This window comes from Podarcis muralis, chromosome 13, assembly GCF_964188315.1.
Source record: "Podarcis muralis chromosome 13, rPodMur119.hap1.1, whole genome shotgun sequence".
Taxonomy (NCBI): domain Eukaryota; kingdom Metazoa; phylum Chordata; class Lepidosauria; order Squamata; family Lacertidae; genus Podarcis; species Podarcis muralis.
In genome coordinates this window covers 23,356,610-23,627,998 of record NC_135667.1, presented here as the reverse complement: position 1 = coordinate 23,627,998, position 271,389 = coordinate 23,356,610, and the positions used below count along the sequence as shown (strand labels likewise).

At 45.9% G+C, this 271,389-nt stretch overlaps 11 protein-coding genes across 29 annotated transcripts; 7 read left to right on the top strand and 4 right to left on the bottom strand.

The window, feature by feature from the left end:
- Nucleotides 1-1,401: 1,401 nt before the first annotated feature.
- LIG1 (DNA ligase 1) lies at nt 1,402-24,399 on the top strand. Of its 6 annotated transcripts, none has more exons than XM_028702431.2 (28): nt 1,402-1,553; nt 3,487-3,639; nt 4,333-4,419; nt 7,055-7,211; nt 7,560-7,671; nt 8,721-8,831; nt 8,949-9,104; nt 9,204-9,359; nt 10,999-11,110; nt 12,458-12,556; nt 13,193-13,249; nt 13,343-13,515; nt 13,688-13,854; nt 14,974-15,050; nt 15,344-15,435; nt 15,981-16,080; nt 16,702-16,787; nt 17,822-17,937; nt 18,038-18,133; nt 18,279-18,389; nt 19,087-19,158; nt 19,300-19,444; nt 19,764-19,846; nt 20,204-20,356; nt 20,620-20,673; nt 21,392-21,535; nt 23,205-23,297; nt 24,084-24,399. In XM_028702431.2, the coding sequence occupies exons 2-28, from the start codon at nt 3,608-3,610 to the stop codon at nt 24,159-24,161; spliced, it is 2,919 nt and encodes a 972-aa protein (XP_028558264.2). In that variant the 5' UTR covers nt 1,402-1,553; nt 3,487-3,607; the 3' UTR covers nt 24,162-24,399. The 6 variants fall into 6 exon arrangements, with proteins under 6 accessions (XP_028558264.2, XP_028558268.2, XP_028558269.2 ...); XM_028702435.2 differs by lacking the exon at nt 24,084-24,399 and adding an exon at nt 22,169-22,255 and having other exon boundaries at nt 23,205-23,299; XM_028702436.2 differs by lacking the exon at nt 8,721-8,831.
- Nucleotides 24,400-24,453: 54 nt separating this feature from the next.
- On the bottom strand, nt 24,454-28,283 carry ATF5 (activating transcription factor 5). The gene is made up of 3 exons (XM_028702454.2): nt 28,126-28,283; nt 26,758-27,036; nt 24,454-25,599 (listed from the first exon to the last, which is right to left on the bottom strand). The coding sequence occupies exons 2-3, from the start codon at nt 26,933-26,935 to the stop codon at nt 24,956-24,958; spliced, it is 822 nt and encodes a 273-aa protein (XP_028558287.1). The 5' UTR covers nt 26,936-27,036; nt 28,126-28,283; the 3' UTR covers nt 24,454-24,955.
- A 17,097-nt stretch (nt 28,284-45,380) lies between these two features.
- LOC114581816 (uncharacterized) lies at nt 45,381-51,997 on the top strand. Of its 2 annotated transcripts, none has more exons than XM_028702450.2 (4): nt 45,381-45,590; nt 46,570-46,686; nt 47,953-48,690; nt 49,988-51,997. In XM_028702450.2, the coding sequence occupies exons 3-4, from the start codon at nt 47,986-47,988 to the stop codon at nt 50,801-50,803; spliced, it is 1,521 nt and encodes a 506-aa protein (XP_028558283.2). In that variant the 5' UTR covers nt 45,381-45,590; nt 46,570-46,686; nt 47,953-47,985; the 3' UTR covers nt 50,804-51,997. The 2 variants fall into 2 exon arrangements, with proteins under 2 accessions (XP_028558283.2, XP_028558284.2); XM_028702451.2 differs by lacking the exon at nt 45,381-45,590 and adding an exon at nt 45,879-46,322.
- Nucleotides 51,998-56,519: 4,522 nt separating this feature from the next.
- SULT2A1 (sulfotransferase family 2A member 1) lies at nt 56,520-64,892 on the top strand. Of its 2 annotated transcripts, none has more exons than XM_077917205.1 (7): nt 56,520-57,358; nt 58,577-58,715; nt 59,516-59,724; nt 60,311-60,437; nt 61,244-61,338; nt 62,705-62,995; nt 63,692-63,825. In XM_077917205.1, exons 2-6 carry the CDS (start codon nt 58,580-58,582, stop codon nt 62,963-62,965), a joined length of 828 nt encoding a protein of 275 aa, XP_077773331.1. In that variant the 5' UTR covers nt 56,520-57,358; nt 58,577-58,579; the 3' UTR covers nt 62,966-62,995; nt 63,692-63,825. The 2 variants fall into 2 exon arrangements, with proteins under 2 accessions (XP_077773331.1, XP_028558286.2); XM_028702453.2 differs by having other exon boundaries at nt 56,534-57,358; nt 62,705-62,885; nt 63,692-64,892.
- A 2,012-nt stretch (nt 64,893-66,904) lies between these two features.
- On the top strand, nt 66,905-106,221 carry ARHGEF40 (Rho guanine nucleotide exchange factor 40). 3 transcript variants are annotated; one of them, XM_077917190.1, is made up of 20 exons: nt 66,905-67,008; nt 79,563-79,760; nt 80,472-82,263; nt 87,822-87,942; nt 88,922-89,027; nt 89,678-89,776; nt 90,730-90,846; nt 91,315-91,413; nt 92,781-92,908; nt 93,872-93,989; nt 94,938-95,539; nt 96,538-96,784; nt 97,305-97,391; nt 98,112-98,336; nt 98,647-98,808; nt 99,700-99,862; nt 100,970-101,122; nt 101,215-101,321; nt 101,905-101,958; nt 102,707-106,221. In XM_077917190.1, the coding sequence occupies exons 1-19, from the start codon at nt 67,006-67,008 to the stop codon at nt 101,941-101,943; spliced, it is 4,566 nt and encodes a 1,521-aa protein (XP_077773316.1). In that variant the 5' UTR covers nt 66,905-67,005; the 3' UTR covers nt 101,944-101,958; nt 102,707-106,221. The 3 variants fall into 3 exon arrangements, 2 of the variants coding, with proteins under 2 accessions (XP_077773316.1, XP_028558262.2); XM_028702429.2 differs by lacking the exon at nt 101,905-101,958; XR_013390392.1 differs by lacking the exons at nt 100,970-101,122; nt 101,215-101,321; nt 101,905-101,958; nt 102,707-106,221 and having other exon boundaries at nt 98,112-98,202; nt 99,700-99,836.
- Nucleotides 106,222-107,836: 1,615 nt separating this feature from the next.
- Nucleotides 107,837-127,534, top strand: ZNF219 (zinc finger protein 219). Its single transcript, XM_028702440.2, has 5 exons — nt 107,837-108,356; nt 118,115-118,223; nt 119,636-121,031; nt 123,939-124,058; nt 125,342-127,534. The coding sequence occupies exons 2-5, from the start codon at nt 118,218-118,220 to the stop codon at nt 126,166-126,168; spliced, it is 2,349 nt and encodes a 782-aa protein (XP_028558273.2). The 5' UTR covers nt 107,837-108,356; nt 118,115-118,217; the 3' UTR covers nt 126,169-127,534.
- Nucleotides 127,535-130,595: 3,061 nt separating this feature from the next.
- On the top strand, nt 130,596-148,428 carry LOC114582121 (tubulin polymerization-promoting protein family member 2-like). Of its 2 annotated transcripts, XM_077917189.1 has the most exons (5): nt 130,801-130,889; nt 134,621-134,710; nt 144,776-144,956; nt 147,107-147,257; nt 148,086-148,428. In XM_077917189.1, exons 1-5 carry the CDS (start codon nt 130,856-130,858, stop codon nt 148,269-148,271), a joined length of 642 nt encoding a protein of 213 aa, XP_077773315.1. In that variant the 5' UTR covers nt 130,801-130,855; the 3' UTR covers nt 148,272-148,428. The 2 variants fall into 2 exon arrangements, with proteins under 2 accessions (XP_077773314.1, XP_077773315.1); XM_077917188.1 differs by lacking the exons at nt 144,776-144,956; nt 147,107-147,257; nt 148,086-148,428 and adding an exon at nt 135,697-141,067 and having other exon boundaries at nt 130,596-130,805.
- Nucleotides 148,429-148,790: 362 nt separating this feature from the next.
- On the top strand, nt 148,791-153,515 carry LOC114582122 (tubulin polymerization-promoting protein family member 2-like). 2 transcript variants are annotated; one of them, XM_028702912.2, is made up of 4 exons: nt 148,791-150,230; nt 150,815-150,992; nt 151,809-151,962; nt 153,256-153,515. In XM_028702912.2, the coding sequence occupies exons 2-4, from the start codon at nt 150,820-150,822 to the stop codon at nt 153,436-153,438; spliced, it is 510 nt and encodes a 169-aa protein (XP_028558745.2). In that variant the 5' UTR covers nt 148,791-150,230; nt 150,815-150,819; the 3' UTR covers nt 153,439-153,515. The 2 variants fall into 2 exon arrangements, with proteins under 2 accessions (XP_028558745.2, XP_028558744.2); XM_028702911.2 differs by lacking the exon at nt 148,791-150,230 and having other exon boundaries at nt 150,237-150,992.
- A 5,472-nt stretch (nt 153,516-158,987) lies between these two features.
- NDRG2 (NDRG family member 2) lies at nt 158,988-200,084 on the bottom strand. Of its 7 annotated transcripts, none has more exons than XM_077917185.1 (17): nt 199,934-200,084; nt 190,887-190,969; nt 188,601-188,645; nt 181,728-181,833; nt 178,958-179,078; nt 178,791-178,853; nt 178,213-178,273; nt 177,192-177,278; nt 175,225-175,281; nt 172,874-172,977; nt 168,923-168,967; nt 165,089-165,140; nt 164,869-164,916; nt 163,598-163,633; nt 162,775-162,826; nt 162,176-162,214; nt 158,988-161,012 (listed from the first exon to the last, which is right to left on the bottom strand). In XM_077917185.1, the coding sequence occupies exons 2-17, from the start codon at nt 190,962-190,964 to the stop codon at nt 160,852-160,854; spliced, it is 1,155 nt and encodes a 384-aa protein (XP_077773311.1). In that variant the 5' UTR covers nt 190,965-190,969; nt 199,934-200,084; the 3' UTR covers nt 158,988-160,851. The 7 variants fall into 7 exon arrangements, with proteins under 7 accessions (XP_077773311.1, XP_028557358.2, XP_077773310.1 ...); XM_028701525.2 differs by having other exon boundaries at nt 162,181-162,214; XM_077917184.1 differs by having other exon boundaries at nt 162,181-162,214; nt 199,930-200,070.
- A 24,487-nt stretch (nt 200,085-224,571) lies between these two features.
- LOC114581838 (von Willebrand factor A domain-containing protein 5A-like) lies at nt 224,572-243,772 on the bottom strand. Of its 2 annotated transcripts, none has more exons than XM_028702491.2 (18): nt 243,529-243,772; nt 240,778-240,874; nt 240,352-240,554; nt 239,706-239,928; nt 238,469-238,641; nt 235,325-235,514; nt 233,832-234,013; nt 233,411-233,499; nt 232,692-232,836; nt 232,158-232,237; nt 231,965-232,079; nt 230,495-230,659; nt 230,234-230,337; nt 229,322-229,527; nt 227,685-227,876; nt 226,154-226,305; nt 225,493-225,616; nt 224,572-225,020 (listed from the first exon to the last, which is right to left on the bottom strand). In XM_028702491.2, exons 2-18 carry the CDS (start codon nt 240,815-240,817, stop codon nt 224,941-224,943), a joined length of 2,463 nt encoding a protein of 820 aa, XP_028558324.2. In that variant the 5' UTR covers nt 240,818-240,874; nt 243,529-243,772; the 3' UTR covers nt 224,572-224,940. The 2 variants fall into 2 exon arrangements, with proteins under 2 accessions (XP_028558324.2, XP_028558325.2); XM_028702492.2 differs by having other exon boundaries at nt 235,400-235,514; nt 243,529-243,682.
- A 4,313-nt stretch (nt 243,773-248,085) lies between these two features.
- On the bottom strand, nt 248,086-269,014 carry LOC114581839 (von Willebrand factor A domain-containing protein 5A-like). The gene is made up of 19 exons (XM_077917183.1): nt 268,686-269,014; nt 266,315-266,408; nt 265,878-266,080; nt 265,220-265,442; nt 263,498-263,670; nt 261,235-261,349; nt 260,949-261,121; nt 260,668-260,756; nt 259,825-259,969; nt 259,212-259,291; nt 259,021-259,135; nt 257,623-257,787; nt 257,357-257,460; nt 256,926-257,131; nt 254,860-254,997; nt 254,185-254,289; nt 251,022-251,164; nt 250,526-250,649; nt 248,086-248,400 (listed from the first exon to the last, which is right to left on the bottom strand). The coding sequence occupies exons 2-19, from the start codon at nt 266,352-266,354 to the stop codon at nt 248,321-248,323; spliced, it is 2,421 nt and encodes an 806-aa protein (XP_077773309.1). The 5' UTR covers nt 266,355-266,408; nt 268,686-269,014; the 3' UTR covers nt 248,086-248,320.
- Nucleotides 269,015-271,389: the final 2,375 nt, after the last annotated feature.

Genomic DNA, 271,389 nt, shown 5'->3' with positions numbered 1-271,389 from the left:
ACATACGCTACACTTCTGTTATAAATTCATAGAAAATCAACCATACATCGGATTTGCACTGTTCCACTTTTATTTTACTCCATGAAGGAAGGACTACAAAATGGGGAAGGTTTGATACAGGGCACCCATAATCCCTTCAGCACACCAGCACATCCACAGGAGCCCTGCCCAGTTGCTATGCCAACCCTGATGGTCCTAGACAGAAGACCATCAAGATCACAAAGAACTTGCATATGGGAGTGGATTCAGCACTGGAACAAAGGACAATAATCAGCTCTTCCCTCCGGGGGCAGGAAACTGCAAACTCCCCTCTGTCACCTGGAAAGTACTCATGGGGAGGGGGAAAGGGGGAACCAGCCAGGTGACAGGACACTCAGGTTACCACCACAACTACTCCCTCAACCCCTCCTTTCTGTGATGTATGCATGATGCTTCTGGGGGTGGTCTTGATCTACAGGATGGGAATTTCAAAAGTCTTTATAAGACCTTGCACAGCATTTTTTCTGTGTCCTTCCTCTCTCCTGCAAGTGAGGGGAGCACCCTGTTGCAACAGTTCAATAAAGGCCAAGCTTACAGGCTGCTGTTTTGCTCCAAGTTATCCTGGTTGGTGTCTTTGTTTTTGTCCAAGGGAGCCCTCGGATTTTTCCGTTAACACCAAGCACCATCAACTATTCTTCAGTGGAATGGATATTTTGTGGCTTCCACAACAGTTTTTTTAGATTTTCAAAGATGCCCCCTGGCCCCAAAAGGTAAGGATGGGCTGATCTTAGTTAAATGGCACCTTGCAAGGCAGGACTATTTGCACATTAGTGGCTAGGCTAGAGTTTTGAACCATTTTGTATTTCTGTTTTCATATTGCTGGTAAATCGTCTGAAGAAAAATACACTGGGAATAAAGGTTTCCAGGATCAGATCTTAAGCCTTCTCAGTTTTAAGATTGAGTAGAAAAACAGTGGATTTGGTTTGGATCTAAAGTGTTAACGTGGTTACATGCCACTATTTTACATTAATACCGAATGTTTTAACACACCTTCAAATCAGTAGTGTCTGTTTTCTCCCAATAAGAGCAGCTGCCACAGTCCTATAAAAAGAGTACAGTACTGAAAACTGGAATTAAATCATTTATTGGTGCCTTCACCAACTGCAGCAGCACTTGCCCAAACTCACAAACATGGACTACATTTCCCAGCACGCACTTCGCTAAGCAGTTCGGAGTGCAGGACGTCAAAAAGTGGAATGCGATCTAAAAAAATAAATAAATCCATTTTCTAGGATGCCGCCGCCCGACTATGAGTAGTACAAAGCGCTTCGGCTGCCTCAGATTGGACTTCATTTCCCAGCATGCCCACGGAATGAAGGATGGAAACGGGGGAAGAGTGATTCCCCACCACCAGAAAACTACGTTTCCCAGCGTGCTGAGGGTTGTCGAGTGTGTGACGTCGCTCCGCCTGTCAGAGTTGGATTTTCGCGCGAAAAAAAATAGAAAGGTTTGCAAAGCGGCAGAGAGAGAGAGAGAGAGAGACAGCGATATCGACGTTGCAGAGGCTCGTGCAGGTAACTGTCGCGTGCAGGCCGCTGAAGGAACCTTCACAACGAGGGGGGAGGGGCGGGGTAAAGTTTTGGCGGGAATTCACTGGGCAGCGCGAGGCAGAGTGGGGCCCCCTTTCGCGAGGGGGGGGGAATGGCGGGAATGTGGCAACCCCTCCCCCCACCCCAGTTCTCCAAGGAGGCGCCCCCTCACCTGCCCCCTTTTTTCTTCTTACTCTTCTTCCCAGGGACCCAAGAGGCCGTCGGGTATTATTCTCTTTGGCTCCCATCACACCCACCATCACCTCCGTTGGAGGTGGCTGCTGAGGGGGGCGGCCTTTACCTTTCACCTCCTCAGCTCCTCTCAGCGGATGGGGTTCTTTAAACGAAAATCGGTTTATTCGTTCGTTGTTTGTCTCATTCGCCGTTATGAGGGCGGCGTTTTTCTATCTCTCCCCTCCCCCCCCCCCCCGCACGCCTTTCTTCAACAGAAGGTGTGGCGACGTTTGTTCATACAAAATGAAGGGGCGCAGGCAGTGATACTATTGTGCCAACAAGGGCCAACCAGCCTGTTCCTGGTGAAAGAAACAAATCCTGCCACATCCGGAGTTCTGTTTCTTGGTCATTTAAAATGTGGCAGGACACGAGAAACTAGATAAAACTGTGGGGCACGTGAGCCTGTTTGGGTGCTGAGGTTCCTGCGCTTTCAAAAGTTAGGAAGGAGAGGAAAGCCTCTCCTGCTGAAGCTTCTCCTTTTCCACAACTTTTAAAGGCTCAGGGACCCTGTCCCTGCTTTCTATCAGGCAACATATGTAGCAGCTGCAAGGAATTTTGCCTACTGTGTTTTTTGTAAGTCGATTAATCATAAGAGGTCTAGCACTTCTCTGCTATGCAGCTGAAGCACAAGGATGTTCCTGTGGACCCTGAAAAAGACATGGCACCAGATAATGTAGCTTCTCCACTGTCGCTTTTGCTTCACAGATCTTTCCTTTTTTTAGGTTGCATGCTCTTCGCTGTGTAGTGCCACAGGAAGCGTTTCAGCATAATTTCTTTTTTTAAAAAGAAAGCCTTAATTTCACACACATATATTCAGTAGCTGCCATCCCCTTCTATGCTGTCTTGTGGCACATAGTACTATGAGGGATTTACAGGGGGACTGCGCGCGCACACACACACACACACACACAAAATTGTAGTTGAGGTGTTTTATGCACAGTTGAGTAAAACAGTTCTAATCCATGTTAGTGACGGGGGATATAAAATCATTAGCTAGTACAGTAGTCTTGATTAGTTCACTATATACATGTAAGATTATGTGTAGAAGGGTGCACAAGTTAGCTGCATTTTCCCCCCACCACCCTTTCCTATTTAAATTCATTTTAGTCTCAAGGACAACTGGGGCCAAGTGACACTACAGGAAGTGCTCTCCTTTTTCCTAAGGTGCCTCTGTCAGTCCCTCGCCAACTCCATCCTCTTTTTTTGTACCTAGCAAAAGGGTTGTGGAGGCTCACAGCACTGTCTCTCAGCTGACTAGGAGGGAACTGTAACTGTGGAGACACTGTATTGTGAACCAGACAGCTGTGTCTCATAAGACTAGCTATTCATACTACGCTTTTGGGTTTCCTCCACAGTACAAGTATGTATGTGTGAATGTTTGAGGTGTCGTGTATACTCCGTAGCATGCTCCCACTGTCGTGCCTTTAAATATATATATACTGTATATATATATATTCATTTCTAATTGTCATATCACAATGACTTGGAATGGATATCAACACTTAAAGCAAGATCATGAAAAATATAAAGTACTGCATCATGAGATGGATTAATATTTATACTTTATTTGCATGAGCTTTAAAATCAACCCAGATGAGGTCTTGCCGTACTTCTGGGAGTAGTTCAGGCTCGAACTAATGCATCACTTGTTTGTTCATCTGCTTCCTCTTTTCATTTTTATCAGCTATAGCCCATGAGAGGATAGAATCTAACAACCTGTTCCATGAACCCCATTTGTGCTCTCTTTGCCTTGCGGAAGTGGCCAGTCGAGTTGTTATTCTGACAGCAGGTTCAGTACTACCCTTATGCAAAGCTGCACAATGCAAAGCACTATAAGGTAAGCATCACCTTGGAATGTGGGAATGAGGAGAACTACCCCCCCCCCCAAATGTTCAAACATAGAAATTGGCAACTTGGGGAAATGTTTCCTTATCAAATATTTTTTGCCGGGCTGAACAGTGTGATCGTTCTTGAGAGCAGGTATTGTCAGCCTTTTCAGACCCAGTACCCGCTTTTAACCCAAACATGCATTTGGGGACCCATTTCTTAATCTTTCACCATACATTTGCACGGTGGTAGTTTTCCTGTAGCAACCCACCTTGGATCAGGCCACAACCCACTAGTGGGTTCCAACCCACCAGTACTGTGTGCATGGTTCTCATTCTCCCTATTTTTATCCTCACAACAACCCTGTGCGGTAGGTCAGGCTGAGAAGGACTAGTTGGCCCAAGGTCACTTAGCAAGCTTCATGACTGCATGGGAGGACTTGAACCCTGCTCTCCTAGTTCCTAGTCTGCCACTCTAACCACTCCACCACCACTGACTTGCCATGTATCATCATGTGTACTATTTCTGCCTAAGATACCCGTGTAACTCTCTTGGGTATTGGGGGGGGGGGGGAGCTATTGGCTTTTCGAACAGCCAGAAGTACTGATAACTTCAGTCCTGTTGTTGAAAGAAGTAGGTGAACTCTGCTGCCAGGAGTAGAGGAAGATAACAGACATAACCATATTTATTTGTATCTGGGCAGATCATTCTTCCAGCCCCTGGCACAAACAAAGCCTGGAAAAGAAGCAGCAGAGAAGAATCACCTGGAAGAGGAGCCTGCCCCCAAAAGGTAAGTCACATTGGGGTATGCACTGGTATATGGACAAAACTGTACACTACTCCCCCTTTTTAATGCAGTTTGAAACTCTCAGGATGCAAAATTTTCACAGAATACCAGATTCCACACATGCACAATAAAATCTGCTGAAGACCAGTGCTTTTAAGTAAGAGCCTTTTGGTTTTACTCTTACAATGCAGTGGTACTTTGGTTCTCAAACTTAATCCATTCCAGAAGTCTGTTCCAAAACCAAAGCATTCCAAAACCAAGGTGTGCTTTCCCATAGAAAGTAATACAAAACAGATCAATCCGTTCCAGACTTTTAAAAACAACCTCTAAAACAGCAATTTTAACATGAATTTTACTATCTTAACGAGACCATTGATCCATAAAATGAAAGCAATAATCAATATACTGTACTATAAAATAAATAAGACAGTATTGTAGATGATAAAAATAAAAATTATTTTTTTTCTTACCTGCACTGATGATAGTCATTGTTTGAATGGGGGGCTTTTATCCATTTCCGCAGTCACACAATCCATCAGTAGCTGAACTGGGTTCCACACAGTCACAAAAACAAGTGAACTGAAAAAGCCTCAAAAACAAAAATGCAAAATAAATAGCAAAAACAAAAGCGCTGAACTTAATCTATTCCGGAAGTCCGTTTGATTTCTGAAATGTTCGAAAACTAAGGCACAGCTTCTGATTGGTGCAGGTGCCCTGGAAACAATAGCTGACAGCCGGGTTTTCGGCATTTAAGAACCAAGGCACCACTGTATTTTCTCAAAATATTTAGAATGCATTTAATGATATTAGATAAATACACGTGAAGAAGTACAAATTAGGAACAGTGTTAATGTAAAACAATTTTATACTTCCAAGCAGCGCTTTTCAATTCTACCACATGTTTCTCTCTCAGAAGCAAAGAAGCTTTAATTACTGTTATTACATTTATATCCCACTTTTTTGGATAACAGATTTTTTGTTGAAGCTAAAAATGAAATTTAAAGGAAAACCAAAAATACTGTTCAGCAATCCAATATGGTCATCTGTTTAAATATGAAATATATTTTTATTGGTTTGCTATTTTAATTTTTGTTATAATTATGTCATTGGTTGTGTTGTTATTATTATAGAGTGGGAGCATTTATCATTCCAACACTGAAAAGAGTTGACCCTCTTAGAAGGTTGGTAAGGAACTGTATAATGTGATGGACAAGAGCATTCCAAAGCAGTTAGAATTGGTTAGGAGAAAGCTGCAATCCAATAAACTCTTGCCCATCCATAGGGCTTAATTCTGAGTAGACAAGTGTAGTCCATGAAACAAAACAGGAGAATATGGAAAGAGAGACTTCACAGGCGTTTTAGTGTCAGGATTTAATGTAACTATTAACATGAACAAGTTTGATCTTTTACTTACTGTTTGCTTTTTCACTTTTTATGTACAAGTTCCTTGACATTGATATAAGAATCAGAGACCCAGGGTGTACATTTTGATTTAATTATGTTTCAGATATTAATAACATCTAATGTTTAGAAAGATAGAATGCATCACTGAATAGTTTTTATGTGTAGTTCCTGTGTGCCTATATTTTATAACCCCTGTGCTTTCTAGGCCATAAACAAGAAACCCTATCTAACCTTGAAAGTGGCACAAATGGTTATGTTGTTCTAGTTAACATCAGAGTGTAAATCCAAACATCTCCTTGAAGCTTCCTGAAATGTCCCAGGGACAAGGGAAGTGAGATAGGGACTGGAATGTAAACAACCCTTCTGAAGGCCTGGTTGGCAAGGAAATTGTGATAGAAATACAACATTTGAGACTAAAAAGCCAGGACACTCTTGGGGGATCTCAAGGTGATTGCGGGGGTGAATATATAGACCCATATATGTTTTACTTGTCATGTAACCTTTCTTGATGTATGTAGAAGGATGTTTATGTTTTGAGAATGCTTAGGTGTTTTATGACTCTTTGTGTGCTGTGCCTATAAAACCCTTGTTTTAATTCTTCTCATGGCAGACCTTCTTAAGTGGTGGTTTGACTAGAATAGCCGCATTAAGTTGGTCCTTTTGCAATAGTATCTAATAAACTCCAAGTCCCTAACTGGATCTGCTGAATCTTGCTGTAGTTCTCTTGGTTCCGTGTTTTATTTAAAAGCTGTCCCCCTCACCTGGGTAACAGGTGGTGTAAAAGTAAATTCTTGCCACACCATCAATTCTTTTTACCTCTTCACAATGTGGCTGAAGTGTAATTGCTACCTAAACCTCTCTACTAGAACATTTGCTCCTGCTTTTTGCTGATGGCACATAAACTAGAATGGATTTTGAAATGAATCCAGCTCAAAAAGACCGCATTAGGGATGGATGATGGGCTTATGCATACATGGGAGAGCCTGTATGGTATAGAGGTTAGAGTTTTGGATTAGGATCCAAATTCAGATGCCCATTCAGCCATAAATGTCACTTCATGAATTTGGGCCAGTAATTATCTCTCAGCCTAACCTACCTTATAGGGCTGTTGTGAGTATAAAATGATTGAGGAAGACTATGTTTGCCAACTTGAGATCTTTGGAGGAAAGTTGAGGTTAATAATAATAATAATATGTCCAGTTGTTCTGTTGCTAAGCATTCTGTCTCTTTTCAGGAAACTTGTAGATTCTGAACCACAGGTAAATGGTACAACACACCATGCAAATTCCCCAGTGAATACTGCAGCCCAAAAAACCACCTCCGTTATTAAAAGTGAAGAGGATTCTGGGAAACCAAAACAAAAGGATACAGAGGCAGATAATAACAAGCAGGTAGGCCCCCTTTCTGACATGCCCTGATCTTTGAATAACTATTCATGCAGAAATCAATCCATCTCTGAAAACTGTAGTTCAGGTCTTGCAGCCCTGGTCTTTTGGGTGTGATTTCAGTTTCCAGCAACTTAGTGTATTTAGGGTGCCCTGGTTCATCACTATGTATAAAGACTGCTACATCCCCCTTTTACCCTCAAAACCGCATCGTTTGTAGTGCCTCTTTCATTTCAACATTAAATTGATTCTCAGGTAGTTTTCTTGTCCTGCCCAGCCCCAAGAATGCAACACTTTTATTTGGAGTTATTTCTTCTGCCGACACGTTTTTACTGTGCAGTTCTGCCTTTTTAGGTTTCTGACTGTGTTCCTGAGCAAAAGGTTCCTGCGCAGAGCACCTCACAAAGCACCAGCCCAGCTACCTCTAATTCTCCCTCACCCACCTACATTCCCCGGCGTAGAACAGGTAGGTACCCAGCCATTTGGTCATCAAGAGCATCCATAAAATCTTAGTTTTTTTCTTCTTCTGTACATGATAGCATAATGGAATATTGACCTGGCTCTTATCTTACAACTTTCACCTCTCTGCTATAAGACTTGTTTAGTGGCATTTGTTTTGAAATTATTCTTTAAACACATAAGAAAGTAAGTTTCTTTGAAGTTAGAGAGGTTTAGTTCTAAGTAAGCATGCACTGTTTAGAATATGGGCTTATTGATCAGTGCCACTTCTAGTTCTTTTAGCTGCTTGGAAAGACTGTTACATACATGCACATCACATATTTAAATTCCCTAATTTCCCCTGTGTTACACATTTGAAAAATCAAGATGGCAAGGATGGATGGACCCACAACTTGCAATAAAATATTTTTTCTGATGTAGCAGAACAGGTTGAAATCACAAATGTGTTGAAAAGTTTCTTGCACACTTTAAAGTAATAGAATAGCTTTATCACCAGGCTGTTTCCTCTTAACTGGAGAAATTTGGCTCTGAACAGAAGGACAACTTGCAGTTTGAGATACACATAGGGGATTCATTAGATTCCAGAGCCTGGGGAAGTAGTTTTCAATCATAGCAATCCTAGAAAAATGCAAAGAATTTTCAAATAGTAAATGCAGGCAAAGAAAAACTGGAACTAAGGCTTCCAACATGGTGTTCTCTAAGGCTTCCCTTAAAATATTTCACTTCCCTTTCAGCAGCCTACCATCTGAACCCTTTTGGGAAAATTCCCTCAGGCTAACACATCAGTGTGTGGTATTATGGCTAGACAAGTGCAGAGACAGAACCCATAGGACCTGAACATCATTAATGTCTGTGAATGTGACATTCCATTGTTGCATCCATAACCTAGGTTTAAGGTGACATTTGGCTCCTAGGTTTCATATCTCAGTTTGGCTGGGGGGCTAGTGAGGTGACAACTAACTCTTACTTTAGTTTGTACCAACAATAAATTATCTTAATTGTTAAGAAAATTGTAGTGCCAATTTGTCCATCAGCAAGACTTATCTCTGCCTTCAGCACGCAAGCAGCTCCCTAAACGTAAAGCAGAGGAAGAAGTCATTAACCATGATAGCATCCAGCAGGAACATTGTACCAAAAGATGGAAAGGAGATAATGAGGATGGAGAGGGTGAGTACTTTCTGATGCCAGGTTGCAAGGCTGAAGAAAGGTACAAGATGATATCCAGATATCCAGAATGAACCTTCTTTGAAGTCTGTTAGACCTTGTCTTCTCCTTCTTGTGTAGGCACAAAAGGGGAGCCAGATGAGGAGTCCATCAACACAGAAGAAATGAAAGATGATAATTCAGAAGTGGTGCAGGTAAAAATTGAGCAAGATGCAGAGGAAGAGACAACACCAGCACCCCCTAAGCCATCCAGCATGCCCATCTCTAATTTTTTTGGTGAGCATATGGTAGATGCAAATATTCATGCTCAAATGATAGTACTTCTATTAGATCCCCACTGAGAATGTTGTGTGGGAATGTATCCTTCTTGTGTAGGCACAAAAGGGGAGCCAGATGAGGGGTCCATCAAGACAGAAGAAATGAAAGATGATAATTCAGAAGTGGTGCAGGTAAAAATTGAGCAAGATGCAGAGGAAGAGACAACACCAGCACCCCCTAAGCCATCCAGCAAGCCCATCTCTAATTTTTTTGGTGAGTATATGGTAGATGGAAATATTCATGCTCAAATGATAGTACTTCTATTAGATCCCCACTGTTGTGTGGGAATACCGTATTTTTCGCACCATAGGACGCACTTTTTCCCCTCCAAAAATGAAGGGGAAATGTATGTGCGTCCTATGGTGCGAATGCAGGCTTTCGCACCATGCCTGGAGAGTGAGAGGGGTCGGTGCGCACCGACCCCTCACGCTCTCCAGGCTTTGCACACCTCTCCGCAAGCAGCGGGAGCCCAGCGCTGGGCTCCTGCTGCTTGCGGAGAGTTGCCTGCATGCCGAAGCCTGCGCGCGCTGAGATCAGCGCGCCCAGGCTTCGCGGACCTCTCCGCAAGCAGCGGGAGCGCTCCCGCTGCTTGTGGAGACTTGCCTGCATGCCGAAGCCTGCGCGCGCTGAGATCAGCGCGTCCAGGCTTCGCGGACCTCTCCGCAAGCAGCGGGAGCGCTCCCACGGCTTGCAAAGAGCTGCCTGTTTGGGGGCTGGGGTCGGGGGAAGCTCGAGCTTCCCCCGCCCCAGCCCCGCACCTGGGGGGAAAATAATTTTTTCCCCTTTATTTCCCCCCCAGAAAACTGGGTGCGCCCTATGGTCCGGTGCGCCCTATGGTGCGAAAAATACGGTATATCCATGGCCCCATTTAGAAACCACTATATGATGAGAGTTTTGGATTCTTGAAAATAAAGGATTTTTTAAAAATAAAATTAGTCAGAATGGTTGTGAAAGGAAATTTGAAAGGGATTGGCAAAGAGCTTTGTGTGGAAGAAAGAATACCTTCTACACCAGTACTGTACTGCATAACACGGAGATAACAGATGCCAGGAGGTTTGTGGGTCTCCCTCTGAAGACTGTTTGGAAACTTCAGCTGGTACAGAATTCAGTGGCCAGGTTGCTCACTGGGGCAAGATGGTTTGAGCATGTAACACCAATCCTGGTCCGACTGCACTAGCTGCTATTAGCTTCTGAGCCTAATTCAAAATACTATTCAGGACCACAATACCTCAAGGTCCATCTCTCCCCATATGAACCAACCCAGACCCTGCACACTTCATCTGAGGCCCTTCTTCATGTGCCGCCTCTGCAAGAAGTCCAGAGGTCAGCAACACAAAAACGGGCATTTTCTGCAGTGGCTCCTCATTTGTGGAATGCTCTATCCAGTGAGGCTCACCTGGCCCTATCATTATATATCTTTAGGTGCCAGGCAAAAACTTCCCTTTATAACCAGGCCTTTTTTACTTTTAACTATTTGTGGTCTTTTTAGAAGTGTGTGGGATGTTTTAATGTATTCCTCTTTCATCTTGGTTTTAATGTATCTATGTGGGGTTTATTGTCTATTTGTTTGATTGGAAGTTGCTTTGGATTGCCCTGGGCAAGATAAAGCAACTGACAAATTTAATAAAATAAAAAAGGAAAATGAAAAATAAGAAGTGATTCTGAAATCTCACTGTTGATAGCCCAAGAAGGGGCTAAGAGTCTGGCCTACTGAAGAATGCTTCCAAAGTCTTAGACTTGGTTCCAGTACCTCCTAAGTTTGTGGTAATTCTCATAGATTCATCAGTACTCCAAAATAGTTGTTCTACCTATGGAGGGAAACTGCCACATTTGTCTCATTTCTGCCTTATAGCCCCTCGGAAAGCCTCTGTGAAGACAGAGAAAAAAGAAGTGCCGGTGACAGGAGGAAACATATCTGCACCAAAGAGCCTTAATGGCCATGAATCCAATAGCAAAGCTGACTGGCAAGTGATCAGTGCCATTTGAGGCACTATATTTCTTTTGTGTTACCACCAGGTTAGGACTCTAGAGTAGCATGCAGGAATTCATACAATTGCCAGCCACTCTGAATGGAAGCAAGCTAATTTTTGCTCACTTGGGAGAGTTGATTGGAGGGAAAACCAAAGGTAATGGTAGCAGCACAGTAAGAGAGACTGTAAAGTGTTTTTTCCACAGAAAAAAACCACCATAGATGGCAATAAATTCAAATATTTCTGTTTTGGACTGTCTGGGAGCCCCACAATTGTACATGTTATGTTTGTTATTTCTAACAACAGTAATGATGGTGATAAGTTAGGGCTGGCAGACAGTGCCTTGACAAACTTTGAACTTTCTGTTTCACTGTTTGTATAGAAGAATTGGTCTATGTTTCTGCTCATTCCCAAGTAAGGAATCCCACCACAATCACCCTTCATTCTTACCCATCTTCTCTCCTGCATAAACTAGGCCTACTTTGAGAATCTCCTTGTCCAAGGAGACACTTGAATTGATGGTTGTGGTCAGTGCTTCCCCCCCCCCCCTAGAAAAATAGGTACTGGTACTCGCCATGAAGCTGTTAAAGTAAGTGTCACTTTTTAACAAAAAAAAGAGAGAGATGTGCCGGTAATGTGTACCCTTGAGTACTCCCTGGAAAAAAAGCACTGGTTGTGGTCATTATTGGCCCCTTCATTCACTTGATGAGTTGCTAATTTAACTTAGTTGTCTTCTCTGTTCCTTCTCACATTTGTGAAGGCTATCCCTAGAGCTTTGATTAGCTTAGTACTGATTATAAGAAAAAGCTAGTAACTCCAATCCCAGACTGGGTAAAGAATGCCTGGGGAAATAATATGTGTTGATCTAGGTCTTGGCTGGCTTTGTGGGAAGAGTTGGGGTTACTAATATTTCTCAAGGTGCCATTGAATTCCACACCCTCAAGTATCTAGTCACATGTGGGGTCTAAAATGGTTTTGACTATATTAGTTTTATCTTTTTCTAACTAATATGTATTTAGTAATGCTAGAAAGTTTCAGCTCTTGTCAGTGCTAGTTTGTCTAAATAAGATTACCAACTTTGAACCATTTTGGATCCTATCCGTCTGTCTTTAGGAGAGATCTATAAACAACCACTTGCTTGTGCTGAGCCAAAAATTAGCATCAGGAGATGGAGAATTATTGTAAACAAAGTAACAGTGGATTATGCATGTGCAGGTGAACTAATTTATTTTAAGAGAAAAAGTTAATGGTTTGAAAACTTTGTGGACTTATTTGCTAAGTTGCCTGAACACATACATGACAGTCACAGTCAAACTGCATGCCTATTTCCTACTATTATAGTTCTGCCAAGCCATCTCTTAGACTTGAGCCTACAAATTACAACCCAATGAAGGGAAACTATCATCCTGTAAACGATGCTTGTTGGGGCCCTGGCCAGAGGTAAGTGCTGCTGGGGTGGGGGCCTTTTTTGTGTTACAGAAGGCTGTTAGTCTCAACCCTTGTTTCCATAGTCTACCTTCATACACCCCTAGAGAGCATAGATAACAAGTGACTAACCTGTGACCCCCAGATGTTGTTGGACTCTCAACTCCAGGCAGCATGGCCTATAGTCAGGGAAGATGGCAGGCCAGCAACATCAGGAAGGCTAAAGATTAGCCATCCTGTTTGGATTGTCTGTTTTCATGTTAGCCACATTCATGCTTGACCATAGAATCATAGCGCTGAAAATTACTGCATTGATCATCTAATCCAATTCCTGCCCTGAGGTCAGATTCTAAACGGTCCAAAAAAGCACTCTTGTCATTGGTTTGTCGCTCCATGTTGGGGTGCTTTGCTTTGGTTGGAGGGGGAAAGTGGCTTTCTTCTATGGTGTATCTTGGTTTACTTGTTTCAGTCAATGCAGAAGGTGGATGGACTTTTTGGTATGACTTAAGACTTTTTAATACTCACATTCTATGACCACAGCCCTTGCCAGGCAATGTAAAAGGTACAAGAAAGCAGCAACTGACTCTGTTGCCTGGTCCTTATTTAGCTACATGGCTCTGAACCAGTGTCATGTCCTCATTCCTCTGACAGGGTACCATACCTGGCAGTAGCTCGTACCTTTGAGAAGATTGAGGAGGAATCTGCCCGGTAAGGTCACTTTCTAGAATTCATGGAATGAATGGGGGTAGCATTTTATCTGACCACAAGCTGTTCTAACACGCTTCTGATCTATGTTGCCAGGTTGAAAATTATAGAGACCCTGAGCAATCTTTTCCGCTCTGTGATTGCTCTGTCTCCAGAGGACTTGCTGCCCTGTGTCTACCTCTGTCTCAACCGGTTAGGCCCAGCATATGAGGGCCTAGAGTTGGGCATTGGTAAAACCATCCTCATGAAAGCTTTGGCTCAGGCCACAGGTGAGTTTGCCCAGTTACAGTTACTGCTAATCTCCAGGCATTCAGCACCAATGTAATAATGGCTGCCTCTGTCCTTATCTAAATGATGAGACTGTCAGGAATTCATAAGAAATTGGCGATTGAGCTAGACCATGGTGTTCATGATCATTGTGGTCCTTCCTTCCTTCTGTAGGTCGTAATTTGGACCAGATCAAGGCAGAAGCAGCAGAAAAGGGAGACCTGGGTTTGGTTGCTGAGAGTAGCCGCACTACACAGGGTACCATGTTTGCCCCACCCAAGCTTGATGCTGCTTCTGTCTTTGGCAAACTTCAGGCCATTGGGCACATGACAGGAAGCTCTGTAAGTAATGGATGATTGGGCACAGATGGTCAGGGACAAGCGTCAAGAGAAAGCATTGGGTTATCTGGGGAAGGGGCAAGATTGAGGTCAGGTTAAGCCTAAAGCAGAGACTTAGAACCTCCAGCACATGGGTCTAATTTGGCCTGCTAGCCCCTTTTTGTCAAGCCACACTCATCTGTGGAGCATGTAAAGACCTGGCTTAGCCAAGGAGGTTTGCTATGGTTTGTGCAATAGGCTTTGCAAGACCTGACCACCAGTGAAACACTTCGAAAGGAGCTTTGCAACCAGTGCACTTGCCTGCACAGTTGGATTTGAAACTGCAGGCAAAAAAGATCAGCTGATGTTATAACACCAGATGATTGACAGGTGGACCATCCTTCCCACCTACCAAATTTGTCTTACACAGTGGAGAGATATAGTAATTCTGGCCCACCATCCAAATCTAGTTCACCACCCCCAAAGCATTTCTCCTCTAATGTGCATTTGGTACAACATATCTGATGTGATGTCTTCCAATAAAGCACAGATAATGCTGTGCTCAAGGAGTATACATGTGTGGTACGAGGGCTCTCAAATAGTACAAGGATTCTAAAGCAGAGGGTTTTTCCTCTGTACTTTTAGATTGGGCTGTTCTTTTACTACAAATCATACAAAGGATAGGCTACAGAGTCCCCAAGGGAACATAGCTATAAGCTAATATCTGGGAGGGGAGTTGTAAAAGCATTAACTTGAACACAATTTTTGTGAGCTTGCTATCTTCATTCATTCATTTAAAAGCATTTCTAAGCTACTTAATATTTAAAAATCTGTAAGCAGTATACAAAAATAGCATAAAAACAATTAAAAGCAGTAAAACAGCATTATAAAAAGAGGAGCAGTTAAACACAGGTATTCAGAAACATCAGGGTCCATTCTTTCAGGTCAGTGAAAGCTGGGCAAAAACACATGTATTCACATGATGTCTGAAGCAACCAAGATATATGCTTCATGTATGGCAGAGGAATGGGGATTCCACTGTATTTCATTATATAACACTAAAAAGAGTTCCTGAAGTATGTGCCAGGTTGCCCTTCCCTCCAGATGCATCTCATCATTAACTCCCATTTGTGCCCCTTTCAGTCAATGAACAAGAAGATTGACATTATCAAGACTTTGTTTGTTGCTTGCCGCTATTCAGAGGCTCGCTACGTTGCTCGGTGAGTGAGATATATCTTCCTCTAGTGTGCCTCCTCTCATATCCTCACTTTAGCACCTCCATACTGCACCCCTGTAACATTCTGTTCCCTAAAACTATACTGTAAGTTATTTCTCCCACTCCTATCTTACCCGTTGGTTTATTGTTGCCACACACCACCCTATTTCTCAGTCCCCACTCCTAATATCCCTGCTTCCAACAAACACAGACCCATTCACACAGAGTCCTCCTAGAGCCCTCAATTCCAGCCTTGTAATGTTACAATTGGGTTTTGGTTTTTTTCTTGTATCACAGGTCACTAGAAGGAAAACTGAGGATTGGGTTAGCAGAGCAGTCTGTCCTGTCTGCTCTGGCCCAGGCAGCATCACTCACTCCTCCAGGACAAAGTGAGTTCAGGATACAATACAGCAGTGAGGGTTGGAGCTGTGTTTTGTTGCAGCTGGGAATAGTTAGTGTCCAATGTCAAGCATTTGGATGTTGCATGTAGGGAATTTGGTGCCATCCACAGGACAAGAGTATTGTGTATTTTGCAATTGGTCAGAATTAAATGCGAATAAATGGGTATCTTATTTCCAAAGATGAGATTTTGTAAGAATGTGGAATTTGAAGCTTTGAGACATGGAGGAGAAGGAATAGGAGAAAGACAAAAAGTTGGGCTGTGGTAGCCGTGAATGATATGGAACTTGGCAATATATTTAAGCACGCTCAGCTTCCCTTTGTTTCCTGATCTGTTTCCAGATACTGTCTATGTATAAAAGCTTCCTTGTTATCTTGCAAGCTTAAGGGTTAGGAATTAAAATTGAAAACTGTGTTTAACAGATTCTGTATTTTTCATAGTGAAATCATAAACAAAAAGGCACATCCCAGCTACAGGGACCTTAGCAGTTTATATGTCAGCCACTGGGAATAGATATATTTCTTCCCTCTATAGAATTTCCCCCAGGAGTTTTGGATGCTTCAAAGGGCAAGTCTGCAGAAGTGCGCAAAAACTGGTTGGATGAGAGAGCATTGATTGTTAAACAGGCGTTCTGGTGAGTAACTTTCTGCTTAATGTTCAGACCCAATTGTTTTTCATCTGTCCCTAGTTCTCTGTCTTCAGAGGCTGAAATAGCTAAAGTTTCAAAGAGCAATGGGACCTCAGGGAATATCAGATCTTTTTGCTCTCAGCCACGTGTATGTGGGCCTCTCCAGACTAAAATAAATAAGTGTATCCATTCTGGAATGATAAGAATAACCATGTGTGGTAAAATAGTAATTGTGGGCACTGTTAATCTGCTAGTTTGCATTTTATGTGTAAACTCAGCCTATCCCAATGCCTAAATGCACATCTTGTTCTGGGGAGGGAAGGGGAGAGGGTTGCTCTTATTGTCTTGTAATCAGATTGGAGTGCAAATTATCAAATTAGTAATAAAATGTGGGGTTTTCTCACGTTAGCCTTTCTTTCCTACAACCTGGAGCCTGATAGAACTTTCTGCAAGAGCAAATAAATGCCAGAGAAGAGATACATAGCCATAGGGAGTGCTGCATGAGTAGTGCTGGCTTCTGAATCAGCAGCCTAGGGCTGCAAGCAGTACTACTCTTTTGCAAGACCTTGGCTTGGAACCAAGGCCTTAGCAGAAATCTTAAGTCATTCTGGTTTACTTTGTTTTCAGTGAGCTGCCAAATTATGATACTATTGTGCCTGTCCTTCTGGAACATGGTGTGGAGAGTCTGCCTCATCACTGCAAGATCACACCAGGTACCTAGAACATTTGTCTTGCGTGTGGAAGGAAATTTAATGTATTGCCTTCAGCAGAGTGTTTACCTCTTTTCCAGAATTATTTATTCTCCTACAAGGAAGAGGGAATCTTCTGATGGGTTGGTCCTCCCTCTCACACCAATATGCAGGGCTATTCAAATTAGCTGCAATACAAGGGAGAAAGTCCCTCTCAGTTCTAGTCCTGCCTCTGATCAGGGTTCTGGCTAGCTCCACCTTTTTTGCTGATTCTACCTAGAATTTTTTTGTCCTTCTCTCAGTTTTCTTCTGAAAACTGTTAACCAGTGCAAAACAAAAATTTCTAAAAAACATATGCTTTCATTTACAGAAACAAAATAAACCAGTTTCTAATCCTCTTGGCTGTGGGTGTGTATATTTTAAAACACAGATGTTGTCTATAACAACAGTAAGAAGTGATTCTGTCATGCATGACTTCATGTTTTGGAATCTCTTAAGTTGGGAACTCCATACTTAAATTGGGAAGAAATAATAATAATAATTTATTACTTATACCACGCCCATCCAGCTGGGTGTCCCCAGCCACTCTGGGTGGCTCCCAACAGATTAAAAACAGAATAAAACATCAAACATTAAAAGCTTCCCTAAATAGGGCTGCCAGCAGATGTCTTCTAAAAGTCAGATAATTGTTTATTTCCTTGACATCTGATGGGAGGGCGTTCCACAGGGTGGGTGCCATCACCGAGAAGGCCCTCTGCCTGGTTCCCTGTAACCTCACATCTTTCAGTGAGGGAACCACCAGAAGGCCCTCGGAGCTGGACCTCAGTGTCTGGGCAGAACAGTGAGGGTGGAGACGCTTCTTCGGGTATACTGGGCTGGGGCTATATTAATAGGGGGGGGGGGAATGCTGAGCTTCCCTCGCCCCTTTCTTCTCCATTACCATCATATGTTTCCTGAATCCTGTTCTTTTCCATACAGGGATCGCTGTCACTTTCCCTTCCAATGACTTGCTGATTAAACTGTTGTTGTAAATCTCAGCTTGTGTACTTTCCCCACAGGGATTCCACTGAAGCCCATGCTGGCTCACCCAACAAGGGGAATTGGGGAGATATTAAAGCGATTTGAAGAGGCAGCATTCACCTGTGAATACAAATACGATGGGGAGCGAGCACAGGTAAGGGTGCTACGGATGCATGGTGTAAGGCCAAAAAGGGGAATTCACCCCCATCCCTTTTCCATTTGTAGCTCAAGCTCAACTGTTTCCTTTCTCACAGATACACATCCTGGAGAATGGAGAAGTGCACATCTATAGCCGGAACCAAGAGAACAACACAACAAAGTACCCCGACATTGTCAGCCGTATCCCCAAGGTGCAGCAACATTTAGAAGTATGGGGTGAAGGGAGTGCATAACTAGGAGGGAACAGAATGTGGTGGAGGCTTGCTAACACAGGGTCATCTCTATAGCTACTGGGTCTCAAAAGGGAAGCTAAGCTAAATCCACTCCCTTGTTCAGGTAAAAAAGAGCACTGTGCAATCATGCATTTTGGATGCAGAAGCTGTGGCCTGGGATCCTGATTCCAAACAGATCCAGCCATTCCAGGTACTCACCACCCGCAAGCGCAAGGTAAGTGGCCTCTGCTGGATTGTTTTACAAAAATATTAATCAGGTATGGTGCACACCAGGGACGCGGGTGGCGCTGTGGGTAAAAGCCTCAGCGCCTAGGGCTTGCCGATCGAAAGGTCGGCGGTTCGAATCCCCGCGGCGGGGTGCGCTCCCGTTGCTCGGTCCCAGCGCCTGCCAACCTAGCAGTTCGAAAGCACCCCCGGGTGCAAGTAGATAAATAGGGACCGCTTACTAGCGGGAAGGTAAACAGCGTTTCCGTGTGCGGCTCTGGCTCGCCAGAGCAGCGATGTCACGCTGGCCACGTGACCCGGAAGTGTCTCCGGACAGCGCTGGCCCCCGGCCTCTTGAGTGAGATGGGCGCACAACCCTAGAGTCTGTCAAGACTGGCCCGTATGGGCAGGGGTACCTTTACCTTTACCTTTACCTTTATGGTGCACACCACAGTTATAATGAGGTGGATTATGTTTGGATTGGGGAAGGAGAGTATTGCATGTGGGAGTTGTGGCTTTGGGAATAAGTACCTTCGGTGAATAAATTGTGTGGCATACGGAAAGGAGATTTCTCTTCTAGCATCTGTTAGTTGCGGTTTGCAAGAGACGTGAGGAAAAACAAAACCAATAAGCAGAAACGTTTCAAAGAAAATTTCCTGTGAAAATATGTACTTTCCCTTTTCTCTGACTGCACCTTTATTCTCCAGGATGTAGAGGCCACAGAGATCCGAGTGCAGGTTTGTGTGTATGCATTCGACATGCTCTTCCTTAATGGACAGGTAAGTGTATCCAGTATTACCTGGATCTTTGGTGCTTTCAGTCAGTTGTTTTCCTGATGCCCTGCTTTAGACCTTCCTCACCCCACTGGAGTCCCTGTTCTGTATCTGCCTTTTAAAACATGTAATTCTGCATCTTTCCAGTCTCTAGTCCGGAAACCCCTATCTGAGCGCCGGGCTTTGCTTCATGATTCCTTCAATGAAGTTGAAGGCCAGTTCCTGTTTGCAACCTCCATGGACACTAGTAACACTGATGAGATAGCAGACTTCCTGGAATGCTCCATCAAAGGTATTGTGGGGATAGTGGTGGCTCACTGTTCTCCTTGCCGCTGTATTATTTCACCTAAGAAGCTCTAGACTCCTGGTGAGCCCCCACAATGAGAGCCAGTGTGCAGTCATGGGTAGGAGACCCAGGTTTAATTCTGTGCTTAACACGAAGCTCACTGAGTGACCTTGAGCATGTCCCTCTTTCAGCCTAACCTATTTTATAGTATTGTGAGGATAATAGGGGGAACCATGTGGACAGCTTAAAGCTCCTTAACAAAAGGAGCAGGATAAATAAATGTGCCATAGAGGTTGGGATAATAAGGATGGTTTGTCTCCCTCAGATTCATGCGAGGGGCTAATGGTGAAAACGCTGGATGTGGATGCCACATACGAAATTGCAAAGAGATCTCACAACTGGCTGAAGGTGAGAACAGAATCCCAGTCCAGCTTGTAGTGCCACCTGGCAAAAGAAAGTCTGCTTTAACTCGACTGAGGCAGGAGTGAAGATCCTGCCCCCTTCCTTCCCCAAATTGGCTGTGCTCTTGTTGGAGGGAGGAGGCCATCTTATTTATTTTCCTCCTTGCTTCTTCATTTGAATAAAATGTCCTTATGGAATGCTGACAATGATATTATAAGCAAAAATTCATAAAAGCAACATTATATACCTCAAATTCAGAATCAAAATTTGCATCATTTGAAAGTTCCAGACAAAGATACAAGTTCAGCCCATATACCTGAACAGACAAGTTGTTCCACTTAGTAACTCTGTTTTCCATACCAGCTTAAGAAAGATTATCTGGAGGGTGTTGGCGACACCTTGGACCTTGTGGTGATCGGTGCCTATCTGGGCAAGGGCAAACGTGCAGGCGTATATGGTTGTTTCCTCTTGGCTTGCTATGATGAGGATAGCGAGGAGTTCCAGAGCATCTGCAAGGTAAGGCATCCCCAGGATCACCCAACTGTTAAGGACACTTGGCTTAGTGGTGCCCTGTAGCATCAAGTGCACCTGGCCCGAAACTTTAAAAAGTACTTTTGTTTGTTGCCGTTTTATAAGTTAAAAGGCAGGAGGGTAGATGAAAGTAGTCTGAGAAGTAAACTGAGTGGGTCTTGCACTTCCCACATCATGTCCAGCGCATGGGTTTGCCAGCTCTGCAAGGCAACACTTCCCTAACAGCCATGTTTCCCCTCTACTCTCAGATTGGCTGTGGATTCACAGATTACGACCTAGAAGAATTCCACACCTCTCTCAAGGTAGGAGCTTTTTTCTGCTCTGACAAACTATCCTCCTGTATGTCCCTTCATGCTTGATACAGAAGAAATTCTCATTCCCCCCACCCCCACCTTATCGCTTTACAAGGAATTTCTATTTATGTGGAGTTGGGAGTGGCACGCGGGTGGCGCTGTGGGTAAAACCTCAGTGCCTAGGACTTGCCGATCGTAAGGTCGGCAGTTCGAATCCCCGCGGCAGGGTGAGCTCCTGTCTTTCGGTCCCAGCTCCTGCCCACCTAGCAGTTCGAAAGCACCCCTAAGTGCAAGTAGATAAATAGGTACCACTTTATAGCGGGAAGGTAAACGGCGTTTCCGTGTGCTGCGCTGGTGCTGGCTCACTAGAGCAGCTTCGTCGCGCTGGCCACGTGACCCGGAAGTGTCTCCGGACAGCGCTGGCCCCCGGCCTCTTAAGTGAGGTGGGCGCACAACCCTAGAGTCGGACACGACTGGCCCGTATGGGCAGGGGTACCTTTACCTAGGAGTGGCAAAGAAGGGGCCCATCCTCCTTGGATCTGGCCTTCTGCTCTAGTCAACTATTTCTTGATTTATAGGGGAGAAACGCCAGCGTTCTGGGTCCTATGCCTAGAGAGTCTTAGTGGGCACCCAACCCTCAGCTATAAGTAGAGCCCAGAGGAAGATTGTGCAAACTCCTCTGGACTAGTCCATACAAATACTACTTATTCTAGTCTCTATATTGCAGGACTATGTGATTCCACAGCCACGATCCTACTACCGCTGGGGTGGAACAGCTGAGCCTGACCACTGGCTAGAGGCTCAGCATGTCTGGGAGGTGAGGTGTGCTGACTTATCCATTTCTCCAGTCCACAAAGCAGCAGCTGGTTTGGTGAGTGATTGATGGGCCATTGGTGAGAGATTGTATATATGATAATTCTACACTAAACCTCTCAAAACTAGGACAGGCTTAGATGCATATACTTCACTTACCTGCTTTTTGTTCCTGAACTGTCCCACCCTGGAATAAATTTGTATGAAGGGCAGTACACACATACCTTGAGTTAGGAAACTATTTTTTGTTCACATTAATCATTCTGATTAGATACACAGTGGGTAATGAGTAGGATGTAACTATTCAGGAAATCTTTTTAATGCAAAGTTCTCTGAGAACATTAATTCAGCATGCTATATAAAGGCACTGTTTAGGTTTTGTCACTGGAGAATCAAAAGACAACTGGGTGTAAAGCACTGTGCCAAACTGAAAACGTGCTAGTGAAAAACCACAAAACTTTATTGTCTAAACACAATCAAATGCTAACTAATTTTGACCACATACTCTTTTTTTCAGAGATTATGTGTTAAATAGGAATTCCTCATGGGATTTTGAAGCAATTGTTAATATGTAACACATTTTATTTGAAAAACATTCTAAATATATATATATATATGGTGCAGAATTGACTGTTAATTGCTACGTGTGTTTATAATCAAACGAACAACTAATGTGTTTCTACGGGTGCAGGTTAGAAAAAATAAATTTTGCAGAGAAGCTGGATTACACTTTGATCTGGCTGAAATCCATCACTTGGCTTTAATAATTTAAAGACAGGTAACGTTTCTTGGAAGATTACTTCATATTTAAGTGTGCCAACCTTGAAAGACCTTCAGCACCCTGTTTCTAGAAGCATCAATGCCAAAGTCACACATAAATTCTTATTTCTGGCACATGCTCAGTGAATGTCCTGACATCCATCATACTTAAACTCCTCTGGGCTCTTCTGCTTAGAAGATACAATTACTATTGAACAATATTTTGCAGCTATTTACAAAGTTGTACTATTTGTCCTATTAGTAACCATACTATGTAATTTGTGGCAAGTTATATTTTATCCATTCAAATCATTATGTGCTGCCAAAATTGTGGTATAGTTTGTATACCACTGCACAGTATTGTGGAGTGTGTAATGTTTTACAAAGTTTTTCATGTTTTTATAATTTTGTAAAACATGCAAGTTTATTATGGCCAGTGGCTTAACACTGGCAAACATTTATTCAATGTTTCGTGAACTGTCTTGTTATTGGTGCTTCAATATATCAGATCAGTCATAATGTTGACTTTTAGAAAGACGTTGCAATTGGTCTGAGCAAATTTTTCAGTTCTGTATTATTGGTGTATTTCATGTGTTCCTCCTCAGACTTTTTTTCTTCTGCAGTGTATACATATGCATGCAGACATGGATAGAAAGAGCCCCGCATATGCAGAAAGGCAGTGTCTGGATTGCTCCCAAGAGACCATGGCTTAGTTCTGGACAAGGAAAAAGTAGTCAGTGCTTCAAGTAATCTAGGCACTAAAATTTGCCTCTTCAGAATTAAAATAAGTATCGCATTGCAAAAAATGTATTGCAGAAGGAGGGCATATCCTATACTGTTTCTCTTCCCTTGCTATCCAAATCACCAAGTTCTGAAATTGGCTAGAACTCCAGATAACATATTTTGGGGGAAACGGCCTTGTACAAATAAGGCACTAAACTTCTGACCAGCAAGTCCTTCCACTGCAGGTTGATGAAGAAAAGGGCATCTCCCTCCGCTTTCCCAGATTCGTACGCATCCGTGATGATAAGAAACCAGAGGAAGCCACTGCCAGTACTCAGGTACAGTGATGGGAGGATACATATGTATGGGATTGTAGTCTATGGGTCTAATAGTCATTGTCTGTTTGCAGACTCTGCAGAGCCATCTTTTCCTTTTACTACTCTAGTATTCAATTTCTATAGACCGGCTAAGAAGCGGGTGAGGAGGGAGAAGGGATCATCTTCAGGTTTTCTTGACAGATCTGTGACATGCAAGAGATTGGCCTCGTTTTTCTTTGGAAACATAAACAGTGGTACCTCGGGTTAAGAACTTAACCTGAAACTGTTCTTAACCTGAGGTACCACTTTAGCTAATGGGGCCTCCCACTCCGCCACACGATTTCTGTTTTCATCCTGAAGCAAAGTTCTTAACCCAAGGTACTATTTCTGGGTTAGCGGAGTCTGTAACCTGAAGCGTCTGTAACCCAAGGTATCACTGTATAATTTAGGACATTAAGGAACCATCTCCCTCCAGAGATCTAAAGGTTTAGGAACACTGGGCAATATTCTAACACATTCCTTCAGCACAAGGAATTCTGCTTGCACAATAGGACTTCCTCCCTCTCCTCCGCACTTATCTGCCCCATGTCCTCCCCAGAGAATTAGGAGAACCCCCTAAAACTGAATTAAGGTTAATGTTCCATTGTTCAAACAGAAATCCTTGCACTGACAGAATGTTCTCCATAGTGCTACGTTGGATTCCACCCACTGAAACTGTAGATAAGGACTAGGTAGCAGTGTGTAGGGTTACTATGGTGAATGGCAATGGAAAATGGACAGCTTTCCATAATATTTCTCTGGCTGCAGGTGGCTGAGTTGTACCGGAGGCAGCAGCAGATTCTGAATCAGCAATCAGTGGAAAAAGGAGATGATGATTTCTACTAATCCTATTCATCTGATTGTGAAAGGGTTTTTGCTGAACCCCTCTTGGAGTCAAGGTAGAACCTTGGTGCCCTCTTCAGACTTTATCTAATGAATGTACCCCACCCACTCTGTGGAGCTGTGGTAAAGATACAATGAGGCATGTTCTGATAAGGCCCTGCTGTTTACCCTGCGCTTGCCCAAATGCAGGCATATGTTGAGTTGATGATGGTCTGTTAATAAACCCTTGTATTTTTGGTAACTGCCTGTATCATTTGCTGTGCTATCTTGGACTTTCACTCACATGACTCATGGCAGGTGTTCAAAACAAGTGTTTATTGGTGCATAGTTGAAAAGGTGCAAGAAAGTAGTGCTATATAGTGTACATACGAAAAAGCCATCTCACAGCCTTGAGACTGTTGTCTGTTTCCTGATTTGGGGGACAAGTAAGGATGGGGAAGGAGAAAGAGAGAGAAAGAGAGGTACTATCCTGTCACAGCCTACCCCAAAAAACCTGAGACGATTTCCAAAACTAGCTCATCTTGGACCTTTACACATCAGCAATCCTAATTTCCTCCAAATGTAATCCATTCTCCCCCTGATTTGTGCAGAGTTCAGTAGCCCCACAACTCTGAATCTGTCTTGCATAGTTCGTCTACATGGCCCTAACCTCATGCAGGCTCCTAATTCCCAACACATCCCAAACTTTATTCCTACATGCTTGATCTGTTCTTGTCTACTTCTGGTATCCCCATGGTTTCTCCTTGAGGCTATTATTTGGGGAAGTGGAGAGAGAATTGATACACAGCCCCCTGCCTTTAGGGGGAGGTGCGCTGGCGCTGACTTCGTGCCTTGTAGACTTCAATGAGAAGGTCTTTTACATACTGGATTTCTCTCTCAATGGATTCTGCTTTCTCGCGCAGCTCACGATTGCGTGCCTCCAGGGCCTGGCACTCATCCCCCAGTGCCTCATGTTCAGCCCGCTTGCGCTGACGGTACCGCAAGGCTGCTGTCTTGTTCTGGTCTCGCTTCTTCTGGCGCCGGTCCCCCTTGGGTGCTAGGGCAGATGACCGTTGTAATGGGGCATGGACATCACTGCCCTGCAGGGGGAGCTCAGCAGGCACTTCTCCGCCATAGATCTCCAGCAATTCTAAGCAGCTTGAATCCAAGGTCTGCAGGGGAGCAGGTGCAGGGTGGTGGTCGAGGGGTTGAAAACCATCACCAAAGGGGAAGTGGAAGTTCCCATCAGAGGGAGGGGTGCTGGGTGCTACCTGGTCTGGTGAGAGTGACTCCTCCAAGAAATAATCCTCCATCTGCTCCAACTCTTTCTTGAGCAGTGAGGCCATGGCCTCCAGGTCCGGAGCAGGAGGGGAGGGCAGTGAGAGTGGCGAGGGCTCCCCTGACACACTCAGGAGCGTGGCCAGGTCTGTGCGCTCCGTCATCCAGTCTGAGAAGCCATCGCCTACAAACAAGCAGGAAGAAAGTCAGCTGTAGACAGGCAAGTATGAATCTACAAGACTCTGCTAGAAAGCTTGACCCCATCAACTTCTACACATGAGAGTGGACAAACTGGGAGCCAAGAGCTCTTGCACATTAGGCAGTTGGTGCATATGGGATATTCTGGAGACAGCCACACGTCAGAATAAGCACAGGAAGGAGTGGGTCAAAATATGGAGCAACCAGAAGCCACATGTGGGAAAGGGTAGGAGGAAAGTAAAAGAAATTAAAAGACTCTAATTGAAGCTCTTCTCCAGTCCTTTTATTGGTTGTAAAACAGCTATTCACCTTTTGGCTTTCAAGCTGTCTAGTATAATTGTGAGTCTTGCGTCTTTTTAAAAAAATAATTGAATACTGTGTAAGGGATATCAAGAGGATAATATTCAAGGGGAATAATAGGTTATGAATCGGGGGGGGGGGGCAATGCTAACCCTTGATGGAGTGGCATAGCCACCACTGCTTTCACAGTCCTCCTGCTTAAGATGGGAAAGGAGTATGGAAGAATACATTTTCACAAGCTGGAGCAGCAAAGAGGCCTGGATCAGGTCTGTTGCTGTCGTACGATAGCAGGCTTTTCTGGCCTATACTCACCCCCTCCATGAAATGCCCCAGTGGTAGCTCCCACACAGCTGCTGTTGAGGCAAGGCCATTGAAGTACTCCTCACAAATGGGGCTGGAGCCATAGCTCAATGCCCCAGGTCCCAATTTCAATTTGTAGGCATCTCCAGGTAGGGTGAGATAATCTCATCTAAAACTCTGGAGAGCTGATGACAACCCCGGGCTACACAGCCAATGATCTGACTCAATATAAGGAAGCTTCCTGTGTTAATGGCAGAGACCATCCAGGCGGACACCTCCACCCATCAAAACCCTCTCCAGCACAGAGGATCATCAGATGGGATTGCTCTGTCCACTCTCAAATATATCTGATTTGCTGATACTTTGGTGTTTCCCAATGCTGTAGCAGTTTTATGAGCAATGCTTGGAAGAACTACAATCTATGTCAATGCTAGTTTCTCAATGACCTTCAGGGAAAAGATTCCCCTTTCCTGCTGCACCTGGAACAGTTCCCCACAGCCCTCAGACTCCAGCTTATGGTTCCTCCCCTGCTCAACCTACTCACCTGTCAGCAATGGGCGCTCCATGCTGAGGGCAAAGCCCTCATCCACAGGTCCGGCAAGCAGCTCACAATGACCGGCGTGGGGCAGCCGGTGCTTGAGCAGCTCCGGCCTGCAGGACATGGTGCTAGCTGGGAGCATGGTCAGGTCCAGGTCCAGGGTCAGTGCCGCCAGCAGGGACATCGTAGAAATGGTAATTCAGGGTCGACACAGGATTGGGATGCAGCACGCAAGGAGTAGCTCGGCTCCTGCAGGCAGGGATATTGGTGGTGGCAAAAAGGGACCTGGAGGAGGAGGAAAATACAGGTCAGAAATGCAAACAGTTTACCATTTTGGTAGAGGACCGAAGAAAAGGCCAGATCCCTTCCTACTCCATACCAGGCTTAGCTTACCCATCTCAAACTGGAATAACTTTTGTTCTGCTAGAGGATTTAAGTGATATCAGAGCAGACAACAGGACTTGCAAAGCAGGCCTTTGTATGTTGTTAGGCAGTTAGCTGTGGCCTGGACCACTCCCCACCTCCAGTCCTACAACCTTCCTAGCTTCTCTCTCCCCTCCTCCCACATCAAGAGTATTATCCAGATGGACACGGCATGTGTATGTTGCACAATTCCTGCCAGCATAGCCTTTGGGAGAAGTGTTTCATGATTCCGACCATGTGGCATCCACAGTACAAGCTCTGGACCATTCGACTGCTGGTTTCGGGTGTCATGAAAGGGCAGCATATGGTAGATCCCATTGATTATCAGTGTATTTTGACTGCCAGGGATAGAACAGGCATTTGTGGGACTTTCCGTCTTGCATGCCAAAATAACCTGGCCGCAAAACAGCATAAAAAAAAAAGCTTGGGCCAGCCCTATAGAAGCGCTACGCCCTTGGAACAGTGGAAAATCTCCCGAGAGGTTTAGCATGGGCAGGGATAGACAAGTCGCGCTCCCCCTCCCCCCCCATCTGCCTTATGCGCTGGGAGGGGAAGAGGGCGGGGACATGTCATCGCGCACCTGCTTCTCCCGGTGAGGTTTGGCATGACGCACCTGCTCCTTTCCCTAGAGAGCCCAGAAGAGCAACCTTCTCGAGCCCCGAGAACAGAGGGAGCAGATTTCTCTATGCGTTTTTTCGGGGGGGGGGTCGTGCTATTCTACAGCAATACAGAGGACTATGCGGGCGTTAGGAAACCCTCGAGGTCTAGCAACACGCCCCCACCCATTGCGTTTCGGTCTGTATCCTCAACGCCCCCCGGGATTGGAAAAAGAGATACAGGGAGGGAGGGAGGGGAAAAGGGACCCGACCGCACCAAGCGGCAGCTCGATCCCCGACCCGCTTTTCCTAAAGATGGGTTCTGCCAGCGGAAGCCCCCAAAAGATCTACTCACTCCATTTTGCTTGTTTCGTTGCAGCGTGCAATACACGCTTGTTCGCTTCAAGATCCGCGCAGCTCTAGAAAGCCATGTCCTCGATCTCGCCCACGCGTCGCCGCTCTCCGTCCGAAACCTCTGTTGTATCTGTGTCGAGAAAGGAATGAGTCATAGCGGGGTGGAGTCTTCCTATATATCGCTCCAGCCGCCCAAGCCGCAGCGCCCGCTCGTCGCGTATCCATCCACCGGCCCTTTCCCTTGACATTGCGCATGCTCCTTTTGGAACGGGATTGTAATCTGTTTATCCTTCCTTAAAACATATTCTTTCTTCCACGTTAGGAAACGCGCGGTTAGTCCGTAGCTGATTCTTTAAAATAAAGGTGTTTCGGTGCTGTACTTTCCGAGGAATGCAGAGCTGAGCTGCGGTTAGTTTAGCGAGATGCATGTACTCTGCACATGCTCAAAAGCGCCTTGTGATCTAAGAACACCTGTTCAGAGGTTGGGCCTTGAAAGCGAGGTTGCTGGCTAATTCCTTCTCTTCTCGAATTAAGTTATGGCATTACAGGTGCAGAGTGCCCTGCCTCCGTTTAGCTGGAGCCATGCCTGGTAGGACATGAGCAAGTAAATCATACTTGACATATACTGTACCCAGCCATACTTTTGCTAATGCACAACAACTCTCTAGTTGAACAGGTGTTTTCCACGGAGGAATAAAAAACAGAAAGGTGACCTACAACCTAGATCAATTTTCTCTTCTGGTTCTTTGAACTTTCTTTACTAGCAAGAAGATTTGAAGAAAAGGTGGGAGAGGAGGGAGGGATCATGGTGAAGACCCTCTGCTTCTAAGTCATTGATGGGACTTCATTGCTGCTTCTACTTCTGCATGCAGTTTTCAATTGATTTCTGATCTTTGCCTGTTCCCAACAACTTTATGCCTTAGGTCCTTCATGTTCCTATTGTGTGATCTAAGAGGCTGAGATCACAAAGCATCATGTGATAGGATAATGAAACATGAAAAGGATCCAATCTAGATCAAATATTTGCTCTAAGCGGGTGGGTGAGTTATTTCCCACTGATATAGACTGTCACATGCTTCCATCACAATCACACAAATAATGTGTGCTCCTTGTTTCAAATGATAATATTTGAATATTGGGTCTTAGATGTGGCATCTTTCTCTGACAACACTAGCTGGTGTAAGCAATGTGACTTGCACAGTTGAAAATAGTGGAGGTTGCCAAGCTCGGCTGTCTTCCACTGCAAACAAAACAGTAGCCCAAGTGGGTCTTTCCCAACTCAACAAATGTCAGTCCCTCTCGTCCCTCTGATTCACAGAGAAAGCACCAAAAAGTCTCCACAGAGCAGTGTGCAAGATTTTAAGATGCACCTTCAAACACCCATCCCAAAGAATCCTGGGTAACATGAAAGCTTGCACATTTGCTTCTTGATTCTCAAAAAGCTGGTGTATAACTCTCATTGGAATATACTTCTTTTTAACTGTCTAACGTATATATTAAACCCCTGGCCCCTCTCTTTTCTATACAGTATTTAGCACTCAAGTGGTTAAAGAAGATTTTAAGCAGTAACAATAGCCCTCTCCTCTGCCCCCAACTTGAAAATGAGATCATCACAAGCCGGTCTTTGGGCTTGAATGTTTATGCCTGCCTACAATGTCCACATGTTAGCAAGAACTAGATGGTACGGTATTTCAGAACTATTTTACCAGTGCAGAGAGCAGAACACACACAGCAAAGGCAGCCGCGATACGGCACATTGCACTAGGGTTGCATCAGCTGTGGGTGTACCAGGATAAAGAAGGGGAATTCTCAGTTGCTTCTCATTGGCTACTGGACAGGCAAGTGCGGCATCAAGATTAGCTTCAGGAACTGTCCATCTAACAGGAGGCCAGGAGCTCAGGCCCGCCTCCTGCAACGGCCTGCTGAGGTTGTCACAAATGCTTCCCACATATGTTGAAGTGGCTCCTTTTATTAGCGTCCCTGAAAGTGAGGAAGCTTTTGCATTACACAGGTCTCCTATCAGGCAACAACTGTGAAGGCTGTTGTTACTATGTTGCTGCTAATCAGGATAAGAGCTACAAAGAATATAGGAATCCCAGAAGTATCACCATGGTTTTAGGGAGAGAATTTAAAGCTTATTCTAGCAGAGGAGGGAGTCACTGCTGGCCATGGCAGTGCCATCTGCTTCTGAAATCAGTCCCACTCAGAAAGGTTAAAAGTCCATCTGTATTGACCTGAGATGAGTAACAGAATGTAGATTTCTGAATGTGGAATCTGCATGTCAAGAGGGAAAATAAAAAAATGAAACCCTTGCTATTTGTACTGTGAGGTTTTAAAAATCAGATTCTTCTGATTTTTTTGTAGTGAATTTGGATAAAGGTTGACCCTTGAAATTGGGTCTTTTTTCACTGCCATCATGCTGAATTTTTAAATGTGCAGGATTCATTATACTCTTACCTCTTTACTCCTGATCGAGCTAATAACATTCACATCTTATCTCCGTTTATTCTTGAATTCAGTTATTTCTTTCCTGTTACCCTTGCCTCCCTTTGTCATCGTGGCAAGAGAGTTTGGATAGAAATGCTGCTTCAGGAACTGAAGGAGAGAGTCGTTGTCAAAGGACTTGTAATTATTGAAGAACATTGAACAGAGATTTTATCTTATTGGCCAGTGCTTCCTATAACATGGTAATAAAAACTGTCAGTTCTGAGACAATAATAATCTGGAAAGTCCCTATTATCCGCCTCCTCCTTTTCTCTCCCTGTTCTGACAAAATTCTCTTCCTGAACTGGCTCCAACTGCCTTGGAATGCTTCTGCCCATCATGAGTGGCATTCCAAATGACTCCATCAGCAAAATTTGGATAGTAAGCTCCTTGGGGCAGGGAGCAGTCTTTTTTTGCTTAGATTATTATGTTAAGCTCTGTGGGATGGATGAAGGAAAAAATGCTGAGCTTGAATCCTGGCAAGAAATCCTGGCACTGTAAGTAGTTCCTGTGTCAGAGAAACTGGCCCATTATCTGCCCTGGACAGATGGAGGAGGAGGAGCACATTTTGTTTGGGTGTGCACCCAGGAATTATTTGTGTGTTTATTTATTCATTTATCATTTCGAGGAAAGGAGAAGAGAAAATGACAAGACAAGCAAATAAGGACAAGGAAGAGGCAAAAAGCTAACAAAACAACCACAATAAGTGTGCTCACAAAGCTGAAACAGGAGATTTTTCCTGAAGAGGGGGAAAAAATAAACTCGTGCCAAACTGACCAGAGGCATGGCTGATTTGGAAGACTGAGGGCACCAGACCCTCAAAGTGTCCCTATTTTCGAGGGATGTCTCTGATTTACAGAAGCCATCCCAATTTCTGAATTGACCCCAGAATGTCCCACTTTTCCTTAGGATTTCCCTATTTTCATTGGAGAAATGTTGGAGGGTATGGTAAGATGTCCCTGTTTTCATTGGAGAAATGTTGGAGAGTATGGTAATATGTCCCTATTTTCAATGGAGAAATGCTGGAGGGTATGGAGTTGTATGACCCCTGAGCTGTCTGAAGGCAATCCTGTACAGGGAAGTTGTTGTTTTTTTAAATGTTTTATATATGTTGGAAGTTGCCTAGAGTGGCTGGGGCAATCCAGTCAGATGTGAGGGGTATAAATAGTAAAATTATCATTATGGAATGGGACGTCCCTATTTTCATTGGAGAAACGTTGGAGGGTATGAGGCAGGATGGCTCCTTCTCCACACTTGCAGGCCACAAAAGTAGCCCCTCACCCCCACAGATCTCTCTCCACAAAAGATGGCAGCCTATGGGGCTGGGAGAGCTTGGCCGCAGTAGTCCAGGCATTGGTGAATCCAAGACTAGATTACTGCAATGTACTCTAGGTGTGGAGTTTCCCTTGCACTTGGTCTGGAAATGGCAGTTAGTGCAGAATGATTGTTAACATGGTCAGCATATAACACCCATGCTCAAAGATCCGCTAGTTTGTTGCTAGATTTTGGGGGTGGGCAGTAAGGTTTTGGAGGGGACACAGTGTGCCCTACAGCCTGTGTTTTGTTGCCTAAGCTAGCCGGCTGACTTCAGTTGTGGCAAAGACAGCAGCCCTGTCACCAGTACCAAAGTAAGATTCAATTTACAGTCTAGTCAGCTTATGTGTGTGGAAGATGAGGTAGAAGGCAAAATGTATTGAGCCAGCCCTGTCTAAAGACTTCTTGTACTGCTTTCAATAGAATTTAGCCACTTCTGGAAAAGCTCCTAGCAGCTGCTGTCAGATTGTCCAATCTCACACTGGAAAATGTCCCTTATGCAAGAGAATTGGGATCTCATGTTCACTGAAGGGCATAGGGAAATGCAGTTCTAGTGTTCTGAGGAGGCCTGGCTGGGCCACGTTTTGAACCTCAGAAAACCCCTGTTAGCTTCATCTTAACAACTCATATGTCGGATTTTTCAAACTGCGTTTTCACTAGTGAGAATTAGAAACTCCTTTGGCCCGTGGAGTTTCTTACTTGTAAACACTCCTAAGGCAAAATAGGAAGCGGAAGATAATTCCCAGACCATCAGTTTATTGTATCGGATGCAGTTTTTAAAAATAACCTTTGAATTTCAGAACTTGTGATTTCACAGAACATTTGAGGATCTCTTGTGAAAAACTGAGTAAATCTCTGTGGTACTTTGAATTGTTTGCTCCACTGGCAACGGCAAGGCCTGGCCAAGAGGCCACCCTCTGCTGCCTTGACCCCTGGCCAGTTCTCTCTTGCTGTAGGGTGACCCTTGCCTTGCCAACTGCATTCCTGGAGGTCAATAGCCCAGAAGGGGCAGAGGTTGCCGTATGTAGCCAGCATGGCGGGGACAAGGCCTCTGTCTCCTGGATTACCCCGTATGTTATTTTCTCTGCCCTTTTGCCGGCCATGAAGGCAGCACGTGGAGATTGCTAACTGTGGCTGGTTAATGAGGCCAGGAAATCTAGGACTTTTGGGTGCCTCTGTCCCTTGCATTAGTTCTATTATTGTTGTTATTTATATAGCTTTAGAGTAACAAAACCAAACAAAAAGCAGGTCCCTGCCCCAAAGCACTTACAGTTAGGGTTGGGCAAATCTAGCACTTTTGGTTTTCCCTCAGTTTTCCAGACTGAAATTCATTTCCACATAAATTTGCATTTTTTAAAAAAAGCTCCTCGTGAAAAATTAATTGCATTTTAGTAAGAACTCCCTCTAATAAGCAGATCTGAATGCAATTTTGATAGACAACATTTTCCAATAATACAATGCATTTGGTATGACATTTTCACTAATACATGCATATTTATGCACACTTGACCCCAGTGTATGCGTTTTTGTACGCAATGTCTCAGGAAGCACAATGCAACATTTAGAGATGTGCATATTTTGAAGGTTGCCTGTGTTTCAGTTCTCATTAGTTTTGGAAAGTTTAAATTAGGTAGATTTGCCTTTAAACACAAACATAATTTAATTTCTCTTGCGCCCCTACTTATGGTCCACAGTTTACTGTGAGGGAGGCAACAGAAGGGGGGGGGATGGAAACAAAGGTCAAGTGGGAAAACCTATCCAGTCAGTGCAGCATCGGAAGCTTAGTTTCAGTACAGAATGAGGACTAAGGGGTTGTGCCAAAGGTGTCACAGAAAAGGCACTTTTGCTGATTGCCACGAAGTTGGATGGGAATGACTGGCCCCCAGGGTTGGCCCAGGACCTGCTGCCTGAAATTAAAGGCAAGATGTCCCTGCACTGGGGCGTAGCTAGCTGCTCTGGCACCTGGAGTGGCAGGGGTGGGCTGTGGCCATCCTCCCAGGGGGGCACCACGGCAATCCACCCAGGGGGACGCCATGGCAAGCTGCCCATGGAGTCCGCCAGGCAGACGCAAGCCCCACACTCCTATTTTGGGCAGTGCAGGGCCCTGAGCCACCGCGTCACTCCCAGGAGAGACGCGTGGCTCGGGTGCGCTGCAGGCCAGGCCCCGCAGTAAGTGCCGCCCCCTGCAGTGTACCATTTTGTCACCCCCTCAGGGATGACACCTGGGGGGACTGCACCCCCTGCACCCCCCTTCCTACGGCCCTGGCCCCACACCCATTCCATGTACAGAAGCTGACAGATTTCCTCCTCTGCAAACTTTGCAAGACATTTGTAGCTATGCAAAACCTGAGGTGCTTGGGGTAGCAGACCACGCTTCACAGGAAGAAAAAAAGACAAAACAGGCAGCTGATGCTTATACATAGATACACATTGTTATAAATGGGTAGCTCGGGCTGTAATGTGCCAAAGGGAGAAGTGGATGGTCTTGCCTTCTGGCAGGGAATGGTTGGACTGTTGAATTTGTGGCAGAAAAGATTCCTAGAATGAAGCCTGTCTGCAATCTATGCACATACACAGAGAGGGAGAGAGAGAGGAGACAAGTAGCCCTTGCAATATTTCCTAGGTGTGGAGATGCTGGCTGCAATTAGGAAGGAAATGCACTCTGCATATGCACATAAGCAACCATTTTCTAATACTAAAACTATTCCAAGGTTGATCCTAAGCCTTGGCTTGAAGCAAACTCTATTGACCTTGAAAGCCTTTTCAAGCTTTTTGAGGCCCACTAAAAGTACTCGGGGATTTTTTTGTTTTGTTTTTGGCATGCTGAACAAAGTTCCCCATGGAGTATTGTGTAACTCCAACCACATTGCAACCTCCAAGTCTCCATGGTGACCATGGCTGGCTCCCCACCTCTCTTTGGTGAGTTGTCATGGAGATTCCTTTAAAAACTCAGGGGAACTGAAGTGTTCCAGCCAGTCCTTCCTCGAAGCTCAGGGCAGGGTGAAACATAAAATCCTGTGGGGAGTTACTGTCAGCTTTTCCGCTGAGACTTTGTAGGAAAACATACTTGGGTTGTGTAAATGCAAGGCAGCCACTCTTCCCATTTACCTGAGGCAGCCCTGTCTTCTGATAGTCAATTACTATCTTTTTTGGAGGGAGATTTATTAACTCAGGTATTCATTCATTCCACATTGCATTAACATCTCTACATCCAAAAAACACCCAAGTCATTTACTGAAAAAGAAAATAAATGGATGTTGGAGATACCATCTTTTAATGTTGTTATGTGCACTAAAGAGGGTGTTCACCTGTCCTACTTTACAGAGGACAGTTTGCAGTTTGGAGACCTGACCAGTTCAATGTTGTGTACACACCATACCTTCAAGGTACTTCCCCCCCCCACACACACAAAAGAATCCTGGGAACTGTGGTTTGTTACGGGTGCTGAGGATTGTAGCTCTGGGGTGCTAAACGATAGTTCCTATGAGACTTTAAACATATGCTATGTATGCAGCCTCAGCTTGGTTTAGAGAGAAAAAGCTATCAGAAAACCTTCAAGTTGCTCATCAACAGTTGGCACCTAGACAGCAGACTGAAGATGAGGCACTTCTAGGGTGACCTAGTCATCCACCTACATCTACCTTTGCTCCAGTACAAAAGCATGAACCTTACACCTCCCTGGTGTAAGGTATTGCATTTTTATGAACATTAAAGTGCATCTATTCATATGAATGAGTGTATGCACACTTTATTGAAATCATCTTTGGCCCTCTTTTTGAGGGGTGGAAGGGTAGGATATATAGCTACAGCCGTTCTTGGATTGAGCTATCTGTGAAATGGTAACCACATGGTTGGATTACTGCAATGCACTCTAGGTGGGGGGGGGGGGCTACTTTGGAATCATAGAATTGTAAAGTTGGGAGGAACTCTGCGGCTCATCTATTTATTTATTTATTTATTTTTCCCAGCATAATTTTTATTATTTCAACATAAACCAACAAAATTAAACAAACAGTTTCATTTAATTCTACAAATTCATTCTTAAGACTTCCTTCGACCTCTCCGCAAATCTTTCGTTGTCTATCTAACACATACTTTCGCATCTCCTACTATCTATTGACATTGTTTCATTCCTTTCCACCCTTTTCCTTTCGACAATAGCCCTGCTATTCTCACAGAGTTCTTTTAAACCCTACTAGCGTTATTTGTCCCTCACTTAATTTATCCAGATACTCCACAAATCTTCCCCAATCCTCTATAAACCTTTGATCTTTTAAATATCTAATTTTTCCCGTCAATCTATCTAGTTCCGCATAATTTAGTAGTTTCTCTCTCCACTCCTCAATTGTCGGTATCTTCTGTTGTTTCCAATTCTGGGCAAGTAACACTCTTGCTGCAGTTGTAGCATATTGGAAGAATTTGCAGTCTTTGTTCTTAATCTCCTTTCCTGATAAACCTAATAAAAAGGCTTCTGGTTTTTCCCCAAAAGAACATTTTAAAATTTTTTTCATTTCCGTATACACCTCTTCCCAGAAACCCTTAACCCTTTTACAATCCCACCACATGTGGTAGAAGGTTCCCTCTTCTTCCCTGCATTTCCAGCATTTATTACATACTTTATACATTTTTGCTAATTTCGCAGGGGTAATATACCACCGATATAGCATCTTCATTAAATTTTCCTTCAAAGTTACACATGCAGTGAATTTAAGATTTTTTCTCCATAATTTCTCCCATTCTTCATAATAGATGTTATAGCCAAAGTCCCTTGCCCAGTGTATCATTACCGACTTTACTTCCTCGTCTATTAAGTTCCACTCTAGCAGCTGATTGTACATTTTTGATAATATTTTATAGTCATTATTTATTATCTCCATCTGGAATTTTGACTCTTTTCCTATGTATCCTCTGTCTTTAATATCTTTCCTAGCCACTTCGTTTATTTGGAGATAGTGTAACCAATCAAACACCTTTTCCTTAACCTGATCATAGGGTTTTAATTTCCACTTCTCCCCTTCTTTAATTAACAATTGTTCATAAGTAATCCATTTATCACGCATGTTAATTTTTTTAATACTTGTGGCTTCTAGTGGGGACATCCAGTGCGGAACCTTGGGTTCCAGTAAGAATCTGTTCCTCTCCCAAACTTCTATTAGAGGGCCTCTGAATATATGGCTTCCGAATCCCTTGTGTACCTTCTTCTTCTCGTAGCATAAATACGCATGCCACCCAAATCTATTGTCGTGGCCCTCCAGATCCAAGAGTTCTTTATTTTCTAGTTTTATCCATGGTTTTATCCAGCATAGACACGCTGCCTCATAGTATAATTTCAAATCTGGGAGTGCAAATCCCCCCCTTTCTTTTGCCTCTGTCAATAATTTAAACTGGATCCTTGGCCTCTTGCCCTGCCATACATACTTCGAGACCTCTCTTTGCCACTCTTTAAATATCCCTGTACCTTTAATTACCGGAATATTCTGAAACAAAAACAACATTCTCGGCAGTACATTCATCTTGATTATGGCTATCCTGCCCCAAAAAGATAGTTTCAACTTTCCCCACGTCACCAAGTCCCTTTTAATCTCTTTCCATACCACTTCATAGTTATTCTTGAATAATTCTATATTTTTTGGGGTTATCCATATTCCTAAATATTTCACCTTTCTAGCCACCTCTATCTCTGTTTGTTGTTTTAGTTCTTCAATTGTGGTTAAATCTATATTCTTTGTCATTAGTTTGGTCTTACTTTTATTTAGCTTGAAGCCCGCCACCTTGCCAAATTGTTCTAGTTCTTCCAATACTTCTTTTATTGAGTTCGTCGGATCCTCTAATGTTATTAACAAATCGTCTGCGAATGCTTTGACTTTATATTCGTTTCTACCGATTGTTATCCCTTTTATCTTTTTATTTTGTCTTAATGAATTTAATAACACTTCCAAAACAGTTATGAACAACAGTGGAGATAGCGGGCAACCCTGCCTTGTTCCCTTCTCTATCTTTATTTCTTCTGATACCACATTATTTATAATCAATTTCGCTTTTTGCTGCGTATAAATTGCTCTTATTCCATTAAGAAACTCTGTGCCTACCTCCATATATTCTAGATGTTTTAGTAAGAAATCCCAGTTTGTGTTGTCGAATGCTTTCTCTGCATCCACAAACACCAATATAGCTTGTTTGTCACTCTTGGCCGACAGATATTCTATAATATTTATTATGTTTCTTATGTTGTCCTTCATCTGCCTCCCCGGCAAAAAACCTGATTGATCTCCATGAATATAGTCTAGCAATATATTTTTCATTCTGTTTGCCAGTATTCCTGTAAAAATTTTATAATCTAAGTTTAGCAAAGAAATCGGCCTGTAGTTTTTAACTTGTAATAAGTCTGCATCTTGCTTTGGAATTAATGTTATGAATGCCTCTTTCCATGTTTCTGGTATTTCTCTTTCTTTTAAGATGTTATTTATCACTTCTTTTAGTGGTGGCAATAGTATAGCTTTCATTTCTTTATAATAACTGGCCGTAAATCCATCCGGACCTGGTGCTTTCCCTCTTTTTAGTTCTTTTATTACTTTTTCTATTTCCTCTGTCTCTATTGGAGTATTCAATTGTACTTTTTTCTCTTCTGGTATCCTTTGAACCTTTTTGTCCTTTAAGAATCTTTCTATTTTCCTCGAGTTGAATCTCTCTCTGTTTTTATATAGACCACTATAGTAGTCCACAAATGCTTTCCTTACTTCCTTAGGATTAGTTTTCTCTTCTCCATCTACTATTATTTTATTTATGGTACTTTGTTCCTTTCTCTTTTTTATCTGCCATGCCAGCAGTTTGCCCGATTTATTTGAGAATTCGAAACTCCTCAGCCTCAATTTTTTGATGTTCCATTCCACTTCTCTATTTATTAGCATCGCAAACTGAGATTGTAATGCTTTAATATTCTCCTTCGCTCTCTGGTTATTTGGTTTTTGAATTAACTTTTGTTCATTATCCATTATCTGTTTTAATATCTCTTTTTTCCATTTTTCTCTTCCTTTGTTTTTTGATCACGCTTTGCTGGATGAAGAAACCCCTCATCACTGCCTTGCTTGCATCCCATACCACCTTTGTTTTAGTACCTTTATTCATATTGTCCTTAAAATATTCTATTAGCTTTTTCTGAGCTTTTTCAATTATTTCTTGATCATCCAATAGACAGTCTTTTAATCTCCACCTAAAGGTTCTTTCTTCCAGGTCTTTCAGCTCTAATTTTATTGGATTGTGGTCAGATAAGGTTTTAGCTTGAATCTCCACCTTTAAAATTCTTGGAGTTAACTCGTTTGAGGTCCAAATCTGGTCAATTCGGGACAGTGACTGATTAGGTTCGGAATAATACGTAAACTGTTTTACCAACGGGTGTCTAAGTCTCCAACTATCAATCAGATTACAATTTTTAACTAATGTAAAAAAGGTTCTAGGTAACTTCCCATCTTTGCCACTTCCCTCTCTAAGTCTATCCATTTCTAAGGAGACCACCCCGTTCATATCTCCCAATATTATCATTTTCTGATCTACGTATTCCATTAATTTTTCTTCCAGATTTTTAAAAAAGTGTGACTTATTACCGTTTGGGGCGTATACCCCGATAATAATTAGATTTTCTCCTTGCCACTTTATTTGGACCGCCATTATCCTTCCCTCTTCATCCTTAAAAATTTGTTGCGCTTCAATTTGCCTTTTGATATATATAACCACTCCTCTCTTTTTATCTTTATCTGAGGAGACAAACTCGTTTCCCAATCTTTTGTTTATCAGTACTCTTTTATGTCTTCTTGCTATATGAGTTTCTTGTAAGCAAATGATATCTGAGCTTTCTTTTTTTAATATTTGTTCAATTTTATTTCGTTTTTTCTTATCATTCATCCCATTAATATTCCAACTGGTGATTTTTAATACCATGATAAATGAATTTAGTCTTGCTTATTTCCTTTTTGTGTTTTAACTATTTCTTATGCTTCCTGTTCCTCTTCTTCTCCTCCTCTGCTTTCTACTTCTTCCTCCGACTCTGTACCACCTGATGCTTCTTCCCCTTTTTCTTCTTCTTTTTCTAATCTCAACTCTTTATATTTTCTCAAGAATTTCCCGGTTTCCTCTGAACTTATCAACCTGTGTCTTTTACTCCTATAGGTAAATGAGATCCCTTCCGGGAATTCCCATTTAAACTCTATGTTGTTTTGCGGCTCATCTATTTAAACCCCCTGCAATGCAGGAATACGCAGCTGTCCCATATGGGGATCAAACCTGCAACCTTGTCACTATCAGCACCATGTTCTAACCTACTGAGCTATCCAGAAGAAGTTGTTCTGGAGGCTACAGCTGGTACAGAAAGCAGCAGCTAGGTTGCTTGTGGGTGGGTGGGTGGGACATTGGATAGAACACGTTTGCTATCCCAATCCCAAAATGGCCGTAGCTATATATCCTGTCTTTCCTCTGGAAGAAGCCCAGGGTGACAAGCACATCAACAATAAAGCATATTTTTTTAAAAAAGCATTCTGAAAACAGTTACATTCTAAAAAGCTTAAAACATTCTCTGAACCAGTGATCTCAGGGTTGTCAGGAACAGTGTTTCATGCCAGGGAATTTTCGATTTCCTCCTGAAAGTCAATAATGTAAATAATGAGGGAGATAGATGCACCTCACCAGAGGAGGACATACTAAAAATAGGGAACAACAGGTCAATGCCAACCATGCAATCACCAGCAGCAGTGGCATCACCATGAAGCTTGATTTGGTTGGCACTTAGGTCCTAAGCCATTTAAGGCTCCATCTGCTACTACTACCTTTAATTGGGCCCAGTAGCTCACTGGCAGCTAGTGCAGTGCTTTCAGGACCGGTGACACCTGATCTCAATGGATCCCACCCTACACTAGTTTCAGCCTCCAGGCTATCTTCAAGGGCAGCCCCACAAACACACGGTCTTAGTTGGTATAAAAAAAAGCTTTCCTATGTTCCTGAATTTGGCCCATGACCAGCATGGTCATGCAAATCAATGCTATACGGCATTTTCTTATAGTGTGGACGGCTAAAAGCTCTGTTATTATCAATTAAAAAACAACAACCAGAGTGACATTCTCAGTTTTAACCAGATCTATTACTGAGAGACTAGCTTCTCTTCCAAGGTTCAAAACATTCTTCTCCCGGGAACATTTACAGCCTTGTTGACATTGCTGAGGCAATGAACACAACTCAGGGACTGTGTTTACTACCTCCGGTTAGTGTACTCGGCATCTGAACAGCTCCAGCTTCTTCCATCTAAGGAAGGTGCTATCTGTGGCCCTATAGATGTTGTCAGACTACAGGGCCAGATTTAGGTTTGATGAGGCCCTAAGCTACTAAAGGTAATGGGGCCCTTTATATGTCCAACTATCCTTTGTCAACAACAAACTGTCATGGTTTTTTTGTGTTGACTATATGCTATATCCCCTTCATGGATCACTGCCTTGCCGTGGCGAAGGGGCTTGAAGAACTCAGAGAAGCTATGAACTACGCCAAGCAGGGCACACAAGATGAACAGGTCATAGTGGAGAGTTTGGACCAAACGTGATCCACCTGGAGGAGGAACCGGCAAACCACTCCAGTATCCTTGCCAAGAAAACTCCATGGACAAATACAACAGGCATATAAAAGTTATGACGCTGGAAGATGAGCCCCTCAGGTCGGAAGGCGTCCAACATGCTACTGGGGAAGAGCGGAGGGCAAGTACAAGTAGATCCAGAGCTGATGAAGCGGCTGGGCCAAAGCCGAAAGGACGCTCAGTTGCGGATATGCCTGGAAGCGAAAGGAAAGTCCAATGCTGTAAAGAAAAATATTGCATAGGAACCTGGAATGTAAGAACCATGAACCTGGGTAAGTTGGAGGTGGTCAAAAATGAGATGGCAAGAATAAATATTGACATCCTGGGCATCAGTGAACTAAAATGGACGGGAATGGGTGAATTCAGTTCGGATGACCATCACATCTACTACTGTGGGCAAGAAACCTGTAAAAGAAATGGAATGGCCCTCATAGTCAACAAAAGAGTGGCGAAAGCTGTACTGGGATGCAATCTCAAAAATGATAGAATGATCTCGATACGAGTCCAAGGCAGACCTTTTAACATCACAGTAATCCAAGTGTATGCACCAACCACTGGTGCTGAAGAAACTGAAATTGACCAATTCTATGAAGACTTACAACACCTTATAGAAGTGACACCAAAGAAGGATGTTCTTCTCATTATAGGGGATTGGAATGCTAAAGTAGGGAGGCAAGAGATAAAAGGAACAACTGGCAAGTTTGGCCTTGGAGATCAAAACGAAGCAGGGCAAAGGCTAATAGAGTTCTGTCAAGAGAACAAGCTGGTCATCACAAACACGCTTTTCCAACAACACAAGAGACGACTCTACACATGGACATCACCAGATGGGCAGCATCGAAATCAGATTGATTATATTCTCTGCAGCCAAAGATGGAGAAGCTCTATACAGTCAGCAAAAACAAGACCTGGAGCTGACTGTGGCTCAGATCATCAGCTTCTTATAGCAAAATTCAAGCTTAAACTGAAGAAAGTAGGAAAAACCACTGGGCCGGTAAGATACAATCTAAGTCAAATCCCTTATGAATACACAGTGGAAGTGAGGAACAGGTTTAAGGATTTAGATTTGGTGGACAGAGTGCCTGAAGAACTATGGATGGAGGCTCGTAACATTGTACAGGAGGCAGCAACGAAAACCATCCCAATGAAAAGGAAATGCAAGAAAGCAAAGTGGCTGTCCAACGAGGCCTTACAAATAGCGGAGGAGAGAAGGCAAGCAAAATGCGAGGGAGATAGTGAAAGATACAGGAAACTGAATGCAGATTTCCAAAGAATAGCAAGGAGAGACAAGAAGGCCTTCTTAAACGAGCAATGCAAACAAATAGAGGAAAACAACAGAATGGGAAGAACCAGAGATCTGTTCAAGAAAATTGGAGATATGAAAGGAACATTTCGTACAAAGATTACCATAATAAAGGACAAAAGTGGTAAGGACCTAACAGAAGCAGAAGACATCAAGAAGAGGTGGCAAGAATACACAGAGGAATTATACCAGGAAGATATGGATGTCTCGTACACCCCAGGTAGTGTGGCTGCTGACCTTGAGCCAGACATCCTGGAAAGTGAAGTCAAATGGGCCTTAGAAAGCACTGCAAATAACAAGGCCAGTGGAAGTGATGGTATTCCAGCTGAACTATTTAAAATTTTAAAAGATGATGCTGTTAAGGTGCTACACTCAATATGCCAGCAAATTTGGAAAACTCAGCAGTGGCCAGAAGATTGGAGAAGATCAGTCTACATCCCAATCCCAAAGAAGGGCAGTGCCAAAGAATGCTCCAACTACCGCACAATTGCACTCATTTCACACGCTAGCAAGGTTATGCTTAAAATTCTACAAGGAAGGCTCAAGCAGTATGTGGATCGAGAACTCCCAGAAGTGCAAGCTGGATTTAGAAGAGGCAGAGGAACCAGAGACCAAATTGCAAACATGCGCTGGATTATGGAGAAAGCTAGAGAGTTCCAGAAAGACATCTACTTCTGCTTCATTGACTATGCAAAAGCCTTTGACTGTGTCGACCACAGCAAACTATGGCAAGTTCTTAAAGAAATGGGAGTGCCTGATCACCTCATCTGTCTCCTGAGAAATCTCTATGTGGGACAAGAAGCTACAGTTAGAACTGGATATGGAACAACTGATTGGTTCAAAATTGGGAAAGGAGTACGACAAGGCTGTATTTTGTCTCCCTGCTTATTTAATTTATATGCAGAATACATAATGCGAAAGGCTGGGCTGGATGCATCCCAAGCTGGAATTAAGATTGCTGGAAGAAATATCAACAACCTCAGATATGCAGATGACACAACCTTGATGGCAGAAAGTGAGGAGGAATTAAAGAACCTTTTAATGAGGGTGAAAGAGGAGAGCGCAAAATATGGTCTGAAGCTCAACATCAAAAAAACGAAGATCATGGCCACTGGTCCCATCACCTCCTGGCAAATAGAAGGGGAAGAAATGGAGGTAGTGAGAGATTTTACTTTCTTGGGCTCCATGATCACTGCAGATGGTGACAGCAGCCACGAAATTAAAAGACGCCTGCTTCTTGGGAGGGCAATGACAGGCCTAGACAGCATCTTGAGAAGTAGAGATGTCACCTTGCCAACAAAGGTCCGTATAGTTAAAGCCATGGTTTTCCCAGTAGTGATGTATGGAAGTGAGAGCTGGACCATAAAGAAGGCTGATCGCCGAAGAATTGATGCTTTTGAATTATGGTGCTGGAGAAGACTCTTGAGAGTCCCATGGACTGCAAGAAGATCAAACGCATCCATTCTTAAGGAAATCAGCCCTGAGTGCTCACTGGAAGGACAGATCGTGAAGCTGAGGCTCCAGTACTTTGGCCACCTCATGAGAAGAGAAGACTCCCTGGAGAAGACACTGATGCTGGGAAAGATGGAGGGCACAAGGAGAAGGGGGCGACAGAGGACAAGATGGTTGGATAGTGTTTTCGAGGTTACCAGCATGGGTTTGACCAAACTGCGGGAGGTAGTGGAGGACAGGGGTGCCTGGCGTGTTCTGGTCCATGGGGTCACGAAGAGTCGGACACGACTAAACGACTAAACAACAAAAATATGCTATATGGTAATTTATGGACCTAATAGGTATCTAAAGCCATTTGCCACTGTTGCTGTATGTAGGTTTTATTTGATTTGTTTTTTCTCTTATATTTTGGAAATGTACATCCAGGTTTTTTTCCCCTTTACATTTTTTTGGGGGCCCCAAAAGAGTGGGGCCCTAAGCTATAGCTTGTTTAGCTTATACGTAAATCCGGCACTGTCGGACTGCAATGCTCATCAGCCCTTGACCATGAGCCACGCTGGTTTCATGTAAAGGAAATTCCGAATAAGCATCAGGAAGAGCCTTCTGACAATAAGAGCTGTTGGACAGTCTCCCTTAGGAAGTGCTGGCCTCTCCTTCCTTGGAGGTTTCCAAGCAGAGGCTGCCATGGATGCTTTAGCTGAGATTCCTGCATTGCTGGGGGCTGGACTAGATGACTCTGGGGGTCCCTTCCAACTGTACAATTCTATGATGGAAGGGGGGAGAGGGAGTAGGTCAGCCCCCCCCCCCCCCGCTTAATTGATCAGAAGACGCAACACATAATTTGCATCACAATGCCCACTAACGGGGGGGGGGGGTGCTCAAATATTTTACTGGGGCGGGCTAAGGGCCCCTCGACGTTGGCTCCTAGGTAGCAAAGAAAGGGGCGACCAGTGGCGCGGGAGGAAGAAGGAAAGAGAAGTTACTCGGTGCTTGATCCATTGCGGAATCCAGTGCGGAGCGGGAGGGGGCAGCGAGACGGTGCATGCGCACTTGCGATGGAAAGCAAGCGGGGTGTGTATGTTGGGGGGGGGGCTGCTAAGACATGCACCAGCGTTGCTACTGCAGCTGCCGCCGCCTGGAAGTGCTGCCGGGTCTGCAGAGAGGAAGAGGAGGGCGGCCCAACTCTTGGTGCGACCGCGTGTCCGCCAGGAAGGGGTCGGGTTGGGGGAGCTCCGAAGCGGCGCCGGCGCGAAAGGGGCGGAGGAAGGAGGAGCGAGACAGAGGAGGCGGGCGGCTCCGCAGGGTGAGTCGCGGCAAGGCTCGCCGCCCCCCTCTCTCCCGACTCCCGCAGGCAGGCAGGCGAGGAAGGGGCCCGCGCCACCCCACCCTAGGGCGCCCACAGAGGGAGGCGGTGCAGCCCCTCTCGGGCGCGGCTCCGTGAACCCAGATCCCCAAAGGCTGCCAGTGCTCCCGTGGCAACCCCTGAGCCATCCTCGAAGGGGAGGGTCAGAAGGGAGAGCCCTCCCCCCAGAGGTGGAAGGAGGGACGTGGGATCCTTGGCTTGCTCCATGGAGGAAGTGGGGAACCTGATTTTATTTTATTTTAGCAACGCCGAGGTGGACCGTCTGCCCCCTCTGCCTTCCGCCCCCATTTTCCTTCTTAGCAGTGGATTCAGACGTGCTACACACAGTTAGTGAAACAGAATACGAGAATTCCAATCGCTTCCCTCAACTCAGCGGGATGTAATGCCATTTGATCTGCCATCCTCACTTCCTTACTAAATAAAAGAAAAAAGCCAGGATAGAATTGGGATGGGAGGGGGTAACATTTTTTAATAAACCAACATACCAACAAACAGAAGTAGCAAAATCAATCACCATATGCTGTAGGTTCTGTCTTGCGGTACTGTGCTCTCCACCTTGAACCTAGTAAACCTCCCAAACGTTATTTGAGGTGTCACCTGCTGGGTTAATTTCAGCAGGTCTTGCTGAAATCCAGTAGTCCCAGGGGTATTTTGAATTTCTGTGCCTTCAAGGTAGGGCTGTTTTGTCTGCCAGTCATTCTCAAAGGTGAAGCCGCTTAGGGCATTTGCCCATAGTAGATTGATGGATATATATACTTTTTCTAAGATGATTGGAGCATGGGTTACATTCCATATATTGTGGTGCATTTCCTGTGGTTGGGTGGTGGGCAATGTCATCAGTGGACAACACCACATTGCATGTGTTTGTGTGGCCTCCAGAGTCATATCTTTTATTGTTTTCTCCTGTTTTTTTGCGTAGGGTCAAGGAGACCAGTTAACTCCCAGCATTGTTCTTTGTTGGATTAGTTATTGAAGAGATGGCCCATACTGCTGCTAGTCTTAATATGATAGTCTTAATATGAAGACCTTCATTTAGGTAAGTATATGAAAATGTGGCAGATCACTTGACTCCTGAGGCTTCCGCCATTTTGGATGAAAGTAGCGACACTCCTTAATCCCAGGGGCATTGTTAGAAAGTGTCTAAGGGGACCCAAGCCCTGGGCCTGTTGTGGTGGGCCACAGATCCCATGTTCCTCTTCTCTCTTGTATAAAACTTTCCTTTAAAAAAAATAAATGCCTGTAGGTCAACTGGGCACCCTGCACATCTCAGTGCTGCTGAGACTCCAGCCATGTACCACCTTAATTTTCCAGACGCATTTATACATATAAGTTACCGATAACATATTAACATTTTGTGCAAGTTTGTGTCATTGGACTGTGCCCCAAGTCCTTTAAATACCTAGTAGTGCCTCCCGTTAGGCCTTTACTGCTCTGCGGCAGCCAGGTTTCATGATACTTGGAGAATTTGGAAATGCACAAGAATATTCGTAGAAACAGAAGGCACCCTTACCCATAACGCAATCGCTAGTAGTTGTGGTTGGAAACTTGATTTTTCCCTTGCAGAAACACACACACAAACACTTGGAATATTTTCGTATGCACCGCATATGTACTTTGTTGGCATTGTAATGTGTCTTGGGAAATCAAGCTGTATTTCACACCCAACAAAACAGTATATCGTTCCAAGTTATGGAGTATATAACATCTCACAGGGACGCATTGTAGATATCAGGATGGCTTAGAACACGACACAAAATTTACACAGAAAAGGTTTCTGTGCAGAGAATATATCGTTGACACAGGATTATTCTACAATGGTATATTTTGCTCTGCTTGGCCTTGCATGCTTGTGTTTTTCTAGTGCATGCAGTTGTGCTTACACTGTTGAATTTATCTTAATGCTGCCAGCATTTTCAGCTGTACACAGTTATTTCACATATATTCAATAAATGTTTTCCAATCTTCTCTAAACATGTTCTTCTTGTTCTCTTATTCCATATGTTAAGTCTGCAAGCTGCACACATTCTGTCAACTTAAGCAGCCACTCTCCTTTGATTGGGACCTCACTTGTTTTCCATTTTTGGGCTAACAAAACACGGGCTGCAGTTGTGGCATGCATAAATGACTATGATTTTGAGTTGTGTGTTCAACTTTTTTACCGGGTGGTTTTGGGCAAGCCACCATCCCTCAGCCGTAGTCTTATCTTCAGTGATAACAACGCTGACCTACCAGACAGTGTGTGAAGTGCTTTGAATAGGAATAAAAACTAGGCAAATTACTTGTTTTTTGTCATTTCTTGTAGAGGAGTGGGCTCGTGAAGTTAGCAGCACCCACCATGGTGGACGTTCCCTCTTCTCCTGCCCATGAAGCGGATTTCTCACCATGTCGCATACCTGAGAACGGCTCTGTGGGATCTGAGCTGCTGGTATCCCTGGAGGACTGGAACAATGGTGAGAAGGAGCTGGATTTCGCCGGAAGCTCTGTAGGCCACTCTAGGAAAAAGCACTTTCTGTGCAAGGATACCACCGCCGCCACCTCCAAGACTGAGGTGAGGGTGGCAGAACTGCAACACTCCTCCCTCTCCAGCCACAAGCCCCAGCAGTGTAGAAAACAAGGGTTTGTGGCCCAGGAGGTGGGCAGGCCTATAGGCAGCATGGAGGAAGCTGGGCCTTCCCATGGGAGGCATCTACGGCCTCAGGGTACCTGCAAGAAGAAGGGAACTGCGGAGAATGGGCAGGAGATGCGGGAGAATCTAGACGCCCAAGCTCCCTGCTCAGATGACGTGGTGCAGCTGATAAATGAAGATGGGGTGTATTCCTCAGCCAAGCTGGTGCCCACTACAAAGGTGGCGCTCTTGTCGTGCCTGCCACAGCGTTTGGAGCACTGCAGAGGGGAGGATTTTGAGATCCGGGAGGTGATCGTGGATGAGAAGCCATTCCAGTGTGCCATCTGCGCCAAGGCTTTCAAGCGGGCATGGGAGCTGTTCAGCCATGAAGTGGTGCACAATGAGGAACGCCCTTTCTGCTGCCAACTGTGCCAGGTGAGGCGGGTGAAAGCAGGCAGGAAGCTAGAAATGGGAATGAAAGGAAAAACACACAGAGAAGTAAACCGTTGGGTTTCCAGGATTAGCCTTTGGAGCAAGGTAAAAATCCAACTCGTATTTTGAGGCAGAGCTGCTGCCCATTGTTAGAAGGAACCAAATGTATTGATTCATGCTTTCTGCTTTTCCGGACCTGTAAACACCATCTAGGGCAAAGAGTCTTTCTCTGCAGCATTTTCCTTGGGAGGAAATAGTAAGGTATGTATATGTGTGTGTTTGTGTTTTGTGCTCTTTATATTGCAATAACTAAGGGCCTCCATATGTTGCTGGACTGCAACTCCCACCATCTCTGACCACTGGCCATGGTGGTTGGGGCTGATGGGAGTTGTAGTCCAGCAACACCATTGTAAAGTTGCAGTTCTCATATATAACAACCAGCTGGGATGGAAGCAGTTCAGGTATTCTGATAGAATGGCAGCAGCTCAGGGAAAGCCAAAGGCATTATTTTCATTTTGGCAAACTGCTGGTAGCCACCAGTCATTCAAAAGCAATCAGAGCGGCTTACATAAGGATGTTTCATGGTTAAAAAGGTAAAGGTAGAGGTACCCCTGCCCGTACGGGCCAGTCGTGACCGACTCTGGGGTTGCGTGCTCATCTCGCTTAAGAGGCCGGGAGCCAGCGCTGTCCGAAGACACTTCCGGGTCACGTGACCAGCGTGACGAAGCTGCTCTGGCGAGCCAGCACCAGCACAGCGCACGGAAACGCCATTACCTTCCCGCTATAAAGTGGTACCTATTTATCTACTTGCACTTAGGGGTGCTTTCGAACTGCTAGGTGGGCAGGAGCTGGGACCGAACGACGGGAGCTCACCCCGCCGCGGGGATTTGAACCGCCGACCATACGATCGGCAAGTCCTAGGCACTGAGGTTTTACCCACAGCGCCACCCGCGTCCCTGTAAAATGGTTTCATGGTTAAGCCATACAAAAATCCAAAGAGATGACCATCTTCTCTCTTCTTTTTGTAAATAATTTTTTGTTAATTTTCCATTAATAACTTTCCAATTAATAACATACCAAATCATAACACAAATAATAAAGTCAATTATACATTCCAAATCAAATAGATGACCATCTTCTTTCTGTGTGGCTTAATCAATATGATAAATGACAAGAAGCGATTTGTGCAGAGGAGCAGGCACCGGAAATTATTCCTCTCTGTCCAGCAGGTGATCCCTGGGGGTTGCTGCGTGTGTGTCAGCCTGTTGCTTTCTGCCCCGCTTTCCCTCTCCCGCTCCAGGCCTCGTTCAAGCGCCATTCGGACTACAAGAGCCACGCCCTCGTGCACACGGAAGAGCGGCCCCATCGCTGCGAGCTCTGCGGGAAGCGTTTCAAGCGCGCCTCCAACCTCGCCGAGCACCGGCGCATCCACTCGGGGGAGCGCCCTCACCGCTGCACCGCCTGCACCAAGCGCTTCAAGACTCCCTACGAGCTGCAGAGGCACATGCTGACGCACTGCACGGAGCGGCCCTTCGCCTGCACCGCCTGCGGGAAAGGCTTTGCCGCGGCGGGGGCCCTCCTCCTGCACCAGCGGCAGCACTGCGACGACAAGCCCCACGTCTGCGGCGTCTGCGGCAAGCGCTTCGCCTACGGACACAGCCTGCGCGTCCACGAGAGGGTGCACACCGGGGACCGCCCGTTTTCCTGCGTCCTCTGCGGCAAGGCCTTCAAGCAGTCCAACGCGCTGGCCTCGCACGAGCGGGTGCACACGGGGGAGCGGCCCTTTGCCTGCGCCACGTGCGGCAAGGCCTTCAAGCAGTCCTCGTACCTGGCCATCCACGCGCGGTCTCACACTGGCGAGCGCCCCTATGCCTGCGGGGTGTGCGGCAAGGCCTTTGCACGGCCCTCACTCCTCCTGCAGCACCAGCGCGTCCACAGCACTGAGCGGCCTCACCGGTGCCGGCACTGCAGCAAACTCTTCAAAGACTTGGCCTACCTGGCCGTGCACGAGAAGGTGCACACTGGCGAGACCCCGTACAAGTGCTCCATGTGCCAGAAGGGCTTTGCGCACCCGTCCAACCTCCTTCAGCACCAGCGAATCCACCGGGATGGATAGCAAGGGCGGACGCAAAGAATAATTTGTCATTCGATGTAACTTTACGTTTCCCGACTAACAGAAACACAGCAGTTTCTGTTCACCTGTGCGCTCCAACCTGCATCAGTGCCATGCGTGCATGCTGCGGTGGACGGAGAGCATCACTCGCATGCCCTTTTGCACATTCCCCAAGCCATGCTCAAGCTTGCCTGGGCATGCATTGTTGTACACAAATGCACTATGATTCCCCGCCCCTGCAGCAGCACGAAAATAAATAGTAGCTGGAGTATGAGGAGCAGGGCTCCGTGTATTTCACACAAAATTGCACCCTCTGAGAATCTGTGCTGTAGCTTGGTTTTTCATCCTGCAGGCATGTTTCTAGTCCATAAGATTATAGAAATAATGTTGAAAACCATGCATGGTGCAGTTTTGCAAATCAGAGCCATAGGGCTGAACAGGAAATCTACAGGAGCTTCAGTGCTCTGGGTAACCCTTTGTCCTTTTCCTTAGCTAGCAAAAACAGAAGGCAATTGTGTAATATACCGTAAGCAAATGTATGCACATTGGCTTAATTTGCATAATGTGCTCCATTGACTATTTTTTAAAAGCACAGCCATGGTTCTGAGTATTGTCGTCTTATACCCTGATGGGCAGTATTGCTGACTTACCGTGCCTTGCATATTTGCAGGCGCTTACAGAACTTCCGAAAAAAGTAATTTGTGGATTCTTTTTATAAAAAGGTGGGTCAATGCCAAGTCTCTCACAGTGTTGTGAGAGTGTGTTTGTGTGTGTATTGTATTATGCAGGGCCAGCCTTACCATTAGGTAGAGCAAAGCAGCTGTCTCAGGTAGCAGATGCTGGAGGTACCATGAGGCTTGCCATGTGACACCTAAGCTAGCCTGCTACCCTCAGGTGCAGTGCAGGATGCGCTGACCTATCATCATTGTTGATGTAAAATTGACTTGCCAGGCCTGTCTGTACACAGAATGGGAGGGAGGAGGTCTTAACCTGTCTTCTCTATTGTAGCTTAGGCAGAATGGGCCTCCTTCCCTCTATCGCTGCCTTTGAGCAAGAGGTGGTGTTTGCAGTATTACAGAAATAAGCTAGGGAAAATGCCATCTATATGTTTAAATTGTGAACTGCCCTAAGAGCTACATTTATAGGGTCGGAATACAAATAATAATAATAATTTCAATTAAAAAGCAATCCTCTTTTTATTTTCTTTATGTCTTGTGATTTCCACATGCATGTAGATTATTTGTGGGATGAAAAAATTCCTGTGCTCTATGGGGTAACCAAATTGAGAAGATCAGTGGATCTCACATCCATGAACTGGAGGTTGTCTGTTCACCATACTCTCGCACATGAGATTCAGATGGTGTTAATTATGTGTGTGGTCTAAAACCACTGAGCCTCTTGGGCTTGCCGATCAGAAGGCCGGCGGTTCGAATCCCCACAACGGGGTGAGTTCCCTTGCTTTGTCCCAGCTCCTGCCAACTAGCAGTTTGAAAGCATGCCAGTGCAAGTAGATAAATAGGTACCACTGTGGCGGGAAGGCAAACAACATTTCTGTGCGCTCTGGCTTACGTCACGGTGTTGCGTTATGCCAGAAGCTGTTTAGTCATGCTGGCCACATGACCTGGAATAATAATAATAATAATAATAATAATAATAATAATAATAATTTATTTGTACCCCGCCCATCTGGCTGGGTTTCCCAGCCACTCTGGGCGGCTTCCATAGAAACCAAAAAACACGAAAATATCATTCATTAAAAACTTCCCTGAAAGCTGAAAAGCTGTCTGTGGACAAATGCCGGCTCCGTCGGCCTGAAAGCCAGATGAGTGCTGCAACCTCATAGTCGCCTTTGACTGTACTTAACCGCCCAGGGGTCCTTTACCTTTACCTTAGTTTAACATATACTTAGAATTTAAATTAGCATCTCTCAGTAGGTTGCATTCAGACACAATGACAATCCATCATGTGAGGGTGTGCTTTCCCTTCCCCTTCTTTTGCACACAAGGGAAAAGAGATTAGGAGGTTTTATTTTGCAACAGAACATAGTTTGGGTTCCGGATTTGAGGGCAATATGGTTTGCACAAATCAGTAGTTTGGTGCGTTTAGAATCTAACCGAATCAGCAGACTAGAAGCAGAAGCTAATCTCAACACCCACAAGGGGATGATGAAGAGAAGGAACAGCACACATCTTTTTATGTCGAACTCTGAATCGAACCATTGCCTCTGTTATCCTTACATGCCAGTATTATCTCCATACTGCAGACACAGGGGCTGAGGCTGAAAGTGTGGTGGATTGCCAGAGACAAGTGGGTTCATAACAGAGGCAGGGTTTGAACCCCTGCCTTGACCATTAGCCTCTACTTCTGTGTATGTGTGTGTGTGTGTGTGTAAGCATGTAAAACTCCCTGTGGCTTCGGGGTGATTTTTAAGGGTAACCCTTTTGGTGTTTTAGAAACCCATCACCACCAGGCATGGATTCTGATATTGTGGCCTGATTAACAGACCTGGACACCAATAAGCTTAATGTGACCTGCCACAAAGTTTTCATTTGGTGGTTGTTGCTGGCTGCCATCTTGAATCTTGACTAGAACCTCACTGCTCCATCTTTTACAGTGATTTGAATTCAAAACCTAAAAATCCATAAAATCCAAACCTCTTGAACAGCCTAACAAGAATACTCTATCTGCCCATAACAATGTTAATTTAATAAGTTGCTGAGATGCCTTTTTTAAAGGTGATGTTATGAAAGCAATTCGGACCTCAGAGCCCAGAATGAGAGATATCAACAAGTTTGGTCTCAGTTTTATGACACTCTTAATGTGCCCTGGAGACACCTCATCAGTTGTGGAGAGAGAGAATTGACCAAGGCTTAAGTACCTTCCTCTCGGATACATTTGAAATTAGCTGTTAAAACCACATTTAAACCAAACAATGAAAATAGGCCAGTCATTCTTGTAGAAACAAATTGATCTCTGACTTTGACTTTCCAAGCTATTCTTTAAGCTCTACAGTTCACCACAGATCCTGCATGTTCAGGGCTCTTCCACTAGAGGGCATGGAGGAGTAAGAGACTAGGCTCCCTTTGCCAAATTCAGATTTCACCCCCAACTAAAAAACTGGGTGGGAGTCCAGAGGTAACAGAGGACACCTGTGCAGAGAAGCAAGGAAGGGAAGGGTCCTGCCTTGGTGCAAACAGGTGTTATGGTTGAAAGTTACCTCAGAAAAGGTGGAGACTCCATAATCTGGGAAACTATTGTGGATCTTTCCCCAATTATATAGTTTTATGATTTTTGTCAGTAAGGCCTGTAAGAAAAGAGTTGCAGGGTTGAGTGTTTCTGTTCAGGATACTCTATTCTCTCTCATTTTCCAGTCCACCCCTTCACAATGGAGAACATTTTTTGGCCACAGTGCACAAAGTCTTCATTGCACACCCCTCTTTTTTTGTTGATGGGGAGAAAGGTTTTGAAACTTTTCTGTACTTCTGCAAACCTTCTGCCATTAACTTGGGGTTGTCATATTTCAGAAAATGAAAATCGGGACACAAAAGTTGCTATTTTTGGCAATGTTGAGCTTTTTTCAGTTTTGCCCAAAGTTGTTGAGGTTTTTTTCCCACACACACAAACGCACCCCCCCCCCCGGCTATTTTTAAGGGAAATTGGCAAAGACAACACTACCGATACGGATTGCCATACTTCCAGATTTTATGCCCAGGTACTGCTTTTGACTGCAGTATTCTGGGTATGTCTGGGAAATTCCAGACTTAGGTCAACCCTAATTAACTTTTCTGAGTGTATAGTGCCCTTTTGACTACATAAGCAACAACACAGCCTGAACGTCAAAAGTATCTTATTCACACATTCACACACATACTGGCGTATGCTGAAAAAATGGCTATTCTCATGAGGCATAAAAATCAGAAACGCCACCCCCAGGCTAGCCCCCATTTATGTGACATGTAAAAAGTGTTGTAAACAAAGCCCATCTCATGGAAGCTAGCTGGTATCACCTATTCTGGACACAGTCCTATAAAACCTGGCAATTCTGATATGTAAAGCATATCTTTACATATCTGCATTAGGTATATATATTACAAATTAACTCAGTTGGTAAAGCATGAGACTCAGTCTCAAGGTCAATGGTTTGAGTCCCCCGTTGAGCAGAAAGTTTCCTGTATTGCAGCAGGTTGGACTCGATCCTTGCAGTCCCTTCCAACTCTACAATTCTATGATGAAGTAACATCAATAATAATAAAATAGCATCAAAACAACATGTGCCAAAACATGACAAAATTGGACAGGGCAGGCGGGGGAGAGATACAATAAAGAGTCAGAGAAACAATATAAAAATACAGTCTATTTATTCCATACATGATATTTTTCAATATAATGGTGTCTATCAAGGGCCTTAAGACTGCAATTTTGTAGTCGCTTGCTGGGCAGGAAATCCCATTGTGCATAACAGGTTTTAGTTTCAAGTACTTGAACTGTAAGGCCACGTTCCTATACCCACCAACATAAAATAAGGCCCTTTGAATTCCATGGGACTTGCATGTATTGGTCTAGGATTTTATTGCAAAGTGTATCAACCATCCAGTTTATAAAATACAACGTCTTTCCCTTGGGAAGTTGGCTCACTGACATTTCAAACCATTTTCTTCCTCATCAAGATCCCACTTTACACACAAACATGTAGCCTGTTAGATGGGGAAAAGAAAAAATTACATCATCAAGGGAAACCCCTTTAGAACATGTAACAACGTCTCTCTCTCTCTCTCTCTCTCTCTCTCTCTCTCTCTCTCTCTCTCTCTCTCTCTCGCCTCTGTAATGCACGCAGTAACTAACTCCCAAGGGCAAAGCATTTCACAGCCAAGCTGAAAATATCTACTTTCTTAAAATACATATTCTGTCGGATGAGAACCTACTATCAAGGCTGCCTCTTGCATAATCACAGTCATTATTCAGTCTGGCAATTCATTACCAAAGTGGATACTTCAGCTTGGCTGAGGAAGAATAAGGATACGTATGTCATAAATACACTGAGAAAATACGATATAAGGTTCTAACCTTCAGAGATGTAATGTATTATTCTGCACTCTGCACTTTCCTGAGGGCTGAGGAGTGCTGGGGTACTGCCACTGGGTCCCCCCTTTTTTGAATGAAACATTCCTTGGGGATTTAAGATGTCTGCAATATTCAACTTATTGATATATGTAGAAGTACATGGAAGCAAAGAGGCATACCTGAAGCACAGAGGGGTCTGAAAAGAGGGTGCTGGCGAGCTCCCAAAGATACAGTTTCAGCTCCAGCTAGAAACTTGAAACTCTTGAACCCGTGGCCCTGAGCTGAAGAGTCCCATGCTCTACCAACTGAGCCATCCATGTATGTACATGCAGTACCCAAGCAGTTGCATCTAGCCACTGTTTCTGGACCCAGAGAGAGTGATGCTACATCAGAGACATTGTGGTGAATTAAAATGTCGGCTGGAATTAACTGCTCAGAGCACCAGGCTGAATCTTCTTTTTTAAAAAAAGCAAGCAGGGTTCAGGGCAGGTGGGACTTGCAAGGATGTTGAGGCCTGGCTGCTGCCCAGGGATGCCGGGTTGAGCTTGCATCTTCCAAACTGCCAACTGTGGTCTCTCCCCCTCGCTCCCCCCTCATGCCAGCTTTGCTTGTGGATAAAACATCCACAACCATAAAGATTAAGGGCTTGGGGGGGGTCATATTTAAGCAGATTCCATGCCAGTGGTGAGTGGTCAATTACAACGAATGGGGCACTGCTTCACCAAGCTCAGTGCGCCCTCAGCCAACCACCAGCTTGCCTGTCATCTTGCAACCAGTCTGGGGGGTAGCGTTGCCTATCAGCTTCCTGCTCCTTAGCCCCCTCCACCACCTGTGGGTCTGCCTGCCTTCTGCTCCAGCGGTCCCAATGGGCCTCGGCCACCAGTACTTTCATGCAAATAAGCATGCTTTGTGTTTCTTTCCAATTTTTCGCTCCATCGACGGAGATGGGCTAAGCTTATCCATTGAATTAGCAACTCGGTTTGTAGCAAAAGCAAGGGGGGAAATACTTTAGGAAGATGCAGAAATCTTCATCTTTTGAATTCAAGTGGACAAGGAAAGGCTGAGGAGGGGGTGTCAGGTGATGGAGTTAACAACAACAAGCATTCCAGCCGCAGCGAGTGGGACAAAGCAACGCTCACAGCAGCAAGGCCTGCTTATGAATGAGACTCACAACATCTGATTCACATTATTTCCACCCATGCACATTTCTTTTTTGTTTAAAGCCAGGGTCAGTGAGGGCTTTATAGACTGTGCGGGACATTCTGTTAATGATTTGCCTTTGGGTCGCTGCTGCTGAGGCACATGAGAAGATTAATAAAGACCTTCTGAAGAAGAAGCAGGCAGGCTGAGCTTGGGGCAAGCAGGTGGGAGATTTAGCTGCCCGCTACTCTTTGGCAGTAGACGTTACCACGTTATCCCACCCATCCCTGCATTTTTGCTGCAGTCTCCTGGAACTTCTCCTGCTCCCCGCACATCCAAGGAAGCCATATTACACAGGTGAGTAAGCAGATTTAGATGAAATTGTGTGTATGTGTGTTCCTGCAAATGCGACATCAAGCTTACTATCTCAAGAAGGTTGCTATGCTCCACCTCCTGCCGGGCATTGGCTGGTTTGCCCGTGGCCCTTACAGTTTCTACATGCCGTGGGGCAAAGAGGGCTTGTGTATCAGTACTTCACAGCACACAGAAACAGCATTAAAGCAGGGCTCACACAAGGAAATACCTACTATTGGGTCCCGTTCAGCAGTCTGGTTCCTGGTTCCATATAGGCCCTAGTTCACATTCCCAGATATGAGGGGCAAAGAGCCATCTGGCTCATTCAGGAATATTCCAGGCCTGCTTCCTGATTGTCACCTCTTATTAAAACAACAACAACCAGACCTTTATTATTTTTATTTTTATTTTTACTTTTGGAGAGAGAAGGAACAGTGTGAGACAATATTGTTGTTGCTAACAGAAAACACCAACACCTGCAAAAATATAGAAAAAGAAGGAGGTGCATAATTTGAGTTGCTCCCCAAATCACGACGATCACCTCACTGAACCATCATTGTGCAGCAGCTAGGAATACTAATGCCTGGCTTTAGCTTGTGCACCAAAGGTAGCCATGCCCTTGTAACCTCCAAGTTTGAGTACTATGATCTGTCCTTCAAGTTAGTTCAGGAATTGCAACTAGTGCCATGGTCAGGATGCTTATGGGAGTGGCAGGCTGGGTATAAATCCCATTTTAAAGCAGCTTCCCTGGTTACCAGTTGTTTTCTAGGCCTAATTCAAGGTGCTTACAGTTACAGTCCTGGACAGTGTGGGGCCCAAAGATATAAGAGAATGTCTTCTTCGAATATGGATCTATGGATGAGGTTTGCTGGTTGCCCCACACAGGAATGAAGTATGTAGTGCTGGGGCCTATGAAGAACTTGTTCAATGGCAGCTCCACATCTATGGAAAGCTCTCCTCACTGAGGTGCACCTAGCTTGGCTCAAGGGTTTTCATGACTGGCCACAGCTTAGTGGAGCAAGGAGACTTTTATGGCTGACCTCCCTGCAGTTCCCTCCATTGGTCAGGGCACAGTGATGGCAAACCTCCATTCAAAACCATTGTGTGCTTGGATCCTGACACCTGAACACACTCTACAGTAGACCCACCTTACTACATCAAGAAACCACAGTTTCACTGGTGCTTTGTCCCCATGTTGAACTTTCTTTTTTTGCTCCATAGGAGATGGCTGTCCAGTATGTCCATTATAAGGGGATAAAATTCCCCCCAGGATATAACTCTGTGGAGAACCTTTGCTTTGCTGAGAATGAGTTTGAAGTGCGAGATGACGACATCTTCAATGTGACTTACCCCAAGTCTGGTAGGAGTGGGATTCCTGCTCAGCAATCGGGTGGGGAATGGGATTTCAAAACAGAAAGACATTCTACATTTGTATAGAATCACAGAATGCAGAGCCCTGCCCATTATGTTTGGACCTACTATGAATTCAGGCCAGCTTTGTCCTAAACAAATTATTACAATGCCATCTTTTCTCGTGCACTTGCAAAAATGTAGCTGTTTTTATGTGCTTCTGTAACTTTCTTCCCACCCCTGGAAACATTTGTAGTTGTTTAGTTTTTAGGCGGGGGAATTAAAGGACAACATAACTGAATCTGGAAACTGGATAATTAAGACGATGGCCTTAACATTCCTTAGAAAGACTTAAGGTTTTAAATTCTGTAATAGCAGCCTTAAACACCAAATTTCAAAAAATAAACATGGGATTGCTCAAAATCCCAAATCAAACTTGCTTGGTTCAGAACTGATTGAGATTCAAATGTTGCTTGAATTTGAATGTTTGGGAAATGTTATTAAGGATGTAATCCTCTATCCACTTTCCTGTGAGTAAACCCCATTGAACTCAAAGGGATGCACTTATGAGTTGGCATGTACAGGAAGGTTTGCACTGCATATTTTGAAATCAAAGCCTGGTTTTCCTCTTCACCACTCCCACTCCCAAATTTTGAACCAGATTTAGATGTAGGAATTGTGATGGTTTTGGGCCAGCCACTGTTAGAAAATGATGGTGTGCTTGGCTTAAAGTAAAATGAATTTGTGGGTACCGACAAAATAACAATCCTCGTTAAACCTGTGGATTTCTTTTTTTTTTCCTTCGTCAAGGAACAGTGTGGATGATTGAGATCCTCAGCTTGATCCTCAATGGAGGTAATCCAAGCTGGAATCAATCTGTGCTTAATTCCTGTCGTGCCCCCTGGTTCACCACCCAGCTAGGCCTGGAGGCAGCGCATCTCCTCCCACCCCCACGGCTGCTCACCTGTCACCTCCCCATTCATATCTTCCCCAAAGCCTTCTTCAGCTCCAAAGCTAAGGTGAGTAAATGGTGAGGAGCTGAATATGGAGTTGGCTGGGGTCCTGTCAAAGAGCCTAGGGGCACTGCCATGGTGATTGCTTGTGCGTGAAGGGAAGGACATCTTTGAAAGTGGAAAATAACATTTGTAGTATTGTGGGTCCAGCCCATTCAGCATGAAAAACTCCATGTTGGGTGTGCAGCTTATTTACAGGGGTGGGGGAAAGTTTTGTCATTAAAGTTGTGGTTATAACTCCAGGCCCGACTTCTTTTTTGCTTCAAGTACCTTAAGCTATTTTCATTGCAAGGACTCGAAAACCAAAATTATAACTACATAGTATAGTTAGTTAAAGTGATCAGTGTTGGTGTTGCCATATTCACCAATGAACCATATTCCAGGTCTCGTCTGTACCTGCCCTTAGCACCTCACTGTTACCACGCTGAATGGCAAAAGCCATTTTTCACCGCAGAGGTTCAGCCTTGGATCATGCAAAGTTCCAAATTTTACAGCATAAAGCCCAGATGGTTTCCTTGTAGTCACCCTAAGACAGTGTTCACCCACTGATAATGCCCCACCTCCACCAATTAACAAAAGTTTTCTCCCTTAGGTGGTGTACACATTGCGGGACCCCAGGGATGTACTTGTTTCTTACTATCATTTCTCCAAGATGTGTGTCCCCTTTGAGAACCCCGAATCCTTCAACCACTTCCTGGAGAGTTTCCTGAGTGGGGATGGTGAGTTGGATTGAGGGTGGGTGGCCGGAGGAGGAGGAAGAAGGGACATTTGGGTGCCCTTGGTGGGTGTCCTTGGGACATTTGGGTGTCCTTGGTGGAAATCCAGTTCATGCACCCAGCAGTTCATTGCCACAAGATGCAATGAGGGTCCACTCGCTCAGGTGGCTTTCAAAATAACAGCTGAGACTAATTTATAGGGCATGGTTTATCTATAGGTTTTGAGCTGTGGCAGCCACAAGGGAAACTCCTTATGCCTATGGCCCTCCAGATATTGTTGGACACCCACACCATATATTTAAAGCACTTTTGCATTAACAGTCATGCCTTCCCCCAATGAATCAAATCAAATCCTGTTGTGTGGTTGCTTACCTGCATAACTCTATCTGTATGTGCAGAGACGTGCCTTTTCGGACCCTTGGATGCATGTGTGGCAGTCAGGGTCAGGACCAGCAAGGTGCAGTGACATTGGGGCCAGGCCAGCAGGCTTGGTCCCATTCCCCCTTCTGTGCATTATCTTTACTCATGGAGAGAACATAGGAAGCTTCCTTATTCTGCGCCAGACCATTGGTCTACCTAGCCCAGTACTGGTCTACAATGACTGGCAGTGGCTCTCCAGGGATTCAGACAAGGGAAATTCCCAGTCCTACCTGAAGATGCCAGAGATTGAACCTGGCACCTTCTGCCTGCAAAGCAGATGCTCTACCAGTGAGCTACATCCCTTCCTTGTAAAAAAAAGGGGGTTTCTGTAAAAAGTAATTCCACCACCCATCGCTGATGTCTCTATCTCCGTGTATTCCTTGGTGCAGTACCTTTTGGATCGTGGTTTGACCACATCACAGGTTGGATGAAGCTGAAAGGCAAAAGCAACCTCCTTTTCATCAGCTACGAGGAGCTGAAGCAGGTGAGAGCATGGGGCAGATCCCACCCTTTCCAAGGTTTCTGTAAAGCATCCTCCCCATTGGTAGAAAAATGAATGCAAACCTATTCCATGCGTTCTTCATTGGTAAGACAAATGAGACAATGTTTTAGCAACATGAAAAACAGGGTTGAATTCAACACTACACACATGTAGTTCTACCCGCACAGCAGCGCTTCCTGTTCTTCTCCTTGTACCTCACCCCTAATCTGTTCCAGAGGGTCCCCCAACTTAATGGAGCAGATTTTGAGGTTGCAATGGGGAGCAGGGGGCTGCAAGAGAGTGGAGGGGGAGATTCTACTGTCCAAATGGAAGTTTATAGACCAAGCAGAATGGTCGTGCTGGTAGGGTTGCCCTTCAGACACAAAAGTAGTTTCTGAGCTATTTTTAAGGAAATTTGCCAAAATCTACACTTCCGACATGGGTTACAATGCGTCTGGATTTTCTTGGACATTTCAGCAATTTGCGCCTGGACACTGTTTCCGACATCCAAATCCTGACTATGTCTGGCAAATTCCGGACGTATGGCAGCCCTAGGTGTTGAATGCATCCCAGAATTCAAAAATGTCTGCTAGGTGATGGAGGGGAAAGACAATTTACACAGGAACCTCCCATACACCAAGCCAGATCATCGCTCCATCTAGCTCAGTCTACTGCACTGCCCCCCAGGTTTCAAACAAGAGCCTTTCCCAGCCCAACCTAGTGATGCCAGGGACCTTTTCTGAGCAAAGCATGTGCTCTTCCAGTTGCCCTATGTCGCCTCCCATTTTTATTTCATTCATCCCACGAGTCACAACCTGTATTCCTTTTCCATTGTTATCAGTTCTTAAACTGCATCCTAAACATCACTTAAGCTGCAGTCATGGACACACTTTCCTTGGAGCAAGTCCCCAGAGTAGACATGTACAGGATCGTGTTGTTCTTTATTTAAAGCGCTACCTCCTACTCATTTCCCCCGAGGTTGTTGCATTGGATATTGCAGTATCATAAACAGGCAGACACCATTATTAATATATGGTGAAACCTCTAGAAGCTGTCTCTAGTCTTTCGTCTTGGCTGTGATTATGTCTCAAGTTTTGTGCAAAAATTAGAACCCAGGGCATGATAACAGAGGGGTTTGGGGTTAACTGGGAAACTGATTCTCTGGCTGTGCTCAGGATAAATAGGGCTTTGTATATTCTGCAGTTTTCTGACATGATGCAGGATGAGTGCACCATGAGCATCTCAGATTTCATTAAAACACACACTTCAGGATACAAAACCTTAAGACTGAAATTAGGTATCAAAGAACATAGGTCTTACGGTACTTTTTCTGCTGCCTAGAACACTAGTCCCCTCTGTATCTGTTCAGGACCTGTTTGGTATTGTGGAACGCCTCTGCCATTTCCTAGGGAAGGAGCTTGATGAGGCAGCGATTACATCAGTGGTGGAGAACACTTCCTTCGAAGCCATGAGGAGGAATGACATGTGCAACTCAACAATGCTTCCCAAGGAATTTATGGACCAAGAGAAAGGGACCTTCCTGAGGAAGGGTGAGGCTTGCTCCAGTAGCTTTTTCTGTAGTTTCATAGGAGATGGGGAAGAAGGGGGATGGCAGACAGATCACGGATAAAGGAACAATCCAGCCACAGTGCCAACAAAGGTGAGAGAATTTGGGTGGCACCACCAGTGACCTTGCACAATCAAATATGGCTGGGGCGAAGATGGAGTGAGGACAGGAGTGGGATGTGTGTGTGGTGACACAGCAGAATCTGGTGACACAGCAGAATCCTCTCCATGTCAGCAAGACCAGAGACGCGCCACCCAAAAACCATTTATATTAATCAGTGCTGAGGCCCATAGCCCTAAATTAAAAACCAGGCGATAATTAGCATGCATTAGTGCAACAGTAGAGCATTAGGTTGTTAATGGGGTGGGAGAGAGCAATGTAGTATCTTCGCCATTGCCTAAGAGGCAGGCAGTGACAAAATAGAAGGGGGAAGTTAAGCAACTTGAGAAGATCTTGGCTGGCTGGCCATAACAGAGAGTCTAAATAAGTCTTCTGGCACACCAGCACCATGGGAGAGAGAGAGAGATCGAGATCTGAAGGCTTCTACTTTGACCTCTGACCTCCTGACTCTGCCTTTGCACCGGTCACTTTTCCCTTTGCTGGAAGTGTCCTGCACAATTTCATTGGCAATTACAGGCACCCTTTGATCTAGTAGCACTGGCTTTTACAATGCTTATTTTCTCTGGCGGGCAGAGGAGCTGACTTGCAAAGTGCTGGGAAGCTCAGCTCCAGAGATGTTTAATCAAAGGTAGTTTGAATTTAATTGTTGCCCGTGTCCTCATTTTCTAGGCATCTGCGGAGACTGGAAAACTCACTTCACGGTGGCACAGTCTGAATACTTTGACAAGGTTTACCAGGAGAAGATGGAGGGCCTGAAAGGAATATTCCCTTGGGAACACACTAGGCAGGAGAACCACTTGGGAAAAGGCCTTAATTTCTGAACTGAAAGATGCCGCAGCCTAAGCTTGTCTGTCTGTTACCAAGAAAGCCCTTCCTTAATCCTAAACCCTAAATTAGAGGCCCTTTTTTTGTAGGGGAAATGTATGTGCTCAGAGCTATTCATAACATTTTTTATAACTTCACATGCTTCAGGGTGCTGGATGTGAACACATGTTATGCTTCAAGGCACAGAGTGGCACATGATGTATCATGTGAAGGCATCTACTGCAGTCATCTGGCTGAAGCTGGGCTGCATTGGAATTAGCAGGGGGAAACTGACGGAGGCTGCCTTAAGTTGCACAGAAGAAAACAAGGATCTAATCATGTTTCTTTTTCAAAAGAAATATTATTAAGGCAAGCAAACAATTTTAAAATAATAATAATAATCAGTGTGTTTTTTTCTAAAAAAATGTTTAGGGGTACAGTGGTACCTCAGGTTACATACGCTTCAGGTTACAGACTCTGCTAACCGAGAAATAGTGCTTCAAGTTAAGAACTTTGCTTCAGGATGAGAACAGAAATTGTGCTCCGGCAGCACGGTGGCAGCAGGAGGCCCCATTAGCTAAAGTGGTGCTTCAGGTTAAGAACAGTTTCAGGTTAAGAACGAACCTCCAGAACAAATTAAATACTTAACCTGAGGTACCACTCAAGAAAATCACCATTTTATAGTCAAATAGGGAAAAAATAAATACAGTAAATGCACAAAAGTACAAAGATTCACAAAATGTTTAGGGGTATGTGTCCCCCAGCGTCCCCCCAGAACAAAGCACTGATAATAATAATTATAACAACAACCAGTTTTACAGACAACCACAACAGAGATCATATTTTAGAATCAACAGTGTGGATTTCAGAAAGTTATTATTCTAGAACGTTTGTGGGAAACGGCTTCCGTACCCCATAAAATAAACTTGAGGGAAGGATGGGTGGCAAAGGCAGAGAGGCCTGCAAAAGCATGTGTTTGGGGGGCAGCATTTTGATTTGAGCTAATCAGATGCCTTTCCTAACTAAACAGTTTTTAAAAATAAATAAATAAATACGGATTAAATTTGTTCTTTTGGCTGCAAATCTGGAACCTGATCAAAGTGAAGTCACTTGACTCCCACTCCTTCTCTACTGTCAGCTTTTCTGGGTATAGGCATCTCCATCCTGCCTTGTCCTCCTTTGCTTTCAGGCTTATTAGCTCTGCTCAGTCGAAAAGCCTGGAAAGTGTGTGTGTTTAAAGTTTTTCCTGGAATTTAAACTTGTTCTGAAAGGGAAACCTAGAAGAAAGTAGCCCCTCCCCCTAGCTGGCATATGAAATACTGCTGATACAATGTCAGTCTGTTATGCGTGCGTTTGTGTGTGGCCCAGCTCCTATAAACTGGGGGGGTGGAGGGGGGGGATACAAAAACCCGCTTGGAACTCACATTCTTGGAATCTCACATCCCAAAAGTATGAGGGTTGGTTGCGGTTACGCACTGGCAAGGAAACCATACGGTATACTCATAAGTGGCATGGCTCAAAAGTATAAAATTGGTGCAGGAGAAGAACCCCACCCCCTCCCTTGCACACAAACACACACACACAATTTCCAATCCATTCTAATAGGTGTATTCACATTGCGGGATTCCTCAGAGTGCCACATGCTGAGAGACTGCCCTCCTGCCATACTCAAGAGCTTTATAGCGGCATCTGGCTTGTTAGTAGGTTTTAGTGGACTGTTGTTTAGATGCAGCACGGTTCTTTAGATGTTATTGGTGTGAGAGAGAATTTTGAATGTGGAACTAGTAGATAGTAGTTTTTTTGGATTAATTAATGTTATGTTGTTGGGTACATAAGGACCCATCCGTATGCCTGTAGGTCTCCATCAAAATGATTCTGTTTTTGTGGTTTGCGGCTCATAGCCCAAAGACAACGTCTCATTTCTGAACCGGAGAGGTGCTGGGGCTAAACTCTGCCTGGGAATTGCACCCCTGGAAGCCCCAAAGTGTGCGTGCTGGCTGTGGCACTCTGCATGCGGTCAATAGCCATTCTCTTCTATAGCAACCTGCTTAGACTCTGACATTTCTATTGTCCCAAGGCAAGGGCAGCGAATCTCTTGGACTATAACCCAGGTCACTGGGCATGCTGGCTTGGGCTGGTGGGAACTGGACTCCAGCAACATCTGGAGGGCCACAGGTTCCCCGCCCTTGTTTATGGCCAAGCATCTGGTTTAAGTTAAGCCAAACAAGCAGTTCCTGAATTGGGGGGAGAGAGAGAGAGAGAGAGAGAGAGAGAGAGAGAGAGAGAGAGAGAGAGAGAGAAGGCTCTTAATGAAATCCATAAGGTCCATGTGACTTCTCCCAATTTTCCACAAATCATGATCCCGCCCAGCCTTCTAAAAACAGTAGCTACGTGGGGGACAACAGCACATAAACTAAGGATCCCTCTATCTCCGCTGTGGTCCAAGCACTACCCTGCCAGCTCGCATTTCTCAAACTGTCTCAGCATCATTTGCTTAAATCATTTTTTTCCAGAGGATCCTCTGTGTGTGTGTGCGTGTGTGCAAGCAAGAAAAGCCTTGGCTTAAAAGCCAAATCTGCCCGGGGAGTGCGAACCCTTTTACCGGGCAGCCTCGTGGTCTAATGAGCCTCCTCCTCCCCTGCGTTAAACACAAGCGCGCTCTGCACACGCTCAAAAGCAGCCTCGCCTCTCGATTCGCAGACGTTCCGACATCGTCGGCCGAGCCCGGCCGCTGCAAAGCGGGCTGGAGGGACTGAGCTGCCTGGAGCTGCAAGTCGAGATCATCCGGCTGGGGGAACTTGTGGCTCGGCTCTCAAGGGCACTCGTAGGCGGAGAGCGGAGAGCGGAGGCGTCGGCCGAGCCTGGTCCCCCTCCGTCCCTCCCCTCCCCTCCCCTCGCCTGCATGCCTCCCCTCCCCTTCCCCTCCCCGCTCACTCGGCGCTGCCGCAGTCGCGCCTCCACGTGCCCTTGGCCGGGCTCCGGCGGGGACTGCAGCTGCAGGCAGCCGTGGCGTCGGGGGCCGGGATTTCTGCCAGGGGGTGGCTCCAGGCTGGGCTAGAGCCGGCCAAGGCGGGGGGCGGGGGCGCAGCGCGGAGTTCGGAGGCGGCAGCGACAGAAGCAGCCGCCTCAGCAATAGATCAGGCGAGCCCGTCCCGTCGGTGAGCCCGCCTGTCTGCGCCATGGTGAGCCGCTGTGCGCTCTGCTGGGGGGCGGCGGGTGGGGGTCCGGGCTGGGCAGGTAATGTGGCCTCCGGGGGTAGGTGGGTGGGTTGCTAAGGGCAGTGGGGAGGTGGGCCACGTCGAGAGAGGTATTCTAACCTGACCGCCCCCTCCCTTTAAGGAAGTGCACTAACAGCGGGAATGAGGTGCCGGGCATCAGAGAGGGCATTGCGATACTGGAGGGAGCGACGGTGATGGGGATCAGGGTGGCTCGCCGCTGGAGGGAGCCCACAGCACTGGGAGGGGGGGCAGGCGGGGGGCGGGGCAAGAGTTACTGTCAGGGGTGTAACTGGGGCTTGCAGCCGAATCGCAACCGTGTTTACTCGGGAGTAAGTACTACTGGCCAACCTCGCTGTGCGCACGCAGGACATCTAAGCCTGCTCTTTAATTCCGAGTAGTTAAAAGAGATGGTGTGTCTCTTCCTCAACCGCGCCTCGCCTCCTGAATGCTTCATGCCTGCTGATGTGAGGGATCCCAGCCTAAGATTTGTGATTCTGGGTCGGGGACTCCGGTACTATGGTGGTGGTGGTTACTGATTTCTGGCCGTGCAGTAAGAGAGTGTGGTTTTCAGCACCTGGCAGGAGTCTCTCTTTCCAAGGGATGCTCAGACAGAGAGTTTCCTTTGACGTTTCCTGCATCTGTAATTCGAACTAGAATCTACACTAACCAGAACACTCCTTTTGGTTTAGAATTGTGTGTCTTCATTCTGCTTTCTAGTCTACTCTTCTATCCTGCCTCCCTCCCTCCCTCATTAACAACACTCTCAAATGTTCTTGGACAAAAAAGGCATTGATAGAGTATATTATTGGGTGTGGGGGGGGGAACCTTACATTTTGGAGCGGGGATTAAGAGCAGCATAGCTAGCTGAAAGTTGGCTCTGAAGGAGACACCTGATCTCATTGCTTGTGTGGACCGGGCATTTGTTCTAGCTGGGCTCAGGTTGGTTGCTCCAAGCTGGAGGTGGTGGCAAGATACCTTTTCTTCCGGATTTAAACAAAGTCCTACGATCTGTGTGGGAGGTCAGCAAAGGGGAACATATTTTAGTATCTTATTGCATGGCTGTCATTTATAGATCCAAAGAAACCCCAGAAAAGGTTGACCTGGTTCCTGGCTCCGTTGAAAAAGAGCAATCTTTGGTGTGCACACACATGCAAAGAATTTTGAGAGTCAAACTGCACATGATCTGCGAATGCTTGCCGCAAAACCACAGTAGGTGGTTCTTCAAAGGAAAAATGGCTAGATTGATACTTTTTAAGGCATTTGTTTGCTGCCTTATAACTTTGCTTGCCATTTTCCCATTGCAACTCTATTCCCCCACCCCAAAACACAAACACATTCTAGTTGCTACTCTTCCTCCTCCTCAGCTCCTAGGTATGGTTTTAAATAGGAGGAACACATTTGGAAACCTGTGGAGCAAGGAAGGAATAAGACTGTGGCTTGGGCAGAGGTAACTGCCACTGAAAAGTGCCAAATAACCCCTTCCCTCCTTATTATCTCCCTCCCAGAACTGCTTGTCTTTAGAAGCAGCAGCTTTTATTTCACAAGTTTATATGTAATTTGACTTTGGTGGGCCTTGCCCTCTTTTTTTGCTTTTGCAAGTTGACAGTGTGGCAGAGGGTCTGTCCCATAACCCCCATAATGGCTGTGTGGTCTAGGGGAGTACCAGTCAGGACACCGACTGGTGTGCTTCATGCGCCTCCTCTCAGTGCTCAGGGTTAAAAACAAAAGGCACCAGAGCTTTAATCCTGAAAGCGTAAACTGGAAGCCCCCTCTTTGTCAGGTGGGACCGTACAACACATGCTTCGCAAAGAAGAAACCCCAAGTTCAGTCTGTGGCATCTTCAGATAAAAAGGACCAGGCAGCTGATAGGCCTATGCAAATTGTCTAACATTTTCTTGAGCAGATGGTCATTTTCATTATTGTTCTGTACCACTTACAGTGTTGGTTTTTTTTTTTTAATGTTTTTATAATGTTGTACACCATCCTCCTGACCTCCTATGAGAGGGCAGTGTAGAAATACTTCTGTGAATAGGTGGGTAGCAGGTGATGGGAAGAATGTTTGCCACAAACCAGAGCATTTTTCTACCTGAGGCAGAACAGGAAACAGAGTCCCTCCCACAAGCCACGGTGCATAGGGCCCCTAGGAGTATGTAATAAATAAGCAAAATAAAATAAAGAAGAGTTTTCTGCTCTTTCAGGCAAACGAGACCAGTTGCCTCCACCCTGACTCATGGTGGAGCCGGCCTTCTGCTGAAACCGCTCAGTGCTACTCAAAGGAAACATCTCTGGGCTGGATGGGCAAATGAGCTAGCTTGGCACAAGGCAGACTACTGTAATCCCAGGTGTGTGAGGGCTAGAATTCATTGTGAAGTCTTCTCCGAAAGGGAAAGGCACTGCACTTATTCTGCAGGGTGGCTCGTAGGTAATTTTTTCAGCTTCTTATTTTCTCCATGGAAACCATTCCCCTGGTACACAAATGTCTGCAGAAACACAATCATGGCAGTCAGTGGTGCCCAGCAGCGATTTCTTAGATCAAGGTGGCGTTTTCTAAATGATGTGATTTCCCCCCTCCCTCCACACATTCAAAAAGTGGGTATCAACTGTGTTTTTAAATAGAAAGTTATCAGTTCTTGATGTATTTCGATCTAAGACTCTCTTCTCTGGGGAATACCAGTAAAAAGGTAAAGGTAAAGGGACCCCTGACAATTAAGTCTAGTCACTAACGGCTCTGGTGTTGTGGCATAACCACTAAACACAGGCACAGCTCTGCAATGGTAATATTTACAAAAAAAATTAAAGAGAGAAGAAAGTCAGTATATAAAATCATATCATAAATATTGCTAATATTAACATCTGTCATAAAAGTGATTTTAAAAAATAAGTATACTTGCTTGAAAAGAATAGGTGCACTAATGTGTGCCACATAAGTAGGGACAACGATGATAAGTAATGAGTTTAAACATTTTCCTACATTCTCTATTTTAAAAGCCATACAAAAACTAGTCCTCAGCATTCCGGCTAGGAAGAAGCAGAATTTAACACTGGCATTTAATTTTATTAATGCAGGGGGTGCCAACATGGAGCCTTCCAGAGATGATGCTGAACTGCAGTTCCCATCATCCTTGGCTGTTGGCCATGCTGGCTGAGCCTGATGGGAGCTGGAGCCCAACGAGATCTGAAGAGCATTATATTGGCTCCTGTGGACCTAAAGAGATAAAGAACAGCCTGTAACATCCTAGTCATACATGGAACCACTTCTTTAGACTTTCTATAACTTCCCTGATCATAAAAAATTGCTGCTGAATTATATATGGACTGAGTTCCTGGCTTACACCGTATATTGCTGGGCAGGCCATCCCAAGGCATTCTGCTACCTGAGGGGGAGCAGTCCCCCCAGGTGCTGAGTACCTAAAGCCAGCCAAGTTATTTTAGCACCCAAGGCAGAAAATTCCATGAGCACCTCTCTGCTGCTGTTCCATCACACTGTAATAATAGATTAGATAAGTAGCAATTTGCTGACATTCCATGACACCCAAAATCAACTGCCTGAGGGGGCTGCCTCATTGCCTAATGGTAGGGCTGGCCGTACCTGACGCTAGTAAGAGAGAAGACTTGGTCACTTTTAGAAATGGAGGCAGTTCATACTCTGAGCAGTGAATCCCTTTGAGCAATCCTTGAAAGTTTACTTTGACCCATTGAAAACCACCGCTGTAGAATTAGATGAAAGACGGAGATCTGCCTCTGGTGTTTGATTGAGACGATGGTTTTTCCACCAATGCTAAGACATAATTTGTGCAATTACTGAGTGCTGTGTGCGTGCATGCATGCATGCATGTGTGAACTTGCTCCAAAACAGGGCATAATCTGACCAGGGTACAACCCCTGTGAAATGTTGCATGGTGTCAGTGGCGTAGCATGGGTTGTCAGCACCCGGTGCAAGGCAAGTAATTTGCGCCCCTAACCCGTGGATTTGCGCCCCCTAACCCGTGGATTTGCACCCCCTAACCTGTGGATTTGCCCTAACCCCAGATGTTGCGCCCGGTGCGGCCGGCCCCCCCTGCACCCCCCACGCTACGCCACTGCATGGTGTCCAAGAGACCATGTTGTGCACTAAGCGCTCCTCAGTTCCAGTCTGGAATTCTCTAGGTGATCTTAGGTAAGCTGCTCTCTCTTGGCCTCACCTGTAATATGGGGATAATAACTCACGGAGTTTTCCCTAAGGACTGGTGATGTTGAGTATGTGAAGCTTCTGGAGTCTGCTAAAAACACTATATGAATGCTAAATCTGATGATGACCTAGTGCAGAATGTATTTCCTTGCCGGAAGGGCTGTAGCATAGTGGCCGAACATCTGCTTTGCTTGGGAAAGGTTCCAGGTTCAATTCCTGGTATCTCTAGGTAGGGCTGGGAGAGAATGCTGTCTGAAATCCTGGAGGGCCACTGATGGTCAGTGTAGACAACCCTGAGATGGAGCGACCAATCGTCTGCGTTCAGGGTAAGGCGCCCTTTCCACTGAGTAATCCTAACTAGGTTGCTGTACACTGATTACATTAATCTTACACTTCCTCCCAGAAGCTTATACAGTGGTACCTCAAGTTACAGATGCTTCAGGTTACAGACTCCGCTAATCCAGAAATAGTACCTCGGGTTAAGAACTTTGTTTCAGGATGAGAACAGAAATCACGTGGTGGCGGCGTGGCAGCAGCAGGAGGCCCCATTAGCTAAAGTGGTACCTCAGGTTAAGAACAGTTTCAGGTTGAGAACGGACCTCCAGAATGAATTAAGTTCTTAACCTGAGGTACCACTGTAGTGGGTTTATGTGCCCCCCCCATTTTATTCACAAAGCAAGCCTGTGAGGTATGTTAGGCTGAGATACTGTCACAGTGAGCTTCATGGCTAAGTTCAGATTTGAATATTTTTCTCTGATAGAGCCAGTCCTACCATTACAGAGAGTGAGCCGGGTTGCCTTAGGCGGCGATGTAGAATGACCTGGTTCAGGGTTCCAGCTAGCCAGCCAAATCCGTTCCATTCTCACCTCACGTTTTCCCCCTTCCCCACCCTGTCAGTCAGTATTTTGTGCCCACTGAGTATGCTCAGTGTTCAGTGAGCGATTTTGGGATCTCCCATCTTAGGATTTTTTAAATAGAAGGTTTCCTCCTTTTTGTACTTCTGCAAACCTTGGGGTTCCCCCAAGTCTGCTGATAATTCTCCTTTGTGCATGGCTGGTGCTGTTTTCATTGCAGAAAGATCCACGCTTTGAGAAGGAGTTTGGGTTTGGTATTAGTACATAGGATGGAGATGCGGAGACTCCAATTTCCGTTTATGAGAAAGAGAGAGATAATATATATATACTCCACCAGCAATATTTCTGGAGGAGGACGGCTTTCTGTTTTTTTGCCAGCCACTGTTCTCCCTGGAACCATCTGCCTTGCACACCCTCCAGGACGGCGAGCCAAGAAGGGGCCTCCCCACTCCTTCCTGCCTCCTGCCAGTGTCTGTGTGGGAAGGGGGGGTTGCCTCTTCCTGTCGGGGATGTAGAACTTCTCCCTCAAGCTTGGCTGGCTCCGAGTCTCTACTTTCCTGCCTCTCTTCCAGAAAGTGGCAAAAAGCTCCTGGGGGGCGTAGGAGGAATGTAAAACAGACATACTTTCCACTATTCTACAAAGTACCGTGCGGCTAAAAACTTGAACTGAGGCCTGGTGAGGGCTAGTCCCTGAAAAGTAGCCAGGTTGCCAGTTTGAGCCTTCCTTGTGGGAAGAGGGCTGGGGCCGGCCCTATAATGAGACGCGCTGAGTCACTTGTCTCAGGTGTCAGATTGAAGGGGGGCAGTGGAATGAATGCCACCCCCCACTGCCTTGCTAAGCCACCCCCCACCCCCGGCTGCTAGAATGAGTTTGCCCCCTTGCCAGCCGCTGCTTGAGCTCTCGTTTCCGGCAGCTGCCTTGGCTAGACGTTTTGACACGGTGCTGTGAGACTTGGGACACCTTCGCTGCTGTGCTTGCAGTAAGTAGCAGTTGCCCGTCTTGTTGGGTGCAGCGACTGGGGATGAGGGGTTGCTTCAGGTGGCAAAACAGCTTGGGCTGGTCCTGGTTGTAGGGCACCGGCTCTGCATGTAAAACAAGGATGTAGTGCCTTGGCCTTGGGGATATGAGTGCCACCGCCTGGTTCTCTTTATCAAGCCCTTGGGACTCTTTGTCACTCGCCCTCTTGAGTGCTTTGGCCTGCCTGGAATGCGTCCTTGAGCAGTGATAACTGCTGCTTGCCAGAATGGAGGCTTGTATGTGCATTGGGTGTGTTTAGAAGGAAACCTCTTGACTTCTGTGTGGCTGGAATGCAACCTGCTGTACAAAGGTAAGAGTCACATGTATCTCTCTGCTTAAGTTTGCTTCTACCTCTCACATGTGCCTGGAAGGTTTGTTTGCTTGTTTATTTTATTTATATCCCACCTGCCTTCCAAAGAGCTCAAGGTAGCTTTCCTGGCTCTTCCTCTCTCCTCACAACAACCCTGCAAGATACTGTATTTTTTGCTCTATAAGACTCACTTTTTCCCTCCTAAAAAGTAAAGGGAAATGTGTGTGCGTCTTATGGAGCGAATGCAGACTGCGCAGCTATCCCAGAAGCCAGAACAGCAAGAGGGATTGCTGCTTTCACTGCGAAGGGATCCGTCTTGCTGTTCTGGCTTCTGAGATTCAGAATATTTTTTTCTTGTTTTCCTCCTCCGAAAACTAGATGCGTCTTGTGGTCTGGTGTGTCTTATAGAGCGAAAAATACGGTAGGTTAGGCTGAGAGAGTGACAGGCCCAAGGCCACCAAGTGAGCTTCATGGCTGAGTGGGGATTTGATCTCCCAGGCTATGGTCCAGCACTCTAACCACTACACAATTCTGCCTGTGAGCTTCCTCGCACCAGTGAAAAGATTCCAGGTTCAATCCCTGCTGTCCCCAGTTAAATGATATTGAATAGTAGGCAGGAAAAGTTCTCTGTTGGGAAGCCGCCACCACACAAGGGCAACGAGTTTACTGGGTGATTTGGGATGCTGGTTTCAGAGGCGGATTTAGGGAAGCATGGCTGGTTTGGTCGCACTGGGTGCAGAGCCTCGGGGGTGGCACAGCTGTGATGTAGAAAGGAAGGCAAAAGGCACCCAATTTTGGCATTGCCCAGGGCACCACTGGAGAGCCAGAGGTTCCTCACCATTGTCCCAAAGGGTGAAGGCAGCAATAGTATGCAGGATCTGGAGTGGACAGAAATTGAATGAAAAGGGGTAGAGAGATGTTAATGGATATGCAGTGGGATGTGTTTTACAAAAGAACAGAAGACAAATTCCTCACTACTTATGCCAAAGAGGAAAAACGCATGAGAATACGGTATCCTTTAAGCTCAGTGATTTCATAGATTGGCTAATTATACTCACTAGAGAAGAAGCAAGGGCAGTTAAATGATACAATAACAAGCCCACCTCTTCAAAGAGAAGGATGTGATTCAAAGTTAAGAGATCGATTCAAATTTATTATCACCAGGAAATTATTAGTTTTAAAAGCTTTCTTTGTTTTGACTCTTTGGGCACAGATGACTTGGCAAGTTACGGTACTTATGCAGCAGAGGTGAAACTGGGATCCCAATCAATCCAGGAAAGGAAAAGGCAGGCTACAGTGCGACTGAAGATCCTATGGAAGTGTAAGCTTGAAGGGTATAGTTGGCCAGGTAGACTGTTCCCCCAGCAGCCAGGTAGCTGGCCCCGATGCCCTGATGGTCATTATTGTGTGGTTGCAAAGAGAGAGGACAAAATTCCTCCCTGGAGATGCCTTTTGCCTATCTCCAACAAAATGAACACACTTCACTTGAAGACATTCATGTTTTGCTTAAACTATATTCCACCTGCTGATAACCACAAAGATGGGATTTCATTATTATTATTATTATTATTATTATTATTATTATTATTATTAGTTTATATACTCCTTTCTGAAGTGGTATGTGGCTTTTTTCCAGGGAGCCTCTGTTGGCCACCACATCTTTCTGGTTCTTGGGCATCATCCTGACACAATCCCTTCTCCTGACATGCACACCAGTGCATGTTACCTCCTGGCATTTTCCTTACAGGCCCCAGAGGTGACCAGTGATGTGCCATGGAAGGAGAACTCCTGAAGTATCTCTTGGTGGAAGTGGTGATGAAACGTGTAAGGATAAGGGTAGCCAGATGACACTTCTCTGAAGTTCCTCCAGCAGGCCTTGCCAACTACCTCAGCAGGGATCAGTTTGCTGTATTGATGACAGGTACTGGCACATGGCTGGAAGGATCTAGACTTGGTTCCCCTCTGCGTTTGGCTTAAAAAGCAGGAGTGGGGAAACTTTTAAAGCCCACAGGCCATGTACTTTTCCAGGCAACCTTCTGGGGGAACCCAGTGGTGGTGTAGCCAGAGGCAAAACATGAGGGAAACAACAGATGTTGCTCTTGTCTTAGTGCAGTAGGCCACATTCAAGTCATGCAAAGCTCAGAGGTTTCTAAGGAAAGCAAGAGGCCTTATCACAGTTCAAGGACACAGTCCAGTCGGCCTAAAGCTCTCCAGGAGAGGGTGGAGCAGTGTCCGCAAGAGAGAGTCCCAAGGGGTGGACAGAAATGCTTAATGGCCCCCAGGCCTGAGGTTCCTCACCCCTAAACTAAAGCATAGAGGGTTACACATTGCCCCATCTTGTTTCCAAAGCATCCTGTCCATATATACCACTTCATATGGTGTATATGAGGCGGAAGAATTGCTGATGGTGTTGAGGAAAGCAGAGTATTCCATCAGTGGGACATTAGGTGCGTTTTAAGAGTTTGCCCTCCGGTGCCATTAAAGTTATCCTGCCAAGCAGGTAAGCAGGTGCAAGAATGTGGGGAGAGGCAGGAGAACAAAGAAGCGCCAGAAAAATAATAGGGAGTGCTGGCAGAAGACGTGTGTTTCTGGGAGAGTCCTAGCTCCACAAGGGGGGCTCTTAAAGAAAGCAGGGTGGAGTGAAAAGGCAGGTAAGACTAACACTCTCAGCACACAGCCAGGGAGATGTATTCATACATCTCTTGCCTTGTGCCCAGCTGGACTATATACTTCAGCCTGGTCTCTCCCCCCTGCCCTTAAATAAGATTCATGGTTTCTTCCTTTGCCTGGTGGAAGAGTCAACAAGAGAGGGGAGAACAGTGAGCTGAGAGGAGGTGCAGCAGGCAGCAGCTGTAATGGGGGGACAAGGGAGAAAGGTGTGTGTCGGGGGGGGGGGGAGTAGGAAAGCTGAGGGTGGGGAGATGCAGATGCTGTCGCAGTGCTTCTTCTTCTCTGGGCCCCTCTCTGGCAGGTGACATCACCGTTCTGGCACCGAAAGAAGGAGAAAAAGCACCAAATCCTGTTTTCCCTACCATTGTGTAATCTTAGGCAGCCTCTTCTATATCTGGGATTAGGAGAACTGATTTTTTAAGACATAGTAGCATACCCTCTCCTTTTTAGAAATGTAAAATAAAGCCCTGTTTACGCAAAACACATGAATATGTGCTCTTGCATTTGGTGTCCCCCCCCCCCATAGACAGCTACACCCAACAGATGGTTGCTTGCACAAAGGCAACCTGAAAGTGCAGCCCTGAGTCACTGTCGTTGCAGATGTGCTCTGTATCCACATAACGCTGTAATAGGTTTCAAGGCACTCCAACTTCTTCATCAGTTGTATGTGAGCACTGAGCTTTTCACTGTGAGGTTTTTATAAGCCGCCCTGCAGATCTGGCCCTACCGTTAGGGAGAATAAGGTTGCTGCAGCGGATGCTGAGGGCAATTCTCTGTGTGTGTCTTGCACAGCTCCCCGTATTCCCTAAGGGAGCCTGATGTACTCGGGCACATTGTCCTTTTGCCACTGCAGAAAACAAGATTCATATGCCAGTCCAGTCAGTTTCTGTACAAGGAATTTTAGGAGGCGGGGGTCTGTATCTTGTCCTTCACCTCAGGCAGCAAAATGTTTTGGGCAGAAAACTGTGTGGTCTGTAAGCCATTTGAAGAAACGCGGAAATAAAATGAACAAAAAGTCTCAAAATCTTGTGGCATTTTAAAGACGAAGGGCTGCATCCTAACCTAGTTCTATTTAGAGTAGGCTCATTGAAATGAATGAATGTTACTCAGGTCATTAATTTCAATGGGTCTATTTGTGTATGACTAACACATTGGATACAACCCTAACAAATGTCTCATGACATTTTGGGTGTGCTACAAGACTCTTAAATTGTTTTTGCTGTGACAGAGTAACACTGTTACCCCTTTGGAAATAAATACAAGAGCTAGTGGTACAAATAAGTCAATTCTAAAGGGTTGTAATGGTTACTGTCTGCTACAGGTTTTTGTTTTTTTTTAAGGCTCAATTCAGGGTGGATTTGATTTAAATCAAATCGATTAAAATCACAATTTAAATCACTAGTCAGTAAGACTTGATTTAATTTCCCCCCTTTTTTTACAGAAAGGCATTCCTGCTGGTATAATCTTAATATTTACAATGAGATGAAGGCTTCATTTTTTGGAATAATAAATTTTCAGAGTAGTTTTTACAGCTATATCAAAAGTTAATGATTTGGTTATACTATTAGAAATACATAGACAGATTATTATGAAATTATTGTGAGGTTTAGTTAGTTAATTGTTTATATTTGGACAACTTTTCTACTGTACTTTATTGGAAGGAGAAAAATAATCATTTCCTTAACAATTTAAACAATTTATTTAACTAAAACAATAACATTGTAGCATATGTATCCATGTTTGTTAAATGATGTGGTTAAACATTTATATATATACTTAGACTGAGTTTTAACACACATGAAAAACTTAAAACAAATCCTTATTTCCTGATGGCCTTTGGACTATAACGTAACTTAAATAGAAAACTATCTTTAGAAATACTTTTTCCTCCAAAAGCATTTTATTTTAAAAATCCAATTTAAATCAAAAAAATCCATTTATTTATTATTTATTTTAAAAATCATTGATTTTTATCCACCCTGGTTCAATTGATGGTATAGTTCCATGGACCCCTCCAGAATTTTCACATTTCAGTACCCAGCAGTGTGTTCCTATGTCAGTGGAGCTTGCCTCTAGGTACGAGGATTTGGATTGCAGAATACCTTCTTTTTTGGACATGTGTTTCATTCCACTTCTGAATTGACATGGAAGGGATGAAAAACCAAGAAAGAAACTTTTAGCACCTTAACAACTTACAAGTTTGTCCATGGCATAAGCTTTCATAGACTTCGGTGCACTTCAAGAAAACTTGCGCCATAATAAATTAAGTCGCCTAGGTGCCAAAAGACTCTGTTGTTTTCTAATGCAGAAGACTAACACGACTACCCCTCTGTAAATGTACAGGACTACACAAAGGGGAAGGGTCGCAGTTCAGTGGTAAGAACATCTGCTTTGCACACCAAAGGTCTCATCTTCAGTCCCTGGCCTCTCTAGGTAAAGCTGGGAGTCACCCTCTGTCAAAAACCCCCGGAAGGGGCACTGCCAGTCAGTGCAGGTAATACTCAGCTAGATAGGCCAGTGCCTTGATTGCTCTAGGGTAGCTTCTAGCATGTTCCCTGTAAATCAAGCGTGCCACCACCTGATTCTGCAGTTTTTGGGATTTTTGAAAACAAAGCAAAATAAATAAATAAATTGCAATAGGTTTGCTAAGTCGTTTGATGTGGATTCTGAAACCAATGCAGGAAAGCAATTTAAAAGAATTAAAAGGTTTGCATCTGATTCAATGTATTTGCAAGTGGTACGGAAAGGGTTCTTGCGACTCGTGATTAGGTGCATTTGGAAGGTCTGGCACAATGGCTGCCTCTTGCTGTTGGCCCCTTTCCCTCGCAGCCTCTTTCTCTCTCTCTCTCTCCCCCCACCCCCATTTCCTTTGCTGGGTGGAGCTGCGGAAGGAATGAGCTCACAGCTGCTAATGTATTCCAGATGGAACCTCGGCTGCTCTGTTCTCAGACTTTGGCACCTTCCCAGACTCTTTCTTCCCTGCTGCCCCCTTATGCCCCCTGTTCTTTTTACACGCTGCCAATCTCTGTGCGCTGCGCCGCCGCCGTCAGCTCCCTTGCTGCCCTGTCCCATTTGGCTCGCCGCTAGGGGGCAGTGGTCTGGCGTGAGGCTTCAGCCAATGCTTGCAGGTAGCCACGACCGCTGCATCTCTTCTGTGAGTTTGCTAAGCAAGGCAAATAAAAATGTACTTTTAAAAAATAAATAAATGGACAAGATCAAGTACAAGGGACCCTTGGCAGCAGTGCAGCAAGTCCCGTGTCATGCAAAACAGCAAAGGACATTGTGTTTGTGCTGAGAAGGCACAGGCGCAACTGGTTGGATTTAGCAGTGGTGGAGTTCATCCTGGAGTATTTAATGGTCTGGGAATTGGCATAGATTCCCTGGTGATTGCATGGGCATTAAAGAGCCAGGGAGCTGGCGATGGGGCAGAAAGGGAAGGTGCAGGGGAGGCTACTGTTGGATGCTGTTTCCCTCTCACTATGCTCTCTCTCTTTGCAGGAACCTGAGCCGGTTGAAGAATGCGTCCAGAGTACACTGGCCGCCTTGTACCCCCCCTTCGAAGCCACTGCCCCCACCCTGCTGAGCCAGGTCTTCGAGGTGCTGGAGCGGACGTACCAGCACGACGCCCTGCGCTACACCCTCGACTTCCTTGTTCCTGCCAAGCACATCCTGGCTCGCATCCAGAGTGAAGCCTGTGTGAGCTGCTGCATCGGTTTGGCTCTGTTCCTCCGGAGTATACCTCTGAGTGGGAAATCTAGCTCAGCACAGGGGCAGTATAAAAGCAATCTGTTCTGACGCTGGAATCCGATTACAGACCTGTAGAACCACAGCTGGTGGACTTCCCCTTTTGAGCTAGAGCTCGCTCCAAGAGTCAGGCTGAGTCTTATTAACTCCAGCATCCCCCTTGCTCCAGACAATAAGTTCCAAGCACATCAACCTTGTACCCCCATTTGAGTGTTGGCAGATGTGGGTGGGTGGCAGTTTTCTTCAGCTTTAGGGCTCTTTGAAATGTTAAGCCGTGCACTGGGCTTCTCCCTCCCCTGCCCATCAGTTGTGTGGATTCCATGATGGTGCCATGCAAAAGCAGGAAGTGTGTGCATCAGGAAAATCTCAGCTTTGGTGCAGAAACCAAGTTTTTAGCCCGTAAGGTGCTGGAGGGATTCTTATAAATCCTTCGACTGGTGAAATGCCAGCTGCCAGAGGAGGGTGGGACAGGATTTCTCATGATCAGGGAGTGGCTCTTTGCCCCTCTGCGAGGTCGGCAGAAGCAAAATAGATAGTGCAAAATAAACAAATTTGCAGTGTATTCATTGTCATGGGACTTAGCATTTCTTGATGCACAATTTTCTTTTCTCCCAAGGCAGTGCTGCATATATAATTCTGTGCCTCTCTTTCCCACTGTTGCAGGCTCAGTATAGTGGCTTTGTGTTCTGCCACGAGGGTTGGCCACTGTGCCTCCGCGAGAAGGTCCTAGTGCAGCTGGGCTCGCTGCCCTGGCAGCACCTCTGCCCTGGCGATTTTTACCTGCAAGTGGTGCCTCACCGGGAGTGCTCTCCGCGTCTGGTGCTGAAATGTCTGTCCCCAGAGGGCCGTGGCGTCCAGGAGCTGCCGGTGTCCTCTGACTCCTACCCCTTCCTTTTCACCGTTGAGTGGCTCAATGGCATCAACAAGGAACGCCGAGCGGGGCGCCTGGAGCGTTGCCTCCTGGCTGCTGGAGAGAAGGTGCTGAGCCTGCCCTGGCCGGAACTGGTCTACCCCCAGTTTGTGCACAAGGACGGGTTCATTGTGGGCCAGCGGTGCCCTGCAGATTTGCCTCCTGAGGTCCTGGGGGCCCGGAGCCCTGGGGACGGGCGCCATTCCGGCAGCGAGAACCGGGAGTCCGAGGGGGAATACGTTCACCTCCTGGAGGTCAGCCCCACCCTGCACCAAGCCCCCAGGATCCCACAGCCTTGCGGTACCCAAATCCAGACAATGCCTACTCGCAAGGGGCACAATAAGAGCAGGAGCCGGCGCCATCGGGCCTGGCTCCACCACAAGTCTGGGTGTGGGGAGAACTTTGCCTTGCGCCAGGCCTGTAAAACCCAGGAGGCGGAGAGGTGCAGCCGAGAAAGCAGCGCTCGGGGGGATAGGGTTGAGCAGCAGAGAGGAAATCCTACTCTAGTCCTGGGTCTAGCATCAGAAGCCTCTCAGGAAGTGGTGAGCTTGAGTCCTGGGCAACAAGAGCAAAACCAGAGCCCCTCTGGAACTCAGGCACGGGCGGCCATTTTTGATGTTGTTGTTGCTGCTGCTGCTGCTGCTGCTGCCGCCACTGAGGACACAGGACAAGGGAAAGCTGAGGTGCCAGGAACTGTCCACCATGATGCTGCTCGTTCCAAGGAGGACAGCAATGAGAACCACTCTCCGGCTGCAGCCACACCAAAACGCACCTCCAAGGGAAACCGCAGGAAGAAAAAGGGGGCCGGGAGAGGAGGCGGCGGACGAATTAGACAGGGGGTCGATCCGGCTAGCAAAGAAGAAGCAGCTTCTACCGATATAAAAGAGCCCAGGAAAGAGGAAATTTCTGTTGGTACAAGGGAACAGGATTCGAGGAATGCAGAAGCTGTAATTAGCACCCAAGAGCAAGCAGCTAGCATCGAGGACTGCTGTGTCAGCATCGCAGTTTGCGGCAGCACCCAGGAGAGAAGTAGCGTCCCTGGGGATCGAAGCCTTGTCGCCGGAGAGGAGGTTGTCAGTGCCAGTGAGTTGGCTGCTGGCACTGGAGAATGTACTGTTGACACCAGGGAGCCAGAGGGTGATGCAGAAAAGTGCTCTCTTTCTGTTGGCGATGGTAGCATTGGCACCAGCGGAAGGGGCATCGGCAGAGAAGGCCCAAGCCTTTGTGCCGAAGATCCAGCTGCTTCTGCTGACGGGCCTGCAGTTGGCAGAGAGGAGCAGAGCATCAGCCCCCCAGGGCAAGGGGTGGATGGTACTGAAGGGCCTTGTATGGGAGAAGAGGGCCTCCCCATTAGCACCGAAGACGCAACGTTGATCCCATTGCCAAAGAAGAAGGAGCCGAGTGCTGATGGGAGAGAGGAAGCCCTAAGTACTGCAGCTGATCAGGGCACAGAGGAAACACAGAATTCCCCTCACCGTGCTGCAGTTCATCTTGGGCAGGCTGTAGACTGGGCGCTTCTGCTGTCGGGTGTCTTTGCTCTAACAGGTAAGTGACAAAGCAAGGCTATCTTGGGTTCAGAGAGTCATCTTTTCAGGATTTGAAACTGCCTTGTTCTGTCCTTCTTGTAACCCTTAGGATGTGCAGAAAACTTTGTACCCCTATGCTTCTGGATTCACAACAGTGTGGGAATACAGTGTTGGGATTATATTCATTTTATAAATGGGAAAACTGAGGCTTTGGTTAGCTTATCCACTCACGCTACAATCAAAAGCTGGTTTTAAGCCAGTTGAGGCATCTCCCCAGGCAAAGCTGCTTTTGCATGAGGAAGTCATAGCTGTTGCAAAGGATCCCACAAATTCACTGGGTAAGGGTAGACAAGCCATCAGCTTTCAGCTCTTGCCCACTCCCATCTGTCCTACAGGTAAAATAAAACTGCTTTGTCTTACAGGTCTGTTGCAAATATTATTGCAATTAAAGCACCATCTACGTGTTAAATGTAATTATGGATTGCGAGGATCCACGTGTTGGATGATGCTTGTGACATCTCTGTAGCGAGTCACATAGATCCCTCCTGCTTCTACCTTTTCTGTTTTAAGAAATGGCTTGCCACTATGGATAGGCTTTTCCCTTTTGTTATCATTTTTCTCCTTTGGAGGCTGTGCACTCCCAAGTTGTTGGAGCGCATTTCTGTCCCTGGAATGTTTACTCCCTCTGTTTCTCCTCTGCCCTTCTCCACTACGCAGGGATGGGGAAGTAGTGCCAGAGATGCTGGGTGAGGCTAGTGCTAAGAGAAAACCATAAACAGGTACAAAATTGGTTCAGAGCTGCCCTTAACTCAGAGGTGCATTCAGGTGAGGGAAGGCCACCTGGGGATGTAGATTTTGGTTGCCACTGAAAATGGTAGAGTGGGAGGCAAGCAAGTCTGGCCCACAGGGCACAATCAACCAACTGGTCCTCCTGGCTAAAATTAGTAGGAGCTGTGAGAGAGCCCATTATGCAGCTTCTTTTAATTTCAGTGGGGCATGTGCAGAAGAATTCTCCAGTGGATTGTGCCCTGTATTAATCAGAGTGCAGAACAGTGGAAGTGTCCTTTGGATTTTCCACCTTGGGAACTTGGGATGGGAACACCAAGTCTAGAATTCTGTGCACACTGCATGAGAGCAAATCCCGTTAAATGCAGTACTGCTTAACTTCCAAGTAAATATTCATAGGCTTGGGAAGCATGGATTGGAATGGAGGTACTCTGATGAGTGGGAAACCTAAGGAGCCATTGCACACTGCAGCCTGTGTCTGACTGTGCGTAAGATCTTTGCAAAACTAGTCTCCTTAGGCTTCCCAAACCGACTGTCCTTTTGCCCACATTTTGCCATCTTCCTCAACATCACAAGGTCTGAGCAAAACAAACCTCCTCACATGCCACATCACAGCAGTTTGCAAAAACCACTCCCTAACCCAAAGCCACAAGACACGACCCAAAATAACACCAGAGCCTGATCACGTTACCAGAGGCCTGTGGCTTGCAAAATGGGAGGCAGACCTCCCTGAGGGCAGTCACTAAAGGGAAGCGTAAACAAAGGCAGGACAGAAAGGAAGGGAAAAACTGGAATGTTACAGGGGAGGACAAAGGGAGGAGCTGCTTCAAAAAGGCATAATATTAGTGGCACTCTTTAGGATCCCTCTATATTTAACAAACTGGTCATCAGAAGTAACAGTGCATCTGAACATGTGGTTAAGCGCCATTATTTTCTTTGAATTTGCCTCATCCTTTCCCCTCTTCCAATTTAGCTTTTTGGTATGCCAGTGAGATGATAAGAGGGGGATCAGAGGACCCTCCACGCACAGAAAGAACATGGGGCAGGGGCCATGTGGGTTAGCTTCACACTCTGTTTACCATGCCATCCATATATGTTTAGAGGATGTTGAAAGGAACTCTGTATGTGCACTGCTATACTTGCATAGAACTTCTCCAAGCAAGAGAGAACTCTATTTGAGGTACAGTGGTACCTCAGGTTACATACGCTTCAGGTTACATATGCTTCAGGTTACAGACTCCACTAACCCAGAAATAGTACCTCGGGTTAAGAACTTTGCTTCAGGATGAGGACAGAAATTGTGCTCCGGCGGTGCGGCGGCAGCAGGAGGCCCTATTAGCTAAAGTGGTGCTTCAGGTTAAGAACAATTTCAGGTTAAGAACAGATCTCCAGAACAAATTAAGTACTTAACCCGAGGTACCACTGTATTCCTAGGCCTCCTTCTGACACACTCTGAATGAGTTGGGGGCGGCGGGGCATGACCACTTGGTACATCAGTGGAAGTGGGCAGAGACCCCCCGCCACCATCTTTTTCCAGTGTGTGTGTGGGGGGGGGGTTATTTGAGCTGTCCGAAGAACTGCCCTATCAGAACAGTCCAGAGCAGCAATTAGTCATTCATCCCATGTTCAGCAGCAGCCAATCAGATGCCTTTGGGAGCTCAAAAGCAGGGTGTGCTAGGCAATATCTCTCCCCCCCCCCCCAAATCTGTTCCCAGCATCTGGTATTCAGAGCTAAACTGCTCCACTAGCATGAAGGTTCCATTTCGCTTTCGTGGCTAATAACCTTTGATTGACTTGTTTCCCCCTGCGTTCATCTAATCCATTTTAAGAGGCATCTAAACTGAGGTTAGGGGGAAATGCTGTTTCCTTTCAACTGATGTGGTAGAGACCTTTGGGGCTGGATCCAAAGGTTCTCGCTTCCTCTGTTGGAAAGCTTTTTCCTTCGATAGAAGAACATCCATTGGCAGAAGACTCGGAGGAAGCAAAGGACGAGAACTTTGGGATCTGACTGCTGCCCTTTCCCACAGCACATGAGCTTAGTGATGACAATGTGTTCCTCCGTGTAACACAACAGTGCTTTGAAAAAGACCTGTAGGGCGAACTTACATTTGTATAGGGCAGGGATGGAGAACCCTTGGCCCGCTAGGTGTTGCTGAACTGCAACTCCCATCTGTCCCAGCGAGCATGGCCAAAGATCAGGGATGATGGGAGTTGTAATCCAGCAACATCTGGAGGGTGGCATGTGTTCCCCATCTGTGGTGTAGGGCAATATATCCCAGCACACAATACAGTAGCAGGGGAAATGGAAGAATTTCCATTACAATGACAATGTGTCACCATCTGGGTGTGTGTTTATAAGAACAGGTAGCTTAAAGAAAAAGGTAACTCGCTTGGCAAGATTTTCCTAAAGGAAAACAATGAAAGGTGGGTGGGGAGTGTCTTTTAAACAGCCTTAATTTTGTCAGTTATGAATGATACAACTTCCATATCTGCAAAGCAATTGCAAGTCGCAAAAGTGGAGCACTTACACTATTTCTGAGGAAACATCAGACCTTCCAAGTGTCCCTATTTCCCAGGGACAGCCCCTGATTTACAAAAGCTGTCCCAGTTTCTGATTTGATCCCAGAATGTCCTGCTTTTCCTTAGGATGTTCCTATTTTCATCAGAGAAATTTGGCAGGGTATGGAGTTATCTGACCCCTGAGTGGTCTGAAGGCAGCCCTGTACAGTGGTACCTCGGGTTACATACACTTCAGGTTACATACACTTCAGGTTATAGACTCCACTAATCCAGAAATATTACCTTGGGTTAAGAACTTTGCTTCAGGATGAGAACAGAAATTGTGTGGCAGCAACAGGAGGCCCCATTAGCTAAAGTGGTGCTTCAGGTTAAGAACAGTTTCAGGTTAAGAACAGATCTCCAGAACGAATTAAGTATTTAACCTGAGGTACCACTGTATAGGGAAGTTTTATGTTTTTATATATGTTGGAAGTTGCCCAGAGTGCCTGGAGCAACCCAGTCAGATGGGTGGGGTATAAATAGAAAATTATTATTATGGAATAGGGTGTCCCTATTTTCACTGGAGAAATGTTGCAGGGTATGGAACATTCAGGGTCTAGGTATCTGGAGATATCCCCCTCTACCCAAAAAGAACAATGCATACTATGGCTTTGAGGGATCCTTAGTTAACTTATGGAAGCTCATAGAAATAAAGTTTTCTGTCCCTTCCTCTTACCTGCAGCCACCTGCCAACCTCACAAAGGCTTCATTGAGGTCGTGTGTGTGTGTGTGTGTGTGTGTATGTGCATGCTCCCTCTTGAGAAGTGAGGAAGGAATGGGAAAACTTTCTCTATGTGAACTTCTTTAAGTGAAATTATCTTAGGATTCAAGCTCTATTCTTTCATTGTTTGGGAGGGGGGCTGAGCTTCCATTTAGGCTTTTTGGAGGGTTTTATGTAGCTCTTCTGCGAAGGCAGGAATTAGAAACTTTCCTTCTGTGAACTCTCTTATTCTAACAACTTAGGATCTAGGCCTTTGTGCTGTGTGTTTGCTGTTATGGAGCAAATAAATTATAGGAACTGGTAGGAAATGGATTTTTTTCAATCAGTAGGAAATTACCACTTTTTTCCCAACCCCAAAAGGCAACATAACCCTGGGAAGATGGCGCAGTAACTATTTTATGGAGCATGAGCTCAGGGGTTCTTCCTGTAATAGTCTATTTTTTTTAAAAAAAAAAAAAATTGTGTTGGTTTGGTAAATAGGCATGGCTTGCATATGGCAATGGCTAAAATCTGCCCTCTTTAATCTTGTATTATCTCTGCTTTAGCATGCAAGCATAGCAAACTTCTTCATTGATATAGTTGCATCTGGGCTTTCCCACACTCTTAACATGCAGCAAAAACAAGGTTTGCAACCATCTGTATACTTGGCAAAGTGCTGCAGCCAAGTTTGCTTCTCTGAGGGAAGCATATGTTTTGTCTCATTCACAGGCTGCGTTTTGAGATGTATACTTAAACCTTAAGGTGTACACTTTAGAACTGCAATGTGTGAACAATTTAATTATATGGTGGGGATTTGAGTGGCATCTAAGCTCAGTGTGATTTCAGAGGAGGGAACAAGGATTAACTGTGAGTCAGGACTAAAGTGGATCAGACCCCTTGGCTGTTCCACAGCCTTATGGCAAGTAAGGGAAACCAGTGGCCTGTGAGCCAGATCCGGCCCACAGATCCTTTCTAACCAGCCCTTAGAAAGAACATTTCACAAGCCTCATCCCCCTTCTCAGCTCTTCTTCACTGTGATGCCTGCCATCATTTTGTTCAATTGGCATCAAAAAGGGTTCAGGAACTATCAGAACGTATGCTTCCCCATATCCTCAAATGCTTGCTAAGGTCTTCATTTAAAACTGTGCACTTTAGAGTAGCGGTTTTAAAGGCTTCTGTCCCTTGCTATTCCCAGTGAAAAAAGTGGCTGTTAAGAAGAAAGGCTCTGTCAGACCTCACTCCAAGTTCCTGCTTGCCTTGAAGCAGTGGACCCAAATGCTTTTTTTGCCCCTCATCTTTCTTGACAGGTTCTTGAAGCTGCAACCCTCTTTTTTTTTTTTTACTGTTGTTTGCTGTTTCTCAGTAGCTGAGCAGCTGGGGTTGGGTGGCAACAGAAGAAAAGGAAGTTTGGAGTCAATGAAATTTGGATTTTGAGTGGCTAACCTGCTCGTTTGTTTGAATCAGGACCGGGAGCTTTCTCAGGTTCCAGGACAAATGTCCCTCATGTTTTTCTTCTGATGCTCTCTCCACAGGAGGAATGGACAGGTCAGGACGGCCCTTGCTGATTGTGGTGCCTCAGCCTCTTCGGGATGAGCTGCCACCAGGACAAACGGATCTAGTCAATACCATGAGATACCTGTACTCCCTTCTCAGGTAAACTTCTACCTCAAGACGCAGCTCCTCCCAAGGTGACCCAGCAGGAGATAAAGTGTGTCGGCTTGAGTAAACAGCTGTGCTAATAAATATGTAAATAGTCTTCAAGTGAGGCTGATTGTCAGGATTTCTTTCCAAAGAAAAATAAAATAAATTCATCAAGAAAGGTGGAAAATTCAGTAAATTCTCCTCAGCATCGTCATAAAATAGCAAGCCAACAGAAACCGCTTTGGAAAGCCATTAACAGTCAAATTGGCTTAAATTTGTAACTTAAAGTTGTTTTGACACATGATGCTAAAAAGTGCCTTTGAGGCACTGTTTGCACCAAGTGTGAGTGTTTTCATGAGCTAATGTGGCATCATGGTTAAAGGTATGAGCAGTGAGCTGGAAAAAAAACCCCTCAGTTCATATCTTGCCATGAATTCATTTCATGGCTTTAAGCCAGGGATGGGGAACCTGTGGCCTTCCTGTTGCTCTTTGACTAATGACTCCCGTCAGCCCCAGCTTGCATTCAGAGGACCTCGGATTCCCCATCGCTGCTTTAAATAAGCCACTAGATCCCACCGCCCTTTCCTCATCTGTAGAGATAATAATACAGGCCTACCTTATAAGGACCAGTAAACTGTGCTGATATAATGTATGTGGAGCGCTTTGAACACCATGATGTTAATTAGTACCATTCAGTGCACAGTTGCTGTCAGTTCTCTACTTCTTAATTTGGAATTGTTAACAACAAAGAATTTCCTCCTGTGCCTTGTATGTACTAATGATAGTACACAGAAATATATATATACACAGAAATTTCTTCAGTTTTCTCATCTGTACAACTGTGGTCTATTGTGAGGATAATATAAGCCTTATGCCTCCATGAAGCCCTTCACAAGTGAAATATGCTGACCAGCTTTTGTACACTGACTTTGCTGCCCCTTTGATGACTTTGCAGCTCCATTTCTCCCTTTTCTCTCCACAATTGTCCCAGGCAAGAGCTGAAGGCCCGTGGGTTGACACTATTGTTGGACCTGAGCCAGGTGGATGACTGGGCCCTCCAGGCCCCTGTGCTGCTGCCGGCCATTAGGACATTCCAGGTATCTTCCTGACTCGACTGTAGGAGCTCTGTATCTGTGTCCTCGTGTTTTCTGCTCCTGTTCCTCAGTAGACAGGCTGTGGGTTTTACTGATGCAGCAATAATTTATTATGGCAATATCTTCAGAATGTAAAGGGTGGGGGGGAGGAGAAGGTGCTCACTGTCACAGCCTTCCATATTTAGGATAGGTATGTATAATGGCATAATAACAGTAATGATCATGGCGATGATTATGATTACATAATGAAAAGTGATCACCAACTCTTCTGCCCTGGACATCAAAATGGTACTAGATTAAAATAACAACAAAGCTTTCCACCCTTTGAGAATATATTAATTTATTAATTCAATTTCTATCCCACCCAGAGGAGGGATGGGGTAGCAATATGGTAAAGCTTTGGCTTTTCCATTTCGTTGTCTGAGAGCCACTACTAAGAAGCCCCTTCTGTGACCCCTTGTTGCCTCTTGCATACCACAGAACATTGCAGCTCTTGTGGCTATGCCCTATGCCCAAGGCCCCCTCCTCTTCCCTAATCCACAACTTTTTCTCCCTCTGCCTGTATCTCAGAACCACCTCCCATCTTTTCTTCCTACTCTATGAAAACCTGATGCAAATACGCCTCCATAAAGCAAAATCATTTATCTTTTTAGGAGAGTTCTCCAGCCCCCATCCGTCAGCTGCTGGTGATATTGCCACCTGATGACCGTTTTGTACCCCATGAAGAGGAGCTGGCTTTGGAACCTGCTGCGGTAAATTCTCCTATTTATTATTGTTTATATACCACTTTTTCCTCCAAGGTGCTCAAGGTAGTGTACATAGCCCCCTCTCTTCCCATTTTTCCATCACAACAACCCTGTAAGGTAGCTTATGCTGAGAGACTGTGACTGGCCCAAGGTCACCCAGTGAAGTTCATGGCTAAGGGGGGAAGGTCACTTATTGACTGCATTTCTGAATCACCTTTCGTCCCAAGGGATCCCAGTGCAATGCACAATAAAAAAGTACTTCCAATAAATAAAGCATAACAGATAGCCAAATATGATTTAAAAATATCAGAACCATTAAAACACAAAAAACCTTACCTGTAGTTGTTAGGTATTGAAGCAACTTTACTGGTTTTGTCAAAGCCTAGCAGAAGCATCTTCAGCTAGTGCCTCAATGTTATAAAGGAAGGAAGAAAAATGTACCGCCAAATGGAGAGCATTCTAGTATTGGGGTGTCACCACAGAGAAGGCCCTGTTGCATGCCCCTGTACCAGGAATGCTCATGGGAACAATGAGTAGAGCCTCTCCTGCCCCACCCAAACCCTGTGATCTTGAAGAACAAGTTGGATGTTATTGGAATTGAATCCAGGCCTCCTAAGCCCCAGCCAGCACTCTGTATGCAGAATAAAAGTAGTGGAATATAAACATGACAAAATACTGCAGAGAGAACACTGAAAGAGACAACTTAATTTGTACTTTGTCGTACATAACTGTACTTCCAAGGTGTGTGTGTGTGTGTGTGTGTGTGTGTGTGTGTATGTGCGTGTGTGATAATTAGAACTAGCTAAGGACTGCCCCTCTCTTCTCTAATGTTAATTTGGGCCTATCTTGGACCTAGGGTTCACGACTGGAGCAGAAGATGGGTGGTGAAGGGACTGGGGTTAGGCACTGATGCAAGGAGGCAGGATTGCCTCTGACCTAATAGACTCCTTTGCCCACAGGAGGTCAGAGTTCTCTCTCTTCCTGAACTGCCACATTATGTGGCTTTGGACCAGCTGACTCCGACACTAGGAGGGACCCTGAACTACTCAGCACGCAAATGGGTTGAGGAACACCAGGTAAGAGAGATTATCAAGGAAATGGATCTTGTGTGCTTCTGCACATGGTTCATCCATGGAACCAAGGCAGCCTCCCTGTAGCCCTGCACAGAATCCCCCTGCCTTTCCTTCCTAGTGGTATACGGTTAATGTCATAAGCGCTGGCTCCCTGGGTGCCACAGCACCCACAAAACTTCCCATGAAGGAGCTGGGCACCCACAAATGTTGGCGCCGTGTCCACAGGTGGCCTTTTCCTTACTGGCTTTCAACATATCCTTGAACTTTCTCACCCCACTCCAGCTGCATCCAGACTCTGTGTTAACTTGGGTCTCATGTGGGCCCACAGACCACTAGCCACAAATGACAATGGGCCACTGTGACTCCTCCTTCTCTCACAAGGCATTTTCTCTGGGTGACCTTCATGTATATTCCAGCTCGGCACTTCTGTGGTACTTATCTTCCTCTGCCCCACCTCTTCTCTCTGCACAGGCTCTTGAGCAACTGCAGTCACTCTGCCGTAGTGTCCTACAGGCTGTGTGCGAGGCCAGTGCCCACCTTGAAGCAGTGGGAACAGCGTCAAGTCAAGAGGTAAACTCATGTGGTGGTTCTCCAGAGACTATGAGGGTGCAGGAACATAGCAAGTAATTGGTTTGTTTTTGTGATGTGTGATACTTCTGTTTATGGACTTGTACGTTTCTCTGGTTCACTTGTGGTTCTATAGTTGTTACGACTTACAGTCTTAAATAAGATACGGACATGTCTGCTCGGAAGTAAGCCTGATTGAGTACAGTGGGGCTTACTCCCAGGTAAGTGTGCATAGGAATGCAGCCTTACCTACTGTGAAAGCATCAGAATAACCATTCTGCTGGGGACACTAAGATGGGACTGAACTTTGGTTCACTTGGCCTCAGGCCTGCATGTAATTCATGTATTCTGCATTAGTCCTAGAAAGAATCATATAGTGTGGAGAAATTCCAGCTTGGCATGCTAAAAAAGACTGGAATCTTTTTGCAGATACTCCCTTGTGTACTGCTACAGTAATAAGGGTGAAAAAATTAAGGCAGTGACTAAATAAACCTACATCTCGGTTGTACCACTTCAGAGTGCAGGCTGCTTAGTTTTCTGTGGAGGGTTGGGGTAACTGACCAAGTTTTCTAGTGGTCAGGAAGTGAGGTTTCACCACTTTGTGTATCTCTTCGCTCTTCCCTTTGATGAGCAGTGGCTGTAAAAATTATTCAAAGTAAGGTGAATATCAACAAATTTGCTTGATTATTTGGCCATTGTAGAAACCAGGGTTATTGCTGCAGTATTTGGGTTACTGAGGATCTGAATGCCCCCCCCCCCGCCCCGTTTTTAAAGCACAGAATGTGCATGACTTTAGTGATTTATTCCCTAGTACAGTCAAACCTCAGTTGTCGAACGCAATCCGTTCTGGAAGCCCGTTTGGCTTCCGAAATGTTTGACAACTGAGGCGTGGCTTCCGATTGGTTGCAGGAGCTTCCTGCACTTAGTGGAAGCTGCATCGGACATCCGGCTTCCGAAAAACGTTTGAAAACCAGAACATTTACTTCCAGGTTTTCTGCATTTGGAAGCCGAAACATTCCAAAATGGAGGTGTTTGGGATCCGAGGTTTGACTGTATCTCTAACTGCTCCGTAAACAAATCAGCATGAATGCTCAATAAAGACTGGATGCAATCTAACCTCTGTATTAGCTTGGTGCAAAATATCAGGATGAATTCTGAATAAATAATTTGGGTGGAGGAGTCAGGACTGGTTGTGTTGCTGTGCTGTTTTGTTCTATGCTAGTTATTATGATAGTCATGTCAGCGCTGGTATGCAGCATTACCACGTTGCCATAGTTTCTTTTCTGTCGTTGAAGTCAGAATTCCCATTCCACTATCCCCCAACCCATTCCTTTTGCCTTGTCCTAACTGCTAGGATCTCACCCCTGTAGGAACTGTCGGCCCAGATCACCTTGCACCAAGAGACCATGCAGAAGCTCCTCTCAGAGCCGCGCCTGCTGGAACTCCAGCGCCGTGGGGGGGCCTTGCTGGCACGGCTGCCCCCCCTGGGGCCCTGCAGGTGAGGATCAGGGCTGCAGGGCATCATAGCAGAAAGTTCCCTTTGTCCCCTGTTCCCATTTGTTCTGTAGCAGAGTTATGTAAAATAACAACAGCACTTGTGGATAGCTTTTCAAGATATTGTATAATACACTTCACTGCTGTTCAATTAACCTTCCTGCGTGTTGGAGTAATCCTGCAGTTATGTGCTTACGTATCTGGAGGGGATGCTTAATTGGTGTGTGAGTGGGTGGCAGGGAAAGTAGCTTAGCAGCTTGATTTCCATTGCCTGTGTGTGTATGTGTAAAATCAATATTGTATGATCTGCACCATCAGAACCAGCAAGACATGGCTGATTGCCCATTGTAAGCATGAAGTTGTTCTAGGCTCTCTCTCTAACTTTATGTTATAATGCGCGATGGCATCTGTTTTGCACTATGACACCCCACTTCCATGGCAGCCATTTTGTGACTGGTGCCCCCCAGCACTCCCTTAACATTTGAAATGTGCCCATTGGGTCAAAAACAGCCCCTGATATATGTAGCGTGTAGCTCGTTCCTAAGATCTCTGAAACACAAGGTGGGGGTGGGAAGGCAGCAACATTTTAGCTGATCTAGAGCAGTAAAAAGACTTGCAGCAGTATGCAGCCATTGGCCTGTGAGGGATAATTCCTGTCCCTCTCCACCCAGGGAGAATGTCCCATGTAAAGAATTTTCAACAGATTTTTATCCAAACTTTCCTCAAACCCTTTTTTTTGTACACGTTGGCATCTCCCATTGAAGTAGAGAGACCCTTCTGTTACATAAAGCAAAATAGTCGAGTGGGGGGGGGGGATTGTTCCCCAGAATGGCCATAAGTGGGTCACGTTCAGTTCGGCCTTCACTGGCGTTAACCTGGCCCACGCCAGTTTCTTCCTTCCTTGCTTCATGCAGCAGCTTCATACCGCAAGGCTCAGAGTAACTGTGTGTGTCCTTTCCCCCTGTAGTACAGAGGCTGTGGCTGCCACCAGGCTCTACCAAGAGGTGGATGAGGCCCTTCATGGCCTGGTCCAGCTCAGCAACCGGCGCCTGGAGGTGCTGCAACAGGAACGGGAAAATGCACAGGTAATTCCTAAAGTCCCTCATTATGTCTCTGTGGGGAAAGCTACGGCCTTCGGGGCTTTGGCAGAGCTGGTACCAGCGAAGAGAAGTTTCCCTTCTTTTTCTTAGTGTTTGGCAATTGAGCTGAAGGAGCCTTAAAGGACACCACTAGGACTACAACTCCTGATATCCCTAACCATTGGCGAAGTTGGGCATTACCTCTGAAGCTCATTATTACTCTTCCTAGAATTGAACTATAAAAATCAAGCTGAAGAAATTCTGCAGATGACGTTAGGAAGAGATGCTAGGCCTAAAAACTTTTTTTAAAAGGACAATGCACCTACAAACAGTCAAGTCTGAATCATGAGTCTAGATCCTGCTGGGAATTGTTGAAAGGGATGAGAGGAGCTTCACAGATCATTGCTTTATAGGGCTCAGTTTTCCTCAGGCAGGTGATGGAAGAAGGGGATAAATGTAGGCACCATGTCTGAAGGGGCTCTGAGGAGGCATTATGGCGAAAGAAATGCAGGAGTTGCAGAAACAGGATAGGTATACCAACTGTGGTAGTGGTAGAGGTGTGGAGAGACTATAGAGATGCTGTGATGATAAAATCTCATGTTCAGAATTTCACCTCTCCTTGTGCAGAAGCTAAAGACTTTGGGCTTTTAAAGTGGCAACCAGGGCCAGCTCTATAAAGTGGCTGGATTGACCCACTGATAGTATTTCCACTTTGCACAGAGTATCCAAGAAGATCAGATGCAGCTGGAGAGATTTCTGAGTTTGCTTGCCTTGACATTGCCACATTTTGGGGGTGTGGAATGGGACTGCAATGCTCAGGAGCTCTCAAAGATCTTAAATTACAGTGGAATTTGTACACTGGCGATATAAGAAACAGTGAGGTCAACAGAGAGCAGCCTCCTGGGATTGGCCAAGCTTTTGCTACTTTTTTCTTTCTCTCCCACTTCTACACAGGCTCAGGAGCAAACTCTGGAAAACAAGGCCCATCTTGAATCTACTGGCCACTGCATAGAAGAGAAAAGGGAAGCAAAGAGGCCTGTCGTAGGGTTGGCTGAGGGGGCATCACTGGAGAGGACACTGCTGCACAGCCCCAAGTCCCCAGGAAGGATGCAGCTCGTGCCAGAAGCTGGCTGTGCCCCACGGCCACGGGCCTGCAGCATCAGTGCCTCCTCCTCACCCAAGCACGGCTGGGGCCTGGGGTCCAGATTTGGCTCCTCTTGCAGCCTGACCTCCCTCTTCCAGCCGCACCCCAGCCCCAAGGCCTCCCCTTGCTGTTCTCCCACTCGAAGCGGCGTCCTGGAGAGTGGCAAGAAGAGGCAGGGCCTTCCCAGCAGCCCCAAATCATCTCTGTCCCCCGTCTCCCAGCTGGCTTTGCGGGCCTTGAGTGACCCTGGCCGCCCCAGCGTGCACATCCGCGGCCTGGAGGTTAGCAGCCGCGAGCTGGCAGATAGGAGCTGTTCTCCCCGTGAGCATGTGCTGCTGAGCCGTAGCGGGACCCACGTTGCAGAAGCACCTTGGGGGGCCACGCCTCGCACGGAAAGAAGGCGCTGCCTTGGGTGAGTAGCGGAGGGTACATGCGGGAGGTTTTCCATCCACGGTCTTTGTGTTACCCCAGGGGTATGATTGGGGCTGAGAAGATAGTAGTCTGAACCTGTCAAACTTAGATTTGCAACCAGGCCCAGCTCAAGAAAATCTAAATGGCACCCTGACCCTCTTTTCCCGTGAATTAATGTTTAGTATAGTCAAGCTTTTCTTCGTAAATGTATTAAAATGCACAGAGAAGCTGCTTGTGCACTAGGCCTCATGTGTCTGCCATTTGATCTGCCATCTTCTCCCCAGGAAGGCTAGCCTGGTGCTATCATTATATATCTTTAGGTGCCAGGCAAAAGCTTTTCTCTTGAACCAGGCCTCTTTCTGTGGCCTCTTAGGAGTGGGTGGGGTGTTTTTAATGCATTTTAGTGTAGTATTTTAATGGGGTTTTTAAAAAGGTATCTATGTGGATGTTTGTTTGTTTGTTTTGGTTGTAAGTTGCTTTGAGATCCCTTTGGCAAAGAAAAAGCGACCAATAAATTTAATAAAATAACAACAACAACAACACTAGCCAATCTGCTAGCACTATATTATCAGCAGTATTGCACCACCAACACCCCACAAAACTCTTCACTTCACAGGACCCACCTACCCTATATTGTTCAGGGAGGGCCAAGTGGCTTGGAACTGGTATTGTGTTTTATTTTATGTGCATGTTTGTGTATATGTAGAAATATATGTGTGTATTTTTTATCATTTCTATGCACAGAGTGTTTGGTAAATAACTGGCGCGTGCGCGTGCGCGCACGCGCGCGCGCACACACACACACACACACACACACACACACACATATATATCTCTCTCACACACTGCTTATTTACCAAAGTAGCAGTGGATGTAAAAATGACAAAAAGCATACAATGGATAAGATGCATTTAACTCAATCCTAGTAGACATGGACCTTGTATCAGAGCCGTGGGGAGGGGTGTGTGATTCTTTTCCAACCTCCCCCTTTCTCCTCAGGGTCCAACAGCAACTTCTGGCTGAGCTGCTGGAGTGTGAGCGGGAGTATTTGACCGCCCTTGCCCAGCCCCTCTCTCTGTCCCAAGAACCTGGAGGACAGGCCTGGCCAGCCGAACTGAGGTGCTTGGGCAGTGCTCTCCGGGCCCTGCGGGACCAGTTGCTGGCTTTCCATACCAGCTACTTCCTTGGCGAGTTGGAGGGGTGCATGAACCACCCGTCACGTGCTGGGAGCTGCTTCCTGCGACATGTGAGTGCCTCCCCACAACTAATATCATTTTGTTCTTGCACACTGGTGTTGTTCCCTTACAGAAAAATCCTTCTTCCCTTTGTGCCTGCTGCAGAAGGTCTGCTTCTTTTGATGAATGAAAACAACCTTAAAAACCAAACTAGCTCTGCTCCTGTTTTTTTGTTTTTTTACCATTCTGGCACATAGGAATGTAGCAGCTGAAGCCTTTCCTGGCACAGAGATAAAATGATGGGGAATTTAATTGCCCAATTAATGCCTATTGGACTTCTGTTGAAAGAAGCAACAACAGGGCCAGTGGAAAAGAAGGAGAGATAACAATTCTGTCCTTTGAGCTCGCCTCTCGGGCATATTTTCCCATTAAAGGAAATGGGGGTGGGTTGGGGAAGAGAAGGAATAATCCCCCTCACATGAGCTAGATTTCACATTGTTTCATTGCAGCAGCCTTATGTCTGGCCTCCTGCTCAGTTGGATGAATGAGGGATTTCTCTCTTTCTCTTTCTTTATCTCTCTTCTTCTGTAGGGAGATAAGCTTCAACTTTATGCCACGTATGCCAAAGAGCACCACAAGTTCCAGGCTGCCCTAGCTTTGCTTCGAACCACCAGCAAGGTAAGATCTGTGGCCGCAGGGGACCGAGTTTTAACTTTGACCTTTGTGTGGGTAGGTTGCTGATAGAATAGCTTTCTCTTATAATAGATTCTTTCGACCCACTTATTGGAAATCCTTCCATGGCACTAATCTTTAGCGGGAGTTTGATGTTCAACTAAGCAGCCATCTGATTTGTGAGGAGCTTGGCCTCTGTATGTGGGTGTTTTGAAAACTTTGTGCACCTTTCAGTCTCTCTCTGACTCTGGGTGAGACGATTCTCAAGGCTGGAGTCAGATGCAGGTCAGAGCAAAGAGACAGAGTCAGCTGTCAGTGAAGTTAACTCTTTGTTCAAGGAAATTGCATACAACTCAGCAACACTTCCCCACAGGTCTTGCCCCTATAGAACTGCTCCCTGTCACAGGTTCCTCCTGTTCACTAAACCCTGTTGCCCCTTCAGCATCCAGCCTCTCTTCCCAAGCTTCCCCCTCTGACCTCTCCTCAGTGTCCCACCAACAATCCCCAGGGTTTGAGCCTTCCTCTGGGATCTCCCCTGGGGGCTCCCTGCCTGGTGCCTCCCACCACCCCTCATCGTCCAGCCCAACAACAGGAGTCCAGGGTATTGTGGCAGGTGGGTGAAGGAAGGGCAAGAGATTGAGTGCCTTGAGTTCCATCACTTCTGCAGAAGATCTTGTTGCCCTGCTCCCAGCTCAGCTGCCTTTTCTCTCCCCTTCCTCCGTGCAGAAGAGCCCGGCAGAGCTGCGTGAGGATGGGCAAACGGCGCACACGTTGCGTGTGCCCCTGGAGCAGCTGGAGCGGTACCGGCGCTTCCTGGGTGAGCTGCTGCGCGAATGTGAGCTGGAGCGGGGGCCTGACCGCCAAGCCCTGCAGGAGGCCCAGCAGCTGCTGGAAGCCCAGGAGCAGCGAGGCAGGGACCTGCTGGCCGCAGAGCAGATCCGGGGCTGCGAGGTGAGCGCATGGGCGCTCCCCTGGCATGCAGCGCTGCATCCTCCCTGCTGCTTCCCTGTGCATGTGCTGCTCCCTCCCCTACTGCCTGTCCCTCACTCAAACCAGGTATCCCCGTCTTCTGGTGCTTGCCCATGGCCAGGTTTTGCCCTTGCTGCACTGTGGGATCTCTGTGCAGGACACTGAGTGGGAACACACATGAGGAAACTGGACAAGTGACACTTTTGACCACTTCTGCGATTGGGGTGGTTGGGGGGTGGGGGTGGGAGACCTTAGCCAGATGACTCTGATCAGCCCTCCTGTTTCCTTGCAGATGAAACTATCGGAACAAGGGCCACTGCTGCAGCGTGGCGAGCTCACCCTGGTGTGTGGGCGACGTAAGTGCCAGCGGCATGTCTTCCTCTTTGAGCGGCTGCTGCTCTTCACCAAGTGCAAGGGACCCGAGGGCGGCTACGTCTGCAAACAGGCCTTGCAGGTGCGCAAGTGTGTCTACGATGGAGAGCTCCTTTCCTTGAGTCGTGAGCTGCGTGGTTGGGGAAGGAGGGCACTGACACATAAGACAGGCTCCTGCGGCATAAACGGATGGAATAATGGTTACTTGGAATGGAACTGTTGGACCTGTTTGGTGGAATATACATCCCCACCCCTGATTTGCATAGGGCACAAAGCGGGAAGGAACTGCCAGTGCAACACTGAATGGGATTAAAATTCAAGAAAGCTGAATTTAGCAAAGACAGGTGTTCGGCATTACATAATACACCAAGAACAAGCCTGGATTATTAACCATGGTTTGTCTGAAGCATGACAAGCCAGAAGCTTGGGTTCAGACAACATGCTAAGCCTAACCATTGCTTAGCTTGCAGCAGTGCAGTGGGACTAGAGGAGGAGCACAGCAGTAGCTGTTTCCCTTCTGGAAAACCATACGCTGCTATTATTATTATTATTTATATTATTCTATTATTATTATTATTATTATTATTATTATTATTATTATTATTATTACTACTACTACTACTACTACTACTACTATTACTACTTTATTTATATGCCACCCATCTGACTGGGTTGCCCCAGTCACTGTGGGCAGCTTCCAACAAATTATAAAACCACAGTAAAACATCATTAAAAGCTTCCCTATACTGGGCTGCTTTTGGATGTCTTCTAAAAGTCAGGTAGTTGATTATTTCCTTGACATCTGACAGGAGGGCATTCCACAGGGCGGGCACAACCACTCTCTGTACTCAGAAAGTCACGGTTTGGCTCAATGTTATGTCTGAACCAGGTCACTCTTGAACATAGGCTTCCTACTTCTTGTTGCAGGTGGCCCTCTCCTAACTTTTCATTATCCTCTCTCTTTCTTCCACAGACAGCATCCATGGGGCTGACAGAGAGTGTGGGGCCTAGTGGGCTACGCTTTGAGCTATGGTTTGGACGTGGACCAGGCCGACAGGCCTACACACTGCAGGCAGCCTCTGCTGAAGTGAAGCATCAATGGACAAATGTTATAGCCCAACTGCTATGGAGACAGGGTATGTGGCTACCTAAGAGATTGTCCCAGCAGAATGAGAATTGTATCAGGGCAATGTTTGTGCAGACAGTTACTTCACTTTAACAAGCTCTTAATCTTCTTCCTCATTTTCTTCCTCTCTCAGTGAAAATAGTTAAAAGGCCAAGAGCACAGACTGCTTTCCAAAGAGGAATGGTTATTTATTTTATTATGAAATGTTGTCTGCCTTCCTGTAGTTACAATGATCCCAGTAGCTATCAATAAAAAAGGGATAAAACACACAGAGAATAATACATTATCAACATCTAAATAAGCTAAAGGCAAGAAATGTAGCAATGCAGCACAAAATAAAATAGTCCAGCAAGAATTAAGAGCACTAGACATCTGGGGAAATGAAAAGGTCTCTGCGTGCTGCCAGAATGACACTGGCATGAGCAGCAGAAAAGCTTCTCTGGGGTGGGAATTTCAAAATCAAGGATGCCACCACTGAAAAAGCTCTTTCCCTGACAGCCACTTGCTGTGCCTCAGATGGCAGGGGAGCCCTTAGAAGACTCTCTGGTGGAGATCTTGGTGTACAGATGGACACATGTAGACAGATGGTCTCGTGGCCACTTCAGTTAATATTCCTGAGCAAACTAGGGACAAGTAGAAAAAGGTCCTGCCCCACTCCTCTGAGGTGCTTCTGTCATTTACTGTAATGAAGATCTGTTTTCTGTATGAAAGGATCTTTGATGGCTGGTGGATTGTGCCACTAATTCCCTGGGCTGGTTATCAGGCGGCAGACAGGTGGGTGTGGGCAGGCTGAGATTCATGGGGCAGTGCCCCACTTGCGATAATGAGCCAGCCTGCGCTGGAAGAAAACTCAGGTATCAACACAACCTCACTGAGCACTATCCTCTCTTTGTGGAGAAAAAACGGAAAATGAAATCATGTGCATAATATGTGTGCGAACAGGATGAAAGTAGGGCATAGCCCTTTAAATATTCCATGCTATACCTAATGCTTAGCATAGAGAAAGGCCAGAAAGATGTTTCTGTTTGGTGAGATGGGAGAATGCTGAAGGTACTGCTAGCACTTGGAGCAGTTTTTAAGAAGAATACCTTGGATGTTTTTTTCTCCCTCTCTTCAGCTGCCCATCCGTCTGTCTCAATGAGCATATCCTCCTGCCCTGCCCAGCGCCTGGCCCCTCTCGGCCTTAGTCCTGGGGCCCCTCCCGGGCTGTCGTTACCCGGCCACTTTGAGGAAGAGGAATGGGACCTGGATGTCAAGCCCATCCCAAGGGGTGAGTGCCCACTGCTGTTCTCCCTGCCTTCTCATAGAGCGTTGCTGCTCAAATTTGCACTCACCCCTACCTTTCTCTGCTGCTCTCCTTAGCCGAGACATCTGAGTCCGATGGACCCTCCCCAAGCCACCAAGAGCTACCTAGGCAAGGAAGAGGATCGTTGCCCGGCAGCAGCACTGCTTTGGGGCACCCCCAGTCGGTGAGTGTACACAACACCCAACGACTCTTTGGCGAGGGTGTCTGTTGTCATGGGTCCATTTATACAATTGAGAGAATCATGTGGTAAAGCCCTTCCTGGAGTGCACTGGTTCAGGCTGCCAGCAGGGAAAGAGCCGCATGTTCAAATGGTTCCCCTTATCCAGACAAAATGAGCACACTCGGGAAAAGAGTTCAGCCCCATTTATGCTAACTTCCTATAGAAATAAGGTATCCATGCCCTAGGCTCATTACTACACACACACACACACACACACACACACACACACACACACACACACTTTTATCACTTGATTCTGCTAATTGTATAAATAGGCACTAAGTTTGGGAAGCATCTTTTGTGAGAGAGCACCAGTGGGGCTCTACCAAATCTCTCCTTGCTGTGAAAAGGGTCAGGGGCATGCTGTTCTGGGTTAGGTGCTGTTAACCCAGTGGCTGTGTGCGCCTGGGCAGAAGTCTTGTGTGCTTTTGTGTGTGTGATAGTGCAATCCTCCTGTCCCACCCTTCCCCACCAGGATTCACCACGCCATCCCTGATGGCTTTCATATGTTTTCTTTATTTGCCAGAGCTCTGGCGTTGCCGACGAACCAGTGACCCCACTCTGAGGCCATGGCGGCCAGGTACAGAGCCCCTGCCAAACTTCTCTGCCTTTGTGCAACCCCCTTCCACCTCTTTACCTAACTACTGTCACCTTTTCCCCAAAGTGCAGCACATGGCACTCCCCCATGTCTTTCTCTGAGCCTTTATTTCCAGGCACACTACTTGCTCAAGTTCACTCCATCCCTGTTACATGTATGACTGTACTGTCCAGGTTTATCTGTGTTTCACCATCCTGCAGCTTCTCTTTGTCTTGTGTGCTGTTCTCACTGGCTATCCAGTTGTCTTAACGCTGCTACAATTGTTTTAAATTAATCTAATCCCTACAGAGCTGGCATAATTTAATGGGTAACAGTGTGAACTGGCAAGTCACTGATTTAAACTTCGCCTCAAGCATGGTGTTACTGGGTGACTGTCGTTTATCAGCCTCATCCCCCCACTTGTGCAAATTGGGGAAAATAATATTTACCTACCTTGAAGGGTTGTTGTAACAAACCTGGAGATAATCTAGGTGAAGTGCTCTAAATACTTAAAAAATCAAGCTACAAAATGCTAAGTTTTATTTTTACAGGGAAGTAGGACCTGTATGCTGTCCCTATCAGAGCTTATAATGCATTATATTTAACTAGACCAGGGTGGGTTGCAGAGAATCATTTATAAATTTGGCTCATGAGAACTAGAAACTTGTCGAGTATTGGATAGCCAGAAAAAACTAAGAGGCTTGGTGTCTTTCTTTGTATCTAGACACTCACCCATCTGTTTCTTTTGCAGCACTGGGTGTGGAGTCTACACCGGAAGCTGTTCTCCCCAGGCAGCCGTGGAAGGCAGGACTCAAACCCCAGGAACTCTGGGAACAGAACTGTCTGAGCCCCACCAAACCTTGGAGATGGGGCATGAATGGGCACTAATGTCAAGCAGTCCTATGACCTGCTCCTACCAAGACTCCTGATGGCTGTCCCATTCACCCCCCTCTGCTACCATCCCACAGGAACACCCAGACATGGGCTGCAGTCTACCTAGGGATGGCTCTGTCCTATTCCTGGCAGTACCCATCCAGTGCCTTTTCCACCATTTTTTTGGGCTGCAAAATACTGGAGATTCTTGACCAAGCTGATGTGGTTGGTAGTGAAATGGTTGTGTATTAGGCAAGGATGGCCAAACCAATGAGCTCTGGGCTGACCCAAACTAAAGTGCAGACTAGGAGGAAACTCAGTGGAGTCACTGACCGAGTGGGGTGGTTTCTAGACAGTGTTGAACTACTCATTTGCCTGGTGCCCTGCCTCTGATCAATCTCTTCAATCTCTTGCCCAATTGGTATTCTGATCATTTTGACGGGAGATGGAAGGAAGAATCTGGGCTGCAGTTGCTAAGCAACTACAGTATGCACCCCCCAAACCATGTCCAGGTTAGCCCAAGAGGAAAAGGAGAAGGTGGGTCTGGATTGCATGGTGAATCACTATGACACAAAACCACCTTCATCCAGAGAGGGAGTTCAGAGGCAGCCCCAGCCGAAAGGAAAGGCATGATACAGCAATATTCATAATGTTATGGAGGTTCACATAATACAGCTCTCCTAGGACTTTAGATTGCAGATGGGTAGTGTGTTTGCATACCCCCACATAAAGAAAACTAGTATGCCGAGGAGAAGGGCTCTAACTTAAGTCATCTCCCTGGTGTGCTGTTTCCTTAAAATATGTAAAGAGTTTTGACAAGTAAGAATACTTGGTCAAGTTTACTTCCCCACACTCATGTGTTTGCAGTCTGAGGACACAGAATCCAAGGAGGGCTGTATCATGATTCTGCTGCACCTGGGGAAGTTTTCCCCCTCCCTTGATTGCTTTTGTTTGTTTTTGAGATGATAAGTCTCTGCACACAGTAATGTTACCACATTGTTATGAATACAGTAAGCCTACAACTTATGTGGGGGTTACATTCCAAGGATCGCATTTAAAGCCAAAGTCACGTATAGTCAAAACACATTTGAGTGCAATGGTGGGTGGAATTGCCAAAGTCTTTTTTCCTAGATGCCTACCCTCTTTCCGCCTCCCTTTAATTTTTTTAAAAAAAAATATTACCAAGCGTGTGAAGCTGAATGCGCACAAGTTAAATGTGGTTAAGTTGCAGGCTTACTGTACGAGGAAAAAGTCAAGTGAAAAAAACACAGGGGCTGTGAAAGAGTGTTTTGCCTCTTTTAGATTACTTGTTGGAGGTCTGCAAACACCCTTCTGCAATGTCTGTGACATTTTGGAATCTGAACTGTAGGAACTGATCTCTAACAATTGGTGCTATACTTTGTGTTAGGTGGCTGAATATGTGGTGTTTTTGTTCATTCAGACTCTTCTATTGGATACAAATGGCCTACCTTTGGTCTGATTTTGGTAACTTGAGTTGCTCAGCTAACTTGTTCTCTTTGGCAGGTCTTGTGCTGGATTTAAACCTGGGGCATTTCATATAGAAATCACACACACTCCTCCTGCCCACACGAAAAAGAGTTAGAAAACTCACTTGGGTGTATAGAGACTACGTTAGTGGCACTTAGTTCCCACTGAAATCAGCAGGAGTCGTAACCAACTTTTCACATTGATTTCAACAGTAACTAAGTGCAAAACCACCCTGTGAGCTTCAAATGAAGGGCAGTATAGAAATTTAATAAATAATGATACTAAGGTGGCCTCAATCCAACTAACTGTGTGTGGACTATACTGCTTCAAAAACAAACATTAATAGGGAACCAGAAAAAAAATGCAAAAGATAAGCAGTAATAATGGAAGACATGTTTGTAATGTCAGAATGGTGCACAGGCCAGGCAGTTCTTGAGATTTGTAAGGAAACGTAGGAATTCTTTCACACAGAACACTGAAAGTGGCTGCTAACTACAACCTCTTCTCCCAACCTTTTCAAATACTGGCCTACCAATCCTCATCAGCCCCATGTATGTCAAAAGCACTGATATATATGCCTTTGTCCAACTTGCCACTATAGAGCTGTGGCTCTACAACCCCCTCCCTCCAGTTGGATTGGAATGAATGTCTCTATTTACAACCACTTTTTGATGAGGCTGGTGCTAGCTTGTGCTTTGACCTAACCACTGAAGTAAAATATAATGCAGAAAAGCAGCTTCAAATATGCAAAGCAGGCACAAATGAGACTTAGTTCTTGAAAAAGAGTATGTATGGTAGTAAATCTGTGTCTGGGGTGTACCATTTGACCAACTAGACATGATGAATGGTTCATGTGTTTTAACATGGAACTGCTCTTGTTATGTTTGAAAAGGTGTACATGTTGAGTTTAACCGCAAAAGTGGTCAATGGGTAAGAAGTGCAGAACCCTCCCCTGACTGTGGTTTATCTCCCTGAACGCTTGGCAGTCCTAACCCATTCACTCCTTTTGCTGTTGAAATCATGTGCTTCTCACATTACTGGGCAGCTTCATGTTTGTACACGGCACTGCCATCATCATATGTAGCGTCTGGATTACATGACTGCTATTCCACGATAACATTCCCTGCACACAGAAAACTTGACATGACAGGAAGAAGGGTAGGCATTCTCAGAAACTAGTTCTCAAAGCACAGGGAATTGTATTTGGATGAATATTTAGTTACATGAGCACCTGCCTGCACCAGTCTGAAGCAGTACAATCCATACATAAGTTTAGCACACCTGTATGTGAAGTCTAGCAACTGTAAACTGATGTGGGTTCAAAATTCAAGGTATCATGGTAGGGGACTGTTTTCACAATTAGAAGCATTTTCTGTGTGGGTTCAAAAACCAAAGCTCCAGCCCTGAGTTTTGCAGCACCTGCAAGTCTTTACCTGTGCTGGCCTCAAATTACCAACATTGTTTTTAGTGTTATGAAATGGAAAAGGTGAGGAAGGGGCAACAGTAAGTTGGAGTTGAGGTTGGTCCTGGGGAAGGTAGAAGCCCAAGGAAAGTAGAAAGTACGGGTACTGCAAGTGTTCCCATTGGAAGGGTTATCCAAATGGCTGCTCTGCTGGCTGGGAAGATATGGTGTTCTAGCTATGCTGGTTCAAAGAAGTAAAAATTGTGCAAGCTGCACAGGTGTTCATAGGAAAATTAAAATACGATGGGAACAAACTAATTTTTAACCCATTTGAAGAGTGATTTTTTGCTGCCCATGAACCTAAGCCATGTAAGGTACTAAGCAAACCCCTTGGGTCTCTGTAAATTAATGGTTACCTTTGCCAAACATGTAATCTTGTCAAAATAATCAGTCAGGTTTGTCTAACAAGACCTTATTTTATATAAAAAGCATGCTGAACTGTATTAGTCATTTCTGTTCTTCCGTTGCAGGGGCTACCCTATTAATTGCTTTCCCACTACTTTTAACTTGGGTTTTCTGTCAGCTTAAGGCAGAACATATTTATCTCTAGGCCGATTTCACTTGCCCTTGAGGGGCTTAATATTGGTTCAACATCTTACTCCCACTATTCTCTATTTTTTCCTTGATTTGGAGGAGGTTATTCTGGAGAAAAGGCTTTCTTCAACCAACTCCTTTAAAAGCAATGACTACTTGCTTAAGGTTGCAGATATACGCATGCGGGCATATAGCTCACTGAAGTTAATAGAACTGAGGAAGGAAGGTTAGCTTGTTTGTGTATTTACACCAGTGTGTGCTTAATGAGGTCCTTCATTCATCCCCATGCTCCCTCCCCACAAGGGTCATTTTCACCATACTGCCATTTACCCTTTAGCCTGCCCGAGCTGGAGCCTCCCCCCACCCATACCCTGATAAGGGGAGGGAAACAATGCCAGGCTGAAACAGCCCCCTCCCCCAACTGCTTTCCTGTCCTTATAAGTATTTGGCTTGTGTGCTCCTGTTCCCACTCTCTCTGAGGCCTACACAGGAGGTGGATAAAAACCTGACCTGTAGTTGCTAGGCAACCAGAATGTTCCTCTTCCTACCCGCTTTCCCTGAACTGACCTGAGTGGCTAAACATTGAGAGGCCCATCTAGCAGGCCTCATGCCTGAGACCAATATTCCAGGCGTGCCTATCTGCAAACACAGCCTGACAGAGCCCGGCTCTTCCTCTCCTTGTCAGTGCCCCTAGACCTTGCTTTTCCCTCTATGGTTTGGTGGTGGAGAGAGGTTAGCATTTTGCCCTTCCCTGTCTCTTGGCATCATCACAATCCAACACAGCAGGCGATGCCACTGGGCACATGCCCTCGCCACAAAATGGTTCACAGTGCCAGGATCTCAACTCTTAACAGCTAGCTGTAAATCCGTAAAAGCTTCTAATCTAGACAGTACCCTCCTCTGCCATGGCACTGCTGTATAGATAGGGACAGGCTCTGCCAAGCTGGCCATGCCAACCCAGCATCCCCTTTCTATCATGGCATCACAGAACAAAGCTAGGCTGTGTCTAGCTAGTGCCAGGCCAGTGTGCTACTCCCCACCCACCCCTGCCAATGACACTCCATCAACCAAAAAGAGCAGACTGCGTCAGGCTTCCCGCCCACCCACCAGTGTACAGCAGAGCAGACAATACTTGTCTGTGCCAAGATGGTGCCCTCCTCTCCCCCCTCCCTGGCTCAGCAGAGCAGCATCCTGCCACCACAACACAGTGGCTCTTAATCTACTTCCATTACGGCCCCTGTGTGCTTGGCTCTGCCACAGGCAGCAAATTCTTGACTATCACTGACCGGCCCCCACCCCCAAACATCGCCCACAGAGCAGGCTGTGTCCCTCCGCAGGCCACTAGGATGCACAGGCAACTTGGGTTGTGCCAGGGCAGTGCCACCCATCCTCGTGGCGCAATCTTCCTAGGGGCTTCATGGGGTAGGTTTAATCCCACACTGTTCCCTTCCCGCTGTCCGTCCCCCCCCCCCCCCCCGCGTTGAGACAGTGCCCCTTCTTCCTACTTATTCCCTGCCACCATGGCAAGGAAGATCCAGATTGCCCTTCGCCGTGCCGGGGCAGCGCTTGCTTCCACTCCCGTGGCGATTTTCGTTCCGTTTTGCAATCCACGGCCTAGCAGAGCGCAGAGAGGCAGCAGTGGCAACTCTAGCCCCAGCGTGCCTCTTTCCCCATATTCCTCTCTCTCCCCATAGAGTGCCCCCCTCCCTCGGGGAAGGGCTGCCCCCTCCGCGCCCGGCCGAGCGAGAGCGCACAATGGAGCCGGGCAATCCCTCGCCGCGCAAGGCTCAGAAATGCAAATCGCCGCCGCTGCCTGCGGCTCCGTACAATGGAAGGGAGGGAGGAAGGGAGCGAGAGAGAGGGAGGGAGGAAGGAAGGGAGAGAGAGTGAGAGAGTGAGAGAGAGAGGGAAGGCGAAGAGGAGAGAAGAGGAGAGGGGGGAGCCCCACTGGCGGGGAGGCTGCTCGCCCCGGCCCAGCCCCGACGACGCGGCGGGTCCCCGGAGCGCCCCCCTCCTCCTCCGCGCCGCCTCGCCGTGCGCCTTGGTGAGTAGCTGCGCTGCGCCGCGCCGTCCGCCCGCCCACCGTGCGCCCCCCTCCCCAGAAAACCCGCCCGACCACTCGGCTCTCCTCTCTCTCCCCCACCCCCGGGGCTCCCAGAGCAGGTGCATGGCAGCAGGGGAAGCGAGGCCCGGGCTCCGATCTTCGTCGCGGGGTGGGGTGGGGGGCAAGTCACCCGGCCGCGGGGCTGCAACCGGGCCAAGCTGTGGGGTTGCGCACCGCCTGGGCGGCGCACGGAAACCGCCCGGCCTCGGCCTCAGGCTTCGTTATCCCCGAATGACCCGGTCGATTTCCTCCATGTCTTTCTCTAATAGATCCTTCTCTCCCCACCCCCAGCCCCACTATTCCTCGTCGTCTCTCTCCCCCCCCCCCCGCAACTCCCCAGCCACGTGACTGTGATTGCAACTTAGAAGGGGGGCTCTGCTTCAGAAATCGGAGTAGGGGGAAATGTGGCGCGGGGGGTGGGGGTGGGCCCTTTGGGGCCATTTGGGGTGAAGTCGCTTCTGCGGGAGGAAGGGAGGGGGGTTCCTATAGCAGGTGGCTCGGAGCCATGAGGGGTGGTGCGGTGGGGCGGGAGTGTATCGCGGCTGGTGCTGCAGCGAGGAGGGCCAGAGGGCCATGCTCTCACTCCATCTCTAGGGCATCCCCCTCTCCCTCAACCCCCCCTCCCCGCCCCACATACTTTGTAAGGGTTGTTCCGAGCTGTCCCACAATCCCACATTTCTGTACCCTTTCAGTGGCACTAAATGGAATGCGCACGCGGGGGGGGGGGCTGTCCTCCGATGTAATGACCCAAGATTATTAAGTTATGACTCTCAGAAGCTTGAAACTTAAGTGGGGAGAGGGGTGTCTAAAGGGTGATGACTCGGTAGCCCTTAATCACTGGAACAGCCCCCTTTACTCATCCTAAACCCCACCCCCCCACTGGAATGTGCACTGGAGCATTTGCTCAGGCAGCTGCTCCCTTTGTTCAGGGTGTGTGGGGCGGGAAGGGGGGGGGGTCAGCTCTGTGTCTTGCTGGGACAGTCACTCTCTTGTCTCTTCTCACACGCCAAATCGGGGCTGTGGTGTGAGTGAGGGGACTGGCCTGCTCCCATGGATATATTTCCCCCTCTCCTCCCCCCATACTCCATCGTGGCCTCAAAGTTGGCGGGAGTTGGCTTGAGGCCTGGCAGCCGCCATCCCTATTCCTGGGACCCAGGGGAACCTTGAAAAGCTGCCCCGTTTTTCCTTAGGGTGCCTTCCCCTAAGAAGCAGCCATCTTGTTTGTTTCTGAATAAGACTAAATGGGCACCCAACACACACACACCACCCGTTAGGTACAGTTGCACTCTATTATCATGTACCTCTCCCTCCCCATAGTATGCACAAACAAGCAAGACAGGACTGTCTGCCTCCCTAATACTGAGTAGGCCCAAAAGACTTCATGGTGTGTGTGTGTGTGTGTGTGTGTGTGTGTGTGTGTGTTTTTTAAAAAAAGATTAGTCATTTGGGTACTGCTATAGGCCCAGCATGGCAAGGTGCCAAAATGAATCAGCTATCTTTTATGCAGGCTTATGAATACCACCAGCCTTGCATTGCTGCAAGAGAACAAGGCCTCCTGCTTGATTTTGGCAATACCTAGGGGAAGAACAGGCCCGTAATACTCTCTCTGCAAACTAGACCCACCATTATAAGCAACAGAATGTTCTATAATAAAGGTGTCAGGATAGTACCTGCTGTGCTGTTCCAAAATCACGGCTTAGTGTTAGAACCTGTTTTTATATGCCTCGGGGCACAATCATGTGTAAGAGACACTCTGCACATCGTCCAAGGCACTCTGTTATTAGTTCTTAATAACAAAGAAAAGAGTGCCTCAGAGGATGTGCAGAGTGTCTCTTACACTAGCCACAGCAAGCTACCCTCAGCTCTCCCTCCCTGCCACCACATGAGAATACAGGGCAGACCTGCCTTATCAGAGGCTGACTTACAAACAAGATTAAGGCCTGCCCATTGGGCAAGTGTCCCCTCTCTTGAAGAGCGTTTGCAAGGAAATAATTAGTCAGTATGGTAAACTATAAGACTTTCTAGATGGCAAGCTTTCAGGTTGCACAGAACACTTGCAGACAATAATAAAAAGTTGGGCAAGGCAGAGTCTTTTTTTCCATCTGAGAAATGTTTCTATGCTTCTCATATGATTGCTGCCTTACTCAGCCTATATGAACCATTTTAGGGCTTGTTCATACAAGGTTATGTTATCCCGAGTTTGTTACTCTGAAATAATATTCTTTGTCTACACAAGCAAAGAATTCCAGGGAGTCTCTGCTCACTCTTGCTTACTGTCTCAGTTCATTCAAAGATTGCTAAATTTGCTCTGAGGCACACTGAACTCCACCTAGCAGCTATCACAACCCTATCTTAGTTTACATGACCTGTTAGCCCAGGACAACATGGGAGTCAAAGAGTCTCTGATTTTGTCACAGGTTGTCAAATCTCATTTCAGTTCCTTCAACCCCTGATTCACCCCTTGAACCCGTAACAGGCCAGTGTTTATGGAGAGTTGAAGGGTTGCTGTCCTTGAGTAATGAGGACATTTCTCCAGCACAGCCTTAAACTGTTAAAAATAGTCATGCTGTTCCCCACCTGTCCCAGAAACCCTGGGAACTGTAGTTCTGTTAGGAATGCTAGGGCTCTCTAACAGAAGTTTGTATTCTTGTTAGACTGCAATTCCCATGATTCCTGGAGTTCGAGAGCTTTGACAGCTAAACTGGTATAAAACAAATAGGAATTTGCAGTAGCGTAGAGGTCCCCTAAGAAGCTTTAAGGATACCATGGTTCCTTTGGGATAAGAATTGCCATCTGTGTTACAGAGAGTGTAAAAGCTGTGAAAGATACATACATACACAGTTGCCATCAGAAGTGAAGTGCATTCCCAGAGAAGTCTTAACTAAACCTGAGGGTAGAGCCTATGGCTTATTTTTATGTAAAATGTGTAGCCTTTAAAGGGATTCTAGAAATATTACTACGGTTATTAGTACTACCTCTGCTACTAATGATGGTGATGGTTGCAGGATTAAGGAAGAAGTGCTGTTCACATGCATAATCTTATGATGCTGTATGAATGCTGTGGTTAAATTTTATTTGTTAAAGGTTATAATCTCCTTTTTTTCTACCAGGTGCTATGGCACATGTCTTTAGCTGTGAATTATTTCTATAAACAGCAGGTGTGTTGACAAAACTGCTCCTGGGCTCTATCGCTCCAGATTGTAGGTGGCAAGACTGAATGTCCATCCACAGGAAAAGATTTCTTTCAGCAAGGGAACTAGATATGAAGAGCTCAAGCTGAACCTCCCCGATCTGCTGGCTTTTGTAGGTGCAGGAAGCATTCAACCACGTGCACAGGAAGCCAGTTCTGTGAAAAGTATTGCCTTTCCAGTGTGACTATCAACTCCAGACAGACGTTTCTCATAGTTGCTCTCTTTTCTTCTGTGAGGTCTGTTGCCCTTCCGGAGGGGAGGGGGGTGTCACATGATAACTATGAATTCACAGCTCTGATTCACACATGCCAAACCTACAGCGAATGTCATCTAAGGTTTCTACCCCCCTCCCCTTCACCAAAGCCGACTGTTTTGAATCTGCAGGCCTTGGACCACCTTGCTTCTTGTTATAGTCCCTTTTTTTTTGCTGGCTTTTGCACAAATCAAAGCTGCTTCCTTTTCCAAGAAGGTACTTGCAAGCTGTAAAATTGCATTTGGACATTTTCCTTAGAATGCGGGGGTTTTAAGGCGCACACTCTTAAAGTGATGTACTTGGGACTTGCTACCTCTTTACACAATTTATCCAACCTATTGTTTCTGTAAATCAGTGTGATTAACGGGCTGGTTTTTCATTTTTATGGTTGAAGTGAAGATTCCAGTTCCTGCTTGTAATTGTGAGTACAGAACCAAGAGGTGGTTGTTCATTTCAGATTAATTAATGCAGGATCCTATCTTACGATTCTGCCGGTGTTTTGTTACCTAGATCTGGGAGCCAGCTGGGATGCATCAATTGTGCTTAGTTCATCAGAGATCCTTGCAGCCTTGAGTGTTTGTACAGTGTTCTAGTAGTGATGTAACCTAAAGCAGAGGTGAGGAACCCCTTTTTAAGAGTGTGGGTCACAATATCAGTTTGGTGGGCCTGACCAGAGAACACAACACAAAGGCACTTTGGTTCACAGGCAAAGGATTGTTATTTATTATGCACAGAAAATGGGCCTCTTCAAACACTCCCCCCCCCCAATCAAATGAGGGAAAGAACAAGAGAGTGCTGCACCTTTTGTTGTGTCACCATGCCTACAGCTCTTCAGGTGTTGGGAGCTGAACCCTGCAATGGGGGGAGCCTGTTGAACATGTGTAGGCTCCCTTGTGTGATTGGGAGTCCCTGGAAGATCAGAAATCTGAATTCTGTGGGGAACCAACACAAATAGAACAGGCTCCCTGCTGCGGAAGTTCAGCCCCTCAACATGTGGAGGGCGGCAAGAGCAATGACATCATGGAGGGCGCTTGGCAAGGGAGCACCCTCTTTGTCCCATCCCTGCTCTTCTAAGGACAGTGGAGTCTGGTGAGCTGCTAACCCAATTTGCGCAGGGATTGTTTCACCACACCAGTCCTGCATCCCATTGAAGGCTACTGCTTTGGGGAAAGAGAAAGGTCATATCCCAAGCCAATCACTGTGTAATGAAGATCCCAGATCAAACCTACTATCAGCTCCAAGCCCTTTATAATCAAATTAGCCCTGAAGCCCAGCTCTAATTCCAAATCAGACTGGATGGGTCAGATCCTGAAGACACTGTAGGATTTATGTCACTATAATAGTCAGGACTGCTCCTAAAAAATCTGGGAGTTGCGAGTTGGGTGAGGGTGCAAAAGATGCTTTTTGTTTTCTTTTTAAAGAGATCCCTCACAAAACTACAGGCTTTGGGGAGGAGGGAATGGGATAATTGCTGTGGTGTAGTGTTTAAAGAGTTAGGCTTGTGGAGACCTGGGTTCAGATCTTCATTCAGTTGTGAAACTTACTGCTTGGCTCTGGGCTATGTACCATTTCTCAGCCAATAGGACTTGTGTTCATAAAAAGGCAGGAAGAAATCCAGGTACTCTCTGCCTGCGAGCTTCTTTGAAGTTGAGGAGGAGGGCAACAAAAGTGCAATAAAAATAAAATAAAATGACTTGTTAATCCAACTGTTGCATAAATGCACTTGTAAGTCTCTCTCTCTCTCTCTCTCTCTCTCTCTCTCTCTCTCTCTCTCGGCTCCTCTTGAATTAGGGTTGTGGGATTTGTAGGAGCAGGGCATGCCTGAAAACTGTGTAGCGGGCCCATTGCAGAGCAAGGGAATAAGTAGTAGGAAGAGCCAGCCGCTCATCCTGTTTCCTGGGTTCCTAACATATTTACAGTCATCATGTATTTGACTTGGCTGCCTGAATGCATCCATACATACTGAGCTTGGTAAAATATTTTAAATAGCTGGGCTCTTCAAGGATTTTGTCAGTCTTCTCTTTCCTTATCCAGGGAGGAAACTATTGCAGGGAATGAGAGGAGAACACCCGCAAACACAACCTCCCTCACCAGCTAGCCTTACCCCACTGCCACTGCCATCACTTGCTGCAATCTACAGGCAGGGGTGGGGAGCCATAGGCCTCAGGGCCAAATGTGGCCCTCCAAGTGTCAGCCTGGCCCTTTGGGACTCTTCCCCCTGAACCACATCCCCTCCCCTCAGGCCACACCTGGCACCAGCTCTGCTTCACACCCTTCTTGAGTGGCTTTGTGTGACTGGAATGTGTCCTTGAACTCTGAGGTTGCAAAGAGGAGAATGTGAGCCTGAGGAAGGTCCCTACTCCTGGCTTGAGAGCAGTACATGTGAAAAGGATCTAGGAGTCTTGGTTGACCACAAACTTGACATGAGCCAACAGTGTGACGCGGCAGCTAAAAAAGCCAATGCAATTCTGGGCTGCATCAATAGGAGTATAGCATCTAGATCAAGGGAAGTAATAGTGCCACTGTATTCTGCTCTGGTCAGACCTCACCTGGAGTACTGTGTCCAGTTCTGAGCACCACAGTTCAAGAAGGACACTGACAAACTGGAATGTGTCCAGAGGAGGGCAACCAAAATGGTCAAAGGCCTGGAAACGATGCCTTATGAGGAACGGCTAAGGGAGCTGGGCATGTTTAGCCTGGAGAAGAGGAGGTTAAGGGGTGATATGATAGCCATGTTCAAATATATAAAAGGATGTCATATAGAGGAGGGAGAAAGGTTGTTTTCTGCTGCTCCAGAGACGTGGACACGGAGCAATGGATCTAAACTACAAGAAAGAAGATTCTACCTAAACATTAGGAAGAACTTCCTGACAGTAAGAGCTGTTCGACAGTGGAATTTGCTGCCAAGGAATGTGGTGGAGTCTCCGTCTTTGGAGGTCTTTAAGCAGAGGCTTGACAACCATATGTCAGGAGTGCTCTGATGGTGTTTCCTGCTTGGCAGGGGGTTGGACTCGATGGCCCTTGTGGTCTATTCCAACTCTATGATTCTATGATTCTACTCCTGAGGTGAGGCCACATCCAGACCTGACACATAGGCCTTGCGTCAGGAGGCGGCATTGCTGGGCACTCACAAAGCCCGCACCCCGGCAGGGAGCCCACTGCCAGCCCCTAGAGCCCCCTGGTTTAGCACTGATGCTCCTCCTAACCATTGCTGCCTGTTCAGCTTTTCAGCTACTGTGTGGATTGAAGGAAGAAGGCAAGTGAAGGGGAGGTGAACCCACACAGGAAACAGGCCCAGTAAGGACACCTTGCCCAGTGACCATTCAAAGCCTGATGTAGGCCAGAGTGAGAAAAACTGAAGACTGGATTTCAATGCACCTCCTTCCAGTCAGTGGCGTAGCGTGGGTTGTCAGCACCCGGGGCAAGGCAAGTAATTTGCGCCCCCTAACCCGTGGATTTGCGCCCCCCAACCCGTGGATTTGCGCCCCCTAACCCGTGGAGTTGCCCTAACCCCAGATGTTGCGGCCGGCCCCCCTGCACCCCCCACGCTACGCCACTGCTTCCAGTGGATCCCGATACAGTACTTTTGGGAGGCAACCCTCTGAAAGTAACCTTATTTTCTCTCCCCTTTTCTCCAGTTATTGTCTTCTGGTGGGGAGAGAAAGAGAGAGAAATAGGATAGGAGGGCTGTGCTTGTTTGCATCTGCTTCAGGAGAAAGGAGGTTCCAAAGAATCCATATATTGTGGGGTGTTTTTTTGCCATAAATTATAGCTTGAGTTCCACATGCATAGAATTGTAGAAGATGACAGCCTTGCCTCAGGCAGAGTGGGAGCGAGGTTTGGGTAAACATGTTGATCAGACCACACCTGCTTATGGTATTGGGGCATATCACATGTCTGTATCTTGGTGTGCAGTTAGTTCCCTGTCCTTTGTCTTCTGCATCATCAGGATTTTAGACTTGAGGTAAAATAAAGCTATGGAGCTTCTTGTCATTAAAAAAAAGGTGGCAACCAGCACTGTGTCAGTTCCTCTATCCCCACCCAGTTTTGCTTGATCTTTTCCCTCTACTTCTGGCATTGTCTTCTCACATCTGTCTCTTCTCCTCTCTCCCTTAGAGCTGTGCTTCCTAGCCCCCAGTTTCCTTTCCTTTAGCCACTCTGTCTTGTATTCCCCCACCCTGCAACAGCTTTTCGCCCCTACTGTCCTTTGCTCTGTGCAGAATGTTCCTCACAGCCAAAGTTTAATTGCTCTCACAGAAGCAGACACCCCGGACACTTGAATGTTTGTGAACATTCCCTGACATCACAGTAGGTCAACTAATGGTTGTCGGGAAAGGAGTAGGGTATAGAGCACTGCTGTTTTGTTTCCCCCCTGTCTCTTACAGGCATGATCCCAATTTATTCCTTTTGAGCTGGAATATCTTGAAATGGTGCTCGCAGAAGCCCGAAGAACACCCTATAGAGTTATGCATTTTTGTTTCAATTTCATGAACTGCAGAGCCAAGTGTTTCTGTTTTTATTAGCTTCTGTGGAAGCGTAGGTTTTCTGTTATTCGGAGCCGTGGGTGCATGTTCTGCTGAACTCTGCAAAAACAATGGGATGTTTTACGTGCAAGCACTTGTACCGTGAAACATTGAGAGACATTTCATGGTATGGGAGTTGTTAACACACACTTTGCCTGTTTGTATCCCACTCCTTCCTCCAATGAGCTCTCCACAGTCAGCATAGAAGTTGAGGGTGTGGGGCCCAGAAGGAGAGGCTGCAAGGGAGGTCTCAAAGGGATGCACCCAGCCTGTGAGCTAGAGACTCCACTGAGGTCATCCATTGAGCCAAACCAAGCGCCCCTACCTTTACCTCACAAATTTTCCTTTGGATGATTCATTGGGGTAAGATTTGACGGATTCAACAGGCAGTCAGATCAGGAAATAAATTTCCCCCAGGGATGTTTTGCCCTTCCCTGCATTCTTGTCAGACTTTGTACAAACTCTGCAGTGAAAGAAGATGCAGTTGAGGCTTTTCCCACACTTCTCCTGCCACTCACTCTCTCTTTTGGCTTGCAAGGTGGTGAAATAATTTCCTGCTGCAGAAGGTGGGAAAAGAGAGGTTGGGCAGGGCCAAGGGAGGGGCAGCAGTGAAGAGAAGCCATGGCTACGCCCTGTTTTTTACTTCAGAGGCACTAAGCTGCGTGGCAGACAAAAATCTCCATTGCAACCTGGCAGTGTATTATCTGGCTTGGCTTCCTTCCTTCATCTTACTGCTGGACCAGTCCTGCCTTAGCATCCCCAGGAATGTTGGTCTGAGACACAAAATGGGCAAAATACTTGCAAGGTTCCAAAGGCTCTGTTCCATAGAGATAGAATAAGGACCGCTGTGCTGTCAGTTCAAGGTTTACAACTTTCTCACCTCACTCTCTGGTTCCTAAAACAGGTTAAATCCAACTTAAATCATGCACATTGCATGTGGAAATTAGGGTGGGTAGTGTTCTCAAAGCTACCAGCATGAGTTTGACTAAACTGCGGGAGGCAGTGGAAGACAGAAGTGCCTGGCGTGCTCTGGTCCAGGGGGGTCACGAAGAGTCGGACATGACTAAACGACTAAACAACAACAACAACAACATACTCAAGCTCATGTCAACAAATCTCTCTGCACTTGAACCCCTTCCCCTGATGTTTGGGGTCTCTTATGTCAGGATTGGGGAGCATGATGGTGGTCTTGCCGACGCTGTGGGCTAAAACTCCCAACTGCCCATTGGTCATGCTGGCTGCGGTCAATGGGAGTTGGGAGTTCCAACTTGCAGAGTTCCCTTCCCTGCTCTTACGTATTCAGTGGTGAGCAAAATGCACCCTGGGCAAATCCAGGGGTACTTCAGTCCTACACTACAAGTTCCAGGGTTAAGCCTCGGCAGCAGAAATGTGCCAAGATAGCTCTCTGGATGTGGCACAGATTAAGTCCTTGTGAATGAAGAATTAATGGTATTCGTCAAATAGTAAGCACTGCAAAATGGCAACTGTGCGCAGAAGGCCTGAGCTTTTCTTGTTGAAATTCTTTTTTTAGTAGAAGCATGAAAAGCTGCCTGATATACCAAGTCCTATCTAGCTCAGAATTGGCTGGCAGCTGCTTTCCAGGGTTTCAGACAAGGGAGTGTTTCCTCTCCCTATCTGGATATGTTGAGGATTAAACCTGAGACCTCCTGCATGCAAATCAGATGTTTGACCTCTGAGCTAAAGCCCTTCCGTTTCTCCCCTTTCCTGCAGCCCATGCTCCCGCCTACCTGCCTATCAGGTGTGAGATGTCAGGTCACATCCTCCGTGCTGCCCTTTCACCAATCAACGACTGAAGCATGTGATCAGGAGCATCATGGAGGTAAGCCAGAAGACCAGAGTTAGGTGTGGCTGCCTAGGAGAGGGACTTAAATGCCCTTGCATGTCAGCCACACTGTCTCAGCTAGAGATGGGCAAGCTCTCCCAGGCTTATCATGAATTAGTTTGGAAAGTAGGATCTTCTTTCTCCAATCTCCGCCCCCCTTCAAATGGGAAGATCTTGTATCATTTTTCCCAAGCTGAAAGTCAAAGCCTAGAAAAATTACTTCCATTCGCCCTCTAATGGATGTAATGGAATGACATGACTTAATTACTTTTAATAGGGAGGCTATACACACACACACATTGTTGCATTGTTTTTTTTTTGTTTTCTTTTCCACCTTTGATACAAATCCTTCCCAGGCAGGCTACATTCAAATCAAAATATAGCAATGAAATTACAGCCAAATAGTATCCTAGCATAGCAGTTCATTAGGATCCTTCCCACAGGGCAGCTGGTGTCATTTGGTACGATTTTCTTTGTTTAGGGTGGGGAAGGACGGTCCATCTGGGACAGGAGAAGCCTCCAATGCCTTTTTCATCTGCATTCTTACGGGCTTCCCATGGGCAAATATTGTTCCTTCCCACAGGGCAGTTGGTGTCAATTGGCATGGGGGTGGAACACATTCCAGTTGGAGCAGGAACAGGAGAATGGGCAAAAACTGAAAGGAGGAGGAAGCTCATCTCCTGTCAAAGAGTCTTTTGGAATGTAATGAAGCACCATTTCCCCATCACATTCAAGAGGGAAAAACTGTTCCCTGCTGTGGCAGAGGAAGCCAGCAATTGGGGTAAAATCCAGAGAAAGGTTCTGGGGTTGTAAAGGTCATTTCTCCTTTGGTGCCTATGGGCCAGGCTTTTACTAGCCTAGCTCTGGAGAATGTTTCCTTTATCTCTAGTCTCAGCAATGGGTCTTACTGCTCTTCCCCTTGTTGGGTTCCCAGCGAAGCTCCCTCAGCATGACGTCTCTTTGCAGCAAACCTATAGACTGACTGGCTTTCAGTTTTGCAACCTCCACTGTGGCAAAGGATTAGGTTTGGGCACCTAATCCCTGCTGGAAGAGACACTTGAGTCACCCCTTGCCCGTACAAACGGAGCTTGGCCTTCATATGAGGGAATACCACGTGGCTGTGTTATCAGCTGCTAGGTTGCAAGCTGCTTTTGTAGCAACACCTTGTCTGCTTCCCCTAGGAGCTTGCATGGAGAAGCAGTAGCAGGGAAGGGTGTCTGCAGGCTGCCTGCCTGGCCAGTGCTGCTTTGCGTACAGATTTAGCTTCATTTGCTCCTTTCTCCAGCAGTGAGCTGTTTAGTTACACTGGAACAGCAGTGGTGTGAAAGAGGAATTTTTTTGGCAGTGTGTGTGTGTGTCATTCCATGCTGAGGCTTCCACTGCCTTTCCCCTCCTTCTCGTTCCTGCAGGGTGCAGATTACCAGTTGCCTTCTGCCCACTCAGCCAGTGTGACCCGCTCTTCCCCATCCTCCTCCCCCTCTTCGTGTGATGGAGCGGACACCCTGGCTTTCAACGGGGAGCTGGATCTGCAACGCTACTCCAACGGGCCGGGGGGACCTGGGGGCGAAGCCCGCCCTTACCCGTGCCCCATCTGCGGCAAGCGGTTCCGCTTCAACAGCATCCTGGCCTTGCACACGCGCATCCACACCAGCTCCTCCCCTCTCACTTGCCCCTACTGCGGCCACCGGGCAGGGCAGCGTGCCAGCCTGCGCCTCCACTTGCGCTCCCACTGCCCCGAGGCCCGTGCCCGCCTCAGCCACCAGAGCCGCCTGCTGCTTGAGCTGGAGGAGCGGGCACTTTTGCGGGGGCAAGAGGAGGAGAAGGAGGAGGAGGAAGAGGAGGAGGAGGAAGATGAAGAGGAAGAAGAAGAAGAACAAGCTGCCCCTGCTCCGCCTCCACCCCTGCCCACCTTCCGCTGCCCTTTCTGCAAGGGCAAGTTCCGTACCGCCGGCGAGCGGGACCGCCACCTCCGCATCCTCCACCAGCCCTACAAGTGTGGACAGTGCTCCTTTGCCGCCGCCCAGGAGGTGGAACTCCAGTGGCACAACCAGCAAGCCCATGGGCTCCCGGCCGCCCGGCTGCCCACCCCTCCTGCCCCTGTCCCCGCTGCAGCCGCCCCGTCTGCCCCTCCGGCCTCTGCCCCTGCCGCTCCCTCAGCCGCTGCACCCACTGAGTTCCGCTGCCAGGTTTGCGGCCAGGCCTTCACCCAGTCCTGGTTCCTCAAGGGTCACATGCGGAAGCACAAAGACTCCTTTGACCACAAGTGCCAGGTGTGTGGGCGTGGCTTCAAGGAGCCGTGGTTCCTCAAGAACCACATGAAGGTTCATCTCAGCAAGCTAGGCCTCCAGAGCGAACAAAGAGGGCCCGGCCCAGGCCGGTCCGCCCAAAGCTTACTCGTCGGCTGTGAGGCCCTCTACCCTTCCCTCCTCTCCCCTCGGCCCACGGATAAGGCCAGCACGGGCAATTTCTTGGGCTATGGCGATGCCAGCTGCGCTGAGCGGCTGCAGGCCACGGCTCGGGCGGTGGAGAGTGGCCAGCAGTGGAGGGAGCGCTCTTACGCAGGAGGTTCCAAGCTGGTGAGAGAGGACCCAGGAGGGAGCCACCGCTGCCCAGATTGCTCCCGGACCTTCGGCACATTCCAACAGATGGCCTTGCACCGACAGAGCCACCTGTCCCGAGAGAGGGAGTGGAGCAAGGGGCAGTCGCTGGGCTCTCACCTTCTCGCAGGACACTGGCTCCCCACAAATGTCAGAGCCTCCACAGCAGCCAACACCAGTCCGTCTCTGCTGACCCAGGAGGAAAAGGGCAAGTATGGACAAGCAGAGCATAGCTGCTTTGGGATTTGGGGGTGGTTGTTTTTTTGTGGGGGCTACCAAAGAGGGTCTCACATATCACAAAGCAACCTCAGATTCTAAACCAACCCGTGCTTTTGAGCTGCTTCCTCTAGCAAAATAAAAAAATGAGGATGTGGGTGGGTTACATTCCATAGCTAGGCTGCTTTTAGCTGAAAACTGCATTTCCCCCTTTGTTTTATAAAAGGATATGTGTGAGGGGTGGAGGAAGAGATTAAGGGATATGTCCAGTTGATGGATATGAATAAAGGTCAGGAATAAACTAATAGAATTGTATCGGTAGGCCAAACCCAGCAAAGGAAGCAACATACTGGATGGAAAATGCTTAACAAAACCATATGTTTACAATAATGATGTTTAGCAGCGGCCTGTGTGGTGGGACATGGTTGCCACTATTGGGTAGCATCCAAGGCAGAAGCAGGGCAAGACCCATGTACTTACTGATGTCCACCTTTCCTCCAGCCCTCTAACAGAACTGCGCAGGAGGCTGATGATGCCATTGGATATCAGAGCACATCCCACCAAATAGGATACTACTAAATTCTTTAAAACATTTAAGTAACTAGCCTAAAGGGATAGCCAACATGGAGTTGACCAGTTGCTTTTGGACACCAGTTCCCATCAGCCCCATCCAGCATGGCCGAGTGGTCAGGGGTGATGGGAACTGTAGTCCTTAAATATCTACAGGACACCACTTTGGTCTAAACAACGGAATGCTTATAATATAAAATACAAAATAAACCAACTAACAAAAACCCTGTAAAGCTACCATGCATGGAATTCTGGGAAGGGCAACAAGCCTGGCATGCAGTTATCTACAAATTTTACCTCAGAATGAGCAAGAGTTCTGTGATACCCAAACAATAGCTCTCAGTATTCAAAATATTAGTTGGTGTAACTGAAACATTTCCCCACTGCTCTGCACAGTTTTGCATGATTGTACGGTGTCTCACCTCTGCCTCCCAGTTAAAACAAGTTTGGGCAAGGGGATGTTGGTGTCATGAGACCTTGTAGCTTTCTGCATAAGCACCCACATGCACCCACACCCAGATTCTGCATGAGGAAAATTCAAACTCTGTGTCTTGAAGGAAATAAACTGCTTTGATGCAAATAAATACTTCCCCAAGTGGTTTTACAACATTCCTTCAAAGCACATATCCGCACAACAAATGCATATCTGTTTCAGTGTTCTAGAAGCCATACTGTTTTGCTGTTCTCCCAGTAAACCTGGGGAACTGTGATAATTGTTCTGAGAACTTTTCTGGAACCTGTAACTCCTCCCTCCACAGAACAGCAGTTCCTACCAATTCCTGATTAGAGAAAAGGGCTATTAAGCCATTTTAAGCCTATGATGTAGAAATGTCCTAATTCTCAAGTCCGCCACATTGTTTAGCTATTTTAAAAAAATGTAAGGCATGAATCACATGCTGTGTCACCGCCATGAGGTGATTTTTACCATGTCATTTTTGTATGGTGGATGTGTTGCTTAAATATGCCCTCAGGTGGCGAAAGCTGGGATTTACCACACTGGTTAGAATAATTGGAAACTAGGCTTTGAGGTTGTTATGTTTAGTGTAGTAAATTCCATCTCTTTCCACCTGAGGGTGCATTAAAACATGTTCACCATTCCAAAAATATCATGGCCTCATTTTGTGCTTTGTATGCATTTGTAGTGCATTTCCTCTTCCCCACAAGACCAGCATGAACCAACAGTCAGTCAGCTAGCTAACTTGGGCCTCAGTACTGACAAGTACCCAATACTTCCATCATTCTCACTTTCAGCTACCCACAAGTATTACTTCTTCTGTCCTTTGGCAGAACCTTTTACAGGAAAGAGAAGGGAAGGAAGCATGGTGAGGTTGCCTAGCAACTTGGAATGGAATAACTAGCAGTTGTGCTTTCCACCCCTCGCTTCTTCATGCAAAAGTTTGAGCTAAACCATAGTTTGGAGTGATGTGAATGAGCTGAAGTGAGCCTCAGGATCTTGTGGCCGTGCTCTCCCTCTCCTGCTCTTCCATTAGGATGAGTTTGAAAGCTTTTGCCTAACCACAGCTTGTCATCTAAACTGACAAGTTGTGGTTAATGTTAATTATGGTTTGTTTGAAGCAAGCCAATGTGAAACCATGTTGCTGACCAAATGGTTTTTATTTTAGACTTGGTGTATGAGGGTGCAGTATCAATTTTTCCAGTCAATTGATATATATATATGCGCGCCATATGACTAAGAAAAAATAAGTGGAAAAGATGACAACACGGTCAGATGTTAATATAACAAACAGAATATCTCTTTTTAAAAAATCAAACCAACCTATCAAAGTCAACTTCTGTTGTCACAAATGATTATTTTTCTATTTCCATCTCTAAAAACATAAAAAATGCCACCATTTTTTTGACACATCACTGCATGGTGTGTGTGATGTTTGTGAACAGTTGCAATGATTTATTATTATTATTATTCTAAAACATTCCATGTAATCTTTACCCAAGGCAGCCAACCTTCTGTCATTGGTGTTTATTTTCAATTCACAACCCACCCACCCCCATTTAGAGCAGTCATCATTTTTTGCAGCTACTATGTTGGGCTACATTTTGAAACAAAGGTGACAAATTAGGTACAGATCCAGACCTTGCAATGTAGCTGTCATGGTTGTCTTCGAAGGCATGGTCTGTGCTGGGGTGAAAAAGTGAGACACCTGTGGCACTTATGGATGTGGGGGGGGGGGTAAAAACTATGTTTCTGTAGCTCTAAAGAAGAGCAAAGGGGGCAGAGAATCCATATGTAAAGCGTATAGAGAAGGGTCAAGAAACCCTGCAGTCCCCTCATACTAAAAATCTTTCCTCCTTGCTGTGTTTTCCCCAGACATGCAAGGGCAGTCGCGCCTGGACGGCTCCCGGCGGGGCACTGGGAAAGACTGTCCCTTCTGTGGGAAGTCCTTCAGATCCTCCCACCATCTAAAGGTGCACCTCCGTGTCCACACAGGTAAGATCAAGATGCGGCAACAGTGGCGTAGGGTTTGCCTAAACCGGTGGAAATGTGCAATAAGGCTGGTACTTGCTAGGTCTCCCCCCCCCCCCCCCCGTTCTGTATCTTGCAGAGGCATTGCATACCACACGGGTGGAACCTGATACCATCAGAGGCAGCTCAGACCTCTGTACAGTTGTACCTTGGTTGACGAACGCCTTGCGAGTCAAACCTTTTGGCTCCCGAACGCCGCAAACCTGGAAGTGGGTGTTCCGGTTTGTGAATGTTCTTTGGAACCCGAACGGCTGACAGGGCTTCCGCAGCTTCCCATTGGCTGCAGGAGCTTCCTGCAGCCAATTGGAAGCCGTGCCTTGACTTCTGAACGTTTTGGAAGTCAAATGGACTTCCTGAACGGATTCCATTCGACTTCCGAGGTACAACTGTACTGCCTGTTCCTTTGCTTTCACCAGACATGCAAAGCAGTGGCACAAGTGGAGACATGGAGCAGCATTCTCTGCTGATCTCAGTTTAGGCTGCCTATCCTTTCCGTATGGCAACTCAAAACTGGTTACAAAAAGCCAGCACAAACAAATATATATTATGTATAAAACTACCAATTAAAATGGTAAACTAGATTAGTAGGCTGATAAAATGTTTTTTGAGCTAACAACTTTGGGGGGCATTTATTTATTTATTATTACACTTTATATCCCACCTTTCCTTCAAGGAGCTCAAGGTAACTCACATAGTTGTCGTCTCCATTTTATTCTCCCAACAACCTTGCGGGGTAGGTTAGGCTAAGAGACAGTGGCTGGTCTGTGAGAGCTTCCTTGCAGGGGATTGAAAACATTCACCACACCAGACCGACTTATTTGCAAGGATGCTTCATATTTTGTCTGTTCATTCCTTGCGAGGCTCTCCACCTTAGAGAGGAAATGCAAAGTTGTGGTGCCACAACCCAAAGGCCCTGCTCTGCCTATTCATTGATTTAACCTCCTCAACAGGTAGAACTTGAAGTGGGGCCTTCCCCATGTGTCTTAAACACTGGGTGAATAGTAAGATTCTGATCTGAAGATCACACAGTAGATGGTTGATGCTTTTTGCACAACTCTGCAAGGTTGCCTTTATTCCTGTTTTATAGTTTGGAGAAACTGAGAGAGAATGATTCATGTAAAGTCCCTCGGTTAGTTTGGCTCAGAGGTGGAGCTTGAACCAAGGGCTGCCAGGTCCAAAGTCAACTGTCTAGGAAACTGCATTTGTTCGCTGCCTTTCCAACTTGCCTCTACCATTTCTCCTTGCAGGCGAGCGCCCGTACAAATGCCCTCACTGTGACTATGCTGGCACACAGTCTGGCTCTCTCAAGTACCACTTGCAGCGCCATCACCGGGAGCAGAAGAGTGCTGCGGCTGCAGCAGCTGCTGCTGCGGCAGGAACGCTGGAACGGTGCCACATTCCCCTCGCTCCCACCGCAGTCCCTGCCTTTCCCGCCACGCAGCTCGCCAAGAGCCACGGGCCCTTCCTGTCTCTCGGGAGCTTGGGTGCAGCTCGGTCCCGCCCATCCCGCCGCAAGCCGCTGCTCAATGGGAAGACTGACTTCCAGCCCCTGGACCTGTCGCTGCGCCCGGCTTTGGCGGGAGGAGCCCTCCACCGCTGCCAGTTCTGCCCCTTCGCCACCTCGGCTCCGGAGCTCATGGAGTTACATCTCCAAGTCCACCACAGCCGGAAAGCCCGAACCCGCCGCTGCTCTCACACTGCCCCTAAACCCCGGGGGGTGGCGGAGGAGGAGCTGCCCGAACCCCAGAGCCCCCAGCTGAAAGCACCCGAGTCTCTAAGTCCAAAAGGGGAGATGACCAAACCTCAGAACCTCTGGCATTCGGAAGACCAGGGAGAGCTTCCCCGGCCTGAGTTGCCCCGCGGGAAGAGGACGCCCGATCGAGCAATAGTTGCCAGCCTCTCTCCTGGAGCCGCACCAGCTAACCAAGATTGGGAGAACCTGTCGCAAGACTCTGAAGAGCCAAGAGCAGAGGAAGAATTGCCTGCCCCCAAGGTCCAAAAGGGCCCACACCAGGAGACATCTAAGACAGGCCAAGGCCTCATGGAGTTGCAGCTGGAGCCAGTGCAGGCCTGAGTATGTCTACTCTGCATATATAAACCAGTTTCGAGCCTGTTTAACTGTCATGGCGGCTCTCAAGCAAGGGACCCTGGGAACTGTAGCTCCTTTCTATGAAGCAGCAATCTCTAATAAAGAATTCTCAAGCACCCTACGAATCTACGCTTCCCAGAGTTCACGGGGAGGGTCTTGGATAGCCCCTAGCTTAGTGGTAGAGCCCATGCTTTGCATGCATTAAGGTCCCAGGTTCAGTCCCTCGTATCTCTAGCCAAAAGAGGCAAGGCTCGGAAAGGCCGCTGCCAGAGACCTTGAATGGACACAGCCAATTAAAGCAGAAAACATGGGGCTCGATGGATCAATAAATAGTCCTGCGCAATAAAAGGCAGCTTCACAAGACAGTTGAACCAATTTCAGACCTGTTTACATTTGTAGTATAGAGGTGCAGAGACCAGAAGAGGCAGCTAGTAAGATGCCACTCCACAAATGACAGGGTCATGCACCCATCTGTTGAGAGGCGTCAAATTAGAAGGTAGTAGGGTTGTCTTTTTGGAAACAGGTTTCTGTGTCTTTAACAGCAGCGAGGCAGGCGGAAATTCAAGAGGTGTAGATCTTCTCTGTCATGGAACTGTTAACGGTACAGAAGACCTGTCAGGAAAAGTGTCAACCTTGGGATGTAGAAGGGAGAAGCTGTGATAACGGCTGGGGTGTGAAATTGGTTAAGGGGCAGCGATGCTGTTAAAAGTCTTTTTTAGTCAAACAGGGTTTTGGGGTGAGGTGGCTGGAGTCCATTGGATTCCAATGCCTTGTTCTCGCCTCAGTTCTGGGCTTGATGCTGCTTCCTATCAGTGCCACTGTCTGAGAAATTTGGCCCTTTCAGGACCTCATTGTTGGCACAAACATAGGGTTGATAGGCCCCGTAGGGAACAAGACACCTGTGGTGTATACCGTTTTTGTAAAAAGAGGGGCATTTCTGCGGGCACAGCTTTCCCTCTCCGTGGTGCTGCTGCTATGGCGGGAGAAGCTGGCCCTTTCAAAATCCCCCCTTTAATAACACAGGAGCCCTGTCTCCATTAGCCTGTTTACCCTGTCGAGTGCCACAGAGGCAGGGCAGGCCGCACCAGCCACTCTTGGCCTAAGGGGACTTCAAGCACCTGTGTTGGGGCCTGGTCTCCATAGCAACCAGGTGCTACAGTCTCTTGTGTGCGTAGCAAGCAAGCAAACCCAGTGCCAGTATGTTATCTCTGTAGTGACCCAGGAACAGAGCCCTGTTTCTGTAGTGAACTGGCATGTCAGGGAGCTTGACAACTTCTAGAGTTTTCTATTTTTTTATTGTTTTTCTTGTAGAAAATTTGAAACTGGAAATAAAAATTAAAATGAGAAACAACTAACGCTTCATTCAGTGCTTGTGTGAGTTGTGATCAGTGTTCTCAATGCAATCCTTGTCAACAATTTTAAAAGCTACTGCTTCACATACCTTTTTTAAAAAAAACACAGAAAAAAACCCTAGAACAACTGTAGTACTGCCGTAAGCTGACTGTCCTTTAAATGGTGCAAAAATATGTTTTACCAGATTTTCTGTTTCTGAACATCTGAGAACTGGAAACTAATTCCTAAAATTGTGTGTTCCTGGGTTTGAGCTCAACTAAATAATATTAAAGAATCTCATGGCGCCTTGAAGACTTAACATTATTTTAATATAGCATAAACTTTCTTGGGTGGCTTGATGCCTCTAAGTTTAGAGGAGGAACAGAGCCACCAAATAATACGGTAGTAGTTTCTACATCTTCAATATATTTCCAAGGTATGCAGAAGTATATTTGTATGCATTTTAAAAAAAAATAGCCTGACAAAAGATCTGTGGTCACTGATTTCCAGGACCTACAGAATGAAGGTGTCAGCTTAAAAACAACAACCACCAAATGCTGGAGGTGTCAGGATTTTTTTATATAAAAAAAGAAAGAAGGTGGGAAGAGAATTAATCTGCTTGAATAAATAAAAATGTACAGTATTCTGGAGCAAGGGATGAGGGTGGGGGATGCATGCAATGATTTTTTTAAAAAAGAAACTACACTGGGCTCCTTACGACCTGTTTATTGAGCATTAATTTGCTTGAGAAGGTTATGGCGATGTCCGATCTTTATTTATTGAGCATCTGTTCTGATTTGTTTGCAGGGAAGTGCAAGAATAAGCATCCTCATTTGTGCTCATTTACATGCCTTCCTGTCAGTCATTTGTCCCCATACTCACACTTTTTAGTGCACGTCACTGACAGTCTCCTAACCACATTTTGTGCCTCTCTCTCATGTATTATTATTATTATTATTATTATTATTATTATTATTATTATTATTGCATCAGAGCTACAGAGCACTGTAATCAATTGTAACTCTGAAAACCTAAATTTCTAGTGTGCAATTGAATCCCTTCTGCGAAAATACAATCAAGAAGTGACTGATGGCAAAGTTTTTCCTTCCCATCCTCTCCCAATGTGTTCCTTCTCTCCTAGCTAAATAGCACAATCTGGAAAGGTTGAAAAACTCCTCCTAAACCTCCCTTCTATATAGGCTGGAGCTCTATATAGTAAGAGTCATTTTAGGAGTTTTACTCAAACCTTTTCTACGGCATTATATCTTGTATCTATCACAAAAACTTCTCTATGATAATTTTGTCATTTTTTTTTATACATCTTGGTCAATTTATTTGGTGTTAAATACCACCTGTACATCATTATAAGAGTTTTCTCTTAATGTATAACAAGCAGTAAATTCCATATGCTTTTCCCATAACTTCTCCCAAGAAGCCATTATCAATATTATGACCTAAATCTTTAGCCCACTGTATCATTCTTGCCTTAGCTAATTAATCTTTAGTATCCCATTCTCATAACATTTTATAACCTCATTTTGAAATAAGATTTTTGTCATATAAAATCATATAACGGTGATACTGAAACCAACCTGATACCAGGTCTTTCTTGAATTTCTTTTTCTTCAAAAAATATATATATATATATATACCCATTTTCAGTATAACTTAATATATCTCTACAAGTCCACAATTCACCTTCATAATTATTACATTTTTAGCACAAGTGTCTATGGGGGAGGGAATCAATTTGTCCAAAGATTTTATATCCTTATTCCTTTTCTGTTGAATTCCATTGGCACAGCAAATGGAGGCCGCAAGCGGATCTATGAACTTGCCTTTAAGATCTTGCCCTCCATGACTGCAGTGAGCAACTGTTCTGGCTTGTCCTCCAAAGCACATGAAAATGGTCAGCGGCCTTTCCTCCCCTTGAGGCCTGCTAACTATGATGAAGCGTGAGAGAAGATTCCTTTGAGATTTATGGAGTAAATGCCTCATAAAATAGATTATTTAAGCAGCATACAAAGCAAACAAACCATTAAGCACACATAAAAGCCAAATACAAAACTTCCTCAAATGGCCAATGGCGATACAAGATACACAGTATGGGATTGTTGTTGCTTTTTGTTTTTGTTTTAGAATAATGGTTTTTCAGTATTATTTACAGCCTTGAGTAATTCAGAGGACAATGGGGATTTTCTTGGAATAATAATTGAAAGGTGTGCTCCTAAGTCGTAACAGCTTAGCCTTGACCATACACATACCTACCTCAAATCAGCTATGTGGGCCTCACTGAACAAGAAAAATAGAGGACACAAAACCAAACCTTTTACTGTATTGGGAATAACATGTTCAAAATGCAGAAACTGCCTGTGGACTCCATGTTTTGAGAAAAGGGAAAAGGCCATTTCCAAGACTCTCTCCAATAATTTTTATTGGTTTTACAAAACAAATCACACATTTATCACATTTAAATTTTAAAATCAAACAAGATTCTTCCAAATCTTAGGACTTCCCTCCTCCCCTCTGTGGGTCCTTTATATATCTAAAAAACTGCATATTCTAGTTCATCTGCACTACAGTCCTCCAAAATAACCAAAGTCTTTGTAACATTGCAGAAGTTATTGAAAACCTGCCAAAGAGCTCAACAGTACACTGTTCTTTTAAATACAGTCTGGGCAGGGACTAAGAGATGGGAGTTCTCAGTTCAAAATATCGACTCAGCCTTGGACTCACTCAGTAATCTTAGGAAAGTCATCATAATCCCTCTGTGCCTTAATTTCTCACGTGCAAATGGGGATAATAATGTTTGCCTACCTTACAGGGTTGCTGTAAGGAGCAGTGAAACGGCGAGTGCAAAGTACATCCCTTAAAAGTGCAACGGAAATGCTAAGAAATAGTGTTATAATAAAGGAAGAAATAAACCAGGCATGCACTGCTTGAATGCAAAAACGACAATGGAAACCCGGTGTTCAATTAATCCGCTCTCCTTCTCTGGGGGTCTGTGTTGCGGACCAGCATCCGGGACCCCCCGCTTACGTCATGGGGATTCCTGGTGCGTCACGCCGGGGGCGTGGCCGCAGGCCGTTTAAACTGCAGCGCGGCCCGGGAGCGGGCTCTTTTCGGCTAAGGCTAAAGAAGTGATTTAGAAGGGAGCCTGGGGCTTGATTCAAGCAGAGAGAAGGCGTGCGAGAGGAGGAGGTTGGGAAGCAGGATCTTGGTCCGCCGCTTCCTCTCCTTTTCCGGTTGAATTCAGGACCTTCCATGATGCACCCATTTGGACATAACATGTGAGGAGTGTTTATAATATTCTCTTGGGGAAACCCAGCCAGATGGGCGGATGATGATGATGGTGATGATGATTATAGATCAAGGTAGAGACGGGGACATGATCACCCCCTGGGGGGCTCTTTTTGGTTGGGATCTGATGATTTGCGTCAACTGGTAGCGTAGTTTTGTACTGGGGAAGGGGAGGCGAGGCTTAGGGTTTTCTCTCTCTTTGAAGCTCTTCCGTGGTGCACAAATGTATAGGGCTGCTAATATTTTTTCATTGGCACATTTGTTGGCGTGAGGGATAGCTGCGCCTCCCTGGCAGCCAGGAGGTTGGGTTAGGAGACCACTGGATCACACCCGTGATTCTTGGGACTGTCCACTATACACGTGTGTTTCATTATAGAGCCATGCATGCAAGATCAATCCGCCTTAAATACTTTGTGTACTCCCATCGCCATGATTAAAAATATAACAGAGTAGCTGAAGTTGTTTCAGAGGCAACCTTCCTTTCGTGCAGTGCATCTTTCTTAATGCCACGGTCGCTTTACTCTGCTTTTGTTGTTCTGAATTTTGGACTAAGGGTCCATAAAACAGAGGAGATTACCACGCCTTCAATTGCCTTCCTGTTCTTTTGTTTGGGCGGCATCAAGGAGGCTTTCCCTTCACAGTCTAGGGGCAAAGTGGAGATTATAATCTAAGGCAGATGGTGTTTAATTACAAACTCTGGGGTAATAAACATGAAGCAGGGATGTGTGATTGCCTGGAAGGCCCATCCTTCTCACCTTAGTGGCAGTGTCTAAATTTTCCTTTCTTCCTTGGAAAAGGTGTAATTAGGCTCATGGGCTTTTTGTGATGGATGAAATATTCATTGTGGCGATCACACAGAGAATCAATTGTTGAAGGAAAAGGTGTTTTTTTTTGTCCTGCCTGCTCATGTTCTTCCACAGGAAGATTTCAGTTGTAGAGAACAAAGAGTTTTCACTGTGGGGACAGCCAGCAACCAAAGAAAGGCCTTCTCTCAGCCAAGATGTAACTTGCAAAAATGCTGGGCCTTTTAAAGAGGGTTCGTTGTAGTTGTTATATTTTTACACCCTCTGAACAATGGTATCAACAGGCCACTCACCTCTTTCTCAACCTTTTATTGAAACAAGTGGCCAGTTCCAGGCTGACTTGGCCTAGCATCTGTGATAGGAATTTTGAGGTCTTAGATATATGGTAATGTTCATAAGTGTACCAACCAAGCATGTACATAGATCAGCACAGGAAGACCGACCTGAAACCATTTTGATTCCCAAACTGACCAAAAGTTTTCCCTGCAAGGAGGGAGGGGGGTCAGGGAGCCTTCCCATTGTCTCAAGAATTGAGTAATCAGCATTTTAATGGGTGACAGTCTATCAGGAAAGGCAAGCAGAAAATGGGTGACAATCAGGAAAGGAAATCAGATAACCTGGCAAACAGGAAAAACAACATTCAAATTTCTGTTTTAGACCGCCTTTTCTGTGATGTAGGTATGATGTATCTGGGGGGTGGTCTTAGGTTACACCCCTTCTGTGATGTATGTATGATGTTTCTGGGGTGGTCTTGATCTACAGGGTGGCAATCTCAGAAGTCTTTATAAGGCCTTGTGCGCCATTGTTCTGGGTTCCTCCTCTTTTCCTGCGTGTAAGGGGAGCACCCTGTTGCAACAGATCAATAAAGATCAAGCTTACTAGCTGCTTTGCTTCTCAATATTCTCTGGTTGGCCTGTTATTTTCTCCTACCAATAGGGAACCCATGTAAGGACTCTATATGGGCTCTTGGATACCCCATAAGGGAAAAGGGCAATTTTTCTTTACAACACTTCTTTGTGGAGGAACTGTGGGGCTTAATTAAGATGCATCATCAGTAAGGGGTGCCTCCTGCCCCCCAGAACTTTATTGGGCTAGTGAAGCTGGGACTAACAGAGGGGACCCCACCATCAATATGGTACAGGCTTATTACAGGCTGACAAACCTAACTTTTAAGGTCCTTCAGCCACAGAACTTAACCTCCCATGCAGATCCTTGCACAAGGTTTGTGCTATCATTTTACTTCCATTACTGTATAATAATTTTTATTCTACTTTTCCGTTTAAAAAAACCTGAACATGACTTACAGGGCTTGGAGTATTACATTGAAATACTATCATAAAATGCAAAGGTAGAAACCATATTAAAACAGCAGAATAGATAGTGATATTTGCTTCCAGGTTAGCGGAATAACAATGTAAGCAATTAAACATTTAAAATATTTATTACTGCAACCTTTTCAGGAGGACCCGGTTGTGTTTGGGTTGGGTATTTTATTGGAATTTTTTTTTGGGGGGTAAAATGGCTGACATACAGTGGTATCTCGGGTTATGAACTGAATTCGTTCTGGAGGTCCGTTCTTAACCTGAAACTGTTCTTAACCTGAGGCGTGCTTTCACTAATGGGGCCTCATGCTGCCAGCATGCAATTTCTGTTCTCATCCTGGGGCAAAATTCGCAACCCAGAGCAACTACCGTACTTCTGTGTTAGCGGAGTTCGTAACCCGAAGCATTTGTAAAATGAAGCATTTGTAACCCGAGGTTACCACTGTATTGGCCAAGAATTGTTAAAGCAGTGACATTGTTAGAACCCCATTAAAGGTTATTATCAACTACCTTATTAACTTGGTCAACAACAAAATATATTTTATTTATTTTATTTTATTATTTATTTTATTTTATATTTTATAATATTTATTTTATATTTATTTATTTATTTAACAAAATGTAATTTTATTGCGGGGCAAGGAAATTAACTTATATAATACTTTTCTAAAGTTCTTAATTTTTAACAATCTTTGGTAAGGTTTATGTAAGTGCCAATGATTCACTAAACAGCTCTTTTTATTTTTCTCATGGAATGCCATGCTAATCCTGAAGAGCTGTGTTTTCTTTTGAAAATGGAAGAGCTTCAACTAACTGACGAATAAAAAACTAAGCACAGTAGCTACAGAATTTTAAAGAATTCTTTAAAATAAATTTAAAAAGAAAGTGTTTGTTAAAAAAGTAATTTTGTGGTTCCTACAGTGACCTACAGGGGTCACCAGTGATGTTTGCCATTGCTGACTGCTTTCCCTCTTGTTTGGAAATGCCTGTAATTATGGCAGTTTACCAGTAGGATAATAATAATAATTTTTTGCCCCATGCATCTGACTGGGTTACCCCAGCCACTTTAGGCATCATATATATATATATATCAAAACCTCAAACATTAAAAACGTCCCGATACAGGGCTGCCTTGAGATGTCTTTTAAAAGTTGTATAGTTATTTATCTCCTATACATCTGATGGGAGGGCATTCCACAGGGAGGGTGCTAATACTGAGAAGGCCCTTTGCCTGGTTCCCTGTAACCTCACTTCTCACAGTAAGGGAACTGCCAGAAGGTCCTTGGAGCTGGACCCCTAAGTGTCCAGTCTGAATGATAGGTGTGGAGACACTCCTTCAGGTAGGGTGTACTTTTTAAAGCTAACGTGCTAAATTTGCCCCCTGACTACTGAGTGGGACATGTTGTTGTTGTTGTTGTTCCCTGTCCATCTGACTCGATTTCCAGCACATATAAAAACATAATGATATGACAAAGGGAGTAGACTTCCCTTCTGATCTTCCTAACTAATGACACCAAAATAAAAAAAATTAAAGGTAGGCTGACAAGTACAAAGATATTCTTCTCTTCATAATAGTCAAATAGTAGACTTTCAGTTGGCAATACCTGGTGGCTGATCAGTAGACCAGCATGCTAACTTTAAATTACCCCCTTCTAATGTGCCCTGAAATCTCTTCAACAGACCTGAACTCCAAGGCTTTCGAGGATCAGGAGCATAATCTGCCCCCAGTGGCCTGTCTACAGTCAGAAAAAGAGGATGAACCAACAAAAGGTGAGTTTGTCCAGGGTGGTTGTCTACCAGCTCCATTTGGTATGCTGGCTGAGACCCTTCCAGCCTGCACACTGTCTCATTGGAGTAGTACATGCACTGGTTATCTCCTGCTTGGACTACTGCAATGTGCTCTACATAGGGCTACCTTTGAAGGTGACTTTGAAACTATAACTAATCCAAAGAATGGGAAAGATTTATAATGTTTTTAAGAGACCACTGTAAACAAATGAAAACATTAGCAGGACTTTAATAACACTTGTAACATAACAAATACTTTGGACAATAGAGAGAGACTTAAAATATGGATGATGAAATAATATGCAGTTGAAAATGTTGACAATAGGACCCATGGAAGGGATGGAGGGAAGTCATGAGATTCAGAGGAATCTCTAAATTTGAGTATGTATTTGATATTGTTATAATTGTACATTTGTAAAATCAAATAAAAAATATTTATGCAACTACAATTAATTCAGAATGTGGCTGCCAGACTGGTGATTGGCAGCAGCCACTGGGACCATAAAACACCAGTCCTGAAAGACCTATATTGGCTTCCAATATGTTTCCAAGCAGAATTCAAAGTGTTGGCGCTGACCTTTAAAGTGTATACCTGAAGGAGCGTCTCCACACCCATCGTTCAGCCCTGACACTGATGTCTAGTTCCGAGGGCCTTCTGACTGTTCCCTCACTGTGAGAAGTGAGGTTACAGGGAACGAGGCAGAGAGCCTTCTTGGTAGTGGTGCCTGCCCTGTGGAACGCCTCTCATCAGATGTCAAGGAGATAAAGAACTGTACAACTTTTAGAAGACATTTGAAGGCAGCCCTGTATAAGGAAGTTTATACAGGGTTTAATGTTTAATGTTTTATGCTTTTATATTTGTTGGAAGCTGCCCGGAGTGGCTGGGGCAACCCAGTCAGATGGATGGGGTACAAATAATGAAATTATTATTATTATTATTATTATTATTATTATTATTATTATTACAGGGGTAAAGAGACTACGCAAGGCCAAAGCCAATTAGAAGCAAGCGGTCCAAATCTGTTAGTCCTCATTCCTCTGTATGCAGATTCAAATTTTTGTGAAACTCAAAGCCAATCACTAATCAGAAGGACTATTCCAAGGCCTTGTGGGAAGGAGTTCTGATGGCCCTCTGACCTTGCCCGACACCTGCATTTTAGGAATACAGCAGCTAACAGTTCCCAGTTGGTGATGAATCAACACTCCCAGTCCAAGAAGTCCTTCAGCTGTGAGAATTGCGGGAAGAGCTTCCGGTGGCCTTCCGACCTTGCTAGACATGAACTCGCTTGCCGTAGGAGATTAAGGACAGACAAGAGCATCCAATCCCAGAAGTCCTACGTCTGTGAGACATGTGGGGAAAACATCCAGTCATCTACTAACCTTGCTCATCATAAATGCTCTCGCAGTGGAGGGAAGATAAAGGCTGACCAGAACACTCCCTCCAAGGCATCCTACATCTGTGGTCTATGTGGGAAGAACTTCCGGTGGCGTTCAGACCTTGCTAGACATAAACTCCCTTGCCATAGGAGAACATTAAGGACAAGCAAGAAGTCCTATGCCTGTGAGAAGTGTGGGAAAAACTTCCAGTCATCTACTGTCCTTGCCCATCATAAATGCTCTTGCTGTGGGGAAAAGGTAAAGACTGGCCAGAACAGCCCCTCCAAGGCATCCCACATCTGTCGTCTATGTGGGAGGAGCTTCCGGTGGCCTTCAGACCTTGCTAGACATGAGCTCGTTTGCCATAGGATAATGTTACAGGCAAGCAAGAGCACCCAGTCCCAGAAGTCCTACGCCTGTGAGAAGTGTGGGAAAAACTTCCAGTCATCTACTGTCCTTGCTCATCATAAACGCTCTTGCTGTGGAGAAAAGGTAAAGACTGGCCAGAACAGCCCCTCTAAGGCATCCCACATCTGTGGTCTATGTGGGAGGAAATTCCGGTGGCCTTCCGACCTTGCTAGACATGAGCTCGTTTGCCACAGGAGAATGTTACGGGCAAGCATGAGCACCCAGTCCCAGAAGTCCTACGCTTGTGAGAAGTGTGGGAAAAACTTCCACTCAGTTACTAAACTTGCTCATCATAAATACTCTTGCTGTCACGGAAAGGTAAAGACTGGCCAGAACAGCCCCTCCAAGGCATCCCACATCTGTGGTCTATGTGGGAAGAACTTCCGGTGGCCTTCAGACCTTGCTAGACATGAACTTGCTTGCCACAGGAGAACATTAAGGACAGGCAAGAGCACCCAGTCCCAAAAGTCCTACGTTTGTGAGAAGTGTGGGAAGAACGTCCAGTCAATTACTAAACTTGCTCATCATAAACGCTCTTGCTGTGGAGAAAAGGTAAAGACTGGCCAGAACAGCCCCTCCAAGGCATCCTACACCAGTTGTCTATGTGGGAAGAATTTCCGGTGGCCTTCAGACCTTACTCGACATGCGAACACTCACTCTGGAAAGGCATTAACAGAGCAGAGCACAGCCTCCAAGGAGCTTGACATTTGTGATCACACTGGGGAAGGCTTTGACAGTCTTGCCCAACATAAACTCAGTCACCCTAGGGGGGAACAACAGATTGAAGCACCCGGGCACAACAGCCAGACAACAGAACAGAGCATCAGTATCCATAAGCCCTTTCTTTGTGACCAGTGTGGGCAAGGCTTTCCATGGCTTTCTGACCTCATTCAACATTTGATTGTTCATCCTGGAGAGCAACTTTATGGCTGTGACATTTCCCACTTGCAACCGATAAAGAACAATGAATCACATCAGGAACACAATAAGGAGGAAGGCCAGAGTAATTGTGAGGAAGATGTCTCTGTGGAGAACATCTCTGGAGAGTATCTGCAACGCCTTTCCCCCCTGTGTTCTGGGGAACCTTGCAAACCTTTAGCCTGTCAGAAAGCCTGTGAGTGTGGCAAATGCCATTTTAGAGCACACAGTGACCCTGAAGTGCTTCCACCAAACATTGTGTGGGAAATTGGGGTCGAGGGCTTGCCTCATCCCCTGTTCCAAAAGCAGCCTTCTGAGAGTGGGTACTGTGGGACTGATGACAACGATGACAACCCACAGCCCATCGAGCTGTCTCCCTTCCGTGTTGACATCAAACCCAGCACTGAGTTGACCCCCATTTTGAGTTCCCGTGAGGCAGTCTCTGTGGAGTGCACTGTCCCAAGCACCTCAAGGGGTCTACAGAGGAAGGCTTCGACTGAAAGCATCACCAGTTCTACTGGGCAACCACAAGCTGTGGCCAGTCAACACCCTGAGGTGCCCCGATTCCTGAGTACTCCAAGCCTGTTGATGGAGGGAGCTTCCTCACTAGTGGAAGGGGACAAGCCTTATGCTTGTCCCAAGTGCCCAAAGCGGTTCAGCTTGACTTCATACCTGTCAAAACACCTGCTCACCCACCGGGCGGGGAAGCCATATAAATGTTCCACCTGCGGTAAGGTCTTTGCCCAGCGTTCGTATCTGACCAGGCACCAGGAGGTGCACACAGCGAGCTTGGAGCATGAATGCATCGTTTGCGGAAGCTTCTTCACACGGTCTTCGTATCTCAAGAAGCACATGCACAGGCACAGAAGGTCGGGCCAGCCCAAATCTTAGGTGGCAGGTGATCGTTAAAGGGCAGCAAATTGACAGTTAATTAGTACAGCTTTACAGCTGTGGCAGGCCCCCTTTTGGATGCACCAGAACATTTCAGGCCTCCTTTCCTCCTCCTCCTCCTTCTAAGTATGTGCATTGTCTTTTTTGTGTGTGCAGTGTGCTAACGCTCTCCCTTCGCTGTTGGTGCATTGTGATTGGCTGAGTGGGTCGAAAACACACATGTCCTGAGCTTGATTGGGTCAGCTGAGGGTCAATAGATATATCCTTGTTTTCATGGCCCTGAAGCTCCCCTGAGGGACATTAGAGAAACCTCAGACTCATGCCCAGTATGTTGGGGTCCTTTACTCTGCCTCCGTCAAACTAGGGATGAGATGGAACAGAGGCAAGCAAGCAGCCACTTTGAGGACTGCTTAAGTTAATTGACTTCAGATTAATTGCATACCACAAAAAACCAAGGATGCCTTTGTGAGGATTCTGAAGGCAGGAGACAGCATATTTATTTTAGGTGTGAGATAACTTGACAGTGTAAAGCAGGGGTCAGCAACCTTTTCCACCTGTGGGCCGGTCCCTCAGACCATGCGGGGGGGGGCAGACTATATTTTAAAGAAAAAAACAAATTCCTATGCCCCACAAATCACCCAGAGATGCATTTTAAATAAAAGCACACATCCTACTCATGTAAAAACACCAGGCAGGCCCCACAAATAACCCAGATATGTGTTTTAAATAAAAGGACACATTTTACTCATGTAAAAACATGCTGATGTAAAAACACTCAATCCGTAGGCCGGATTGAGAAAGCGATTGGGCCTTAGGTTGCTTACCCCGGTGTAAAGACTTATTACGGACTGTCAGAAGGAAAGACCAAGTTGATTAGCTCCCACTCCATTCCATTTTGGTATGGGGAATGTTCATCAATACAAAAGAAGTGTCATTATTTTTAAAAGTACCATCTCCGGTCTCTAGTTTCAGCAAGTTGTCTCCTTCTTGTCTTCATAACCTGGTCCTCAAAACTACAGGGTCAAGAAGATGATGTCATCACTGGCATCATCAACAAGTCATAATCGTCACCTTAAAATATATGCTTCAACCTTCTGGTTTGCTGAAACAGAGCAGCCCTTCCCCTCCCAGGCAATACATAAACAGAACATACAGGGCCTCGACCATCTGCAAACCCAGGTAAACCCAGCTTCTGGCTAGGGTTGGAGAGAAAAGGCTCAACTTTCTGGTTTCTATGTTCTATGGATGCAGGAATATTTTTTTCTTTTTTAAAATGAAAGCTGAAAATTCAGGGGAAAGACCTGAAAAATCCTCGTGGGGATTGGGCTCCCGTGCAATGGCTCTGAGGCAAGAGATGATCCAAAGTTTAAAGGGACACTTTGGGATCAAGAGCTTTCTGGGTTTACCTTGCAGAAAGTGACGAACATACAAATGGATCTTGGAGACCCTAAGACTTATGCTGCTTAATCATCCTTTGTTATAGGGCAGTCTCCCCTACTTTGACATAGGTATGAAGTACAGTAATACAAAGCGTTCTGGAGGAGAAACCAAATGGTGTTGCAGCTGAACTGAAACTGCAAGCTATTTGTAATGTGTCTGCTAACTATGAAATGACAGGCTGAGAAAATGCTGTTCTTAATAATGCTTTAAAATATGTTTATTATTGAGGTGTTTGCCATCTTGCCTCCTGAAGGGCAGTTTACAAATAATGCATTACAACAGATACACTTTGGCAGCAATCCTGTGCACACTTTCCTTGCTGTAAGCCCTTTGGACAAAGTAGGCATTCTACATAAACACATATAGGATTGCATTGTTCATATCTAGCAAGAGTCTAGAGTGAGATTTCGTTATTTCAAAATGCCTCCCCCACCCCCATGACCTCCAGAGAGGTAGCTGTGTTGGTCTATTGCAACAAAAACAAAGAGCCTTTGATACCTTTTAAATCATTTTTTTATGTTATACACTTCTAGGTATAAACAGGAGTGCCAATCTGAACTTTTGACATGGTTTATTACTGCAGGTCATGGCATTAGTACAGTTGGTATCATTCAATATGAAATATACCCCTAAATGATCTTTCCTGAGCTTGGTCTAGTTCTTAGTGCAAACATGTCCTGGAAGCCACTCACAAGGAGACTTCCTGAGCTCCTAAGACTTTTATGTAAAGGTCAGCACAAGTAATGCACTAGTTACCGGCAAAATTTAAGCAATACTTCCTGTAAAATAATGGATTCCATAGATTATAACCATTTTAATCATGGCTTACTAGAATTATACCTTTCAACTACCAATTTAGCAGAGTCCATGAAATAGGAATCGGGCAGGAATTTAATAGCAAATGGGTGATAGGAACAAAGAAATACAGGTATTCTAAGAAATTACTCATCTCAAAGACCCCTTCCCCTTTCTATTAGGATGCATTGGCTAAAATTAGTACAGAACATTAGATTTTTCAGTGGTTTGTTGATCAAGGAGCTCCACTTTACGCAGTGTCTTCAAGAAACGAGCACATACTTTGCATCAAGATAGGTATGCCCTTTCCCTTCCCTTTCTAACTTTACTTTTAACTCACTTCCTCTAAATTTTTGGGAACAGGGATTATTTTACACTTTAGGTGTAAAATTTGTGTTTGTGTGTTTGTGTTGTGAGATTTGCTGAATTCTTATTTTGTAACTTTGCTGTCCAAAGCAGCACCCATTTATTCTGTTGTTTTCATTTTGTGTAATAAACCAATTCTCCTTCCTCTGGCGTGAGAACTTCTTGTGGGTATAAGGTTGAGGTTAAACACCTTAACAACAAAAACATGTTGTAAATAGCAAAAGATCCCCAAAGTCTCTTGTCTTAATATTAAGTGTGCCCATAAGACAACATGGGTTCTGGACACAGATGCAGGTGTTAAATGCACCTCTTGTAGCACATGGACTTCAGTCCATTGAATACGTGCATTATGCTGAGCTAGAGTTAGATGCAAACAGTATTTTTTGGAGGGCTGGGGGAATTGCAAGCAGTGAGGTCAAAGTGAAATGGAATGAAGAAAAGTACAGACGGTGGCTTATATAATTGTTGTTGTCGTTCAGTCGTTTAGTCATGTCCGACTCTTCATGACCTCATGGACCAGAGCACGCCAGGCACTCCTGTCTTCCACTGCCTCCCGCAGTTTGGTTAAACTCATGTTCGTAGCTTCGAGAACACTGTCCAGCCATCTCGTCCTCTGTCGTCTCCTTCTCCTTGTGCCCTCCATCTTTCCCAACATCAGGGTCTTTTCCAGGGAGCCTTCTCTTTTCATGAGGTGGTCAAAGTATTGGAGCCTCAGCTCCAGGATCTGTCCTTCCAGTGAGCACTCAGGGCTGATTTCCTTAAGAATGGATAGGTTTGATCTTCTTGCAGACCCTGGGACTCTCAATAGTCTTCTCCAGCACCATAATTCAAAAGCATCAATTCTTTGGCGATCAGCCTTCTTTATGGTCCAGCTCTCACTTCCATACATCACTACTGGGGAAACCATGGCTTTAACTATTCCAACCTTTGTTGGCAAGGTGATGTCTCTGCTTTTTAAGATGCTGTCTAGGTTTGTCATTGCTTTTCTCCCAAGAAGCAGGCTTCTTTTAATTTCGTGACTGCTGTCACCATCTGCAGTGATCATGGAGCCCAAGAAAGTAAAATCTCTCACTGCCTCCATTTCTTCCCCTTCTATTTGCCAGGAGGTGAGTTATTCAAGTTATTCAAGCCCCTTCGCCATGGCAATGCAGTGATCCATGAAGGGGACTTATATAATTAACTGTGGTCAATAAAACAAAGCAGTTGTGAATGTTTTGTGAATGACCACAGTTAATTGTGCAGTTATTACTGGACTTTTCCGCATTTCATTTCATTTTATTTGCTTACAGTTCCAACCCACTATCATGTGCATATATTCCTGGTGCATCTGATGAAGTAGACTTCAGTCATGAGACCAGAAGCAGCCCCTTGATGGATCAGGCCAAAGGCCCAGTTAGTCCAGGACTTCATTCTCATAGTGACCAGCCAGATTCCCATGGGAAGCCTGCAAGCAGAACCAAGCCCCCCCCCCCCAATTTGAACTAGTGGTCAAATGCCTAATGCCACATGGAAGCTTATTCCATAATTGTTGGCATCTATCTTGGGAGACGGGACGCGGGTGGCGCTGTGGGTAAAAAGCCTCAGCGCCTAGGGCTTGCCGATCGAAAGGTCGGCGGTTCGAATCCCCGCGGCGGGGTGCGCTCCTGTTGCTCGGTCCCAGCGCCTGCCAACCTAGCAGTTCGAAAGCACCTCCGAGTGCAAGTAGATAAATAGGGACCGCTTACTAGCGGGAAGGTAAACGGCGTTTCCGTGTGCGGCTCTGGCTCGCCAGAGCAGCGATGTCACGCTGGCCACGTGACCCGGAAGTGTCTCCGGACAGCGCTGGCCTCTTGAGTGAGATGGGCGCACAACCCTAGAGTCTGTCAAGTCTGGCCCGTACGGGCAGGGGTACCTTTACCTTTACCTTTATCTTGGGAGACAATGGAGGAGTGCACTTTTGGGGATTATGTCAAACCATTGGAGAGTTATAGCACCTTCTGTGGTTGCAGAGACCAATGCTGGAAAGACATGCTCAGTCCCTCCAAGTGTCCCTATTTTCCAGTGACATCCTTGATTTAGAGAAGCCCTGTCCCTGTTTCTGATTTGATCCTGGAATGTCCCACATTGATGATGATGATGATGATGATTGGTGGCTTTACACAGAACATTAAAAACAGAACAAAACTTCAAACATTAAAAACATCCCTGAGCAGGGCTGCCTTCAGATGTCTTCTAAAAGTTGGATAGTTGTTTATTTCCTTGACATCTGATGGGAGAGCGTTCCAAAGGGCGGGTGCCACCACCGAGAAAGCCCTCTACCTGGTTGTCCCTATTTTCATTGGAGAAATGTTGGAGGGTATGGAGTTATCCAGCCCTCAAGCCTTCTGAAAGCAATCCTGTATAGGGAAGTTTTTGAGTGTTTTATTTTGTTTTTATATATGTTGGAAGCTGCTCAGAGTGGCTGGGCCAACCCAGTAAATTGTGTGGGGTATAAATAGTAAACTCACCATTATAAAATGGGATGTCCCTATTTTCATCAGAGAAATGTTGAAGGGGATGCATGATTTGTTGCAGCTGGGGGGGATTGAGACGTCCAGTTCTGCTGCTGCAGGTGCCCCATGGCGTTTCTTCTCTCTGCGCTCCTCCACGTGGTTATTCCTTCTCTGGTCACTGCTATGAATACATGACCTGTCTACATGCCGTGAAAGCTGATGCTGTAATACATCTTCGTTGTAAATGTATGCAGGTGTGCTTAACTAAAACAGCCTTGCCAATAACTGCTCATACTCAACAGAGAGAGGCCAGATTTAAGCCTTATCTGGTATTCCTGTTCAAGCATCTTTCACAGATGTATCCAACTATCTGGAGGAAAGGGGCTATCTCAGAAGATGGAGCAGACTTGCTCTCTGTTGCTGCAGAAGGCAGAGGGTGGACATCTTTTCAAGGTAGCCGATTCTAGCTGAGGATTAGAAGGAACTTCCTAATACCATGAGCTACTGAATAGTGACGCAGACGATGTAAAAGGTGGCAAGCTGTCCTTCAAGTAGAGACTGCGTGGCCATCTGTCAGGGAAGCTGTAGTTGTAAGATGTCTAATTGAATGTGGGACTGGAGTAGATGACCTCCAAGATACCTTCTGACTTTAAAATTTTGTGAACTCAGGTTTGGGAACACAGCTGGTTCAGGGAACTGGTCATCTCTAGTATCTGGCTGCATCATGAGATGCATTTTACCACATGCTCACAAGAAATGTGAGGGGAGCCGGACTGTGATAACCTGCACTAGGTAGCCTGGTGCAACAGATTACCAGATACCATAAAATATTTCCACACTAAGTAACCTTTTGGGGAACAGGTGTATTTATTTACCTATAAAGCTGTGCAGGTGTAACAAAGTGTGTCCCCTAGTTGTGAGACCATCTGGCAATACAGTATTTTTCGCACTATAAGACGCACCTAGTTTTTGGAGGAGGAAAACAAGGGGGGGGGGGAAATTCTGAATCTCAGAAGCCAGAACAGCAAGAGGGATCGCTGCGTAGAGATCCCTCTTGCTGTTCTGGCTTCTGGGATAGCTGCACAGCCTGCATTGGGTCCATAAGACGCACACACATTTCCCCTTACTTTTTAGGAGGGAAAAAATGAGTCTTATAGAGCAAAAAATACTGTATATTGAATCAGTTTGGGATTCCTAAACAGTCACTTCTGAGAATTCTGGGTCACTTCCATTTATTACCCGTGGCTCCCATTACCGTCATATAATACAAGGACCTCCAGTCCAATATTGAGAAGGTATAGTTCTTCCACCAGCAATATAGAGCCAGAAATAAGTGCAGACCTCTAAACACCCCACTGTCTTCAACCCCCTTCCTCTGCAGTTGTTGGAAACATGTCAGAGCTGGAAAAAACTTTCCGCAAATTTGCAGTGTACGGGGAAACGAGCAACAGCGGCAATGAAATAACGGGCAAGAACTTCTCCAAGATGTTGAAGGAGTGTGATGTGATGGACGGGAAGTTTGTGACCAGCACTGACGTGGACATTGTCTTCAACAAAGTCAAGTGAGCCATGGGGTGGGAGAGGCGGTGTCTGGTGAGGAATGCTGCGACCACATGGCAAGGCCACTATATTAAGTGGTCACTGCAAGGCTCTGGCCCAGAAATTGCACTTTCTCAGGTACCAAGCCTTTTAACTCTGCAAATAAAAAGTCAGTGTATTAAATCTTAGGACAGGAGTCCCCAAACTTTTTAAACAGTGGGTGAGTTCACTGTCCCTCAGACACTGTTGGGGGCCGGACTATAATTTGAAAAAATTCCTGAAAAATATGAACAAATTCCTATGCACACTGCACATATTTTATTTGCAGTGCACAACACCAATGAGACCAATCCTTCCCTTTTATGTTGCCTGAAAAGCAGGAGTGTACCCAGGGGTTGGCCCCAGTAAAAGGCGCAGACCAATGGGAGTGCAAAAATTGCACCCCTCTATTCTGGCTCATCTCTGGCAAGGATGCAAGGGACTGATATAGCTCCTAGCCAAGGGCACAAGGGAGCTTAGGTATGCCTCTCCTGATAAGCCAGCTCTACCGGGTAGCATAGCAGCTGAACTCATTGCTCATCTCTCACACCAGCCTTCTGCCTTGTCCCATACTTAACTGACTTGTACATGGTGACAGCACCACCCAACCCACCTGGGTAAAGTCCAAAAGTTCTCATGCGCTCTGGAGGAAAATCCTTTCCCCTTCAATTCCTCTTGTCAGAATTCCTCTTTGCCAGGAGACTGAGCGCATGGTGAGGCTTCTGTGACTTCTGCACACTGAGGTAAATCTGGCGTGGTGAGGTGTTTCTGTTGAAAATAACATGCGTACGCGAGCGTTCTTTTCAAGGAAACTCCTTGCCATGCCGGGTTTACCTCTGTGCGTGGGGTCTACTCAGCCAGTCCCCGTGTGCTGGGGGCTGGATTTATGAGCCTGGCAGGCTGGATCCAGCCCTTGGGCTGTAGTCTGGGGATCCCTGCCTTAGGAGGTTAAACGCCTCCCCCAAACAACCCCAGCCCACTGAAGATTGAGCACACTCAGAGGCCACAAAATGCTCTTTCTCTTTGAAAAGACATCTGAAGGCAGCCATGTTTAGGGAAGCTTTTAATGTTTGATGCATTACTGTATTTTAATATTTTGTTGGAAGCCGCCCAGAGTGGCTGGGGAAGCCCAGCCAGATGGGCGGGGTATAAATAATAAAATTATTATTATTATTATTAGGCTGGAATTCCCTGTGTAGAGGAAATAATGGAATGGAATATCCTAGAAAAAGGTGGGCTAGCTTGCTGGAACCCTGAACAGGAGCACTCTTAATTGAATCCAAATCTTTATTTCAGACAGACCAGCATATAGGAACACTCTATGCGGCAACATTTTGTTGTAGGGCCCACTTGTTCCTCCATAGTCTGATATAGTGGCAAAGAATGTGCAGTATGGTTTGGGTAGTTCTAGGTTAAAATCTCACCTCAGGTATAATCAAGTCACTCTGCTTTCAGCCTCATCCCTGCAAGTTCCGCGAGTCTCTTCGTCTTGCAGTTTTTTCGTCTTGCGAAGCACGGCTATTAGCGGCTATTAGCGGCTTAGCGGCTATTAGCGGCTTAGCGGCCATTAACGGCTTAGCAGCTTAGCGGCTTTAAGAAAAAGGAAACAAACTCGCAAGAACTCGCAAGACGTTTCGTCTTGCGAAGCAAGCCCATAGGGAAATTCGTCTTGCGGAACGACTCAAAAAACGGAATACCCTTTCGTCTAGCGAGTTTTTCGTCTTGCGAGGCATTCGTCTCACGGGGCACCACTGTATAGGGATGAGAATAATGGGCTGTTGAGAGAATTACTGAGGTAATCCCCTGTGCAAAACACTTTGCACACTTGAAATGTACTATACAAAATTATTAGGCCATTTCACACAGGACCCAGTTATGGCAATATTTTCACCCTCCATTCTGATTTGTGGTACGAAGAAACTGTTTTGAGCAGAGCTGAGGCAGCCTTCTCAGCCACAAAGCATCTAAGGGTCTTTGACTCTTTAACTCGCCTCGCAGGGTTGTTGTGAAGATGAAATGAGATAAGGAACTGCTCCAAGAGCCTTAGGGAAAGGGTGGGGCACAAATGTAGTTGAACAAATCAAAGAGCCGCAGAGGCTAGGAGCTAACAGCGTTCTCCCTCTGCAACCTTAAGGACCAAAGGGGCCCGCAACATGAACTATATCGAGTTCCAGCAAGCCGTTAAGGAACTGAGCAGAAAGCGCTTCCAGGCAAAGTCCCCAGAGGAGGCTTTATTGGCCACATACCAGCTGATGGAGGGCAAAGAGCCAGCCAGCACGGGAACAGTGAGTGTGGCTTTCCTATGAAATGGGAGGCAACCACTTGTTAAAAATATAAAAAAATAATGCATTTAAATTAATTAAGTCATTCAGGGAATACACACACACACACACACACACACACACACACACACTGCATTTCTGTGGGAGGGCAGGGGAAATGTACAGAATGTAGTACTGAGAATCCCAGCTTTATTTTTATTTTTTTAAGAAAAAAAAAAACAGTTTACAATCCTTATGGCTGGGAATATATGGCCCAAAACTGTAGGAACAATAACTCCTACAATCTCAGAAGGAATTAAGATGGGGAACAAGGTTTCAGCGCCCCGCATAAATCAAAGTAATTCATGTAAAATCGCAGGTCCGTAGCAGAAACCATGCAAAATGAGAGAATATTCAAATTCCACTTGATTTGCCAAAATTATAAAGGCTGCAGAATTCACCTCTCGGTGCAGAATTTGGATAGGAAGGAAGCTGCAGCATTGGCCTACAGACCAGCACGGGAACTTCTTTAAAAATGCCGCTGAAGAGGGGTTTATCCTGAAATGATTTGGGCATCGCAAATTTGACGGTCTCCATTTTTTTTTTTGCTGCAGATTTTGAATAGCTTGTACCTGTGTTTATTTTTGCGCATCCATGCCATCCCGCTTTCGGTGCCCGACACAAATGCGAAAGGCTTAGAGTTTAGACATTATCTTTGAGGGATGAGGCAACGAACACATCCACGCAATCCCCCACCTCATTATTTTGCATTTTTAAGCATAAGCTCAGCGCTAACCCCTCCTTCCAAGCACCACCACCGCACCACTGACTTTCCACTTGCTTGTCTTGCAGAAATCAACCGCGGCTAGTGTTGTGGAGAGGCTGACAGACACCAGCAAATACACAGGCTCCCACAAGGAACGGTTCGATGAAACTGGCAGGGGCAAAGGGCTGGCTGGACGTACGGACCCGGTTGAAAGCCACACCGGCTATGTCTCTGCCTACAAGGGGGCTGGAACCTACGACAAGTACCACTAGATGTGGGGCACAGCCTTCTGAAAACCCTGCCTGTTCCCATTGCCTTGGGAGGGGAAGGCAATAAACATCTGCTCTGATATGTTGCTCGCCCCTGGGTGTGTTTTTGGCTGTGTCCAAGCCTAATTTCATGCAGGTGGCAAGAAGTGAAAAAACTGGAATGGAGGAAAGGGTGTCAGAAAGAGGGGGGGAGGGGAAAGGTCTGCAAGGTAACACCCCCCAAATTAGGAGTAGAGAACTTCTAGGGCGCTGGCCAATGTTGGCCACAATCAATGGGCCCAGATTAAAGCTACTTGGAGGCCCGGGGTTTTGAGACCTCAGGAGGCCCAAACTTAGTAGCATCTGCTCATGAGAAACAAAACCTTGTTCTCTTCTTTATCTACTCAGTGAAATTAGAACGCTGCCAAAATGTTAGCATTGATAAAAAGCTTGTTTCCTTAGATGCTTTCTGCTTTTTTCTTGTTGGAATTGCCTGCGTTTGGGCCTTCAAAATTTCATCTTTAAGAAACTCCCATCTATCTTGGACTCCCTTCTCTTTGAGTATTTCTCACCATGGGATCTCACCCAGTAGCTCCTTCACCTTTTTGAAATTGGCCTTCTTAAAGTCCAGAGTGCATGTCCGACTACACTCAGCTTTCCCTTGCCTCTGTATCCTGAAACCCAGGATAACATGATCACTGCCTCCCAAGTTTCTGAATACTTCCACTTCTTTGATCCACTTCTCCCTGTTGGTGAGTACCAGGTCCAATATAGATGATCTGCTTGTTGCTTTTTCCATCTTCTGGGAAATGAAATTGTTAGCAAGGCAATGTAAATCCAGGACTGCCAATGTAAATCCAGCACTCCCTGTCAGGGGGCCAATTTGGCCAATGATGCCATTTCCCCCAAAACATTCCCACTGGTGTGCTGGCAAAGCAAGACCACCCACCTATCAATCTCCTGGTGTCATCACGATCTCAGATGATTAATATGTGGGTGGCTGTACGCAGTTATCAAATTTGGCCCACAGGGTGGGCGGATATTAAGATCTGTCCCACTAGGCCAAAAGGTTTACCTTCCCATCATTTTCTCCTCTATAAACCCAACATGGTATATTGTTTTATTTCTTTTATATTGACCTACACTTCGCATATTGCTTTGAGATTCCTTTCTACTGTATTTGATTTTTATGTCATGCACACGGCAATCTCCATTTACGCAGGGGTTCTGTTTCCGGAAGACACGCACAAGGGATTCCCTTCTTCTGCTCCCGCCCTGTCCCCTTTCAATGCCGAAAAGGCACGCGTGTTGGCAGGAGAGCGTGTGCTGATTGCACGCAATTGGGGAAGATGCCTGTGTTGATTTTGAGATCTTGTTTGAGATTTGGTTCCCATTTTGCACATTGTTTTGACAGGCTTTTGTAAAGTACTGGACCTGCACATTGTTTCATGTTTTGAAACTCTTACATATGATTTATATGTTCTGCACACCAATCTGAAATTATTTAGAATATAAAATGATTAAGGAATTTTCTAAATGGAATAAAATAACAACAACAGACAAACAAATCGATAGCCGTTGCTCTAAAATGTACCCAAATTTCAAGAGTCTGTAAACCAGCTTGTGAATCTCTGTGTAACCAGCAACTCTCTGGGTGCCATCTCAATTTCAAGTATGTACAAGAACAGCTATGTGAAATACCTTCCTTTCTGGTCACACCTCTCTGTATTTCTTGCTCCAAAATACTGTGATGTTGGGCCAGAGTTGATAAGATGATCCAGAAGCTAAAACGCTTTCATTTTACATGGAAAAACAACCAGCACCCTGCCAATCTGCAATGCAGAGCAACCTATGATGTCATAGAGAGCTTGACACAGTCACAATGACCACCACAACTTGCACCATCAAGCCAGTGGTGCTTCTGGCTCAGAGCAGGCTATCCTTCCTAGGAGGAACAGGGCAGGGGCAGAACATCTAACTCAGGTAAGCCCAAGCTCAAATTAGAGCAGGGGTGGTGAAAATGTGGACTTCTAGAAGCTATTGGTATATAACTCCACCACCCTTCATTCATCATTGACTTTTCCGACTGGAACTGATGGGCGTTGGTGGCCAACAATATCCAGAGAGCCACAGGTTCTCCATCCTTGATCGGTGTGCATGATTTTATTTGTTTTGTTTTGCTTTGGGTGCTACTTCAAGTTTCAGTTGTTGGGAGTAAGATTCAGGGCAAGGGCGAAAGGCCAACCCTTGTATACAAGTGGTACATTTCAACAGCATTTGTACCTCCTAATATACCTCAGAAAAATAGGTTCTTTTAAGGAATAACCAGGTGTGTGGTTTGATAGACCTATGTGTGCATGAGAGGGGGAGATTTCGCTCCAAAATGTTTACCCCTGGACCTTCTTACACAGCTGCCAAGGAAGCACAGCATAAAACAATGACACCATCACTACAACACTGCTCACCCTCTGCCTTTTTTAATAGCTCAAAGAGGGCTTTCGAGATAGTCTTGCTGGAGGGAACCAGAAACCCACGTCCCTTTTCTTTCCCATTTCCCACTATTGCAGGAGGCATGGCATCTGAGCTGGAAAAGGCCTTCCACAGATATGCTGTGTATGGAGACACAACTGCCACTGGATCTGACATGACGGGCAAGAACTTCTCCAAGATGTTGAAGGAGTGTGGCGTGATGGATGGGAAGCTCGTAACCAGCACTGATGTGGATATCCTCTTCAACAAAGTCAAGTGAGCTGAGGGTGTGAGGGCTGGGTGGATTTGCGTTTGGACAGGCGCTTTGGGCCAACCCCATAGCTAAGGGCCACTGGAAGGTTGTCCTGGTCCAAGCCCTGTGTCCTCTCTACTGTGGAACGGCTCAACAATCCTGCAAGCAAAATCAGTTCAGCCTTTTCCATATGCTGTTATGGAGATCTTCAGTAAGATCATAAGAACCTGCTGAATCAGGCCAGTGACCCACCTAGTCCACCATCCTGTTCTCACAGTGGCTGATCAGATGCTTATGGGAACCCAAAATCAGGCCCTGAATTTGGCAGGAAACCCATAGGTTAACCCTACTCAGAGCTGACCTATTGAAATTAATGAATCTAAGTTAGCCAGGCCCAATAACTCTAATGAGTCTATTTTTAGTAGGACTAGCATTGGATACATCCCATAAGCAATCCTACACAGGAAGCATAATGAGGTGGCAGAGTCCTGAGCTGGACAGATCTTTGAATGCTTCTGGGTTGTTGTTTTTTGGGTTTTTAAAATTCCTATGCAAGTAGAAAATGAGCACATAAGGAAAACTGCAAGCCTGGAACTTTCCTCATGGATTTACTGGTTTCTACATTCAGGGAGCTGGGTGGTTTTTTTTGTCTCCCCCCCCCCAAAAAAAAACTTGGGATGCCATTAAAAATGGTTTCTCCCACCTGTGATGTAAAGTGGTGCAAATCCACACCAAGATTCATGTCAGCTGTAGGTATGACACTGTGTGTGGATCTGTGAGCAATTGGGAGGGTCTGCTGTAGGTGGGGCTCAAAGATGATGCTGTTCTCTTGTCTCCAGGAGCAAGGGTGCCCGCAACATCACCTTTCCAGAGTTCCAGGAAGCCCTGAAGGAGCTGAGCACAAAACGCTTCAAAGGAAAGTCACCCGAAGATGCTTTGGCAGCTACACACCAGATGCTGGAAGGCAAAGAGCCAGGCAATGTGGGGGTAACGGTGAGTGACAAGGAGCTTCCCTGCGAAGGAAGAGCACATCCAAACAGTCCTGCTTCCATCCCCCACCCCCAAATTATTGGGCTCTTTTGGGCAAAACCACCACACAAACTGCCAAGGGTGGACCCTAAGGACCTGTCTACAAAACCAAGTTGCCATGAGGCAGGACTGGGAACCTCAGCTCCAGGGGTCAAACGTGGCTGGAATGTGCCCTTGAACTTCGATAATGCCTCTTGCTTATAGGAATGGGGGACAGGCAGCAGTGGGTGTAGAAACTAGTCAACTGCACTATCACAGAGCTCTCCCGATGGGGCATTTTTGGTGGTCCCACAGGACCCTGAGGTTCAGCTGACCTTTACCAGCAGCCAAACTCTTATTGTGGCAGGCCCTGCCCTGCAGAACACCTTGCCATCAGAAGTCTGGCAGGAGCCATCCTTGCTCATTTTTGGACTTCTTCTAAAAACTGTGTATCATTCAGACAGACCTTTCAGATTTGCCAGCCAGCTCCTCCTGATGTGCTTGACATTGTTCTTGTTTTTGCTGTAATGCTTTGTTTTTCATCCATATATTTTAGATGAAAGTGCGGTTCATGAATATTTAAAGAAATAATTACATTTGTTGTGGTGCCCACATTTACCTCTGGTTTGGCCAACCATTGGCATGTGGCCCTCAGGAAGTTTCCCAGATGGTAAAACGGCCCTCAGGCTGAATCCACCCTGCTTTACTATCTCCACATTGGCAGGTGTCAGCACACATGTTATCATCAGGCAGCTGCCAGGGCCCCTACTGTTGTGTGTCCTAATTCACCTCCATTTCCCCCCTGGCCATTCTTAAATTTTCCAGAATGCTCAGCAAGCATTATATGTGGCACAAAATGAAATTGAACAGATGGCTGCTTCCAGCCCCTTGGTGCTGCTAGGGTCACTGCCACAACAGCCAGGCCAATTGGGCCTCACCAGACCTCTTCCCCATTATTAGACCTCTTCCCAATATAGAGCAGGAATGGACTCAGTGCAATCCTTAGAGCCCAACCACTTTAGGGATATAGTTCCATCCTACCCATGAGCCTTTGCTGTACAGTCAAGGGTTGTGCAGAGCAGCAGCAGTTTGTGCACGTAGTTACCTGCCCCATCCCTAAACTTTCCATAGGCTGGATTTATCCCATGATTCAGGCCCGCCGGCTTGGTCCAGTGTTGTGGGGGCTGGAGCACCCAGCCCACCCAGCACCTATGCCATGACTAATCAGCACCCACCACAACCATCACCACTTAAGTGCTCTGCTTGCTTGTCTTGCAGAAAACCATCGCGGCTGGTGCAGTGGACCGGCTGACAGACACCAGCAAATACACAGGCTCCCACAAGGAACGTTTTGACGAAAGTGGCAAGGGCAAGGGCATCGCAGGACGTGCTGACCTGGTCAGTAACAGCGGCTATGTGGGTAACTACAAGGGGGCTGGAACCTACGACAAGTCCCACTAGATGTGGGGCACAGCCTTCTGAAAACTCTGCCTGTTCCCACTGCCTTGGAAGGGTAGACAATAAACATCTGGCCTGATCTGTTGCTCTCCTGCGTCTTGTGTGTGCCTCTGGTGCCTGAAAGAGGAGAGTGTTAATACTCCCTTCTCCCAATCTTAAGAGCATAAGAACTTAAGGGAGTGCCTGCTGGATGAGGCCAATGGCCCATCTGAGCCTGCATCCTGTTCTTGCAATGGACAGCCTGATGCTGGAGGGAAACCCAGCAAGCAGGAGTCAACCACAAGAGCGCTCTCGTCTTCCGTGATTTCTGGTTGCTGGTATTCCAAAGCATCGCTGCCTCCCAACTGTGGTGAAAGAGCACAGTGATCATGGCTAGTAGCCATCAACAGCCATGAATTTACCAAATCCATCCTGTGGGAGCGAGTTCTGTAGTTTAACTATGCACTGGATGAAAAAGTACTTTCTGTCCTGATTCTTTCGACCTTTCCCAGTTGGGTGTCACCTGTGAATTTGATCAGCACCCCCTCAATTCCTTCTTCCAAGTCGTTTACAAAGACGTTGAACAACAAAGGGCCCAGGACAGAACCCTGCGGCACCACACTTGTCACTTTTCCCGAAGCTGTGTGCGGCAGACACCAGCAAATAAAACTTTCTGCATGTTATGCTGCAATTGTGGGGGTCCCTATGCCCTTTTTTGCTGTGCTGTTTCCATCATGGCCAGCAGAGAGCAGCAGCCTACCACCAATAACCCTAGCCAATAAGCGCTCAAGTCAAAAACATGCCAGTACTGGTCTCTCATCTCCATAGGGTGTGTCTGCAGCAGCTGTTTTCCATGGAACAGCTGGTCCAGTCTTTAGCTCCTCTTTGTTAGTGTCCCTAATTAGGGCTCGATTTCTTCTGCGGCTCATCATCCCCCGCCCCAATAATGTGATTAGCATTTTTAATAAGGAAATTGCTTTTTCCTGCACCGACAGAACATTTACCGTTCAAACAGATGTATAAGCGAGTGCCAGCATTGCTTCAAGAAAAGCTGGGAAAGGTCAAGAAAAGATGGAAACTAGGGAATGAAGAGTAGAGGACTTTCTACAGGCGCTAGCACCATTACGGTTAAATGCTATGAGTTGTATCTAGTGTTAGACTCATTGGGATTAAGGGGCCTAAATTAGTAAAGTCTGTTAATTTCAGTGGGTATACTCAGTAGAATTGACATTGGATACAGTCAATGGTTGTCCATGAATAATCAGAAGTAAACACCACTAGAAGTGCCAAGAGGCTTAGTCTCATGATGTAAGTGCGGCTAGACGTTTAGCCATAATTGGCTTCCTCATAGTTTTAATGGACTTGTTCATATTTTGAAGATAAAGCTATTCTGGGGTGTTTGCTAGATTCAATGAGAATGGGAGATACAGCTGTTTCTTCTAACCATGGAAGAAGATTATTTATTAAATTGTAGATGACATTTCCTTTCATATATGTATCTCAGTAGTGGGACGCAGGTGGCGCTGTGGGTTAAAGCCTCAGCACCTAGGACTTGCTGATCGAAAGGTCGGCGGTTCGAATCCCTGTGGCGGGGTGCGCTCCTGTCGTTCGGTCCCAGCGCCTGCCAACCTAGCAGTTCGAAAGCACCTTCAGGTGCAAGTAGATAAATAGGGACCGCTTACCAGCGGGAAGGTAAACGGTGTTCCGTGTGCTGCGCTGGCTTGCCAGAGCAGCGATATCACGCTGGCCACGTGACCCGGAAGTGTCTGCGGACAGCACTGGCTCCCGGCCTATAGAGTGAGATGAGCGCACAACCCTAGAGTCTGGCAAGACTGGCCCGTACGGGCAGGGGTACCTTTACCTTTACCTTATGTATCTCAGAGGTATTGATACTGAAGTTTTGAGATACCTATTTTGAGATAGGAATACAGTGGTGCCCCACAAGACGAATGCCTCGCAAGACGAAAAACCCGCTAGACGAAAGGGTTTTCCGTTTTTCAGTTGCTTCGCAAGACGAATTTCCCTATGGGCTTGCTTCGCAAGACGAAAACGTCTTGCGAGTCCTGTGATTTTTTTCGCCCCCCCCCTTTTTCTAAGCCGCTAAGCCGCTAATAGCCTTTTAGCCGCTAAGCCTTTAATAGCCGCTAAACCGCTAATAGCGCTAATCCGCTAAGCCGCTAATAGGGTTGCTTTGCAAGACGAAAAAACCGCTAGACGAAGAGACTCGCGGAACGGATTAATTTCGTCTTGCGAGGCACCACTGTAACTGAGTGGTTTTAGAAAATGGATGATGAATCAATTAAAAATTAGTTAATTAGTTAATAGCATAACTTCCACATGACATGCAAAGCATGTTGGAGCCCATGCAGGCTACCTATGTTTCTGTGCGCTGCTCTGGTTCGCCAGAAGCGGCTTAGTCATGCTGGTCACGTGACCTGGAACTGTACGCCGGCTCCCTCAGCCAATAAAGCGAGATGAGCGCTGCAACCCCAGAGTCGGGCACGACTGGACCTAATGGTCAGGGGTCCCTTTACCTTAGGCTACCTATTTGGAGACAGAGCATGGAGGAGTGTGATATTTCTTTTCACTTTGTTGAGCTGATACTTTGCTGATACTGAGGAAGATGCAGGGAAGAAGGAAATTGGCAGAAATAATCTTCTCCCACTTACATTAATGGGGGGAGCAGCTAGGATCTGGAGCAAGCCAATGCATCTAAAAGAGAACGTAACTCTATGGCTGATTTCCCCTCAAATATACAGAAGCGCTACTTTTTGACTCAGATGGTGGGAGTCGGGGAAGCGTGGTGCCCAAGCCAACTCTAGGTGCACATAGTTAAATGGGAATAGTTGTGTGATAATATAATGCAGATAAGAGGACACCTGCATTCCTTTGTGCATCTGCAGACCTGAATCAAGTGCACAGCAGCCCGATGCAGAGCAATACGGATTGTTTCCCTACCCCTCATTCCTTCCACTTGCAGATACCCAAATTATGGGTTTGCTAGTCACAAGGAAATTGTGCCCGACTTGAAATGGATTGAGCCTAAGAGTCAGGGACTAAGCTGAAAGAGGCTTGTTTTTCACCCATGGCCTAATTCAAAGGTCTCCAACAGGACTGCCTGCCCCCCCCCCCCAAGGATACCATGGCTTCAGAGGACGTTGTTTGGCATTCCAATCTCAACTTTTTTTGCGCCGCTGCCTTTTTAAACAAAAGGCCTTCCAGCCTTCTTGCTGGAAGCGGAGATGGGGCCCAAATTCAGTTTTTAGTGAAAACATTGGACACAGTCACATGGTCTCGAGCTGGGATGAAGGCCCAGGCCTTTGCGGAGACAGGTTCAAAACTTCCCCATTCCACAATGATGGATACTCCTTTTGTTCCTTGAAACTAACAACTAACAAAGGCTTTGACCCTCTCCCCCCCTCTCTCTTTTTGGAAGCAGTGGGGGAGAGGGAGCACTTGGCAGCATGAGTGGTGTTTTGGTCTTGGAGCTGCTTGCTGGAGCACAATGGCAGAGGGAAAAGATTTACACTTTTGGCTCTTGGTGAAAGGTTAGCCCTGCAAAGAGGAATGTCAGCTCCACTGGGAGGAAGGCTTGGATGGAAAACAGATCTGCAATGGGGAATTCTGCTGCAAGGGAGTCTCTAAAATCCCTTCCATGGGTGAGGGTTCTTTGAATGCTCACCTACATTATAAAAACTCCCCATGCGTAGTAAATTATTAGTTCAGGTATCTGGGTCCAAATTTGCTATCTGCAGGGAGCGTTTTAGTAAGGGGGGAGCATTAAACACCCCGCCTACCTGCATGGTTCAGTCCAAGCAGGACAGTATCATATTGCTCTACAGGCTCATCCATTCTTTTGTTTCCCTGTGATTTCTAGTCACAGGTCCAAGAAGTTATTCTTTTGTCCTGCTGCTTTTCCTGGGAAAACTTGCTGTTTACTACTGAATCAGAACAAATGTCAATCAAGTTTTCTGGGGATTGTCATTTGTTCTGATTTACAAGTAAACAGCGGATTTCCCTGGGGAAAACCAAAAATCTCTAGAACCCGTGACTGGAAACCATGACACAAACAGGAGTATGGATGAGCCTTACCTCTTCCAAGCCCAGATACAATAAAAGAGAGCTTTGGGATCTCCCACAGGAATATCAGCGAAGTTTTTGTTTGCTCATTATTAGACGCACAAGAAATGATTTGAAGATCAGCAAGTTAAGTTCCCTAAACTTAACACTCTCCTCAGCTGAACTGGCTATTCAGATGATTCCCTCACCTGAAAACTGCATCTGTACATGTCTCTCCCCGCAACTCCGTTGCTTAAATAGCAGCTGTGGGGCTGAGGTGGTGGGGGAAAGATTTGGAGAAGGGCATGGGGTTAAAGGTTACATACTGCCTTTCAGATCACCAGATGCTAGTACTTGAAAGCAAAATAAAACAAACTAGCTAAGCATGACATGCAGATCCTAATCATTGGCTTGTGGTCTTCCTTGATGCATCACATGTGGCTCGGCCACCAATTCTATGTAGCATGTACTCCAGGCACAGGGAGCCTTTTGCCCTCCAGATGTTGCTGGGACTACAAACCCCATCAGCCCCAGCCAGCAATACCAATGGTCAAAGATGATGGGAACTGTAGTCCAACAGCATCTGAAGGGCCATTGGTTCCTCACCCATGATGCAGACTGTGAAGATGAGCTTCAAATTTGATGCGAAAACATAGGGGACTGGATTTCCCCAGCCTTTCAAGCCAAAGTGGAGGTTCTAATCACCACTGAGGGTTGTGAGCAATTATCAGTTTTAGATTATTTGGTTTGGGACCAAAGTATTTCCTGCCCCTTCCCAGCATATGATCTCAAAGCCATAAGGAGGGGAGAGAAACTTTTCGAGTTCTGTGGAAAGAAAAAAAAGGATCTGGGGTTTCTATAGAGTCATGGGTAAATGTGGGCAGGCAGGTCTTACCCTACACATCAGTTTCCTACATGGCCTTACCTCTCTGCCTCCCTCCTGCAATATGGAGGTAATAATATAGACGAACTAACTTAGAGACTGTTGTGAAGATAACTGAATGTGTACAAGCTAAGTCTCATAGGTGGCACCTGCAATGAAATGTTAGAGTGTAAGTATTCCTTTAGGATATGGTAAACTGTAAGGGGCTCCATGCTTCCACCCAATTTCCTTTTCCATTTGACATTCAAGATTTCCGGGCTACCAAGCATCCTCAATCTTCAGTGGGCTGGGTTGCCTGCTTATGGGTTTTTGTGGTTTTTGTTTATAGTGTACTTCTGCAAACCTCAGGAAGCATGCTTGTTTGGGGCTACAAAGCCACTGGCACTTACCACCAGCTTCACTACTAGGAGATGTGAATTGCTTGTGCATTTCCCTGAGGCCTCCGATTGGCCAGTGCAAGATGGTGGCATGGTGAGGCTGAGCCTCGGTCTCTGTCTCCGACCCATCCTACCTGGCAACTTTGGTGTTTCATTTTCATCACAGTGTGCTGGGAACTTCCCTGTCCTGCAGAAAATGGCCCTGGCTTGTTGCATGAATGGGCCACCTTGGCCATAAGAAAAGAAGCAAAAACTCATTCCTCTAGAGACTTTATTGTTAAGAGTCAAAATTCACCATCAATGGCTCTGGGGGAGAAAAAAAAAAACACAGAGCCCACACATTCTCAAATACAACAGGATCCCATTACATGATGGAGTTTAAATTCCAGCTGGAATCCATTTCAAACAATGCCCGTATATACAGGCAGCTGAGCTATTAACCCCCAGTGCCTATTCAGGTTTGCAGAATAGGTAAGGTGACTTTCTAACTGGACCATTGTCTTTTGGGTTCACAAACAACTCTTTATTCTGGGTTTCGACGAAGCGTTCTGTGCCACTCAGAAGTTTACATACTGGATACCCTCACCTACAGCTGGTTCCAAGAAAATAGTTTACCTTATTTGTTTTGGATTCCTTATTCTGTGAGATCAACATGGCAAACACTATCGATACATTTAGGTTTGTTTTTTTTAATACAGCTGATAACATTCAGAGAACTGATACAGTTGGAATCCCGTTACAGAGTTAAGCTGACGCAAAGTTTGCCCTCCACGGCACCACAAGAGCCCTGCTCAAAGCCAGCACCCAGAACCCACTACAGTCAGCCCTTGTTGCAATAATAATAATAATAATAATAATCACAGCCGATAACAGTCGGGAGTCTCCTCCACTCATCTCATTACACAAAGCCAGTATAACTGTAGCCTGTTGACATCTGTGCCTGGCACAGTCACAACAAAGCAATCCGGCTCAAGCCTCCAGCAAGTCTCCCCTCCCAGCATCCCTCCTGAAACATCCTGAAAAAGGAACAACCCCACCCTCCCCAACCCTTAATTTTAGCTTTGCCCAGCCTCCCAAATGCCCCTAACTGCCCAAATCACTCGCTGTCTTAGCAGGAACCGTACATGCACATCACAACGCAGCTACCATCTACAAGGGGTTTCAGGTGGGAAAGAGAATGGCTAAGGTGAGGTGTCTGCATGGGACGGGCAAGGGGAAGGTGAGAAACGAAAGCGAGAGAGATGGTGGGCGAGGAGGAGCAGCTGAGGGCTCCGTTTCTATTGAAGTGAGAATGGGGAAGAGGAGAAGTTGTCTAGGCCCTGTAGAAGGAGCTCTAACCTCCCAAGACAGACGGAATGGACAGAAATCTCAGGAGATGAGGCGGGTCAGGAGGGCAGAGGGATGATGGGGGTGGGGTGAAGCAACTGCCACGCTGGGGGGCACTACGTCAGCATGACAGGAGCATGACAAGTCCTTCTAAGGGGGCTTGTGCGTCTCTCTTGTGAGGTCCTGCTTTTTTTGCCTACGTACACTCCGGAGGGAACAAAGAGAGAGGGAGAGCTAGCAAGGCAATCTGTTGCCCATCCAGGCTACTCCAAGAACGAATCACTCAGAAATCAGGGGGAGGAGGAACCATGGTTAGTTATGATCTAGACAGGAGAGAAAGAAAGAAAAAAAGAAACCCAACGCTAATCCAGACTTCCCTTATTAAGGAACCTAAGTGTGCAAAAGGAGGGAGGATCGAGGAGAAATTCAGAACAGGTGCAGGATGATCTAACAGTTTAGAAAATGTATAGTATTCCATCCATACCTCCCTAGGTGCCGAGGGGGGGTCACTAAGGGAACCGGGGTGGGGGGCCGACACTAGTCTTGAGGTTACGGGAGAGAAGAGGGCAGGGTTGGCGAGGGAGGGTGTGTATGTGTTGGGTGAGAAGGAAGGGTCAAGGGGAGTTAATGTTTGTTTTAAAAAGAGTACAATTGCATCCCATCTGGGCCTCCCTGGACGTTTAGTACCGTTAGGGGAGATCGTCACATGGCCCAGTGGCCGGAGTGCATTGTGGGATAGCAGAAGAAGTCCTGTTTAGAGGTGGGAGGCGGCCTCGTCCCCTGGCCCGGCACTCAGCAGGACACCTCCATGGTGGGGGCTGGCGGCTGAGGTGCCCCCGCCTCGCTGCTCTGGGACAGCGTGCGCGAGCGGGAGCGGTTCCCGTCCCCTGAGGCGGCACTGGACAGAGAGGCGGTGCGCGAGCGGGAGAGGCGCGTCATGCAGGACGAAGCCACTGTGGGGAGGAGAAAAGAGAAAGGGGTAGAGTCAGACAAAGCTCCTGCATGTAGCCAGACATAGTTCTTGCTCCTCCAAGGCAGGGTGAGCAATCAGTGCAAGGCCAGCATAGTCTTCACATGGCCACTGCAGCTTCTAAGACACATTTGGGACTGAGCACCTTGGGGTGTGAAATACGGATCTGGAACTACCAGGGAATTGTGCAACACTTGCTGGTTTTATATATGTGTAAAAGCTCACCTTTCTTCAAACTCCCAGCACCTGTGTGCACTGAGACCCGCAGAGCAAGTTAAGGGCTGACCAGGGCAGTGGGAAGGGAGAAGCATAGGCACCATCTCTGGGGGACCCTGGGTTCTGGGGCACCCACAAAATTTTCACTGTGGTTGCACGTTGGGCCTTTTGGGGCCTATCGCAGCAATAGGAGGGGCTGATGGGGCCCGTTGAGTCTGTGCGCCTCACACTGTGTGATGTCACACATGTGACATCACGCACGCACACCAGGCACCCCCAATGTGAGGCAGAACCCAATGCAACTGGGCAGGGGAAGGGAGAAAGACCTTAAGGCAGACTCCTCTGGGGAAGGCTCATGCAGCAGATTTCAGATCATGTGAATAACTGGCATAGTCATCAACAAGGCCTGCGGTCCTGCTCCCTCCATCACTTATTGCCATTTTGCATTGTATCCTTTCTCCAAAACAAAGCCATGCATCATCACCACTTTCTTTCCCCCACCCCCAAATATTTTGCACAGTCAAAGCCTAGATTGGGGTGCAAATTGATCGAATTTGTACATAATTAGGTCATTTGCATAACATGTTGATAATGTGAGCAATTTTGTTTTGGAATGCAAACTTAGGGTTTGCATGGTGCAGAACTGCGGCAGTCTTTGTTGTCCGATAGTGTCACACAACGTACGGCATTATACAAAGGCACATCACCAGCCTTATTGACTTAGGTGCATGACAGAAATCCAAATAAACCAAATTTTGCTTTCTCATCGTCACAGCAAACAGCTCAGTGTGTCCTAACTGGAGGTGGTGTAAGTGTGAGTTTTAGAGAACACGGGAGTGAGGAAGTCACAAGGGAGGGTGTGCAGGCAAGTTGGGGAGAGAGTGTGTCAAAGGGTTATAGGTGGTTGGGTGGAAATACCACAGAAGGTACCTGACCCCTGACTCAGTTTCTTGTCCAGTACATAAGGGACTGAGGAGAAACAGGAAAATATACCTCAGTCTACAAAGAAAAGACATGCCCCCCCCCCCGGGACAAGAATTCACTGCTGGGCACTTTTCAAGGGTTTTGGTCAGAACTGGCTTCAGTTTCTGGACACCCCCAGTTCCCAGGCAACTTAATCTAAGAGGCCCCCAGGAATGTCACAAGAAGGCGAATGTCAGCTGGGGGAAGGATGGAGGGAACATGGTGCTTGGAAAGAGACAGATCCCTTCGTTACTGCAAGGGGCTATGGGGAGCGCTGTAACTGGGTGCAGGGCCCAGTCAAGGTGGAGACAGTGAACAGGGTCTTCAGCTGCTCACAAAGGAAGGAAGAAGATTGATCTCTTAGTGGGTCTCAGCCCTGGCAATCACACAATTGGATCAGCCTCTGATGTTGGCCCTAGTAGTAGTCACAGGAAACCACACAGCTGAGGTATTGAGGGGACGGGTATTCTGAGAAACCTCTGCTCTGGCTCAAACATTCCCAGTAATGCATGCCCTCTGAGGGATGTATGGAGGACGGGGCAGAAGGTCTAAGATCCAATACTCACTGTATCCCATGCCTTGTACGAAGTACTTGAAAGCCTCAGTCAGTTTACCAGGCTGAAGGACGGAAGAGAGGAAAGAGAGAGAGAGCCAAGGAAAACATCAGTGGTGTGCTAACATCAAAGTGGAAACATAACCAGCCAATCCCTTTTTGCATCGTATTTGTAATCTTGCCTCCCTCTTTACAAGGTAAGTACTTAAAAAAAACTACCCCACACCAATGCTTGGGGTTGGAGGCAGAAGAACCCACAATAAGTTGGAAAATGTCTGGCATGTTAACCTCTCCAAGTCAATTTGGGTAAAAACAACAACACACAGTTAAAAAGCAACAATTGGACATAAGTTCAGTCACATTTTGGGAAGGGGTCTACACCCAGTTTCAGAACAATTTTTCTAAGAATGTTGAGTTTTATTTTTTCTTATCCCTAAAAGTCTGATATTCTGGGGAAGCAGGTTTCTTGTACAAGATCTGTCAATCTATTGTAACTGATTGGTCCTACTAGAAAACAGCAACAGTCCAGAAGCACCCACAGGTATATATTTGCAAGATATTGGGACCTTGAAAACTTTTGTGAGATGCATTTGGAGCTGGAGAAACAGCAGCAGGGAAGGGGAAATTAAGCGCTTGCTCTCCGAACTCTAAACCACCCCTTCCCAAAGTGACTTTTCTATTTAAATTGAAGAAGTGTGCACAAACTTTTGAAGCATGTCCTAGCAGTAGGTACAATGCATTGAGGAACATTAGGGAGGGTTTAACTAAGTGCAGCAGAATAGACAGAATCCAGTCCTGCCCCCAACCCTCCCACCAGTCATGCCAGCCTGTCTCACCTGGGTCAGCTGTGGTTGTCCTCCAGAATCTGCCATCTGAAAGAAACAAAGAGAAACCTAAATGGGGAGCAACTGTCTACAGGCTGGAGAATAGGCAAGACTAAGGAGGAAGACCTGGCCATCTCTCTTAAGTGGCCGCCTCCCACTCTTAACGATTCTCTGCAAAGCACAGGTGGTTGTTCAGTGACAGCAGAGGATGAGGAAAAGTTGAATTTGGTTAGTATGTGTGCGTGGGAACCTGAGCTGATTTCTGTATAAACATGAATAGATACACCAAAGCTTTGACACCAGTGGAACATCTGTCACAATCTACCAAGAATACTCCTGTGCCCTACCGCCTAGCACAGAGAATCTGTGTTCAGAAAAATCCTGCCCCTCTCCAAAAGGAAACCTTAAGAAAGCATTTATGCATTCATCCTTCAAAGATTTAAAGTTATATAAACAAAGAAGTAACTGTGGTGTGTGGTGTGTGGGAGGCAGCAAAAAAGATTTAGGTAAACTTTAGGAATCTCAAAAGTGATGTTATGGGGATGGTAGACAAGCCCTGAAAGACAGAGGTAGAGGAAGTGGGAGGTGTGGGGAGACAAAATGATGGTCATAGAAGAAACATGGAGCAACCAGGTTTTTAACATTGAATTTCATGGGTATTCTTAATAGGTTATGTTGCTTTATGTAAGGTGCTTAGAGATTTTTGTCAGTGATTGTATATAAGTCTAGCCTAATGAAATAACAAATGGGAGAAGGGATGATAGAATATTTGATTTATGCACTTTTTGCCTGTCAAATCTATGAAGACGACCAAATCGGATTGGTGACTTGTATTATCTGAAAATTTCCAGGCAGGACTTCTGAATGGTAACTGGCCTACCTTTAGGCAGATTCAAACAAGTTATTAACAGAGATTGTGGCTAGCTTTCTCTTTCTGACGACAAAGCATGAAAGGAAATCTCTCCTGATCAAACCTATCCTGTATGGCTGCTGTTCTCATGCATTACAGTTTTTAATCTGGTTATGTTATTATTTTGTTCGGCTCACATTTAAGTTCCACATTTTAAGGTATCATGTTGTAGATCTCATTTTAGACATTCCTGCTATTTTATATCATTTATGCATTGCAACCCACTGTAATGTATTTTGAATGTTATGCTATGTGTCGCTGTTGGCTTAATTTTGTTGAGGTCTACAAAATAACAAAGGTACAGCAGCAAAGTTAATGGAAGCCAAAAGCTAGACTGGCATCCCCTGCAGTGGCCTCGAGAGGCATTGCTTACCTTGAGGAAAGAGGTCTGGGTAGGGTCCAGTTTGGAATTGCACTCCACCTGGCGGGAGAGATAATGGCAGCGTGAGGATAAAGAGCAGAGCCAAAGTGAGACAATAGGTATCTTAGTTCCTGTCAAAACCAGAAAGTAGAGGATGGGCGGAAGGTCCAATGGCTCCATAGTTTTTTGGTGCTGTGGAATTTTTGAGAAGATATGTGGCACCATCACTCACCACTGCATCTTCATGAGGGGCCTGGTCTCCCACCACCAGCATCACAGGACACCTGGCAATGTGGAGAAGAAAAATGTGTCAGAAAGTTAAAGCTGCTGTAAAGGTTGCAACTCAGCTTACTTGGGTCTTGAAAACAGGTGAACAGCTTTTGAGTTGGGGCATCAAGAGCCCTACTCTGCATTTCATGAAAAGCTAGACAGCCATGGTGATTCGTAGAGGGGGGTGGACCCAAACCACAGTATGGTAGTACTTTTATTAGGACCAAGAAAATGTCAAAAAAAATAGCAAGCAAGCTTTTGAGTTCTCCACCAGTCTTGAGCAAGCTAAGCAGGATGGGGGAGCGAAGAAGAGAAGAAATGTTTGTAGGTTGAAACAGTCTGAAGATGGGATTCCAGCAGTCTGGGCCCTTGCAGACTCCTGCTATTTTCAGGTGGGATGCAGTCACAGAGTGGCAAATTCAGGTTGTGCAATCAAAGCCGACAGGGCACTTTTTTTGCACAACGAACTCCGGGATGGGAAAATAGACTTGAAGTATCAGATCACATTTGCTTCCTGCAACACCACACCCCATAATGTCCCCACAAACAAATAAAAACGGATGATCATTAAGCAGGCTGCCCGGAAGCGGCCTACAGGCTACAACAGCCTCCTGCAGCCTAGTGCTCTCCAGATGTCTTGGATGGCTGCGCTGGCTGGGGCTGATGGGAATTGTAGTCCAAAACATCCGAAGGGCTCCTGAGGTCTCTGGGTTGGGAAGGGCTGTGTTACACTGCCCACAGGAGAGCAGCTGCACTGCAGGAGAACTCTGAAGACTCCCCTCTCCCATACAGGCAGAAAAAGGCAGAGGACAAAAACTGCAGTGAAGGAGTAGCTGTTGGCTGCCTTCCTCCCGCCCTTGCCCCAAGTGACTAATTTTTCCCAGGCACTCAGAGGAAGAGAAGTTGGGGAAGTTAGCTGCTAAGAAAAAAAATAAAATAAGAGGAGATAAACAACAGAGGGGGAGAAGCAGCCAATGATTCCTCCTCCACTCCAATTGATCTCTATCACCTCCCACTCTCTCTGACTCTCGGTGCAGGAGCTATTAGAAATCACAACAAACAGATCTCTCATGTGGTCAATGTAACATGTAGTTATGCTCTCAGGTACTGCTGGTGATATGTCAGGCCTCTCTGGGTGGTGGGGACAGCAGGAATCCTTGCCTCAGTGTCAATCCAGGGCATGTCTATCCTGGAAGTTTGTGGAAAAGGGGACCTGGCAATCAGCTACACACTCTTGCACACTCCATCAGCTCAGACCCAGCCATTTTGTTTGGGGTGCAGAGGTGCTTCCTAAGGTTGTTTAGCAACCACAGTACACTACTGATACCCTCTTGTCTCAGGGTCAGCTCAGCCCTAGAGGCCATACAGACCATTTTGGGTGGGTGGAGAGTGGCGTCAAACTTCGAGAGCCACGCAGTTTTACTGTCAAAAACCCTCAAGGGAGGAGCACACTACCCACCACCCTGCGAACATTTGAGGAAGCAGGGCAGCCGCCATTTCCCCAGTAGCCGCTCCATCTGCTCACTCCATCCAATTGTGAACCAGGGGTACAAGACTCCAATTGGGAAGACCCTTAAGGAAGGACCGCAATCTCCCTGTAGGTGATCAATATTGGGAACAGCAAAATTATAATTACTGATTATTATTCATTATTGTATTGTATTTTGTATTTTGGGTCTACAGACTGCAATAAGGCTGTGTGTGAATTTTTCTTTTGCCTGGAGAAGCAATATAGCTTGAGCCAGCCCAGGCCCCTCATGAAACCTGGCACAAGAACCAAGGCCTATATCCAAATTCTACAGAGATGGAAGTCCTCCTTCCCATTAACTTCCCATTCCAGCAGAGTTTTGCTGTTATAAAAGGGTGTGCAGCTGAATTTTGTGTCAATTCAGGGTGTTGGTTTCTTTTTGAAAATAAAATAGCTCAACCAAAAGAACAGCTCATGGTTCCTCAAAGGAGCAAGTGCACAAGAATGGGAAACTCATGAAGATGAGCACACACACAAAAATCAGGGTTATAAACAGCTTTTTCTGGGTCCCTCTAAAGAACATAGTCAGGGCCCCTCCTTTTTATTGTGAATTCATGATGATGTTGGGGAAGTTATATGTGATTCCACTTTCAATACTGTTTGTGCCTGCAAGTTTCAAGGTGGACATACTGCTTCGTTTCCAATTGGTGCATGCCCTGTGACTTCCTGCTGAAATCCTTTAACTTTTTATACTCAGATTTTCCACTTTATTCCCCCCCCCCTTTCATTGCCCTATAGCACAAGAGTGCCCCTCCAAATGGCAATGCCATAACATCGGGGAAGCACTGCAGAACAACTTATCAATGTGCGGACCTCTGGTATATATTCACCACTATTGCACTATCATTGTGCCAATGACATAAAGACATTTAGGAAGCTTCCTTGTACTGAGTCAGACAGTTGACCCATCTAGCTCAATCCTGTCTACATTGACTGGCAGTGCCTGTCTAGCCCTACCAGGAGATGTCAGGGATTGAATTTAGGATTTTATGCATGCAAGACTTTACCACTGAGCTATAGCCCTTCCCAGTGGCAAAATGCACCTGGGGGAATCTGGAGGCGCCCTCCCAGGGGCCTTTCCATGTAGCCCCTGCTTGATGCCTGCAGAATTGGCTCCTTTTCCTCACTGGTGTGCCCAGAAAGCTGGCAAGTGAGCATGTGACAGTAGCGAGGATTTTTTGGGTGGCAGTTTCTGGGGTCTTGACAGATGCCCGTGGATGCTGACCTACTAAGTTGGGATCAGTGAAAACAAGAAGGAACAAAAACTGCAATGCAAGATTGCCTTCGTTCAGACACAACGTAATAAATTGCTATTTTTAGCATCTCTCTTTCCACATCCCTCTTGCCACCCCTGGGAGTTATTCACAAGGTCACACCTTTTATTTTCGATTAATTAATCATGCAAGCCAGTCCCTGAAGTGTCAGAGTGAAGAAAATAAAAGAATTGCTGGGAAAACAGAGCAAGCTTGTCACTAATTAATCTAAAATAAGATTAATGAGGATGAGAAGCAATGCAGGAATAGGTGGGAAGGCACTGACGCATCTTAAAAAATTCTGCTCTTCCAGCTTTAACTCCTAGAGATTCTAAAGTACTTATATATGTTTGAATGCAGAAGTGCTTTAAAAGTACAGTCATACCTTGTTTTGCGACTGGGATCCATTTCGGAGCCCCGGCCGCTAGCCGAAAAAGACGCAGGGCAAAGTGCCGCGTCTACGCACGCGTGCGGAGCAGTTTGGGCTTCTGCGCATGCGTGAAGCGTGATTTATCGCTTCTGTGCATGCATGAGCAGCAAACCCGGAAGTAACCCGCTCCGGCACTTCCGGGTTTGCAGCGGACATTCGCCGGAATGGACGCTAGACAAGGCGGATGTTCGCGGAGGTATTACTGTATATAAATAATTGCTAATTTTTCAACTTGCCACTGTTCCTATGCCTTTAAGCAATGCTTAATCTGCAGGCTTTAGGTAATAAGTTTCATATCCAGTTTCATGAATAGCTGCACTGCTAGCACCCCAAGCCGCTGTTCAAAGGCACAAGAGCAGGCCAGACCAGTTTTCCTGTTCAGCTGGCAACCCTCTTAATGTGCATCTTTTTCAGTGCTTTGTTAGGATGAACTGTGCATCAAGTATCAACCTGAGCCTCTAATCTGTATTTTAAAAAAACCAATTCCCTTTGCTGCTGACAGCATGTGAGCCCTACCAGAAGCAAAGGTGGCAACTTGAGGACACAAATGTGTGAAAGCAAATGCAGGGGCTGGCTGGCACTCACTTGAAAGTGATGTCTCCTCCGCGCTCCAAGCTCAGGTCTCTGCGGCTGTAAGGGGGGAAAGAAGGGAATTGTGAGCTTATTTTTTCCCCAGCCTCCTAAACAAAGGCCTCCTTATGCAACCCGCTCCCTGCCCCTGCATACGAATACCATCACTAGGCTCTCCATATGCTGGTCTCCCTTGTTATATAACTCTAGGTCTAAGAGTTGCCAACCCCTAACACTTCAAAAAAGTGCTCCTCTGTCTTGATCACTGTGGCCCTTCCAAACATCTCCTCTCCATACAATTGTTGAAGGCACATAAATATCCTCCTAATCCAGAAGTTGGCAACCTTGCCAACTTTCAGGACCAAGCGTACTGGTCAAATACGAAGAAAACAAAACAATCCCAGCACAATCAGTTCGAATTCTGCAGCCAACCTACATCCTACACCAAGCAGAGCATAATTCTCTAACCTGATGAAAATTTGCATCATCCTCTTATTTTGCATTGTTCAGTTGCAACTGTTTTAAAAAGTTTGCATCACTGAGGATACGATCCTGATGTTTACTCCTGGGGAGCGAGGGGCAAGGGGAATCACAACTACTTGCCTTTTCCATCTCCTTCTGCCAGTGGAGAGGGAAACTGCTCTCAGTAGAAGCGCTGAGCTTTGCTCAACGGGTGGGAAGTTGCCCCTGGGGCATTTTGGGGTGGCATGCTGAAGCCTTGACTCTCGTGTCACATCCGCATCATGCATTCAAAATACATTTAAAGTGAACGGCTTCCCCCCAAAGAATCATGGGAACTGTAGGGAACATGTTCATGGGAACATCTCACAAAAATACAATTTCCAGCACCCTTAACCACCTACAGTTCCCACGATTCTTTAGTGGAAGCCATGTGTTTTAAAATAGGGATGCGGGTGGCGCTGTGGGTTAAACCACAGACTTGCCGATCAGAAGGTCGGCGGTTCGATTCCCTGTAACGGGGTGAGCTCCCGTTGTTCGGTCCCTGCTCCTGCCAACCTAGCAGTTCGAAAGCACAAAGTGCAAGTAGATAAATAGGTACCGCTCCAGCGGGAAGGTAAACGGCGTTTCCGTGTGCTGCTCTTGTTCACCAGAAGTGGCTTAGTCATGCTGGCTACATGACCCGGAAGCTGTCTGCGGACAAACGCCGGCTCCCTCAGCCAATAAAGCGAGATGAGCGCCGCAACCCCTGAGTCGGTTACGACTGGACCTCATGGTCAGGGGTCCCTTTACCTTTACCTATGTGCTTTAAAATAGGGTTGCCAAGTGTCCTCTTTTCTCAGGACACACCTTCTTTTTCAGGGGTAAGATTTGGGGCAAATTGCATTCATCTGCTTTGAATGTCTGTCATAGGATCCTCTTTTTTTGCTCTTCAAAATATGCCATCCCTAATATATACTATATTGGACGCCTCCGCTGCATTCACCTGGAGCTAGCCCAGGGGAAAGAAAAAAAACATCATTCCCACCTTATATCCTGGCTTGCAGGGCTTTAGATGTGGGATTGCTTTGCCTTTCTGTTTTTACTAGTCATATGGCGAAGCAAAGAAGTATGCAAGCCATACCCTAATGTCTGGAAATCTTATTCAGCCACTCATCCAGCACCTGAGATTTCTCGTTGGCATTGCCAACAGACCTTCAAACATATTCTCGCAGCCATGAGGCCTGGAAACTTGCTTCTTCCTTTTTCTTTTTATAAATAAAGTTAAGATTCTCGGAAGATTGAATTCTACCACCAATATAACATCCTGCATTTCCCCCCCTGCAGCTGCTGCAGAATCCCAGCACACACACACACACACACACACACACACACACACACACACACAGACACACACACACACACACACAGACACACACACACACACACACACACACACACAATCCTCCCTGTGTCTCATCCCTTTCTCTGGGCCAACCAAATGGTGCAGTGACTAAACAACTGCAGTTATTATTTATCATTATCCCATCTTTTCACAACCACGCACAAGGCAGCTTACGTATGACTGAAATAATACAAAGGCTTCAGTCATCTGCCTTTTAACTTGAACAGTCCATCAGTTCATTGATTTACATTTAAATAATACACACCAGCATATTGTCAAACCCTTTAAACAGAGCAGCCTTTCTGAGAAGCATGAGGTTAAATTTATGAGTGAGCAAAAATAAAAAATAAAAAACAAGCAGCAAGTTCATTAGAATGGCAACTTCTTAAACTGTGTTCCATGAGAGGAAATGAGGATTGAAGGAAATTATTAAGGGCTTCCGTGAACCTAAACCATCTACCCATGCCCAGGTTCAGAAGGATCCTTTCAGCTCTGGTACACCAGCAGAACACAACTTACATTTAAATTAAAACATGTGAATTCCCTCAAAGAACCCTGAGAACTATAGTTTTTTGAGGGTGCTGGGAACTGTAGTTTTGTGCAGGGTAAATTACAGTTTGCAGGATTCTTTGGGCAAAAACCACATGCTTGATATATGCTGTTAAGTGTATGGTGTATACACAACATCGCTGTGGGGGCCTGTTTTGGGCCCTTTTTAGACTAACACTCATATTGACACCAGACGGCGGCTGTGTTTTTTCCTCAAACTCTTTTTACAACAGTGCCCTGGAAGTTGAGTTATGGTGAAATAAAAGACAGGGTCGTCATCCAGAACTACAAAATTAGCCACACATAGGTTCTATCCCCAAGACCCTGTAGGAATGGAACGGGACCAGATGGCACTTCTCCAAGGGCTCCCTCAACTTTGGAAACAGCCACCGCTTTCCAATCCATTTCAGCTGGAGATGGGTGATTCTACTGTGATTCTGCATTGAGTCTGAACGGATGTTCGGCTATTCCCCAAAGGAGAGATGCAGCAGAACCACCCATTTCATCCTTGCATGAGTCACACTGCCCTGGGCAGTCAGGAGACATCCTCAGAGCAGTGAGCCATGCGGTAACACACAGGGTGTGCTTCTCTAAAGGCAAGTAGTTCTTTCAATAGAAAAAGCAAGCAGTTAAGACAGAACAGAAAACCCGTAGCTGTCAGAAGTCCGAGGAAAGCCTGTGTGGGAATTAAAGAGCATTTCAGTCACAGGGGGCCTTGCCATTAGGTAGAATGAGGCAATTGCCTCAGGCGGCAAGTGCTGGTGGGGGGGAATTATCATTCTGAGCACCCCCTGGTTGTACCCTTCTGTCACTTGCTATGCAGCCAGTGCTGTGCAGCCACAATGAGCCTGCTGTCCTCAGTCCTTAGCGCTGTTAGAAGTGCTAAGCAAAACTGAACTGCCAGCCCAGTTAACCTCTGTATGTGGAATTGCGTGCGCATGCAAATGTCTTGTGCCAGTCCTGGTTCCAGTTATTTATTTAGATACCTTAATATTTATATCCCTGCCAACTACCTAACATTGCTAAACTCTAGTCTGCTGGAGAACTAGAGGCCACCAGGGCTTGAGCAGGGAATCTGCACCTATGTTATTGTTATTATTATCATCTACAACTTTGTTGTTGTTGTTGTTCATTTCATTTCTATGCTACTTTATATTTTTAAGAAAAACACCACAAAGCGCTTTACAACCCAAATTAAAACATCGCATGAAACATTCCAAAATCAAGCATTGCAGAAGAAGATAAAATATAGAATAGATGTTCAAAGCAACATAATTGACAAGAAAATAAAACATCTCTTAAAATTCAAAAGAAGACATTACAGAGGGAACATATCCCTGCGCAGTAAAATCTTATTGGTGTCTGGACCAGCCCTGCCTACCCAGGCTGGCCACTGGGTGTACCTAGGCAGGAAGAGGTCTAATAAAAGACTTCCTGCTTAGTCTGGATCTGTTTCTTGCACAACAACTATCTTTCTTGCTCTGGCTTGCTGCTGCCAACACAGCCTTGTCATGCCCTCACGCTGGTCTTTGATGCTGTGTCCCCACCCAGGTAAGTCCTGCCCACCCACCCACCTGTTGTAGCTGCTCCAGTAGAGCTGGATATTGGGCAAATTGGTTGCATTACTCAGGACATGCCGCTGTTGTTGCACCAGCTCAGTGTTCTTGGACAGTTCCTCCTGTGGAAGAACATAAACGGGGTGTTAATGCAATATCCTAATCCCACTCAATTAAGACATGCCGTAATTAGTACATGGAAATGCTTATTTCTGTGCTACGAAAAGCTCTGCTATCTGATTTCCACAGATCCGAACAGTAACAAGAACAGGCCAAGATATTTTCTTCGGCGAGTTTGGCAACCCCAATCACTTCTCTCAAATGTAAATTACATTATTATTATTTTGCAAAAATGCAAAGGATGCCAAACATCCCCTCCCCCTAAAAAAACACTGGCCTGTCATCAAATCCACACCATTTTTTTTTTTAAGATGCATAATTGGATACCAACTCCAGCCATCCCTTGTTTAGAGAAAGCAAAACCATCTTCATTCATTTTCATCAAATTTGCAAAACAGGCCGTGCTCTGGCCCTCGAGTTTAGATGGTGATTGTTGAGGTAACCGAAGCTGACATTGTGATGTGCCTCTCTTCTTCCCCTTGTTCTCCAGTCATGATTCTGAACATCCAAAGTTGCTAATCCTGGCAAAACTGAGAAATGTGTGTGTCTCACTCACAGGGCCAGGCATTGCTGAAACCCAGTTCAGTTGGGACTGCTGTGACATGGATAACACAGAGCCCCTCAGTTCTTCACTCAAACAAGGGAACTATGCTGGCATTTCCCCACATAGGGCCATTTCCCCACATAGTGGCTCAATATTATTATTCTCTATTATATTTATATCCTGCCCTCTTTCCCGAAGGAGCCCAGGGTGGCAAACAATAAGTGACAAAACAAGAAAAATGTCTTTAAAAGCATCTTAAGAAATCATGAGGTAAAGTGAAGTGGTAACCAGATGGTGGCCTTTGGAGACAGAGACAGCTTCTCCACTGAGGAAGGGTCAAGTGGGAAGTTCTCCTGAGCAAGCCCTATTGAGAAGAGTGGGGACTACCAGAGATTGCCCACCCTTCATTTGAATGGATCTTTTTCAGAAGAACAGAGGACATTCCATATTTTCTATTCCTTCTGCCCACTTATGTCCAGGCAGAAGCTATTCCACCCATTATTCTCTTCCTATAGTTTTGTGTACCCTTTCCATCTTTCTTCCCTCTGTTGTTTTCTCCACTTTTTAGAAATTTAGATTTTAGTTCCAGGTTTTTGGTCATAATGCTTAAAAAAAACAACCCGTTTGATAGCATTGATTCCCCACCCCCTAACTGTAATAATTATTACCAATATACCAGTCAACCTGAATACAAATGGAGTGGTGGTGGTGGTACCTAACATTTAAATGTTGGAACAAAATAAATATATGTTGGCCTTAGGTTCACTGAATAGGTCTGGCGAGGCTGGTTTTTTTAAAAAAGATGGAGATTTCTTCTTTTGTTTTATTACTCTGTAAAGTGACATGCACAACAGTTATACGTGCAATTACTTTTGTTATTAAAATAAACACACCTGCATAAAACTCACAAATATTACAATCAGTGAGGGTAATCAGTGAAATGCAAGCACTATAGAAAAATTACATAGCTTGGAATAAGGTGCAGGGTAAAGCACAACCATATAATTTCCTGGTAATTTTGCAAAACAAGAGAGAAAATAGTTGGAAAGATAATGTTGGAACATTGACGATGGAATACCTTCTGTACTGATGTGTGACTGTTGCTGACATTATTTGCAGTGCCAGGTTGAAATTTTATTTACCCAGCCATTTTAACAGTTCACATTGATTAGTCTGCCTTATTGTTTTAGCTGCTTCTATACTGACTCCATGAAGATGTCTTGTTGTTTTATTTATGTTATAAAGGTGGCCAGTTTTAACCATGCTTATTATATGCTGATAAAGAGCTGTCTACACAAATATGTGGTAATGTATATATAGCAAAAAGTGGATTTAAAGTATGAAGTAAAGATACAAAAACAAGACAGTGTTTTTTAATCAATAATAATAATAAATCCATCAAGTTCTAAATCCATGAATTTTAAAGAATGGTTTCAGCTTGATCCCACACCAACCTTCACCAATCTGCTGAGCTCCAATGGTTTTGGGCTATAGGTCCAACCCACTCCAGACAGCATGGCTGTGCTTACTGAGGCTGATAGGACTTCCAGTTCAAATAATCTGGAGGGTACCAGGTTGGCGAACGCTCTCCCATCACTAGAGAGCGTCTTCTCAGACAGGGGGGCATCCCTGGTCTATTCTATCTCCAACACACTGCTCCATGCACCAACTACTGTCGCCCTTCTCCCCTCCTGCACATGCTTACCTGGCTGAAGAGATGCTGCAGAATCATCTCAGAGTTGGAGGATGTGAGGCCAGTCAGCTGAAGAGAGAAACAGAATGAGATTAGAGAAGATGCAAAAGTAGACACTGGTTTGAATGGGCCAGATTGGCACCTGCATGAGAATTATGGGGATTGGCTTATTCCCCAGAGAAAAAGCAGAGATCTCTGAGAATCTATTGCCTTCCAGAGCTCAGCCAGTACTCAAAAGCTAAAATCTCTTTTCAGTATCAGGGCTTCATCCTGGAACATGCAAAGCAATCAGAATTAAGTGCTTCTGAGAATATGCAGAATGCATTTTATTCCACTGCTGAATTACCGTATCCCACCTCTAAAAGACATCAAGATAATGTGAGATGTGTTATGTATTCAGTGGTCTGTGTTTGCCTGAGCTTGAGTCTGGACTAAGGATTCTGAGCTCCTGTGTTCTGATTCGATATATGATGTCCAATCACAGAACATTTCAGGATTTGGGCCTCTGCCATTGGCCCTTGAACGCTGAGTCATGATTTGTAGCTTGGAAGTTTAGACAGCCAATCACGTTGGTAGTGGAAGTGGCCCAGGCTATCAGGAATCTACATAAGCAGTTGCTTTGCCCCTGTTTCCCAGTTATGTAGTTCAATAAAGGTTCTTGCTGTTTTCGCTGTGTCTTGCCTCGTGGGAACCCACCTACACATCAAGAGGGATAGCTTTTATGTAAGTCGCAGCCCCTGAATTTTTTTTCCTTCAGAAATTGGCCTTTACCCTTCCTATCTCCCAAGTTCCCAGAGCCAAAAATTGGGAAAGAGGAGGCTCACTAGAAAGCTTAGCCAGGTGGTACTACCTGGCCAGAATTGTCTAAGTATCCTGCCCTTTAGATTGTTTGGGGGAGGAGTAGGTTGCACATCTGAGTCTTCGATAAACTTGGACCAAATGTGGAGCCATATAAATCCTTTTAAATTCTAGGAAATGTGCCAATTTATGTTTGTTTAGATTCAAATAAAGCAACACAGAATATGGAGGAAAAGTCGGGGGGGGGGGAGTAAAGTGCTTGGTGAAAGAGGGCGAAGAAAAAGTTGAAGAGAAACCAGAGAAAAAGAAAGAGGCAGACAGAAATGCAAGCAGATAAAACAGGGCAGCAGACAGAGGAAGAAGAGTAAAATGGAGGTTGCTTTCAGACAACCTGTTTATGGAGCACTCATCTTGGTTTGTTTGAACAAAGTTTGCGGGGAAGTAATTAGATGTCAAGCAACTGTTGAGGCATTCATTTGTTTGTGGGGAGATTATACATCCCATCTAGTAACTGTTATCCTCCACTTTCAGTTGCAACTTCTCATCACTTTCTTTTTTAAAAAAAATCAAATTAGTTTTCCAGTATACCCCAATAATAGCCAAATTATAAGAATAAGAATGAATTAAGCCTCTCATCACTTTCTTTAGCACAAAATTTATCTTCCCCCCCTCCCCCCTGGAAATGGGCTTGTTGTGCAGAAGTGCCACTTTAATTGTATGACCTCAATTTGCTGGTATGTGTTTGAATCCCATCCGCAAAAGTGCAACAGTCTAGAGGTGCCTGCAGCTGAGAGGTTGATAGACTGAAAGGAATTTCTGCTAACTAGATAGCGATGGGCAACTGGCACCAACACCAATGTTTATGAGCTTTTTTTGTTTATTTGTCATTATAAAAAGTCAAAGAATAGGTTGTGTTAGCTGATTAAATTTGTAGAAATAAGAACAACGATTCAAGCGCCCATTGGAGCAGCCTGTCACAACTGTGAGCCTTCCGAATGTTTAGACTACAATTCCCATCATCTCAGCCAGCATGGCAATGGTCAGGAATGATGGGAGCTACAATCCAAAATATCTGGAGGACACCAGGTGAGCAAAGGCTGCACCAAACCCCTTCACTTCATCTGCAATTGATTACTAGGCGCATTAGACAGTGGTAAGCCCCTTCACTTTCCCAGTCTCACCTTGTGAGCAGCCCAGTCCATCCAGCCCTTGGCATTGGGGTCAATGTTGACCAGAACCAACCCCTCCACGGTGTCTGCATGAGAGAGCTGTGGAAAATCATAACAACACTCATGACTAGCGGATAAAATGTTTGCATGGCTCTCACCATACTGCTTATGTATAATTTCAGGGACATAAAACAGAGGCTTCTCAGTGCCTCAGAGGCAGCTGGCTGGCCAGGGAAGGAAATAAGACGTGGCATTTGCAGAACCCTTGGCCTGATCCAACAGGCTCTGCTTCTGCTAAACCTTCCCCCCCTTCCGGTTCTGGCTGAAGTGAGATCTGAACCAGAGCATTGTTTGTCCTCTCCTCCTCTTTGTCACACTAGCTCTCATAAATAGCTTCTGACACATATTCGAGTTGCTCTATGAACATTATTGCAGCAATCCCTACTGAAACCAGAGAGATAGGGTGGTGCGTTTGGAGCATCAAGCTAAGCCTGAGGTTCAAATCCCTGCTCAGCCATGAAGTTCACTGGGTGACTTTAGGACATGTACTCCCTCTCAGTCTAATCTACCTCATAGGTTGGTGTGAAGATAAAAATATAATTTATTTTTTTTAAAAAAAAGGGAGCAGGGAGCACACATGCAGATCTGGCGTCCCTGAAACAAATCAATCGATAACATCAGAACGAAGTTTCCCCATTCATCCTGTGGCAAAGTCTTGGCCTCTAAGAGAGAGCCACTTAGGTAATTTCACCACACGAGTTCATGCCTCCCCTGAGATTTGAAACAGGAATTTCCTGTCTCTCAACTAATTCTCTTAATTACTGCAGCACATCACACTTGCTGGAATCAAATGTTGGGCCCATCCTTCCTCTGTACTTCAGCTCAGGAAACAACCGAAACGTTGCTCTGTGGTGTTAATAGGAACACAGAAGTCAGCTACTCTGCAGCCCTGCTACTTTCGGAGAGGTTCAAACTGGGCACAGAGAACATTGACTTAATTCGACCACCACTCATGGGTCCCCCACCCACTTACGCTGTAGCGTGCCAGGATGTAGGCGCCGGCTCCAACTCCAATTCCGATGATGCTGGTGAAGCTAAAGGAGGGAGAAAGAGGCCAGTTTCAAAATACGCAAAGGAGAAGGAGCTGCCTGGCACTTTTCTGGCACTTGGGAGCAGAAGTGGGCTCCAGCCATTTGCTTATCTTGTGCCTTTGGAAGTTTCTCTAAAGTGAACACTTCGAAATGGCACAGACTGTGTGCCTCATGTTTTCATGGCCCCCCAGGCTCCAATTCCCTTCCCCCTCTCTTTCTCTTTCTCCCACGTGTTAAGTGTGTGGCATTTCCTGTAACAGACACACACGGCTGGCTATCCCTCTGGATGAATGATAATAATGGGAAATACCCAAGAAGGAATCTTACTTTGGTAGGTTACCTTGGGTCCCCAGATGTTGTTTCTGTGCTTTGTTTTGTTTGATTGATGTGAATGCAAGGCTGTGCCTTTTCTGATTTTACACTCCAGGGCAAAGAAACCTTGTTTGAGAAGGCTGACGGGTGACCCCGTCGCAGGTTGTTGTCGCAACCCACCCACCCGTGTGATCTCTCCCCAACTCACTTCACATATTGCAAGATGCAGGGGATCATGTCAGCCAGCTGGTCCAGCGAGGGATACTGATACCTAGGAAGAGAGCAGAGAGCAGGGGCTGTGTTAGACTGCTAGGCTGTTGTCCCCATCACACCCAACGATGCGGGTGGGGCAGGAATGGAGGCTGCAAGGCTCACCCCAGAGGGAAGGCCGGGGCCCCCTCCTCCATGCCAGGCGCGTCCACATGTATCACCACGAAGTTCTTTATGATCTCTTGCATGTCCTCAAAGTGGAAGAGGGTGTCGAAGCACGAAAGATCTGGGGTGGGGGTGGGGAGACAGAAGAAGTGGGTGTCAGGCTGCAGAAGGCCAAGCGGTAGTGCCGTCGAGACTGGCGAGCTGCAAATCAAGACAGCGGCTGCCGTCTTGCTCCAGGAGTCAGTAAACCGGGCAGCAAACTGACTGTTGTTGTTTTTTGACACTGGAAGGTGCTATTTGGATTCCTCGCCTTACCATGCAAGCCTATGCAAGTTTACAGTCGTACCTTGGTTGTCGAACACCATGGTACTCGGACGTTTTGGCTCCCGAATGTCGCAAACCCGGAAGTGAACGTTTTTTGGAAGCTGAATGTCCGACACAGCTTCTGATTCAGTGCAGGAAGCTCCTGCAGCCAATCGAAAGCTGCGCCTTGGTTATCGAACCGTTCTGGGAATTGAGTGGACTCCCGGAACGGATTAAGTTCAACAACCAAGGTACCACTGTACTCAGAAGTAAAACCCACTGTGTTCAGTGAGGCTTTCCCCCCAAGTAAGTATCCTAAGGGCTGCAGTCTAAGGGATCAAAATGTCTTCAGCTGGCCTGGCAAAAGAGCAAGAGATGGGGGCGTTCAGACAAGCAAGCAACCTTGAATAGGAGAGAGCTCCTATGTTCTCCTCAACAAGGGTGAAAGCTTTTGCAGAGAAGGAGAGCCTTCTAGGCCAGACTTCTCCAACCTGGTGTCCTCCAGATGTTTTGGACTACAATTCCCATCAGCCCCAGCAAGCACAGCCATGGAAGCACAGCCATGCTGGCTGGGGCTGATGGGAGTTGCAGGAAGGCACCATGATGGGAAAGGCTGGTCTAGATGCTTTCAAAACCAGGAGATGATTGGCCTCAAGGGATGGTGGGAAATTCTGGAACAGAGCGCAGATCACTTGGGAAACATTAACGATAAATAGGACAATGTTTAAAATTTCAAATTAAAGTTTTAGAATAGAATCTGGTGATTCTAATGTCAAGGTATGAATCCACTTTTTTTTTTTAAAAAAAAGAGTTAGGGAATAAAAAGCAGGCCTTTTGGGGGTATGAGAAAGTAGACCAGAGTGCACCAAAATGCAAAGCTGCATGACTGAAAGCTTTTTTCAAGTTTTCTTCTTCTTCTTGGCAGTGATAGTTTAAATGGTCCCTTGGCTGTGGAAAGAATGTAAGACAACCCATGTTTCGTTCACATTCACAACCCAGTGAGGAAGACCGCTATCATTCCTGTTTTCTAGGACAGGGACTAAGGACTTGGCTAGACATTACACTCACCCTGAGAGAGCAGGCTCCACCATTCCATGGGGAATTTTGGAGACTCCCTCGCAGACCAGCATAAATGGTTAGAGGGAATAAAAATGTCACACGTGCTGGAGGAGGCGCTGCTGGGCTGCCTTTCTCTGCCCCTTGTTTATCTCCCCTACTTGGTGGCTATTTTTCTCTAGGAGTTGGAAGGGAGAGTAGTAGGGGAAATTAGCTGCTAAAGATAAGGTTGAGATAAACAACCAAGTAAGAACGAAAGCCAGCAGTTCCTCCTCCCCTGGATGAGTGTTTTCTGTCTCCTCCAGCTTTCAATGCCTGTTGCAGAAGGCAGAAGGCAGGCAGGCAGGCGGGTGGGTGGGAAACTTCAGAGACAGCAGCAGTCAGATGCCTGCAGACAGACTCTGAGGCAGAGCGACCGACTTGCTTGAGAGTCGACCACCGAGCAAGCCCACAACGTAAACTCGAGCATCCTCAAAGGCCACAAAGATCTGGCATTCTAGAACAGGAGAGTGGAAACATGCTCACAGACACCTCTCCCCACACCCCCGCCCTCAAGCAACCCAAAGGCATGATCAGAGTTCAGGGACATATTCCAGCCAGGCAACAACTCTCAAGGTGAGGGGAGTGGCCGAAGAGAGGTGTGGTCCAGGGAGAGTACTGAGGGGCTGTATTTGCCCCTCCCCCATTGGGCCTGAGTGTCCCCCTCCCTCCTCTACATTGTTAGGAAGTGTTGGTTCTTCGTCCTCAAGCAGCTATGGTAGGATTGATTGTGATGGGTGGGGTAGAGTGCATCCCCAGGGGGCGGGCAGATCAAGGCAAATTAGGATCTGCCAGTAGATTGCAGGATGATTTGCAATCAGAACGCAAAGGCTTTTGATTCCCCATTGTTCAAGAATAGTGTCCACAAATGGCTCTCCTTCCTTACATTAATCTGTTAAAATTTCTGATCCACACAAACTTAGATGTAGGTTTGTGTTCGTACATGCAGGTCTTCCCAATGTTTTGTTCACGGGGGGCAGCAGGTACCTGTCTCCAGCATCCAAATAGGCCTTGACATCTGTTTATAGTATTCTCCAAATAGGCCCTTGTATTTTGCACCTGATTGGTGGATCTTGGGGTCGTAGCCTGAAGTTTGCCCACACCAGTGGTATAGTATCAAGGAACCTCCACACAATAGGAGACCCAGTGAATGTGTGTGTTGCATAGGTGTGAATTTGTGTTGGGACTTCCTGACCCCATGAAAAAAAAAAAGTTCTTGGGGTTCTTCCAGAATGGCAAGATCCTTGACGCAAATGTTCTACAAACTGGACTGTAGGGCAAATGGCCAAGTTCTCTCTTGGGGTTGCACCGTTTGGAAAGCCCCCAACCTCCCCTCCCTCCTGCCCCAACCAAGTGGGTGCTCCAGTCTTACGGTTTTGTCCCACATCATGGTAGGTGAGGATGGCTGGACGTTTGGGCTTGGGTGTCCCATGGATGGTGATTGTCACAACCCCATAAGGTGTCTCCACTGTGTGTTTCTGTGGAAGGGGGAAAAGAGAGAGAGATAGAAAGAAAGAAGGGTGAGCAAATGTGACATCACAGGGCTAGACCATAACCCAGTGCAGACAGCCATAACCAGACTTATACTGAGTGTATGGAGGGAGAAGTCGGGTCATAAGTGGTGGTGGCCCCATCTCTGACTTCTGTGCTTAGATGGTTCCTTGTAACGCATAAACTGATTGTATATGTGTGGGCTTCCTCTGTGAAATCTGGGATCCAGCTAAATGCAGGGGTTGCACATCACATGTTCATAAAGATTTTGCACGCATAGATTCTATGTACAAGGCACAATCAACATGGGAGGTGGGGAGGGAGCTGGTTGCTGTGATCCTAGCCCCCCTCCCCTTCCAGGCTTCCAGTGCACGCTGATCATAGCAGCTGTCTGCACAGAAAACATACAGTGCATGAGTAAAGACGTAGTTCAATCCTAGTTTGTTTGCACTTTTTAAATTAGGGTACCTCAGGGGACAGGGCTGAGACTGGCTTCAGAGACAGCAGAGAAATGGGCCGTCAAAAGACCACTCAGGGCCCAGTCAGTTGTAGCATTCCCATACATCTAAGGCTGTGTGTGGTTAAAAACAAGGAGTGGGAAATGAAAATTGCATGTGCGCACACAAAACTGGATATTTTCGCTTATTTTGCACAGTTTATTCTACTTATGCTAGTTATGGGGTGGTGAAAACTACTATGCATGTACTATGGCCCACCCCGGCTGCTAGAACTTCTGCTCAGTACTTGAGTCCCCAGCATTGCCAACAATGCACAGCAATATATACCGCACCAGACCACAAGACGCACCTAGTTTTTGGAGGAGGAAAACAAGAGAAAAAATATTCTGAATCTCAGAAGCCAGAACAGCAAGAGGGATCGCTACGCAGTGAAAGCAGCAATCCCTCTTGCTGTTCTGGCTTCTGGGATAGCTGTGCAGCCTGCATTCGCTCCATAAGACGCACACACACATTTCCCCTTACTTTTTAGGAGGGAAAAAGTGAGTCTTATAGAGCAAAAAATATGGTAATCACCAGGTGGACCTTATCACAGTACGGAGATAAAATATTATCCCCCTTCTATTATCTGCACATCATGATACTGTTAAAGACCCAGTTACCAGTGTGATTTAAAAATTGATAATATTCTTCTCTTCTATTCCACCACCCTCAGCTTCTGATTTTCTGACCCTTCTATTTTCATGCCTATCTTCACAGCCTTGAGGACTAGAACCTTGGTGTTTTGTTTCAAAGAAGACTCTGATTCGTGGGATGCTCACTTTTGTTCCCCTGCCCAAGTACCCGCCAAGTCCATCAAGATCACTAGTTGCTTACTTTGTCCCTACAACTACTTCAAGACAACTCTATGTTTTTTGACCTGTAGATTAAAATCAGCATCCCTTCCAAGGCTCTCAGGATAAAATTGAGAATAGTAGCCAAACCATGGTTTAAAGATGAGTTAGGAATCAAACCCAGAACATGCTGTTTATATGGTAAAGTCCAGTCCAGGAATATGCCAAGTAAGATAGATTATTTGTAGCTTTGAGTATACAGGGTTCATTTTCTTCTCATCCCAATTTGGAATTTTATGAAAGGACATATATTATAATCCGCTTTCCTCTGTGCTTTTTCCTAATGTACAAATCATCTCCAAGCCATGTTGTAATCTTGAAATACATCTGAAGCGTGTGCAAGGTCAGGTGGTATGACTCATAAGTGAAGACTATGCTGGCACTCGCTGCCTTAAAAACGAAACACTGCCCACAACATTCCAGAACAAGTGCAGAATTCAGTGTCAGAGGACTGATCGTCTCCACCTTATCATTCCCATGATACACTGGGAGAAACCTGGGCCAATATTCAAAACAATCACATTTCTTCTCTCTCTCTCTCTCTTTTTAAAGTTCCTTGTTTATTCTACAAGCCCTTCCTGCTAAGGCTTTCTCTTATAGCACACAAGGGAACTCAATGTATTCAAAAGCAATTGGACACTCGGAGAAAGGTTGAGTGATTTGGCAGCGGCAGATACTCCTTTCCAGAAAGGCAATAACACAGGCGTGAAAAGGGTAAAAGGTGGAGATGAAAGAAACAGTTCAGAAGAGAGGCAAGCGACCGCGAGTCTAGATTTAAGACTTGCTGGCAAGGCTGCCACAAGCCCAAAGCGGGAAGCGTTGACTAATGGTTACAGATGATAGTCCGGGACAGCACCCACTGAGCCAAACAGAGGCCACCAGCCAGGCATTGTGGCTTGCCAGGAAGGTTGTTTGCTGAACCCTGAGTACTGTATTCAGGTCCTACACAACCCCTATTCAGGCGTTCTCCTTGTCCTGAGCCCACATGCACAGGGGAAGAAGAGTGCTAGTTCCCTCAACCCGTCCCACAGGGGTCAAGTGAGACAGAAGCAAAGAGAGAGTTGGAGGGCTAGCTTTTGAAGCACGAAGTCTTCTCTGCTCATGCACCGTTCCTGGCATACAGCCCATGACATCAGGTTCTGAATCCCAAAGAGAAGCTATCCCTCCAACTCATGGAGAATGACAGCGATGGCAATGGGTGGGGTGGGGTGGAGGAGCTGTCCTTGCCTCCCCCCCCCACACAACGATTAAACACAACAGGAGAATGCCTGAATGAAGCCCCTGTTGGTGTACAAACTGTGGAAGGCAACTAACAGGCATGTCTAATGGGGTTACAGTGGTACCTCAGGTTACATACGCTTCAGGTTACATATGCTTCAGGTTACAGACTCCGCTACCCCAGAAATAGTACCTCGGGTTAAGAACTTTGCTTCAGGATGAGAACAGAAATTGTGCGGCGGTGGTGGGAGGCCCCATTAGCCAAAGTGGTGCTTCAGGCTAAGAATGGTTTCACGTTAAGAACGGACCTCTGGAACAAATTAAGTACGTAACCAGAGGTACCACTGTATATACAGCTCCCTGGTAGGACTCTTAATACAGTCCTGCAGCAGGGTTTCTACTAAGCCAGGGGTGAGGAACTTATTTTAGCCTGAGGCTCACATTCCCTTCTAGGAAACATCAGGTGGTTGTGGCAGTGCAGGCAAAAGTGGGCAGGATGACAAATGTTAACTTACTCTCACACCCCTCTCCATCCTCCACCCAGGCATGGGAAAGAAGGATTATAAGAGTTTGGGGACACGTTCTAGCCAGGCAAAAACACTCCAGTAAAGGAGCCAGCGAAACATGACCTGTGAGGAACAAGAGTCCCAAATGTCAAACAGAAAGGCCTGGAGGCGGTTCCTGGACCTGAGGCTTCCCATTCCTGTCCTATGCCAAAGGAACATGGCAGAATGGAAGTCTGGCTTATACTTAAGGGTACAGCATGTAGAGAATGGGCTGTGCCTAAACACAACATACTTGGCAGCTTCTGTAGTTTTGCAAACCCAGGCAGGAAGTCAAAAGAGGAAATCCCTTGTGGGCTAAAAGTGTTGGGCTGTGTTTGGCTTGGTGGGTTTTCAGTCATGGTACAAAGGCAGACATTGCTCCCGTGTCTTTAACAGCTGTGTAGGGCTGGCAAATAATGCCAGTGCAGGAGTGCGCAGCATGGTACCAGCTGACAACACACAGAGGCCTCTTCCCTTTTTGCATCTGGTCACTCAACTAGCCATAAGCCCCTTGGGAGGTTTTTGTTTCATCCATGTCGGCACACCAGCTACTGTTGTTTATTGCAGCCTAATCTAATCTTACATTTTCTTATCTACTCTCCTGCATTCTGATTTGTTTTATGGGTTGTGGGTTTATTGCTTTTGTGTTGACTTTGGATGATTTGGCACCTGTGTGCATGTTTGTGTTCCCAAAAACATTTCAATAGAAATATTGTGATTAATGCAGCAGTGTGGTGGAACAGGGAGGGGCAGGGATGTTGGCGTCATCTCGGGGGGGGGGCATTACTTGCCAATTTTTTATGTGCCAAATAATTAAGCTTAACTCAAAGAGAAACCCACCAAATAAACGAAACAGAGGAAGAGGGAGGTAGCCTTAGCAAGCATAGCTAAGAGGCTAAAACCGGCACTTTTCTTTCTGAAAGAAATCCCAGATCCCTATATCATGACCAACCAAAATGCCACAAAATACTGACCAAGACTTTGAGCCCACCCAAGCTGTTCAAAGTGGGGGATGGGTTGAAGGGAAAAAATGCTGTCAAAAGTTTTGCTTCTTCTTTTGTACAGGCTTAGGAGGGGCTTGGCTATCTGGCCTGTCATGAAGAGTACATGAACATCAGCATTTACCCACTATGCCACTGAATGAATGATCAAAATAATAAATAAAGTGGAACTGCAACAAAATTTTGCAGTACATCCTCCCCCTGACAGCTTGGACTGGTGGTTTTTTGGGGGCTTTTTTGTCCATCTAGGTTGTCTTTTTCTCTCTCTTTTTGGTCCAACTGGGTTTTGTTTCATTCCTTTAAAATATATTTTTGGACTTGGGAAAACATCAGGGTTACCAATACTGCCTCTCCTATTACTCAGCAACCTCATTTTGGCTCCATTTTTCTTGGCACACCCCACCTCTGTTCGCTCTTAGAGGGAGCAATAAATAAAGCTAAACTTGTCACCCACCAAGTGCAGCTGAGAATCCTAACAGCTGGTAAGGTCTGGAAGCCAAGCCTCCAGGAGTCTGCCTCTAGCTCTGGGATGAAATGCGAATATAGTTTAAGAATTTGACCTGTCCAGGGCTTGACCCTGTCATGCTGGGTGGTCTTGGAAAGACCTAAGTTTCCTGATCTTTAGTTCCTCGTTTGGAAAATGGGCACAAGAATGACTTACCTTGCGTGTGGGTGGACTGGTGCAATAAGATTTTTGCAATCAGGAAGAGCAGCTATTATTTGGCATTTCCATTATGTAAAGGGTTGCCTCTTTCCGTTTACACCTGCTGTGTCACCAAACCTCGTAACAACCCTATAATTATATTTTCCTATTTTACCAAATGGGGCTTTGCCTTGCCTAATGCTGATCAATGAGGTCATGACTAAACAGAGAAGAGTTGCCACCTTTTTAGCCGGATAACGAGCAGGGATTTCAACAGGTGCAGCTTTCCTCAACATGGTGGTGGTGACAGAACTTGTCCCGGCTGCTCCTGCATTTTTGAAAGCAGCTTGATTTACAGAAGTCAGCAGGAAAAGCTTTTCATAACATAAGGGATGAGCATGGCTGGACTTGCTCGTTAAAGGCATAGGAGCAGGGATATTTCTAAGACCTGGCAACCCAAGTGATGGAATAAGCTGCAGATGTTGAAGTTCTGCACAACCCACAGCCATTTAAGGCTACAGAGTGGAAGCAAGGATGGTAGAAGCTTTAATTCAAGCCCATCATGGTCCTGGCACTGGCCAAGGAACTGACTGGTAGATGGCAAGGAAGAATAGTGTTAGCCTGCTGGAGTTGGCAAAGGTGCCTCCTATATATCTTGAAGACAAGAAACAAGAAACAGGCTGGGCCAGAGCCAAGATTCCATGGGAGAGCTGTTGTGCCTTTAATGATTATATAATGGAGAAATTAAAGGTGGCTCATTGCGAGATCTTGTGCAAGAGGTCTTTTGAATCTCCAAGTAAGGCTAGGAAAGACCCCTGCCTGAAACCCTGCAGTATAGACAAGAGCATAGTCAGCAAGCATAGGCAATAAGAAAGCTAGATAGACCAGTGCTCTGGCACACTCTACGGCAGTGCTCTGTTTCAGTTTGACAGAGGCATCTTTTCTCAGCATACAGAGAAAGGTGGCAACCCCAGAAGTGCCCTCAGCTCCTGCTCACAAGGCCTTAAGTTGGTTACACAGAAATCATGACTGCTTATGTTAGATGTGGGGAACCTTTGTCCCTCCAGATGTTGCGGAACTACAACTCCTGTCTTCTCTGGCCATTGGCTATGCTTGCTGGGGCTGATGGGAGTTGTAATTCTTCAACATCTGGAGGGCCAAAGGTTCCCAACACCTGGCTTACACTGACTTGCTAAATAAACCGTGGGGATGTGGACCCTCCAGAAGGACTCCAACTCCCACCAGCCCTGACCAGCATGGCCCGTGGTCAGAGGTGATGGGAGTTGGGGGTCCAACAACAACTGAAAGGCCACAGTCTCTCCATCCTTGTGCTGTAAGCTCACTCTTCCTTCACAGACTGGGGTTGCTGCTTCTCCCTCAAAAAGGACTCAGTGTCTCATCCCAGAGTAGCAAATCAACAGGAGTTGTTGGAAGGAATTCAACAGGAGTAGAACCAGGGGCGCCAACAAAAATTTTGTTGTGGGTGCTCAGCACCCACACTGCAGAGCCCCCAATGCCTTGAAAGCACCAGAAGTCATGTCCAAGGTCTTGTGAGACCCAAGTGATGCTGTCTGAGGCCTTGCGAGACCTTGGTACCTGAATTCTGGTGGCACCAGAAGTCGGGTTCTGAGACCTCGCGAGTCCTTGGACAGCATCCCTGAGGCCTTGCCACCAGAAGTCAGGTTCCGAGGCCGGGGCACACATGATGACATGACGTCACCCATAACTTTGGGCCCAAGTTGGCTCCCCTGGGTAGAACTCTGAAACTCCAGGCTGAGGGAAAGGAGCACTTGCAAGATTTCTGCTCAATCAATCAGGTAGCAACTGCAATGCTTGGATGTACAGTATACCCAGAATGGATGGAACAAGGAGAGAAGGAACGATCACTGAGGGGTTAACACAGCTTCTTTCTGTTTGGCATTTTTGGCATCGGGGCATTCTGAGGGTTCGGGGCACCAGTTCTGTCCCCGTGAACAAGAGGGGAAGGGGTGGTGATTACCTGGCCTTGTTCCTGCAGAAGTTTGGCTGCTATCAGTTCAGCATCCTAGAACACAGAGAGAGAGAAAGAGAAAGGAGGGAGGAAGACAGACAGACAGACGGAGAATGCAGGGTGGGAAGTAAGTGAGGAAAAAGAATCAGAGTTATGGGAATAGGGCAGGGGAGCGGAAATCAAGGGGGTGCAGAGACTTCCTGCTATAGATAGGGGCCCTTTTTACCGGCACGGGCAATGAGCAGACATTGAGCAAAACTGGACTCACCAGAAAGCTAACTGCTCTCTAGAGTTGCAACGCTAAGGGTTCAACCTGCTTCCTTACATGCTTTCTGCTAAATGATGCATTGCTTAGCTGAGGTCATACTGTGTCTTTGGGGAAAGGCAAAGGCCTGCTCCCTACCCATGCTTCCCCAAAGAAACTAGCCATTTAGACTGTATCGTTCACCAGAGCAGTCCCGGCAACCTGTGTCCAATGGTAAGGACAACTGGGCTAAAAGCACACCTGTTTTCCCTGCCACATATCCTAGGACTTCTATGATTAAGAATATGACTTCCTGGGAACATTTGCACACACCCACACCTTACTTAACCCAGGTGATTTCACAGTTTTGAGATCAGTTGCTGGGAAGTGATTAGCACCTGAGTAAAAAGGAATTAACTTGACTGCAGTGTCCTTTGCAAGGGCTGAGCTGCTTTCGCATGGAACAAAAGCTTCGGGGGGGGGGGAGATCCTTTGTTGACAGCACCCCTAAGTATTGAGTACGACAAAGCAGATAGCACCAGGGCATTTAGATACAAAGCAACCTGTTGATCGTATAAATCAATGGTTTGACTTCTATCCAAATACACTGTGTGGCTTATTAAAACAGATACAGCATCATCTCTTCGGTCAGGTCAAACTCTGTTGTCTCTGAAAATCAAAATAAATAGTCTAGGGGCTCCATTCACCTAACTTTTACTCAAAAGGAGACCCACTGAAGTTAATGTACCTATGTTATCCATTTTAATGTGTCTACTCTGAGTATGACTAAGACTGGTACAGTTCATAATGTCTGTGGATTTGCAGTGCAGCTCCAGAAACACAACAACAGGCTGGACAAGTCTGCACCAAAATCTCCCCCAGCAGCATGACCGCAAAGGATTGTAAGTGCAACATTTCTGCAAGTGTTTTTTGCTGTTTTATTTACTGCATTCATTCATATTCCAGCATTTACGTCTGGAAGCTCAAGGCTCTGCTGGGTATCCAAGAACAGGCCAGCTTTGGCAATCCTGATAATGCCCTGGACCTGGGATGTGATTCTACGGTCAACCAGTTTATATAAATGTCTCACTTCATCATCAATGGAAGGCAAAACAAGCCCTCTGCATAGACCAAGGGAGGATAAGGGATTATACCACTATTCATAGAGTTAAAGCTCTCAAATAGCAACAGCCAGGGAAGGGCTACAGCACAGAGGTAGAGCATGAGTTTCTGAATTTCCCCCCTTCCTCAATAGAGGAGATGCTCCAGCTGTTGCATCTCTGCCCTGCAGTGCTTTGAAAGAGACATGCTTCGTCTCTCAGTAGAGCTCTGTCGCCTCTATGGATGTGGCCAGCTGAATTGGTGGATTGGCAGAGGTTGCAATTTTAAGGTATCTGGAGGGGCCATAGATTGGTGGTAGAGTCAGTGGTGGTGGGTGCCCATTGGGACTGGTAGGATGGAAGGCAGGGAGGCCATCAGTAGATGGAGCCAGAGCCAGCGCCAAAGCCAGGCGCAGCCAACTAATTCTTGTTTTGTCCCCCTCCTGTTCCCTGTCACATTCTGCAAGGGCAACACTTGAGATTGAGGGGGGGAAGAAACTGACACCCAGAGCTGCCCCCTGGACTGGATGTAAGGAAGAAGGCAGGCAGGTAAGGTTGGTGGGGCATTTGCGATAAGGGACCAGCCTCCAATGGGTAGAGCACATATTTTGCACAGACTTTGCACATGAAAGAGCCCAGGTTCATTTGCCAGCCTCTCCAGCTACAAGGATGTAGCAACAGTGCGATGGGGAAAAACAAAACAAAACAAAACAAAACAAACAAAACTTCTGCCTGAAGCACTGGGCCCTTCCGCCATTGGGCCAGATGGACTGACTACTGAGCTCAGCGTAAGGGAGATTTTTTATGCGTCTGCTTTGCCAATCTGCTTCAGACAGAAAAGAACAGGGAGAGAAACAGGCAAGACTGGACAGCTTTGGGTACACTGGTGAGAAGGAGAAAGAGGGATGGCAGGGAAGGGGAGAGTCAGGGGAATCCTGTCCTTTTGCTGACCTTGCCCGGATCAGGTGCTCCTGGAGCTCGCAGAAGCGGCTTCTCCTCAGTTATCTGCACTTCCTGAAGCTCCGTCATGGCTCCTGAAGCAAAATATGAGAGACACAGACATCAAGCAGTGTATTAGCTGGGGCACAGCCACGTCCATCTGAAAAGTCACTGGTTGAGGATGGGGCTCCTGTCAGGACTCTACTTCATGGCAGAGCCAGAGTTAGGGCAGTACAAGCAGTTCCCCTGCACAGAATGCAGAGCCAAGGGGGCACAAAATGATGATGATGATGATGATGATGATGATGATGATGATGATAATAATAATAATAATAATAATAATAACCACCTATATTTATACGGGTACCTACTGAGATTGATTGAAAAAGCAATTGTACCAAAAGGAATTATTGTGAAAATAATAAATATTTAGGGTCTTGTGTGTGTGCCAGATTTTGTCCTTGCTCAGGGTGCTGTATTACCAAAGTACACCGCTGCTCATGGTTTTCCTCAAAGCTGGCTTTCTGCTGTATCTTAGTGATGGCTCACACAGGAATAGTCCTCATCTGATGGCTATTCCATCAAGCAGGGATGGCAGATGTGAATCAGTCATCCTGGACCAAATGCCAGCCAATAGAATTCACATATTACCCAGTGTGAGCTCAACTGCGATGCTTTCCAATGTGGCATCACTTTACAGTGACACATTTATCTGCTGGCCATTAAGTGAAGAAGTCAAGAAATGTATCTGTGAACCAACCCAGAGTCTTGGCCTTACTTTAACAAAGAGATGAGCCTCATTGTCTATCAAAGAGTGCTTTTGCACACCACGCATAAAACTGCCCATACTGTGGATCTCTGGCAGGTTGTATTGATTTTATTGTATATCAGTTGGTTGCATGTGTATTATTTCTGCTAGATGCTTTTGAGACCATTCCTCAAAAAGGCAGGATACAAATTTAAATAATAAATAATTGAAAACAAATGTGTGCCAAGTTGTGAGTGTGGGATTGAAAGTGGAACAGAGCACATATGAGAACAGCTGTAGGTGTCACTTTAAAATTACTGATGCAGGTGATGCAAAATAAATTTTAAGATCTCAAACACTCTGCATCTTGATTACTTGTGAAAATAACTGAAGCCTATAAGAATGCTATTATTTTGGTTTAACTATCATGGAGGCAGCTGCAAAGACAAAGTGTAAGAACGGAGGACATAACACAAGTTGTAAAAATATCATACCTAAAATGGTGTTCTGTGTTTTGTTGTGGTTGAAATAATATCTTTTAAAAGTCTGCGGGTATGTGTGATATTTTGCGGCACCGTGCTGTTGTTTAATCTGTGGCATTTATGTGACTGTGTTTTGACCAATGGCCCTATGCCTAATGCAATAAACCTCCCATTTTACAGGTTGGGGGACTGAGGGAGAGAGACTCGTCTAAGGGTGCACAGGGGGTCCTGGACAGAGCTGAAGAAGTGAACCCAGCTGTCCTAGATCCAAATCCTCTGGTTATGTAATGGAGTGTAACTTTATATAAAGGACCATTCCTTGGCAGGGGCCCAGGGTCAGCCTGACATCAAAAATGACCCAAGTGGCAACACTTAGCTTAAGGGTTCCAATTAAAAAACAGTGCTCTGAGAGGCGTACCCCAGAATCTTTTGCAATATCCCAATGGGTATCAGGATGCAATTCCGACGAACGCCATTGCACCCCATCATTCTCAGCAAAGGAGCAAGAGATTGTGGGGAGGCATTTCTTGAACTGTGCCATGCCGTTGCTTCCTGTGGCAGTGGAACCCCTTGGCTAAGCCCTGCTGCTGGCACAGGACCAGCCCTGATCATTCCTGCTGGGAGTGCAATACATGATCAAGCGCTACATTAGTTAACGAGAGCCGCTGTGACATGTGGAGCAGAGCGGTACACCAGCAGAGACAAGGAGGCTGCCTTACACCGCATCAAACCATTGGTGCACCCAGCTCAGTATTACCTGCACTGACTGGCAGAGGCTCCCCAGGGTGTCAGGAAAGCCCTACAGTGAGATGCCAGGGATTGAACCTGTGACCTTCTGCATGCAAAGCAGATGTTACAAGCGTGCATACACTGAAGGTGTCTATGCCCTGTGGTGCTATCTTCCCCAATCCAAATTCTGCACCGAGGGAACCTAATCTCTATACTAAGCACATCTGTGATCTTTCCAATCCTACAAAAAAGAAATCTATGCTTATATTTCACAATTTATTTTCTTTTTCAGTAACTACCTGGAGGGGCCAGAAGTAAAAAACTTAAAAGCCTAGCTGAAAGATTAGCTCTCCAGCCCCATGCATATCCGCACCCTAAATCCTGAGGTTTCCTCAAGCCCACATCGTCCTTATCCCAGTTCCTCCCTTCCCCCTTCTCTGGACTGGTATGTTCAGTGGCTAGACTATTCCCTGTTCAGTTGATGCGGAAAGCTACCCCCCTTCAGGATGCATAAAAATCAGCGTGATTATTTTTAAAATTGACTTTTTAACAAAACATTTCAAAATACATCACAGGTCTCCCTCAACCCCCAAGCAACCCATCTAAAATAGCACCTGAATGGAACAGGTTCCAGTTCATACTGCCAAACTCTTAAAACTGAATCACGGCCATCTATCAAACAGATTACTGTATAAATTCAAGTCTGGTCTGTTTATAAAAAGCTCTGGTGGGCAGAGGGTGCTTGACTGCTGAGGTTAAGCATCATAACGATGCATTAAGTTTTGTGTATCCCGTTTATTGCCAAGGGTTTCCTAATGCACCTGGTGACTGTAGACACTAGGATACAGATGTGCTCTCCTACATACCACCAGGATCATCCACGGGAGACCATATTGGTGATCTTGGGCTCTTTTATAGTGTGCACCTTCCAACTACTGAAGCTCTTCAGTGTGTCTCAGTTCTCAAATTATGAATATTTGTGCATCGGCCTCCACAAATCCACTCGCCAGCTCACCTGGGATGAGCGCCCTCCATCCTCTAGCAAACAGGACATTCAGCACCTGACAGAGGTTCAATTGCCAGTGCAGTTTCTGAGCAGGTAAGAAACAGCAGGAGTGCCTTCCAATCAGCATGAGACTTGAGCTGTTTCCAGGCACAGACAACAGATGGACTAGATGAGCCTTGGGGTCCCTTCCAACTCTACAATTCTATGATTCTGTGACCCTGCCTCTCCTAAAGCCCTCTGTGCATGCCAGAGGAGTCAAGGAAGGGAATAGTTGGCGACTGCATATAATAGTTGACTAGTAAGACACTTGTTTTTGAAGCTGCTAAACAAACTACGTGGAGATTTATTTTCCATCTGATGGGCAAACAGTGTATTGCCCAGCAATGACTAACCTATTTTTACAGAAAGCTCTGGACATTTACAGCTCAGTCCTATGCTTGTTTACTGGAAGTATATCCCACTTTGTTCAACAGGACTTAGCTCCAAATAAATATGCACATGACTGCAACCTTAACTTCCAAGTAAGTGATCTTGCTTAGTATTCTCACATAGCACAGAGAGAGTCCAAAAGAAATTAATCTTCTAACAGATGTAGTTGTGCTGTGCATGTGAATACCATGACCACGCATTTTGGATCATGTTCCTAGCTGATATTAAGACTTCATTTAGTTTCAAACCAGCAGGTTAGATCCAGACTAAGTCGACTGAAGTTAGGCTGCAGCCCTATGCACATTTACTTGGGAGAAAGTATCACTGACTTCAGCAGGGCTTACTTCTGGGAATATGCATATATGATTGCAGAGTTAGTTGCCACTGAAATCAATGGGACAAGTTAGTTGTGACTTAAAATAAGCCTCACTGATTTCAGTGGAAATTAAGGGTGCCAGAGGCAACCTGTTTGAGCATTCCTCCTGATTCGTTTGCAGGATAATTAGACAACGTGTGCTATTTAATAAGCATTCATACATACTAATTTGTTTGCAGAGAAAGCTTTATCCCACACTTCCCAGTGCATTTTTAAAAAAATTGCAGAAAGTCCAACCATTGGGGGAGGAAGTGTGTTTGTTGCGCAAGCTCTCCCAATCAACTCTAATTGCACTACCCAAATTTGCCAGTACACGATTGAATTCCACTTGAGAATAGCAACAGTCTGGAAGTGCCCAGAGTGCAACTGACTTGAGCCTGGATGTAAGCCAATGTTTGAATTGTGCTACAGCAATCTGCCAGCTTGCTCATGCCTGTTCAGGAAATATGTGAATTTCAAAATGTAGAAGTTGATTTATTTAAGTCAATGATCTAAGCCTGTCTTCTTCTTTTCTTTATAATTTAAATCATCCTGGCCGTGCCTAGGAAAAAAATGCTGTATGGGAAATAGCCCTAAGCTACTACAAAGTTCACTGGGTGGTCTTGGGCAAATCTCTCTCCCAGGGCTGATTCACACATGCAGGTGTATCAGAATTTCTCTCTGTGCCTGCAACATGACATAATGCATGTTAGTCCCACTATGGGGCTAGTTCAGTAATACAGGGACAGCCAAAGTAGACTACAACTCCCATCATCCCTGATCTTTTGGCCATGGTGGCTGGGACTGAAAGGAGCTGGAAGTCCAACAACATTGGCCATCATGGTACACGTGTTGAGGACTGCAGCCTTTATTACTGTTCATGTGGTGACTGTCAATGGATTATGTGAACATACACACTACAGTGGTACCTCGGGTTACAAACACTTCGGGTTACAAACTCCGCTAACCCGGAAGTAGTACCTTGGGTTGAGAACTTTGCCCCAGGATGAGAACGGAAATCGTGCACCGGCGGCACGGCGGCAGCAGGAGGCCCCATTAGTGAATGTGTGCCTCAGGTTAAGAATGGTTTCTGGTTTAGAACGGACCTCCAGAACAAATTAAGTTCATAACCAGAGGTACCACTGTACTGAGGAAGACAATCCCTAAAGGAAGTTCTATCTGAGGGGAGTTAGAACCACAGCAGCTCATTCAAACATGCAAGTCATGCCTTGATGGTGCAGGCATCCCTTTGAGGAGTAGCCCATGGGGCTGTTGGAAGGATTACAAAGAAGAAGAAGAAAAAAGCAGGAACTGTGAAACTCTTTGGACCATTCTGGAACATGCAGTAATGAACTGTGCTTGTAAGGGGTGTGTCTGCATATAGTCTGCCAACACTCACATATTTCGATGCATCTGAAAAATGGAACCGTCCTCCCTCCTGCCCTAGGGCGTTCTGGAGAAGGGGAAAGTACGTGTGCGGGTGTCTGTGTGTGCATGCCCCCCCCCCCACACACACAGAGAGAGAGAGTCCAAGAGCACACCAAACAACCACCACGAACACATAGACCCCCTAGAACCCATTATCTGGCAGCTAGCCAAAGACACAGGAACCTGTGACCCAAACTAGAGGTTTTTATCCAAACTGGGGCAACATCTATCTCCTCTCTTCTCCCTGGCAGATACCTTCAAGCAAGCCTTACCATGCTATTGAGGGTTTGTTTGTTTTGTTTATTTTGCACTGGAGTTAAATTTTATGAACAGAAAAAAGAGAGGAACAACGAGGGAGCAGGATGGCTAGGCATCCTCTTCCCCGGCCCTCTTTTGCTCTTTCAAACTAGGCTACTTTCCCTTTGCTAAAATGTGAACCTTCCTTACTTCCCTGCCTCCTTCCCTCTCTCCCACCACCAGGTGCCACTCCATTGCTGGCACGAGCAGAGGGGCTGCCAGGAGCCCCATAAAAGCAGGAGGTCCCCCCTTTTTCCAGGCTCCCTCTTCTTCTTCTCCTCCTCCTCTCTTTCCCTCTCTTCTTCTCCCTCCCAGGTGCTGTGGCTGGTTTCCACTCTGGCCTCCATCCAAGGATCCCCCTCCTGGGCCATAAATAGCTGTTTTGATCACCCTGGCACGGGCAGCGATCCAGTTCCCCCGGGGTGCTCCTTGTCACTCTGGGGCCCTTAACGGGGCCTGGAAGGAACAGGCATCCAGAAGAGAATTCTTCCAGCCAATCACTGAAGCAGCAGCTGCACACAGAGACCTTCCCAGGGCAACGGGCAGAGAAGGCCAGGCCAAAGTGGGGGAAGCCAGGATCTCCCCGGTCCCTGGCTAGGAAGGTACAAAAGGGAGAATGAGGTTTGCAGAGAGAACGGCGGCCGATCTGCTGGCACAGAATGCAATAAAGTACTTTTGGGGCTAGGTATTCTACTCCTGACAAGCCATACATTTAAAGCACATATCCCCCTTCCCCCAAGAATCCTGGGAATTGTAGTTTGTTAAGGGTGCTGGGAACTGTAGCCCTGCAAGGGGTGAACTATCATTCCCAGGATTTGTGGGTGGGTGGGTGCTTTAGATGTATGCTGCATTCACAGATTGTGTCTCACTTGCTGTATAGTCCTTTCTACAGTCGCTGGTTTTTTTTTGTTGCTATTCTTCTTCACCTTGGTAGGGCTCCAGTGTTTTCAGGTGCTGAATGGTAAGCCAAAAAATCGGACAGGTGCAGTTCCCTGGCACAGAGCTGCTCTGCTGGAAGGAAAGCCCCACCTGTTGAATGTATGCCTGCTGCACAGCTGTTAAAGACACAACCCTGCCAGGAAGGTTTCCATTCACCAAGCCAATACTGCACAGAACCTCAGAAGCTGTGGTTAAAAGGCTGCTTAGCTGGGTGGGGGTATCCCTTCTCTCCCCCTTTTCTCTTTCTCAACTCACACAGCCAGGTTTGATCCAGGGCTGAATAAGCCCGGGAACCTCCCTCCCTCCCCTTGCTTTTACAACCAGCCTTTCTGAAACATAAAGAGTGCCTCTGAGCATGTGCAGTGATTTTTCTACCCCACTTCTCCCAAGGCAGATCTGAGCCCTGGCAACACCTATTTTAGAAAGGAAGTGCTACAAAGGGGTGGAGGTATACTTAGCCTTCTCATGTGCTTGTCAACCCCCTCCCCGTTTTGGAGGTCCCAAGACAGCAGCAAAATTAGGTTTACTGAGCCCATTGTGGGTTGTGTACTTCATTTAGCGGCTCAGAGGCCTAGGCTATGCACATATCATCCCCAGACCCCAACAAACAGGTGCTCCAATTTTAAAACAACAACAACAACAACAGCTACTTGTGCATACCAGGGCATGTGTGTTTGTATGTGGAGAGTCTTAATGTCCATGCACGTGAGACGTTTCAACTAAAACTGGTCTGTTTTCCCTTCACTGCTTGCTCCGAATAAACCCAATTACTCCCAGACCTTCTGTTTGGAAAGTGGGCAATGGGGGTTCCTAGATGTGCTCACATCTAGTACAGTCAAGAGGTTATGTGTGAGGAGGAGGTGATACATGTGGGAAAGATCCCTGGTGTCTTCAGTAGTAGAACCCAAGCACATGGCAAGGGGGCGGGAGACTGTGCTGCTGCTCTGCTGAAGTCTGTGGAAAGCTGAAAGTTAGCTCCAGGTAATGTAGGCTGCCACAGAGCTTCCAGGTGCCCACAGATGCCAACACAGGGAGGGCCTACGTGCCAGGCGGCCTTGGCACTCACACCAGAGGAGCTGGAAACACAGGCACACACCTGCAGCTGAGGCCACGTGAAGCCCCACCAGGCTTGGGGGCTGGGAACATGCAGCAAAAAAAGGAAAAAAAGCCCAAACCCAGTCACCCTCCTTGCTCCAAAGGGGATGAACGGCTTCCTATCTCTTTGGGCCCTAACCCCGTGAGACCCGGCTCTGTTCCCAGAGCCAGGAATAAAAAATCCAGGCATCCCAGCCTCGGACTTCAAACCCTCTGACTCTTCTCTCCAACAAGCCAGGAGCCTCGGCTAAACTCCCAGCACACGGCTTTGACAGCACGGTATGCCTCTGGAAGTCTTCTTCTGCACAGCCAGGGCAGAATCCAGATGCTCGCCCCACTGCCTCCTCTCCCAGACAACCCTGGGTTTTATGGTCTTTAACATTGGATCCCAGAGAGCCCAAGGCGACAACATCCACCTGCTCTCACCTGATCACACACCTCCCAGAGAACCCAGTAGTGCTGACTCCACCACCGACTGCTCTCCAACCTGCCAAGCCTTGCAGAGAGAGCCCCAAAGCTCCTTGCACTCTGCCTCCTGCCTCCCAGATCCATCCCCCTTGCGATCCACTAGCATCCTGGCCCCCTCACCTGGAAGCTTGACCTCCTAGCCCCACCCCCTTGCTTCTACCCACTGGGGCTTACTGCTCACTCCCAGAAATAGGACCAAGCTGCCGGCGGATTTGGGACACGCCAGTTTCACCTCTCCTCGCTTCCAGCGGAGCTCAGGGACCCTGCAGCTTGCAAATCCTCCTCTGGTTGCAACCCACTTAATCCTCCCAGCGACCCCCCCCCTTTCCTTCTCCCTCCAGCAGAAGGCAAAAATCCCTCAGCCACCCCCCCCGTCTTTCCCGATTCCATCCTGACAGACCCCCCCTCTCACATGGAGACCAAGGGGGCAACCCGCCTCTCCTTCTTCTCTCTTTACCCCCCTCCCCAATACGCATATGCAATCTGGCCCTTCGAGGGCTGGGGGGGGGGGAGGGAGGGGTGCCTCCCATCCGGAGTGTTTTTCCATTTGACATTTGAGTCTGTTGATCGTGTCAATCGCAAAGCGAATCGAGGAAGCGGGCAGGAAATCAAATCAAAGCAGCTCATGGCGCGGGCGAGGAGGAGGAGGAGGATGAGAAGGGAGGGGGCTCCTACACACACAAGACATTTCCCCGAAAATACTCACAGCAATAGCAACGAAAAGCAACAGAGGATTCTTCTTGTTTTGGTTGTGTTTTTTTTAAGAGGCGGGGGGCGGGAGGCGGCTTTTGTATAGTTAGCTCTAGGGAGGTTAGGCACCCGATTTAGGGGTGTGCGCGGGGGGAGGGAAGCGGGAGATTCTGCCTGCAGGGGCATTTAATCTCCTATAAAACTAGGCAACATCTGGCAACAGATTTCTCCTCCCTCCCTTTCGGGGTGCTCGCAAGGGATCGGGGGAGGTCAGAGGCGAAGAAGAAGAAGAAGAAGAAGGAGCCGGGGATAGGAAAAAAGGACAGCCGCGCTTTGCAGACTGGCAGCCCCTCCCACACACAAAATGTCACCCCCTGTTTTTCTGGTACCCACTGTCCGCGCGTCTGTCTGTCTGTCTGTCTGCCTGCCTCTCTCTCGTCCGCGGCGGCTGCGCTCGGTCGCTCCGTCTGTCTTTCCACCTTCACTTGCCTTTGACTCTCTGACTGCAAACACCACCTCCCCCCACCCCCAGGGAGAGACCCCTCCCCCCAGATCCCCTCCCCCCAGCTCCGCCTCTGCCAATCCAGATTGCCAACAAGGAAGGGAAAGGGGGTGGGGGGAGGAAATCAGGGGAGGGGAAGAAGGAGGGGGAGGAGAGACCGGCAACCATCTTTCCCCAGATCCTTGGTAACAAAGGGGGATCCCTACAAAGGCAGAGAAAGACCCCTCTCTCCTCTCGGGGTGAACCGAGCACCTCCCTCCCCGCTGACATCCAGATTCGGTTCGAGCGCAGTATACTTTTTAAAAAAATGTACGTGCAAATGCAAAATGGGGCGAAACAATGTGTGGGGAGCGGAGACCCTGCGCCCCCTACAGGGCAAAGGTCCTCGAATTCGCCCCCCCCCCCACCGCAACCTATGGCCAGCCTTAGGGGGCGTTCCCGAAAGCAGCGAACAGCCAAAACAAAACCTGTAGTAGTTAATCCGGAACTAATAATGAAATAAAATAATAATCGCTCAGTCGCACAACCGATCCCGTCTCCCCTTGCAGTAATCTCAGCGAGGATTACAGAGCTCCAGTTAAGCGACAGGCTCAGCTCAGGCACAGAAGAAGCAGCTATTTTGGAGTGGGAGCCCCGGAAAACGTGGAAGAGGCGGCACCGCCGAGCATGTGCAAAATGCGTTTCCGCTCAGCTGTTAGCAACCGGAGCCCATCTTCACAAATCTTGAGATTAGGTAGCAGGCAGCGCTTGATCTTTAAAATAGGTGATGCTTCAAAATCTATATTGAAGTAGCACCCCCTGCATTTGTCAGATATATGTTGTTTGCGGGGGGGGGGACTGCCCAGGATTCCTCCATAGGTTTCAGGAAACACTCTGCACATGCTCTTACCTGCTCTCCAAGAAAAAGGGTTCCAGGAGAGAAGGTCTGATTTCCTAGCAGGTTTGGCGTCTTGGTATAACTCTTCTTTCTCCTCTTGCTTTTTTAAAGTTAACTACAGGGTACCAATTATCCCCCCTATGATGAACCTGGGTCAACATAAAAGATCCAGAGTCAGATTTCAACTTAACCATCAACTCGCTGAATGCTGCCAAGCATGTCTCTCTGGTCTGCAGCTTCAAAACTTGCGATCAGATGAGACAAGAAAAATCCCTCTTTGCAATGCATGTTTATTCAGAGGTAAGTTCCATTACTGACTCCCAGTGAAGGATTTTGAAGCTTTAAAATCCACACGTGCCTTCAAACAAACAGCGATTTCATGGTAGTCGATTCCCAGCTCTAAAACACTCTTCCTCTTGGAAGTTCACCAAATGTTGAGCCTGAGCATTTTAGGATTCTGATGTTGGTGTCAGAGATGGATCTGAAATGAAATGTTGTTCTGTTTCAACATTTGGCAAAAAATACACCTGTGTTTAATTTTTCTTTTGAAAAAGGGGGCGGGGGCAAATGCAACAGAGCTGGTTTCACACATGTTGAAGTGGGTTGAAGTAATATACATTATGATCTGTAGAACTCTTCTCCATAAGACCATCAACATCCTAAAATGACTTACCGTATTTTTCGCTCTATAAGACGCACCAGACCATAAGACGCACCTAGTTTTTGGAAGAGGAAAACAAGAAAAAAAATATTCTGAATCTCAGAAGCCAGAACAGCAAGAGGGATCACTGTGCAGTGAAAGCAGCAATCCCTCTTGCTGTTCCGGCTTCTGGGATAGCTGTGCAGCCTGCATTCACTCCATAAGACGCACATTTCCCCTTACTTTTTAGGAGGGAAAAAGTGAGTCTTATAGAGCAAAAAATACGGTAACTGCGTCTTGAAGCAACCATCTTGACAAATTCAGTTGGTCTTCCCCCACCCTGCTGGGTTCATCCCCAAGCCATATATCCAACAGCATCCATAACCATGGACATCGCTGGGGGGTGGGCAATCAATCAAAATCAATGCAAATCTGAGGTTCTGCCCCCCAACAAAAGCCTCTCCCCCAAAAAAATCCTCACTACGCCCATGTCTATAACTGGGAAGATTGAAAGCCATTCAAAGCAGGAGAGTATACATTTTAATTTTTGAAAGCCAATACAGGAATTTAGGAAGCTGCCTTTATCCAAGTTAAACTACTGGTGTAAGCTGTGCATTGTTTGCACGAAATAATCAAATTATTATTGATAATAAACCATGGTTTTGCTTACTGTTAGATGCAAAGGGGTTCTCAGGCAAACTCTCCTGTTTCATGGGGAAGGATATTAGCTCAGAGGTAGAACATCTGCTATGAATGTAGAAGATCTCAGTTTTAAACCCGGCTTTTCCATTTAGGGCTGGGAATGTCCCTGTCTGAAATCTTGGAGATCCCTTGCCAGTCAGTGCAGAAATTGTTCAGCTTGAGAGACCAATAATTTTACAGAGGGTCCCCCTCTTTTTTTAAAAGAAGAGCCAAGGTTTTGTTAATTACATCAGTGTAGTTACATTCACTGGCCAGAATACTGGGAGATAGGAGCAGGTTTGTTTTAATTTTTTTAAAAAATGAGCAACTGGGTAGCAGGGTGCCTGTATCTTTCCCCTTATCTACCTTGGTTAGTTCTGTTGCAATAACTTTGAGGTTAAGCACGTTTCTGAGCCAGATTGACTAACCTTACCGGGGTGGGGCAGTTCCCAGCATTTGGTTGCAAAAAGGCATGCTCAAAACACAGAACCTGGGATGGTGTTGATCAGAAAGAAGCAGCCTTGATTTTTAATGTCTGGAGTCACCGAAGACATGGGGCAGGTTCAGTTCACATTTCAAAGGAGTCTCCGAAGGGTCTCCTTTATTTTGCACCACATAAATCTATGGGCTCCATTCAGCTCTGCGGGGGAAAGACCTGCATTTTAGGGACGATGTTGCAGTGCAGGCAAAAGCTGCATCCCAGCAGTGGATGGATGGCCCAGCTATCCGGAAGGATGAACACCCACCATCTATCACCCGGTGGTTTGAAGATCTCACCGCCCTTTCTTACAATCACCCCAGTTTCATTTAGGCACCTGTTTGGACTGCTTATATTAATGTATACGTTTAAATTGATGGGATAGTCTTATTTTCCACATCAACTGGAAAAGGACTCCCTCTTTTTAAAATTATTAACATTAGCATGTATTTTTCCTTCCTCTTTTCTGTTACAATTGCAAATTAGGGAAGGAGGCAGAGATTGAGGGAGAGAACTGAAAAACCAAGGCCCAGAATATCCTGGGCAGGGAGGCAGTTCTCTGGGGAGACCCATCCCTTTGGCTTTCCAAAGGAGGTTTGTTTGGACCCTTCTTTTCTTGATGCTTAGTGGGACTCTTTTTGAGGTTGTTCTATTTTATAAATTAGAGCCTCTGTTTTAGTGCTGTTTTATTACTGCTATGGATTTGTTGCTGTTGCTTTTGAACTGTAGTTTTGTATGTGTTATATATACAAAACTAGTCTTGTATGTGTCTGTCTGTCTGTCTATCTGTCTCTGCCTTGAGTATTCCTTGAGAGTGTGTGTGTGTGTGTGTGTGTGTGTGTGTGTGTACACACACACACACACACACACACACACACACCTACCTTGAGTAGCAGGATGTAAATACCATAAATAAATATTATGAAGGAAATTCTTTGTTCTTTCGCAAAGCTTACAGGTGGGCCATGGGCCAGTCACTGTCTTTCAACTTAACCTTGCTCACAGGACTATTGTAAGGACAGAAGATGGGGGCAGGACTGCACATACTGCCTTGAGTGTCTGTTGGAAGGGTGGTATAACAAATAATAGCAAACGAAAACTACTATGTGGCCTTGTACGCACATTTTCCACAATCCTGTCCTAGGATAAAACACTCAAGCCCATAGCCAGGGTCTCCCCAGTGATCCGTGTCACTGCTCTTAATAGAGCCCCACTTTATTGTCATCTATCAGGTGCTAGATGACATCTGCCCCAGTTTTTGCACTCCTGCAAACGCAGTGAAAACAATAGGATGCTGGAATCTTTTACTACCCCAGTAGGTTGCTGCCACTACAGCACGGCTGTGCACGGTTGTTACGATAAGAGAGGCGCTATGCCTCTCTCGTGCCCACGTAAAGCAGCACACAGTGCGAACTCTGTGTGACTGCGTCTCGAAGCATAACCTCTTCTCCGCAGCCGTGAGTCTCAGAGAGCTGCTTTTCTCTCAGCTTCCTAACTTTTCTCAGTTCACAGCTAGTGACTGCGTCCTGTTCCTAACCCACCCACTTAAATGTTGCTTTTTCTGGCAGGGCTGGGTGGGACTGTTTTGCCTGGCACATTCTTTGGGCAAGTCTAGCTGGTCAAACCAGTTGGGCCCTGTACTGCTTGCATCCTGGACTAATCCTAGTGCAGGATCACAAGACACACACACACACACACACAGAGAGAGAGAGAGAGAGAGAGAGAGAGAGAGCTGCTATACATAGCTGCTACTAACTCTCTGGTGTTGGTGCAACCCGACATCCAGCACCCCTTACAAACTTTTCTATTTCCCTGCTGAAATACTTTGCTTAGCAACCTATGAATGCCATTGGTTGACTGTTGGTATCGAGCCCCTAACCCATACCACCCCAACTTGCTATCAGTGTGGAGCTGAAATATGAACTGAGGTCCACACTGTAGCCACAGCAGACATTTAAAGCCCATGACTTTCTCCAAAGAATCTTGTGAACTGGGCTTTGTTAAGGGTGCTGGATATTGTAGCTCTGTGAGAGGTAAACTACAGTTCTCAGGGGTTTTTTGGAGAAGCCATTTGCTTTAAATGTGTGGTATGGATGTGATTCCAATGTGAAGTTAAATGCTTCAGGGCATCCAAAATGCAGGGTTCTCTCATATATGTCTGTCTATCTATCTATCTATCTATCTATCTATCTATCTATCTATCTATTATCTATCATCTATCTATATCATCTATCTATATCATCTATCATCTATCTATCTATCATCTATCTATCTATCTATCTATCTATCTATCTATATCTATCTATCATCTATCTATCATCTATCTATCTATCTATCTATCTATCTATCTATCTATCTATCTATCTATCTATCTATCTATCATCTATCTATCTATCTATCTATCATCTATCATCTATCTATCATCTATCTATCTATCTATCATCTATCTATCTATCTATCTATCTATCTATCTATCTATCATCTATCTATCTATCTATCATCTATCTATATCTATCTATCATCTATCTATCTATCTATATCTAGTGCAAATAACATCAGCTGGAGAGCGACTCAGATTAATGGAATCGGAACAGGCATGGAAGAGGGCCTTTAACCCTTTAACACCTTCAAAAGACAGAGGGTGCCAACCCCCCAGTTCTCTCTGCCCTTCCTGCCAGTGTCCGAACCCACTGGCTCCCCTGCTGTGGTCTAAAGCAACACCCCTCTTCCAAAGTTGATACTTGCTTTGGGTCGCTTCCAGACAACCTCTTTAATGAGCCTTCATCCTGATTTGTTTTAGGAGAGATTAGGCAGCCTTGCATCATCAAGCAAAGTGTTGCATCAAACTTTCCAGGGCATTTTCCCTTCCGTTCTGCAAAAAAAGTCAGTTGTTTGGCAGAAAGGAGTTTGTTTCACAAGAGCCCCAAATCAGCTAGAATTGGGCAGCTTGCTGGGATGTGATGGGATACCATTTGAAAATAGTGACTGGAAGCGCCTTTTGGTGGTATTAGTGGGGCAAATCCTCCAATTCATTGATATTTGCTTTGGGGCACTTCCAGATAGTCGCTGTTTCCATCCAATACCAGCAAATTCAGGTTGTGCTATTACAGATTATTTGGGACTCCTGCACAACAAAGTCGCTTTCCCCATAGATCAGGCTTCTTTGCAATAAGGAAAACGACAAAAAAAAAAGTGAGATCGCACTTGTTTTGACAGAATGTCATCTACTCTCCCCACATACAGGATGAATAGCCAACATGTCATCTAATCTCCCTGCAAACATATCAGGGTGAATTCTCAATACACAGGTTGTCTCAAAGCACCCTTGGTGATCCTTCAGAGGATGGGTTTTCTTCAGGGTTGTGTTAGCAGGAAAGGAAAATGTCAAATTTGCTTTCTCGTATGCCAGCTCTGATCGAGGTAATTCTTATGCGCACAGAGCTGATACAATTTGCCTTTTTAACAAACCTTAAAGGCAAAATAATAATAATAATTTATTACAGTGGTACCTCGGGTTACAAACACCTCGGGTTACAAACACTTCGGGTTACAGACTCCGCTAACCTGGAAGTAGTACCTCGGGTTAAGAACTTTACCTCAGAATGAGAACAGAAATCACGCAGCGGTAGTGGGACGCCCCATTAGCTAAAGTGGTACCTCAGGTAAAGAACGGTTTCAGGTTAAGAATGGACCTCCGGAACGAATTAAGTTCGTAACCAGAGGTACCGCTGTATTTATACCCCACCCATCTGGCTGGGTTTCCCCATCCACTCTGGGCAGCTTCCAACAAAAGATTACAAATACAATAAAACATCAATCATTAAAAACTTCCCTAAACAGGGCTGCCTTCAGATGTCTTCTAAACGTCAGATAGTTGTTTATTTGTTTGACATCTGATGGGAGGGTGTTCCACAGGGTGGGTGCCAGTACCGAGAAGACCCTCTGCCTGCCTCCCTAGAACTTGGCTTCTCGCCGTGAGGGAACCGGCGGAAGGCCCTCGGTGCTAGACCTCAGTGTCCGGGCTGAACGATGTGGGTGGAGATGCTCCTTCGCCTATACTGGGCCAAGGCCGTTTAGGGCTTTAAAGGTCAGCACCAACACTTAATTGTGCTCAGAAACATACTGGGAGCCAATGTACGTCTTTCAAGATCTTGGTCTTGGTGGCTGCTCCCAGTTACCAGTCTAGTTGCCGCATTCTGGATTAGTTGTAGTTTCCAGGTCACCTTCAAAGGTAGCCCCACATAGAGCACATTGCAGTAGTCCAAGCGGGAGATAACTGGAGCATCCACCACTCCGGTGAGATAGTCTGTGGGCAGGTAGGGTCTCAGCCTGTGTGCCAGATGAAGCTGGTAGACAGCTGTCCTGGACACAGAATTGACCTGCGCCTCCATGGACAGCTGTGAGTCCAAAATGACTCCCAGGCTGCACACCTGCTCCTTCAGGGGCACAGTTGCCCCATTCAGGACCAGGGAGTCCCCCACACCCACCCGCCCCATCCCCCCAAAACAGTACTTCTGTCTTGTCAGGATTAAACTTCAATCCGTTAGCCGCCATCCATCCTGCAACCGCCTCCAGGCACTCAAGCAGTACCTTCATCACCTTCACTGGTTCTGATTTGAAAGACAGGTAGAGCTGGGTATCATTTGCATACTCATGAACACACAGCCCAAACCCCCTGATTATCTCTCCCAGTGGCTTCATGTAGATGTTAAAAAGCATGGTGGAGAGGATGGAACCCTGAGGCACCCCACAAGTGAGAGCCCAGGGGTCTGAACACTCATCCCCCAACACCACTTTCTGGACACGTCCCAGGAGAAAGGAGTGGAACCACTGTACAGTTTTACCTCGGGTTACATACGCTTCAGGTTACATACGCTTCAGGTTACATACGCTTCAGGTTACAGACTCCGCTAACCCAGAAATAGTACCTTGGGTTAAGAACTTTGCTTCAGGATGAGAACAGAAATCGCACGGTGGTGGCACGGCAGCAGCAGGAGGCCCCATTAGCTAAAGTGGCGCTTCAGGTTAAGAACAGTTTCAGGTTAAGAACGGACCTCTGGAACAAATTAAGTACTTAACCCAAGGTACCACTGTATAACAGTGCCCCCAGCCCCTCTAGACGGTTCAGAAGGATGTTATGGTTGATGGTATCAAAGGCCACTGTTGCAAAGACACATTTGAAGTCCGGTGGAGTTTAGCCCCAAATCATGTCTCATCTTGACTGTAGCATGGGATCAGGCCTGGCCTACATGATTTCATAGGTATATGCATTATCCCTGAGCATGCGAAAAATGCTTTCCCTTCACTAGTGAGTAACTAGGACCAGCTCCCTCTTCACCCCTGCCGCCACATATCTGAGATTGCAGGCAGTAGGTTTTGAGGGCAGCTGTGGAGCCTCAGCGTCACTCGCATTGGGAACTTAGCACAAAGAGTGTATCGTATGTAGCGAATTCTTTTTAAAGCGTGACAAAACAAACGTATACCTCATTTTTTCATAATTTTTTTATTTGCAAGGTTTATTACCACAAAAAAGAGATCAAGATGACATGAACAAAAGTCCAATGAAGCAACCATATTAAAAGCCCATTTGAAGCATTCTGAGGATTGGTAGCAGTGGCGTCACGGTGCAAATTACGTATTTAAAAGTTTAGAATTCAAATGATTCAACCTCATATTCCTTTCAGTCAGCATTCCAGGTTTATGGAACAATGCAGATCTCAGCCTCAGAGGACACCAGACCCCGGGACAAGACAGCCTGACTTTAGCAGCAGAGTTCTGGGTACCATAAAAGGGCAGGGAATTGTTAGTTATTTAGTTTAGATTTTTACCATCTTGGGGGCTTCCTGCCTCTGTTACCAAAGCATCTAGAAACACACAAATACGGATATAGATATATCTGGCAGTGGGCAAGTTCACAAAGAGCTGTTTGACACTTGAGGGATGAAGTATCTGGTATGAAAACACCTGGGATGTGGTCCCATTCTTTTTCTCTTTCCCATATCCCCACCAAACAGAAGGCCCCATCGCTGAAAGAAGTGAGGACTGGAACATCACTGTAGTGGCCTCATGGAATTCACTTCCTCCTGAGGTGAGCAAATACTCTTCACTGTTGTTCCTCAGAAAACAATGTAAGGCTTTATACCTTTCAGCAGGCTTTTTAGCAAGCCAGCAATTTCCTGAGAAATTGAAGGGAACACTTTTCTACCTGAATTGAAATAAGCACATTCTACTCTTGTACCTGAGAAGAGTTTGGTTTTTAAGAGGGAGAATGAACTACTTGTAGCGGAGAGCACCCCTGTGATTCTGTATCAGTCACTTTTCTGAGCAAGTTTTCTGACTGGAAGGCTCAGAGCACTGTGTTACACAGAGATGCAGCAGGCAGCTTCCTCTAATTTTGTTGCATCTGTCCACAACGGAGTACACCTTCCGATGCAGAGGTGCAGCAGAATTTATTGTTCCAGCCCTGACTCCTTTCCATGAGAAGCTTGATTTAAAGAAGGCAAGGCCAGAGCAGTAAATCATACAGAGAGACAGTGGGCAGCCTCCCCTGTGAATGGGTGTTTCAGGCTCATAAAAAGTCCCTCGTTATTTAATAATTATCACTGTGGCAGTTGTTTCATGGCACACAGTCTGTGAATTACTACACTGAACCAGTAAGCCATGGTGGGTTGGAACTTGGTTGTTAAGCCAGGGAGTTTGTGCTTATTATCATTCTTCTGAAGTTTTATTTTGTGCTATAATTTTTAAGGAAGATTTTTCTTCACCGTAAGTCGCTATGAGCTGAAGTAGTCAATGTAAAAATTCCTCATTAATAAGCCTTCATCGTCTCCATTACAGAAAGAGGTTGCCTACACCAGACACTCTTTGAACCAAACACTTTTCAGTGTAGGCAGTTCACACAATCAGCGCTGTGCTGCTGAGTTGCCATGACTGGTTTCTCAGTGCTCACTCAGTAACAAAGTATAAACGCAGGTGACCCTCATGTCTCCCGGTCCATCACTGAAGATTCTGAGAGGTCTGAACGCACACAATATTTGGATTTTTTTTTCTGAAGGAAGTGGATGTTTATTTTTATTTATTTGAATATTTGTAAATGACACATTCATATAAAATGCCACAGGATGAGATGAGACCTAAAAACAATATAAAACATGTCAAGCACTTAAACAAAAGCTGGTTTGCAAATGAGCACCCCTAGCAATGGGAGCAGGGCTGGAATTATTGGTGGTGGGGAAGCTGGACTTGATGAAATCCACAAGGCCCACCCTTTGATTTCCCTTTAATTTTATCTGAATCAAGCACTCCCACAGTTTTACAGAAGTGTCGCTAAGGGGGCTACCACAAAAATACCCCTCCATCCCTTCTGTAATTTGAACGCTGGACTAGAGGCCATCTAGATATTTTGGCACTTGAGTTAGAAAACCCAAATGGCAACACCCAGCCAGCGGGGAATAAATCCTTGGCCATGTGTCCGATAAGCCTAGTAGTAGGGGCGGCCCTGCCTCTCATTGTCAACATCCAATTTTGGAGTTGGATCTGGACCTTTGAGTCTCTTCTCGGAAACACCAACCTAGACTTTGGAGAGAATGCCTCGCTCTTCTTTCTCTCTTCCTCGCACCCTTCCACCCCACTTTTTTCTCTTCTTCTTGGACTCGCTTCTGGGACATTTTGTTCCTGGCCTGCAATGCAACAGAAGCCCGCCTCAGCTGGATTCTGCTCTTTTCTCCCCCTCCTCCTCTTGCTCTTTAGCTCCAAAGGGGAGCACCCGAAGAAAAGAGAAGGCCTCTGGTTTCTACAGGACACACAACAATACATGGTTTGTGGTGGAACCTCCTCCCTGGCGGATTTGAGAGGAAGCAGGGCGTGCAAGCAGTCCTTAGTAAAGAGTGAGTGGCTTGGGCTACATTTGGAAAAGAGGGAGCAGCCAAGGGCTATCTGGGGAACGGGCTGTGTGTGCAGTAGATCCAGCCCTCGAGGTGGACCTCCTGGCAGTTGGCCAGTGTTGCAGGGACACGTGGAGGGTGGGATGCAGAGACATGGAGACGGAGGGGGCAGCGTTAAGGTGGGTAATGTGGTTGGCACTGGCCTCTCCCACCCCCTTGGCTCAGGCTCAGAGAGGCTGGCAGGGGAAGCTGCAAAACAAGTCGAGGGGGGTCGGATCGGAGACAAGGAGCGTCTCTAAAAATAGGACACTTGGCAGAGCATGTGAGGGAAACAAGGATTGATTTAAAGAGACACCAGAGCAGGCATGGGGCGTGGGAGACACCAGCACTTTAAAATGGGGCCCCAAACACACATAACCCCCCACGCGGGGCAATGGGCAGAGCTAATCCCTCCTCTGGTCTACATGGGCCCATCTGTTCCCAAGGCACAAAAAGGGGCATTTTTATTGGAGAAAGAGTGGGAGGCAGCGAGATGCTTGAAACTCCCCTGGGCACTTGGATGAAACAGGAGGAAGTGGGGTCAACAGAAGGAAAGATGGGAAATTCATCCCTTGAGTTCCCTGGGATGGGAGAGTGTGACCTAGTGGGTAGTGCAGGTGTTTTTGTGTGTATGTGTGTGTGTGTGTGGACTCCAGGGCTCTATTCCAAGCTTGGATTGGTAACGTTGGGCTTAGCTATGCATCATGGTGGGTGGTTTGGCAGACAAGGGGTACACAGTGTAACACCAAGGTACTGGACATGGATTAGATTTCGGCTCCTCTTAATCACTTTGCTGTGGGTGTATTCTTCCCCAACCCTTCCAGTGTGTTCCTATAAAATGAGGGTCGTATATCCACATAGGGGTGCGTGGTTTTAATATGGCAACAGGTGACAGTAAATTGTTCCAGATTAAATAACGGGCTTATTATTTTAGCATCTGCAGGCTGGAAAGTATGAACCTATCGCAAGGGTGGGAAATCCTCCTTCTATCAAGCCCCAGTGGGTTGTATGTGAGGCATAATCAGAAGAGACCCATTGAAATTAATGGGCATGTCTAACTAGGGTTGTCCATTTTTCTTGATTTTACTCTTTTATCTTTTGTAAACCACTTTGACTCTTTTTACAGCCAAGCGGTGTATAAATTTTATGAAATAAGTAAATAACTGAGGTCCATTAGCCTACAAGGTTAAGTGAAGAAAATGAAGGACAGCGATGGGCAAATCTGCCAATTTCGATTTCTCACAGTTTTTCATTTTTGCAATCTTTAAGTTCAGTGCTCCCACATTCCCACATCAGGTTGTTGTGTTTTTTTTTAATTCCTCATGAAAATTCACTAGCATTTTACTATGAATTTTTATCCTAATATAATCATTTCTTAATATACACAGAGTGGCTGGGGAAAGCCAGCCAGATGGGAGGGGTGTAAATAATAAATCTATTTATTTATTTATTTATTTATTTATTTATTAATAAAAAAATTATTATTGTTGTTATTATGTTGGGATGCAATTTTGCCTATTATACACATTATTGCAGAGCAGTTTTCCCCAATCGAATGCATTTTTGATACGTTGTTTTCACCGATCTATTCATTTTTATGCATGCTTCGTCCTAGCTGGTCTATGCCTTTTTGGTATACATTACTAGCAGGCACTGCAAAACTTGGAGAAGTGTATGGCTGTTCTTGTGTTCATGCGTTTTTGGGGGAAGAGAGAGAATGAGGTGGGAGGTCCTCCTTTAAATATGAACTAAGTTTAATTTCTCCCTATTCCCAGCGGAGGGTCGAGGTCTTTGACCTGGCACTCCTGAGCTCCATTTAAGCCTGGGTGAGTCCGACGCAAAGGAGAGCAGTGCTCCTACGCTTTTAACAATCACGAAGGAAAGAGGAGCTTTTGCCAGGGGGTGGGAATAAGATGCAGCAGCCCTGATGTGCCCTGTTCTCAACAAGCATTTACAAGATGCCCGTTAATTATTTGAAGAGTGAAACTGTCTGGGAGCCAGGACTCCGTGTCAAGTGATTTTAAGATCCCGTCCCAATGAACCACTCCTGAATACCTTTTAAGCACTCTTTAATAGTGAAAGAGGGATAGAAAGCAGCTCTTTCAGACTTTGGCAATTAACTCCTACATAGGTGGATTCTAATCCTTATTAATAACTGGAAGCACAGACCCGGCAAGTGGTAGCTGTACTCTAACACAGAGTACAGGAATGTGCTTATTTATACATAATTCTTGCTCTCTTGGTGTTCCGTCCACAACAGACATGCTTCCTTGAGTGAAAATATGTTGAAGAAGCGACGTGCCCCAAGGGATATTCTAGATCCAAATATTTAACAGAGAGCATAATCACTTAGGGAGTCGCTGGATAATATCTTGCCTTATGCAGTGCAGATAATGTGGAGGCCTTTCCCCTAACCCAGGCATAGGCAAACTCGGCCCTCCAGATGTTTTGGGACTACAACTCCCATCATCCCTAGCTAACAGGACCAGTGGTCAGGGATGATGGGAATTGTAGTCCCAAAACATCTGGAGGGCCGAGTTTGCCTATGCCTGCACCCTTATGAGATCCTCTGTTTTTGCTGGGCATGGGACGGATCTCTTTGAGGAGTAATGCTGGGGGGGGGGGTGAGGAGGCAAATCTCTCTATGCCTTGAACAGCCAAGCCCTTAAGAGGTAGCAATTCAACAGGTGTATTCTTGAGGAAAACTTCACCTGTTGAGCTTCTGCTTTCGAACCTCTCTCAACAGGCACAGCAAGGCAAGGGCCGGCTCTCAACGGAGGGAACAGTTAGCAGCTGCCCTTGCAAAGATCCTCCGTTCCCGACTTCCTCCCACCCGTGTGAGGCTTTGGCTGGTCACCGAGCCAGGGCTCTGGGTAAGGCGACTTTTCCCAGTGAAGAGAACAAAAGATCTGATGCCAAGCGCTATGAAGGGGTGTGTGTGCGCGCAGGAGAGCGAGCGAAAAGACTTCTCAATGCCCTATTGTGCGCCAGGGCTGGCCTGCCAAGGCGTGGGGCTGGCAGGCTCGACAAACAGCAGCCCCCTTATCCTATTCTTCTCAGCTTAGGTCTGGCCCTGGGGCTTCCCAGCGACTTGACAAGGGGGTCCTCCGCTGAGGGAAGGCCTCTCATGCGGGGGGTAGGGTGGGGGAGAGAGAACCTTTCGAAAGGGTGGATGAGGAAGGGAATCTGGATAGGCCTCGCTGTGGGGATGGTTTCCATGGCAATTTGGGGAAGGGGGTGGTGGTGTATGAGTCCAAAAGGAACTGGCTTTGAGCCTGGAAACGTGTTGGCACCAAGTGGCAAGCAGCCAGGAACAGCAGACCAGAGCCGGATCTATTCCACTCCTCTTGCACCCTCCGGCCGCCCCAGGATCAAAGCTGATGGGGGGGGGAGCCCCTTGGAGTGCTCACCTTGCTCCGATTTGGGAACGGGCGGATGGCGTGGGCTGGGAAGGGTTGTGTGTGTGTGTGTGTGTACGTGCATGCATGCACACAGGGGTTGCTTAGTTCCTTCACCAGCTTCCTCCTGTGCCTGCCAGACTTTTAAGCCCAGGTGGGAGCATTTGCCAGAGGTGAATGAAATCCTCCCTCACTTGAAACATCCGGTTTTGCACGAGGGAGGAATTAACTCCTGCTGCCTGCTGCAGCGGCCCAACTCGGGGTCACGGAGTCACTCACCACTAAGCCAGAGGGGCTTGCCAACTGTACCAATCTCATAAGCTGCCAGCCTCCTGCAAGATTCAGGTCGCACGGTGTATTTATTTGCTTATTATCAGTGTCAATCGTTTTAAAAGCGGGCAGCTGACCATATGGAACAACCTGTTTATACATAATGGGGGTTTGACGGAGGAGCAGCCATACCAGCAGGGCCCTGCAACAAAATGTTGTGGCGTATCCCTGATATGTGCATGTTACCACACCTGGAAGCTGAGGGATTTGAAAATTAATAGTATACTCGATAGCATTCCTGCTCTAACTTGGAGTCTCACTTGAGGTACCTTTTTTGGAAATATGCCCAGGTGCAATCCGTCTGTATGCAAAGTTTATGGAGTCTCCATGTAACTGACTGCTGGGTTGCTGGGGAGGATATTTGAGGGTGCGATTGAAGTAACCCCTCCTCTAGCCTGAAAAATCACATTGCAGGGCTTATAAAAGCTAATATATTTCAACATAGTCTTCTAATGTTCAGCAAGGTTATAGTAGTGAACTACACTGCAGGGGTGTTGTGTTTTTTGTCTTTATTTGTTGTATTTCTTCCATCAAAGCAGCTTACATGTGGTTCTGAGGCATTGACCAGGCCCAGCTTCAGCTAGGTGGGAGCATTGTGTATATTCCGACCATATATTACTCTTCTCAGCCCAGTCTGTAATATGGGTGCTAAAAGCAATTAATTACAATGCAGAGGTAGGTGTTGGGCTGCAGTGTTGTTTATGTTGTTTTGTTGACATGTGTTTTGGTTTTTGTTTATTGATATTAAATTTTTGTACCTTTATTTTAGAACTTATGATTTATGTGGAAATTGTTCAGTTTGGTTTTGCCCTTTTTGATATTTTGTCGATTGTTTTGTTACTTTTGTTACATTTGATATTATGTATTTTTTTATGTTGTAAGCCACCTTGAGCACGATTTTAATTATACAAATAAAAATGATGCGTGTATGTAAGTTGTTTTCCGTTTTCCCAATTTACAAACATGGAGAATAAGGCTGAGAGTTTGGAACTTTCCAAAGGTCCTACACCAGATTCAGCAGTAGAGCTGGGCCTTGATTAGGCTTTTCCAGGCCAAACCAGATACTCACTTAGTGATATTGTTTGTGTGACCTTACCACATTCCCTAAGTGGCAAATGTGTTGTGTATTTTATCTGTGCCTGTGTAGTATGTAATTTATACCAATAACGTGTGCTTGGAGAACCTCTGTCAGCTAAGCAGTACTCAAGCAGTATAGCTTAGCAAAAGATGCTTGGGGACCTTAGCTTTCAAATTTTAAAGCCTTGTTGCCCAATTCAAAGTTTTTGCAGACTCTCCGTGACATCACAGCAGGTAAGCTAATGGTATTAAGAGAGCGGGCAGAGAGAACATAGAGGTTGAGTCAGCCACTGACTATAAAAACACTGCTACTACAGGCTCCAAAGACTGTGTGAATGAGCCCAAATTCAAACGAATTTCATAGTCACTGGCTCTCAGCTAGGGAACTCACAGCCTATCTGTATTCTCACAAAACTATTGTCTGCAGGATTTTGGGGGGAGAGCAGAACTTTGATCGTAGAACAGCTTTAAACTGAAGTATATGGCTATGGTTTAATCATAGAATCACAGAATTGCAGAGTTGGAAGGGACCACGAGGGTCATCTAGTCCAACCCCCAGCAATGCAAAAATCCAGTTGCCCAACATTGCTCATTTAAGAATTGTAAGGCATGAGAAAACCAGAGCAAGGGAGAAAGCAAGTACAGGCTCCTCTTCCTAGCAATTAAACACGTCAGGATAGACAGTGAGAGAAAATCCTTGCCCTAGTCTTGAGCATTAATTTGCTTTTGGCAAGGGGATTGCTGCCTCTTTTCCTTTTGGTGGTTTTAATACCTGCCTGGCACTGAGAAGTTCAACAGATTTAGATTTTTCTTAGGAAAACAGCACTTGTTGAATTCCTCACCACCATGCAGCTGGTAAATGCATAGAAATCTTCATCAGGAAATGCACTTCATATTACAAAAACAACAACTATGCAAAGCCAATATAGTTTCTGTCTGTCACAACTGTGTGGGCAAGGATAATGTAATAGATCTTGAGAAAAGCAAGCTGTTTACATCGTTCCACTTGATGTACTTAAGCGTCAACTAAAGGAACACGGTTTGGAAGGTGTTATAATGCAGCTCAGCTGGTTGGAAAGCCACACCCAAACAGGTAATGAATCAGCGTCTGGTTGGGAGGAGTTACCTGGTCCTGAGTTCAATGACCTTCAACATATCCACTGATGGATGAGCTTCTGAAAGATTGGGAGGGATTTACTCACCCACTTGAACGTGGCATAAAACTGTAAACATTTAGAAGACAGGATTAGAATTCAAACCAACCTCACTTATACCAGAGCTTTGGGCAGTAAATCATAAAGGGAAATTTATGGAAGTCAAAAGTGAAGTACACTGCAATATGTGGACATATTTTTCAAAGCCAAAATGAAACTGTCTAGAACCTGTGTACTCAGATGTTGTTTGACTACTATCCCCATCACCCCTTGCCATTGGCAGTGCTGGCAGGTGCTGATGGGAGCTGTAGTCCAGGCATAGGCAAACTAGGCCCTCCAGATGTTTTGAGACTACAATTCCTACCATCCCTGACCACTGGTTCTGTTAGCTAGGGATCAGCGGCGTAGCGTGGGTTGTCAGCACCCGGGGCAAGGCAAGTAATTTGTGCCCCCTAACCCGTGGATTTGCCCTAACCCCAGATGTTGCGCCCGGTGCGGCCGGCCCCCCTGCACTCCCATGCTACGCCGCTGCTAGGGATGATGGGAGTTGTAGTCCCAAAACATCTGGAGGGCCGAGTTTGCCTATGTCTGCTGTAGACTAACAAAATCAGGAGGGCCACAGGTCTAAAGACCCAGCCAATGGGATTTTCAGGTAATGCTAATAATAATGAATTAGTGGTATAAGGCAGCAACATGTCACTGTTGCGAAAGGGGCAGGTTACTGTCAACAACGCTGCGTGCAGGATATGGGATACAACTGAAATGACTCAAAAATTAAGCTCACTTCTCTTGCAGTACCTTAAAAATCAGCAAGTCTGTTATGGTATAAGCTTTAGGAGATTCAAGCCCACTTCATCGGATGCATGAACTGAATTCTTAAATGGCAAATCCGTTCCTATTAGTGCAGTTGCAAGGCCTTGATTTCTGGTGGGCATCAAGAAGCGGGGATGCTCTGGCACCACAGCAGTCCTGCCCCACTGGTATTCTGCATCTGCCATCCTAATTCTGCTGAAGGTGAACTCGCCACCAGCTTTTGAGGAAGCACCATAGCCCAGCGGTGGAATATATGCTCTGCACACGAAAGGTCCCAGATTCGACCCCTGGCATGTCAGGTAGATCTGGAGCCCTGGGAAGCTGCTGCCAGTCAAGTGTCAACAGCTAGACAGAGTGGCAGTCTGACTTCAGATACGGCAGCTTCCTCCGCTGCACTCATGCCGGGCTGAGGCTCTTACTCTTGGCCAGTGGCTGTGAAGGCTGGGCAACTAAAGGACGAAGGCAAGGTAGCACTAATAAGTGGCCAGGCCAGAAAGAAAACATAAGCCTTTGGTAACTGTTTGCATACTTCCCCAAACAACTCGACTGCGTGCCTGTAATCATGCCTTTTCTACTGCTGTATTTTACTGGCATTGGCAAGGAGCCCAGGCATGTGATGATAATCTCAATGTGTCGAAGCCAAGTTTATGTGTACTGTGTAAATTAACCTTCCAAAGAAAAAAGTTTCAAAGGAGACTATTCTTCAGCAGGTCCCTACCTGCTACACCTCAGTATATCTACACAGAAAACAAGAGCCAGGGAGGTGTGGTGCTTTGAGTGATGGACTGTGGCTCAGTGCTAGAGCATCTGCTCCAGGTTCAATCCCCAACACCTCCAGGCCCAGCAGGCAGAGACCTATGCCTGCAACCCTGGAGAGCTGCTCTCAGTCAGAGCTAGATGGAGCAACGGTCTGGTTCGGCATCCTGTGTTCCTATGACCCGCAGGTTGAAATCCTCACTCAACTACAAAGTTCACTGGGGGACCTTAAGCCAACAAGCACTATCTCTCATTGTAATTTATCTCACGGGGTCGCTCTGTAGATAAAATTGTGGGTGTGGGTAAGAACTCTGCATGCTCCTTGGAGGAAAGTCTGGCTATAAATGGAATAAGTAAATCTATATTTATTTGTGGGACACTGATGTTTTCAAACAAACAAAACAAGACCCCATCCTCCTTCCAACTGACATAGACTTTCTGGCCCAGTTGCCTAATGGCAATTCCCACATTACTAATGTGATAAGCCAGGTAGCCATTCGCAAGCATGAGTCAGCCATATTGGATGTAAAAGGCTCAGTGTACAGTGGTACCTCGGGTTAAGTACTTAATTCGTTCCCAAGGTCCGTTCTTAACCTGAAATTGTTCTTAACCTGAAGCACCACTTTAGCTAATGGGGCCTCCTGCTGCTGCCGCGCCGCTGGAGCATGATTTCTGTTCTCATCCTGAAGCAAAGTTCTTAACCCGAGGTACTATTTCTGGGTTAGCGAAGTCTGTAACCTGAAGCGTATGGAACCCGAGGTACCACTGTATTTAAAAGCTGTTTGGCTGGTCAAAATGTGACTGGGTGGCAGCTTTCAGGATGGACTACTCTGCATTGTCAAGGCCTTAACTGGAACAAACTGGAATATGATGCTAAGTTTTGATTGCCACACTTAAAAGACGACACAGACAACGTGGAGATCTAGAGTGTTTCCAAACAGGAGCCTTATATTACAAGAGCTAAGCTCCTAATAGTTTATTTTTTCTGGGTGCACACTTGGTATGTTAGAGCACTTTCGGACTGTCAGCATTTTGGGGTGGGATTCAGTCACAGACCAGCAAACTCAGGCTGGCAGTTAAAGCTGGAACTCTTGCGAAAGAAACCCGCTTGCCTGAAAGATTGGGAAATGAGGAAAGTGACAGGAAAAATGCGCTGGAAAGTGTGGTATAACACGCTTGCTTGACGCATTGTCTAATCTATCCTCAAACAAATCAGGATGAGTGCTCATTAAATAGCTAACATTGTCTAATCTGTCTACAAACAATTCAGGATGAATGCTCATTCAACAGGTCTGGAAGTAAAAGTAACCTTAGTTTCCACAAACACTTGATGTCGTCCCCCCCCCCCCCCCCGTCGTGGATATTCCTTGCTATTCCATTGCTTGTCATCCACACCAGTGGCCAAACCATGACAGAATGTTACCTGGGTGGTATCATTTGTCCTTCTCATTCACTCATTTCCTGTCCTCTGCTACTTTTTCCCATGCTGAACATGTTCACATGTATTTATGTACCTATGCTTAAACACACTATATATATCTTTATCTATATATAGATATCACAGGAAGTGTACAAAAGCAGATGTTACCTACCCTAGTTATCAAAGTTCATAGTGGGCAAGAAGGAGGCTGGTGGTTTTTGAGGAGAACAATATCCATTTCCTTTTTGTAAAAAAAATGCTGAGGTTTGCACAAGGGCGATATTTACATGAATTATACAAGACTTGTGCAAGAGTGAGAGGTCTTGCATAAGACATCTGTATTATTTTTTTTAAAAAAGACTGATCTTGTACAATCACAGTCTCTGAGGTAATCCCTCACATGTGCTTGAGGTAACAGTTGTTGAAATTTGGATGTGGCTTCAACATGCTGCAGTCAATGTAGATTGACACATGTATACCATTTGGGCCACTGGAAACAAAGTGTCTTGCGCTCAGAACCAAACCGAGGAGCAAACAGAAGTAAGGGTTTGAGAGACAAACTGCCCCCCCCCCCCCAAGATATGTGTTAATGAGCTCCCACGCCAGTGGTATCTTTGGATGTATAACAGCTTATTTTTACTTATTGGATTTTCTGCATTAAAGGGAAACAGAGATTAAATGCAAACAAAGTGCATGCTAGCAATTTGATGATGACATTGTTGTGGTTGCTGTGAAAAACATTTGTGCATGAGCGGCACTGATTCCACAATATATTCCTATCTGGAAGCACCCCTGGTAAGGATGGAGCAGGGTTTGACGCGCACACAAAGTGGTTAAAAGGAACCAGGCATATTTAGCTTAAAGAGAAAAGAAAACGAAGCAGGGATAAGACGGCAGTTTTCAAGAATCTGAAAAGCAGGTTGTGTAGCTTTGCATGCCAAGAACGACTAAATCATGTGCCAAGGAAAACTAAGCTAGAAAGCGCATGCTGCATATTAAAGCTCAATTAAACAAAATGTAGGACATTTCCCCTCACTGATCATTCTTAGCACAGCCTTTGAAAAAAAAAAAAGAGTCAACAAAAAGACGACTGTCATGAAGAGGGTATGTTTGCTACAGCACTGAATAGAGATAGAAAGTCCATTAAAGTGACAGGGGCATTGTGAAGCAGGTTGGGGGAGGGCAAGCAAGAGGTATTTTGAGCCAGGCCCTAGATTTTCTGCTGCTTTCCTTCTCTTTTTAAAACATTAAAAAACCCCAAAAATTTACTGACAGGGGATCTGGGCTCAGAGTGCTGTTGAGACCCCAGCAATGTCTGTGATGACTGACCTTGTTGCCCCTCAAACAGAAGACAAAGTTCACCACCTGCATACTGTGGCCTGGCCAGGAGCCAAATAGATTCATGTGACTTGCAGGCCTGGTCTATGCACAGTAGACAAACTTGTCTTTTTTTCTTTTTCTTTTTTGAGAGAGGGGAAAACCTGTTTTTGAAAACAGCAAATAAAGAGAGCAATGGTTTCTCAGGGTCACAGACAGAACAAGGATCAGCCAGTCCAACTGACAAGAAAGTAGATCATTAGGGTGCAAGTTGGGTCACACTTACTTGGAAAGAGGTCCCATGGAACTGGGTGAGACTCTGAGGAAACATGCATAGGCGCAGGCCTTGAAAACTGGGACGGCTGAAGTCTGGGGAGGCCCATTATTGAATACATTTGGAGCAGATAACTCTTGAAAGTATAGATCCTTGGTATTTAAGACAAGAGGTGCCAGAGTCTTCCGAGCAATTCTCTGTAACATGCCATGTAACATCCCTCTGCAAAAAAACTCCCCAGCCTCCTAGGAACTAGCAAAAGCAGTCACTTCATGTGAAGAGCTTTGGATAGGCCTTCAGTCTTCAACTGATGTGCTGAGATCTGCTACTGGGCTGCAGTCTGGTGGGGAGAGGCTGTAGCTCAACGGCAGACCATCTGCTTTGCCTGCCTGCAGAAGGTCTCAAATTCAATCTCCAGGGAGAGCTGGGAGAATCCTGTCTGAAACCCAAGAGAACCCCCAGGAGTGTAGATATTACAGTACTGAGCTAGGCAGGCCAATGGTCTGACTCAGTGCAAGACAGCTTGCTGTGTTTCTCAGTACCAAAGTCATCAACATCACCATGGGGGGACGGGACCATACAATATGTATGTTGTGGTTAAAGCTGGACTGAAGACTGCTGAAGGAAGCCCACCAGAATGCAGAACTGAGGAAACCACTGGGCAGCTTAGGATTTTCACGAGGCATCCTCACTAATAAAATATTCCAGGCGTGTGCACTTGAAGGGTGTCCAACTCCTGTTTTGCACTGTGCCTTTCAGCCATGAGCCATAAATAAGGCCAAGGAAAATCACTCTGCCTGTGACACCGAGCAGCTCAGATGGTCCATGTAGGATAGCTATGTGGTCCTACTTAACAAAGGACCGTCCTCTATTTGAAAGGGTGCCTGGTCCAAGTCTGGTGTAAAGATACACAAACCATGTGGGGATCCTGAAGTTGCCAATCAACAATTAGCTCCTGAGTAGCAGAAACAAGGCCACCTGGTCAGTCATCTGTATTTATATTTGAATTATAGTAATTATTTATAAATCTGCCTTCTCTATTTATATTTATGCAAATATTTTCCTTTTATTACTGATGCATTTTCACTTTTCTGGAGAGGTACAAGTGGCCACCCTAGTAGGTTGGCTGCATACAGCAGAGAACACAATTCCCACACCTTAATAACCATTGTGCAGGAGAGGGGATTTAAGCAGGAGTCGCTGGCATGACAAAGTACATTTGCTGAAATTCCCTCTCCTACCCACTATAAAAGGAGCAGGCGGCCTGCCTTCTGCATTTAGCCACCTTAGGGTACAACCACATTAAGTGGGCTCACAAGTTACTGAAATTATCTTGTCCTCAGGGAAGGCATTTTATTTGATCTCCCACACTCAAACTCTTTGACCAGCTTAAACGAGCTTTGGCAAAGTTTGCCTCCTATCAGCTGTGTGGAGGAACTGCCCGTGAAATGTGGCACCCAATTGCAGTAGGAGTTTCAGGTAGGAATCCCATTCTGGTTGCCTTCACAGTTGTTTGATTAGGAAATCAGCCCCGAGTGCACACTGGAAGGACAGATCGTGAAGCTGAGGCTCCAATACTTTGGCCACCTCATGAGAAGAGAAGACTCCCTGGAAAAGACCCTGATGTTGGGAAAGATGGAGGGCACAAGGAGAAGGGGACGACAGAGGATGAGATGGTTGGATAGTGTTCTCGAAGCTACCAGCATGAGTTTGACCAAACTGCGGGAGGCAGTGCAAGACAGAAGTGCCTGGTGTGCTCTGGTCCATGGGGTCACGAAGAGTCGGACACGACTAAATGACTAAACAACAACAACAATTGTGGAGGAACAGAAGAGGGAACATAAGGGGATATAGAATATATAGATCTTAAGGAACTTGGAGAAGGGTGGGAGGAATGGGGTGCAAGGAAAGCTAACACATATACTTCCCATTCAACCTGCTGAGTACTGGACCACGCTGGCTGTATACACAAATGGTTGGGCTTGTTTTTCTCTTAAGTTCTGGTATCTCAAGAGTTGGTTATGCAAAGTATTCCTGTTCATGCCCAGGACACTCTAACAGCTACATCTTTCTATCTTCATATACTTGTGATTCCCGTGTTCTCCAGGCACAGAGTGCCATCTGGTGGTCCAAGCAATGCTTGCCTGCTTGGCATACAATTTCTTCTAGCCCGATCAATTCAGCGGTCTCTGTGCGGAAAAAGTTTGCTTGACAAAAAACCATAAGAGGAAGTTATACCTTTCAATATGACCCAGTTCCATTCCTTGGTAAGAGTAAAATTAGAACAAAATACCATCACAGGTTGATGGCGAGACTTTGCTCTGTCTGAATCCATCTCAATTTACAGACAGGGTCATGCTACAGCTACACCATCTATTACAAACCAGCCCCATTCTGCAAAACAGCTCTGCTCAGCTGAAAAGATACAAAGTATCTGCTTATCTGTAAATCACACTGCAGGATTTGTCAATTGCTTGCAGATACTTTCAATCAGTCCCTTTCCCTTCAATGAAAGCTTTGTCTGTTGACAGGAGAGACTGAACATGGGAATACCTGCATCACTGGGCAATTACCCTTTCCCCAATTTGCAAACTTAAAATTGAAAGGTTACAAAATGCAGATCAAAAACTCAAAACTCAAAAGACTGTAACAGTACAAGAAAACATTACAGGTGTCAAAAAGACCATAATGCAAATGGTAGGCAAATCCCTCGGAGGACACTTCATAATCAGGGCATCACCACTGAAAAGGCTCTCTCTGGCCATCATCTGTCTTGCCTCATTAGGTGGGGAAACCTGGAGAAAGGGTTCTCTGATGACCTTAAGGACTAGGCACATAGAGCTACAGAAGACAGTCCTTCAGGTAACCTGGCCCAAATCCATTTGGGGCTTTAAAGGTTAATGACAGCACTTTAATTGGGCTTGGAAACTGACTGAGCTGCTTCATATGTAACACTAAGTCGAACTATGGCTGGCCATGAGGATTTCTGGGGAGATGGCAGCTGCTGCTCTGTCCTGCTGCTGTGAGCTAAGTAATGGTTTGGGGCTCAGCAGGTCATTCAAACATGCTGCTGTGAATTAAGCCATGGTTTAGGTCAGTGGGTTGTTAAAATGTGGCCTCATGGTTTGTCTTGCCCCAGACCAACCGCAAGCTGTTAATCTAAGGTTGATCTCAGTTTAGTAGCTCGTGGTTTGTTTGAAGAAGAGAGACTATGTGCTTGGGCTTGGACAACACACTAAGCCAAATCAGAACTCAGAACAGTGTAGCAGCAGCAGCAGGAGTGTAGCAGCCACAATTTCCTCTCCAGGAACTCTCACATCCCCACTTACATGTTGAAGAGAATTGTTGCTTCCACAATGAATGACTTTCAGCACCCACCTATACAACATTCATTCTCTTTTTTTTAAATTAATTTTTATTGAGTTTTCCATATTTATCATAATCACATTTTGTTACATACAACAATAACCTTAAACATTGCTCAAATGAGCACAGACTTCCTTCCCTCCCTCCTTCTGACTTCCGAACATCTTTACTAAATTCTTAGCATCTCTATAACCCCCTTTTCCTTCCAGAGGAAGGAAACTCCAGTGCTTTTTGCAGCGAAGCTATGGCAGCATCAGAAGCAAGCACACAGCTTGGGATTGATGACACCCTAGTGGGAATACAGCTGGGTACACTTGGAGGGGGGGGGGGGGGAAGAAGAGTGAAGCAGAAACTTCAGTTTTAAAAGGCACAGAGAGAAAATTGCAGAGAGAAACTCAGATTTCAAAAACATCCGGGCTCACACCGCTTCCAAGCATTGCATTGCCGGCCTTTACACACTCAGCCAGCTGAGGCCCTGCAGACAAACAAATAAGCAGAGTTAGCTAGGATTTATCAGTGCCACTCACCTCACTGCAGCCTGTGCACAAGTAGCTTTCAAACAGGCCTGTTCTTTTTTCTCCATTCTATGCCCTCCCCATGATGGAAAAATGGGGACATCCACCTCTGAGTTGGAGATGAAGAGTGTGTGCCTTCTGCATTAGCATTTGTTTGGAGAAAATCTCTATGGCAGGAGCTAGGGAGTAGCAAGCTATGCTGCCCAGACTGGAGCTCTAGTGGTGGGGCAAGATTTTTTCTTTTTAGTGTGGACGCTAAATTCACAAGAAAGAGGATTGGGCTGGACCCAAGTAGGGATCAAATAAAAGTTTAAATGAAGCATTGTTTGGACTGGGGAACAGAAGTGCTGTCTCATCTTCAAGCTTCAGCCTCTCCATCATTCTTCCTCACACCATCCTAAGCCCACCCGCATCCAGCTGCCCACAACTCACCTGTGGTTGCATGGAGCCAGCTGACAGCTTTAGCTTCCAGTAACTCCCACTCATCCTTCTGCTCCATGGCATTGATGTGGAGCCATAGGATGGCCAGCACTGTCGCCCATGCGTTCGGGGCCACCTGGTAGCAAGAATCAGGAGTCAAAAGAGAGAAACATTGGACCCTGGTCACTCACTGGTCCTGCACATACATGGCAATGCTTAAGCAAAATAAAACCATGGTTGAGTGTGACATGTTGGAACTATGGTTACAATTTAGCGACAACCCAGGTTATGAAGCCATGGTTTGAAGCAGGTTTGAAAACCATTGTTTACCTTACTGCTCATTCAAACATCATTTCTATGGAGGAAGCCATAGTTAAGGTAGTTTCTCCAACCTTTCTGCTTATAAGATGAGAAATAAGCCTCTCCTGCATCTCATTCTACATGATCTCTATAGAGGGGCTTTTGCCTGGCAATCTAAACCCTATGGCTTCATATGTATGTATGCATGTATGTATGTATGTATGTATGGCAGAAAATTATGGTTAGTGCTACCACATCTCCTTGTTACGCGCCCCAAAATCATGGGTGGCCATTTATATCCACGGACATCCAGTCAGATTGCTGTTGCCACTCTGCTCCCAGTAGATGCCACTGGTTCTGCCACAAAACCTACCTGGGCAGGTGATTTGCTTGAGATCTCAGCCTCACTCAGGCCTAGGATGCTGGCCAGGTCAGAATCAAGTGGCCAGGAGCCATCAGCATTCTGCAGAGATACCAGGTTCAAGAAAGGAGATTCCTCTTTCTTGGGGGTGGGCTCAACGTCCTCTGCAAAAGAGCCATTAAAAATATGATCAACTTTAAGGCAGCTAGTTTCAAAGTGAGTCAGCTGAATGCAATCTCCCTTGAACAGCTGACACTGAGGAATAAAGAACAAGGGAGCTCCATTGCACTCGGTACCCAGTTTGAAAGTTTTGTGAAACTCTCTGGCTGGAAGCAGAATGCTGGACCTTTCATCTGACACAGAAGTGTACTTCATATATTCTAAGGGCTTGATGGGTTGACCACTTGGGCTTGCATGCTTGCTGGAAACAAGTACAGTTGCAGTATACTATGTTCTCATTATGTCCAGTTGGGAGGAGGTATTCTGTACCAGCTGAAGCTTCTCAGCTCCTGTACAAAAGGCAGCCCCACAGTGTGTAGAGAAGGCTTCAATCTCAAGGTTGCTGAGAAAAGCATGGATGGCTCTTCCTTCATTGCACTGGCAGGACAAGTGCATTCCTTTCCATTAGTATACATAGGACAATAGCTGAGCCAATGGGCATATTGCTTCTGAGAGCTCATCCACACCTTGTTCTCCTTGCTGCTTTCCTCTGGGAAAACCCATGGTTTAGTACTGAATCAGAACAAATGGAAACTGAGTTTTCCATGGATTGCTGTTTGTTCTGATTTACCACTAGAGAGTGGGTTTTCCGGGGAAAAGTGGCAGAACTGTTGCCTTTGTAGGAAGCACAGGACAAGCAGAAAACCGCTCAGACTCATGTTTTCTGGGCACGGGGCAAGCAGGAGTGTGGATGAACACTGACTCTCCCTCCTAACTGGACGCCTTATCACCACCTGGCAGAGAAGCCCTCGTCCTGCGTTTAAGGAAATTCATCAACACTGAGACTTCCGATATGTGTTGCCACATATCCGGATTTTCCCAACTTTCAAGCGATTCCCATCCAGACACTGCTTTAGACGGCCGAATCTGGGCAATGTTCAGGAAATTCCAGATGTATGGCAACCCTAACTCAGCTTGTCTATTACAGGGGTGGCCAACTCCCGAGGGACTGCAATCTACTTTCAGAATTAAAACCTGACAGTGATCTGGTCAAAGTTGATCTGGTCAAAATGAGATAGCCCATTTTATTGGGCTTTTTTTTTTTGGGGGGGGGGGGCTTTTTAGGGATTAGTTGCTCTCCAAAACAACGCTATGAAAGCACTTTTCCATTACAGATATCAGGAGAAAATCCAGGCAGGGGAGAGGAGGCGGGGCTGGGTGCTCTTAGGCAAAAGCAAAGGGAAATGAGCCCGCAATCAACAGCCATCGACTGCAACCTCCCGGGGATCGACCTGTTGGACATCCCTGGTCTATTAGTTTGACAGATGTTTCCAGTTTCCACTGTTTCCAGTATCTGCCCCGCATCCATTCCATGAGGACTGACCGCAAAGAGACTCCGAACATAAGGTGTCTTCAATCTCATTCATGCAATCAGCAGAGCAAGGGACGGGAGGAACTGGCATACTGCACATCATATACATAGGTCCTCCTCCTCCTACTAGTCTTCTGCTCATGCTGCTCATGCCAACTGAATGCATCACAGCAGGTCCACCAGGTGCTGAAAAGGGCAATAGATCTAGCAGGAAGAGAAAAGACATAGCTCATGTGATTTTTTTGGTTGCTACCTTCCAGGATATAGCAAGTTTATTTGTATCCTCCCAGTCCTCCAACAAGCTCAGGGTTTTCTAGACCTTGACAGCAACTGCAATGAAAGCCCACCTCTCTTACAATAAGTGTGCGGTGGGGACGCTGGAAAAAGTTCCAAAAGAATAGTTCAGACTTCACAACAAAAGAGTTGTTGTCTATCTACTCCTATCTTTACACTGGCCTAGGAGCACACTCCTCCATCTCTTGAACATCTATATCTTACTATCTGCATTAAAATGAGAGGCTGTCACCATGCAGTCCCCATTAGAGGATTTGCAGTGCCTCATCACAATCCTGGATTTGCATGGAGTCAGGGTGGGGGTAGGGGAGCAAAGGAGAAGACAGGATAAGCAACACCAGTGGCTATTGCACAGGGGCGAGAAGGCATGAATACTAACAGGGGGAAAGTGGTTCTAAATAACAGAGGTTTGAGTAAAGGAGGGATGGAGAATAACTGAAAGGAAAAATGTTATTTTAAACAATGGCAGAGGTTTGAGTAGCATGAAGGGGAGTAAGCTGCGGTTTAAAACAAGGTTTGAGTACAGTGAGAAGGGGCAGAAGGGAGAAGGGAAAGGCTCTGTTCTGTATAGCACCCATCTGTTATTTCTTCTTGTTAAAACTTAAAAAAAATAAAACCCTCAGTGCTCCTCCATCCCTACTTTACTCAAACATCTAAGGGAGGTATGAAGGGTGATGGCCTTTTCAATGGTGGCCCCCCTCATTTATTGAATGCTCTCCCCAGGGAGGCATAACTATCACTAGCTGTTTGTAGGTGCCAGAGAAAAACATTCTTATTCATTGAGGCCAACAGATCTTAATTTTAGTGAGGTGTGTGGTAGACTTGGGTGTGAATTTTTAGCTGTATTGTTCTTGTTTTTAAAGTTGCTTTGAGTTTCATGTTTGGAGAAAACGAGCTGATAAATAATGATAATAACGATGATAATTTTGTGTGCAAAATGCTAAACAACTGATGATTTGAAAGGGAACTGATTTGAAACTGATCACAGTACAGTGGTACCTCGGGTTAAGAACTTAATTCGTTCTGGAGGTCCGTTCTTAACCTGAAACTATTCTTAACCTGAGGTACTACTTTAGCTAATGGGGCCTCCCGCTGCCGCCCTGCGATTTCTTTTCTCATCCTGAAGTACCTCTTAACCCAAGGTACTATTTCTGGGTTAGCAGAGTCTGTATCCTGAAGCGTCTGTAACCCGAGGTACCACTGTATTTGAAATGAGCTCCCTGAAAGCACAATCAAATCAGCTCCTGGTCATCTGGACAGGTTCTGCTAGATGGCACTAAATAGATGTGATGGCATTCAACCAAACTCTCCCTTAGTGATCAGGGCTCTCCCACAATACATCTCCTTGAACTTACACGGATGGGGAACGTCTCGGCGAGTGAGAGGCCCTTGAAGTGGCTTGCCCAGCTCTGTGTTAATTCCCACATAGGCGGTCTGTGAACACACCACCCCTGAACTCAGGCTCGTCTCCAGAGCCAGGCGTTGTTTTTCCTTTTCCTTCTCCCCGACCCCCTCCAGTTCCTGCAGGAGGGCCTGAGCTGCCAGACGGTGAACAGGGAGCCTGCAGAGAGGGAAAACAGGGAGCATGGAGAGAAATGCTGGGACCATTTGGCATGCTGTAAACCCCTTAATATATTCTATAATCCAGATTTGCCAATGGACAGGGAAGACTGGATTTGGATGGCTAACTCGCTTGTGAATCAGAGGACAGCATTCCACAAACTGGGGGCCACAGAAGAAAAGGTCTGTTCTCGTGTTGCCACCTTCTGGATCTCTCATGAAGGAGGCACATACAAAAAGGGTGCCAGAAGATAATCTCAGAGTCCAGGCCGGTTCATATGGAAAGCAGAGGTCCTTGAGGTATTGTGGTCCTGAGCTGTTTAAAGCTTTATAGGTCAAAATTTGCACCTTGAATTGGGCCTGGAAAGTAAATTGGTAGCCAGTGCAGGAAGACCAGAATCGGTGTAATATGTTCAAACCATCTTGCCCTGGTGAATTCTGCACTAGCTGATTTTTTAAACTGTGTATGTTTTAAAGAAGGGCTGTGAAATTTTCTTGGTTTTCTTGTTTTATCTTTTGTAAATTGCTTGGAGGGTTGCTGTTGTTTTTGTTTTTTTACAATCAAGTAGTGTATAAATTAAATTAAGCAAGCAGACAAATAGTAAGATGAGAGCTTTCCAAGTCAGCCTGTAATTACACAAAGCACATCGTGTTTGTCAAAAGCTATGGGGTGGAGGGCAGAGGCAATATAATAGGAGAAGTCCTACCTGTCAGTCTCCTGAGCCTGGAGTGAGAACTTCATTGTTTCTTTGAAAGTCTGGTCTTGGAACTGGTACTGAAGAACAACAGTCCCTTCTGTGGAGCCTGAAGACTGGAGCAGAAGAGAAAGCATCAAAACTGGGAAAGGGCAAGAAGCCTTCGGAACAATACCTTCTGACTTTAAAAACCACAAATAAAGTCAAGTTTTGGTATTCAGGATAGGAGAGAGGCATTATTCAGTAGTTAAGGTCCTGGTGGTCATTGCTTACCTGATGCTGCCCACGGATCTGGGCATAAATGAGGCAGCGCTGGCCCTGGAAGATGACCTGTGGGCCTGACCCCACAAGCTCAGCCTTCAGACCAGGAGGCAAGTCCCAGCTCAGAGAGATCCTGGTCACTGCTGGCTGCAGGGCCTTCTTCAAAGACTGCAGGGCCTACGGGAAAGCAAGAATTTTGCAATGACATTAAGAGAATATCAAAGTTCCTGTTCAACTATCGCTTAAAAATAGGTTTCTATGTGAGATTGTTTTGAAACTGTGTGAACAGTGCTTGCAAAGAAGTCAGGAGAGGGGCTGATGAAGATGCCATCTTGGTTTCTCCAAAAGCCACTGAACATAGAATAGAAACCCATTGGACAGACTCTGAGCAATGCAATGACCCTGCCACATAGGGGACGCTAAAAAAGAATGGAATTGATAAGGAGACAAGAGATGCTATGAGAAACCAATTTCTTTATTCCAGCAGAAACTATGGCATTGAGATGGTGCGATGGACAGGAATTGGGTCTACTTGTGACCCAACCAGTGTGACCAGTGTCAGTTGGGGAGTAGATCAGCCAATTGGGAGAGAGAAAGAATGGAATTTAAGTTTGAAACTGACAGTTACTGTCAGGACTGTCAGAAATTGCTCAGGCAGGGATTGCCTATGGGTTAGATAGGGACCTGGGTTTAGAGATTAGGGGCTTTCTGTCTGGATGGGCAGAAGGGGTTTCTGGCTCTCTGAGCAGGCTCACCATAGGGCTTATCTGTTAGAGAGAACAGATTGCTTTCAGTAGCTTTCAGTTATACTTAAGAGACTGAACCTTCTCTGCCCACAGACAATCTATGTGATGGGCGGGGTATAAATAACAAAATTATTATTTTTGTTATTATGGATAGGGGAAAACAATGGCCATCCTAGAAATGATTACTCTGTCCAGTGACAGATTGAAAGAGTTAAGGCAGTTATTAACCATCTTTGAAACAAAGTATTGTACCTTGCAAAGGAAACCACTAAGCTACAACAACCCCTTTACATAGAAACCACTAGGCCCTTCTACACTCGCCATTTTGTGGGTAGATTCAACAGCATACTGGCAGATTCAGGTTGCACAATTGTGGTTGATTTGTGTAACAAACTCACTTCCTCCCTAAATGATTGGATTTCTTGCAATAAGGAAAACAACAGGAAAATGCACTGGGAAGCATGAAGTAACAATGGGCACTGCTAGCTGTGTAAGGTTTCAACATGCAGTCTAGGAGGAGAGTAGAAGGCTGAGCAAATGATCAATTCAAGGGTGCAGCCCTTATGACAACGCCTTATGAATCTGGGCTTCATGGATGCTTTGCAGAAGTAAGAAAATGTGCTATTTTGGTGAGGAGGGAGCTGGGATTCCATGCTCTGATGGCAGGGAGGGATCTAGCAGTGTCCCTGCCTGGTAAGGACAGGCAGAAGAGGAATGTGGAGCTCCTGAGCCTCACCTTGGCCTGCATGCGCTCCTTGCCTGCGATGAATTCAGCACTGCCTCCGGCCGCACGGGCAATTCCTTTGATGAGGGCTGTGGAGGCCCCTTCACCAATACCAAAGGAGAAGCACCTGTCAGAGAAAGAGGAGGTGAACCTAGGCCAGGTGCAGAGAGCTGTGAAAAGCTGGTTTCCCTCTCCCTTGCCTTACCTGTGGGAGCTGCTGTGACGTCGAACTTCAGCAATGACCTCATCTGTATTAAACACCTCTCCATCCGTGAACACAAAGAGCTAGAGAGAGAGAGGTATCAGAACCTATCCTATTCCCCTTTTGAAGTCCATTTTCAGGGCCCGGCTGGATTCAAATCCTACATGTAAACAGGGAAAACCAGCCTCACTAACAGCGACCCCCTCCATAGTGCAGCTGACCCCAGTAGCGCACACCATTGGTGCCAATCAACTGCTTGCAATGAAACAATCAGGGGCTCCTGGTAGCTTCTATTTAGCTACATCTTATATGATGTCAGATATGGGGCAGTTGGGCATGATATTGGGGGTGAAATGGCCTTGGGAGCCAAATTGTGGCAATGCTGGGTGGAATGAGATGCACCGGTTGAGGGTTCCTTCACCCCTGCCATAAAGGAAACTTCTGAGATCAGGCAAAAGAAATCTCATTTCAGTAACTCTATTCCCAGGCCAGCCCTGAATACAGGAGAACAATGCCAATAACTACAGGACTCAATACCTGGCGAGGATACCCTTCTCGGCATGGCTGGCTGTAAATGGCCTGCAGCGGCTGCAGAATCTCTGTACCCCCCAGATCGGCTTGCAGCTCCTTCACCCGTTGGAGGGACTTGGACATGGTCTCCTGGGTGTATTCTACACTCTGCCTGTAGAGAGTTTCAGAGAGTCAAGGAGGCAAAGGACCTATTTTCCTCCCAAGCTCAGCCAATTCCCTACCAGGCTTTTTTTTTAACCTCCCACAACACTCCACGTTTCCACCAGAACCAGCTGTTTAATTGCTCCCCTAAAACTCACCCACTCAGATGCATACCCTTCCTCTCATCAGTCAGTACTCAGACTGTGCTATGCCTCATCAAAGTTAGAGAAAAGCTATGTTTACTCTACAGCTAGCACGGAGGAAGAGAAACAGCAGGACTTGGAAGGCACACATGGGGAAGAGGAAGATTTGAGGTAGCTAGAGAGGAGGACAGAATTTCTAGGGGTCCAGGATGTACTGCTTTGCAGATGAAGTTTAGAAGGCAGCTTGCGAAAACATCCCTTCTGGTTAGGAGAATTTTTTTTCAATTCCTTGGTTAAATCTTTTGGGGTGCACATGTGCACACACATTGACATCAAAGGTCAAGTAATGTATCTAACACCCTGTTTTATTCTTTACCAGTGACCAAACATATAAACAGGTGGAGAAATCGGAAAGTAAAAGGTCTGTGACAGTACACTCACGGGTAGAAGGAGTCATAGGTGGATCCAAAGCCATAGATGTTGAAGTAACATCCCAGAGGGAGACTCTTCAGCAGGAGAATCAGGGTCTCCTAAAATAAGGTAAAAGATGAAGCTACGTGGATACCCCAACCCACCCTTTGCAAAGGGTTGGACTAGATGACCCTCGGGGTCCCTACCAACTCTCCAATTCTATTTTTTAATATAATCTTTATTTATAGTTTTCAGTTATGTGAGTGTTTCCACAACTCATGAATTCCAAAACTTTAAACATTAAATCCCAGGAGACACTGTCAAATGCCAACTTTATAATTCTATCATTACAGGCCTTCCCACAAGGATCCACCCACCTCCAGGCTTCCATTACCCTGCCTTCTCCAAAGCACAGCACCGTCCCTCCCTATGCGTCCAAACACGTGGGTACCTTGGCGCTCTGAATGCGCATAGGTGAATCAGGTGAATCAGAGCTATACTCGGTGTTGCACTCCATGCTGCCAGAGCGATCCAGCAGGAAGAGGAATTCTCCAGTTGCCTTCTGGCTTGGCTTTGGGGCAGGGACGCTGGGGTACAGAGTGAGCAGGAGAGCTGGGTCCCCCATCAGCGAGGCTGTGTTTCATTGGAAAACAGTAGATCCAATAGGTATTTGGCAATATCCCCTCTTTCTTTCTTTTTTTATATAATTTTTATTTGCATTTTTAATAAAGAAACAAAAAAACACACATCCTACATCCCCTTCCCTCCACCCACCAATTATACAACTTTCATATCAATCACAACATACAACAAAAAACCTAGTGACTCCCTCTTCTACCCTCTTCCTGGTTTAGTTACTTTTCTACTAAAAAACATGTATTCAAATTTGTAATCTTCAAATTTCTTTCTCTGTTAATTTCTATTAGCTCCTAATCTGCTGGATTTACTCAAAACCTGCTAGGTTATTTACTTGTTTATACTGCTTCTTAAAATATTCAATAAACATTCTCCAATCCTCCTTATTTATCATCCTTTTATCATATCCTGTCCGTTATACCTGCAAATTCAGCATATTCAAGGAGTTTAATCTGCCACTCTTCCCTAGTGGGTACCGTACTCGTTCTCCACCTTTGTGACAATAAGATTCTAGCCACAGTGGTGGCATATTGTAATAAATTCTTTTGTTTTTTAGGGACTTCTGTTGTTAATATTTTCAAGAGGAATGTCTCAGGCTTTTTAGGGAAGGTTTTTTTTTTGAATACCTTATTTAATTAATTGTAAATTGCTTCCCAGAGATTCTGCCTAATAATGACAATTTTAGTCTGCTCCATATATCCATATCTTTCTTAATTTCTTTCCATACCACCTCATAGTTGTCCTTGTACGGGTTTATATTTTTTGTTGTCATCCAAATTCCTAAATATTTTATTTTTTTAGCTATCGCGATTCCTGAGTCTACTTGTAATTCTTCCATCTCTTCTTTCTTCAGATTTTTGCTAGCATTTTCGTCTTATTTTTGTTGAGTTTAAACCCTGATACCTTCCCAAACTCTTCCATTCTTTTTATTGCCTCTTTCACACTTTGTCTTGGTTCTTCCAACGTTAAGACTAGATCATCTGCGAAGGCTCTTAATTTAAATTCTTTTCGTCCCACCTTAATGCCTTTGACTTCTGATGAAGAATCTCTGTGATAAAATGAATATACTACCTAGACTGTTATTTCTATTTCAAGCAATACCAGTGGTAAAAGGGATAAGACAATTTAAGGATTGGCAAAAAAATTTAGCGAAATTTGTCTGGCAGGGGAAAAGGCTAATTTGGCAGGTGTTAAGTACCATCTATGGGTCATTTTTGTCGTATTTTCTTTTAATGCTTAACACGCCGTACAGTTCATATTTACTGTCCATAAATTCTCCCATAGAATATAATTAATATTATGACTCACATCCAGTCCTTTCACCTCTCAGCACCCTTTTCAGTTTCTGCCCCCAAGTCCTCTGTTGCCTTAGGCTTTGCTCACCTGGGGCAGCCCCAGGCTTCCCAGCCTCCAGGAGGGCGCTGGGCTTGTGAACATCCTCGTAATATATCAGCAGCTCCACATCTCTGTCAAATTGGTGCCCTGCAGCCAAGGAGACCTTTGGGGTGGCAAAAAGAAGCAGAGCTTGAATGCTGGGCAGAGTTTAAACCACCCACCTCTAAAGAGCTCCCACATATATTTATGTGTGCAACACATTTTAAAACATTGCTACCAATCGAGATCTTTAATTCTAAAATAGTGTGTCATGAGAGATCACTGAGGTTACAATAATCTATTAAAGAACAGATGGTGGAATAAGTATTGGGTAGAGACAGCTGCCTGCTTTTACTCATGCAGGGAAAGCTCTTGTTTCCTTTATTTTCAAATCTTCCTCTCAATGTTGGTTTCAAAGAGACCATTCAGTGACTCCCACTACAGACAAAGTAAAAAAAACCAACTTTCCCATCCTAAGAGGAATGCTGGGACTTCTTGTTTGTGGTGAGTTTGGCTCTTCAGGTCGACATGAAGGCCAGAACCTAGGCTAAAGAGGAAGACCAGCTTGTGAGGAAGTGGGGAATACAGAAGGATGTCTTCCTTCAAGCGTGGGAGACAACATGGGAGTAGCAGACCAGGCAAAAGTGGCCAAGCCAACTTCTCTTTGTACATGAGGCACCAAAGCTAGAGATCTCATTATATATGTGCACGTATGTGCGCACAAAGATGTATCCATCACAAACCTAAGTAAGTAAGATTAAGTTTGTAAAGTAGAACTAGAAAAAAGTAATATATTAAGAATATTAAAGATGAAACACCAAAGACACAATGTTAATAAGAACTCAAAGATTAAGGGATGATGAGTATTGGGGGAGGGAAGTCACATGGGTGTATTATTTGTTTTCTTTGTATCATTATTTTGTATTTTGCATTTTTGATTGATCAGTGTACTGTATATCTTTGGAATTACACACACACACAAAGATGTATCCATCACAGTTCAAGAGCACAGTTCAGCCAGGCAAAAGCACACAAAATGGGCACCAAACTGCAGTTCCCAGTCCGCTTTCAAAGCTTGAAACATGGGTTGCGGGGGAAGATGCCTGCAGCTTGTGTTCTTAAGCCACAGGAATGCACTCAAGGATCAGGCCTTCTCTCCCCCTTTTATTTGCACTGTAAGGCTTGTGTTCCATTCCTTGGTTACACTACAGTGAAGTTTGCTTATGCATATAGCAAGTTAACGCTTGCATCCACTGAGGTTATCACCCCACGACACAGTAAGGGTGGGTGGGAATTTCTGCTTAAAGACAAGTGGCCAGACTTACTGAGCTGGCCTTGTCACATGACAACAAAAGAAAGGGCTACACTGATCCCACCATAGCATGGCCCACCTCATCCAGATCTCCTCATCCTGCCCTCAAGAGCACCATACCATGTTATGTATTTTCATGTTTTTATTCATTAAAATTCTATCCTACCCTTTCCCCCAAAAGGGGCTGAGGGCATGAAATGAAGCAACAATGCAATATTAGAAAAATAAAGAACACTTAAAAGCATTAACAGCATCTAAAACCAGTTATATATCCCCGTAGCAAGGAACCCTAAATGTTAATCGCAAGGAAGACGTGATGCACCTCACCAGAGAGGAAATTCCATAAATGGGGAACCACCACCCAAAACACTTTGTCATGGGTCAGGGCCCACCAGGCAGTACTCAGTGATGATGTCACCAACAGGGCCGACAGCAGCGCCTGAGGTAGTCCATATTGGGCAAGATGCTCTTTTAGGTACATGGGTCCTAAGCTGTGAAGAACTTTGTATGCTAATACTGACACTTTGAATTAGGCTTGGGGGCTCACTGGCAGTCAGTGACTCACACATTATTATTAAAAGGTGCACTTATAGTACATATATTCAGATTATAGGTTCATCATGAGCTCTTTCAGGATTCAAGGCCGCACCAGACATGGCATTATACACATTGTTTAAAAATAAAACCAGCCATGCAAGGCCAAAGAAAGAGCCAGTGATGTTGAAGGAAAGCCATATTCAGACAAACAAAAACAATACTGTTTCCTGCCAAATGGTGGTCTCAGTCAGAATTGCCCCCTGCTCACAGCTCCCACCTCACAAACTGCAAGGATGGGGAGCGAGATTCCAAACAGGGCTTGTAGTGGTGTGGCAAGGCCACCTGAAGAAGGTATAACAGGTATACCATTGTGCCTCATATGCTACCATGTCCCTTAATAATGCCTAATGTGAATGCTAAGAGTGCCCAAATGCTAATAATCAAATGCTGTGTCTCTCTCTTGCTGCTGTGCCTGCAGAAAGCAGAAAGCTGTGTTTGCAATCTGTAAAGAACATTCCTCGTACTCATGCGATGGTCACCATGACCTAACAAAGCAGGATGTCCGAAGTTGGATACTTTCCATTTTATGCAGATGACTGATGACAAAAGGGGGGATTTTGGCTTTGCCTGCCAAAAGGGAATTTTTTAGCTTGCTTGCTGATAATAAGGTAGAAGCAATTAGTAATATCCTGAGTACATATATGGTAAAAGCAGAATGATCTTTAAATGGACATATGAGGATTTAGGAAGGGTTGTGTCCAAGCTCATTGGTTTGATTTTGCTGCAATTTATGAATATGTAATGTTCAATGCTGTTTGGAAAAAGGTATATAAACCCAAAGCCCCAGAGCTCCACACCCAGTCTTTGGAAATCATTCCGCTGGGTCTTATTGCTGCCAGCAATAAAACTTTACTTTCTTTTTCTCCATTGCTGTGTCTGTGATTTTTGAGCATACCTTGAAGGTATCAGGTATTCATTTAACCCTTCACAACAGTGGTTGCAAGAGTCAAACGCTCCCCTTCCCGAGCCATGGCCCCAATCCAGCTTACTCTTCCCTTTCCTGCTATTTGTTTACAAAAGAAAACCTGGCGTGCGAGGCTCCATATGTACAATGGCACATCTACATCAGCCATTAGACCTAACCACAGATTTCATGTACAGTTTCCAGTGGAGAATGAAACGGAACAAATACACCCCTTTTCAGAAGCTGTTCCCATTCACTATTGTACCTGGGCAATCGTACGGTCTTCTGCCCTGTAGCGCAAGGGCTCAAGGGTGCATTTGGACTCCACACGGTTGATGCCATAAGGTGACTCCAGCGTAGCACTGAGGCTGAGGGTGTAAGGAAGCGTCCCCTTGGGCACTCGGGGTATGCTCTTGGTGACATTGCCCCCTTCTGAACCTGCAGACGAGAGAACAAGAGTGTCATGGGTTATGGAACACAGCGGGCAAGCTCTCATGAGGAAAATGTTGCAAAAACAACATTAGCTACCATTACATGATATGGTGCTATAGCACACAAGGGAGGAAGAATTAGGCTGCTGGAAGTGTCACCATGAAGTGGGAAGACAGCCGGGATAAGAGTGACACTACACTTTGGCTTAGTCTACATATGTAGCAGAATGAAGATTCAGAATCCTGAGAGTGTACTGTATAACTTCAGGCAGCCAATCTGAATGTTCTTCCCCATTCATTCATTCATTCATTATAATTTTTAAGAGGCTTGTACATGAAAGAGAAAGGTTGACAGATGAAGCCCAGCTGGGGATGAAGTACAAATTTTACTATATGGTCAAAGACCTGGTAAAACAACTTAAAACACCGAAATCATGCAGCTTCTAAAACACAGAGTTAAAATATATGGTGACCTCTATAAACCAAGACACAAGTACAGTGGTACCTCAGGTAAAGTACTTAATTCGTTCCGGAGGTCTGTTCTTAACCTGAAGCACCACTTTAGCTAATGAGGCCTCCTGCTGCCGCCGCGCTGCCGGAGCCCGATTTCTGTTCTTATCCTGAAGCAAAGTTCTTAACCTGAAGCACTATTTCTGGGTTAGACAAGTGTGTAACCTGAATCGTATGTAACCTGAAGCGTATGTAACCCGAGGTACCACTGTATGTGCATATTTGCTTGGGCAGAGACCAGGTACCACAGGTACCACTGTAATTGTAACAAAACACATTCATGGGTCTTTACAGCAGGAAAGAGGAATCTAGCACGTTTCTGTTATTATTTTTTGTGTGTCAGCCAATAAGGAGGCCAAACCCAATTCAAAGGTCTTTCCTGAGTAATTTGGTAGGATGGGAATAAAAAATAACTTGTCTCATCTTTATATAAATTGCATACAAAGCAGCATATTAGTATTCCTAATGTTCCAAATCCACAGAGCTTAGGTATAACAAAGCAGCATTGCAAGAGGCTTGTATGTGGGGCTAGTTAGTTTGTTTGGGGGTGCAGGAGCTTACCCTGAGGTGCATAGCGGGGGTTGAGGACAGCGGGCAGGACAAAGCGGATGGCCCCGTCGGGCTCTGGAGCCAAGGCCTGGACGTAGGAGAGCTTCAGTGTGGCCTCCCCATCGGGAGGGAGGTTACCCAGGCTGCAGGTGAAAATGTCACTGGTGTTTTCTTCTCTTCCAAGCAGGAAAGCCTGCCGGCCTTCACTTAAGGCATCCTCATATTCCTGCTCTGCCTGCATTGGGTGGTGAAGAGAAGAGAAGAATATCAGGAGTGAGGAAGGCAAGGACACAGGCAGGTGTGGTCCCAAGAAAGGATTCCCATTTTAAAAACAGCTGTCGACCAATACCAGTGAAGCTTCCATGCTTTTGTAACTTTACCTTGTGAAAGTAAATTATAAGCACTGTAGTATCTACACTGTGACTTTAGAATTCATACATTAGGTTAAAATTACACCAAGTTGCAGCAGAAGAGGCCACAAAGCCAGGCTCCCCACTACAGCAACTGGATGTTGTTAGGCACTCTTTTTTTAAGCACAACATGTGAGCTTCTTGACACAAAATCTGCTTGTAGAAAGCCTATCTAGAAAGCCTCTGCCTCCCTTCTCAAACTGGCCACCCAATGCCAAAGGCCCTGATTGTCCTCAGACCTTCCATACCTGTTTCTTCTCTCGGATCTGGGCCTCAATCCGCGTCCCACCAATCAGGCCCTCGAAGGCATATACGGCGGCTTCATCATCCAGAGGGAAGACAAACACAACCTCCACTGGAGACTTCTCCTCATTGTGGTAGCGAAGCTCAGACACTACGTCAGCCACAAAGCCACGGACCACCACATCCACAGAGATGCTCTTCAAGGGCACTGGGGCAAGGAGAGAACAAGGAAGGCTCAGTGTCTGGCCCTGTGTGCACGTTGGAGAAACCCTCTCCAGTCATCTTGGCTCCCACTGCCAGGCCAGCCAGTTATTTAGGATACCTGGACCTACATCATCACATACCCTATACTAGAAAACTGTATATTGTCAATTTAGACTTCTGGCTGCTTTGCACCTGCTTAGCTGAATAACCAAATGCAGGTAACTTACCAGGTTCCTCAGACTTTGTGATAAGGCCACAGATAATCATGACTGATGACGACGATGATCTTTGTGGAAGAATTGGTTTCCCAACAATTCAGTGCAACTGTAGAAAACAAAGAATTTTTGGCTAAAGCGACGGAGAGTTCAAGTGAGCGAAGCTGACCCTCTATCAGAAAATTGCTGGGTGTAATTAGGAAAAAAGGATTAATAAGCAATGAAGATATGATAGAATACAGGTTGCCAAGGTTAAAGAGCGGGTGGGAGTTGGGTGTTTATCCTGAGGAACTAAAGACGGAAAGAGTTCAAATGAGCAAAGCGGACCCTCTTATTATTTCAATATGGCCATTTTTATACTGTACCAGCAGAAAATACCTGGCATTGCTCAAAAATTGTACGGGAACTTAAAACATTATAATGCTGTTGGATGAAAGAGAATGCTGTATACAATTCTGGGGAAAAATGGTAAAAATGTTTAGCCTTTAGTGGTACACAAATAAGCAAAGGCTTTCATTGTGAATTCATTACTTGGGAATAAGAACTCTTGTTGGTTCTTGCAAACACTATCTCATCATCTGTCCTAACACTAATCTTGTTTCTCTAGAGTCTGGTCCTTCCTTATGTAGCCAAAATGGGACCCCCTGTGCTCAAAAGGGAGGTGTCAACAGACGCAAGGGAAGCTCAAGGTTTGCAGAAGTTCAAAACACCAGTACAGAACCTACGACACACACTGAAGTGAAACCAACCTCCAACAGCACTCAGGAAGGAAGAGATAATATAGTACAGACTTCCTTTCTCATGCTCTCTTAGACACTCACATGATGTATACAATCATAGTACCACTCGCTGGAGCAGCTCGGATAGATAAAAATCCTAACAGCTTCCAGGCCATGTGGCCAGCATGACTAAGCCACTTCTGGCAAATCACAGCAGTGCACGGAAACGCCGGAGTGGTACCTATTTATCTACTTGCACTTTGACATGCTTTTGAACTGCTAGGTTGGCAGGAGCTGGGACCGAGCAACGGAAGCTCACCTCACTGCGGAGATTCGAACCGCCGACCTTCTGATCGGCAAGCCCTAGGCTCAGTGGTTTAGACACAGCACCACCCACGTTCTCATTTACCTCTCTTTAAACACAGGACTGTGAGTCTAGGGAAGGTTCAAGGACCTCAAGGGGTTACAGTGAAATTCTGTGTTTATTGAGATTTCTTGCCTGCTCCCTGGAGGGGCCAGTAGCATTAGCACTGGGAAATGCCTTCCAATTTCCACTGCACAAGGAAGGGTGGGGCTTGGGGTCAGCTACGGAACAGTGCAAATCACTACTCCAAATCACTACTCCATAATGCAAAGCCACAGGCACGCCTCATGAATACTGAGTCACCCTTGAGATCAATACGACAGAATTAACTGTTCCATAGAAGAGCTGGTTCAGAAGTGTTTGGGTTCCTGGGTGGAGCTGCAACAAACACTCCCCACCCTTAGTCAAGATGTGCTATTGCCCAGGCAAGGTACTGTGGCACCCAAAGGAGAAAACCGCATAAGCAGAAATAGGTGCAGCTGCAGTCTCTCCCTGGCCATTTTTTTTTTAAAAAAAGCTAACAACTTGCTGTCTTTCTATGGCACACAAATCCAGCTGCCTGAGGTGCCTGCCTCACTCTGCCTAATGGTAGGGCCACTCTGCAACTTTCCCCCCACCCACTGCAGGGCACAGGTGTCTAAACCTGGTTGTACCACAGGAAAAACACCCACAAGCCCAGGAGAGGAAGAAGAGGCCATGAAGAACTTGTTCTGAAGTCTCACCCGACTACATCACAGTCCCAAAACATCTCTTCACAGCAGCAGCAACACAGAATGTACCTCTGAGCACATGCAGAGTGCCCGTTGGTGCAACCAGCTTTCTCAGGCTCTGGAATTAGGACGCAGAGTTTTAGGATGAGATTACCAGGCTTCTTTGCAGAGTTGTCCTCACACACTACATTCAGAAAATAAAACGGGAGGGGAGAAATCAGACCTACCAACCACTTTCTCAGTACAGTGGTACCTCGGGTTAAGTACTTAATTCGTCCCAGAGGCAGTGGCGTAGCGTGGGGGGTGCAGGGGGGGGCCGGCCGCACCGGGCGCAACATCTGGGGTTAGGGCAAATCCACAGGTTAGGGGGCGCAAATTACTTGCCTTGCCCCGGGTGCTGACAACCCACGCTACGCCACTGCCCGGAGGTCCATACTTAACCTGAAACTGTTCTTAACCTGAAGCACCACTTTAGCTAATGGGGCCTCCTGCTGCTGCCGCGCTGCAGGAGCCCGATTTCTGTTCTCATCCTGAAGCAAAGTTCTTAACCTGAAGCACTATTTCTGGGTTAGCGGAGTCTGTAACCTGAAGCGTATGTAACCCGAGGTACCACTGTATTGCAGGAAGGGAGATTCCTAGTGGCAGAAGGCAATCGCTGGCTGTAATAAGGCTAAAAGGCTCAAGAAGCAATAAAGATATGATAGAATATTGATCGCCAGGGTTAAAGAGCGGGTGAGTGGTGAGTGTTTATTCGGAGGGAACAAAGATGCGGGAAGGTGGGAAGCAAAAGGGGATTTGAGTCCCAAACAGACTAGATCCAGACGCAAATACTTAAGGTAACGGGGATCCAGATAATCTAATCGGGGCTGAATTTTTGTTTACATGAAAGAGAGAGCGAGAGAGCGATGCTATGAGGATGCGGTAGAGACGAGCCCATTCAGAAATCAAACGCAGTAAATCATTTTCTTACCTCAAAGCGCCAGCAGACCTCGATCGACGTCCTTCCTCCTCGACTTGCTCTGCAAACAGCGGAGCTAAACCGAAAGTAAACCTTTCTGAGCTGAATGCAGAGGGACTTCCCGTTACTCCCACCCCCAGCCAGGGAGTGTCCACAAATTCCTTACTAGATACTGGTGCGAATTTTTCCATTCCATCTTTAGGCCATTAATCTTAAAGTCATGGTGTCCTCTTGTTTTTGTTGTAATCAAAAACTGCTACCTTTCCCTTATGGGGTACACATCAGCCCTGTCCTTGGTAGGTTCTCCATCGGTAGGAGAAAATAACAGAGGCCAACCAGAGAATATTGAGAAGCAAAGCAGCTAGTAAGCCTGATCTTTATTAAAGCTGTTGCAACAGGGTGCTCCCCTCACACGCAGGAGGATGGAGGAGGACTTGCTATATTAGAACGTGGAGTCGCTAGAGGAAGCATCGATTTGAGCTCTGCGTCAGTTGTGTGGTTTTTATCAGTTTTTATTAGTTTTATCAGCTTTTTATTAGCTTTGATCAATTCTAGAATTTTATCGCTTGGTATCTTTTTCTTAATTATTATAAACACAAGTTTAAGCTAACAGTTTTAGAGAAAGCCCTGGAAAGTCCCGGAGAAAGCCTTAATTAGCTCCAGCTCGACTCAATCTACCAACTACTTATCAGCAGGAGAGGAGATCAAACGCCCTAACCTAATCGTGGAAGGACACTAGTAGCTGCTGCATCTCCGTGAAAATGTCTTAAGAAAAAGAAGTGATCAGCTTCATCTCCACAAGTGAGCCCACAGCAGAAGTGCAAGCAGAGCAAACTGGATGATTTTGCTCAGAATCCAGAACCTACCACATCAAACAGAGTTCATTCCCATGTGGGGACGCTTAATGGGTGGAGACCACCCAGGGGAGAACGCTGAGATGAGCGCCCATGAACCATCTCATGAACTACTATCCGAGAGGGCACCACTCTATGTGGAAATACTCGCGGACCACTGCCTGGAAGAACAGTGGAGGAAATTAACACCAAACTAGGAAAGGTAACATCACTCCTGGCTGAGTTGGTGCTTTTGGCGGCCAGAAATAGCACCCTCAATACTAAAGAGACTGACCGTAGCGTTGCCCTCCAAGACCACTGTGCACAGGGGTGTAACTGGTCTGGATCTGACAACTGAGAGACTACTAATAGCAAAAATAACAAAAGTGAATGTAGGGACTTGATCCTATAAAACACCCAAGTAGCTCTCAATATACAGTATATCCTTTCAACGGTATGCTGCCTTGCTGGAAATCAATCGCTAGTGTGAAGAGAAACCTTAAGCTTTTACTAAATATCCAGTGCGACAATCTGATTGCGATAAACCTGCTTTGCACGGACTTCCAACACACCAGACTCATGCTGACCTTTTCCGACTCGACTACTCCTAAAAAGCTCCTGAAATATAGGGCCCTCTTACAGGACTATAATATTGAGTTGAGGCGAGTTTTTAAAAACACAGAACGAAAACAACTACTGCCAAATTTGCCGTATTGCCGGACTGACCCTAGGGAATCGATGCCCTCTGTGTCGGAGGACACTTGGCATAGTCCTGTGGTTCATTCGGCAGGGCCGTTAAGGATGGATATGCATGATGCACGCAGCCGTAACACTCGCTTGGAGAGGAAAACTTCAGAGCAAAAGGCCAGTTACATAAAGAACACCAGCCCAATCTAGATAAGTCAAAGACAGGATACTCCAGTAGCCCCTTGTTTGATCTCAAAATTCACCATCCATTACCCCAGCTGGAACCTGATCAGCCATCGCCAAGTGACGCTCCTCCCAAGGGAAACGCAACACACAAACAGAGACAGATCTAGTCTTTGACGAAGACCCAATTGCCTTAGCAAATGACAGCAGGGTCCACGGATTAATAACCGACGCCCCAGAGGTAGTGGAGGAAATACACCAGGAACCGTCCAGGACTTCAAGTGATAGCCAACCTTCTGACATGAACCTAGATTGACTTTATACCATGGCTGGGAACCTGGTGCAAAATTCCTCTCTGCAGTTGTTATTGTGGAATGTGGCAGGGTGGTTTTCTAAGCCCGTATATAGACTTTTGAATTGCCTGCCCTGGAGTCCAAGAGTCAAGACCACCCCCAGAAACATCATACATACATCACAGAAGGGGTGTAGCCCAAGACCACCCCCCAATATATCATGCGTACATCAGAGAAGGGGCGGACTACAACAGAAATCTGAGTGCGTTGTGTTTATCCTGTCTGCCAGGTTACCTGATTAGATTACCTGGGCATCCTGACCACTCTTTCATTATAACAACTACTGTACAGTGGTACCTCGGGTTAAATACTTAATTCGTTCCGGAGGTCCGTACTTAACCTGAAATTGTTCTTAACCTGAAGCACCACTTTAGCTAATGGGGCCTCCTGCTGTTGTCGTGCTGCTGGAGCACGATTTCTGTTCTCATCCTGAAGCAAAGTTCTTAACCTGAAGCACTATTTCTGGGTTATTGGAGTCTGTAACCTGAAGCGTATGTAACCCGAAGCATATCTAACCTGAGGTACCACTGTAGTCAATTATTGAATCCAGGTCACAGGTCACAGGCTCACCCTATTCATATCTTAACTGTGCCCTTGAGACAGGATATGTGAGCAGAGACAATGAGGAGGCTTCCCATTTCCTTTGACCTTGCAGAGAAATATTTGAGGTCAATTTGGAAGAGACAAATGGTTTCACGACTTTTTCTGTGGGTCTCAGACATGTGGTTTATACATTTATGTATGTGCTTGCTTGGTACATTTATGAACATCTATTTTATATTTATAAGACCTTAAAATTCTTATAACATTTTTATTAACACTGTTGGAACACTTGATGACCCCACTGGCCATCTATTTTATGTGATTCCCAGGAAACCAAATTTAATATGGGTCTAGCAGAGAAATACTCAACTAGTGTTTTCCCAGTCCTACCATTCTTGAGATTATCATTTGAGCATGCAGGCAGTGTTGGTGGCCAAGCTATTTTGATTGCTAGGCAAGGCTAACTACTTTTTAAAAGATGTGACTATAATATTTAAAATTAACTGCCATACACACACACACACACACACACACACACAACCTCCAATCAACTCTATAATCCATTTCATATATATATTTATTCAAAATTGAACCAAGTGACACCCAAGAATTCCCTTAAAAGCAGTTTTATTTCTTGCTCCAGCAGAATACAGCAAGCAATCAGAGAAGGCAATCAGAGGCTGAACCCTGATCCCCAATTACACAGATATAAACCATAAAGCCGCAAAGATAGGTCAAACCTAGGTCAGACCAACCCGAAACCTGTTATGGTCTACCTGTCAGCCTGCTAGCAAGGCATACATTTCCTGTTTTGCATTTGTTTATAAAGGTCATGGCTAAAGACACTTTCAGTTTTTTCCTTTACTCCGTTTGTGATTTGTACCATCTCTGTCATGATGCTGAAATGCAAACTTAAGAGAGGAACAATGAGAATACGTGATCAAGTATTCCAAAAGGACTGGAGTAAATTTATACGATATATATATATGATATATATGACATTTATATGATATGAAAGATTATTGTATGCAATTAACATCACTAGCAGGGGTGCCTGAAGACTTGTAATGAGAAATTTTCTACCTTTCTATATTTATTTAAATTTTGAGCTATTTTGTAATGAGTAATTAGAATTGGAAAAGGTAAAAAATGCAATGATACAAAGGTTAATTTTGAAAGCCATGAGGCAGGAGGGAAGAAAGTCGATAGAGTCTTAAGAGCCAGGGAGGTAAAGTGGATAATAATGATGTGAATGTATATTATTAAATGGAAAATAAAAATTATATAAAATCATAGAAAATACATGATTATGGTGTCAGTCATCTTCACAAACTTTTCTTCTTAGGCTTGCTGCTCTGAAGGCAAAACAGTCCACAGTTTTCAAAGGTGTAGGGGGACCTGTCCCCTAAAAAATAATTACTGGGATACCCAACAGATCTCTCAGCTGAGAGCTTTAAATCTTTGAACAAGACTGCTCTTAAGTCCTTGTAGATTGGACAAACCAGTAGGCAGTAGGGTAAATCTTCAGGCACATTGGCAAACTCTCTCTTCATAAGGAATCGGGTGATAGCATCCTTCAGCTTTGGCAGAGTGCATAGACTGGAACTGCAGAGCTGTAAAGGCTTTTATCCATCTGAGCTTTTAAAGGTCTGGAACACTGAAGAGAAATGTGGCTTTCCACTAAAAGACATATCAGAACCCACCTGTCCAGTATTAACTCTCAAACTATTTGCTCCCCTTTTCTGCTGACATTATGCATTTGGGTGTAGGTAGATTATAAGCTATTGTTTTAATCTGCTGGAACAAACAGTATAGAGAACAGACGGTGTTCAAAATTTAGATAGTGATTTGGGTTTCAGGTTAAAGCAGAAAAGTGGCCAAACCTGGTTTGTAACAAAATTTCATTTAAGTACTGAATGGTTGTTTATTTTGCAGTTTGTAATTCCTTTCAGTATTATTATTATTTTTGTACCCTCACTAGCACAGAGTGCTGGCTTAAAGCACAGCAGACCAATATAAGGCATCTCCATATGAGAGGAAACTCCAGCACTTCTTGCAGTGAAGGCATGGAGGAATCCAGAAGGAACTGAACAGCTCAGGGACTGGCAAGAGCCTTATGAGATGGCAGCCAGCTATACTTTGGCAGGAGAAGAAGACTGCAGCAGAAACTCCTGTTTTAAGAAGCACAAGGCTACAGAGCCAAACTCAGATCCCAAAAGCCTCTGGGCTCACACTGCTGCCCAGCATCTCATTGCCAGCCTTCATGCACTGAGCCAGCTGGGACCCTGCAGACAAACAAAGAGGCAGAGTTAGGATCTACCAGCACCAAATATCACTTTTCAGCCTGCACCCAAGTCTTTTTCCAGGGCCAATAACTGATCACTCCATCTATGTGCGATGGGGAGGAAGACAGAAGGCTGCTGTTCATTCCATCTTTTACTCATTTTTTTAAAGCGAAGTCTGAGTGTGCCCCAACACATTTTTTCCCAAAGGCCTGGAAGGGGAAACCAATCGCAAATCATACAAAGGGGCAACATTTTGAAGTGCAATTAACTGAATGGCAGAAAGGCAATCAGAGACCACTGGATGGTGCAGAAATGAATTTTTATTTGGGGGGGGGACTGCTCTTATTTCAAAGCACAAATGTTCTTCATAGTGATTGCAAGCAGGAAGCGCTGCCTTTTGAATTGGATAGGCAAGATCCAAGCAGGTGTGCTCTTTGCCCTGCAAGTCATACTCATTCTACGCTCTCCTAGTTGGAATGATAGAGGAATCACCATCTTCCCCAGCCAAAATCTGAAGAAATCTCTAATGCAGGACCTGGAGACAGTTGTACCTCCCAGTTTAACAGACTGGAACCCCTGTGGTGAGCCAGGATTATTATTTTTTTTAATGTACACTGTAAATTGTTGGGAAATTTGATTGGTCTGGGGTCAAGTAGGGGTGGAAAAACCCCAGCACCTCAAATGAAATACAGCATAGTTTAGACTCCTGTTGGAGACTCATCTTCAAACTCCAGCCTCTGTCTAGACTCCTTCATTCTTCCTCAGCTTACTGCCATCCAGCTGCCTAAAACTTTCTGCCTCCAGGAGAGCTGGGAAGCAGAGTTCACTCTTATCAGCTTTGCTGAAAGCCCTGCTCCATCAGGCATGTTCGACCCCTAAACAGTGCCAGCTGGTCATTATCAGAACAACAGTTTAGGAAATAGTGCCAGTTTGATTCCTCCCTTTTTCTCTCCCTTTCCCTTTCCCCCTTATGTTGATGTTGCAAGCCTGCAGGTAAACACTGTCTCGCTTTAAAGGTAAAGGTACCCCTGCCCGTACGGGCCAGTCGTGACAGACTCTGGGGTTGCATGCTCATCTCGCTTAAGAGGCCGGGAGCCAGCGCTGTCCAGAGACACTTCTGGGTCACGTGGCCAGCGTGACGAAGCTGCTCTGGCGAGCCAGCACCAGTGCAGCGCACGGAAACGCCGTTACCTTCCCACTATAAAGCGGTACCTATTTATCTACTTGCACTTAAGGCTGCTTTCGAACTGCTAGGTGGGCAGGAGCTGGGACCGAACGATGAGAGCTCACCCCGCCGCGGGGATTTGAACTGCCGACCATACGATCGCAAAGTCCTAGGCACTGAGATTTTACCCACAGCACCACCCGCGTCTCGCTTTAGCTGACTGTATTTGTCATGCTGAAGAGTGACTTATATACAGTCACTTTTCACTGAAGAGTGGAGTAAAGGTAAAGGGAACCCTGACCGTTAAGTCCAGTCGCAGACGACTCTAGCGTTGCGGTGCTCATCTTGCTTTACTGGCCGAGGAAGCCGGCATACAGCTTCCGGGTCATGTGGCCAGCATGACTAAGCCGCTTCTGGTGAACCAGAGCAGCGCATGGAAATGCCGTTTACCTTCCTTCCAGAGCGGTACCTATTTATCCACTTGCACTTGACGTGCTTTCGAACTGCTAGGTGGGCAGGAGCAGTAACCAAGCAACAGGAGCTCACCCTGTCGCAGGGATTTGAACCGCAACCTTCTGACTGGCAAGCCCTAGGCTCAGTGGTTTAGACCACAGCGCCACCCGCGTCCCTCAAAGAGTGGAGTACAAATGCTCTGAATAAATAAAAGCACAATAAGCATATTGTGCAATTCCCTTCCAAGAGAAGTTAAACTAGCTCCCTCTTTTGTTACCTTTATTCAGACAGGCCTTTGAAAACTAAGGCACAGGTGATGTGGAATAATGGGTTGGTTAGGACAAGCTGAACTTCCATGGTGGTTTCAAAGGCATTTTTAATGCATTTTAATTATTTTTGTTTTATTGCTCGGTGTTTTAAAGTGTTTTGAAATATAAGCCACCTTCTATCCCAGTCTGGGAGAAAAATGGGGTATAAATACATTAAGCAAACAAACAAGTTTTTCACCTGCAGTCGCCTGGAGCCAGCTGAGAGCTTTAGTTTCCAGTAATTCCCATTCATCCCTGTGGTCTATGGCCCTGGAGTGGAGCCAGAGAAGGGCCAGCACAGTCGCCCATGCATCTGGGGTCACCTGGCAATATGGAGCAGGAGTCAAAAGACAGACATGCACTGAGCCCTGCTCCCTCACTGGCTCTGTACAGAAATTACATTTGACAGTTCTTAAAGAAAAACAAAACAAAGGCTGAGTGTGACCTTTCAGTACCTGGTTACAGTTTGGCCACAATCTGGGAAATAAACACATGAATCAGATGAACCATCTGCTTTTGCAGATCTACTTTCTCTCCCTTTTCTTGTTGAAAGCATAAAACATGGCCATAGTGGAAAAATATCCACAGAAGGAACTCTGATGAAGGAGAAGTTTTTAATTAATTGCTTCCAACAATCGCTTTAACAGAACTTTTATTACAATGGACAATGCCACTGATCCTGCCACAGACCTTACCTGGGCAGGTGATTTGCTTGAGATCTCAGTCTCACTCAGGCCTAGGATGGTGGCCAGACCAGAATCAAGTGGCCAAGAGCCATTAGCATTTTGCAGAGACACCAAGCTCAAGAGAGGCGATTCCTTCTCCTTGGGAGTGGGCTCTGCAAGGGGCAATAAAAAGAAGATAAATTAAGACAGCTCATAGCCTCCACACCACATTCAGAACTCTCCCATCTACACTATTAGCTAGATTTTCCAAAGCTCTCAATAGACAGTCATGATGATACAAAGAGTGGTACTTCCTAATATGCTCCACCTGGATCACCGAGATCCTCTGAAGAGGCATTTCTGGTGGTTCCCCATGCCCCCGAGGTTTGGTTGGACTTCCGTAGAGACTGGGTCTTCAGTGTTGCATGCTCTGCCCCACAGGACTCCCTCCCAATTTGCAGGGAGAAGATATCTTTTTGGATATCTTCTGTTAACTGTACTGTTCAGACAAGTCTTCATGTATGAATCTCTTTGTTTAAACAAACTAGTATCAAAGGAAGTTTTATTGGTGTTTTTTTGTTATGGTTTATGGATATTTTAAACACTGATTTTATTATAATTAGTATGTTGTAAGCTGCCTTCATATATCTTATGACTGTGTGGATTATAATATTTTTTTTAAAAAAATTGCTGAACCAGAAAACCAGAAAGACTACAGCTCCCACCACCCCTGTCCTTTAGGCATGTTATCTTCCATCAGGTGACAGAGTCCCCCTTTCTGTATTTTCATATTATTTGATTCTGGAATTCTGTCAGTTCCTGTAGTGAGTTCTTCCTCCCCCCAATAGCTTAAAAACAACAATAAAGATCCAAATCCATGTAGGAATTAGCTAGCTATATACCATATTTTCCCGTGTATAACACGCCCCCCCCTGTATAAGACACCCCCTATTTTGGGGAATAAAAATTAAAAAAATGGGGGAAGACTTGTTGAGTTTTTTGGGGGGAGGGGGATGCTGAAAAATCACTCACCCGCCTGGACGCTTCCTATCAGACACAACAGAGAAGACACCAAACGCCTGATTACTCGCTACCAGCCACCTGTCGCCCACCCAATTGCCGCTGCAACAGCGAATCCAATAAAAACCTTGCCACAGCCACCACTCGCACGACCACCACTGACAATCTTCGGCTCACAGCATCAAACAATCACCCGTCCCCCCTCTGCACTACCCGTGCATAAGACAACCCCGATTTTAAAACATTAGTTACACGTAAAAAATACTCGTCTTACACATGGAAAAGTACAGTGGTTGTGTCAGCTGAATGGAATCTGCCCTGAATAGCTGACACAAGGAAACAAAGGAAAAGGGAGAGTGATTGCAATTTAAACTCTGCTTGCCAGTTTTGCAAAAGGGAAAATGCTGGAACTTTGGTCTGACACAGAGGGGCAGTTCATATATTCTAAGGGCTTGATGGGTTAAATACTTGGGCCTGGTTTACTTGCAGGAACCAGTGCAGTTGCTGTACATTATGTTATCGTTGTGTCTAGTTTCCATCAAGATGCGGCACTCTGCACCAGCCGATGCTTCTCAGCCTCACAGTGTGCCCATCAAACTTAAAGCTCAAGGTTACTGAGAAAAGTGCTTGTAGGACAAGCTTATCCCTGTCGATTTAGACAGGACAGTAATTAAGGCAATGGGCTTGTAGTTCACTTGGTCTCCCACTCCTGGCAGCAAAGCCTCCTTCATAAATTCACCACACATGGTGGGTGAGGTTGTACTGCACAAACATTTACGCTGACTGAGCCTATGCATGAGTAGCTTCTTACAAGGAGACTTCCACATCATCAGGATGGGAGCCCAGGCAGGGCCGTCTCCAGCAGGGGGCGCAAGGGGCGCCCAGGCACCACGCTCCTGAGGGCGCTGGGATGGGGAGTCCGGGGCTGAGTTGGAGTCATCTGGGAATGGGAAGAGCTGTGAAATGTTCTAGGGGCAAGCATTTTTGTTGTTGTGAATTCTATTGATGTTAACAACTTTATCGGACCAGTAGTACCAAAATCTCTTAACTGGTATTTGAAGCATACTTTATGTGTTAATGAGATGAAAGCAAACTAACCGTGGCTCCAATTGAGAAAACGTTTGATATACATTGACTTTTAGTGGGTTGATTCATTTTCCACATTGATCAATGTTTTATGACCAACAAGTTTGCTAGAGAGAGATTTTCCAAAAAAAAGTCAACTTTGGGGGCGCTGGGCGGATCTTTGCACCCCGGCGCCACATACGCTTAAGATGGCCCTGAGCCCAGGCAGAAGCAGCAGCTTAAATATTGTGTTTATAGACGTCCATGCTAAAAAGCATTGGCATCTGAGGATGGGGTCAGCAACATAGTCCTGTTCCCTGGTTTTCATGTGAGCACCAGTACTGACATGGCACATTCAAGAGGTTTAAAGTTCTGTTTTGAAGTGCAAGCTTCTAGACCTCACAGGGCCCAAAAACCAATACCACACACACTGAAAGTTGAATTGCTGGTACCCGATTGGAAATACAGAAGGGGTTGAATAACACTACATAATTGGGGGAGGGACTTACCTAGGATCCATGCCCACTTTGGTCTCTACTATTTTCCCCTCAATCAACCTCCCTTTCTGCCTCCATCTCCCAGTCAGAAGAACTGACAAATGCAACTCAGATTGATTTCAAATTCTCCTTGTCATTTTTGCCAATTCAGTAGAGAATGGGATAAATAAGGTTATACTTAAAAGAACATTGTAATCATATGAAATCTTTGGCATGTTTTGAATGACTCCTGCAAAGTTACACAAATCATAGATATTTTGGGTAAACTGAAGTTAGGTAATAAATAATATGCAGTTGATAAAGAAAACTTGGAACCTATGATGGAGAGATTGGAAATCATAATAGGTGGAAGGAATTTGTTATGTATAGAACTGTATTCTTTTATGTATGTTATTTGTTTTACTGTTGACTGGTGATATTAAAATATATATATATATTTAAAAAAGACAAGTGCAACTCAAGCCAAGCATGCAATTCAATATCCGATTCACATTATTTCAGTTACAGACTTATTGCAAGTAAGATCTATGTACAAAATGAATGCATTCAGTGTTTTAACTCTTCTATGCAGAACACAAACAGATTCAAGATGGTGGCAGTGTTTTTATTACCTGAGGACTTAGCAGAGTAAGAATTTTGAATGGGAGGAGGAGGTGATGACTGCAGCGGGAAGCCACACATCTTTCTCATAGCTCGTTTGCCCTTGAATAGACCGGCTAGATCAAGGGGGAAAAGACACAGAAATCTATTGTGATTTTGAATAAGGTATAGGTCCCAGGATTCTTTGGTGGCAAATGTGCTTTAGGTATGTGGTGTTTATGAAGCCATTGACTCTACAGCAAAGAGCTGCCGCCCTGCTGTCTTCTCCCTATTCTATGCCTGCCTAGGACTGCTGCTCTCAAAGCCTAGGCTGGACCTCCATGTTTTTTAAGGACCGTAGTCCTTTTAAGTGGCTTTCCCAATTGATTTGACTCCAACTTCCATCTGCCCCAGTCAGCAGTGGTCACATGTACAAGTTGTAGCCCAACAACATCTGGAGAGCCAGAGAGACTGATTTTGAAGGGAAGAGGTTTTTATGTAGTTTATAAAAGTTTAGAATTGTCTTCTAAATGGCTCCCTTTCACAGAGATTAGGGCCAAGCCATGTCTCAAATTAACCCAGATGATTAAAAGTTAAGGGAACAAGTATTGCAGATAAGGCCTATGTACAAAATGAATGCATTCAGTGTTTTAACTCTTCTATGCAGAACATGAACAGAGTTGAGATGGTGGCAGTGTTTTTATTACCTGAGTTAACCAAGCGAGGATGTTGCGTGGGAGGAGGAGAGCAGGAAACCATCGGGTTGCAACCCGCCGTTGGCATTCGTGAAAATGATATGCCTAGAGATGCAGATTGTGCATAGCACAATGCCATTCCGCCTTGTACTAGACCAAGGAGGAAAAAACACACAAATCTAATGAGATTTTGAACAAGCTACAGGTCCCAGGATTCTTTGGAGGGAAATGTGCTTTAGACAAATAGCGTGTATGCAACCATTGACTCTACAGCAAAAGAACTGCCGCCTTCAGGGGTGCCAACTTGAATAAAATATATGGGGGGCCCAGGTAAGCCCAACCCCGCTTAATCGATCATATGACATGGTTCACACAAACAATTTGAATGGCAATGCCCATCAACTTTGCAGTGGTCCAGACCCTTCAGATATTTTATTGGGGCAGGGTGAATCCCCCCAAAGCCTCTAGGAGTGGGCACCTATGGCCGCCTTGCTATCTGCTCCCCATTCGGACTGCAGCACCCACAGCCAAGGCTGGACCTCCATTGTTTAAAAAATACTGTAGTCCTTTCTTGGCCAGGGAGCAAGTGGCTTTCCCAATTTGTTTGACTCCAGCATCCATCTGCCTCAGTCAGCAATCGTCACATTTTCAAGTTGTAGTCCAACAACATTCAGAGGGAGGGAGGGAGAGAGGTGGGGAGAGATTTAGATTTAGAAGGGAAGAGAGTTTTAAGTGGCTGATAAACACATCAGCAGGGCTGAAGGAAGTTCCCTGAGAAGTCTTCTCAATGGCTTCCTTCACATAAATTAGGGCCAAGCCATCTCAAGGAAGCACAAGCCACATCCTGGACCAAGATTATTACTCCCTCCTCCTCCTGCTCAAGATGCTAAACGTTAAGGGCACAAATAATAGAAAACCCTTCTCCAAGCACCATCTTGGCTTTCTTGGGTTGTGACCATTGAAACTCATTGATATGAGGGAAATACATTGATATTGTGACCACATATCACTCTGCTCTAGCACTTAAAGCATTATTTTACCTAGGTTAAACAAAACTTGTCAGTTCTTGCGGTCTTAACAGTTTGTTATTAAACTTTGCTTCATGAATGGATTGTTGCCTAAGACCTAGAAGATCTAGAAGACCTACTGAGACAGAATGAAAATGTGAGTTATATTCACTCTTGATATAGCTTGATATAGGTAACTTCTCACCTCAAGACCCCTGGTAGTTTCCAACACTGAACTCTTAGCTCAGTTTTTTCCTAAGTAACACCATTGCTAAGGAGTACTTATCAAAAACCTTTTCAAGTTACGTATTATTAGCAAAGCTCATGAGTTTAAAGTTATACGTAATTGTTTGAGCACAGCTGAGGAAAATATTTTAAGGAGACTTTTGATGCCTTAGGATTAAAGTTCAGCTCATCATATCATCACGGCTTCTTCTCTTCTCCATTGGAAGAACTCAGAAAGATACTCTATGGATGAATTATTTTTTAAATAAAAGGTGAGTTCTGGCTCCTTAGAATTCTTGATAACCGTTTGAAATGTTCTTGTGCTCATTCAATGTCCATTATTCACTTCTGTATGTATATTATTATTTAAATATTGTTTGATATTTTGAAGCATATTAGCTTTTTCTAACAATTTTTTATGAAATATTTTGCCTTAACTATTTCTTTTCAGTGCAAAGCCTGCCAGAATCCACAATTAATCAGGCAGGTGTACTTCCCTAATGGAATAGCTAATATTGTTTCATTAGCTTGTATCTCTAATATTTAGAGAACACCAAGTGATGGAACTTTCCTAAAAGAGCAAAAATATGCCAATTGGATCTGAAAGTTCAAGCTGGAATGTTGTAGAAGTAAGCTAAGATTTAGACAGAAACAAATTTGAAACACACACACAAACACACACACGAGTGGGATACTGGATATCTCCAAATTATCTTAATGAAGGCTGAGTAAAACCAACTCCAAGTCACCCCAAAAGTCTTTTCTAGAAGGTACTGAGCAGATGCAGTGACACTGAATCCAACATGGAATCCATGGTCATTGCCAAACACATCTCCTTGAACTCACATGCATGGGGAACGTCTCGGCGGCTGAGGGGCCCTTGAAGTGCTGTGCCCAGCTCCATGTTCACTCCCACAAAGGCCGTCTGTGAGCACACCACCCCAGAGCTCAGGCTTGTCTCCAGTGCCAGGCGCTGCTTTTCTTCTCCCTTCTCCCTGGCCCCCTCCAGTTCCTTTAGGAGGGTCTGAGCCGCCAGACGGTGAACAGGAAGCCTGCAGTATGGGGAAAAGGGGGCAGCGGGGAGATAAATGCAGGGACCACTTGGCATGATGTCAACCCCTTAATATAGGCCATCCAAATCCAATCTTCCTTGACTATTGGCAAATTTGGATTATAACTTGATGGCTTCCAAATGCTATCTGTAATTAAATAAATCGTATCACTTTTGTCCAAGGTTGCGGGGGGGGGGGAAGACTTACAAAATGTGACAGTACTACCTGTCAGTCTCCTGAGAACTGAGTGAGAACTTCAATGTTTCTTTGAAAGTCTGGTCTTGGAACTGGTACTGAAGAACAGCAGTCCCTTCTGTGGAGCCTGAAGACTGCAGAAGAAAAGAAAGCATCAAAACTGGGAAAGGGTAAGAAGCCTTTGGAACAATACATTCTGGGATTATAAAACACCAAGACTGGCAGGTTTTGGTATTTAGGATAGGAGGGAGGGATTATTCATTGGTTAAGGTCTTGGTGTTGGTTACGGTACTTGCCTGGTCCTGCCCATGGATCTGGGCATAAATGAGGCAGCGCTGCCCCTGGAAGATGACCTGTGGGCCTGACCCCACAAGCTCAGCCTTCAGACCAGGAGGCAAGTCCCAGCTCAGAGAGATCCTGGTCACGGCTGGCTGCAGGGCCTTCTTCAAAGACTGCAGGGCCTACGGGAAAGCAAGAATTTTGCAATGACATTAAGAGAATATCAAAGTTCCTGTTCAACTATCGCTTAAAAATAAGTTTCTATGTGAGATTGTTTTGAAACTGTGTGAACAGTGCTTGCAAAGGAGTCAGGAGAGATGCTGGTGAAGATGCCATCTTGGTTTCTCCAAAAGCCATTGAACGTAGAATAGAAGCCTGCTGGACAGTCTCTGAGCAACACAATGACTGGGCCACATAGGTAAAGGGATCCCTGACAATTAGGTCCAGTCGTGACCGACTCTGGGGTTGCGGTGCTCATCTCGCTTTATTGGCCGAGGGAGCCGGCATACAGCTTCCGGGTCATGTGGCCAGCATGACTAAACCGCTTCTGGCGAACCAGAGCAGCACATGGAAATGCCATTTACCTTCCCGCTGGAGCAGTACCTATTTATCTACTTGCACTTTTACATGCTTTCGAACTGCTAGGTTGGCAGGAGCAGGGACCGAGCAATGGGAGCTCACCCCGTTGTGGGGATTCGAACCGCCGACCTTCTGATTGGCAAGCCCTAGGCTCTGTGTTTAACCCACAGTACCACCCGCATCCCTGTGCCCCATAGGGGGCACTAAAAAAGATTCGAATTCATAAGCAGATGACGGGTGCTATGAGAAACTGAGGTGTGTTTTTTTTGTCAAGCAGAAACATGCAAATATAGGCACTTCCAGACTTGCTACTTCCCAGGTAGGATTCCACAGGACACTGGAAGATTCAGATTGTGCAACTGAAGCTTCCTCCTCAAAAGATAAGACTTTCTGCAGAATGGGAAGCAACAGGAAAATGCACCGGAAAGTGTGAAATAACCCTTGCTTGATGCAACGTCATCTAACCTCCCTATAAACAGAGGAGGAATCCTCAATAAGCCAGGCAATCATGAAGGCAACCAATGTTTCTTTCCAGCGAAGTGGTTTAAAATGTCCCATAAAGAAAGCGTAGCTATTGGGCACTACTAGCAATGCAAGGTTTCCATATGCAGTTCAGGAGAAGTGTAGAAGGGTGAGCCTAATGATCAATCTGAGGGTGCAGTCCTTATGTATTAAGGTTTCATGGATATTTTCCAAAACTTAGTGGTTGTGCTGCGTGGGAGAGCTGGGATTCCATGCTCTGATGGATTGTCAGGGGGCACCTGGCAGTTTACCCACAGCTCAGGAGAAACTGGTGGAGACCAGGAGAAGAGGAATGTGGAGCTCCTGAGCCTCACCTTGGCCTGCATGCGCTCCTTGCCTGTGATGAATTCAGCACTTCCTCCGGCCGCACGGGCAATTCCTTTGATGAGGGCTGTGGAGGCCCCTTCGCCAATGCCGAAGGAGAAGCACCTGTCAGGGAAAGAGGAGGTGAACCTAGGCCAGGTGCAGAGCTGTGAGATTAAGGTTTCCCTCTCCCTTGCCTTACCTGTGGGAGCTGCTGTGATGTTGAACTTCAGCAATGACCTTATCTGTATTAGACACCTCTCCATCTGTGAACACAAAGAGCTAGAGAGAGAGAGGGAGGGAGAACAGAGAGGTATCAAAACATATCCTATTTCTCCTTTAAAGTCCATTTGCAGGCCCCAATTGCATTCAAACCCCACATATAAACGGGGAAAATGCCTATCCTAGTGGTGGTGCAATTGTATAAAGTGTGTGAGGGAGTGGAAGACTGACTCTTTAATTCCTCCATACTGTGCAAGCTAACTTAAATGGCAGGTGATTGACATGTGGGGAGGCTCTCTTCTTTGACATCCATTTGCAGGCATTCATTGTCCATCTGCAAACAGACGAAATTGGCCCCAATAACTGTTCCCCTTCCCACTTCCAAAGGGAGGTCTCAACTCAAGTATCTTCCATGGGGTTGTACATTTTTCTATTTATTCAAAATAATTTTAGACTGCTCTGTATCCTCATGGACATCAGGGCGTTATGTAGAAAAAGCACAATGCACATAACTTAAAACCTTCACAAAAAACACCAACTTCATGTTTGTTCCGCCACTCTTTGCAGGTCACTAAAAACCCTACTCTTGATACCTGACGAGGAAACCCTTCCCGGCACGGCTGGCTATAAATGGCCTTCAGTGGCCGCAGAATCTCTGTGCCCCCCAGATCGGCTTGCAGCTCCTTCACCCGTTGGAGGGACTTGGACATGGTCTCCTGGGTGTATTCTACACTCTGCCTGTAGAGAGTTTCAGAGAGTCAAGGAAGTAAAGGACCTATTTTCCTCCCAAGCTCAGCCAATTCCCCATCAGGCTATTTTGTAAACCTCCCACAACATTCCACGTTTCCACTAGGACCACCCTTTTATTATTTGTTACATGGTCTAATTGCTCCCCTAAAACTCATCCAGTCAGATTCAAACTTCTCCTCTTCTCATCATTCAGTGCTCAGAATGCGCAAAGCCACATCAAGGATAGAAAAAGCCTATACTTACTGTGCAGGTAACAAGGAGGAAAGGGTAATAGCAGAACAAATGGGGAAGAGGAGGTGAGAAATGTTTAGGGGTCCAGAATGTGGCTTGCAGGAGATGCTGGGAAGCTAGCTTGTGAAAATACCCCGTCTAGCTTGGACAGATCTTCTAACTCCTTGGGTCAAATCTCTTCACACTTTAAAAAACCCTTCCATTCCATTGACCTATAAAAGCAAGGGTGAGGAACCTTTGGCCTTCCAGATGTTGATGAACTACAAGTCCTGACAGCCCTAGCAGGCAATGATCCAAGAGCCAGGGATTATGGAGCTGTAGTTCAGCAACATCTGAAGATAAAGAAGTGTGTTCAGATTCCTGTGTCAACCGTTGCCAGTGATACAACATAGGAGCAAATGGAGGAGCAGAGAAGTAACAAGTCTGACAATACTGGACATTCTTTTGACACTCACGGGTAGAATGAGTCATGGGTTGATCCAAATCCATAGATGTTGAAGTAACATCCCAGAGGGAGACTCTTCAGCAAGAAAATCAGGGTCTCCTGAAATGTGGGGTTGGGGAGGGGGGAGAGAAAAGCAGGAGTCACCCTAGGTGCCCCAGCCCAACCTCTAGCATTTATTTCAACATTACAGGCCCAGCCTCCTTCAAGGAACCATTCATCTGCAGTCTTCAATTACCCTCCCTTCTACCACTCCATCCTATTCTTCAAAACACAGGTTGGCCCCTTGGGTACCTTGGCACTCTGAATCCGCGTTGGGGAATCAGGGTTCCGGTCAGTCCAGGAATCCATGCTTCCAGAGCGGTCCAGCAGGAAGAGAAATTCTCCAGTCGCCTTCTGGCCTGGTTTTGGGGCAGGGACACTGGGGTACAGGGTGAGCAGGAGTGCTGGGTCCCCCATCAGAGAGCCTGTGCAATGCGGGAGGAAAGGAGATCCATTAGGCATTTTCACCCAAGGCAGCACTCTTTCACCTCCCAGTACCCTTTGTGTTTCTGCCCCCATGTCCTTAGGCTTTGCTCACCTGGGGCAGCCCCAGGCTTCCCAGCCTCTAGGAGGGTGCTGGGCTTGTGAATGTCCTCGTAATATATCAGCAGCTCCACGTCTTGGTCGAACTGGTGCCCTTCGGCCAAGGAGACCTTTGGGGTTAGAAGCAGAAGCAGAGCTTGAATGTGGAGCTCTGTTCCTATTCCTCCCAAAGATGTTTAAGTGTGTAACACTTTCGAAAAACGTTGCTATGGAATTTGGCCATTTATTCCAAAACTGTGCAAAATGAGAGAATTCTAGGTTGTGCCATTTGATTCAATAACAGGCAGCAAAATAAATGATCAACTGCAGGACCTCCCCTGCCAGATGTAGAACCTGAGATACTGAGAGAAGCTCTCTTGGGTCCCAGGCTTTGTATGCCAATAGAAACACATTGAACTGGGTTCAATAGCTCACAGTTAGTCGTTATTATTAAAATGTGCCCTTAGAGTAAGCATATCCGCATTATAACTGATCAAAAGGACAGGATCTGAGGCCAAAACCAAACCCTACTGTTTGGTTTTACATGACTGGTTTTATTTGTAAACCAATAGCCAAAGGTGATGAAGAGTCTGCAGGGTAGCAAGCTGCAGGGTAGCAAGAGATTTTAAAAAACCTTCCCACCCCCCATAGTCCATCTTTTAGTGGGGTTGCATCCACGCTTTGGAACTCCCTATGTAGACATCAGGCAGGCTCCTTCGCCACACGCTTTTGGACACCTGCTGAAAACATTTCTGCATAGGCAAGCCTATCCATGGATGTAGAGTACCGACATATGTTTTAATCAATTTTTAAATCCCTGGTTTTAATTATTCCTGAATGTTTTAAATAGCTGTTTTTTAAACTTTGCTAAGTAGTAATTTTATCGCTTCTTTCCCTTTTGCAAACCGCTTTGAGTGTGTGTTTATTTTTATTTTACAATCAAGTGGCATATAAATTATGTGAAATATAAACAAACAAACAGCGGTCTCAATAGAAATCCTGCCCCTAGGCTGCCTATTCGTAGTGGGAGGGCAGCTCCCACCTGCCCTTGTTACCAGTAATGCCCAGCATGGGAGTGGGACTCTGGTAGAGGCAACAGAGTTAAAACTCTCCTCTCCCACACCAAAGCCAAGATCCAGCTTGCCCCCTTCACCTTATTTGTTCAACCAGCCAAGCAAGGCCAATATATCTCTGTGTATAAAAAGGTAAAGGTAAAGGTACCCCTGCCCGTACGGGCCAGTCTTGACAGACTCTGGGGTTGTGCGCCCATCTCACTTAAGAGGCCAGGGGCCAGCGCTGTCCGGAGACACTTCCGGGTCATGTGGCCAGCGTGACAAAGCTGCATCTGGCGAGCCAGCGCAGCACACGGAAACGCCGTTTACCTTCCCGCCAGTAAGCGGTCCCTATTTATCTACTTGCACCCAGGGGTGCTTTCGAACTGCTAGGTTGGCAGGCGCTGGGACCGAGCAACGGGAGCGCACCCCGCCGCGCGGATTCGAACTGCCGACCTTTCGATCGGCAAGCCCTAGGCGCTGAGGCTTTAACCCACAGCGCCACCCGCGTCCCTCTCTGGGTATAGGGTGGTATATAAATTCAACAAATAATAATAAAAATAATACCTGGTGGCTATTCACAATGGAAGGACAGCTCTCATCTCGCAAAGGGCAAGCATGGGGAGGGAGATTCCAAACAGGGCTGTAGGGGTCACAAGAGTCAAATGTTCCCCTTCCCAAGCCATGGCCCCAATCCAGCTTACTCTTCCCTTTCCAGTTATTTGTTTACAAAAGAAAGCAAATAGCATGTCTATTTAATGATTATTTAGCTAAATTTGTTAAGCTAAAATAACTGGAAATAGCGTCCAGATACTTAATGGGCTTAGGACTGTATTAATGTTAACTGATAAAATAATATGTCTAATACAAGAAGGAGAAGATTTAAAGATGTTAATATTTAATTTAAAGGGTATTAAAATTGGGATTTGGAAAACCGTTATAAGGATATGCAATGAAATTCAACTAAGGGGAAACGAGGAAGTCGTTTTACAAAGTAAATAACTGTTATTTTCTAAGGTTATGATTTATGTTTGTTATGTTTTGTTTGTTTTATGTTTTTGTTTGTCGCTGATATTGTAAAAACTAATATTTTTTTTAGTAATAATACAAATAGCACGTCTATGTCGGCCATTAGACCTAAGCACAGATTTTGGGATGTGTGTGCAACTTCAAATGGAGAATGACAAATACACCCCTTTTCAGAAGCTGTTCCTTTCACTATTGTACCTGGGCAGTCGTACGATCTTCTGCCCTGTAGCGCAAGGGCTCAAGGGTGCATTTGGACTCCACATGGTTGATGCCATAAGGTGACTCCAGGGTGGCACTGAGGCTGAGAGTGTAGGGAAGCTGCCCCTTGGGCAGTCGTGGTATGCTCTTGGTGACATTGCCCCCTTCTGAACCTGTACATGAGAGAGTGAGAGAGTCATAAACCACAGAATTGTAGAGTACCATGAGAATCATCTCATCCAACTCCCTGAAATGCAGGAATGCTCAGCTGTTCCATATGGGGATTGAAACTCCAACCTTGGCGTTATCAGCACCACGCTCTAACCAACTGAGCTATCCAGCACACCATGGTTATTGAACACAATGGGCAAGCTCTCATGAGGAGGAAGACACTGTAACACAACCACATGTGGGAGGAAGAATAAGGCTGTTGGAGGCGAAGGCACCATTAAACAGTAATGTACAGCATGCCACCCCCAATCCCCAGGCGATTACCCAGGGTTTGAGTTTCCTGTTGGAAATGAGACACAGTGGGGACTGTTGTGTCTTTATGATATGTGGTTTTATTTACACATATATACAACCTGAGTCTGGACAGTGGAAAATCCCAGCGCTCACATCCCAAAGAGGGTCCTGCTCCTTCCATTGCTGCAGCCGCCAATTCAAAGAGAAATCAGCCCTGCTCTCGGGGTCCTTTCTAGAGGCTGCCTCACGTCAGCCCACATGGCTTCAGCCCCCCTCCATCTTACCAGAAACCCTTGCCAAAAAATGCAACCAACCCCCCTTTCACTTACCGTATTTTTCGTCCCATAGGACGCTCTGTCCCATAGGACACACCTAGTTTTTTTTTGGGGGGGGGAAATAAAGGAAATTCCCCCCTTTATTTCCCCCCAAAAACCAGGTCGGGGAACAGTGGGATGGTGGCGCTGCGCCTCCCTGCTGTCCCCCGAGCTTGTGGGGCTGGCCGATGTCTGCCCGAAGCGCGGGGCACTCTGCGTCAGCGTGCTCCGTGCAGCAGGCTGCTATCCGCAGCGTGGGGAGCCCTGCGGGAACTCCTGCAGGGCTCCCCACGCTGCGGATGTCTGCCCGGCGCGCAGGGCGCTCTGCTTTAGGGCGCTCTGCTTTAGGGCGCTTTGCGCGCCGGGCGGCAGGCTGCTATTCGCAGCGTGGGGAGCCCTGCGGGAACTCCCGCAGGGCTCCCCAGGCTTGCTGATAGCTTTCTGAAGCCTGGAGAGTGAGAGGGGTCGGTGCGCACCGACCCCTCTCGCCCTCCAAGCTTCAGCGAAAGCCTGTATTCGCCCCATAGGACGCACCCCTTCATTTTGGGAGGGGAAAAAGTGCGTCCTATAGGGCGAAAAATACGGTACATCACCACTTCTAACAAACACACTTATGGCACTTCTCCAATTAAGTTAATGTAACAAAATACCTTCCTGGGCCTTTCCAGCAGAAAAGAGGAATCTAGCAACTGTTTCTTTTAATATTTTATTTGTGTCAGCCAATACATAGGACAAACCCAATTCAAAGCTCCTTCCTGGGCAATTTGGTAGGATGGGAGTAAATAATCTATTTTGCTCATCTCTGTAAAGGTTGTACATATGAAATGAGCATGCATTAATGCTTCTGTTGCTCCAAATCCACAGAGCTTAATTATAACAAAGCAGCATTGCAAGAGGCTTGTATGTGGGGCTAGTTAGTGTGTTTGGGGGTGCAGGAGCTTACCCTGAGGTGCATAGCGGGGGTTGAGGACAGCGGGCAGGACAAAGCGGATGGCCCCATCGGGCTCTGGAGCCAAGGCCTGGACGTAGGAGAGCTTCAGCGTGGCCTCCCCATTGGGAGGGAGGTTACCCAAGCTGCAGGTGAAAATGTCACTGGTGTTTTCTTCTCTTCCAAGCAGGAAAGCCTGCCGGCCTTCACTTAAGGCATCCTCATATTCCTGCTCTGCCTGCATTGGGTGGTGAAGAGAAGAGAAGAACATCAGGAGTGAGGAAGGCAAGGACACAGGCAGGTGTGGTCCCAAGAAAGGATTCCCATTTAAAAACAGCTGTTGACCAATTGGTTACCTACCAGCGAAGCTTCCATGCTTTTGTAACTTTACCTTGTGAAAGTAAATTATAAGCACTGTGGTATCTACACTGTGACTTTAGAATTCATACATTAGGTTAAAATTACACCAAGCTGCAGCAGAAGAGGCCACGAAGCCAGGCTTCCCACTACAGCAACTGGGTGTTGTTAGGCACTCTTTCTTTTAAGCACAACATATGAGCTTGACACAAAATCTGCTTGTAGGCACAGAGTTCTATCTACGGAAGCCTCTGCCTCCCTTCTGAAACTGGCCACCCAATGCCAAAGGCCCCGATTGTCCTCAGACCTTCCATACCTGTTTCTTCTCTCGGATCTGAGCCTCAATCCGTGTCCCACCAATCAGGCCCTCGAAGGCATACACGGCGGCTTCATCATCCAGAGGGAAGACAAACACCACCTCCACTGGAGACTTCTCCTCATTGTGGTAGCGAAGCTCAGACACTACGTCAGCCACAAAGCCTCGGACCACCACATCCACAGAGATGCTCTTCAAGGGCACTGGGGCAAGGAGAGAACAAGGAAGGCTCAGTGTCTGGCCCTTGTGCACTTTGGAGAAACCCTCTCCAGTCATCTTGGCTCCCACTGCCAGGCCAGCCAGTTATTTAGGACCCCCCCAACCTACACCATTACATACCATAAACAAGAAAGCTATATTTAGGAAATTTATAGCAGTATGTGGCTTATTGCCATTTTGCACTCACTTAGCTGAATAACCGTATGCAGGTAACTTACCAGGTTCCCGAGAGTTTGTGACAAGGCCACAGACAGTCATGGCCAACAGCAATAGTCTTTGCGGAGGAATTGGTTTCCCAGCGATTCACCACAACTGCAGAAACAGAGATTAATTTTTGGCTAGAGGGGAACCATATGTATAACAACTCTGTATTTTATTTTCCTTTGATTTAATGGAAATGGTAGCCCCCACTTATTTGTATGAAATATTGTTCCCATTTAAAATAATACTGTTTACCCAACATTATTAAGCAATTGCTCTTACAAGGATATTTGTTTGTCATTGTTTTCTGTCTCATCTCTGAATGCAGAAGAATGAGGGGATGCTAAAATGACAGGTGGAAGGAAGGTGAGATTTGATGCCAGGTTTAACCAATCTTCTCTCAGCCCATGTCTCTCCCTATACTCCCCACCCCAATTTCTGGCAGCCAATCTCACTTGACATGCCTCTCATCCATTCTTCAGCCACTCTTTGCTCCCTGGTGCTCCTTCTGTATTCAGATCCCAGAGGGGAGCACCAGGGCAGAGGCTATGGTGACCAGAAGAGAAGCCTCTGAGCATGTGCAGAGTGCAGCCACTCAAGGAGAGGTGGGGAGGGAGCCAATGAACTGTTATGTTTCTTCCATCTGAGAGATGAAGAGACCCTTGAAGAAGGCCAAAGTGCCCCCACCTCCAGGTCCCCCAGGAGAAAGCTGCCTGCAGCACTGCCCTCCTGAAGCTCTTAGCCAATGAATGAAGTCATAGCTATGATTGGCATGTGGGGTGGGGAGGGGGGGAGTGGAAACCCCTGAGATAATAATAGAGAAGCATGTTCATTGTTCTACAAAGGGACATCCTGATTGTCTCTAAGCAGCAGTATTGGGAGCAGGTGAGAAGGAGATGCAGAAGGAGATGTAGGGCTTGGGGCAAACTATGGCACAGTGCTCATCAATATGCACCTCCTGACTACAGGATCAAACTTGTCTGCAGGAAATGTTTTCCACAGTGAGATCAACATGAAAGAATTAACTGTTGCATACCAGGGCTGGCCCAAGGTGCTTGGCCACTTGAAGGGAGCTGCAACGAGGACTCCCCTCCACACAAAGTCAAGGTGTGTTACTGGTAGATGTCCTGGGGCACCCAAGGGAGAAAACACCAAGGGAAGAGATTGGTGCAATCCCTCCCTAGCCATTTTTTGTGTGCTATCTTTTTATGGCACATAAAACCATCTGCATGGGCTGCCTGCCTCTCTCTCTCTAGTGGTAGGGCCACTCTGCAATCACCAACGCTCACTTTTTCCTCCACCTGCTGCAGTTCTTGCCTGCTCTTTACCATAAGGTCCCTAAGGAGACCTCTACCACATGTGGTGGAAGTGTGGTAAAGTGAAGGGCTTCTGGGAATTAATTTACAATGAACTTAAAAAAGTTTTCAAGTACACCTTTCCAAAAAACCCCGAAGCCTTTCTACTGGGATTGGTAGGGAAGGAAATTAAAAAGAAAGATAAAAACCTATTTCTGTATGTCACGACGGCAGCAAGGACTATGTTGGCCCAGAATTGGAAAACAGATGTAATACCAACTATTATGGAATGGCAGGTTAAAATGATGAATTACGTGGAACTGGCTAGACTATCAGGAAAAATTTGAGATCGGGATGAACAGAAGCTTTATGAAAGTTGGAGCAAATATTTGGTGTATATAAGAGACAACTGCAAAACCTTAAAGACACTGGCAGAAAGATATATGTGAGATGTATTTGTATAATGAATGTATATTTAATGAAAATAATAATAAAAATTTTTTTTAAAGGTCCCTAAGGATGCTAATTGTTCCCCCCTAGCATTAGCACTTGGGACACGGGTGGCGCTGTGGGTTAAACCACAGAGCCTAGGATTTGCCGATCAGAAGGTCAGCGGTTCGAATCCCCGCGACGGCGTGAGCTCCCATTGCTCAGTCCCTGCTCCTGCCAACCTAGCAGTTCGAAAGCATGTCAAAGTGCAAGTAGATAAATAGGCACCACTCTGGCGGGAAGGTAAATGGCGTTTCCGTGCGCTGCTCTGGTTTGCCAGAAGCAGCTTAGTCATGCTGGCCATATGACCCGGAAGCTGTATGCCGGCTCCCTCGGCCAATAAAGCGAGATGAGCGCCACAACCCCAGAGTCGGTCACGACTGGACCTAATGGTCAGGGGTCCCTTTACCTTTACCTAGCATTAGCACGGGGTTCCAATGAGTGTTAGAAAATACCATCCATTTTGCACTGTACAAGGAAGTGTGAGGCTAGTGATCAGCTACAGAACAATGCAAGTAACTACGCTGTCTGAGGGACAGTGAATTGCCCCCCCCCCGAAAAAGTTTGCTGACCCCTGATCATTTGCAGTAGATCATTTTCTTACCTCAAAGCGCCCCCAAAACTCGACGTCCTTCGCCCCTCGCCTTGCTCTGCAAACAGCGGAGCAAAAGCGAAAGTGAACCTTTTTGAGCAGAATGCAGAGGGACTTCCCGTTACTCCCGCCTCCAGCCAGGGAGGGTCCTCAAATTCCGTAATGGACACTGGTGCCTCTATTTTTCCATTGCAATCTTTGGGTACAGGTGGAATATGAACTGAAATATTACATAGATATTAACACACACACGCGCCGTACCACTTTTAGCACTAACTGAGGGTTAGTAGTCCTATTTTAGACATAATAAAGGGCTTTGGCCACACTTTTCTTTTGCCCCACTCTTTCCAGACAGACACTCCATGTCAGAGGGGCTCCCCCCCCCCTGGAAAACCGGCTCTTTCAAGCTCAATCGGAGCAAAGGAAAAGAGCACTGGGACAAAGAGCTTTAAATCGCAGATCATGCACGGAAAAATCAGAGGAAAGGTAAACGTGGATAAGCCCAAAGATGTGAAACCTCTCACATGGTTCCTTTTATGAGTGCTAGGCTCCAGATTGTTACTGAACCCTTTTGGCCTGTTTTTCTGCCTGTCTTGTCTTGCTGCTGTATGGAAAAACACATGAATCTTATCTGACCTTTGAAAAGTTTGTGAATAAACATATTTTAACGTGTGTTCTCTTTCTATGCTACCTGTAAAGGAAAGTGGGAAACTTTGGAATAAAAGTAGAAGTGGCTATTTTAAAGTTCTAAAAGCCTATATTTTCACACTTAACTTTGCTGCATATTTTGTAATTTTAAATCTCTGCTGGGGCTCTCTCACCAAAGAGTATATGCCCCAATTGATCCCAGCATCCAGGGAATTCTGTTTTAGTCTTTAAGCAAAGTAACTAAAATACCAACATTATAAGCCACTGTTTCTTTTATTGCACTGAATTTTATAATATGTTTTGAAATCTTGCTAGCCACCTGGAATCCCAATTTGGGAGAAATGTGGAATATAAATATATTAAATTAACAAATAAATAAGTCTCTCACCTGCAGTTGCCTGGAGTCAGCTGAGAGCTTTAGCTTCCAGTAACTTCTACTCATCCCTCTGGCCTGTGGCCCTGTAGTGGAGCCAGAGAAGGGCCAGAACTGTCGCCCACGCAGCTGGCAATTTGGAGCGGGAGTCAAAGAGAGAGAGACATGTATTAAGCCCTGCTCCCCCACTGGTTCTGTACACTTTGCAGTTGTTAAAGGAAAATAAAACAATGGTTGAATGCAACATTTCAATACCTGAACCGTGGTTACAATTTACCACAATCCGGGAAATAAAGCCATGGTTTGACGTGGGTCTGCAGACCATTGCTGCTCATTCCAGCATTATTTTCACAGAGGAAATTATAGCGAGGACAGATTCTCCAGCCTTCCTACTTATAGAATGAGAAGCAGGCCTCTACTGCACCCATAGGTGCTAACTGCCTGGGGCCCTGGGTGCCTGAGCACCAACAAAATGTTGAATGGTTTCTTTAAATGTAAAGGTTCATCATTGTTCCACCCGATGTGCATGTCTTTAAGGGGCCAGAGCAAGGGCCAGAGCAAGATAACGAGACCCAGCTTTACAGCTGTGAAACATAGCAGGTGCTGCTGAGTTGTATTTGATTAAGGTGTGTCAGCATTTGGGTTTAGTATATAAGGAGCAGCACCTAGCTCTCCCATTACCCTGGGGGTTGGGTTGGTGGTTGGGTCTGGTTTGTTGTTGATGTATTTAGTGTAAATGGAGTTTTTGTTTTTCTTATTAAAACCTTGTTTAAGTTATTTCCGAGTCCCTTTTTAATGCATGGTCTCCCCAGCAAGCTCTCTGCTGCGCTACCATACTGCAAATAGCCAACACAAAATTCCCCACAAATTTCAGGGTTAGGGCCATGCACGCTGCATGGCACCCATGAGACACCGGGCACCCACAGTCACAAGGCCAAGTTGACACTCTTGACTGCATCTTATTCTGCATGTCCTGCACGGAGAGGACTTTGCCTGGCAGTCGAAACTCTGTGGTTTCATGAGAGTGTATAGAATCTTAAACTTGGCTTAAGGCACAAAACCATTGTTAGAACTAGGCAATAACACCCCACCCCACCCCAGTGTCCAGAGTAGGTGGATAGAGACCAGAGACAGACATTTCCATCCACCGACACAGAATTAGAAATACAATGCCACTGATTGTGCCAGAAACCTTACCTGGGCAGGTGTTTTGCTTGATATCTCAGCCTCGTTCAGGCCTAGGATGCTGGCCAGGAGGACAGAACCAAGTGGCCAAGAGCCATTATTAGCATTTTGCATAGACACCAAAAGTGGTGATTCCTGTTCTGCAAGGGTTAATAAAAATAAAATGAATTAAGACAGCTCGCAGCCTCCACACTGCATTCAGAACCCATCCATCTAAATTATTAGCTAGCATTTTCTCTCTGGGCCTCCTTTTTTTTGTTCTTAGCACAGTATCCTATCTGCCATTCTCTTTCCCAGTCGACTATTTCTTGTTCAGTCTTTTCAAAGCTCTCAATAGACAGGCATTGATCAGACTATAGCTCAGCAGTAGGCCCCACACCCTACCTGTCAGGCGATGACTGGTGCTCTGGGCCATTAAAGTTGGGAAGCAATAGTTACTAGTTAAGTTATGCAACTCATTATGACATGGCATGGTGACCATTGCTTTTAGAAAACACAAAATGAACTACA

Bases quoted from the DNA above. Each gene is read 5' to 3' on its own strand.
- LIG1 (XM_028702431.2), top strand. From the start codon at position 3,608: ATGCAAAGCTGCACAATGCAAAGCACTATAAG. The intron at 9,105-9,203 runs GTGAGCATATGG...CTTCTTGTGTAG, and splicing joins GCCCATCTCTAATTTTTTTG to GCACAAAAGGGGAGCCAGAT. The intron at 23,298-24,083 runs GTACAGTGATGG...CTCTGGCTGCAG, and splicing joins AAGCCACTGCCAGTACTCAG to GTGGCTGAGTTGTACCGGAG.
- ATF5 (XM_028702454.2), bottom strand. From the start codon at position 26,935: ATGTCCCTGCTGGCGGCACTGACCCTGGACCTGGACCTGACCATGCTC. The intron at 25,600-26,757 runs GTGAGTAGGTTG...GCTTGTTTGTAG, and splicing joins GGAGCGCCCATTGCTGACAG to GCGATGGCTTCTCAGACTGG.
- LOC114581816 (XM_028702450.2), top strand. From the start codon at position 47,986: ATGGTGGACGTTCCCTCTTCTCCTGCCCATGAAGCGGATTTCTCACCA. The intron at 48,691-49,987 runs GTGAGGCGGGTG...CTCCCGCTCCAG, and splicing joins TCTGCTGCCAACTGTGCCAG to GCCTCGTTCAAGCGCCATTC.
- SULT2A1 (XM_028702453.2), top strand. From the start codon at position 58,580: ATGGCTGTCCAGTATGTCCATTATAAGGGGATAAAATTCCCCCCAGGA. The intron at 58,716-59,515 runs GTAGGAGTGGGA...TCCTTCGTCAAG, and splicing joins TGTGACTTACCCCAAGTCTG to GAACAGTGTGGATGATTGAG. The intron at 60,438-61,243 runs GTGAGTTGGATT...TCCTTGGTGCAG, and splicing joins GAGTTTCCTGAGTGGGGATG to TACCTTTTGGATCGTGGTTT.
- ARHGEF40 (XM_028702429.2), top strand. The intron at 93,990-94,937 runs GTAATTCCTAAA...ACTTCTACACAG, and splicing joins AGGAACGGGAAAATGCACAG to GCTCAGGAGCAAACTCTGGA. The intron at 95,540-96,537 runs GTGAGTAGCGGA...CTTTCTCCTCAG, and splicing joins GAAAGAAGGCGCTGCCTTGG to GGTCCAACAGCAACTTCTGG.
- ZNF219 (XM_028702440.2), top strand. The intron at 121,032-123,938 runs GCAAGTATGGAC...TGTTTTCCCCAG, and splicing joins GCTGACCCAGGAGGAAAAGG to ACATGCAAGGGCAGTCGCGC. The intron at 124,059-125,341 runs GTAAGATCAAGA...TTCTCCTTGCAG, and splicing joins GCACCTCCGTGTCCACACAG to GCGAGCGCCCGTACAAATGC.
- LOC114582121 (XM_077917188.1), top strand. From the start codon at position 135,920: ATGAATCAACACTCCCAGTCCAAGAAGTCCTTCAGCTGTGAGAATTGC.
- LOC114582122 (XM_028702911.2), top strand. From the start codon at position 150,631: ATGTTTACCCCTGGACCTTCTTACACAGCTGCCAAGGAAGCACAGCAT. The intron at 150,993-151,808 runs GTGAGCTGAGGG...TCTTGTCTCCAG, and splicing joins ATCCTCTTCAACAAAGTCAA to GAGCAAGGGTGCCCGCAACA. The intron at 151,963-153,255 runs GTGAGTGACAAG...CTTGTCTTGCAG, and splicing joins CAGGCAATGTGGGGGTAACG to AAAACCATCGCGGCTGGTGC.
- NDRG2 (XM_028701525.2), bottom strand. From the start codon at position 190,964: ATGACGGAGCTTCAGGAAGTGCAGATAACTGAGGAGAAGCCGCTTCTG. The intron at 178,274-178,790 runs GTGAGTTGGGGA...TCCCTCCTTTAG, and splicing joins TGCATCTTGCAATATGTGAA to CTTCACCAGCATCATCGGAA. The intron at 164,917-165,088 runs GTGAGTGATGGT...CTCTCCCGCCAG, and splicing joins CCCCTCATGAAGATGCAGTG to GTGGAGTGCAATTCCAAACT.
- LOC114581838 (XM_028702491.2), bottom strand. From the start codon at position 240,817: ATGATTATCTGTGGCCTTATCACAAAGTCTGAGGAACCTG. The intron at 238,642-239,705 runs GTAAGCTCCTGC...TCTCGTCTGCAG, and splicing joins CCCCCGCTATGCACCTCAGG to GTTCAGAAGGGGGCAATGTC. The intron at 230,338-230,494 runs GTAAGCAATGAC...CTTCTGCTCCAG, and splicing joins AGATCCGTGGGCAGCATCAG to TCTTCAGGCTCCACAGAAGG.
- LOC114581839 (XM_077917183.1), bottom strand. From the start codon at position 266,354: ATGACTGTCTGTGGCCTTGTCACAAACTCTCGGGAACCTG. The intron at 259,136-259,211 runs GTAAGGCAAGGG...TTTCCCTGACAG, and splicing joins CATCACAGCAGCTCCCACAG to GTGCTTCTCCTTCGGCATTG. The intron at 257,461-257,622 runs GCAAGTACCGTA...TTTCTTCTGCAG, and splicing joins AGATCCATGGGCAGGACCAG to TCTTCAGGCTCCACAGAAGG.